The sequence below is a fragment of the Eschrichtius robustus genome, chromosome 18 (genome assembly GCF_028021215.1).
Source record: "Eschrichtius robustus isolate mEscRob2 chromosome 18, mEscRob2.pri, whole genome shotgun sequence".
Classification (NCBI taxonomy): domain Eukaryota; kingdom Metazoa; phylum Chordata; class Mammalia; order Artiodactyla; family Eschrichtiidae; genus Eschrichtius; species Eschrichtius robustus.
In genome coordinates, this window is record NC_090841.1 from 25,807,501 (window position 1) to 26,031,658 (window position 224,158).

The 224,158-nt window shown below is 39.5% G+C and overlaps 4 protein-coding genes and 1 non-coding gene across 18 annotated transcripts; 2 read left to right on the top strand and 3 right to left on the bottom strand.

Annotated features, from left to right (window-relative positions):
- Positions 1 to 19,677: 19,677 nt before the first annotated feature.
- Positions 19,678 to 33,470, bottom strand: RGCC (regulator of cell cycle). The gene is made up of 5 exons (XM_068526713.1): positions 33,243 to 33,470; positions 32,505 to 32,690; positions 23,150 to 23,257; positions 21,320 to 21,382; positions 19,678 to 20,032 (listed from the first exon to the last, which is right to left on the bottom strand). The coding sequence occupies exons 1-5, from the start codon at positions 33,289 to 33,291 to the stop codon at positions 20,025 to 20,027; spliced, it is 414 nt and encodes a 137-aa protein (XP_068382814.1). The 5' UTR covers positions 33,292 to 33,470; the 3' UTR covers positions 19,678 to 20,024.
- A 38,956-nt stretch (positions 33,471 to 72,426) lies between these two features.
- On the bottom strand, positions 72,427 to 139,043 carry NAA16 (N-alpha-acetyltransferase 16, NatA auxiliary subunit). 7 transcript variants are annotated; one of them, XM_068526534.1, is made up of 20 exons: positions 138,745 to 139,043; positions 134,903 to 134,987; positions 133,214 to 133,318; positions 131,622 to 131,779; positions 128,697 to 128,831; positions 122,551 to 122,704; positions 119,748 to 119,867; positions 116,875 to 116,970; positions 111,212 to 111,318; positions 96,301 to 96,373; positions 93,746 to 93,915; positions 93,254 to 93,406; positions 86,795 to 86,923; positions 80,650 to 80,863; positions 79,623 to 79,816; positions 78,235 to 78,343; positions 77,711 to 77,809; positions 77,225 to 77,344; positions 74,016 to 74,113; positions 72,427 to 73,140 (listed from the first exon to the last, which is right to left on the bottom strand). In XM_068526534.1, the coding sequence occupies exons 1-20, from the start codon at positions 138,796 to 138,798 to the stop codon at positions 72,943 to 72,945; spliced, it is 2,571 nt and encodes an 856-aa protein (XP_068382635.1). In that variant the 5' UTR covers positions 138,799 to 139,043; the 3' UTR covers positions 72,427 to 72,942. The 7 variants fall into 7 exon arrangements, 6 of the variants coding, with proteins under 6 accessions (XP_068382635.1, XP_068382634.1, XP_068382637.1 ...); XM_068526533.1 differs by having other exon boundaries at positions 77,225 to 77,368; XM_068526536.1 differs by lacking the exon at positions 138,745 to 139,043 and adding an exon at positions 138,213 to 138,386 and having other exon boundaries at positions 77,225 to 77,368.
- Positions 138,374 to 196,168, top strand: MTRF1 (mitochondrial translation release factor 1). Of its 8 annotated transcripts, none has more exons than XM_068526542.1 (13): positions 138,374 to 138,427; positions 151,058 to 151,218; positions 153,033 to 153,123; positions 153,357 to 153,431; positions 153,947 to 154,372; positions 158,960 to 159,051; positions 160,885 to 160,966; positions 162,090 to 162,197; positions 167,804 to 167,976; positions 182,072 to 182,189; positions 186,065 to 186,201; positions 189,548 to 189,646; positions 194,117 to 196,168. In XM_068526542.1, exons 5-13 carry the CDS (start codon positions 153,955 to 153,957, stop codon positions 194,255 to 194,257), a joined length of 1,368 nt encoding a protein of 455 aa, XP_068382643.1. In that variant the 5' UTR covers positions 138,374 to 138,427; positions 151,058 to 151,218; positions 153,033 to 153,123; positions 153,357 to 153,431; positions 153,947 to 153,954; the 3' UTR covers positions 194,258 to 196,168. The 8 variants fall into 8 exon arrangements, with proteins under 8 accessions (XP_068382643.1, XP_068382640.1, XP_068382642.1 ...); XM_068526539.1 differs by lacking the exon at positions 138,374 to 138,427 and adding an exon at positions 139,115 to 139,197; XM_068526541.1 differs by lacking the exon at positions 138,374 to 138,427 and adding an exon at positions 150,186 to 150,360.
- Positions 165,429 to 165,535, bottom strand: LOC137752298 (U6 spliceosomal RNA). Its single transcript, XR_011071142.1, has one exon. It is a non-coding gene; the product is annotated as a U6 spliceosomal RNA (small nuclear RNA).
- A 5,304-nt stretch (positions 196,169 to 201,472) lies between the features above and the next one.
- KBTBD7 (kelch repeat and BTB domain containing 7) lies at positions 201,473 to 204,173 on the top strand. Its single transcript, XM_068526631.1, has one exon. The coding sequence runs from the start codon at positions 201,834 to 201,836 to the stop codon at positions 203,877 to 203,879; it is 2,046 nt and encodes a 681-aa protein (XP_068382732.1). The 5' UTR covers positions 201,473 to 201,833; the 3' UTR covers positions 203,880 to 204,173.
- The last annotated feature ends 19,985 nt before the right edge of the window (positions 204,174 to 224,158 follow it).

Sequence of the window (224,158 nt, forward strand, 5' to 3'; positions counted from 1 at the left end):
AATCAGGAGTTTGTCTGGACAGATTAATTTGGAGATAATGTTAGGTAGCCAATTGGCAAAGTCAAGCAGGCAGCTAGGGACATGAGTCTGGGATCCACCTAGAGACATAAATCTTAGAATCATCAGCATATTAGATGTCATTTAAAGTCATGCAACTGAGTTGATCAAATGGGAATGAAAGTGAATAAAGAGGAGAAGTCCAAGGGCTAAGCCACAGGACCTCCAACCTTCAGATACGGAGATACAGAGAAACAGCAAAGAGACTGAGAACAACCGTTAGGAGGAGAACCAGCGGTGTCCCAGAAGCCAGGATGAAATAAGCCTTCAGGGATGACCAATTGTTTCAAATGCTACCGAGATCAAGAAGTTGCATTGACCACTGGCAACACGGGGGTCATTTGTGACCTTGGCAATGACAATTTTGGCAAAACAGTGAAGACTGATTTAAGTGTGGCCAAGAGAGAATGGGAGGAGAGGAAGCAGAGACAGTGAGTGAGACAAATCTTTTGAGGACTTTTGCTCTAAAGGAGAAAAGAGAGGTGGTCGCTGGAGGAAAACATGGAGTGAATGGAGGTTTGGAGTTTGGCTGTGTTTGTTTTTCAGGTAGGAGACATGAGAGGGTGTTTGTGCGTGCTAATCGGAATAACACAGGACAGAGTGGAGAGAATTGCCAGCGTGAAGTGCTTAGGCGGTCAAGAAAGGAGTAGATCTAGTGAACATCAAAGGGGCTGGTCCCATGATGGTCTAATTACAGGAAGGAGGGCAGAGTAAGCAGGCACCAATACAAGCAGGATGGTGGAGGGAGCATGTGGAAATTCTATTCATTTTCCCAATGAAATACAGAGTGAGGTCACCAGTAGAGAGGGAGGAGGGAGGGAGGAGGGAGGAAGAAAGAAGAGAAGGTGTGAAATAGCAGTTTAGGAGAAAGGAAAATAGAGTCAGATTGCAGGGCAAACCAAGGGCCCACTTGAGTTCTGGCATTAAGTGAAATCAGGCAGCAAGGGTGTGCGCGTTTCTCCAGTCTCTTCGGCGACCCCAGGGCAGACATGGAGTAGAGACACTGACTTCAAAGAAACGTAAATTAAGATAAAATGCCATTTTTTTCCCTTTTTTGGCCAGGCTGCGCTCGGCGTGGCATGTGGGATCTTAGTTCCCCCACCAGGGATGGAACCCACGCCCCCTGTATTGGAAGCGCAGAGTCTTAACCACTGGACTGCCAGGGAAATCCCAAGGCAAAATGCCATTTTAAAAAAATTCACTTTAACAGCAAAGATGTTTAAAGTATCCTCAAAGTGTACTAGGGAAGAGTGAAATAAAACCCTCACACATATCTGGTAAGAGTATAAATTGGTACAATTAACTTCAGAAATTATTCCCTGACTCTTAAAAATACTCATTTTGCACTTCTAGGAATCTATTTTAAGAAGACAATAAAAACTAAGAAAAAATGTGCACAAGGATATTTATGTAAGTACTCTTTATACTTGGGAAAAATTGGAAATAATTAAATTACTAACATTAGGGGAGGAGTAACAAAAATAACAGGATAACCATCTGTGAAATAGCAACATTCATTGAAATTGATGTTTACCAAGAGTCTTTAACAACATGAAAAAATCCTTAAGATATAAAGTTATGGCACTAAAAATAGTCAAGATAAAATGCATTTTTAAAAGTCACTGGGAAAATACCAAAATGTTCATTGTAATCATCTTTGAGTAGTAGGATTATAGCTGACTTTCATTTTCTTCATTATTGCTTTCTGCATTTTCCATAATGGGTATTTCTGTCATAATCAGAACAAAAATGCTATGTTTAAAAATATGGTCCATCCTTAAAGGATTGGATGGATTTGAAGACATTGGGGTTCTTTCTAGTCACATGGTATCCTCACAGTCTCACATTTCAAACTGTGCAAATTCCAGGTACATCCAAAAATTCCCTCCCAAGCAGTCTCAGTTTACCTCATCAGAGTTGAACATTCTAAAGCTTTAACCTGAAGATAAAATGTAATAATTCATTTACAATGAACTATGTATTCAAGGTATAATAACAGAATCTTGTTCTAGAATGATTAGTGTCTCCTAACTCTTTTTTTTCCTAGACTTGCCCCAGCCCTTCTCAGAATTTGAAGATGGCCTTCTGGACTCAGGAACTTTAGACTTCAGCAGATATCCTAACTAAGGTTTGTAAAATTCTTTTTTTTTTTAATTGAAATATAGTTGATTTACAATATTGTGTTAGTTTCAGGTGTACAGCAAAGTGATTCAGTTATATATTTTTTCAGGTTGTTTTCTATTATAGGTTATTTAAAGATATTGAATATACTTCCCCGTGCCATACAGTAAATCCCTTTTGCTTATCTATTTTATATATATAGTAATTAGAACACTCCCTCACACCAGATACAAAAATAAACTCAAAATGGTTTAAAGGGGACTTCCCTGGTAGCACAGTGGTTAAGAATTCTCCTGCCAATGCAGGGGACACAGGTTCGATCCCTGATCCAGGAAGTTCCCACATGCCACGGAGCAACTAAGCCTGTGTGCCACAACTACTGAGCCTGCCCTTTACAGCCCGTGAGCCACAACTACTGAGCCCTCATGCCACAACTACTGAAGCCCACACTCCTAGAGCCCATGCTCCACAACAGGAGAAGCCACCACAATGAGAAACCCATGCACTGCAACAAAGAGTAGCCCCCAGTCAACACAACTAGAGAAAGCCTGCACACAACAACAAAGACCCAACACAGCCACACAAAAAAAAAGATATATAAAAAAAAATTGGTTTAAAGACCTAAATACAAGACATGACACCACAAAACTCCTACAAGAGAACACAGACAAAATATTTTCTGACATAAATCCTAGCAATATTTTCTTAGATCAATCTCCCAAGGCAAAAGAAATAAAATTCTTTTACTTATAAATTCAACAAAGAAGTGCCTCAAAAGGAACTTCTACTCATGTATCAGTCAGCTATCACTGCATAACAAACAACCACAGAATTTCAATGACATACAATAATGAGCATGCATTTCACTCATGCACTTGTGTGTATTGGCTGGAGCCAATATGATACCGGCTGAGCTTACTGGGCAGCTCTAAACCACAAGTTGAGACCAAATCTGCTCCATGTGTCTCTTATCCTCCTAGGACCAGTGGGCTAGCTTGGCATGTTCTCATGACGATGGCAAATGCATGAAAAAATAAGCCCAACCATGCAAGTACATGTCAAGTCCTTGCTTGTATGTCTGTTAACAATCCATTGGCTAAAACAAGTCACTTGGCAAGCACAAAGTCAAGAACAAATAAACTCTGCCTCTCTAGTGGAAGGAACCAGAGAATCACACAGAAAAGGGTGTGAAATCAGGGAGAAGTGAAGAATGAGCCAATAAATCAATCTACTATAACCAGGAAAGAAAGAAAAACAGAGAAAATGCAAACACGAAAGGTGGAAACTAATTTAAAAAGAGTAAATTCTTCAGTCAAAATCTAATCAAGGACAGTTCCTATTCCTAGTTACTTTTTCAACACCTCTGTTGAAACCCAACCCCCAAAGCCCCAATATTCAGTCCCTGAGCATTTCTCAACCCCTTCTCCTCCAGAGGAGAGATGGGAGCCAGAGATACAACCTCAGTGGGTCAGCGGGTTAATGGACACCATCCTAGAGAAGAAATGCAAACCTTGGCTTTTCTCTATCCCAGGAATATCAGACACTAAAGCCTCTTCCAGCCCTGTAAGCCAGCCTCACGGCCATCCAGTCTGCCCTGCACCCCAAAGCCCCATCACAGTGATGAGGAAACAGGTCTAGAGGATCATTTCTTCAATCTTTCCTGGAGGCTAAAGGCTGAAGCCCGAGCTACGTGCTATTAGGCTCCTTCTAAATGGGAGCTTTGGGGATTCTCTCATTACAAGGGGACCACCATTTATCTGAAACAGAAAAAGGAGCATGCTTTAATGCCATTAGACTATGCTTAATGAAAATTTCTCCTTCTCCTTCTCCTTCTCTCCCTCTCCCCCTCCCTCCTCCTCTCTTTCTCTTTCTTCCTTTCAAGCCCACTTCCAAAGCTGACCTGAATCTCCAGCAAAGGCTCTGAACCAATCCAACTACACAGCTTGGGGCCCAGAGAGGCACCATAGAAGTGATTTGCATTCCCACGTTATACTCACATCGCTCACAACAGTCAGCGGTTCTACATTCTGCTCTGAAACATGGTTGTTAAGGGGATTTGACTCCAGGTTCAGACAGACCTGCACGGACACCTGTCTCCTCTCCTCACCTACCATGTGAACTTAGGCAAATTGCTTAACCCCACAGGTTCCTCATGGGTAGAATGGGGCCAATAACAGTGGCAAACTCATAGGACTATCGTGGATATGGTGAGATAAAATATGAAAGTGCTTAGAAGAGTGCCTGCCACATGGTCCACGCTCAATCAAGTGCAGCTGTAATAACTTGATGTGGAAACCATAAACCTCCAGTGGGAAGACACTCAACCCTGGTGAACTCTGAGGAGCAGGAACCCCAGATCGTGAATCTTGTGTCTACAGTATTTGGAACACTTGAAATACTGGTTCCCACTGTGGAGGTAAAAGGACAGTGTTTGGGCCAATCTGGAGTTAACCACTCCTGGGTACTCAAATGTTACAATGGGGATTTTTGTGGTCTGAGCAATACATGCAAAAACGCAGGTGTCTGTGGCCAGTGAACTTAGACATGAAGCTACAGTCACCCAGCAACAAGCCAGGAACACCTGTTGGTGTCTGTTAGACGCCACCCCAGGGCACAAACCAGCTCTTTCCTCCTGCATCACTGGGTGGATCAACAAACTTTTCCATGTGACTGATTAAGATACTAGTTGTCATCACAACTTCACTTTTTTTTGTTGTTTGTTTTTGTGGGTTCTTTTTTTTTTTTTTTTTTTTTGGTTTGGTTGGTTTTTTTAAATTGAAGTATAGTTGATTTACAATGTTGTGTTAGTTTCTGGTGTACAGCAAAGTGATTCAGTTTTATACACACACATATATATACACATATATATATATATATATCCTTTTTCAGATTCTTTGCCCTTATAGGTTATTATAAAATATTGAGTATAGTTCCCTGTGCTATACAGTAGGACCTTGTTGTTTGTCTGTTTTATACATAGTAGTGTGTATATGTTAATCCCAAACTCCTAATTTATTCCTCCACAACTTTACTTTCTAAATAAACTGTGCCTCCTTTTGGTAAATTCAATGTATTTCCTAGCACCCTTGATTCAATTTGATAAAGATGTGTGGAGTGTTTGCACTGTGGCAGATGCTGTGGGTATTTGAAATGGAGAAAGAATGAAAGTAGGCTTTTTTCGAGTTCTTGCTATGATTAAACAAACTTGTGGGTGTTGTTTATGAATCCCCTGCTCTACTTTGTTTAAGGAGGGTAGATTCAGAGAAAGATCATTTGTGTGACTAGGAGTAAGAAGGTAAAATGGGAAATACTAATGCTTCACGTAAGAACGATGAAGCCATTTCCATGGCCTAAAACAACACAGGTGGATTTCTCACTCCCAGTGCGATGTTCCTGGTCAGCCTATGGCTTCCTTCCACGCGGTGATTCAGGCACCCAGGCTCCTTCCTTCTCGTGGACCTGTCATTCCTTATGGCCTCAAAGTCCCCTGCACCCTAACTGCAGAGGGAAAAGATCATGGAGAAAACCCACCCACTTCTTAAACGCTCCCTCCCAGAAGCGACAGATTCATCCTATTCACATACCACTGGCAAGAGTTAATCACATGGCCACTCCTGGGTACAGGAAGGCACGAACACGGAATCCTCTTTCCTGTTAGGACAGCAATAATTCCCCAAAGCATAAACTTTTGGTAAGTAGCTAGCTACCTATGTGTATGCAGGTTCATCCATTGCTATATTATTTTGCCTATTTCCCCCACTCTGACGTGAGCTCCATAAGAGCAGGGATTTGTCTTTGTTCATTGTAGAATCCCTGGCTGGTGGTGATGCCGAAACTGAAAGTTGGAGGAGTTGCCCAGGTGGAGAGGTCAGAGAAAGGCCATCCAAGGGGTGGATGGCACGTGAAAAGGCAGGAAGTATGAGGGCGTGGTGTGTTAGGAGAGCTGAATCTGCCTACTCTTGCCAGAGAGAAGAGTGGGGTCTGGGCCAGGGCGTAGCAGGAGCCTGAGTGCAGGGCCCAGAATGGGCAGGGCCCTGGCCTCAGGCTAAGGAGTTGGAATATATCCTTAAGTACCGCACAACTCAGAAATTCCACTCCTAGGTATATACTCCCCCAAAAAAGGAAAGAAAAAAGAAAATTATGTCCACACAAAATGTTCATCATAGCCAAAAAGTAGAGACAACCAAAACATCCCCCAATAAATGAATGGATAAACAAGATGTGGTAAATCAATACAATGAAGTAGTACTCAGCCATAAAAAGGAATGAAGGACTGATTCGTGCTACAACTTGGATGAACCTTGAAAACATTACCTAAGTGAAAGAAGCCAGACACAAAAGACCACATATTGTATGAGTCCATTTATATGAAATATGCAGAATAGACAAATCCAAAGAGACAGAAATAGACTAGTGGTTGCCAGGGTTTCAGAGGAAAGGGGAATGGGGCGTGAGGATTAATGGGTACTAGATTTCTTTGGGGGGAGATGACAATCTTCTGGAATCAGATAGTGGTAATGGTTGCCCAGCTCTGTGAATATACTAAAGACAACAGAATCGTACTCTTTAAAATGGTGGCCTCTGTAGTACGTGAATTACATCTTAATAAAGCTGTTATTTTAAAAATCTATCCTTAGGACAATAAGAAACCATGAAAGTTTCAAGCAGGTGATGATCACGTGGTCAAGATATGACACTGGTGGTTATGTCCACAGTGGATTGAAGAGGATGGAGAACAGAGCATGCAGCCTGGTCCTCCCAGTGAAATGTAACAAGCAACTGAACTAAGGGCCCAGAATTAACACCCCCCAGGTGAGTTAACACTGGGTCAAAAGACAGAGAAAATGGAGAAAGCACAGAACCAGCTTTGCGGCTCTCCCTGTGAAACCACATCTTCTAAGCTGTGCCAGCAAAACGTGCACAGAGGGACTTCCCTGGCAATCCAGTGGTTAGGACTCGGCGCTTTCACTGCCGTGAGCCTGGGTTTGATCCCTGGTCGAGGAACTAAGATCCCCCAAGCTGCACACTGAGCGGCCAAAAAAAACCAAAACGCTCAGAGCCCGAGAAGTACCAGGCATGCCTCTAGTCCTACTTCTTACACTTGAGGAGCTGCTGGGTCGCTATGCCACTCATGCTGCTGGCACAGGAATTCACCCCCCAGGTTGTTTGTCTTTTCAGCACCAAAACATGGAGCAAGTTTCCAAGGTTCTCACCCCTGACAACCTGTGTTGTGCAACTCTGGCTGCTGGCTCTGTGGTTGACATTTGGTCATTTTTCTTTTAAAGTATTAATAAGTAAATGCACATATCGGAAAGCTATTTGCATATCCTTGGAATAGCAGGGAGACACGTTTTGTGAATTGGTAGGTAAGTGATACAGGCAGCAAATTCAGTACCTGCCAAATTTGATGCCCTGCCCTACACCAAAGTCTACAACTCAGTTGGGTTTCACGAACACCTACAGTGTGCCAGGGACCAAGTGATACGGAATGGATAGGAAAATGATCTGTGTTCTTACGAAGCTCATAGGCTGGTGAGAGAGAATGACTCTGAGGCAGATGGGTGTGAGTTTATGGAAGTGCGCTGAGGGAGGGATGCGCGTGCATCTAGCCCGCGGGGTGGGGAGAAGTCATGGGAGGCTTCCTAGAGGAACACTTCCAGCCTGGGAGGACTCCACAATCTGTGGGCCCTGAGGCTGGCCTTGCATCTATCAGCTCATGGGGTAACTTCCTGGGTGGGAAAACTCAGTGGGCACACAGAATAAAGGCGGGCGGTGGGGGCGGGTGTTTCTGGGATTGCAAAGACGGACCAAACATGAAGACTTTTCAGGTAATATTCCAAGACTAGAGAACAGGAAAATACAATCTATAGTTGCATTTGGGAGTTTGTTGACTATGAAGGGCCCCGAGAGAGTCTCTTAGGCTGCTGAAAAGGTTCTATATTTTGATTTGGATGATGACTGCAGGAGAGAGAGAGAGAGTCTTCAAGACTACACTGAAGAACAAAACGAAACCCTAGGCCTACTACAATAACTAGACTTATTCATTATATTTTTTTAATAGCACAAAAATTATTTATCATGTAGTTCCTATTTACAAGTGGTGTTTTTTTAATTGAAGTATAGTTTATTTACAATGTTGTGTTAGTTTCAGGTATATAGCAATATAGCAAAGTGATTCAGTTTTATATATATATATATATATATTCTTTTTCAGATTCTTTTCCATTATGGTTTATCATAGGATATTGAATATAGTTCCCTGTGCTAAACAGTAGGACCTTGTTGTTTATCTATTTTATATATAATAGTGTGTATCTCTTAATCCCAAACTCCTAATTTATCCATCCGCCGACCTCCACGTGTTTTCATCTGTGTGATCTCATTTATTTCTCTGAATAAGCCTCAGCTTATTCAGGACACATATTTTATGCCAGAAACTCAAACTCCAATGCATTAAATAACTTGCTCAAAAATCATCCAACTAGGAAGTAGCAGAGCCAGGATTTGAATTAATTCTCCTAGCTCATAATTCAGCTATATTCCTGTTACCCAAGCTAGTTTAAAAATTGGGAGCTATTAATGTCACGTTCTAACCACAGGTCGTGCCAAGAAGGCCCAAGAAACATCTCTTAGCTGCTTCTGACACGAACTCCTTTCAACTCAGTTCAGCCAAGCCTCGGTCCAGCCTGTGGCAGGCACAAACCAGCACCTGGGGGACCTGGTGTGAGGGAACATCATCTACACCTTCCAACAGCTCATGGGCTAGTGGAGAAGACAGGTTGTGCACACCTGGTTATGGCCGAAGCAGAGTATGAAACAGGGGCTACGCTAGACACACAAAGGGCCATGGGATGGCAAATGAGGCCGCCGTGGTTTTCAGTTGGCATTAATTTCATACCCAATAAGTTTGACTGTCTTGGGAACCAAGCTGGGCAGCTGCCAAGCTGGCTCCTGGAAGAGCTGGTTCTATATACTTCTCCTGGTAATTCCTGTCTCCTCTTTTCCACATATTCCCTGAGCCTGGCCTGGGAAGCAAAGGGAGCCTGGAACTTCACTCATCAGCCCCTTCCCTGGAAGTCACATGTTACTATAGCAACACTGACCTCGGTTCTGACATTGTCAGGCACCAGCTGGAAGGTTGGTGCAAACACTGGGTTTCACTGACAAGGGGCAAAGTCTCTGAAATCACTGCCTGATCAAAGTCCCAAGAAGGCCAACCTCTGACCCTTGAGGGGCAGGAGGCCAACTAACCCAGATTTTTCCCGAGGGCCAGCTGGTGTGATAGGAAGAACATGAGCTTAACCCAGGTGAACCCAGAAGTGGTCCAACTCTGCCGCTCTGTGATGCCAGGACCTAAGCCTCAGTCCCTCGTCTGCAGACTGGGGATGATGACGTCTGCCTCACGGAACTGCCCTGAGAATGTGATGACAGCACCTTTGTCAAATGCCTCGCACGTGGTGCTCTTGTAACTGGCCCTGAATTCCCGCCATGAGGAGAACTTTCAGAGCGTCTCTTTAAAAGCTCTGGCCAGGATTCACTCAATATCTCATTCACATAAACATCCCTCTTTGAAGATTACTTCACACTCCTTAAATGCTAGACTTATCTATTTAAATCCCAGAACAGGATGTCTTCAACTTCGGAAACCCCAGGGTGACCTCGGAGGCCATTGTGCATCCCTGGAAAGGGTGCAGTTCACGTGACAGTCACCTCACTCCGTGGCACAGATGATACGCAGCTGAAATGGTGACTTTAGGTGGGGCCTGCCCTGCAGGCTCTGTGGACAGCCCAGCCACGCAAGTGGAATTCAGTTCCCTAAAGTAGAACAACAGCTCAGGAAGCCCGCAGGGAGGACCAGAGACCTGGGAGGGGCAGCCATGGGACAGGACAGAAAAGCCTTAAGAGGTCAAGGACCCACCTTCATCCTTCACAAAGGGTCTTCCCTATACCCTTCAGACAAATGATACTCTATCCTTTAAAAATGAAAAAGTGTCAACCCTCCTGCCCGCTCACTATCAGATTAGTGTGTCCAACTTAGCCAGGATCCCTATCCATCCTGGTGATATGGAAAGAGGTGACAGCTTCAATTGCCATTCAGTCTTTTAGGGAAGCAGGACAATGGAAAGGAGGGCTTGTGTTTCCTGACCCCTCCACCTCCCCTCAGACCATCCCCAGGTTCCCTGTGTCTCTCTTGGATCGTGGAGCCAGCAAGAGATTCAGAAAACAACCATCTCGACTCTGAGCAAAGAAACCTGGACCAGGTGCCCACCATCTTAAGAGAGATAAAGTAGTGATTGTCTAGTGCAGAGTCTTAATGATCAGGAGAAAAAGCTAATCCAACCTTTCGGATATGTTAGCGCATCTGTCTCTTTCTCTTCCTTGGGGGGAGGGCGGGGGGGGGGCACAGTTTTGCCTTTAAAAATGGGATTTAATACAACATGAAAAGAATTCTGGACATCAGGATGTGGCGGGATTGAAAGGCAGAATTCGCACAAAGAAAGAGTGACTACTGTGGTATCTCAGATCACAAATTACAAACAGTTGTGTGCAGTCTAAAAACACCGTTCAACAGCTGGTCGAGGAGAAGCAATCTCTTCCCTTTCTCAAACGAGATTAAAAATTAGAGGAATCTAAAATATGGCACAGATGAACTTTTATGAAACAGAAACAGACTCACAGACATAGAGAATAGACTTGTGGTTGCCAAGGGGGAGAGGGGATGGGAAAGGGATGGATTGGGAATTTGGGGTTAGTAGATGCAAACTATTATATACAGAATGGATAAACAACAAGGTCCTACTGTAGAGCACAGAGAACTATATTCAATATTCTATGATAAACCATAATGGAAAAGAATTTATATATATATATATGTATATATATATATATATATATATGTGTATATATATATATATATATGTCTAACTGAATCACTTTGCTGTACATCAGAAGTTAACACAACGTTGTAAATCAACTATATTTCAATTAAAAAAAAAAAAATACAGGGACTTCCCTGGTGGCTCAGTGGTTAAGAATCCGCCTGCCAAAGCAGGGGACAAGGGTTCGATCCCTGGTCCAGGAAGATCCCACATGCCACGCAGCAACTAAGCCCGTGTGCCACAACTACTGAGCCTGCGCTCTAGAGCCTGTGAGCCACAACTACTGAGCCCGTGCGCCACAAAGACTGAAGCCGGCGCCCCCTAGAGCCCGTGCTCCGCAACGAGAGAAGCCGCCGCAATGAGAAGCCCGCGCACCGCAAGGAGGAGTAGCCCCCGCTCGCCGCAACGAGAGAAAACCCGCGCACAGCAACAAAGACCCAACGCAGCCAAAATAAATAAATAAATAAATGAAATATAAATAAATTAAAAAAAAAATACAAAAGGATCCAGATGTCATTTTGCCATGTGCCCTGGGACCCATGGGGCCGTGGCCCTAACCTGTTTCGTAACTTCTCTGAGGATCAGCTCCAAGCACAATGGGCTTCCTCAGATCAAGGTGACCTCTCTCCCAAATGTTTTCCTCGGCTGCTGCTCGCTGGCTCCCTTGCCTGCTAGCGTTACGCAACTTCTCTTATCTGCACGCGAGCAGTTGATAAGTGAACGTCCTTCTGGACACAGCTAATCTCTCCATCAGCCCTCAATCACTTGAGATTATAATGGTTAATTATACTTCGGGTTTGGGGAGCTCATTTTCCCCCTGGTACATTCATGTCTCTGATTTCACCTTCCTGAAACTTTTTTGTCAGAGACACAATGTTTGGTCACTTAACGCTTCCGCCGCGGCATCAGTTTTCTTGTGTCTAAAATGAGGCAGCTAGGGACTTCTCTGGCGGTCCAGTGGTTAAGACTTCCCCTTCCAATGAGGGGGTGTGGGTTCCATTCGTGGTCGGGGAGCTAAGATCCCTCTATGCCTGGCGGCCAAAAAACGGAAACATAAAAACAGAAGCAATATTGTAACAAATTCAATAAAGACTTTAAAAATGGTCCACATCAAAAAAAATAAAAAATAAAACGAGGCAGTTTGACTGGATGAGCTTTTTGTGTTTCAGCCCAAGGAAATGCCGCCCATCGGGGCAGAGCTGGGACAGGGCATCAGATGCCGGCCCCTCTTCTGTTTGGGAGACGTGCAGCCAACCCTCCTTCCAGAATGATCCTGAACTCTGCGTCCTTTTGAGTTTCCTTTCCTCTGAGTCTACACACCTACCAAAAACCTCACTGTGTAATTTATCCTGTTTCTCAAGTTCCTCTCTGTCTACCTGAGTTCTCCCAGGGACGTACTCCACATTCCTGTTTCCCTAGACGGGCAGGCCCCTCACTCAGAATCCTTCCATAAGCCCGCCACTCTGCTGCTGCCTTCCCCACGCCTTGCCCTCCAGATACCCTTGACAAGCGAGAGGTCACACTCTGGTCCTGCCCCTCCCAGACCTGTTCTTGGCTGGGCAGGGGCTTCCTTTGGCTGAGACTCCACAACCAAGCCATGACTCTTTTGGTTCCAAAACAGGCTCTGGCCCTGAGCCTAGGACAGTAGGTCACACGCCTCCTGGGAGCACGTGGAAATGGGCCCTTCCCATGCGATGCATGAAAACTCAATTACAGAGGTAATCCTGTTTTGAAATGTTGACAAGCAAGGACAAGCCCAGCGGAAGAAGGGCCACTCCAGCCCAATAGACAGATCAGGCTGTTACCAGCTCAACACCAGACCCTCTGAGGGCTCTGCCCCCTCCTCCAGGTCTCCAAAACCAGGGCCCACGTCTTTGTCTCCTTCCGTCTGATTCATAACACACACATATGCGTACACAGGCACACATATACATACAAGTGCACACACACAAGCACACATGCATACATCTACTCAAACACACCCATGGTGTGCTGACACCATGTTCTGTCCACAGGGGGCTCAGAAGACTTCTCTGACTTTAGAACAGTTGAGTTCTAGGAAAAGGTAAATATTGTGTCAGGATCAGCCTAGCATCAGACATCTCCCTGGAGTGACAAGGAAGTCCACCTCTTCCCCTTACTGCCAATCATGGCAACTGAAGTTCCACCATTAGAGATTCATTCCTTTTGACCTCAAAGGTCTCTCAGTCTTCAGAGCTCTCTTCTCCCCCAGTAAACTATAAGTAGCTGGGGAAAGGATTATTATGGGCCCCCAGCACCAGTCTTGGTCCTGGATTCATTTTTCAGATGCTTTGGCAGGATGGGAGCAAGGCCCTAGAGAAGGGAAAGCAAAAAGACCTGCGAGAGGATGGTAGCCCAGCGAGGGAGCAGAGGGGACGAGGTGAACGAGCACCCCAGACACAGTGTCATGCCCAGCCTGCCTGGGCTATGGAAGAAGTGAGCCGTTTCACTCATTCAGTCAACGAGTATGAACTGAGAGCTTACTATGTGCCGGGCATCATGCCCGGCACTGGGGATACATGGCAAGCCAAACTAGAGATGGTCCTTGCCTCCATGGAGCTTATGGTCCACTTGCAAGATAGTGCGGAGAAATTAACCCCAAAAAATCTCCCAAATGAACATGTCATTGCAAACTAAGATGAGTGCCCTTAAAGAAGGTGCTACAAGAATAGCACCAAGGACCAACCTAGACTGGGGGCCAGGAAGGCTTTCTGAGGAAGTGATGCTTGAGCTGATCCTAAAGAAGCAGAATTAACCAGAAAAACAGAGAAGAGCAGGCAGTCCAGGGAGAGGGAATTGTGTGTGCAAAGGCCCTGTGGTGGAAAGGAACCACCTAATCCTGCCATTGTGCATAATCCTTACCCTTCAGTAAACTTTGAACTTGAAGGAAAATATTCCCTTCTAAAAATGTGTTTCCCTTTCCCTTTCCCCTTCCACTTACCCCTGCCCTTCAATCAATACAGAGTGACACAGAGAAAGGTGAGCTGGGCAGGAGAAAGCCTTAAAAAAACAAAAGCTGCAGACAGCAGCTATGACAGCTATTTCCTGTTTGGTGTCTCTCACCACAAACCTCCTTAGCCAAATAAATTAGCACAGGAAAACATTTTGGAGAAGGGTGTGGAAGAAACACATACTGAAAAGCCAAACATATTCCATCTGCTTTTCTGAGAAGAGCTGCAAGTCTGAGGTAGAGCCCACTCAACTGTAGGGGCCAGAGACTCGTGGACATTTAGTCCTAGGTCTGTGTTTAACCTGGAGGAAGCTGAGGCCCAGAGAGGGGCGGGGATTCACTCACCCGCAGGGCTGAAGCTTGAAGTCCATCTCTTGGCCCTTTGTCCTGTGTTCTCTCCCTGCCTTACTCCCTCTGGGCCCATCAGACCAAACCTGCTGGTTTTCCTCACTCAGACAAGGAATAATGGGGTTGGAACTGCCCTCTGTGACCACCGTAGGTGATGCTTAATTTTGCCTTGGGTACAGGAGCCCAATGTCCTTGTGTTATGAGGAGGAGGCGGAAGAGGGCTAGATGCTTTACCTCTATATTCGGTTTTCACAATGACCCTGGGCGATAAGGACTCACCTCCCCATTTTATAAATGAGGAAACAGCACGTCTGTGCCCAAGATCAGCCAGATACAGGGCGGCAAGGTGGGATTTTGACCTGGTCTGGTTTGAAAGCCCATACTTACTCCCCTTTTCCCCATCCCATCCCAGAGGGATATTTCTGTGGAGAAATCTCCTCAGGGTCCCCAAGCTCAGCTGGTTGTCAGTAAAGCCCCCATCACCACCTACTGCCCCTCAGCTCAGATGTGCCTTCTCACACTTGGGGCCGAGGTGCCGATACAGCCCGCCTCGGTCATAATTCCCCAAGAAGACATGCCATTGGTTCCTCTGTCCCAGCCCAGAGGCTGGCTGGGGTGTGGATATGTGGGCTGGCACTTGATCCTCTCATTTTGGGTGTGTGTCATATTTTTTGTTTTGTTTTGCTTTAGCTCTCCCTCCCAGGAGTTTGAACAGAAAATTCCCAACTCAACAACATACTATTCACATCCTACCAGCTCTGCATGCTCAGAATCTGGTCTTGTTCTGTTCCAGAAAAGCCCACTGGCTGACACTCTCCAAGGAACAATCAAGCAATTTGCAAAGGCCATGCTGTGGGCACTCAGGTCTTGGAGGAGGTGGAGTTCAATAGACCTCACTGGGGTGAGATTACCTACAATGGCATTTCCCAAAGTGTGTTCCAAGGAACACTAATACGCTGTGGATTATCGGTATTTTTTCCAAAAAAAAAAAAAAAAAAGGCAGGTTTTTTGGCTACAGGATTTCTCAAAGCCTTCAACATTCTGTGGCAGAGATGACTAGTTGTCCTCCAATACCCATTCTCTTTGTCTTTCTTTAATAATAGAAACCTCAAATTTTATTTTTATTATTATTTTTTAAACTTTATTTTTTATCTATTTATTTTTTTGGCTGTGCCATGCAGCTTATGGGATCTTAGTTCCCTGACCAGGGATTGAACCCAGGCCCTCGGCAGTGAGAGCATGGAGTCCTAACCATTGGACTGCCAGGGAATTCCCAGAACCATCAAATTTTGGATGAGCACTTATCTGCCCAGCAAGAGACTTTTTCTCCCAGCCTCTCTTGCAGCTGGGAATGACCATCTGACTAAGATCTGGACAAAGGAGTGTGAGCAGAAGTAATTTGTGTCCCCTCTAGTCATGTCATTGAAAGAAATAAGCCTGTGCTTGACTTGCTTTTTCTCCTTTGTGTTGGCTGGGATGAAATGTGATGACAGGAGCAGGAGCAGCCACTTTGCACCAGAGAGTCACTCAGCCAGCCTTGTACTGCTCGCCTCTGGGCTGTTAGTGGGAAAGAAACTCCCATCTTGTTTAAGTTACTATATTTAGGGTTCTCTGATCCATCACCTTAGACTGAATCCTATGTAATTTATGTACTAATGTGCACAATAAATCTCTAAGTGAAGTATATGCAGCACTTTTCAAGTACCTATGACCTTAATACCTAGTCTTCAAAACAGCTTAGGAATGTGCTCTTGAAATGCATCTTGGGAAACATGGAAAACACTCTTTTCAACATTCCCAGAACCCCAAGCTCTGACTCAGCCCACAGCCTGCTTGTCCCCAGTTACTCATCCAACAGAGGTTAGAGCACAAACTACCCTCCTCCCAACACTCTTCTAAAGGAATCCACTTCTTTTCTCCAAACCACTGACCTTCTCCTCACAACAGGCCACAAAGCTCCATACCCTGCACATCTAACTTTGGGAGTCCAGGTTCCAGGAGACCATAAAGAAAGAGCTGGCAAATGAGGTAGATCCTCAAATCCTAAAGAGGCTACTAATAAAAAGGTATAGTGTCCCAGTGGAAAAAAAGCTCTATCCAAAGCAGATAAATGTTCCCAAGCATGAACAAAAAACAGTTCCAGGTAATGGGAAAATTATGTTTAGAAGACAAGTCAAGGGCTCATTTGATGAAAAAAGATAATATTCCCACATCGTACTTAGTGGTGAAAGACTGATAGCTTTTCCTCTAAGATCAGAAATAAGATGTGCCCTCTCACCACTTCTTTTCAGTATTGTACTGGAAGTTCTAGCCAGGGCAATGACGCAACAAAAAGAATTTAAAAGGCATTCAGATTGGAAAGGAAGAAGTAAAACTATTCCCGTTTGCAAACGGTATGATTTTGTATATAGAATCGGCCCCCACCACACACACACACGCAAAACCCTATTAGAACTAATAAATAAGTATAGGAAGGTTGCAGGATACAAAATCAATATACAAAAATCAAGTGTATTTCTGTACACTAGCAAGGAACAATCTGAAAATAAAATTAAGAAAACAATTCCTTTTACAATAGTATCAAAAAGAATGCTTAGAAATAAATTTGACAAAGGAAGTGCAAGATTTATACACTGAAAACTACAAAACATAGTTGAAAGAAATTAAGAAGATATAAATAAACTGAAGGACATTTCATGTTCATGAATTGGAAGGAAGACATAATGTTGCTAAGATGGCAATACTTCCCAAACTGATACATAGATTTGACACAATTTCTATGAAAATCCCACTGCCTTTATTGCAGAAATTGGCAAACTCATCCTAAAATTTTTCTGAAAATGCACGCAATTCAGAACAGCCAATATAATTGTGCAGAGAACAAAGGTGAAGGACTCACACTTTCTGATTTCAAAACTTACTGCAAAGCTATAGTTATCAAGACTGTGTGGTACAGGAATAAGGATAGACATATAAATCCCTGCAACAGAATTAAGAGTCCAGAAGTAAACCCGTACACATAGGGTCAATTGATTTTCAACAAGGGTGTCAGTACAATTCAATGGGGGAAAAAATAGTCTTTTCAACAAATACTGATATGACAACTGGATATTAACATGCAAAAGAATGGAGTTGGACCCTTACCTCACATCATATACAAAAATTAATTCAAAGTTGACCAAATACCTAAATGTAAGATTTGTATAATCTTATAGAACTCTTAAAAGAAAATATACGAGTAACTCTTCGTGAGCTTTAATTAGGCAATGGTTAGGTATGACACCAAAAGCACAGGTGGCAAAAGATAAATAGATAAATTGGACTTCATCAAAAGTTAGTGCTTCAAAGGACGGTAACAAAAAAGTGAAAAGACAACCGACAAAATAGAAGAAAATATTTTCAAATCAGATGTCTGGTAAAGAACTTGTATACAAAACACATAGAAAACTCCTACAACTCAACAATAATAAAGACAACTTATTTAAAAATGGGCAAAGGCTGTGAATAGACATTCCTCCGGAGAAGATACACAAATGGCCAATAAACACATAAATAGATGTTCAACATCATTAGTCATCAGGAAAATGCAAATCAAAACTGCAATAAGATACCACTTTACACCCACTAGGATGGTTATATTCAAAAAGCTGAACAACAACAAGTGTTGCCAAGGGTGTGGAGAAATTGGAGCCCTCATACATTGCTGGTGGGAATGTAAAATGGTGCAGCTGCTATGGAAAAGTTTGAAAATTCCTCAAAAAAGTTAAACATAGGGTTATCATATGGCCTAGAAATTCCACTCCTAGTTATATACCAAGAGAATTTAAAACATATATCCACACAAAAATTTATACGTGAATATTCATAAGAGCAATATTTGTTAGCTGAAAAGTAGAAACAACCCAAATGTCCCTCAACCAAGGAAAGGATAAAAAAAATATGGTATAGCCACAGTGGATTATTATTCAGTCACAAAAAGGAATGAAGTAACGATTCACATACAACATGGATGAACCTTGAAAACAGTATGCAAAGGGAAAGAATCCAGATACAAAAGACCACAGGTTGTATGATTCCATTTATAAGAAATACCCAGAATAGACAAATCCATAGAGGCAGAGAATTAGATAGTGATGGTTGCACAACTCTGTGAATATAGGTACTCAAAACTACTGAATTGGGAATTCCCTGGCAGTCTGGTGGTTAGGACTCCACACTTTCACTGCCAAGGGTGCGGGTTCAATCCCTGGTTCGGGGAACTAAGATCCTGCAAGCCACATGGCGTGGCCAAAAAAATTGTTTTAATTAAAACTACTGAAAGGTACACTTCAAAATGATGAATGTTTGGGTATGTGAATTACATCTCAATAAAGAAATAAAGAAAATATTTGGGTTCAACCCAAAAGCTTTTCCAGAAATTTGGGGAAAAGAAAAAGGTTAAAGAAAAGGCACTTTATTGAATAGTTTCACAATGCCCTAAAAAACAGATCAAATTAGTAGTTAGCTTTTGAAAATATAAATAAAATTATAAGTACTTATGCTTTGGATTTGTGTTCTACAGGCACATAAGGATTGGAGTTTTTTTTATAACTTGATTCTGATTATCAAAGTAATGTCTGGTTATTTTAGATGTTTTAAGGATAGAAAAGCATAGCTAAGAAAAGTATGGACTCTCCTGTTTTGTATGCCTCTCCCCATCCTCCACAAAAGGCAGGTGGGGGGGTGTGGGTGGGTCACTGGCCTCTACAAGTGAAGCCCACTCTATGGGAGACCTTGCATCTGGACCCTCCGGCTCCACTGAAGCCACCTGGACGTGAACATCAAGGCCAGCACATCAAATCTTCCTCAGCACACAGATTTTATGAGAGCACCATCATTTATAAGTCCTCCAGCTGCCCCAACATGCCCTGGATTTTGAGTACACCTGGTATTTCCCCTAATTGACGGAAAGAACCCGTGGCACCTAAAAAGGTGCTAAGAAATGAGGAGAATGGAGATAGAAGAGAAACCCAACTTTCACTAAAACTGCAACCCTCAAATTAAAATTTCCCATCAATCATATGCCAGCATTTCCCTTTAGAGCGCCGAATGAACTGCAAAGTAACCCTTTCTCTCGTTTACCATCCTAGTGCCTAGCGCAATGCGGCAGCGCCCAGGGTCCATATTAGAAGTCAAGCGACGTGTTATTTCCACTTGAATACTATTTGGATGGAAATATATTGAAAGAAATCAAGAGAGAAAAAAAAAAGGAAAGCTTACAAAAGACAGACTTCCAGTTCAAACTTTATTTGCATACAAAAATATATTATAATGGGAAAAGCATAGTACTGTCTCCAACTATATATAATTAATTACAAATATTTTCATAAAAGCACTTTAAATTACAGAAAAGCTATGTTTTAAGAGGAACTACAACATTAGCATGAGTCATCTGTTCTAATACGCTGCAAGCAGGTAAACAAAGTCAATTTCTAACTTGCCCAGAGATGAGCCCAAAGGCATTTTTAGGATGAGAATGAGAATGGCCTGGTGGTAGATGAGTAGCATCTCTGGCCTCTCCAGCAGCAAATTCTGTAGCTGATTTCATCAGGTCCTCAGAGCTCTCTGAAGCTTCTCCCTTATGATGAAAGGACCCAGACCTTCTTGCTTCACATACCTGTCAACAGGAGACAGAGAAGGTGATCCACTCACGAAAGCCAACAGTTCCTATGCTGAGCCAGAGCACATCTCTCAGACAGGCATCAAAGCACCAAACTTAATGGCAGGCTTCCCACGTAGTATATGTCTGATTAACTGGTATGACCGGCAGCCTGCTGCAATTTCCATGAAGTCAACAGGCAGGTCACATGGGTCTAATACAAACTGTGCTGCAATTACAATCATCTCTGTCAGAACAGTCTTCTGATGGAGGATGGTACAGCACATAAGAAAATGGGCAACAAAATCTTCCAGTAAACAGAAACTGCACCAGAACTTTCCACCTAATACTTAGGTCTGTCTGAAACCATGTTTAAGAACAGAGTTCTTTTTAAATAACCAGCTTTGGATCTATTTTTTCAGATTCTACCCAGCTATTTAGCAGAGTATAGCATAAAATATTTCTTAAGGAAAATCAACTCTTTCATTGTAAAATGAAAGGGGCTAGGATGCAATTCTCCAGGCCTGTTCTGTGACCGAACAAGGCCCGCCAGGGGTAGAGTTGCTGAAACTGTCATCCGGGAAACTCTAGTTGACCCTTCTGGCTCTTGCAATCTTGTTCTTTGGAAATAGACTGGGTGGATTGATTCTCAGGGTCCCTTCTTCTAGGCACCCCCGTAGCAGTTATGATCTAACATCCTCAGGTCTCAAAATTTTTGGTCACAGAAAATGGGGTGCCATTAGTGTAATTGCCAGTGGGAAACAAGGTACTGCGTACTTAATCCAGGTCTTTTAGTAATTGGCGTGGGTCTTTGGTTACAGGGTCTCTCCAAGCCAATTCTCTCTTTGGGGACCCAACCCTCTAGAAGTCAGACCTCACCAAACCCCTGATCTAACTTGTGAAATTTTCTCTGGCCCCTGAGATGGAACCCTCTGGCTTGTCAGTATAATGCTTGATGGTCAATAGGCTGATTTCTTTTCTGAAAAGCCTGGCAGGCCACCATGCTGGTAAGGCTCCAATCTTGCTCTAACTACTACTTTACTCTCCATTTCTCAAACAAAATGCCATTGTTTGCTGGTGGTCAGTTCTCACTGTTTGGAAAGGCACACGGTCTACTTCAATGTAAGCTTACCCTCAGAATTTCTTTCTGAGCCACTAGGGTCCTGTTGCTGAACCTAAAGAAGCCTTGTGATGTAACTTCCTGCCCCAGGCAAGCTGGTAAACATTACAGCACTTTATCAGAGGTGCTGGTTGGGTTTTCTGTTTGATTTTTTTTTTTTTTTTTACTACCAGGCATGTACTCACTTGCTAAAGTTCTGTCGAGATCAGCAATAAAGTCTTCTAGCTCTTTCGTGTCTCCTAGTTTGGCTGAAAAACAAGAGTTGGGGTTCAGTTTCCATATCCAAGACAGCTGATGACTCCGACTTTTCCAGAATTATGCAACCATCTCTTTTTCTTCAGAGACTTTATTAAAACGTGTCCTGTACCAACCCTAAGTGGCTGCTCCAGTGTTTACTTATAGTCAACTCAGAAACTTATTCTGAAGATTAGCCTAACTGTTTCTTTCTGGTTTTTGTAGTTCATCACCCCCCCATACCCCACCCCTATCCCAGCAACCTGGAAGAAGTATCTCCCTTCACTACCTTAAAAGTTGGGAGATGCGGGGAGACAGGGACAGGGAAGGAAGATTAAAAGTTTGAACTTTTTGATTGTGTAGGATTTGAGTTAGTCAAAATATTCGGGAAGCACGGCATTGTGTGGAATGGACACCCAGATTCCCTAATTCCTGCTAAACTTCTCCCCTGACGCAATTTTGTTCATGCTATCACTCCAGGGCAATGCTTCAGCCCTCATGGTCCCTCCAGGATGAAATGAGCTAAGCACTACAGTTCCGTGTCAAAATGGTACAGAGAAGGCGACAGGAAGCTCCTGGGTCTAGAGAACCTCATCCCATCCAGGTGCCAGCACAGAGCAACAAGTCCTCATTACATTTTGTTCCCTTTATATCCTGAGACATGTACTTCTTTCTGTGTATCTTACTTTTTTCTCTAGAGTTCACCATTCATGCCCTCTCTGAACGCACTACTGGATATTTTTATTAATTAGCCCCCGCTGGCCACAAATAGCTCATTGTTCTTAGCTTTTAAAGTCAGTTTGCCACTAGGGCTTTCTTCTCCTCTTTAATTCCTACCTCTTGAGGATCAGGTAACAAATCTGGGCACATTTCAAGCCACTTTCTAGACTGTTCTGTCTCTCTCAATTCAATAGATCCATTACAGACGAAGGGCTGGACAACGGCAGAGTCCCCAGTGACTGCTAACATTGTTCTGTTGAGAAGAGAATTTTAAAATGTCCTTTTGAAAAAGGGGGAAATTCTGCCTTCATGCCAGAGTGAGAAAATGATGGAATCTTCATATTTCTTTTTAACTATGTTCCACTTTTATTGCATTCTGCAACTATTTTCAGCAAGTATAATGTTTCTTAAGGGAAAAAAACTGCTTTTGTTTTCAAAAGGGCACTTGCCCAATATAAAAGAACATTCAGATCTCTGGCTGGAGACACTTTGCTAGTTCCAAAATATAAGAAACTGCTCACGCATCTTTAAAAACCTTTTCGGCCTATTAATATCACAGTAGAGGCAGGATGGAGCTGCCATTTTGAATTATGTTAGATCATTACTTGTTTCATAATGATGACCCCATTTAATTGCTAAATTGGTCATCTGAAAGCATTAGTTAAAGAGTTAATGCAAGAAAAAGAACCCAACTTTCTGCAAAGCCTAACTGCTGAGTTTGATGTTCCAGAACCAACCAGTCTTGGGAGGGCACTGTCATTTGACACTGTCTTGATGACACCACAAGAGAGAAAGCAAAGTTTAGAGTCTACATGTCTTTTCTCCCTGTGAATTTGGTTTCCTGCCCCCCAGTTATCTGATTTCACTTTCACGCTGATCAAAATCCTGAGAAATAACAAAATCCACTCCATGCTGTACTATACTAAGATATTAGTCTTCACTATTTGTTTTGCACATTTGGGAAAGATCGGTTAGGGGGAAGGGGGAAGAAAGAAGAGGCTGAGGAGCCGGAGGAGGGAGGAAGGAAGCAAAAACACTCACAATCCAACTAATGAACTTACCTTTCCGAGGAGGGACAGCGGGAGAGAGCAGAGCTGGAGTGCTGTCTGTTGGAGAATTCAGTTTTTCATCACTGAAGCTGAAGCTGTTCCTATAAAGTGAATCTGCACCTTTCAGGAAAGAAAACATAACTCATTAGAAACAATTTTCAGTCTTATGGTCTATTGCCAACCAACAGTTTATCTCCAAAAGGAGCAAAGTTATAATGAAAACAGGTTGGTTTCCAGATTTTATATTTATGCCCCCAAATGATTTGAGGCAGGAGGGTGTGCCTGTGTATGTGTGTGAGTGCGTGTCTCCAATTGGGCACACCACAGGCCCTTGCTTCCCTAAAAAAAGAAGGAGGTGACAGGACCATCGTGACCAAACCAGCCTCCTTTGTGACAAACCGGAGCCCACTGCCCAGTGGGTGTCTAACTGACAGCTAAGCCAATGCTTGGCCGATGAGGGTGAGGGGCTTCCCTTGGGATTTGAGACATAAGGAGCCATCTTTCCTGAAAAACGTCCCTTCTGCCCTCTGAACCCCCTAAAATACAAAGACAAGATTGGATCCCATGACTTAATAATCCTCCCTGCCTGCTCATGAGAGCATCTTTGTCGTGGTTTTCCTGAGCTCCTACATTCTGGGGATAAGCTAGAGGGTCAAAGATAAAGATTTCTTCTCCCAGAGGTTGTCTATTACCGTTTGGGTGATTTGCTGCCTCCATTGTCATACGCTCAAAGACCAGAGCAAGAGCAAGGCAAGGTCCCAGAAGCAGGGCTGAGCTGAGTCAAGGAAACCAGCCCAGCTACTAAGTATTCAGATGCCCTTGAGCAAGATAATGTCTCCGGGCCTCAGTTTACCCATCCATAAAATGGGAAGCTGGACTAAATAATCCTTAAAGTCCCTTCCAGCTCTGAAGTTCTGAGATTCTATTTCTCTAAGTCCTGCCAAGGGGGAGGAAACCAACCCACGGCCAACCAGCCGTGTGGCTGTGACACAGAAAGGAACTGCTAGCTGAGCTGCACTAACTCAAAGGCTCAAAGGCAGACCCGGCGGCGGAAGCAGGATGTGGCCTCTGAGGTCACAAAGGAACAGCCTTCCCAGTTAAAACAAAACACAAAGCCAGGCACGGCTGTAGCAGAGATGAGCTCTGGGAAGGCTGTTCGGGTGAGGGAGGGTGGCTGAACCATGAGGAACTGGCCAGGCTCCCTGTCCTCCTTGGGATTCGCTCAGTTTTATCCAATCACCTCCAGCTCAGGAAGAGGCAAAACCATCTTTCTTTGGTCCCCTTAACTCAAAATGAACAGGACTAAGTTACAAAAGACATGCCCAGAATAAAAAAGGGTTTTCAGAAGCAGAGGTTTCTGGTCCCAAGAGAATTCCTCTTCATCCCTCAAGACTTCTCCAAGTTCCTGGAGCAGTTCCTGAGGCCTCCTTACTGGGCCTCCCACCCTCCCCTGACCAGGTGGCCCCAGAGCCATCTTGTCTTCCTGGCCGACACACCCATCGCGTTCAGTTTTCCAAACATGCCCACCCTCACAGTCGATTCTTCCTTCTTAGGTCCAGCCCGGGTCACCTAAAAGGACAACAACCATTTTTCAAGGCTTTGATGCCGAACACCTACTGAGATCTGAAACACCAAACCTTACCCTTACATTTCCCCAGAAATTATTTCCCAGAATAGTGGTCCTTTGAGAAGAACTGTGTGATCAACGAACTCTAAGAAACACCAAGCACCCCTGGACAGTCCTCTGATGTAACCCCACTTTAACGTGCCTGAGACATCTTGTGATAAAGAAACAGACTCAGGGACTTCCCTGGTGGTCCAGTGGTTAAGAATCCGCCTTCCAGTGCAGGGGACGCAGGTTCGATCCCTGGTAGGGGAACTAAGATCCCACACGCTATGGGACAACTAAACCTGTGCGCTCTAGGGCCCGCAAGCCACAACGAAGAGCCCGGGCGCCGCAACGAAAGATCCAGCATGCCGCAACTAAGACCCAACTCAGCCAAATAAATAAATAAATATTAAAAAAAAAAAAAAAAGAAACCAGCTTAGCCCTATTTCCCCTGGTTTACTTGTCCTTGGGACACTTTTTCGGTGGCACCTCTATTAATATTTCTCAAGACGCTTGTACTCAGTGGAACTCAGCGTGGGAAGCCCTTCTGCTTGCTTGTCAGCTGGGCCGCCCTCTGCAGCAGTCCGGATTTTCTCAAGGGGAGGCCTTTTCCCTACGCACAGGAAAGTGGTCACGCCCATCTCAGACCTACCGCGTCTCGTTACTGCTTGTCGCCACGTCAGAGGCAGGAGAATCGCCCCAAATAGAACCCGAGAGACTTGTGGGGAAAAGATGAAGTAAGACTGAGGGGGCAGGAAAACCACAGAGGGCCCTGGGGAAGCAGGCCTCGTGCCCGGACTCGTGAGCCAGGAGAAAGCAGTATGAGGCCTCTGGGACATTATCCTTGGCTCCAAAGGACACCTGAGAGCATCAGCCCCATCCCTGGCCCAGAGTGCTGAACCCGGGACTCGCTGGCAGCACCCCTGGTCTCAGTCTCACCACCACACCCTGCACCGCAGGCCCTTCTCCTGACTTGGGACTTCACCTCTGTTGTGCCCTGACTCTCCATCAATTTTACGTCCGTGTATACTCATCCCTTGGGAGGGGGCAAACACACACACACACACACACACACACACACACACACACACAATGTGTTTGCCGCACACACAGGTTGACCAAATGCTGTTGAGTCTGGGGGGAAGGAATGACCTAGACATGGAAAAGGTCATTGCAAAATGGTAGGAAAAAGGAATCCAGTGAGAATTCATGAAAAACTCAGGTAATTCACTTGGTTTTGAGACTCTGTAGCGTCATAGTATACTAAGACCTCACCACGGCTTACGTCTTACCCTTTAGAGCCTGGTGTTTATATGCCTTTTTGATCTAAGTATTTTCCTCAAACTCAGAAAATATATAGACAAACTGACTGTTATTTGACTGACAAATTCAGCTGCCAACTATTAAATGCACTGTTCAAATAATCAGAAGTTGCCTCTTACTGATAATGAACTTGTGCTACTCCCACAATGAAGGAGGGGAAAAAAAAATTCTAGTTACAATACACACACACACACACACACACACACACACACACACACACACCAGCTCACTGCTACACCTTGATGCCTCTCTATTTCCATGAGTTCCAGTGCACAATCCAGGCCCGACCTGACTCCAGGCTCCAAAGTGTTCAACCATCAAAAGGAAATGAACCCCCAGCACCCCTGAGCCAAACTTCCCCACAGTTGAGTTCCACCTTGTGTTCATAACTGCTCTACACGTCATTCCCCAAAACAATGACCAGGACAACCGCAGCAGCCCCAGAAGCGGCCACCCTAGAGATGTGTGGCACCGAGGCCGTGTGAAAGCTGTGTGACCCTGTGCAAGTCACTTCATCTCTGAGCCTTAGTTTCTTCTCTTGCGAAAGGGGAATCAGTAAGCCAGGCACTCCATGTGATACCTATGGTTTTCATTGCTTTTATTTTATTTTCCCGACAAAATGGAGGAAGACACGCTCAGGAGAAGAAAGGTCACCACAGGGAATAAGAAGACTCAAGATTCTGGGCCCGGGCTTCTTCCACTTCTTCAGATAAATTCCTAAGAGAAAATTTATCTTCAGAGGTGCCCTAGAACAAACCTCCCAAGAACAAACCCACAGACACGGAAGTACCCCAAGCTCTAGACTTCTCTTTACCCTTTATCCAATAAAATTTCATTCCACGGACTTACAGTGAACAAGATTTCATGCTAGGTGTATATTAAAAGGGAAGCAAAGCCTGACTTCCCGTTCTTTACACTCCCCTAGAACTCTATTTCTTGAGTTCTAGAAATAACAGCTCATTAGTCTGATAAAGGACAGGAATGTGTCACAGGCTGATAGCATAGTAATGTATTGTTGCCCCACCCAATATTAGATGCTGCCGTTAACAGGGGTTCAAGGGACACATAACAGTGATGATATGGGAAACCGCGGCAGGTGGCAAGACTAGATATCTTAGGGCCTTACAACATCTACCGCTATCGGCTCTAAAGCCCCATCAGAAATGTCCTTGGCCAGTCAACTTGGTGCGCTGAAGCCAGGAACCTCAAATTCAGGGACCAAGTTTTCTAAGACATCATCAAAAGCAATGTGAGCGGGCTTCCCTGGTGGCGCAGTGGTTGAGAGTCTGCCTGCCAATGCAGGGGACACGGGTTCGAGCCCTAGTCTGGGAAGATCCCACATGCTGCGGAGCAACTGGGCCCATGAGCCACAATTACTGAGCCTGCGCGTCTGGAGCTTGTGCTCCGCAACAAGAGAGGCCACAATAGTGAGAGGCCCGCGCACCGCGATGAAGAGTGGCCCCCGCTTGCCGCAACTAGAGAAAGCCCTCACACAGAAACGAAGACCCAACACAGCCAAAAATAAATAAATAAATAAATAAAGACGCTTTCATTAAAAAAAAAAAAAAAAAAGCAATGTGAGCATATTAAATATGCAAACATCTAACTACAGGAGTGCCAACAGAGCTTGGGAAACTCAGCTACAAAAACAGAGGCTTGTTTAAAAGGTAGACGTGCTTTTTTTCCTTTGGGGGTGGGGAGAAAGGTAATTTGGTGTTGGCACCAGCGTGTGCGACTCCAGAGGAAAGGGAAACCACAGACAGTAACCCTGGCCCAGAGCTCCTGTAAATATAGAACAATCCCACACATTGCAGGCAAGCAAACCATAGTAATTAACTGAGAAAAAGAAAGCCTTGGACGTGTTTCCCTTTTGCCACAGGGAATGGTATGCGCGAATTGGGGGAGGTGGGTTGAATCTCCTCCTCAAAATCTAAATTCCAACAGCCTCACTGAAAGTGGGATAAAATAAGAAAACGTTTCTCAGTTTCAGCACTATCGCCCCCGCTTCCCTTCTGAGACTGCTCAGTCCCTCTAGATACCCCTCCAGGTGTCAGCCAGTGACACCTGTCACCTGCCTGGAATTCCTAACACACACCGGGACACCCTGAGGGCTCCTAACTCCTCAGTCTCTCCCTTCTTGAACAAGTTCAAGTTCTGGTCTCAGTGGCTCTTAGGCCAGATCAGCCAACAGGCTACCTGTCATGCATGCCCCACCCCCCACCCCTAGGGGCCATACAGTCCCCTCTCCCAGGGTCAAGCTAGAATAGTCGAGGCAAAGAAATACAGACGTTCTAGGTGCTGCACATGCTAAAGAAGCCAATTCCTCATTCCCTACAATGGCCCTGCAAAATCATAATAGCCCCAGCATACGGAGTAGACTTCAGACGTTTTCTGTTAAGTAGCAAAACACTTCCCCCTCCAAGGAAAAAGGAAACTCCAATCCGTCAAAGATATAAGTTTGCATCACCTTTTAAAGTTCCAGTTAATATTAGAAACTTCTTATAAAATCAATCGGTGGAATCATAAATTAACACATTGGTTAAAATTTAGTTATCTGATGAGTTAAAGTGTCATTGAACACATTTCAGAAGTCATGCTGTGGGCTTACAGTTTTGAAAATACTGAAAAAACAACAGATTTTTCAAAATAAGTTCAAACCAAAAATGTTCACAATGCCTGAAGCACCTCTGCGGATCACGTGTGAACCTCACTCACTGCCCCAGCTCCTAACTGTGCCCTTTTACTGCCGAAGTTGAAACTGCTCTCATGAAAGTGCCTGGTGTTACCTGTTGGAACCGAAATCTAGAAGAAAGAAACAAAAGGAACTATTTTCATCAACCCCCATTTGAATGCCACCCCTAATGTGAAGTTATCTTGCCACTGCTATTTTGGTCCTCTTCATGTCTTAGGAGGATTCCCTGTAAGTGGAAACAGGAAAGAGCATTTCCTTATTAAATATCCGTTCTTCTCTCCTATCTAAGTAACTTGCTTCTCTGGGTGAAAGAAGGAATGTCTACTTTTTCTCCTTTGGATGCAAGCAAGCGAAATATTTTTTAATTGAAGTGTAGTTGATTTACAATATTGTATTAGTTTCAGGTATACAGCAAAGTGATTCAGATATATATATATATATATATATATATATATATATGCATACATATATTCTTTTTTTATTCTTTTCCATTATAGATTATTACAAGATACTGAATATAGCTCCCTGTGCTATATAATAAATCCTTGTTGTTTATCTATTTTATATATAGTAGTATGTATCTGTTAATCCCGTACTCCTAATTTATCCCTCTCCCCACTTCCCCTTTGGTAACCAGAAGTTTGTTTTCTATGTCTGAGTCTGTTTCTGTTTTGTAAATAAGTTCATTTGTACTAGTTTTTAGATTCCACATATAAGTGATATCATATAATATTTGTCTTTCTCATCTTTTTTTTTTTTTGAGAGAAAAGGAAGGGTTCTTCAAAAAACAGGAATGCAGTAGGTACATCTTCAGAGTGATGGAGTTGTAAAAGGTAGAGTGAAAACCAAGGTCCCAAGGGTTTAGACCTTCATACATAACATTTTCACACAAGACACTGGCTCAAATGTCTCTGACCTACGTGACATAGCGTGGCATGTGCGTTTTATTATTTTCTTAAAAGCATCAAACAGAGCAAATATTTTCTTCCTCATCATGAGCTTATGGATGTTTCTAACATCATCATTAAATAACATCCTATCCATTTCACAGCTAGAGAAAATGAGGCCCACTCCTCATGCAGGGCCCTAACAGAGCTCAGCCTGGGCTCCACAGATCCGGCCAGGTGACCACTGACTTGAAGAGACACCTTCAAACACAACCACCATTGATAAACAGGCACATGATCCCAGTCCAGTGAGACTTCAAGTCTATCCCGGAGGACCTGGTTCACATACCAGCCAGCCAGCCATGGTGACAGAGCAAGGCCTTAGAGAGAGAGAGACAGCCCAACTGGTTCCACTATTTTGTCAGAAAAAAGGAGACAACAGTGCCTACATTCCAAGACTGTAGTAGAGATCATAGGAGATACATTTAAAGTAAAGCAAAGAGATCATTAATGGTTAGAGCCAATAAATAATAATAGTAATCATAGTAAGAGCTTGGCAAAAGAGAGCTGCTCTTCCACGCACCACAACTACTGAAACCCACGCGCTCTAGGGCCCGCGTGCCGCAACTACTGAGCCTGTGCGCCTAGAGCTCGTGCTCCGCAATAAGAGAAGCCACCGCAATGAGAAGCCCGCGCACCACAAGGAAGAATAGACCCCGCTCGCCGCAACTAGAGAAAAGCCTGCATGCAGCAACGAAGACGCAATGCAGCCAAAAGATAAATTAAAAAAAAAAAAAAAGAGAGAGCTGCTCTTATTATGATCATCCTGGTGTGTCTCCCCTTTGGTGGGCTAAATTTCAGTAGGATCCGCGCCTCTCAAATATTCTCTTCCACAGAAAAGCATTAAACAGACAAATGAGTAGAACAAACGTCTGTAATCCATTCTTAGCGGCAATTAAGACACATATTATGCGTCCTTAAGAAATTACTATTTAGATACACACTGCTTCTGCCAGGACTATTTCTAACCTGCCTCGTGGAGGCCAAACTACACATTTATGGAAAAGACTAATGTCATCTGAGCCTTCTTTATACCCTCCCGTTTACCCCTCTAACCACCAAACTAAGGGTTAGTTTAACAGTTAACAACAAAAGCAGAAAACAAAGTACACACACATACCCTAAGAAAAACTACAGACTATTCCAAATATCTCCCCCAAAACCGTTAAGAATGTGTTTCGAGTGCCTTTTCTTTGAGGCCTCTGAAACAGATCCCAGATCTGAAACCCTACCCAGAGGGAGTTGCAATCACCCATGAATGGGTGAGCTCAGACCGTATTCTAGCCAAATGCAGCTGTGGTTTAGAAAGGAGCTGTTCTTTGCAAGACAGCGGCACTGGACAGACTGTGCCAGCTTTCTTTCCCACGGGGGAGAGAATTTGTACTTGATGAATAACTTGCTCCATGCCCCAGTAGAAGGAGACATATTTAAGTTTGGCTACGGACATTGAGACAAATTTCAAAATTTTTTAGACTTCTCTTTGAAATTGAAAATAAGCGGTCTGGTCATTAGCAACGAAGTCCAAACATACTGAACGGAAAATTAACAGCATACGATTCCATCCCCTTTCACCTCAAAAGCTGCAATTATTTCTAACGCTTGGGCAGGGCTGCCAAGAAAAGTCAAGCTGGAACTCAAGTTTCTGACTCAAAGCCTGAACTGGGTGGCGAGTGGCCTTTATTCCTTTTCAGAAGGACAGCTCATGTGTAAGCCTAGGACTATATCTTTGCCCTGTAACAAGGGGGAGCTTCAGATTTCAAAAGAAGGGAATCACAAGGAAAGGTCATTGTTTTTATTTCCAGAGTCAAGGACAACAAAGGGAGTGACACTCATGCTTGTATCCCATCTAGGGAATGAAGCCTCAAGAATTACCCAGAAATGTTTAAAATTCACTTTGAAAAATAGTAAGTAATCCAGGCTGGGTAAAACAGCAGTCACATAATACTGAAAGGTCACCCGATTTGCTATTTGACGCCTAAAAAGGTATCCAAAATCCTTACAGGACATTCGAGTTCCTGGAAAAAAATGGTCTCTCTTTTTAACAAGGTTGTTTAGGACGGAGAGACGCTGGGGGTAGTCTCCACTATGAGGAAAGTCACCAGAAAGCAGCTCTGGGTCCATCTCCTCTCTGCCCACCCCCAGCTGGGGGGCGGGGTGGGGGGTAGTCAGAGCCAGCCGTCCACGTGATGGACCTGCCTGAAGGATGAGGGACACTTTCTAAATACTTGAACTCAGCAGTGCCAGGCATTCTTTCAAAACTTCGGGCAGTGTAGCAACAAGTCTGGGAGCTCAGGGCCAGAAGAAAATGCAAGAAGTGTTTCAAAAATCTCAAGAACGGGAGCTTATGACACCTTTCCTGGTTTCACAAATATGTCCATATCGTGCCCTCCCATGCGCCCCGACCCCATGCCTGTGGCACTTGCTCCACATCCTCTGAAGATACCGCTGAGAGGGGAAAGAAGGGGGAAGGAGAGGAGGACGGGGAGCCGCGGGAAGGCCTGGCTGGGGTCCCAGGAGTCCTGCCGCTTCGACCCTCCTGCCTCCGGACACCTGCCGGCGGCAGGTAGACCAGCCTGCCCTCCAAGAGCCTTCCCGAGCCCATCCTCAGGGGTCTTGTCCCCGCCGGGCCTGCAGCCCCGGAGACGCCTGGAGTCCTAGAGACCGCGCTGAGCTTTGGGGCTAACTCCGCCCGGCCCCGATAAGCAAACTGAGCCCCGAGCCCAGAGCGCTCCTCCGCGGGCCGGGTACGGGGAGTCCGCAGGGCTCCGGCACCTTCCCCGGCGGGGCCACACTTACTCTCCGAGTCGCTGAAGCCGCTGCTGTCGCTGACGCTGGCGCTGCTCCGCCGCTTCATGCGCTCCAGGTGCTCCTCGTAGTGGAAGTGGCGGTCGTGGAAGGGCGACGCGAAGTCGGCCAGCACCGCATCAAACTCGCACAGCGCGTCGCTCAGGTCCCCCGCGTCGGCCGAGTCCAGGGCCGGGGCTGGGGAGGGACGGCGGGCTCAGGTGAGGGTGGCGCGGGGCGGCCGTCCCAGCCCGGGCCCGGCAGGGGCCGCACCGTTCCCGAGGATCGCTAGCTAACGCTGACGGCGCGCTGGCCCGGGGACAGCCCGGCTGCCGCTGCCGCTGCCCGCTGCTCGCTGGTATCTTTTAATACTCTCCACCACCCCCTGAAGTGCGCCTTGGTGTCGTGCCCGTTTTCGAGATAAAGAAACTGAGCCTCGACCCGGGGAAGTTGCAAGCCAAAGGTCACGCAGCAAAGCAACACAGCCGAACTCTTTCCCACGCGCTGTCGGGGACTCTTCCCCGCGTTCGCTCCCCCGGGGGCGCGTGTGAACCGGGTGGCGGTGGGAGGACTGAGTCAGGATGCGCCCGTGACGTGTCGGGCTCGGACCCGCAGCCCCGCGTGGGGAGGAGGCTGAACCCGCCCCGGGGCAGAGTCCCGCCGGTGAGGCTGTGGGAGGGATGTAACGAGACGACGCGAGATCCCGCTTCTTTCGCGCGAGGCCCCGGCTTTAAGGAGACCCCCACTCACCTGCGGCCGCGGCGGCCGCGGGGCTGCCCTGCGCGGCGGGCGGCTTCATGGACGGGCTAGGCCCGGCGCGCGTCGGGGGGTCCTGCGAGGTCTGGGCGCGGGGATCGTGCAGACGCTCCCGCTGAGGCCGCCCGTCCCCTCTCCTGGCCTCGTCCCGCTCTGCCTGTCCCCTCGCCCGGCTGCGCTCCCGCCGCGCCGCTGCCTGCGCCGTCCGCCCGCCCGCCAGATCTTTCCCCGGCCGCAGCCACCCGCAGTCCCGAGGTCTTATAGCCGCGGGCGGGGGCGGGCCGGGGCGGGGCCACGGGAGCCTGGCCGCCGGGTCTGTCCCTGCCGCCGCGCCAGGGACGCCCCTGTCCCCCAGGCACCGCCCTCGCCACGCGCCCGCTGGGGAACCGCAGTGACGCGGAGTCGCCGGAGCCCAGGTTACAGCCCCAAATATTTACCCGCCTCTTTCCCCGCGCGCCCTGACAACAACGCCCCACGGAAGTAGCTTTGGCGACACCAGGGCCCCAAAGAGTTTAGGGCTGGCGCTCGGCTGATTCCCGCCCTGTGCGCTAAAGCTCCACGAGCCTCAGTTTCATCATCTGTGAAATGGAAATGCTGAGCCTCCTGGGTTTGTTGTGAGGAATAAAGTAGGCGAAAGCCGTGGAAGACCCAGATCCATATGGGAGCCGCAGAGGGAGTCTCCCGCGTGTCCCCTCCCCATTGTCCCCAAGGGACTTGAGGATTATGGGCGGATGGAGTAGATAGAGAAGGTAGGGGGCCAGAGGGACAGAAGTCGGTGGAGTCCAGGAGTTGACGAACCTTAATTGTTCCCATCCCCGAGCCCCAGAGCCTGACTACAGTCCTGGGTGTTCACGGCAGCCCCGACTTTGTTCGGGAGGAGTTTGTTAAGAGAACAAATTACTACGTAGATGGAGTGCGAACCCGGCGCCTCTCGGTGTCCACACTGAGCCACCTCGCCCAGCCGCCTGGCAGGGGACGAGTCCTGACCGTGAAAGCCCTGCACACTGCGCTGCCCGATGCGGTAGCCACCTGCCACAGGTGGCTTCTTAAATGCAAAGCAACTAAAATAGAATAAAGTGAAATTTTCAGTCCCTCAGTTGCACTAGACACATATCAAGTGCTCAACAGCCATCCTCGCTCCAAGTCCTATTGGACGGCGCTCCCAGTGTCTCTGACCCTCAAACCGGTCTCAGAGGGAAAGGAGGCATCTTACTGCGGTTATCAAGGGCCTCCTAGGGCAGGTCTTGGCGTGCACCATTTCCAGGCCCACAGCAGCCCTGAGAGGTAGAACTACTGCTTCTGTTCTACACAGGAAGAAACTGAGGCACAGAGAGGCTAGGTGATAAGCTAGTCACATAGTGATGGAAAGGCAGGTCTGATGGAAGCAGCCTCAGTGTCCATCGACAGATGAATGGATAAAGAAGATGTGGCACATATATACAATGGAATATTACTCAGCCATAAAAAGAAACGAAATTGAGTTATTTGTAGTGAGGTGGATGGACCTAGAGTCTGTCATACAGAGTGAAGTAAGTCAGAAAGAGAAAAACAAATACCATATGCTAACACATATATATGGAATCTTACAAAAAAATGGTTCTGATGAACCTAGGGGCAGGACAAGAACAAAGACGCAGATGTAGAGAATGGACTTGAGGACATGGGGAGGGGGAAGTGAAGCTGGTCGAAGTGAGAGAGTGGCATGGACATGTATACACTACAAATGTAAAATAGCTAGTGGGAAGCAGCCGCATAGCACAGGGAGATCAGCTCGGTGCTTTGTGACCACCTAGAGGGGTGGGATAGGGAGGGTGGGAGGGAGACGCAAGAGGGAAGAGATATGGGGATATATGTTTATGTATAGCTGATTCACTTTGTTATACAGCAGAAACTAACACACCATTGTAAAGCAATTATACTCCAATAAAAATGATTAAAAAAAAAAAAAAAAAAGAAGGCAAGTCTGTATGGTTTCAGAGCCACTTTGGGCTTAACCACACCCTCCCTTTCTCCACAGTGCAAGGTGGAGAACTGAGCAGACAGGAGGAAGAGGCTCCAGATAAGAGTGCAGATAACCCAGGTCCTTGAAGCAACAGTCAAGGCATGTGCATCTTTTTCCTTCCTTTTCCCACCTCCCTTATTCAATTCTTTTTTCTCTCCTCATGCTCTTTGACTTGCTGTGGTACCCACTGGGGATGCCCTGGGATAACAGAGCAGCAGCCCGTCTGGGAGTTGAGGCCAGGGAGCTACCTTGCAAATGAAGCTCTCCCTCTTTGGTCAGGCTGGGATGTAGGGTGGCGGACACCCCAGCCCAGCTCTTGCCTGATGGCTCAGGGGCCCTCTCAGCTAAAGAATCAGTTAAGCTGAACTTCAAAAGAGCCTACAGAACAGCCCCACTTTTTAACAGACATGCCAGTTTACTAAGAGAGTGACGGTGAAGATCACCTATTTCTACCAGGAGAAGTTGGTTGGTTGGTGTCTTCTGCACCCCATTGTAAAGGAACTCCCTTGCCCAAGTGCTGGGGAGATAAATGGGCAGGGGCTTCAACTCAAAGTGTCACCACCTCTAGGACGGTGTCACTTCCATTATGGAGAACTACTGCTCCCTCTCTTTCCTAATTATAAATATAATATGAATGTACAGGAAAATATAGAGAATTCAGTAATAGCACTCTGTGTACCCACCAATGAGAACTAACACATGTTAATATTTTGTCATTTTTGCTTCAGATTTTTTTGAGATATAACTTATATATGATATAGTACGCAAATCTTGAGTGCACAGTTTGGTAAATTCCTACCTATATATACACCTGTGTAATTACTATCCAGATCAAGATGTAGTATTTTGTCATCACCCCAGAAGGGTTCTCTATGCCATTTTGCAGTCAATAGCACCCCATAAGTAACCCCTATGGTAACCCCCGTTCTGAATTCTGTCACCAGGAATTACTTTTGCCGACTAAAACTCCTTAAAATCATACTGTATGTATTCTTTTCTATCTGGCTTCTTTTGTTTAACATAATGTCCAGGAGGTTCATCCACGTTGTTGCGGTATGAATCCGTCCTCCTGTTGGTGGAGATTTGAGTTGTGTTGCTGCTGTTGCTACTGTAATGTAGTGCAGCAAGGAGTATTCCTGCACATGTCTCCCAGCGTACAAGAGTAAGAGTCTCTAGGGTATATATCTAGAAGTAGAATAACCAAATGGTATGAGTATCTCTAGTCATTGGCTAGTATAAATAAAGCTGCCGTGTACAGCATGGACATTTCTTTTGGTGCACATAAATACTCACTTCTCTTGGGTTTATACCTAGAAGTGAATTTCCGAATCACAGGATAGGCATCTGTTTAGCTTTTGAAGATACTGCCAAAGAGTTTTCTGAAGTGGTTGAATGAATCTACATTCCCGCCAGCCATGTAGAAGAATCCCAGTTGTTCAATATTTGTGTCAACACCTGATACTGTTAGACTCATTCATTTTAGCCATACTGGTAACTGTGTACTAGTATCTTACTGTGGGTTCTTTTTTCTTCTTCCTGTAGCTTTAATTCACATTTCCCTAATAAGTAATTAAATTGACCACCTTTTCATATGCTTCAAACATTTCTTAACAAAAGAAATTGAACAGTGCAGAAAAAGTTGAAATCCCCTTTTTCATCCTTCCAAGTCCTATCCGCTCCCTCCCCAGAGAGGAGCATTACCATGAATTTGGTAAGTACCCTCCCAGTCCACGTTTTTGTACCTAAACTATATTTATATGTTTACATTAAAAAATATAGTATTGCTTTGTATGATTTTTAAATTTACATAACTAATGTGAACATGCTTTGTTTTCATTCAACTTTGTTTTTACATATGTTGGTACACACAGATCTAGTGTATTCAACTAGATCTAGTTTATTTATTTTTATCTACCAAATAGAATTCTATTGAATGACTACAGAATAATTTATTTATCCACTCTCAAGTTGATGGACACTTGGGTTGTTTCCACTCTTTCTCTCTCACCAACAATACTTAGCTAACATGCTCTTACCTATCTCTTAGTGTACACATGCGAGTCCACTTCTCTGTTCACCTTGAATCCTTTCCTAGAACCAGACGAAAGGCAACAGTTAAACCCTCTGTCCCTTGAGCCTTCTGGCTGGGTTCCATTTTCTGTTCCAGGGCTTCCTGTGGTCCCCAGTCACCTGATCATAGTGATGAAGATGGTAAGTAACCTCACCGTGCAGATGTGACCTCTTCCCTCACTGAGGAGGGCTGGGGAGCCTTGTCTTTCATGAGCCCTGAACCTAAATTAACCATAAAATCTTTACACTAGAGTTTATACATATTTCAAGTTACAGAGGTCACTCATTCACACAGGTCTCCTTTGAGAAAAAAACTTGAGGTAGCTTATAATTTTGAAACAGGAAATCAGAACTTCTTGCATTTTTAAAGACCAGTTCTTTATCTTAATTGGCATCTCTTCCCCTTGTACAATGTTAACCACTGTTAACCACTGTCTCCTTAAAGCTTTTCTTGAATATCCATCTAATCACCTCACCATTTCTTCTCAGGGCCCTGTTGAATCCTCCTCTTCATAATTAAAGTCTGAGTCCCCTACAGGTCTCTCCTCGATCTTTTCTTCTCATCTATACTTTTGCCAGGCTATCTCATCCCCTCTCAAGATTGTAACTAACATTTATAAGCTTTCAAATTTTTATTTCCAGATGAGATTTTTTTTCTCCTTAAGTCTCCTATAGCCAATCATCAAAAACTCCTAGCATTCCTTTACAGACACTGTGTGGAAGAAACTTCTGTTTCCTAATATGAGCTCTCCCCTTCGGACCCATGGATTCCTGAAATAAAGACTGTATTTCCCAACCTCCCTTGCAATTGGGAGTGGTCATGTGACTCGATTCTGGACCACAGGCTTTGAGCAGAGATAGTCTATGCAAACGTCTAGAATGTAATCTCAAGGGAAGGGGGCAGGCACCCTCGTCCTTGCTTCTCCCTGATGGATAGAAGACAGACTTGCAGCTGGATTTCACACCATGAGGTGGAAGCCATATATTGAGGATGGTGGCAAAAGGATAGAAGAATCCCAGATCCTGATGTCTTGGTGCCTCCATACCAACCAAACCCTGGTGAGAGACCTACATGAGAGAAAAATAAAAGACAATATCTGGGATAGGGAGGGTGGGAGGGAGCCGCAAGAGGGAGGAGATACGGGGATATATGTATATGTATAGCTGATTCACTTTGATATACAGCAGAAACTAACACACCACTGTAAAGCAATTATACTCCAATAAAGATGTTAAAAAAAAAAGACAATGCCCAGGGCTTCCCTGGTGGCGCAGTGGTTGAGAATCTGCCTGCCAATGCAGGGGACACGGGTTCGAGCCCTGGTCTGGGAAGATCCCACATGCCACAGAGCAACTGGGCCCGTGAGCCACAATTACTGAGCCTGTGCGTCTGGAGCCTGTGCTCCGCAACAAGAGAGGCCGCGATAGTGAGAGGCCCGCGCACCACGATGAAGAGTGGCCCCCACTTGCCACAACAAGAGAAAGCCCTCGCGCAGAAACGAAGACCCAGTGCAGCCATAAATAAATATTAAAAATAATATTTAAAAAAAAAAAAACAACAACAACAATGCCCATCTTGTGTAAGCCACTATCGTGGGGATTTCTGACCCTTATAATTGAACCTCATCCTAACACCTAATACTTTACGTGAATCTCACCAGGAATCCCTCAACTCTGGAGGTGTAAGAGATAGTCACTTCCTTATTGCTTAAGCAAGTTTGAGTTGTGTTTCATTAACTGTATTAGTTTTCTAGGTCAGCCGTAACAAAGTACCACAGACTGGGTGGTTAAAACAAAAGAAATTTATTCTCTCACAGTTCTGGAGGCTAGGAGTCCACAATCAAGGTGTCAGCAGGGTTGGTTCCTTCTGAAGGCTGTGAGGGAGAATCTGTTCCATGCGTCTCCCCTAGCTTCTGGTGGTTTGCTGGCAATATTTGGCTTTCTTTGGCTTGTAGATGCATCACCCTGATCTCTGCCTCCATCTTCACATGGTCTTTCTCCTGTATGTTTTTGTCTGTGTATCTTCTCGTCTTCTTAGGACACCAGTCATACTGGATTAGGGTCCACCCTAATCCAGTATGACCTCATCTTAACTTGATTACATCTGTAAAGACCCTTTTTCCAAATAAGGTCACATTCACAGGTACAAGGGGTGAAGACTTCAACATATCGTTGGGGGAGGGGGGTGACCATTCAACTCACAATAGTGATATAAGCGAAAAATTGACCTATAGTAGTGAAAATCATCTTAAAGAAGAGAGTAACGTTACACTACCTGGTTTCAAGACTTCCTGTAAAGTTACATTTATTAAAACGGTGGTATTGGCCAAGGATTGGCAAAGAGACCAATGGGACAGACAAGAGTTCAGAAATACATACACACATATTTGGTTAATTGATTTATGAGAAAGGTGTCAATGCAATTCAATGAGGAAATAAAAATCTTTTCAACAAGTGGTGCTGGAAGAACTAGGTATCTGTACAGAAAAAAATTTACAATAACACCTACTATACACCCTACACAAAAATTAACTTGCAGTGGATCATAGACCTAAACATAAAAGCTAAATCTGCAAAGTTTCTAGAAGAAAACATAAGAGAATATCCTCAAGACTTGGATGTAGGGAAAGATTTTTGGTTGGTATATAAAAAGCACTAATCATTTTTTTAATTGAGAAATCAGACTTCATCAAAATTTAAAACTTTTGGTCATCAGTTGTCATTACAAAAAGAAAAAGGCAAACCCCAGACTGAAAGAAATTGTGGAAATCCATATAACAGACACAGGATTTGTTTTAGGGACATAGAAAGATTATCTACAAATTAATAATAAAAAACAACCAACCTAGGAAAAACAAAACATGGGCAAAACACTTGAACACACACCTCACAAAAGAAGATATAGGAATGACTAATAAACACATGAACATGAAAAGTCAAACATGCAATTACCCTGTGATCTAGCAATTCTTCTACATTTTTATCCAAGAAAAGTAAAAAACAATATAAGAATGAATTTTTACTCATAATAGCCAAACACTGGTAACAACCCAAATGTCCATAAACAGAAGAATAGACACACAACTGTGGTACAGTCATATACCAGAATACTGCTCAGCAAAGAAGCAACAAACTACTGACACAAGACAACATGGACGAGTCTTAGGAATACGATGCTCGCCAAAGGATGCTGCAGCGGGTTGAATAACAGCCTCTCAAAGACATTCAACTCTAATCCCCGCAGCAACATGGCAGAAGGGAATGTTGATAATGGGGGAGGCTGTGTTTGTGTGAGGGCAGGAGGTATATGGAAAGTCTCTGTACTTTCCACACAATTTTGCTGTGAACCTAAAACTGCTCTTCAAAGTAAAGTCTATTTAAAAAAAAAAAAACAACAGTAAATGAAGTCATGGCATAGAAAACAAGTGACCTTTCAAAGAAAGAAAAATACCTCCACGTGATTTTTTTTTACAGAGTTATCTCAATATAATCAACATACAATAAACTGCACAGATTTTGAATATACAATTTGAAAAGTTTTGACATCTGTTCATAAGATAGTGAATGTAGCCACCACCCACAAAGGTTTCCTCCTGCCCCACTGTCATCCCCTCCAGCCCCATTCTCAGGCAACCACTAATCTGCTGTCTGTCACTATAGATTAGTTTGCATTTACTAGAATTTTAAATAAATGGAATCATACAGTATGTACTCTCTTTCTGTAATTATTTTGAGATTCATCCATGTTGTTGTGGGTATCAATAGCTCACTCATTTTTACTGCTAAATAATATTCCATTGTATGGATATACCACAATTTGTTTATCTATTCACCGGTTGATGGACATTTGGGTTGGTTCTAGTTTTGACTATGACAAATAAAGCTGGTACACAAGTACAGGCAGATGGTTTTGTTTCTCTTGGATAAATACCTAAGAGTAGAAAGACTGGATCATACGGTAGGTGTGCTTTTAACTTTTAACTCCTAAAGAAAGAAAACACTTTAATGTGATTTTTAAACCAAAACAACCCACTGTGAGTCTCAGGCAGAATCAAGACAGGAGTTTCCCTAGTGCCAGGTCCTAAGACTTTCCGCTGCCACCATCTGGGGAGCAAAAAGAGGAGAGAGCTGTCCCCAGAAGTCCACTCCCAGCACCAGGATCTTGTCCTGTTTTCTCTGCTCTCTCCTGCAATGTTGCCTCCACCCCATCATACCCACAGCCCGCAGCCATTCAAAAGCCATTTGCCTAACTTGATTACAGGTGAAGAATTGGAGTGGTTCAAGCCACAAACATAACTCAGTGGGAAAGAAGAACATGGGCTTAAAGCTACTCTCCAGCCCTCTGTAGCATCTTAATGTCACAGAGGAAAAAAGAACTTCTAATTCTGGAAATGAGCTAGCACTCTTTTTGCACCCCAAACCACCTTGGCAAGTTGCAGAGGTGCTATTTATTCCAGCGCCAGGCACAAGGTAAGTACCTAATTTTCATTTGAATGAGTGAATGTCTACCACACACGTTCCTCTAATTAGCCACAAAAGATACAGTTGGAGAGAAAAACAAATATCATATATTAACGCATGTATGTGGAACCTAGAAAAATGGTACAGATGAACCGGTTTGCAGGGCAGAAGTTGGGACACAGATGCAGAGAACAAACGTATGGACACCAAGGAGGGAAAACCGCGGTGGGGTGGGGATGGTGGTGTGCTGAATTGGGCGATTGGGATTGACATGTATACACTGATGTGTATAAAATTGATGACTAATAAGAACCTGCAGTATAAAAAAACAAACAAACAAACAAAAAACAACTAATACTAAACTTTCTTTGGGTTATTTGTCTGGAAATATGTTAATATAAATGTTTCAGACATTACATGAAATTTCTAAAAATCTTATATGTTCTGGTATAATGTTATAAGTCATAATTCTAGTTATTACTTTAAAATGTACATCTCAGAAATAACTAAATTTCCTTGTCAATTGCATTATTATGAACTTTCATCAAATCTTTAACCATGTCATTTTTAAGTCTTTTGTCATTTACAGACAGTTCTGGGTGTACTCTGATGCTTTCGCAAAAATGTTCCTATAAAAGGGTTTCATCTTCAAGGAATTCATGGAAAAGACTCTGACAAGTACAGGTTTCTGGTAACTGACTATACTGCTGAACTGAATGAATAAGCATTTTCAGAACTCTAATGGAAAACTGATGAATTCATAAAAGTGCTAACAAAAGATCAAGATGAAAAAAAAATTAATTACCTGGGACTGAGTGAACTGATGAGGATGATTATAATTTTTGTGACTTTCTGTTTGAGTTAAAAAAAAAAAAAAAAAAAAAGATACAGTTGGTTTCAGGCAAGAGCATGTAGTACACTAGGGGTCAGAAGGCCCGGACTCTGGTGCCTGCCTTGCCGTTAAACTACCTGTGTACTAGGGGGAGGACATGGAACTTTTCTGAGCTTCGATTTCCTTAAATGTAAGATAAGAAAACAACCTGACTTCTTTAGCTTTGGGGCCATTTAAATAAGATGACACACGCAAAAATCCTTTATAAAATGTGTACATTTACAAATTTATCTACAAATGTATTAGCAAATAAAAACAGTTCTACAATATGACTTTTTTTTACATTGTCTTCCAAAATCTCAAACCTGGCTCATACATTTAGCTCTACTTTGTTAGGAAGTTAAGGAAGAACAAATTTTTGCCAAGCCTAGTAAATCAAGCAGTTGAGCCACAAAGAGTTGAATTGACTTTCCAAAGATCACCCAGGGAGTCATTTTTCCGGCAAACTCGAATCTGGCACTCCTTTCTGGGGACAAGTTCATCTCCTCTTTATCTCCGGGTTTCCATCAGCACTTCTCTGTACTGCTGTAAACCTCTGACATTGCTAAATGTGGAGCTGGCTTAGTCAGTCTACCTGAAAGCAAATGCTAATTTCTCCATTGCACTATAGAGAATAATTAACTCGATTATTTTATAAGTGGTGTTAGTTAATCTTCTCAGATAAAGACCACCTAGCTCAGGACTTCCCTGGTTGTGCAGTGGTTAAGAATCCACCTGCCAATGCAGGGGACACGGGTTTGACCCCTGGTCCGGGAAGCTCCCACATGCCGCGGAGCAACTAAGTCCGTGAGCTACAACTACTGAGCCTGCGCTCTGGAGCCTGAGAGCCACAACTACTGAACCCATGTGCCACAACTACTGAAGCCCACGCACCTAGAGCCCATGCTCCGCAAGAAGAGAAGCCACTGCAATGAGAAGCCCACGCACCACAACAAAGTGTAGCCCCCGCTCGCCGCAACTAGAGAAAGCCCGCCGCAGCAGTGAAGACCCAATGCAGCCAAAAATAAATTAAAAAAAAAAAGACCACCTAGCTCAAATACATAGTCCAATATTTTAAAATTACAGTTAAACCAACAGTCTATTAATGCAAGAGATTATTTCCACCGTTGTTGGTGGGGGGGGGGGGGGCGGAAAGACATACAGAGATCTAAAATTCAGAATGGGCCAAACCTTCATGTGATCTTTATTTGCCTCCAGCTTTACATTGCCCATCCCCACTACCCAGGGTTTATTTTGGATGAACATCTGATTTGGGTTGGGGTTAGGGGACATGACTGTAGATGTGAAGTGGTAAATCATGGCCGTCTGAGGTCCTGACAGTGGATTCTCCATCTTCTACGTTCCATGACACTGTTTTGTGCATTCCAGTAGGATCACTTGACTCTTTCCTATGTTCTAACACAGATGCCCACATGAGTAGAAATGAATAAATGAAGAAACACACACACTTAGCAGACACACCACTAGCATTGTACGTATGGAAAGAAGTAGAGAGAAGAATGCAAAATTCCCTTCTGAATAACACCTTTTACCAGAATCTCCTGGTAGAGAAAACTTTGAGATGACCATACTAATTGCAATGAAATATAAATAAGGCAATGATAGGTTTTCAATGATAAAAAACAGACCAGCTACAGGGGTTCCCAGGGCAGTGAAAGTAACATACCTCGTGACCCCACCCTGTGGAGAGGAACTTACTCTAAAGCTATCCTCTTCTCTCCCTGGATGATACTTTCATCCTCCTGAAATACGCTTCAAAAGGATGACCTTTTGAAAAGGAAATGTAGTCTAACTTTTTTAAAAATTAAGAGTTTGGGTAACTTTGCATGAAAAAGAAACAAAGAAAGTAGGTTCTATGTTGTCAATATAGTAGAAAATTTTAGTGTTCAGTAAAACCTCATACTGTAAGTAAAGTAGAATCCAGTAACTTAATATGTTCAATGGGAAAAAAACATCAATGTGAGTACAGAACTTTTAAGCTCTCTCATTGAATGTGTCCCAACATCAGCAGCTGTTCTTTGGTTCATCCCCAAAACGTGAACATCACTAAGAGTGGGAATTTGTTCTCTAATTTCACTAAATGGAAAAAGGACTCCTTGGAGAGAAGCTTACTGAATATCTTAGGGAAGGGGAAAAAAATCAGTTTGAATCTGGATTATCTTGTTTCCAGAGAGCAAAGATGCTTTTCAAAAACAGCTGCAGTCGAGTAACTCAGAGCGAGCTCCCACTTGGCATGTGATGACAATTTAAGTTTCGTCATCTTCATATACAGTGTAAATCAGTGGTTCTCAAACTTGAGAGAACATCAGAACCATCTGGAGGTGTTAAAACCCACATTGCGGGGCCCACCCCCAGAAGTCTGTAACAAGGCCCAGGAATCTGCATTTCCAACAGATTTCCAGGTGAAACTGCTGCTGGTGGTCCAGAGACCACACTTTGAGAACCATTGGTATAAATGATCTTAGTTGAACTGGGCGATTCTGTGAGCATCTATGAGTTCATTATGATCCTCAAAAGAAAAAGTCAATATAAAATGTACAGAAAGGCAGTTGTAAAAAAAATTAAATTTCTTAACATACATGGATATTTGTATCTTCCCTTTAAGTACGTGTTGGTTTATAAAGCATAGTTCTTTTAAAATCTGTGAAGCAATGAATAGATATCCACAGGTACCAAAAGCAGGAAAAACGAAATAACATGATAGAAAGAAATCCGGTCCTCAGTCAACACCACTAGAACACAATAACTAATCAAAATTCTTGTGTTCAAAGATGACAAACTAGCCAAATGGCCCAAAGAAGAGAATTAACTTGGTACCTCATCATCTAGGGGGAAAAAACCTCTAAATGCTCATTGTAATAAGATGTTCACACAGTCATAGCTCAGTGACATATTTTCAATTAATGTATCAAATGAGGTTAATATATAATAATGGCAAGACAATGAGTTTGGCAATGTCAGCCATGTGAAACCCAAACCGACATCCTTTCCGAGGAAGACGTAAGTTTCATAAACTAAAGTCTATGAGAAAGTAATAGACTTAAAATTCCCACTGATAAAACCAGGTGCAACTGAAGTATAAAAGGTATTTAACTAAAGACTCAGGTTTACATTACCGTGGAGTATAAAACCAAATTGAGGTATCCACCAAGAACCAATCAGTGGACAATACACAAGGTCTAATATTGTCTTGCTTTGCTTTTATCTTTAGAATCTGGTAAGATTACTACAACCACAGGAAAATGCAGAAATAGAATCAGGTCAAATTACTGTTAACTCCAAGGGGATGTCCCTGAGGAGATATAAGAATAAACGTAAGAATAAGGACAAAATAAGGATAAAAGCTTATAAACTGCACAAAGGCTGACATGTGAAGGCTAATAGCAGTTTTATTCATAATAGCCAAAACCTGGAAACTATCCAAATCCCCATTAATAAGTGAATGAATAAGCAAATTGCAGCACATCCATACTATGAAATACTACTCAGCAAAAAAAAGGAACGAAGTATTGATACATGCTACAATACAAATGAATCTCAAAAATATCATAAGCCAAAGAAGTTAGACAAGAGTACCCACAGTATGATCTTTTTACTTTTCTTTCTTAAGGCACGATCTTTGTGTTAGTGTATGTGGAATAATTCTTTAGGTGTTTAAAATATTTATAAGGAGTTAGTTTATTGGACTGGTGACTTCATCAAATGTTTAGAAAATTTTGATAAGACAGTTTTCAGTCAATGTTGAAATGCATGGGGGAATTTAATTTGTCAAAATTCAATGTTTTAATTTATTGGTTGTGGAAGTCATGTAAATACTCAAAAGGATATAAATTTCAATGATTAAAGGAATGTTAACTGTTCAAAACATGCATAAGAGGAATACACTGTTACATTAAATAAGGCATAATAGAAGGAAGTGGTCCTCGCTTGCACAAAAGCCTCTTACACATTCAATAATGCATCAGCATGCATCGTACAAACACCTCCAGTCTTGGTCAGCACGAACACACGCATTTGGCAAAGTTCTCATCAGTGTGCATAGATGATCCTGGGTTCTGTTTTTTCCACTTAATGACATTTCATATGTACACTATTAGCTATAGAAATAGCCCACAGGACTTCCCTGGTGGTGCAGTGGTTAAAAATCCGCCTGCCAATGCAGGGGACACGGGTTCGAGCCCTGGTCCAGGAAGATCCCACATGCCGCGGAGCAACTAAGCCAGTGCACCGCAACTACCGAGCTTGCACTGTAGGGCCCGCGTGCCGAAACTACCGAGCCCTCGTGCTGCAACTACTGAAGCCCGCGTGCCTAGAGCTCGTGCTCCGCAACAAGAGAAGCCACTGCAATGAGAAGCCCGTGCACCGCAACGAAGAGTAGTCCCCGCTCGCCGCAACTAGAGAAAGCCCGCTCACAGCAACGAAGACCCAACGCGGCCAAAAAAAAAAAAAAGAAAAGAAATAGCCCACAACGTTGTTGTTTTTGAGATTCTGATAAGGCATCTGTGATATACCATAGTTTGCTGACCTTTTCCTCCATTGTTGGGGCTTAAGTTCAAAGTCATTAAAAATTATAGTTACCAATCGTTTCTTTCTCGCCATGGTACACTAGCAATACCCAGACCTGGCTCAGAATCCCGGCTCCACCTTGTCATAGCCATGTGACCTTGAGCAGACCACCTGACCTTTCTGATCCTTACTTATCCCAGGGTTTCCAAAAAGGATAAAATAAGGCACACCTGCAGCTCCTGGCACATACTTGGTGCTCAGAAATGTTGAGCCCTGCAGGGGGCGAGGGTTCTATCCCTGGTAGGGAAACTGAGATTAAAAAAAAAAAGAAAGAAAGAAAGAAAAGGAAAAGAAATGTTGAGCCCTAGATCTCACACGTATTTTCCTGATGTACATACTCTTCAGAGCATCCAAGCCTTTCAATTTTAGTGTAACAATTACACCACTTTCGACCTGATATTCTTCATATTCTAGCCATAATCTTCACTGCTTTTCTTTTTTGAGAGTTGATTTACACTTCCATTTTTCATTCCTTCAATCCATTATATCCCTAAGTTTTGTTTGTTTGCTGTGTTTGTGTTTTTGCTCCTACTTTTTCCATCTGCTACTCTGTCTGTAATCCATGGCCTTCAAATCATTTGTGCTGCATTTTCTCTTCTCCTGTTTGGTGTCTATCTTTTCAGTCTGTTTTCTTTAGGCATACATTGGTGTATATATTTTAAATAAGATCATACGTTATATTCTGTTTGTAACCAGTAATCGTATGATCAGTTTCCATGTCAAATATGTTTTCTCATTATTTTAATAGATGTGTTGGTAAATTGCAATTTAATCAATTCCTCATTTTTAACATTTAGGTTGTCTTTACTTTTTCACTTTTATAGGTGATGCTTTGATGAATATTCTAGTAGCTATATCTTTAGGCTCATCCGTGATTGCTCCCTTAGAATTAACTCATACATGTTAAATTGCTGGGTCAAAAAAAACATAGAATTCTAGGTCTTTTAGTATGTATTTTCACATTATCTAGATAAAGATTATACACAATAGGGTTATAGCTTCCTGCAGAAAATCCACGGCAATATTATCACATCGATTTCCTTTAGATACTCCCCTACAGATCAGTCTTCAGAAATATTAATATTTTGAGCCGTTTTCCTGAATAAAAAATTATAAATAAACTATTACGAGCTCACATTTTTACAATCTGATACAAAAGAAGTAACTACTCTCTGGAATGTCACCTTTATTAAACCAGTGCTCTCTGAGAGCACCTTACAATGTAGTGCCTGTTTTATAAAAGCACATTCATTTGATTTTGAGATCAGTATGTGAGGGGGCCTGGGGGCATTCCCATCCTCTTTTGTGCTCTCATTCGCCCTAGCAATGCCGACTAAACACTTTGTTTTCAACCACAGGGTCTGGGCCCTCCATAGCTATACCATGCCTTTTAGATTAAATCTGATTCCCTCCTTCAAGTGGATGCTTTATTCTCACAGCCAACAGGTCACAGAGTTCAGAGAAAGAAGATCATGTTCCATAATGTTTATTAATGTCTTAAAACTATGTGCCCATCTATTCTGACTCTGAAAGAAATCGAAGTTAGTCTTACAGAAAATCAGGTGCAGTGAATCAATCAATTAATTAATCATTGCTGAGTGCCAACAATGTGTAAGGCAGCAGAAGTCCTCCGAATCAGAGAATAGGCTTAAAATACATTGGTAAATATTCTTCTTTCATTTTGGTTGCTTTTCCTGGAATATTGGATGAATGTTTAAGTTTGCATTTTGTTTTTCTAGATGTTATTTTTTCTTAGCCTGGAGGAAGACCACAGTAGCTAAGTTTTTAAAGTATCGTGTTTTTCCTCAAAAGGTGCTTTTTAAATTGAGGAGATTGAGTGTCTTGCAATATGAATATTGGCTTTATGTGTTTCCTCTTCTGTGAAATGTCCATTTATGTCTTTTGCTTATTTTTCTATTGGGTTATTGTCCTTTGCTTACTGATTTGTAGAAGTTCTTAAAATATTCTTGATAGAGATTCTTTGTTATATATGATACATCTTCTCTATTTGTAGTTTACCTTTTCACCTTCTTTAACATGTCTTTTGATTAATACTAGTTTTCAATTTCAATATAGTCAGTCATCACACTTACTTGATAATGGGCTTTTTCGGGTCCAGTGTTTAAGAAATCCTTCCCTACCCTCCAGATCTAAAGATATTCACTCATATTTTTTTTCTGCAAGTTTTAAAGTTTTGCTTTTGATATTTGAATCCTTAATCCATCTGGAGTTGATTTGCATGTCTGATGTGAGATAGGAATCTGATTTATTTTTCATATGGATAATTTTTTTCCTGTTCCATTTATTGAATTCCTCATAAATAATCCAGGAAACGCAAATCAAGACCATAAAGAGATACCAATTTACATCCGTTTAGCTGGCAAAAATTGAGAAGTCTGACCGTACCAAGTGCTGAAGAGGATAGATCAATAGGATGGTGAGAATATAAACTGTTACAACTGCTTTGGAAAACAGTCTGGCTTTATACTGCAAAGTTGAACATTCATACATCCTACAGTGGAGCCACATTCCATTCATAGGTATAAACCGAGGGCGACTCCAGCAGCTATGCACTGGGAGAGAAAACCACTTATGAGAATGCTTATTAGAGCAAGACATGTGAAAGCCTAAACTCCAGTATCCAGGAGGCCAGATAAATAAATGCTGGTATAGTCAAACAATGAAATACTATACCGCAGTGAAGATGAATGAATCACTGCAAACCACAACTCTTAGTAACAGAAGTAAATGACTCTTAGTAATAGAAAACTAAATGGGAAAAAAGTCCCAGAAGACTATATACAGCATAATATCCTTTTTATAAAAGTCAAGAAGAGTTGAAACTAATCATTAATTTCTTTGCGTGCATATATGTGTGATAAAAAATAATTTAAATCAAGAATGAATAAAAATACAAGATTCAGAATTGTGGCTATACAGGTGGAAGAGGCAGGGGGATGGGCCAGGGCAGGGCACACAGAAGGTGGAAGTTTTTGTCAGTGTGTTGGTTCGCTGACTGGATAGTGAGATCGTGGGTGGTCGTTATATTATTTTATTATATTTTTTTAAAGGTAACTTTCTAAAATTATTTATTTATTTATTTATGTCTGTGTTGGGTCTTCGTTGCTGCACGCGGACTTTCTCTAGTTGCAGCAAGCGGGGGCTGCTCTTCGTGGCAGAGCCTGGGTGGGCTCTAGGCGTGTAGGCTTCAGTAGTTGTGGCACACAGGCTCAGTAGTTGTGGCGCATGGCCTTAGTTGCTCCACGACATGTGGGATCTTCCGGGACCAGGGATCGAACCCATGTGCCCTGCATTGGCAGGCGGATTCTTAACCACTGCGCCACCAGGGAAGTCCCGGTCGTTACATTATTAACAAATTAACACACAAGTAGATAAAATAAAAGAGGGCCAAGCATGGACCAGTGATGAGAGAGGGAGAGAAAAACCAGCACAGAGCCTTTGAGGAATGAGCCGGCCTAAGGTGTGAAGTGATGACACTCAAAACGAAGGTCAAAAAGCTGTTTGAGGGAACTCTCTGGTGGTCCAGTGGTTAGGACTCTGCCTTTCACTGCCGAGGGCCTGGGTTCAATCCCTGTTCGGGGAACTAGGATCCCACAAGCCGTGCCGCGTGCGCAGCCAGAAAAAAAAAAGGTATTTGATGTAAGTAACAGTTAAGTATTACTAAATCAAAACTCCTCACCTTAGTAATTTTTTCACTAGATCCTGATTAGGTATTAGTTAGTTTATATATGCAGGCTGCCTGAATTCCATGTCATTTCAGGTCTGTTTGGATCACAGTGAAAAAAATAAATTCTCTAGGGAGAGACTGGATAGAAAGAGAAGCAAGCTGACTAAGAAAACCTTCAGTTCTTCCAAGCACTCTCATTATGTCACAAGAATAAGTTAAAGACTATGGCATTTCCAAACTTCTAATAATAAAAGCAGCTTACATTTTTCTGGGATTTTATATTTGCTTAGTGTTCTCACATACATGCTTCATTTAATAATGCGTCATAGAGCCTGAGAACTTACAAAATCAAGGCTGTCAGATGTTGGTGACAAGAAATAATAACAGTACAAATAAAACTGAGTGCTGGGGTTATTTCAAAGCTGAGTCTCTGTAGATAAGAGCTTACTAAAGACAAATCAGAAAATGGGACATAAATTTATCAGCATGATCTTTTTTTTTTTTTTTTTAATAAATTTATTTATTTATTTGTTTTAGCTGTGTTGGGTCTTCGTTTCTGTGCGAGGGCTTTCTCTAGTTGTGGCAAGCGGGGGCCACTCTTCATCGCGGTGCGCGGGCCTCTCACCATCGCGGCCTCTCTTGTTGCGGAGCACAGGCTCCAGACGCGCAGCCTCAGTAGTTGTGGCTCACGGGCCCAGTTGCTCCGCGGCATGTGGGATCTTCCCAGACCAGGGCTCGAACCCGTGTCCCCTGCATTGGCAGGCAGATTCTCAACCACTGCGCCACCAGGGAAGCCCCTCAGCATGATCTTTTTGTGCTTCAATTTCTTTAAATCTTAGTCTAAACGGGAGGTTACCCTACTGTTGTTCTAAAACTCCAACTCAACAAATATTCGTCGAGTTCCTAAAATATGTAGGCACTGTGCTTGGATCTAGGAATAAAACAATGAACAAAGAAGACAATAGCCATGGAGCTATTGATAAACAATGTTTAGCAAAATAAATATATTTCTATTTTTATTTAAAAAACTGGATCATACATGATATCTTTCATGAAGGTTTACTTGCCTTTATCCAAAACATGTCCAGTAGAATTGATGACCCCTCCTCTGTCCCCACTAGACCTCACTGTGCTTCCTTTATAGTATTCGTCATGCTGACTTACAATCATTTGCATACACGTCTGCAGCAGATGTCTGTTACTTTTATTCTGTTCAGGACCTTTTCTTTTCAGGAACTCCTTTCTCCACTTTCTAAGGCTGTCAGTTACATGCCCCCGCCTCCCCAGTCCGTGGGGAAGCACAAGATGCAGGCTGGCCACAGAGAGAAGGTGGGTCTGTGACCCAAGTAGAACCTGTTTTGGAGGCTTGATTTGGATCCTGGAAGAGAAGAATCTGTTTCTCCTCCTAAATCACTAGTACTAATATGGATGCCTAGAGCTTTGCCTCCATGGGAAAATCTAAGAACACAGAGGAGAACAGAATTGTGAAATGGAGAGAGAGACTGGATCCTGATGATACTCTTTATTTATTTATTTGGTTGTGACGGGTCTTAGTTGCATCAGGAGGGCTCCTTAGTTGCAGCTTGTGGGCTCCTTATTTGCGGCTTGGGGGCTCCTTAGTTGCGGCATGCAGGCTCCTTAGTTGTGGCACGTGGGATCTAGTTCCCTGGCCAGGGATTGAACCCGGGCGCCCTGCATTGGGAGCGTGGAGTCTTAACCACTGGACCACCAGGGAAGTTCCCTGATGATATTCTTTAAGCCTGAACCAGCAGTACCTGCAACCCATTATCCCAGTTAAAAGAACCAATATATTGACTTTTAACTTAAGCTTGTTAGGTTAGTTTTTTGTCCCTTAAAACTAGGAAATCCCAACCAATAATGTGTATGTCTCCTCCCAGACTGTCAGCTTCTAGGAGTACCTATGAGCGAGGGCCTAATCGGCACCTACACTGACCTGGTGGCAATGGCTGACAGGCTGACATGGCAGGCAAATGCCTAGATAAAATTGTTCAGCGTCTAGAGCAGGTGTGTGTAACCCTAGGCCCATGAACTCCCAATTGGATCCATGAGTGGATGTGTATATGTGGATTTTTCAGGTAAGAAAGTTAATACTTGTCATCAGATGCTCAAAAGAATCCCAAACCAAGAAAGTCCAGGAACTCTCACTGGTTTAAAGGCTGTGCCTCACTAACTCAGCCTGGTTTCAGTGACAGCAGTCATCACATCTGGATACATGGAGCCAGGGGAGAAAGAGCTTTGGCCGAACTTTCCTTCAAGTCTAGAGAATGCAAAAGCTTGCTGTATTCTAAACGCAGTCATGCCATGTTTGTGTGGTTTGTTCCTTTTCGTGTGTGAGGATGCTTTCTCGTCTGCTCTTCTAGATCCACTGAGGGATATAGCTGGGAAATGTAAGGTAAGAAGAGAAATCCAACCCCCTTTGACCACAGCCCTCACTTCATATCACATAACTGACAGAACCCCTCCTGCACTCCCTCCCAGTCCCTGGGATCCCTTGAGCACTGACCACACCTAATCCTGTTATTAATCTCTAGATCCATTCTTTCCTCTTTTATTGTGGGAAAATACACATAACATACAATTTACCATCCTAACCATTTTTAAGCGTACTGTTCAGCGGCGTTAAGTACATTCACATTGTTGTGCTACCATCACCACCATCCATCCCCAGAACTTTTTCATCATCCCAAACTGAAACTCTGTGCCCATTAAACACTAACTCCCCATTCACCTCTCCCCCCAGCCCTAGGAAGCTCTATTCCACTTTCTGTCTCTATGAACTTGACTAATTTAGGTACCTCATATAAGTAAAATCATACAATATTTGTCCTTAAACGTCTGGCTTTTTTCACTTCTCAGAATGTCCTCAAGTTTCAGCCATGTGGTAGCATCTAGCTTCCATTCTGAGTCACCTGGGGACCACAGTGAGTTAGCTTCCCAAACCTGCCTCTTCACGGCTGACGCACAGGCTGGCTCTCAGAGAGCCGGACCGAATGCTGAGCCAGATGCTGTGAATCTTCACTTCCCTGGCACAAACGAGCCTCTCTCAGGGGCTTCCTGGGGAAGACAGATGGGAGAGATTATTATCCCAGGCCCATGAGGTCTCCAAGTATTGCCAAATTAATTCATATAGATTTTCTTGATGTTTTTCTTTTTTTATTGAGGTATAATTGGTCTATAACATTATATTAGTTTCAATTGTACAACATAATGATTCAACATGTGTGTATATTGCAAAATGATCACCACAATAAGTCTAGTTAACATCTGCTACCATACAATGTTACAAATTCTTTTTTCGTGTGATGAAAACTTTTAAGATCTACTCTCTTAACAATTTTCAATTGATGTTTTTCAAAGATAAAAGACTGTCTTTGTGGGGAATTCCCTGGCGGTCCAGTGGTTAGGACTCCAAGCTTCCAATGCAGGGGGCACAGGTTCAGGGAACTAAGATCCCGCGGGCGCGGCCAAAAAAAAAAAGGACTATCTTTGTGCACCAAATATGCACGTGAATAGAAAAGGCTATCAGATCTTTCACTAGGTGAGGTTGGAGCAAGTTCTGGGGAAGCTCTAGTGAGGAAGAGAGGGGATGCTAATGAAGAATCAACCAGGACTGGTAGATAGTCCCAAAGCATCAGCTTTCTTCATGGGAAAGCTGCGCTGGAGAACACAGTGGGACCTCCTACTCCAACCCCACTTGACTGAGAGCAATCAGGCCTGTGGCTGTAGTGAGGATGTGACTCTCCTCCGCGAGGCCCTGCTCCAGGGCGCCTACAACATGAAGGTTGGAAGCACAAGACCTGCTCCACCTGAACACAGGCAGGTCCAAGAGGGGACAGTCAACTGCTCATGCTGCACAGGGGTACACGTGACTTTGACTGGTCAACCCACCCTATTGAGGATCCTGATCAAACTTAGTCATCAATAAATCACTCTTCTATTAAGAAGCAGCCAGAAAAGGGATGAAGGGGGAGGCAGGAAGTAAAAGCATTGGGAATGGTCATTCCTCTCTGGGCTGAGGCAGGGATGAGGGGATAAGAGGAAAATAAATCCACCTTGCAAATTCCAGAAAAGCCAGCCTCACTGTGCCCGACAGCAATGGCCTTCAAACCGGACGTAGCAAAGAGAGTTGCTAGTTTATGAGCTCTCAGCAACTTTTAGGGAATTAATTTTCAGATCCTCACCTTGAGTTTGTCTTCTTTCTTAAAATTGTCCTGCCAGAGAAGCAGTGTGGTCAAACTATTATACTGGTGCTCTATTTCTACCTCCCTGTTCTCCATAGTGCTTCTCCCACTTAGGAGAAGTGTTAGGGTTAGGGTTAGGGTTAGGGTTAGGGTTAGGGTTAGGTTTAGGGTTTGGGTTTGGGTTTGGGTTTAGAGAAGGGTTAGGTTTAGGTTTAGGGTTTGGGTTTGGGTTTAGAGTAGGGTTAGGTTTAGGGTTAGGTTTGGGAACTCAATCTCTCGCTCATCTGAATCTTCCAATGGTGCATTGCCACTCAGTATAAAAATCTCCAGGCACCCAACAAAGGGCAATTTAAAATAGTGGTGTTGATGAGAAAATGAATAACTCTAAAGGAATGTCTTAGGTTGGTGTATTAGTTTCCCATGGCTGCCATAACAAGCATTTCCACAAACTTGGTGGCCTCAAAAATAGAAATTTATTTGCTTACAGTTCTGGGGGCCAGATGTCCAATTCAAGATGTCAGCCGGGACAAGCTCCCTCCTAAGGAAAAATAATCCTTCCTTGCCTCTTCCAGCTTTTGGTGGCTCCAGGCATGCCTTGGCTTGTGGCTGCATCACTCAATCTCTGCCTCTGTCTTCATGTGGCCTTCTCTGTCTTTGTGTCTCCTCGTCTTTCTCTTATAAGGACACTTGTCTTTGGATTTAAGGCCCCTCTTCTGGGGTAGTCCAGCATGATCTCATCTTACAATTCTTAATTATATTTGCAAAGACTATTTTTCCAAATAAGGCCATATTCACAGGTTACAGGAGTTAGGATATGGATGTATCTTTTCGGGGGCCACAATTCAACCTACTGCAGCTGGGTTACCCCAGAAGCATTGCCAAGATCAAGACCTGAGTGCAAATTCTTTTTTAGGGAGGTGATCCCAGGAAGCATCAGCAGGATAGTGGGAAATGACTGACGGGGAAGAGAAGGAAGCCAATACAGAGTACCTTAATGAGTTACCACTGTGAGAAACAGGGGTTCACTTCCAGAGTGAGCCCTGGGGAGACGGTGTAGAACACACCTCAGGGTTCTGAGTCAGGGAAGCTGTAGTATTCATGCTCAGAATCTCATTTGTCATTGACTGAAGGCTGTCCCCATGGGTATTAACTCCCTGATCCTTGAACACTCAGGCGAAGTGAAAGCTTTCAAAGGATCATTCATATATGTATTTGAATACGTAGTGCACGTACTGAAATGCTAAGTGCCTAGGGGATGTGGGTGGGGTATTGATAGCGTCTGCTACTGGGCAAGTCAGGTAGTTTTTATTTCATTGCTTCTATCAAAACTGAAGAAGGAGCTACTAGAGTTGTCCACCGACAGGTCATTTAAAATAATATTTAATGGAAGATCACTGAGTGATTTTTGGCATAAAACCGAGAAGAATTTCCAAAAATTGAGTGACATTAGTATACAAATTACTTCCAGACTCCTCTGCACATTTATTTGAACAAAGTTAGTTACTATATATGGGGATTAAGTAGGAATATGTGATATTCATCAATATATAATATTTATCACTGGACACATGAATTAGAAGTTTAAAAGACCAATAAAATTTTACTTGATGTTGTATAATTATGAAATTACATAGCATATTTAACTTGTTTTTTATATACTTAAAACCTTATGGTCACGGCAAATTTTAACATTTCTAATTTCAATTTACATAGGTATTTTTGTTCTGGAGAATTAAGATGCTGTGACCAATAAAAAATGGACAATTTGGGGCTTCCCTGGTGGCGCAGTGGTTGAGAGTCTGCCTGCCAATGCAGGGGACACAGGTTCGAGCCCTGGTCTGGGAAGATCCCACATGCCGCGGAGCAACTGGGCCCGTGAGCCACAACTACTAAGCCTGCGCGTCTGGAGCCTGTGCTCCGCAGCGGGAGGGGCCGCGATAGTGAGAGGCCCGCGCATCGCGATGAAGAGTGGCCCCCGCTTGCCACAACTGGAGAAGGCCCTCGCACAGAAACGAAGACCCCACACAGCCAAAAATAAATAATAAATAAATTAAAAAAAAAATAAAAGGACAATTTGGAATGGAAACATAGGTTTAAGGGAAAAAAGAATGATGGAAAATGTCCTGCTGTTAATATAGTGCTTGTTCTTTTTTTTTTAATAGATGATGGGTGGATGTATTTAAGGGATGAATTTATATACTGCTGGATATGGGTAAAAGAGTGACATGATAATTTTATTCTAAAATGTAAGTATTGGGCTTCCCTGGTGGCTCAGTGGTTAAGAATCCGCCTGCCAATTCAGGGGACATGGGTTCGAGCCCTGGTCTGGGAAGATCCCACATGCCGCCCTGAGCAACTAAGCCCGTGCACCACAACTACTAAGCCTGCACTCTAAAGCCCGCGAGCCACAACTATTGAGCCCGCACACCACAACTACTGAAGCCCACGCGCCTAGAGCCTGTGCTCCTCAACAAGAGAAGCCACCGCAGTGAGAAGCCCACGCACTGCAACGAAGAGCAGCACCCCCTCACCGCAACTAGAGAAAGCCCACACGCAGCAACGAAGACCCAACGCAGCCAAAAATAAGTAAATAAAATAAATAATAAAAAAATAAAATAAAATAAAATGTAAGTATTTATGGAACCCAGGAAATAACATCCTTTGCAATTCCATATGCTTACAATGAAAAATTTTAGAAGTCACTCTAAACTTCTTTTAGGAAACATTAACTAACCTCTAAATCTGAATCACAGATTCCTAGAAAAGAGGGTCTGATTGGCCCAATATGGATCAGATACCTACCCCTGGTAGAATCAGTTGTGGTCAGTGAGGTGGGGTCACACAGACTTTCTGTCCACTCGGAAGGGACAGTGAGGGGTTGGGTAGCATGTGCTAGATGGTTCTCGGAGAAGAGGGTGGCACCCAAGAAAGCTTGACTACTTAATAAAGGTTTTTACTTAATATGCAAGTGAACCCCAGTAAACTGATTTTTACGCTGAATCCATTTTTTAAAATATATCTTTTGAGGGAATAGACGGTGGTCACTCAGAAATACATTGGCACCAACTCTCCAGAAAATCTCTAGGCACTGATTTTCAGAGGCAGTTGAGGGTGCTGGCCATGCAGCCTGGCCCTACCAGCTCTGTTTGTCTCCATTGTAGGATGAGAAGCAGATCGGGCTCTTTGTTCATGGATGGAAACACTCAGAACATGAAATACCACATAAACCTCCCTCATAACACAAATTTCCTTCCTTCTTCCAGGCAGTGGTCCAACATGTATTTTAGGTTCCTTCTTTAGCATCTGTCAGTGTCTCTACCTCTTATTTCATAAGCCAACCTATATTTTGCTCTTATATTTTTAATCAGGTTGAGTAATGCAGCTACTAGTTTAGACCAAAATTGGATTGATTTGCTTGTGACGATGAATAACACAACAGGGAATAAAAAGGAAACATGTGCAGACAGTGTGTCTCTGGAGAGGTACCCGAGATTCTCTGAGGAACCGGAGGCTCCAGTTCAGTGTTTCCCAGCATTTTGGACATTTCTGTACTCTCTTCATGAACTTCACTATATCGCTGACTTGTACTATTTTAAAAAATAGCTGTGTTGAATTGTACACTCACCATTTAGAGTGTACAATTCAGTGTTTTTTAGTATATGCACAGAGTTGTGCAACCATCACCATCAACTAATTTTAGAACATTTTCATCCTCCACAGAAGAAAGTCCAGACCCACTAGCATTATCTCCCCATTCCTCCCCTCTACCCGCCCCTACCCGCAAACACACTTCCCAGACCTAAGAAACCATTAATTGATCTACTATATACCTCTATGGACTTGCCTATTCTGGACATTTCATGTATATGGAATCATATAATTTGTGGCTGGCTTTTTTCACTCATATAATGTTTTCAAGATTCATCCATGTTTTAGCATGAATTAGTACTTCAATCCTTTTTATTGTCAAATAATATTCCATTACATAGATATATCTCTGTATTAGTCAGGGTTCTCCAGAGAAACAGAATCAACAGGATGTGTATGTATGTATATATAGAGATTTTTAAAAAATGTTTATTTTATATTGGACTATAATTGATTTACAATGGTGTGTTAGTTTCAGGATGTATACATATATCTATTCTTTTTCAAGTTCTTTTCCCATGTAGGTTATTACAGAATATTGAGCAGAGTTTCCTGTGCTATAGAGTAGGTCCCTGTTCGTTATCTATTTTATATATAGTAGTGTGTATATGTCAATCCCAAACTCCCAATTTATCCCCGCCCCTCCACCTTCCCCCTTTGGTAACCATAAGTTTTTTTCTAAGTCTGTGAGTCTGTTTCTGTTTTGTAAATAATTTCATTTGTATCATTTTTTTTAGATTCCACATATAAGCGATATCATAGGATATTTGTCTTTCTCTGTCTGACTTACTTCACTTAGTATGGTAATCTCCAGGTCCATCCATGTTGCTGCAAATGGCATTATTTCATTCTTTTAATGGCTGAGTAATATTCCGTTGTATATATGCACCATATCCTCTTTATCCATTCATCTGTCGATGGACATTTAGGTTGCTTCCATGTCTTGGCTATTGTAAACAGTGCTGCAATGATCATTGGGGTGCATGTATCCTTTTGAACCATGGTTTTCTCCAAATACATGTCCAGGAGTGGGATTGCTGGATCATACGGTAGCTCTATATTTAGTTTTTTAAGGAACCTCCATACTGTTCTCCATAGTGGCTGTACCAATTTACATTCCCACCAGCAGTATAGAAGGGTTCTCTTTTCTCCACACCTGAGAGAGATTTATTTTTAAGCAGTTGCCTTATATGATTCTGGAAGCTTGGCAAGTCCAAAATCTCATGGAGTAGGCTAACAGGCTGGAGCCCCAGGAAAGAGCTGCAGTTCAAGTCCAAAGGCAGTCTGTGGGCAGAATTCCCTCTTGCTCAGGGGAGGTCAGTCTTTTATCCTCTTTGGGCTGTCAACCGACTGGATGAGGCCCACCCTCATTATGGACCATAGTCTGCTTTACTCAAGGTCTATAAATTTAATGGTAATCTCATCCCAAAAATACCTACACAGAAACATCCAGAATAATCTTTGATCAAATATCTGGGCACAATGGCCCAGCCATGTAACCATATCAAATCAACCATCACAACTACGTTTTATTTATACACGCACTGGGTGATGGAAATTTGTGCTGATTCCATTTTTTAGTTATCATGATGCTGTTACGAACATTCACGTACAAATTTTTGTGTGGACACATGTTTTCATTTATCTAGGAGTGAAATTACTGAACTAAATGACAACTCTACGTTTTACATTTTGAAGAAGTGCCAAAACGTTTTCCAAAGCAGCTGTACCATTTTATAGTCTAACCAGCAATTTATGAGGGTTCTAGTTTCTCCATAACTTTGCTAATACTTGTCATTATCTGTCTTTTTCAATATAGCCTTTCTAGTAGTTGTGAAGTAGCATCTCATGTCCATTTTCCTGGTGACTGATGATATCAAACCTCTTTTCATATGCTTGTTGATTGGCCTTCTGTATATATTCCTTGGAGAAATATTTATTCAGATCCTTTGCCCATTTGTTAACTGGGTTATTTCTCTTTTTATTATTAAGTTATGAGTTCTCTATATATTTGGAATACAGGTCCCATATTTGATATATAATTTGCAAATTTTGTCTCCCATTCTGTGGGTTGTCTCTTCATTTTCTTGATGGTGTCATTTGTAGCACAAAACTTTTTACTTTTGCTGAAGTCTAATTTATTCATTTTTTTTCTTTTATTGCTTATGTTTTTGGCTTCAGATCTTTAAAAAATCGCCTAATCTAAGGTTTCAAAATTTACTTCTATGTTTTCTTCTAAGAGTTTCATAAATTTAGCTCATATAGATGTGTCTAATTTTGATTTAATTTTTGTGTGTGGTGTGAGGAAGGGATTTAACATCATTCTTTTGCATGTGGCTACCTAGTTGACCCAGCACTTGAATTTTTGCTTTTATTACCTAACTTTTCCTGAAATCAATTCATTTTTTGATGAATTGATTTCAGGAAAATAAACAAATTATTTTAAAAGAAAACGTTATAGCACTACCATAAGTGTAAAGCTACTATTATTTGCCGTATAAAGAGGGGAACATAAATATAAATGCTAAGAAAACAAAACAACCCTATAAAATGTTAGAGATACAGATAACTGCTAAAGGCCTCCTTTCTTTGTTGTCAATAAAAAGAGAAATCAGTGAGTATTAGGGAGTTATTAGGGATATACCAGCACCAAATGGAGATTTGTTCCAAGTTAGAAGGATAAAAAGAAGGAATTAAAAAGGAAACATTTGTCTCACTGAGTGATTTGGGGGGAATCAGGGCCTCTCGATGAATGAACAAATAGGGAATTCCCTATGCCCCCTAAGCGTGGGTCCCACCCCGTGGGAAACCCTTCTCTGTATCACTAGCATCAACAGTAATGGAAAGAACCTGGGCTGACGGGGGAGCCCACTGTGGGTTTGATCCCAGGCTCATCACTTATCACCTGATTCTGGGCAAGTTACTCAGCCTTTCAGAACACTGTTTGCTCAGCTGTCCCTTCCGAAAGGATGGTCTGAGGATTTAATATTGAGGTATATGGAAGGCAGTTCAACAGAGGGTAGGCATAAAGAAATGTGAGTGCCCTCTCGCCACTTCCAGAAAAACAGAGAATCCAATACCCAAGCAGGGTTTCCCAAAATGTGGGATGCTAGTGACATTGGAATCTCCCTGGAGAGGAGATTCCATTGCACACAGTTGAGGGACTGCTCTCATAGACCTGCGTTGGGTCTCTATGGCTTCTGTCACTTCTGTTTTGACAGACGGGCCTTGGTGAATTTTCCATTCCTGAAGACACATCCTCTGACAACCACTCCCAAGGTTCTCTCAAGGCTCGGGGAATTTGGTTTTATGAATGACAGGAGAAAAAAGCTAAAAACATGGAGAATCCAAACACACTGCCAACAGAAAATATTTAGCTTTGAAATGGCAAACTCCTTAATTAACGTTAAAAGTCCATTCCAGAGGCTGGCCAATGAAGGTAATTACAAATGAACACATGAATAAAAGTCTTCGGAGTGTAATCCTCCAGGTTACAAATATCAACTATTTAGTCAGATTTTGTTAACTGATTTTCATGTTGTGAAAAAAGTCTAAATATACGACGGCATTTAACAAGACAGTAAAAAAAAAAAAAAAATGTTCTATATCTTGACCTGACTGGTGGTTAGACACACACACACACACACACACACACACACACACACACACGTGTGTGTGTATGTATACGTGTGTGTGCATGTGTATCCATCATATTGCACCCTTAAAATCTGTGTTACCTCTCAATACAAAATAAATATAAGAAATTACTATAAAAAAACACACTGCCAAAAATTCAACCTTCCTAAAGACAGTAGCAGCATCCATGGTCTGTCGCACTCGCATCCTCTTCCCAACCTCTGGTGACAAATGCTAAGAAGCAGAAACAAGGTACCCAGGCTACCTGTGGGCTGCATAAAGGAGGGCTGGAAAATCCCAGCTGAGAATAACCAGTTCCTGAAAAACCACAAGCTCTTTCCTGCCATGAAGAGTTACTGACCCCTTCCTTCCGGACTGCGCCAGGCAAGGTGGGGTACAGATGCGAGAGGGGATACGGGAACCCATACCTAGAACCTCTCTGCCCAGGTGGGGAGATGACCCACACAGGAGGGGTCCCAAGGTGTGACATCTAATCTGAGTCCAGGGGAAGGATGGAGAAATAGTGGCCGGAGAAGGAGAGAAAGCATATATTCCAGAAGACCAATGGGTGGAGAGGCTGGAGAGTTAAGATGCACAGTGGGGTGGAGGGTGGGCCTGAGGGGGAGAAGGCAGAATGGAAACAGATATCAGAAACTTGGTGTTCTTTCTTTAAAACAATCAATTCCATCCCGCCCCCCATTAGGTCCTGTATTTCCGATTCAGGTTGGCAGATGAAATCCTGACCCTAGCCTTGAGCCTATATACTCTCCTAGTTGGCGGTTGTTAATTAAGAAAGGTACCGACAGACCAGAGAAGCTGTTGATGGAGGTAGACGACATGCTCACCAGAGCGGTTTAAAACTGGTCAGAAAAACCTGGGGGCTGAAAACACTCAGGAGAAACTCCTACCTGCTCGTCTTTCTGGAGCCTTGACTGGAAAGTGTACAGTCGTAACCATTCTGTTGTACAGTTTACTTCCATGAAGGTAGGTACCCTTACAAGATTGCCTCTGACAAATCCCCTTGGAAGCATGTGGCCTTTTAAAGTTTACTGTTCTCTCCTGTATTGTGTAAACATTTTGTTTTCTGGGTTTTTTTGAGCTATAGCTGATTTACAATGTTGTGTTAGTTTCAGGTGTACAGCAAAGTGATTTAGTTACATATATCTAGTCTGAGTTCAGGGGAAGGATATATATATATATTCTTTTTCAGATTCTTTTCCATTAGAGGTTATTACAAGATATTGAATATAGTTCCCTGTGCTATACGGTAAGTTTTTGTTGTTTATCTATTTTATATATAATGTATCTGTTAATCCCAAACTCTTAATTTATCCCTCCCCCTCCACTTCCCCTTTGGTAACCATGAGACTGTTATCTATGTCTGTGAGTCTGTTTTGTAAATAAGTTCATTTGTATTATTTTTTTAGATTCCATAAATAAGTGATATCATATGATATTTGTCTTTGTCTGACTTACTTCGCTTAGTATGATAATCTCTAGGTCCATCCATGTTGCTGCAAATGGCATTATCTCATTCTTTCCTGTGTTGTATAAACTTTAATCTCAAAACACTTCATGTGAGGTGGTAATGGTATGGTGGTTATAGAGGGGAGAAAAACCAGAGAAAGGACAGCATTACTAGAATCATACTGTTCCATAAATGGGTTGGGAGAGATAGAGGAACAGATGAAATCATATTGGCAGCCGCTGGGGTCAAGTCAAGTGGACATGGACCCCTTTTCTCAACCCTTCCCCAATTCATTTCACTCAGTTGAACCTGGGTGATGGGTACATGGGTTTTTTTTTTTATCCTAATTCTACTTTTTTGGATATTTGAAAATTTCCATAATAAAGAATTTTTAAATTGCCTAATTGATTATCATGTAGCCGGATGTACCAAATTGTATTTAAAAGGTATTTAAGAGGTATTTGTTGCTCCCAAAGTATTTCAAGTTTAAATTACTTTGTTCAACTGAAGACCCTGATTGGATGGATGATGAATAGATAGATTAATAAACAGATGGAGGGATGCATGGTCAAATTGCTGCTAAAATAAAGACTTGGTCTCCGGAGCCCTGGCCACAGCTCCAGAGTGCACTTACCTGCCCAGTTCTAATGTACTAACCCTTGCTGATTCCATCTTTGATTTTCCTTCTAAAGCCAGATCTCTGTATCAAGACAGATAGACAAGATCCTTTTCTCTCCCCCTCCAATTTCACTCAGGCTCCTTTTGGGTCACTGACATACCTGAAAGATGTGAAATGGTGACCTCAAGATGAATGGCTCCAGGGCCTGTTACCAAATCCCCCAACAACCTATTTTCAAACAACAGGCTTAAATTATATCCTAAATGTGGGTGTTTGCTGTTATTTTTAAAATTTTATTTATTTTATTTTTGGCTGCGTTGGGTCTTCGTTGCTGCGTGCGGGCTTTCTCTAATTGCGGTGAGCGGGGGCTACTCTTTGTTGCCATGCGCGGGCTTCTCACTGTGGTGGCTTCTCTTGTTGCAGAGCATGGGCTCTAGACATGCGGGCTTCAGTAGTTGTGGCACATGGGCTCAGTAGTTATGGCTCGCGGGCTCTAGAGCACAGGCTCAGTAGTTGTGGCACACAGGCTTAGTTGCTCCGCCAAACGTGGGATCTTCCCGGACCAGGGATCGAACCCATGTCGCCTGCATTGGCAGGCAGATTCTTAACCCCTGCGCCATCCGGGAAGTCCCGTTGTTTGCCATTATTAAGATTTCCTGCTGTTCTTCCCCATCCTGACCGCTTTTCCTTTGGGAAATTAATAGAGGTCTTGCATTCACTCAATCACTGGTTGACCCCCATCTGTTGAACTCCTATTGTGTGCTACTAAAAATTAGCAACACGGAAACTGCCATGGATTTTTCTGTGGTTCTATGAGGATTTACTGTTAACACAATTGCTTATATGAGGATAGTGGGGTTTTCAAACTCTTTGGGGTACACTTTCCAGTGGTGTGCTGGAGCTGGCTCATCCAGGCTCCGAAGAGCCTACTGTGGCTTCTCTTCCCAAATTCAAAACTCTGTATTCAGTGACGCTAAACTGGCAGCTTGAAACCAGCCATAAAAGGAGTATTTACACCACAAAACCAGCACATTCTCCAAATCAGGGCTTTCTCCCCTCTCACCCCTCAACCTCAGAGCCAGTTATTAAACATTTACCAGGACACAACAGACTTTTTGCATGTATTACCCCATTTTCTCTCTACACTACTCCTCAATGTAAACAATTTACTCATGAGAAAAGCCAAACAAAACCACTAACTGCAGGACAAGACTGAGTGAAAGCTGCAGCCCAGTTCTTATGACTCCAAACAGGGGCTCTTCCCCCAACACCCCACACTCCCCCCTAACCACCTCCTCCCCACCCACCCTCCTAACTGTAACTGGCTCTCCTTTACTTCTCATCTTTTCCCTTCACTTTTTCCAACCAGATTTTAAGGACAAGAAATAACAAGATAGAAGATGAAGGGGAAACAAGGCAGGCTATGGCTTTTTAAAAATATAATTTTTTTAAAGTAAATAACCAAAGTAGCATATAACCTAGAGTAGCACTTGTTATGGGCTCCATTATTCATAAGGATCCTCACAGGCTAGCCTGGGGGATTTCATAATATGTATTGAAAAGGGTGGATATGGGCAGTGATAATAGTTACTCTAAAGACCAGTAGGGGTCTTCCCTGGTGGCACAGTGGTTAAGAATCCACCTGCCAATGCAGGGGACACGGGTTCGAGCCCTGGTCCGGGAAGATCCTACATCCCACGGAGCAACTAAGCCCATGTGCCACAACTACTGAGCCTGTGCTCTAGAGCCCGCGAGCCACAACTATTGAGCCTGTGCACCACAACTACTGAGGCTGCACGCCACAACTACTGAAGCCCACGTGCCTAGAGCCTGTGCTCCGCAACGAGAGAAGACACAGCAATGAGAAGCCCGCGCACCGCAACAGAGTAGCCCCCGCTCACTGCAACTAGAGAAAGCCCGCGCACAGCAACAAAGACTCAACGCAGCCAAAAAAATTTTTTAAATAAATAAATGAATAAGACCAGTAGGATATTAGAAATGAAAAAAAGAATTATTAGCAATAGATTATTTATATTCCAAACAATAGAGACTATAGATAAGAGACCAGAAACTCAGAGCCTTGGGATTTTTAATCTCTCTCCATATATCTCTGAATTTGGTTTCTTTCTCTTTTTTCATTATCTGAGTACCCAGGTGCTGTGAAAAATATGAAGATGACCTGTTAGAACCCACAACTTGAATTTTCCAGGCTGGTTCCAATTTTTTTTTTTTTTTTTAATTATTAGCACTTTTAATTATTATTTATTTATTTATTTGGCTGTGTTGGGTCTTCGTTTCTGTGCGAGGGCTTTCTCTAGTTGCGGCAAGTGGGGGCCGCTCTTCATCGCGGTGCGCGGGCCTCTCACTATCGCGGCCTCTCTTGTTGCGGAGCACAGGCTCCAGACGCGCAGGCTCAGTAGTTGTGGCTCACGGGCCTAGTTGCTCCGCGGCATGTGGGATCTTCCCAGACCAGGGCTCAAACCCGTGTCCCCTGCATTGGCAGGCAGATTCTCAACCACTGCGCCACCAGGGAAGCCCCACACAGGTTTTTAAATAAAAGAAACATTCCCCAGCTTCTGTCCCAGGCCAATCAAATCCAAATGGCTGAGTGTTGTCTTTTAAACCAGCGGTCCCCAACCTTTCTGGCACCAGGGACTGGTTTCAAAAGTGGAAGACGATTTTTCCATGGTCGGGGCGGGGGTGGGGGGAATGGTTCAGGCGGAAACGCATCTGCCGCTCCCCATCACTCCCCATCGCTTTCGTTTCCGCCTGGACCGCAGCTCACCTCCTGCTGTGCGGCCTGGTTCCTAACGGGGGGTTGGGGACTCCTGTTTTAAACCATATCACTCTACAGTCTAATGCAGGGGTGTTGTTAGGATGCTATGCTTTGTTAATCTGTTTTCTTTAGTTAACTTCTGGGGCATATTCTGACCATTATTATACACTGATAATTAAGAAGAAAAGAATCTCAGTGAGGGGCCTAGCGTGGGTTTCTTAAGCTCCCCACCTGATGGCCATGGGCACCTCGTGGGGAGCCACTAAACACACTGCTGCTTCCTTCAGGCTGATAGAGCACAAAGGAGTCAGAGGTCCCAGGAGGTGTCGGCCACAAAGCTCCTATTGTCTAAAAAGAAATTCCTCAAGGCACAACGGAAAGCCATCCTACTCCGTAGAATCCATCAGGAGCCCACATCCTGGTAGTCCTCCCTAGCAAGGAGGTATGGGAGAGACAAAGATAATAACGACAACTGCAAATGCTGATATGGCACTGTGTTCAGGCACCGTTCCAAGCGCTTTGCACATGAATTCATTAATCCTCACTGAAGCTAAGTCTGTGAGTCAGAGAGCCATATAAATGACAGCAATAAAGAGGGGTCTAGGGTAGTACCGCCCAGTGGCATTAATCTCCAAGAAACATGGGTTTTTGTATAATAATGGAAGAGTAATGGTCTGGAAGCAGTAGCTGGGAATGAGGCTAATGTGAACCGTCTCTCCAGATACATATTTTCTGTGAGAAAATAAACAGCCTCCACTTGAAAGAACTGCATAATGGGTGGAGATCTCTAAGTTAAAGTTTTCAGTTAAGGTCAAGAGAAAGGAAAATGTTGAGGGCAGAGAGTGAAGATGTATAGAACTATAAAAACCATGGAATGGAACATTTCCAGAGGATAAGTTGCAAAGAATACAAGGAAGAGGCATAGAAGGAGGCTTGGCTAAGGAAGAGAAAACAGAACATGAGGATGAGAGTATGGTAGAAGGGAACAAGCCAGAGGGGCTTACGCCTTAAATGGTCACTAAGAGATTAGCCACAGGTCTGCCGAGAGTATTAGTCCCAACAGATCCCTGGTGGATTAGGAGTAGGGTGCAGATAGGGGGGTAGGCTTTCAGGCTCTCAGAATTCCACAGTGGTCCAGATAGGAGTCCTTTCAAAGGCAGTCCTAGCCTCTGATGATTAGAAAAACTCCAACCAGTCCGAAATCAGCTGTGGGGTGAACTGATTATATGGCCGTAGATTCAGAGGCTACCAAGAGCCAAAGGTAACATACAGTCCAACTCAGGTGCTACGAAGACACTTGAGGAACTTGGAGATAAAGAACGTTCACTTGATCACAACAGTTATCCTGAAGTGTAAAGTCACAAAGTACAGCTAAAATATTAACAGAAATTTGTATTCTAGAACATCTACACGTTCAGGGGGAAGGAGGTAGGGCTAGCAGGTATGCTATTAGTGATTAAAATAATTTTCTTTAACAATTTGTTAAGAACAAAATCTATTATTGAGGCTGTCCAGTCTAAGTTATTTCAGATAAAAACTTATCAGACCTCATTAACTATCTTCTCAGAGGACAGGAGTCACCAGGCACTGAAATCTGTTACAATTCTTAAGTTTCTGAGTTACTTAAACCTACCCATCCAAATGTTTTCATTCCACAACATATTAAAGAACTTAAAAGACGCACTGCCACCCAGCTACTAACGATTCTCACCTCAAGACCTTGAGCCGTTTTAGTCCTCCTGGAATATTCTTCCCCCCAATATCTGATCTGCAAAGCTGTCCAAATGTCATTCATTAGAAATGACTTCTTGCCCCATCCTACTTAAAAACAATAAACCCTTCCCAATCACCCTATTTAGTGTAGAGTTCTATTTATCAATACATACTAGCTCAAACTAATTACTGTACATGGTTTGTCTTCAATAACTGCTCTCTGCTTGTCTGCTTTATCTTTCAGTTTTTGAGAGGGAAAAGGGGTACTAAAATCTGCAACTGTTGATATTTCTATTTCTCTCTTCAGCAACCTATTTTTGCTTGATATAATTTAAAGCTATATTAAATGCATATAAGTCAACGGTAGACATTATCTTTTCATATTTTCATTGACATATGATTGACAGATAACATTTTATTAGTTTCAAGTATACATGACTCACTGTATGTATGTATATATTGGAAAATGATCACCACAGTAAGTCCAGTTAATACCTATCAATCACCACAGTTAAAAATTTCTACCATTTAATTTTTACTGTTAAATTTGTTATTTTTTAATCAATGTATAAATAATACCTCTTTGCCATTGTATTTTGCATTAAATTCTATTCACTATTCTCCATCTTTATTCTGGTTCATATTAGCTTGCTATATCTATTTCCAGCCTTTTATTTCAATTTTTAAGTGTGTCTCCTGTAAACAGTCTTTAATACAATCTGAGAATCTGAGTTTCCTAATTGGTTAATTTACCCCATTTACACTTACTGTCATCAGTGTTTCATCAGAATTTCTGCCACCTTATTTTTCATTTACTGTAATCTTTGTTCCTCTCTTTTTCTGCTTCTCATCAGATAAACTGAGTTTGCTTCTGATTAAACATTTGTGGTCTTATGGTAGTTTTTATAACCATATTCATGTTTTGTGCATGACAAAAAATTCATCAATTTCTTAATCTTTTTAACATCTATAACTTCCTCTTAAAAGGCACTTTAGCTCTCTCCTTTTTTATTTTTATTTTTAAAATTTTATTTATTTATTTAATTTTTGGCTGCATTGGATCTTCGTTGCTGCGCACAGTCTTTCTCTAGTTGTGGCGAGTGGGGGTTACTCTTGGTCGTGGTGCACGGGCTTCTTATTGCAGTGGCTTCTCTTGTTGCGGAGCACAGGCTCTCAGCGTGCAGGCTTCAAGTTGTGGCGTGCGGGCTCAGCCGTTGTGGCACACGGGCTTAGTTGCTCCACAGCATGTGGGATCTTCCCGGACCAGGGCTCGAACCCGTGTCCCCTGCATTGGCAGGTGGATTCTTAACCACTGCGCCACCAGGGAAGCCCTGCCTAAGGATATTTTTAAATGCTGTCACATACTAATGCTAATTTGGTTGGATATAAAATTTTAAGCTCAAAGTTATTTCTCATCAATACTTAAAAAAATCCCTCATCTTCTTACATTCAATAATGCTTTTAAGAAATCTGGTTTTTCTTCACAGTAATTATCACTACCTGATAGTTTATCATAGATGTGTTTCTCTCTCCCCCTACTAAAATATAAACTCCATGAAAATAAGGACAATTTTGTTCACTATTATATTTGTAATATCTAAAACGATGTCTGAAGCATAAAAGGTGCTCAATAAACACAGATTGAATTATGGTTCTTTACCCTTTAGGCTTTGCCTGTTAAATTCATTCCTCAAGAAAGAAACCACAAGAAACCTAAAGCCAAATTCTGAAGTTATCACACTCACTTGAATCTTTGTCTTTTCCTATCTGTTCTGATAAACTTGGCAAGATCAACAAAGGACTTTTTGTGTTGAGACTAGAGGCTTCGCTAAGTACTTGGTTCTCAGATGCCTCTCCTTTAGGTTTATCATTATTCTCTTTTAGCTTTCCAAAATTAAAAGGCCCTCTGCCAAAGTTGGGGGTAGGCTGGAGGTAGGGGATGGAGGGACATGATACAAAACCCTGCCTCTCTTAATCTAAAAAAGATCCCTACGCATATCCCAGGTTTACAATGTTTATACTCAAAGTGGGATGGGAGTAGGTAGGAGAATAGATACAACCTCTATACACAGAGGAATATACTACTGGATCTCACTCATCCCAGTGTCACTCTTTATCCTGCCTTCCACACCTTAAACCTAACTTCTCACATCTCCACTGTATCCACCCTATATATTTCAGAAACTCCAAATGATCTGAATGAAATACTTTTTAAAGATTGCTGTTGAAAGCACAATTTCCACATTAATTATGATTAACTGGCATCTTTTATAGAAATGGCATCTTGCTGAAAGTTAACATGACAAATTACATGTTTCCCAGGATATTCAGTAAAAAAGATAGCCTAGTTCTAATATTATTAAAACTCTAAAAAGAAGCCAAGCTGCTGTGGCACTAGAATATATTGGTAGTTGGTTATTTTTTAAAATAAACTTGTAGAAACTAAGATAATTAAGTTTTTACTCCCTCAAAGAAAAAACATTTTGCAAAAATATTTTGATAGTGTGAAACAATAACACAAACACAAATAAGCAACTGTATACAAAATAATTTATTATAGCATTACATAGGTTGGCATTATTTTACAGTACGGTTTTTTCTCTCAACAATTATGAGTCTAAATATTAGCTTAGAGTGAAGGAAAACCATTTTAATTAGAATTGTTTCTCTAAATAAAATCTCCCCTTTTGAATTTATATTTGCCTTTAAAAGGAAGTATTAATGTTACAGACATTTATACAGTTCTGAAACATATTCAATGATTCTATTACTGTTTTCTGTACAAGATAGAACAAAAGCTACCCCCCCCAAAATATTGCTCAACAATACTATGTTTTAATAGTTAAACTAGCTGATAGTTTAAATTCTCATTTTGTTGATATAAAAATGTATTTAATAGTCAATGCATGGCTATAAGAGTAAGAATATCTCATTGTAATTTGTATTCTACCCTATTATGCTCCCTTGAAGCACTCACATACAAACTACTTGGTAACGCAAAGCAATTTAGCCAAGAAAGCATAACTCTTGCCTGTGGGTCTTTAAGACTGATCTAGATATACAACAAATTTACCAGTGAACTTCCATGATTAAGAGGCAAACAGATCCCCATATTCTGAATCATCAACATAAAACTGGAGTACCCTTGTTCAACAGAAAATAGCATTTTCACGGCTATTAAAAAGGAAAACGGTGAATCACAAAAAAAGTAAAGTGGACAAAAGGTCAAACTGAAGTAAATTTTAAATAAATATCTGCCAAAAGGAGTTCCATATCACTTCTGACATATAGTTAACACTTTAATATTGATGTGCTTTAATAAAAAGCAAACAAACAATAATAAAACAAACCAATAAGGGATCAAAACATAAGATTCTGAAACAAAACCCAGATCTAAAGAAAATAATACAGTAGAGCTGTATGCAACTTAGGTTAATTAAGAAATTATAGTTATGATATGAAGTGACAGCACCAATCACAATGCTGATAATTCAAAAGTTTAAGAAAGCTGTACAAGTATATAACAGGTAATTTTAAGAGCTTTTTATGTAAATTGGCATAGTCGGATAAAGAATAAAATAAGCTTACAGCATACTCCATTTAAAAATTCTATCCCATACAGTTGACCTTTGAACAAAGCAAGAGTTAGGTGCACTGACCCTCCCTCCAAGCAGTCAAAAATCCACATTTAACTTATAGGTGGCCCTCTGTATAAGCAGTCCCTCCCTATCTGAGGTTCTGCATCCATGGATTCAACCAACTGAAGATCGCATAGTACTGTAGTATCTCCTATTGAAAAAATCCACATACAAGTGGACCCTCGAAATTCAAACCCATGTTGTTCAAGGGTCAACTGTACTTCATTTCATATCTATATTAACATACAAGCTGGAAAAGGAACCCTGATCTGAATTCAGCTTTGAGTTTTACAGAAGTCAACTTTCTACGGGATTTCAAATTTCACTTGCCAAGACATCACAGTTAGCTGTGTGGTTTAGAGCTGCGCTATGACTGCCGACTTCACTCGCAGCAGGCAGGAAAGCAGAAGTAAAAGGAAGCAGGTTATGACAGGCCATCCTGTATTCTTCATACTGAGAATTACAGTTCCCAAAGCTTCCATCAAGCAGTGCCTCAGAAACCTTTATTAAAGTCTATTTAAACAAGGGAAAAATAAAAATTATTTTTTTAAAAAACTTTGGTTAATAACTATTTTTTTTGTTAATCAAAAGATGCAATTTGTTAATTAAGCAAGAGAAAACCAACAATGCCACACTCTAAAATAACTTCTTGCTATCTATAATAAGTAGTCACCACAAAAAAAAGAACATTTAAAAAAATCAATTCTACAAAACCTTAAAAAAGCAATAGGGAACTTGCCTGCTGGTGCAGTGGTTAAGAATCCACCTGCCAATGCAGGGGACACAGGTTTGATCCCTGGTCCGGGAAGATCCCACATGCTGCGGAGCAACTAAGCCCATGCGCCACTACTACTGAGGCCTGCGTGCCCTAGGGTCCACGTGCTGCAACTACTGAAGCCCGCAGGCCTAGAGCCCGTGCTCCACAAGAAGAGAAGCCACTGCAATGAGAAGCCTGCACACCACAACGAAGAGTAGCCCACGCTCAGCAATGAAGACCCAACAGTCAAAAAAAAAAAAAAGGTGATAGAATTCTAATACTTAAAAAAAGTGAGTATCTGAAACTGTGATCACTGAAAGTGTCCTTTATTAATAACAATAGTTCCCATTTACTGAGAGCTTACTATGTGCCAAGCACTTCACAGTTTACTATTTCAGTTAACACCAACTCTGAGATAGACAGTATTTTCATCCTCACTGTATAAATGAGGAAAAGGAAGCTAAGAAAGGTAACTTGCCTAACATGACACAGCTCATAATTGGTAGAAGAGCTGAGATCCAAATCCATACATAACTCTGAAGGGCCACTCAAGAATTATGTTGTAAAGATATGTTTTGTTAGATCACTCAGTATCCACAATCTCTGGGAATCAGTGTGTGAAAACTCTTACCTTTACATTTTTATCTTTTATGGTTTCATCCAGTCTAGTGGCAATAGCAATTGCTTTTTCTTGCCTTGACTTGTCCAGAAAATACATCATTTTAGCACCTGAAATACGAAGACATTACAAAATGAGTACATTCCTATGTCTTACATTTGATTTGATTTATACTGATCAGTGACTTAAAACATGGTTCCAGAGACTTCCCTGGTGGCGCAGTGGTTAAGAATCCACCTGCCAATGCAGGGGACACGGGTTCGATCTCTGGTCCGGGAAGATCCCACATGCCGCAGAGCAACAAAGCCCGTGCGTCACAACTACCGAGCCTGCGCTCTAGAGCCCGCAAGCCACAACTACTGAAGTCCGCGTGCCTAGAGCCCGTGCCCCGCAACAAGAGAAGCCACTGCAATGAGAAGCCCGCGCACCACAACGAAGAGTAGCCCCCGCTCGCTGCAACTAGAGAAAGCCCACGCGCAGCAACAAAGACCCAACGCAGCCAAAAATAAATTAAAAATTAAATAAATAACAACAACAAAGCCATGGTTCCAAGTATCCAATCGGTGGGCTAGAGCTGACTGTGATATCTTTTCCCAACTCCCTGTTCCATGACATCCCACTGATAGCTTAGGGTCACAATGGGAGTATTTATATTATGGCAAAACACTAAAATCAGGGTTTTTTCTGCCACAAAGAGATGGCTGTTAAACATTTACCAGGAGACCAAATTTAACAACTCCACCCCTCAGAAATGCTATAACTCAAAATGTAAATATGGGTTACCCCTGTGGCATCAATCAATATTTCAACTAAAATCATTTTTAAAAGATGATACCCTAAAATAAAACACTTAAGGAACAAATTATTATCAAAGAGCAGTGTGGGTACTTCCCTGGTGGCGCAGTGGTTAAGAATCTGCCTGCCAATGCAGGGGACACGGGTTTGAGCCCTGGTCCGGGAAGATCCCACATGCCGCAGAGCAGCTAAGCCCGTGCGCCACAACTACTGAGCCTGTGCTCTAGAGCCCACGAGCCACAACTACTGAGCCCACGTGCCACAACTACTGAAGCCCGCACGCCTAGAGCCCGTGCTCCACAACAAGAGAAGCCACCACAATGAGAAGCCCGTGCACCGCAACAAAGAGTAGCCCCCGCTCGCCGCTACTAGAGAAAGCCCGTGCGCAGCAGCGAAGACCCAACACAGCAAAAATAAATAAATAAATTTATTTTTAAAAAAAAGAGAGCAGTGTGACAGACGGACAGCAGGAAAATGTTTGCATATTCACGAAGAAAATAATTTTTAAAGCTGTTTTAAAGTAAAATCCAGTTTATATTCCCCCTATGAATTACACGGTCCATGTTCTATGCTCATTTTTCTATTGGGCTTTTATTAATTTATATTTCTATTGTTAATTTATAAGAGTAGTATATATATTATTAGCTTTTAATTAGTTACATATCTAATGTATTTTTCCCACTTGGCCTTCTGACTTTATGGATTTTTTTTTTTAATGTGGCAAAAATTATCTTTTCCTTAGAATTTCATATGATGTTTAGAAAGGCATTTCCCATTATTATAATAAAGAAATGTCTCCTTCCATTATTCTGTGTTCTTGAAGAGAAATTCTTATTTGCCCTTACTACCAAGAAGTGCTGTAATTTTTCACGAGAATTAACTTTTTTCCATAGATATCACAACCAAGCAGTTTCCCTTTACAACAAGAAAGCTTAGGTTAAAATATTTAAAGTAGGAGCATAGTTAATTATATTATGTACTCCATTCCTTTTGTCCCCAACTGCTTTTCCACAATCTTTTTCCAGTTTTCATTTATGCCATCTTGTCATTTTATGAATTTGTATAAGCTGCCTAAAATCCTTCCTGTAACATGACAGGATACAGTAAATCCTCAAAACACAAAATACGGGGACTTCCCTGGCGGTCCAGTGGTTAAGACTCCACGCTTCCACTGCAGGGGGCGCAGGTTTGATCCCTGGTCAGGGAACTAAGATCTCACATGCATGCCATGAGGTGTGGCCAAAAAGTGAAAAAGAAAACAAACAAACCCACAAACACAAAATATATACAGTAATAAAAAATACAAGAAAAAATAAGTGTCGCATAACCTCAACATCCAAAGTCAACCATTAAAGCTTTGATGCTTCTCTTCAGCTTTTATGCCATGTGTATTTTTACACAGCTGAGATTACATTATATGTTAATTCTGCATATATATTATAAAAGTACCCCTGTTATTACAAATCTTTTGAATAAATATTACTTTATATGACTACCTGTCATTTTATATGAACCTATTACTGTTTTCCCTATTACTGGACATCATTAAATTTGTTTCCATTCTTTTCCCCATCCTTACACACAGCATTCCAGTTAATATCTTTGCCGTTAAAGCTCTTTCTTTGCTTTGGATTAATTCTTTAGAATTATTTACACAAATATGTGTGACTACAGCAAAAGACACAGTTGTAATGAAGCTCTTGGTAACAATGACAAATTGTTTTCCTACATGGCCAGGGCAATTCACACCTGCAGCAGTAAAACACAAGAGTGCTTATATGCCACATCTTTCCCATACTTTAGTCTCCTTTTTCCATACAAAAATAATCTTTCCTTTTAGGTGGTAGGTTAGGTTGTTTATTTGAGATTTTTCTTGTTTTTTTGAGGAAGGCCTGTATCACTATGAACTTCCCTCTAAGAACTAAGCTTTTGCTGCATCCCACAGATTTTGTATGGTTGTATTTAAAAATAATCTTTCCTAATTTGAAAGACCAAAATGGTATTGTGGGGGGCTTCCCTGGTGGCGCAGTGGTTGAGAATCTGCCTGCCAATGCAGGGGACACGGGTTCGAGCCCTGGTCTGGGAAGATCCCACATGCCGCGGAGCAACTGGGCCTGTGAGCCACAACTACTGAGCCTGCGCGTCTGGAGCCTGTGCTCCGCAACAAGAGAGGCCGCAATAGTGAGAGGCCCGCACACCGCGATGAAGAGTGGCCCCCGCTCACCGCAACTAGAGAAAGCCCTCACACAGAAACGAAGACCCAACACAGCCAAAAATAAATTAATTAATTAAAAATAAAATGGTATTGTGTTCATTTCTCTTTCTCTGATAGTTAGTGAGGTTGATCATCTTTCCAAACTTTTCTTTTTTCATCACATTCTAACTTTTTTCCATAAACATTTTAACCCTGGGAACTAAATACCAACCTGAAAGTAGATGCTGAAGAGAGGTAGCATTATGTTTGAGAAAATCCTCATTAAAACTTTCCAAATCCTTGTTAACAAATATTTTCTGCATTTCTTGAGACAGAACTTTGCTCACAACGTCTGGAAGATTACTATGATTAGACACTATAAAAACAGAACATGTGAAGTTTATAAAATTTTTGGTCTGTGCTTTGAAACAAAATCAATTGAAATACATCTATATTTATTATTAAGCTTGATATATTTTACATAATAAAAATAGTATTACTCCTTTGTAATATAAATACATTCTAGCTTAAAATGCACTAATTTCTAACATATCTTTGCTAGCATGTTCATTTTATAGATATATCTCCATTTAAATACTATAAACATTATACTTTTTTTGCTTTACATTGTTACAAATCTCTTTAATGTCCAGCTTAATGGAAGACAGCTGAACTGTCATATTTACTTTTACATAAATATCACCTTTTTTATACTTACCAGATTTAGAAAATTTAATTAAACATTCATGTAACCATGGGTTATTCCTGTTGATGGCAAAAGCTCGTTTGACAGACTGCAGCATTAACAGAAACTTTCCTATGTCAGAAAAAATTATAAAAGTAACAGCATCAATATTTATGTATGTTATTTTCTTCACTTTATTTTAGCCTCACTTAAAATCCAGTAACAAAGTGTTATCTTTCCTATAACATTCAAAAGCAAAATTCAAAGCTGCCTTTGGTTATCAAAGATAATATTATTTTCTAAAGAAATGCTTGACAAATCATGAAGAATTGCTTCAGGTAAACAACTTGTATGACTATTCAAATTATTCATTTGATCATAATATTCCAATTTATTACTCAGTAAAGTTTTGAGTAGCAAAGGAAAAAGGAATTAAGAGCCTTTGTGGAAGGTTGAAATGAAACTCTAAGAAACAAAAATAGATCTAATTCACAAAGAGTCTACTGAATATGGCCACCAATAAAATCAAGGATTAAAATCTGAATTCAAACTATTACCTTTTCTAAAATATATTTCAAATGCTAATAGATGAGTGTCAATGTTATCAGCAACAAGGTTCTTAAGAGGTATAAGAAACTTGATAGCTTCTTCTAATGGATTTTCTATCTATTTTGAAAGAGAAAGAAAAATTATTGTATTTAAAAAGCAGTTACACAAGTCAAATTTCCCCCCAAATTTTATATTAATACATAGCTGAAGTAATTTAGACAGTTCTCTTCATATAACCAGGTAAGCAAGAAAAAATTTTAAAACTATCAACTATAAACAACTAGTCAATACTTTTCAAACAATGGAAATAGCTCTATTGCTTTCCTGATTATAAAATCAAGATAATTTTATAAAAATCCAAAAAAATACAGGAAATTATTCCACAGACTTGATGAAATGGTACTACAAGTACCATTATGCTACCAAGCCCCTTAAACTACAAACATTTAAAGGAGACAAATATAATTGCACTACACAGTTGAAAAAAAGGACAAGTTTAAAATACTTATACTAGATTCATAGTGAATAAACCAGAAAGCTATTTCCCTAAATATTTAGCTATTCCCCTAAATAGGAAATATTTCCCTAAATCTGGTTCTTAAGTAACTATTAACACTTTGAGAAAATCCTGGAGATAAGATGTTATTCTCTTTGTAGCTAAAACATTATCTAGCAAGGTGTATGAAATGCTTCCATATTTAATTGTATTGCTGCTCTAACAAATTACCAAAAATTTACTGTATTAACACAAATTTATTATCTTGCAGTTCTGCAGGTTAAAAGTCCAACATGGGTCTCACTGGGCTTAAATCAGTGTCAACAGGACTGCATTTCCTCTTGGAGGCTTTAAGGGAGAATATGTTTCAATGCCTTCTTCCAGCTTCTCAAGGATGCCCACACCCTCTGGCTTGTGGCTCCCGCCCCACCCCCCTTCAAAGCAACAACAGAGGATTGAGTCCTTTTCCCACCACTGAGCCCTCCTCTCCTGCTTCCCTCCCCCATGTTTAAGGCCCCTGGCGATTAGTTACATTGGGCTTCCCTGGATAATCCAGGCTACTCTCCCTATATAAAGGCCAGCTAAGTACAAACTTAAATTCCATCTGCCACCTTAATTCCCTTTGCCATGAAATGTAACATATTCACAGTTTCCAGGGATTAGAACACAGACACCTTTGGAGGGCCATTATTCTGCCTACCACAACTACAATTCTATCTATAATTTGCATTAGCCAAAATTTGCATATTATCACTCAAAAATAATTGATGACTATCATAATGATCTTGGCTAATACTACAAATAACTTCTGATTTACAGATTTAAATAAATTATGTTTACGGTCAGAACAGAACGAAATAACATAAATTTTATCAAATAAAGACAGTAAGTTCATCTCACCCTTTCTAATTTTTCAGGTATAAGTTCTTCTTTGAGACCACTGGTTTCTTCTTCTTCTTCATCCCGTTTTTTCTTTTGATTTTTTTGTTGACGTTCCCTTTCCACATGCTTTTTCTCTTCTTCTAATTTAGCCTTTTTCTGAGCTCTTCTCTGCTTGCTAAGCATTTTCTTCAATTCTTTGGCTGACAGGTTTTCTATAAATATCCAAATGAATGAAAATTCTGAGTCAATGTTTCCAATTTCCTCATATTCTTATTCAATACATACTATTAGTATAGTTTTTTGGGGGGCAACTATATAGAAGTCTTTAGAAAGTGTACTCCTAATGACTAGCTCAAACCTGGCACACAAAATGCAATAGCAAATGCTGCATCAACTAAAATTAACCAGTTCTAGCCTGGTTCTGCTTCCTACACAATACATGGGTTTAGGCAAATCATCTTCTCTCAGTCTCAAGTCCCAAACTGTATAAAGTGGAGCTGAAGACTATCCTCTTGGAATATCAATATATCAAGGATAAGTGCAATGCACATAAACGCTCATGATCTGATCAGAAATTTGCCTCCATGCATTTCTCAAATATTCTTAGATATTAACATTTTAGTGAATAAAAGGCTCTATACAGATATTCTCATTGGCATTATTATTTTCAATCAAGTAGGTATTCGAAGTTGTACAAATATATTTTGTTTCCCCTAAAAAGCTCAAAACTATCTTCAATTCCTATTTAAGAAAAAAAAAAAAAACCCAGCCCATAAACATTTCTATTTTTCCTGAATGGGCCCTACAAACGATACAAATTAGAATGATTGCAGGTCATTCCATTAGGGTAATTTAGAAGCGTCAGCTACAGCACATCATCCTGTCAACTTTTTCTAAGTCTTCCCCCCACTTTTTTTTGGTATATCAGTTATCTAATGTTGTCTTCACATCCATCTGATAATATACTTCTTCATCATTATGTTAATGATGTTCTGAAATTTTGTGTTCTTTTCAAATCTCTTTAAGCAAGTCCCTTTTCAGTTACCTGAATTTATTTCTTGTTGTTTGCTTTCATTGGTCAAGGGATTATCATACAATTTCAAATATATTTCAATAGCTGATCTAGCGGCCTTGAAATAGAAGGCATGTCTCCTGAGTATATCTTCTAATCTCAAAAGGTCAATGTAGGCACGAAGGGTCATCTTTCTCATGCAATAAGTATGGAAGTCAAATTGATCGTCGGTTATCTCAAAAAAATGCTTAAAAACAAAACCACAAAATTATCTCTTACGTTTATGTCAATAATGTCTACTTTTGAAAAGAAAATCATAAAAAGCCCGAAAGATAATGTAAGCAGTCACAATTTCACTTAGTTGCCCTCTCCAGTGTTTAACATATGAAGGACCTCAAGGTGTTCTTTGCATTAAACTTAAGTTTCTCTTCCTACAATCCATGCCCATTCCCTATACATCATGTTTTATTATGATACTCAATTTCTATGAAATAAGTCAGATGAAGGGAATTCCCTGTTGGTCCAGTGGTTAGAACTCAGTGCTTTCACTGCCAGGCCCGAATTCAACCCTGGTCAGGGAACTAAAGTCAGATGATCAGGTTATTTTTTAAACCTGGAAATTACAACATACTGATATTTTAGTTTTAATGAAATACTTCTCCTCAGTATTCCCCCCAAAAGTAGCAACGCAGAGTTAAACAGAGCTGAACGGAGACTAAATATATATAAGTTCACACTGAATGTCTACAAATTAGACAGTTCTATTCAACCAAGAGCTCTTCAAGGACAAGCCTGTCATATCCATCCCCACTACCTGGCACAGGGCCTAGCACAGCAGACATTCAATAAGCACAATATTTGCCAACTCAGGAGAGAAGCTGCTTATCAGTCATGTGACTTGTTAATTTCCTAGAGCCTCCATTATTTAACCTAAGTTAGGAATAAAGATATATCAATACATACAGCTAATTTCATAAGGTTGCTAAGGGATCAAATAATTATTTTAAAGTTCATTCTGAACAGTAAACTGCTTTACAAATGCAGAGCATTATGGTTTTCTCTCACTCATTAAACTCCCATTTATCTACTTACATTCCATTTTAGCAAAAGTTCTTAATCTGGAGTCTATGTATAAACAAGCATAATAACATTTTCCTAAGGCGAGAGCTTGAGGCTTTCATCCAATTCTCAAAGGGTCCATGGCCCAAAAAGGGTTAAGAACTAATCCCTTACACGGAAAAAAGACAACTAACCCTCCGACAAAACAATTTATACTTTTATTTTCTTCCCTACATGCATCTCTACCTCCATCTTCTTTCTTTTCCCCTATTCTAGCTTCGCCAAAAATATATAGAAAAAATGAATGATTCATTACACAAACACAGATCAAACTCTGCTACTACTTCATTTTCCCTCTGTCCTGGAGGCCTAGTAACTCACTGTGCAGAGAACACATTAGTAATTGTCCATATCATTTGATAATTTTAGTTATCTTGGTAATTAGAAATACACTATACACAGAATTACAGTAAGTACCTGAGACTTTAAGGGAAGAATACTAAGATAAAAAGAATAAAAGTATACACTGTGAAGGAAAGAAATGGGGAAGAAAAAAAATGAACATTTTAAATTAGTTTATATTTCCTACTTCAAGAATCATGCTTTAATGTTATATTTGAAAGCTGCATTCCTCCCATTAATAAGACAAACAATAACATAAACTTTTTTTAAATCAAGGAATTACATAGTTGTTCACGGCTAATATGAATCAAGTTATATCTAGCACTATAATATCTTAAAATTCAATACAACTGACTGAGGAAAAATGGCAGTGCCCAAAATCATGGCACACATAATGAGATGAAAACATCTAAGAGATTACAGGACTTTTTTTTAAGGGTGAGAAACACTGACGTGTAAAAAGGCAGACACAAGTTTCAAGAGATATTCCTACAGCATTAGTAGACATAGATTTAAGTCAAGTCTTAGAGGGAGCCATATGGAACCACAAACATTTAAGCCGCTCTTTATCAGTAACAGCCCATAGGCTGCCTCTCTCCAGTTAATGTCTTCCGTAAATAGGGTAACCAACTTATCCCAGTTTGTCTGAGGCTTTCTCAGTTTTTCCACTGAAAGCCCTGTGTCTCAGGAACCTGCTCAGGAATGGCATATTCCTACTTAAAAACAATTAAATAATCTTAGGTTGATTTTCTTTTTTAACTTTTAATTTTGGAATAATTATAGGTAAAGGAAGTTGCAAAGATAGTACAGAGGTGTCCCATATACTCTTCCCTCAGTTTCCCCACAAGGTTACATCCTATAGTAACTATCAAAACAAAAACCTGACATTGGCTTAATGTGTGTGTATAGTTCCATGTGATTTTATCATGTGTAGATTTGTGTAACCACCACCACAATCAAGATAAAGAACTATTCCATTACCACAAAGATCTCCCTAGAACTACCATGGGGTGATGTTTAAGTCTCCAAATTTATAAAACATAAAAATATACTAGATAACACAAACAGGCAAATAGGTAAAGTTACCTTCCCTGCACTTCAGCCAAACATGAACATGATATGGTCACTTAGGTCACTGCAGAAATTAGGCACCCTAATTTTAACATACAGCTCATGCCCTTAACTCACTTTCCCCCTCATCATGAACACTAGTTCTCTCTTTTGGGGGTGAGGGAAAATGCGGGGGGAATGCTGGCAGGAATTGCTTAAGTTGTCAAAATTAGGCTTGTATCAAAGTAAGACAAGTCAGCAAAAACTTAAGAAATGCTATTCACCGCTTAAAAGTATGGTTTTCTTTAGGAATTTCCTATTAGGCCTTCTCTTCTGACCCAGATTCTCCCACCCATTACTTCTCAGAGTTGCTGCAGGAGACTAACAGGAGCTCATACATAGAAAGGCTACAAAAATCTTTGGACTTAAGAAATAATAATAACTAGACCAACTAGGGCAATAAGCAACTCTATTTCCTTTATAGAAAATCGGTTGTTATAAAAGCATGTGTCAGGACTTCCCTGGTGGCACTGTGGTTAGGAATCCGCCGGCCAATGCAAGGGACATGACTGACTTCGATCCCTGGTCCGGGAAGATCCCACAGGCCACGGAGCAACTAAGCCCATGCGCCACAACTACTGAGCCTGTGCTCTAGACCCCGTGAGCCACAGCTACTGAGCCCACGCACCACAACTACTGAAGTCTGAGCGCCTAAAGCCTGTGCTCTGCAACAAGAGAAGCCACCGCAATGAGAAGCCCGCGCATGGAAACCAAGAGTAGCCCCCATTCGCCGCAATTAGAGAAAGCCCGCGCGGAGCAACGAAGACCCAATGCAGCCAAAAATAAATTAATTAAAATAAATAAATTTAAAAAAATAAATAAAAGCACATGTCAATTTGATAAAGATTAAGATGCACTAGAAGAAAAATATATGAACTTCCTTTGGTTTTGATCTGTCAGAAATCTTAGATCTTATCAAAGTTTTAGAAATATACATTGTTCCTGTTTCAGATATAAATCAACACACTAAAATAATGAGAAACTAATCACCTGAAAAAAAAGGAAAAGAAAGCTCAATTCTTGAAAGATAAAATACTTAAAAATATTATCCTGAACTCAAGTTTACAGCCAGTACTTTGAAGGTGGTCATTTTGTCTTATTTTTAATAAAACAAGTTCTAAACATCAGATTGGGTTGGACTACGTAATCTTTGTATATAATCCTAAAATCCTACAAGGGAGGCAAGATGAAGGCAGAAAAAGTACTACAGTGGGCCATTCTAGAATTCTAATGTTTCAAATCCAATTAGTAAGAGCACACAGCAGTATGTCCTAAGCTGAAACTGCCTTCAATGAAAGAACTCTTGAATGAATTCTTGAAGGGAGAAGGACTTAGCCCTTCTTGGAACTTACTTCTCTATTCAATGACCTTCTATTTAGAAGGTCAACTGCAAAATTTTATATCTGAAAGGTGCTCAGTACACAAAAGTACAAAAGGCACAAAAGTAACTCAAACAGATACCTATTATATCTTTGATTTCTGTAATTACTCGTAAATCCTTACAATTATATCATCAAGAATTTTCTTTTAGATTATATTAATTTTATTAGAAATTAATTTCAGAAGCGTTAATCAGCAAACATTTAATCACCCTATTTGTACTATACACTAATGTTTTCACACATAACCACTAGAAGAGTTAAGTCTTATAATATTTACTTTTTAGTATAAATTATTCACTATAAAGACTAGCTTACAAGTGGAATATGAATAGGACCTTTTCTTACTTAACTGCTTCTGGTTATATTTTCAAGCACCAACAGCAAACCCTAAAGACACTTTGTAAAGTTTCTAGCAGTAACAGTTATATAACATGACCAGAGGGTGACGATTTCTACCATGTTTTAATCTCTGATAACCAATGATTTCCTCTAATTTTTTTTCCTTCAAAAATGCTTTCTACCAGTCAAAACATATTTCTTGAACTGGAAGTACAGCTGACCCTTGAACACCACCACGTGGGCCCACCAATATGTGAATTTTTTTCAACAGTAAATACTACAGTACTACACAGTCCACGGTTGGCTGCATCCATGGATACAGAACCACGGATACGTAGGCGTCGCACATACAAAGGGCCAACGAGAAGGCACAGAGGGATTCTCAACCTCACACAGCGCTGGCACCCCAATGCCCACTCTGGTCAAGGGTTCAACTGCAGTAGTTCAAAATCACTGAAAACTCAGGGGAAAGCAAAATCTAAATGAAACTTAGTAATGGAGTAGCTAGTAATCATAGTCTAACAATCCTCAAAAAATATGAAAAAGAATAAAGTAGTACAGTTACTAATGTTAGGAGGAATGGGACTAGAGCTGGAAAAGTTCATGATGACCCCCAAGTGTTCAAATTTGACTTTCACAGAAAGTCTGATAAATTTCTAATTATGGTCTTGCTGGAATTACTGGTCCATACGTGCCGAGCAAGCTGTTCATTCAGGAAACAATCTACCGCTCCCTGAGAATGTCCTGGTTAATAAAAATGTCTTTCCTTAGTAACAAGCAGAATGCTTTTAAAGTGGCCATCATCTAGGAGTGTCGAAACAAGTTAGTGATCTAGGTTTTGTCACAGAAATAAGAGCCTGATTTAAACTTAGAATGCTTGGATACTGCCTGAATATTTCACATATCATCCAAAGGCTTTATATTTTCCAAGAAGATGAGAAGGATTTTCCCCAGCAATCCAGCCATCAAGCCCAGGCTTAAAAAGGAAAAAAACAAAACAAAGCAAAGCAAAAACTAAGCTATTTCTAAAAGGGCTCAGGTAGAATCCTAGTTCCAGTTCCCGACCAAAGCCACCCCCTAAGATTTAGCCTTCCTTTTGGGCAACCTCAGAAGTTTCATGTGGGAAAAAGGCCAAAGTGACTGCCAGAGTGCAGACATCAGGCTCACCTGACTACGACGCCTGTGGCTCTATACTGCGTCAGCTTGGGACAGTGCTGCCGAGTGACCCCCAGCTGAGGGCTGCTGAGGGCTGCCTCAGGGGTGCATTTGTGGCTCTTTTCCTCCTGTGGTCCATTTGGAAGGAGAGTGCTTCAGAGATGACAAAGAACAGGAAAACAAAAATTCACACACAAGGAAAAGAAAAGTCCCCTTACTAAGGCACATCACACACATAATCCTAGCAAGTAATAAAATAAGCTTGCAAACCAGCCACACATTGTGTACAAAGTGCTGAATGTGACAACAAATATCCTGGGAAGACAAACTGGAGAGAGGCTGACTATAGAGCAGATCCTGACATAAAGAGGAGAGAGGTGGCCATCAGCTTGTGCATCTTTCTAGGCTAGAAATGAAAATCAATAATGGCCCGATTAGGGAACAGAAATTTTGAGTATATATTAATAATAGCAACAATAACTTACTAATCTTTTCCTTCTTCCTTCAGACAAAAGTATGCAGACATGTCGAAATCATAACCATTTGAGGATCAAAAGAGAGCAATCATTTATTCACAACTTCTGAATGTTTGAAAGGCTAAAAGATCAAGAATTTTTTCAAAATGAAGTTTCCAAAGTAGTTATAAGAGGTAGATGATCCCATGTAGAAATCTACCTGCTTTTTTTGTCACCTTAGAGGAGAAAAATAAAGCCAAAACTCTATTAACTTACCCTTTCTACTTCATGGCATTTTTTCAAAGCATCCCCATATCTTCCCAAACGCTGATAAGCTGAAATGCATTCTGTTTGAAACCACATACATTGCATTTCATTTAGATTTTCCACGGCAGATGTTCCTTCCTGAAATGGAAGCAATCATAAATAAAAGAAGCAAACAAATAAAAGAGATCCTAAAAATCTCATTTTCTCTTTTACAACTATGTCTACACGGATTATTATGACAATAAATAGCATTAACAAATTATGTAACAAATATATCAATGCGCTTCCAAAAGGCTCCTATCAACTTAAAATTACATGTCTTATTTTCCAGCTCTGTTGAGATATTCAACAACCTACATAGAAAAGACTGCAGATTACTGAAGCTAAGTTTTAGACACCAAAGCTTTTACTTAATCTATTTAGGACAGTAATCCTACGAAGCACTGCCTATCTTTTGTCTATTAAGCAAAAGCTACTTACTTAATCTTTCCTTGCCAACTTAGGATCACTGTTAATTACAACATCATTTTCAAATCGCTTACTAGTAGTTCCAAGCCTGCTTTTCAGTTTCCCAAGTCTGCTCCCCCTCCACGTCAGGCTACCAGTTGTCACTTCCTTTGTACCCATGTGTCTGCTTCTAACAGCATGTCCTGTTCCATGCCAACTCTTTGCAGTGGGCTGACAAAACCAAACAATGGAATTTATTAAGAATATTTGTTAACTCAGGCTCAGTGTGTATTCTAGAAGAGTGTAAGACACAGAGTACCTAGTTTCAGCGCAGGGGCACTGTAGTTTTGTCACAATTGAGAACAGTTATTTAAAATATACTTTATGTGACCCCAGGAAAGATAGTAAAAATATGGGTACATTTATATAAGTTTAATATTCACTTCTCTTTCACACCCATTGTGAGTTACCAGTTCAATTTTCAGAATTCAAGTATAAAAACCAGTTATCTCTGGGTAAAGGAAATTATGGTGGTATTTTATGTCATCTTTAGGGCTGCATATATATTCCATTTTTTGATGACTACATATGTTTATAAGAAATCTACATTATTTTTCATTTCAAAACTTTACTAACTAGAACTTTCCAACTTGCATCAGCAACTCTACAAATATTCTAAACTGTGAAAAATCTGCAAGAAGGAAATATGAGCACTTCACTCACTTATTACCAAGCAGATATAAACTGATTATCAGAGTCATTAGCAATTCTCCTCCCCCAGTTCACTGTTACCCACCACACACTAGGGACACGCCTGGCCAGGGAAGCAGTGTGGATACACTAACAGGCTCTCCATACGGCACAGCAACTTGTCAAGAGCGGATGATCGGAGATGATTACGACGAGCAAGCTGAGCCCCAGACTCTGAGGACTACTCTCCTCAAACGGCCAACCTTTCCCCTTCTTTCTTCCCCTTCATTCTTCTGGGCCTTTTCAGACATACCCTAGTCAGCTGTGATTTGCTGTGTGGGTGTTTTTTGTTCTTTATTTTTTTTAAACCACTAAATTTATTTAACTTAAGTTTTATATACTCATTTCTAATTGTACTTTACTTCTAACCTAGCTTGGCCTTCCAGGTGGTACTTTTCTCTACAAGCATCACTGCTTTTACATCTACTCTTGGACTTTCTTCTAATTTCTAATCTTCAAAATTGTGACACAGTGGAAAGGGCATTGAAGAGTCTGAGCCCCAGTACTACTGACTATGTGACCAAAGATGATTCAAGTAACCTCTTCAGAGCCTTAATTACCTTGCTGTAAAATGTCATGTGATTTTACATGTGATTAGGTGTTACATGAACATAAACAGTATTACTATTTTCCTAATTTTATTTTTCTCTAATACCCATCATCCTTTTTTTATTGATATGGCTGAAGTACAATAATTTGTTATAGGTGTATAACAGTAATTCACAATTTTTTAAAGGTTATACTCCATTTATATAGTTATTATAAAATATTGGCTACATTCCCTGTGTTGTACAATATATTCCTGTAGCTTATTTATTCTATACACAATAGTTTGTACCTCTTAATCCCTTACCCCCATCTTGCTCCTGTACCCTTCTCTCCCGGCCCACTGGTAACCACTAATTTGTTCTCTGTATCTGAGAGTCTGTTTCCTTTTTGTTATATTCGCTAGCTCTATTTTTTAGATTCCATATATAAGTGACATCATACAGTATTTGTGTTTCTCTGTCTTGACTTACTTCACTTAGCAGAATACCGTCCAAGTCCATGCATGTTGTTGCAAACGGCAAAATTTCATTCTTTTTTATGGCTGAGTAGTATTCCATTGTATATACATATATACTGCATCTGCTTTGTCCATTCTTCTGTTATGGACACTGGTTGCTTCCATATATTGGCAACTGTAAATAATGCTATGAACATTAGGGTGCATATATCTTTTCGAATCAGTGTTTTCATTTTTTTCTGGATCTATACCCAGGAGTGGAACTGCTGGGCCATATGGTATTTCTATTTTTTCTGAGAAACCTCCATACTGTTTTCCACACTGGCTGCACCAATTTAGATTCCCACCAACAGTGTTCCCTTTTCTCCACATCCTCACCAACATTTGTTATTTGTGGTCTTTTTGATGGCAGCCATTATGACAGGTGTGAGGTGACACCTGACTGTGCTTTAAATTTGCGTTTCTCTGATGATTAATGACGTAGAGCATCTCTTCACATGTCTGCTGGCCATCTGTATGTCTTCTATGGAAAATGTCTATTCAAGTCTTCTGCCCATTTTTTCATCACGTTGTTTGTTTTTCTGATGTTGAGTTGTATGAGCTGTTTATTTTGGATATTAACCCCTTACGGGTCACATCATTAGCAAATCTTTTTTCCCATTCAGTAGGTTGTTTTTTCATTTTGTCGATGGTTTCCTTTGCTGTGAAAAAGCTTTTAAGTCTAATTAGGTACCATTTGTTTATTTTTGCTTTTATTTCCTTTGTTTTAGGAAACAGATTCAAAAAAATTGCTATGATTTATGTCAAAGAGTGTTCTGCCTATGTTTTCTTCTAGGAGTTTTATGGTTTCCAGTCTTACATTTAGATCTTTAATCCATCTTGAGTTTATTTTTGTATACAGTGTTAGAGAATGTTCTAATTTCATTCTTTTACGTGTAGTTGTCCAGTTTTCCCAGCACCACTTACTGAAGAGACTGTCTTTTCTCCACTGTATATTATTGCCTCCTTTGTTGTAGACTAATTGACCATAAGTGTGTGGGATTTATTTCTGGGCTTTATTCTGTTCCACTGATCTATGTGTCTGTTTTTGTGCCGATACCATTCTGTTTTGATGACTATAGCTTTGTAGTACAGTCTGAAGTCAGGGAGCTTGTTTTGGCTATTCAGGGTCTTCTGAGTTTCCATAAAATTTTTTAATTATTTGTTCTAGTTCTGTGAAAAAATACCCTTGGTATTTTGATAGGAACTGCACTGAATCTATAGATTGCCTGCGGTAGTATGGTCATTTTAACAATATTAATTCTTCAATCCATGAACACAATATATCTTTCCATCTGTTTATGACCTCTTCAATTTCTTTCATCAGTGTCTTACAGTTTTCTGAGTACAAGTCTTTTACCTCCTTGGATAGGTTTATTCCTAAGTATTTTATTCTTTTTGATGTTATGGTAAATGGGATTGTTTCCTTAATTTCTCTTTCTGATAGTTTGTTCTTAGTGTATAGAAATGCAACAGATTTCTGTATATTAATTTTGTATCCTGAAACTGAATTCATTAATGAGCTTCAGCAGTTTTCTGGTGGTGCATTTAGGATTTTCTATATATAGTATCACATCATCTGCAAACAGTTACAGTTTACTTTCTTTCTAAATTGGATTCCTTTTATTTCTTTTTCTTGTCTGATTGTTGTGGCTAGAACTTCCAATACTATGCTGAATAAAGGTGGCAACAGTGGGCATCCTTGTCTTGTTTCTGATCTTAGAGGAAATGCTTTCAGCTTTAGAAAGCATTTAGAAATGATTTAGAACATTATTGATGTTCTATCTGGATGATCTGTCCACTGATGTAAGTGGGGTATTAAAGTCCGCTACTATTACTGTGTTACTGTCATTTCTCCCTTTATGTCTATTAATATTTGCTTTATGTATTTAGGTGCTCCTATGTTGGGTACATATATGTTTACGATTGTTATATCTTCTTCTTGGATTGACCCCTTGATCATTACCATCATTCTTGCTAATACTCTGCACCACCACTACATCTGCCACTTTGCACCTACTGTTGATCCTATGCCATATGAGTTTTAGAAACACTAGTTTGTATCCTACTACACAATTCTAAAACATGTGTTTTAAAGAGTCTACCTAGGGCTTCCCTGGTGGTACAGTGGTTAAGAATCCACCTGCCAATGCAGGGGACATGGGTTTGATCCCTGGTCCTGGAAGATCCCACATGCCGCTGAGCAACTAAGCCTGTGCGCCACAACTACTGAGCCTGCGCTCTAGAGTCCGTGCGCCACAGCTACTGAAGCCCACACACCTAGAATCCGTGCTCCACAACAAGAGAATCCACTGCAATGAGAAGCCCACGCACTGCGACAAAGAGTAGCCCCTGCTCACCACAACTAGAGAAAGCCCAAATGCAGCAATGAAGACCCAACGCAGCCAAAAGTAAATTAAAAATTAAAAAAAAGAAAAAGAAAAAGCTCTTTTACGATGAGAGAAACAAATGATCTATAAGTAGTAGCCTTTAATGAAAAATTAAACCTATATGTGTATATGTACATCACATGCATATACCATATGTTGTTTCTTTCTCATCATAAATATATACACAATACAGATGTATGGTATACGTATGTGAGATGTGTGTGCATGTGTGTGTTTGTGTATGAATGACATACCATTTGTCAATACCAAGTAATGTCAGACTTAAATTTCTGGGTAATTTCATGGGTAAAAAAATGATATATTGTCTTTTTCCCTGATTACTAATGAGGATATCTTTTGGCCATTCCATATTCTACTTCTGTGAACTAGTTATTCATCTCCTTTGCCCATATTTGTATTGTCTCATCTTTTTCTTATTGAGTATTGTGTGTGTGTGTATATTTAATGCTTCTACGACATCATTCTTGCAAGTAGTTAACATTTTCACAATAAAAGTTCAAGCTATTCTGTGGCTTCTAAATTATAAGGGGTTTCCATTAACACCCAGACACAACTAGAATCTAGTTAACATTTAAACAAGGTGGTACACTGGTGCTGTATTAGTGATACATTAGCATCACAGAGCACAGTGGTAACTTATTTTCATCCTAAACAACTTACTTACAAACACCAGCACTAAAGCCCTCCACTTTGTATGTAATGCACTTGGAGATATAAATTATTTATTTTGAAGTATCTTAATTAAAACTTGGAAATCAAACTTGAAACATGGTTTTCTCATAATGCCTCTATGTTACATTCAATGTGTAACTATTTCAGTGAATTCTTTGGCTTTCTTTATAAATTCTTTTCTTCTTATATGAGTTGGAAATATCTTCTCCAATTCTATGGTTTGCCTTGTCACTTTGCTGATAATTATTTTTTGTTATACATTATCCTTAATTTTGATATAATCAAGTGTATCAATTTTACTCTTGTACCTTTATGTGTTTGGTGTCTTAAGAAATGTTTCCTACCTTGAGCCCTAAAGATAAACTTCTATACTTTCTTCTAAAAGTGTGAAAGGTTTGCTTTTAGATCTTTAATCCACCTGTAACTGATCTGTGTGCAGTGTAAGATAAGGATGTCATTTTATTTTTCTCAACACAAATAAATAATTATGCAAACAATATCTTTTCATCTCTGATTTTTAAAGCACCTCTGATACATACCAAGTTTCCAAATATGTGTGAATAGTTTTCTATTCTGTTCCATTAACCTCCTTATATTTTTAACCATAAACATGTACTGTTTTTACAATATAACAGAAAGGCTGTGTAGAAAAGGATATGAAAGGATGGTGAAAGATGAAACAAAAGGAATAAATGTTTAGCCTAACAATTTGAAAGAACTTAAATTCTTAAATGTCACAGAGACCAGTAGTCCTCAGAAGTTAGTTCTACAGAGAAAGAACTCTATGAGCTCTTATGAAGTTAAGACACTGTAACTGAGAAATTAAACAGTAGTCACAAATTACTAGTGAAACAAAAGAACAATAAATCAAATCTTGCATATAAGCACTTAAGTATGGCATAATGCTTATTGCTGTATAAAGGTATTTTGCTCCTGTTATTGCTTTTTAATCATCTCCCACGAGAAGCACATGCACATACATCAACCACAGTAAGAAACCATACTCAGGATATGAGCTAAACAAGATTAAAAAGTAATAATAACAAAAGTGAATTCTTAGGAACTTCAGCAGCAAACTTCACACATCACCACAGAACTTAAGTTTAACTTTACTAACTCAGACAATTACACGCCATTTCCTACCCTTGTGAACTTGGAGCACATTTCCTCTGCTTCTTTTATCATATTTGCTCGAAGCATATATTTTGCACACTTGGAGTTGATGAATCTATCGGCTGTGTCTAAAGACTGAGCTTCATCCATCCACGTGGCAGCTTCTCTGAGATTACCTATATGCTTTAAGAAATGAAAGTATTAAAGAAATCACTGTTTATGACTAAGAGAATATGGGTACAACATAATGGAAAAAGTTCTTAAAGACAAATTAGAAATCTGTTACACTTCTGTCAAATTTATCTAGAAATCTTTAGATACATTACAATTAATATGTACTAAGAGTTGAAACTATTAATACTGACTATACAACTATATAACATAAAACTCCTCAGGATTATTAGAATATTAGGAATAGATTATCAGGGTGTCCTAAAAGTTATCTCTACACAGAAAGAACTCCAAGCGTTCCTAAAATGGCCAAATTCTTCAACTACTCAAAAAACATGACAAAGATTTTACCTTGTAAATTTTTGCTTTCATATAGAATAATTCTATCAGAGTTGGAGTACTAGCAATTGCAGCATTAATATAATCCAAAGCCAAAGAATACTGCCCAAGTTTATCAAAGTGCTGTGCCAGGAAATACTGAACCCAGAGTAGTGTCGTTGGGGGTTCTGTCTCCCCATTCTCTGCAATCAAACAAATATAAAATCATTACAGGGAATAAGGCAAAGTAGAGCAACTCACATACTTTCTTTCTCCCAATGCATACTGAAATTAACTATTACGATAAGCAGTAAAAATCCAGCAAAAATGACCAAGTTCAACAGAAAGAGATATGACTTCATGTCATAAAGTTCAAAAAGTAGCAGCCAAACAGAGAAACAAGATGCTGGTTTCATAGGCTTCAACCCATACCTCACTCCAAAGAAATAGTTTGGGGAAAAGAGGTAAATCAATCTAACTCTACGAATTCTCAGGCTGAGAGCGTAAGGCAGCAGGTCCAGGAAAAGTCAAGGAAAATAGCTTGAAGAAAAGATGTCCCTAACAATCACTGCAAAATTTCCACAAAGGCAAGAATGGCCAGGGCTTACTTAGCATTGTAAGTAGGCCTCGACACTACATCAGGGAAACCCAAAGTTGAAGGGTATTAGGAGGACACATTCCTGACAAGATGGTCACATAGAATCAGCGGAGCTCTATCTGCTTCCCCACTCTGTACCCTCAAGCTACAGAAGAGTAGATAAAGAAATACCAAGCTCTCAAAATGGATTTCAGAAGGGAAGACACACAGGTATAAAATGAGGTAGAAAGAGCAGAAAGGAGAATTTACCCATGCCACCTCAGAAAACACAGAAGGTCTCCTAGACTAGATGACCAAATGAAATGACAACAATGAAAACACACAGATTAGCATAAAATTAAAACACAAATAATAAACATAGGCAAAGAGCCAAGCATTTATCTTGCTCCTCTCATATAAACTATATTTCAGGGGAACCAAATATTTGATGAAGAAAAGTTCTTTACTTGGGATTGACAATATATACACTAACGTGTATAAAATAGATAACTAATAAAAAAAAAAAACCTCTCTATAAGAATTCCAGCTAATAAATGCAGATGGAATGATGATTAGAATGAAATAAGGGATGAAGGCAACGATTCTCAGTGGCTGCAAAAATCATTAGGTGAGTGGTCAGTGAAGAAATTTTAATGGGCAGATTAGGCTGACAAACATCAAAACCCTGATCAATCTTAGTATCACAAAAAGAGAGACAACCAGAATGTTTTCTGCCTTCAGATGTGATATAACAGGAAGTACAAAGTGTCACGTATGAAGTATTCACATGGAACCTGAATCTAATCTAGCCTGCAAATCTAGGGGAATTGCCTGGCAGTCCAGTGGTTAGGACTCCACTTTTCCACTGCAGGGGGCACGGGTTCAATCCCTGGTTGGGGAACTAAGATCTCACTTGCCACACGGCAAGGCCAAAAAAAAAAAGTTGGTAAATCTAACTCGAACTCTGTAAGAAATATGGATGACAGCAAAATGTATTAAATGATACCACGAGAAAACAATCAGCCAAATTCAAAACATGGTATGTTCCACAAGACAAATGACCTTTCGACAGCCTTTTTTTTTTTTTTTTTTAAAAAAAAGGGAAAGGAGTGGACAGTACTGCTCAAGATTAAAAGAATATCAGAGACATAATCAAATGTAGTGTGGATCTTAGCTGGACCCATATTCGAATAAACCAGTTATACAATTTTTTAAATAATCGGGAAAATTTGCATGCAGACTGGGTGTTAGATACTGTGGTATGAGAGTTAATTTTGTGTAAGACAGCACTGTGACTACATCTTGTGTTTAAGTGTTTTAAACAGTTAGAGATGCATACTAAGGTACTGACAGGGGAAACAGTATGTCTGCTTTAAAAATACTCCAGGAAAAAAAAGTCGACAGAAGATACTTCAAATAATACCGGGAAACACTGATAAAAGAAGGTAGGTGATGGGGACACGAGGGTTCATTATTTACTTCTGTGTCTGTTATTTTATTGTGAAATTTGTTTCAAACTAACAAGAACAAAAGGACGATAACAAATAAAAGATGCAAGAAGAAACCAAAGTTACCATTTGCATGACTGAAAGCATTCTAGAGTGTTTTCTAAATAAAGCTGCCTTGATTTACACATGCCCCTACAAACAGAAAAACAAAGAACCAAATTATACAGGATTTAAAGTAATATAAGAGTAGAAAGAACAAAGAAGTAGGAATTCAGGAAAAATACATTTCAGCATAAACTACTTGATCTTGGTCAAGCTGCTCAACCTCTCAATTCTGTTTATTCATATTAAAATGGAGTCAACTCCCCCCGACAAGATTAGGACATTTTTAATTACTTAAGATTGCAAGTGCTCTTCTCATTTCATTCACTAATTCAAAAACTATTTAGGGAACAGCTATCATGTAGCACATACATAATAAACATAAGATAATGTTAGTGTAAGTGACTAAAAATGGATTGAAATGAGTAACCAAATTTCAACTCAATCTAATTTAAACTTACCATAAGGGCTAAAAAAGTCACACGTTTTCAGAGAGGCTTCATAATTAGTAACAAGCTCCTGGATTATAGAAATCTGTTAAAGAAACATAGTTTTAAAATTTAAAAATATTTTATGATGATATTTTTATTTACTATGGATTAAATTAGATTTGTAAGCAATATACAGCTTATTCCAGAACAATAAATTAATTATAAATTGGGGTGTCTGCTTTTCCCCACTCCCTGTGTTGGGGGAAAATGAGAAAAACAGAAAACGTACTGCTCTCTTTATTAAGAGTAAAACAGAATCTCATTAATTTCTCATCTCAATAAATATCAAGTTTCAGGTTTTGATGGACAAATCATCACTAGTTACCACACACTCCTTTTTTTCTTTTTGGCCAAAGAACTCACCTGTATAATTTATTATTATTAACAATTTATTTGCCTTTTGCTTCCCATTGTTACAGGGTGAAGTTGGAAGCCATTATATATTCAGATTTTCTAAAATGTCACTCATTACAAAAAAGTCAAGTGAAATCATCTAAATTATACAGTGAGTTGATGGAAGAAGTTAAGTAAACTCCTAACAAGATGTTTAAACTACCTTTGTTTTTAGTGATCATTTTGATAGATTTTCATTCCAGTGCTGCACTTAGGTAGGACTGAAATATTATACACTACACTGTAAACATGCTATGCCCTGAAAGTGCAAAAGAAAAGTGACATGAATTAGAAGTGGCAGGGGAAAAAAGTAGCTTCTATGCATGGTTTGTTTTAAATGTCTGTTGATGTTACCTGTTCAAAATGAGTTAGAAAATATAACCACCTGATTTGTGAACTTCAGAAAAACAAAGGTCAAAAGTGAAGAAAAACCATTAAAACTTATAATAGTATGTGACCAATACAGTATTATTTTAAAACTGTCCCACTGACAGCAGTCAAAAAAACAAAAAAGGTCAAATTAAAACACTTCTCAGGCTTACATGATATCTTTCTGACAAGAATGTTGCATTGTAGGGCATAATTCTCTTAGATAGAAGGGCAATAAGGAATAGGTGGGACAGTACACATTAAAAGTGGGGGAAAATATGTAAGTAACATATAAAAAACAGAACATGAAAAGAATTTACACACATTATGACTTCACCAAAACATATATGTATAGATACATACTCATTGGAAATATGACCAAATGGATTAGGGTAGTAGAATATGAGGACACTCTTTTAAAACACAATAATGCTGTATTATTTTAATAAGATTTTTTAAACAAAGACTGTTTAAAAAGAATGGTTATTAAAATGTGAATAGACCTATAACTAGTAAGGAGATTGAACCAGAAATCAAAAACCTACCAGAGAACAAACATATGGATACCAACGGGGGAAGGGGAAGGGGGATGAATTGGGAAACTGGGATTGACATATATACACTGCTATGTATAAAACAGATTAACTAATGAGAACCTACTGTATAGCACAGAGAACTCTACTCAATGCTCTGTGGTGACCAAAATGGGAAGGAAATCCAAAAAAGAGAGGATAATGTATACATATAGCTGATTCACTTCGCTGTACAGCAGAAACTAACACAACATTGTAAAGCAACTATACTCCAATAAAAATTAATTTAAAAAACAAACAAACAAAAAACCTACCAACAAAGAACAGCCCTAGACCCAAGGGCTTCAATGGTGAATTCTACCCAACATTTAAAAAACTAATACCAAACTCTGCCAAAAAATCAAAAAGAAGGGAACACTTCCAAACTCATTCTGAGGCCAGCATTACTCTCATACCAAAGCCAGACAAGAACACCACAAGAAAACTACTGACCAACACCCCTGATGAATATGGATGCAAAATCCTCAACAAAATACTAGCAAACATGCCTCAGCAGCATATTAAAAGGATTATACACCATGACTAAGAGGAATTTATTCCTGGAATGCAAGGATGGTTTAACATAAAAATTGATCAATATAACTTGCCACATCAACAAAATGAAGGAAAAATACCCACATGATTATCTCAATTGTTGCAGAAAAAGTATGTGACAAAATTCACTACCATTTCCTTATAAAAACATTCACCAAACTATGAATAGAAGGAAACTATCTCAATATAATGAATGCCAAATATGAAAAACCCACAATGAACATCATACTTAATGGTGAGAGACTGAAAACATTTCCACTATGATCAAGAACAAGGCAAGGATGCCTGCTTTCATCATATCTACTCATCACAGTACTGGAAGTTCTACTGCTGGAAGGCAAGAAAAAGAAATAAAATGTATTCAAATAGTAAAGAAAGAAATAAAATTATCTCTGCAGATGATATGATCTTACTAGTAGAAAACCCCAATGATTTCACAAAAAAACCTGTTAGAATAAATGAACTCAGCAAAGCAGCAAGATACAAAAAGTTAATACACAGAAATCAGCTGCACTTTTACACACATGAACAATCTGAAAAGGAAATTACTAAAGCGATTTCATTCACAACAGCATCAAAAAGAACAAAATACTTAGAAATTAACTTAACCAAGGAAATGAAAAACTTGTACAATGAAAACTATAAAACATTGCTGAAAAAAATTCAAGATGACACAAATAAATGGAAACACATCCCATATTCATGAATTGGAAAAATTAATATTATTAAAATATCAATACTACCCAAAGAGATCTATAAATTCAACATTATCTCCATCAAAATCCAAATGCCTTTTTTTTTTTTTTGCAGAAATAGAAAAGCCCATCCTAAAATTAACATGGAATCTCAAAGAACCCCAAAGAGCCAAAACAATCTTAAAAAAGAACAAAACCAAGAGGACTCACTCCTGATTTCAAAACTTACTACAAAGTTATAATCAAAACAGTGTGGTACTGGCTTAAAGAAAGATGTAGAGACTAATGGAATAGAACAGAGAGTCCAGAAATAAACCCTCGCATATGTGGTCAAATGATTTTTGACAAGGGTGTCAAGACCAATCACTGGAGAAACAGAAGTCTTTTCAACAAATGGTAATGGGAAAACTGGATATCTACATGCAAAAGAATGCAGGTGAACCCTTACCTAATACCATGCACAAAAATTAACTCAAAATGGATTAAGGACCTAAATGTAAGACCTAAAACAATAAAACTCTTAAAAGAAAACATAGGACAAAAACTTCACAATATTAGATTTGGCAATGATTTCTTGGATATGACACCAAAGGCACAGGTAACAAAAGAAAAAACTGACAAACTGGACTTCATGAAAATTTAAAAATTTGTACACCAAGATGCCATCCATAGAGTAAAAAGGCAACCCACGGAATGGGAGAAAATATTTGCAAATCATGTATCTGATAAGAGGTTAATATCCAAAATATATGGAGAACTAAAATTCAACAACAAAAATCCAATTCAAAAATGGTTGCTAAAATACTTGCATAAACATTTCTCCAAAGATATACAAATAGCCAGTAAGCACATGAAAAGATCTGCAACATCACTAGTCATTAAGGAAATGCAGATCAAAACTACAATGAGATGCCACCTCACACCCAGGAGGATGGCTACCTTAAAACAAAACAAAACAGAAAACAACTGTAGACAAGGATGTGAAAAAAACTGCAACCCTTGTGCACTGCTGGTGGAAAATGGTACAGCTGCTGTGGAAAACAATATAGCAGTTCCTCAAAAAATAAAAAATACAACTACCAAATGATCCAGCAATTCCACTTCTGGCTATGTATCCAAAAGAACTGAAAGCAGATCTCTAAGAAATATTGGTACATCCATGTTCATATCACTGTTCATAATAGTCAAAACGTGGAAGCAACCCAAGTGTCCGTGGACGGAAGAATGGATGAGCAAATGTGGTATAGACATACAATGGGATATTACTAAGCTTTGAAAAGGAAATTCTGAAATGTGCTACAACATGGACGAACCTTGAGGACATTACGCTAAGGGAAATAACCTAGTCACAGAAAGACAATTACTGTATGATTCCACTTATATGAGCTACTTAGAGTTGTCAAAATCGTAAAGACATAAAGTATAATGGTTGTTGCCGGGGGCTAGAGGGAGGGAAAAACAGAAAGTTATTGTTTAACGGGTACAGAGTTTCAGTTATACAAGATGAAAAGAGTTATGGGGATGGATGGTGGTGATGGGTACACAAAAATGTGAATGTAGTTAATACCACTAAACCGTACACTTAAAAATGGTCAACATGGTAAATCTTATGTTAAGTGTATTTTGCCTCAATAAAACAACAACAACAAAAAGGTGGTTCTGAAAGTGCAATCCTCAGACCATTAACATCATAAATGTCAGCATTAGCATCACCTGGCAGTTTGTTAGAGATGCAAATTTTTGACCAAATCCCAAATTTATAGAATCAGAAACTCTTGAGTCTAGCAATGCTTTTAGCAAGCCGTCAGATAATTCTGATATACTCTAGAGTTTGAGAACTGATTTTTTAAAATGCTGCAATAAGACTATTACTACAAAGCAAAATAAAAACTAACAGGCACTTTTAGGGACGTGGCGCAGTGGTTAAGAATCCGCCTCCCAATGCAGGGGACACAGGTTCAATCCCTGGTCCAGGAAGATCCCACATGCTGCAGAGCAACTAAGGCCGTGTGCCACAACTACTGAGCCTGCGCTCTAGAGCCCGCGAGCCACAACTACTGAGCCCGTGTGCCACAACTACTGAAGCCCACACGCCTAGACCCTGTGCTCCGCAACAAGAGAAGCCACTGCAATGAGAAGCCCACGCACCGCAACGAAGAGTAGCCCCCGCTCACCGCAACTAGAGAAAGCCTGTGCTCAGCAACGAAGACCCAACACAACCAAAAATAAATAAATATATATTTATTTATTTATTAAAATTAAAAAAGTAACAGGCATTTTTAACCCACCAGGATCAATCTCGCTGAGAGTATGTGTAACTTAAAAAACGTTCAGGGTTAGAAATTCAGTACTCAATTTACGGAAGCAAATAGTTTTCCATGAACTTACACTGCCATCTACTGGCAGTTACTAAAACCACAGCTAGAGCTTTAAATAAGGGTGTACCTTTCCATCTCTAGGGTGAAATAAATTTTTAAAATCAGTTTTAATCATTTTAAAAAGTACAACAAAATATATACTGAAGTTACACATAATTCTTCATCATAAAGGAGTGTAAAATACTACTGAATAAAATAGAATCTTCAGCTTTAGAACTTCAAAACAAGATTTAATTGAGGAAATAAATCAAGGTAATGGAAAGTTCACATGAAATGTCCTAAATAAAAAAACTGCAGAGAACACTGTCCTTCCTGGTTTATTAGGCATATTTATTGAATCTAAAAAATGTGTATTATAGTCACTCACTCAATAATTAAGTGAACAATTCAATTTTCCAAACTTGTCTATGAAAGTTAGTCTAAGGAGTTTTACTAAGGTATAAAGGACCCATTTTACTTCAAGTTTACTTACCATTTATATTTCAGTAATACTGTATAACTGTATATTCAATTATATAATTGTATACTGTATAACTATATTCAATTATACAATATAACTGTATATTCAACTCCTTTCTTGCAAAACAACATGTAATGGCTATTCTTCTTGAAAATAGCTATCTGCCGCTGCCAGTTAAAATCAAGAAAGCCATCCACTTGTTAGGTATCTAAGATCACAATAAAACTTTAAGCCTCAAAATAGACAGCTTAAATTATACAGTCAAAATTTTTTATGAACTGAAAAAATTTCCAAGTTCAACCACCTTCTCCTGATTTAAATATTTTCTTCTAACAGTTATAATTTGACCAGGATTGAAAAAGCTTTGTTTCTGCTAACAAAATCTAACCTGGGCAAATGTTGTGACTATTGTATATTTCCTAAATTACTGCCCTTATCCAGCTTTTCTTATGTATGAGTTAAAAGAATTCTTTACTAACCTTAAAGACAAAGCCCTACAAACCACATCTGATACACAATTTTTCACAGTATAAATACAGATCCCACTTAAAATGTTACTGTAACATGAAAGGCACTGAAACTGTCTTTTCGGATTTTTTTTTTTAATCCAAATTAGAAAGCTAAGCACAATACTTTATCAACAAGGACCAAAATTGTTGGATTAATTTCTAATAAATGTACAATTAACAGTGACAATTTTGGTTCCAAAGGAGCTAGCTAGAGATAAGTTGTCCAAGAACTATGACACTAAAATGAAACTAGGTAACTTCTTGCAGAGATGAGGTGTGACCGGTGGGGATGGTGAGAGAACGACCAGTTCTTGAAAACCCTCTCTGAACCAAGCACTTTACAAACTTTATCATTTAATACCTTAAGTATTATCTTCCCCAACTTTATGATCCAGAAACAGATTCAGGTAGTTGCTCAAGCAAATGTGTGATGGAGTCAGGATTCCAAACCAGGCCTGATTCCAAAGCAATGCTCCTTTCCCTATACCAGTATTTCCCAAAGAGTGGTGCCCACGGTGGAACAAGAGATGATTACAGCTAATTCACCAACTGAAACTTTTTAAGTTAGATTTTAATTTTATGTGTTTTATAAAAACTATACTAGCACAAATCTGTAGTTTTTACGAAAAACAAAAAAAGTAACCAAACTTACTGGAAAATATTTTTTAAATAACACTATAGGTGTTATGTAGATTTGGCAAAAATTGTGAAGGGGATTAATAAATGTCAGCAGACATTATACTATACTTTGATACCTTCCTAGGTATAGGAATACCTAGGAAAAGTATTGGGTTGGCCAAAAAGTTTGTTCGGGTTTTTCTGTAAGATGTTATGGAAAAACCCGAAAGAACTTTCTGGCCAACCCAATACTTGCTTTTATTTTCTTCTCCCCAAATTTAACTGTTTTTAAACAAACAAAAAATGAATTCATGAACATCATTACAATTACCATTAACTGTTGATCAGCATGTCTGAAAAATACTAACTCTGGGCTTCCCCGGTGGCGCAGTGGTTGAGAATCTGCCTGCCAATGCAGGGGATACGGGTTCGAGCCCTGGTCTGGGAAGATCCCACATGCCGCGGAGCAACGGGGCCCGTGAGCCACAATTACTGAGCCTGCGCGTCTGGAGCCTGTGCTCCGCAACAAGAGAGGCCGCGACAGTGAGAGGCCCGCGCACCGCGATGAAGAGTGGCCCCCGCTTGCCACAACTAGAGAAAGCCCTCGCACAGAAACAAAGACCCAACACAGCCAAAAATAAATAAATTAATTAATTAAAAAAAAATACATTAACTCATAAAAAGTCATTCCAGAACAACAACAAACCCTTTGCTTTAAAAAAAAAAAAAAAATACTAACTCTGATACTGTTACCACTGCAAATAATGCCTTCTGGAATTTTTAAAGATAGAATTGTTATTGACTCATTTTTTTCCTTTCCGTGAGAAATCCAGGATTCTCACAAAGAAACATTCTTAATGTAGTCCTTCTATTACTTAGAGCATCTAAGAAAAAAATTCCTTATATTGCCCTGAAATACAAATCAAACTCTTGCTTTCCTTGCCAATTACTCCCCTATATCACCTTCTGAAACACCTAGTTTTCCAAAAGTATATATGAAATGAAGCATTTTTAGAATCATTTTGCTTGACTATTAACTGTGAAGCCATTTTTACAATGATGTTTAGCTTCATTTTTTTCCTAACTTACCTTCACAATTACAGTTAGGTAGTAAACAGATACAAAACTCAAATTTTATACCTGCCTGAGTTAATTAAAAATAAAGAAAGAACCAAAGATACCTTACAGATAATATATTCCAGGATCAAAATCTAGTTTACCCACCACCTCCACCAACAAATTATCGTTGTTTCCCACTAACAACGGCCAAACAATTTAGTACTTCCCGTAGAAATATTCCAATGAAGTTCATGATGATTCTCTTTCTTCACTGAACAGGTCAAGTTTTTTGTAACTCTTTGGGCCTACTGTCCCCAGCTTCTAAAGGGCACACATACCTCTACACGTTCTTTAACTGAATGAGGATCTTGGAATATTTTCATAGTATGGGCAGATTTAACACAAAAAAATGTCCTCTGGGAAACAGCCTACCTTCCCTTCCTGTGTATGGGCAGCCATACACTTTTTGTTGAGACATCTATGCTTCATCCAGTCAGTCTCGTCAAGTACTCAATTTCCATGTTCTGACTCATATTCACTGCACCTGTGCACTGATGTCCAGCTTCAATGGAATCAAATGCACCTGTAACAACCCACGCAAACCTTGATGATTCACTGTCTTCACTCAACAGTCTGACACAGTGAAAAGCTACAGACCAAAACTGCAAAGTACTTTCCATTATAGGTGAAAATGGAAGCCCAGAATTAATTTCCACCTCTTATTTAGGGTCATTCTGGTTTCTTTTAAAACACTAAAACAATATTTTTTAATGTATATACTGTAGCCTTGACAGTTGAACTAAAATTAAATAAAAACTGATTTTACTCAGTATCTTTCTGTGCAAATATAGATCTTTATCCTTAGAAAAATCATTTTTCTCATCGATTAAATCTGCAAAGTAAAAAACAAAAATACAGAACACTAAGCACATGTTAGGAAAAAAAAACTGGAAAAAGATGAGCAAATTAAACCTAAAACCAGCATAAGTAAGGGTATAATAAAGGTCAGATTTGGGAACTAATAAAATAGAAAAGGGGGGTGGGGAAATCAACAAATCCAAAACTTGGCCTTCGGAAAAGACTGACAAAAGTGCCAAACCTTTAGCTAGGCTGACCAAGAAAAAAAGAAGACTCAAGTTATTAAAACTAAAAATGAAAGAAGAGACATTACTTACTACTGACTTGAATAAAATGATTATAAAGAAATATGATGAACATATATGCCAATACTGGATAACTTAAATGGACAAATTTCTAGAAACACAAATTTCAAAAACCAAATAAGAAGAAATAGAAGATATAAATAAACCAATAACAAGTAAAGAGTTTCAACAGGTAATCAAAAACTACCCACAAAGAAAAGTCCAGGCCCAGATAGTTTCACTGGTAAATTCTACCAAATATTTAATACCAATACCAATCTTCACAAACTTTTCAAAAAAAACAAAAAAACAAAAAACAGGAGAGAACACTTCCCAACTCATTATAAGGCCATTATTACCCTGATATCAAAACCAGACAAAGACATCACAAGAAAACTACAGTCCAGTATCTGTTAGAAATATAGATGCAAAAATCTTTAATAAAATACCAGCAAATCGAACCTAGCAACATATATAAAGAATTATACAGCACAACCGAGTGGGTTTTATCCCACTAATGCCAGGTTGTTTAACATCTGAAAATCAATGAATGTAATATACAATATCAACAGAATAAAAATAATAAACACATGATCATCTCAACAGACAAAGAAAAACCATTTGACTCAATCCAACACCCTTTCACAGTAAAAATGCTCAGCAAACTAGGAGTAGGAGGGAACTTCCTCAACATTATAAAGGGCATATACAAAAAAATCCACAGTTAACACAATATTTAATGGAGAAAGACTAGATGCTTTCCCACTGAGATCAAGAACAAAACAAAAATGTCAATTCTCATCATTTCTATTCAACATTGACTGGAGGTTCTAGACAGGGCAATTAGTCAAGAAAATGAATAAAAAGGATACAAACTGGAAAGGAAGAAATAAAACTTTCTATTTGCAGATGACAGAAATTCATTACACCAACTATAACAACTAATAAACAAGTTCATCAAGGTTACAGAATATAAGAACAATATACAAAAATCTACTGTATTTTATATACTAGCAATAAAAAAACCTGAAAATTAACTTTAAGAAAATAATTCCAATCCAAAGAACACAAAAACACTAATCCAAAAAGATAGATGCACACCTATGGGCACTGCAGGATTATTTACAATAGCCAAAATATGGAAACAACTTAGATGTCCATCAATGGATGAATGGATAAAGATGTGGTGTATATATACAGTGGACTATTTACTCAGCCATAATGAAGTCTTGCCATTTGCAACAACATGGATGGACCTCGACGGTATTATGCTAAGTGAAATAAATCAGACAGAGACAAATGTCACATGATTGCACTCATATGTGGAATCTTAAAAAAAATTTTAAAAAACAGATCAGTGGTTACCAGAGGGGAAGGCAGTTAGGGGTTGGGTGTGAAATGGGCGAAGGTGCGGCAGAGGGGTCAACTGTATGGTGATGGATGGTAAGTAGGCTTGTAGTGGTGAACAATTTATACTGTACACAGATGTCAAATTATAATTGGCCCTATATAAGTTTCAGGATGTACACCTGAAACTATATAATAAAAAAAAGAAAAGAAAATACTTCCATCTAGCATAGCATAAAAAAATAAAATACTTAGGAATAAATCTAACAAAAGATGTATAAGACTTATAAACTGAAAACTACAAAAAAAATTGTTGAAAGAAATTAAAGACAATCTAAATAAATGGAAAATTTCCAATGTTCATAGACTGAAAGACTTAATAGTGTTAAGATGGAAATACTTCCCAAAGCGATCTACAGATTCAATGCAATCCCTATAAAATCCCAGCTGGCTTCTTTGTAGAAGCTGAAAAACTGATCCTAAAATTCAAATGGAAATAAAATAAATCCTTAATGGTCAAAAGAATATTAAAAAAAAAAAAAAAGGAAGATTCACACTTCCTAATTTCAAAATTTACCCCAAAGCTACAGTAATCAAGACAGTGTGATACTAGCCTAAGGACAGACATACAGATCAGTGGAACAGAAATGAGAGTCCAGAAATGAACCCTCACATTTATGATCAATTTACTTTCAGCAAGGCTGTCAAGACTTTCAATGGAAAAAAAAAAAACAAATGGTGCTGGGAAACTGGACAAACACATGCAAAAGAATGAAGCTGGGCTCCCACCTCACACCATATACAAAAATGAATGCAAAATGAATCAAAGACTTTAATGTAAGAACCAAAAGTATAAAACTCTTAGAAGTAAATATGTGTAAATCTTCATGACCCCGAATTTGGAAATTGGTTTCTTATATACAACACAAAAGCACAAGCAACACAAGGGAAAAAAGATAAAATGGGCTTCATCAAGACACTTTCAAGAAAGTGGAAAGACAATCCACAGAATGGTAGAAAATATTTTCAAATCATGTATCTGATAAGAAACCTGTACCTAGAATATATTTTTAAACTTACAACTAATAATGAAGAGACAAATAACCCAATTAAAAACTGGGCGAAGAACCTGAACTGACATTTCTCCAAGGAAGATATACAAATGGCCAACAAGCGCTTGAAATAATGCTCAAAATAATCAGTCATCAAGGAAATGCAAACGAAAACCACAAGGAGATACCACTTCACACCCACTAGGATGGCTATAATCAAATATCATATAATAACAAGTGGATTGTTGGTGAGACTGTATTGCAATCAGAATCCTTATACACTGCTTGTGGGAATGTAAAATGGTGAAGGTACTTTGGAAAAGAGTCTGACAGTTTTTAAAAAGTTTAAACATGGAGTTACCATTTGACCTAGCAATTCCACTCCCGGGTATATGCACCCAAGAGAAATGAAAACATGTACATGCAAAAACTTGTACACAAATGTTCACAGCATTATTCATACCAAAAGGTACAAACAACCAAAATGTCCATCAACTGATAGATAAAATGTAGTATAGCCATACAACTGGACATTATTTGGACATAAAAGGGGATGAAGTACTCATGCTACCACATAGGTGAAAATATTTATGCTAAGTATAAGAAGCTAGAGAAATAAAGGCCACATATTGTTTGATTCTGTTTGTATGAAATACTCAGAATAGGCAAATCCATAAACAGAAAGAAGACTAGTGGCTGCCTGATTGGGGGAGTGCGGCGGGCAGATATGAATGGGGTTTCTTTTTCGGGTGATGAAAATTTTCTAAAATTACCGTGGTGATGGTTGCAAAACTCTGAATATACTAAAAATCAGTGAATTTGTAAACTTCAAATAGGTCAATTTTATTGTATGTGAACTGCATCTCAATAAAGCTATTAACAGAACAACAAAGATACTGGGGGTAAGCTGCTGACGTCTAAGTGGTAGAGGCCAAGGACACTGCCAAATATCCTGTGACGCACAGGACAGCCCCTAGAATTACGCAGCGCAACCCAACATGTTGGTGACGCAGTTCTTTGCTGTGGGGGGCTGCCCCGTGCACTGAAGAGTGTTCAGCAGTGTCCCCAGGCTCCACCCACATTAGGTATCAGTAGCACACCCACCACGCTGACAACCACAACATCTCCAGACAATGCAGAATGTCCCCTGGGGGACAAAATTCCCTCCCCCGCCCCACCTTGAGAAGCACGGCTCAAGAGGAAGAGGACTTTCCAAACTGTTTCTAAAACAATAGGTGAACTTCCACAATAGAAATAAAGATCAGCAAATCTGGTTACATTAAATTTTGGCTTCTTTATGTTTAAAAAAAAAATCTCATTAGAAAAGCAAACGTAAGAAAAGAAAATATTTAACACTGCCTAATGCTGGTGAGGGCACAGTGAACCTTTCACACACTTTGGTAGTGGCAATACAAATTGATGTTTACAAGAATAACAAAATGTTCATACCTTTTACCCATTAATTTATTCTGAGAATTTATGAGACAAAAAGTCCTAAGTAAAGCTATGTGTACAAAGATATACTTTTTTAACTGCAAAAACTTTGAAAATCAAAGTTCAATTGGAGGTATGATTTTGATAAAAGACTACGCTGTCATTAAAAAGAAGATATTGAAGACTACATAACACATTAAGTGCCTGTGAAATTGCTGGGGGGAAAAACCCAAAACACTTATGGTCAAAATTCACAATTTAAAATGCTGAAGACATTTTTTAAATACTTTTTGACACTTGTACTATATCCTAAGCTAACTTCAAAAGATAATTTTATTTTCATGGTACCTGACATGCAGTATTCTTTAAGACTTGGAAGTTTACAAAACTATAATTGTTTATCAGCCTTAACTCTTTGAAATCCTTCGAGAGCTAAAATGCAGCCCTTAGCTAAAAACAGGACTCACTGCGGATTAGAAATATGCAAATTTTAAAATGCCCTCTTGAGTAATCACAAATATGTGACCAAAATGATTTGAGAAGGATTTCCCATACTTGTACATTTTTTCTCACTATACTAAGTTCTGACAACTTAAACTCAATTTTCTGCAGTTTAATTCAATTCTCAAAAACACATGGTAAACATTCCTGTTGCGTGCTCAAAAATAAACACTAAAGAGATGTCAAAGGTTCCCATATAGATGAATGCATTCTCACTGCCTTCTTTAAAAACACAATTTCCAAGCTTTAAAAAATAAAATACCAACAAATGCTTAACACCTTTAAGATGGTAATTTTCGATCAATATTGGAGGGTTTTTTTTTTTTTTTAAGTCTATGCCTCTTATGAAAACTGAGAAAGCCAGTGAAAGCCCAGTGATAGCTTAAGAGGAACAAATTCTGTAAGGAATTCTGTACGGAACAAATTCTGTCTTCAGTACTTGCTGTAAGACAGTGTTACAAAAGCACTACTCTATTCTCATTCACATACATGTTCTTTATTATTTCCGACATTTTATCTCATCTTTCTTCTCTGTCACCCTTGCCTAAATGAGTAAGAGAAGAATTTTGGCAAATGCTAATTTAAATAACCTACAAAAATTACTGGTAGGCACTGCTACATGTTTTCATATGAATCAATCACTATCAAAAAAAATCAACAGAAAAAAATCAATTGCAGAAAAAAATCGATAGCAGTACCATTGCAATCAAATAAAGCATACTACAGACATTAAATAATTGTAAGTTTTGTTTGTTTGTTTGTTTTAATGTAAATGACACTTTTTACTAGTCGGGTACTATAGGTCTCTTTCCCGAAGTGGGGATCTGCCCAATTGGCAAGGAGACTGGGTGCACCAATGGTAGGAACAGAGTACAGAAGTTCTGTTAGCCATCCTCAGCCACTCCCCTCTAGATATTATCAGTTGTCCCTTTTAGTTTATGAAACCTGCTGCCAAAGGAAGAAAGTGTCAGTCAGTTATACCTAACACTGACTTTTTTCAATATTTTATTATTCACAATTATTACTAATTTACAAATAATTATGGGTCAAAACTAAATAAACATGAAGTGATATAGGTTTAACTAAAAATATTTTAGCATTTCTAATAAAATCTTTTCCTTATCCACTAGTAACTTTCAAAAACTGATCACAGAAAAGAACACAAGATTTTAGACCTCAATAAATAAGAAGCAATGCTTGGAAATAGAAGTATAACTTATTTTCCATTAACTTTTAATTTTCTAATTATCTCTCTAATATAAAACCAAGTCTATTTCCTAATTTAAAAAAGCATAAAGTGATTCTATTCATTCGAAAACTAGTTAAAACTACATTAAAATGTAGCCTATTAGTTAAAACTAACAGCGCCAAATGACATTTTACTGTTGCAGTAACAATTTTCCATGCTCTAACTTTAAAAGCAAACATAACAAATTTAAAAATCCACAGTCATACCATAAAATAATAGATAATTAATCATGAAATAGTTAAATATAGACCTCTGGTGACAATAGGTCAAACTTAAAATCCCACTAGACAAGTATACCCATTAAAAACAACAACCTTTATTTTAGTGCTTTTATAAACCCTTTACTCGGTAAATTTCAGATTGACATTTCCTTTGATGCTACTTATAGTACATGCATACAATTTCAGTTCATCTATTATTAGATTAAGGTGCACACCATTACCAGAATAGAGAAAATGATTGAATCATAGCATATTATTTACATGGAAATCTCTCTATAATAATTAAGTTAGTAAAAAGACTACAATTGAATAAAGACCAAATTTTACCTTTTCTGTATTGTAATATAAAGATTTCAAAGTAGTAAACAAGGGTGGGCAGCCTTTACTGAAGTTAACCCTCAGGAACTTATCCATTAGTTCTCTAAATTTTTCACCTAGAAACAAAAGTGTACTTTGTTATACTTCGACTGATGCAAACAGTTTACAAAATTATTTCATAAATAAAAATAAAACTCCTTCAGAAACAATGATTCCCCTATCCAATGTTTAAACCCAAAAAGTCAGTCAGCATTATTTGTTACCGCCAAAAAGCATAACAACAAATATCTCGGTTCGGTTGGCAAGTGTATTTTCCCTAGATGTAGATTCAAAATATCTTCAAGGAACACTTCAAAAGATAGGTAAACAAAATGACTGTGCAGCTTTGAGGAAAAGTAACCTACTATCTATTCTGAATACAGTCCCGATAGGAAGTACCTTTCCTAATCTCACTGACCAGCAGAGGCTCAATCCTACTATCTCAATCCTACATCTCAGAAGGCACTCTGCAAACTATATAAGGATTCTACTGTAACCAGCACTATATTTAAGTAGCAGTCAAAATATCTTTTTAAACACTAACACGGTATTTACAAATGTTTTCCGAATCAACTAGTGATTTACTTCAACAGTCATTCATTCCACAATCATCTAATCAAGCACCTACTATGTGCCAGGCATTGTTCCAGGTATCCAGGATATAGCCGTGATTAAAACAAAAAAATTTTTTTTAATTCTGCCCTCATGGAAATTATTAACATTCTAGTGGGTGAGATAGACAATAAGTAAAATAACATCCATAAGACATCAGACAGAGCCCTGAGGCATGCTAACATTAGAATTAAATAAATACCCTATTTGTAACATCAAGTAAATAAATCTCCTATTATTGCTAAACCCTTACCAAAAAGTTTCAGTGTCACTTTTTAAAAGCAGAAAAAATTGAAAAAAATTAATTTTAAATACAAAAGCTCTAACTTTTTGACAATAAGGGTTAATATGTAAGGACATGGATTTGCCCACTCAAAAGAAAAAAAAAAGATACATATATGTCATGAATGTTTTAAGCTAAAGTAAGACTACTGAAATGACCTTTCTTAAGGTTTCTTTAGGTATCACATTTTACCAAAATACTCAACAACCCAAGTGGTTATTTTTATTTGTTGTGACTGACACTACTGAACAAAACATGCATACTCAACATATTGCAGATGTCATAAAAATTAAGAGGAGAAATTTAAATTTTATTGAGTGAAAATTTTATCTAATATTTGTTACCTCAACTTACTACGAAGACTGTTTTCAGATGATCTCTAATCTTTATAACAGAGTAAGTGCTGGAAAGATTTGATCTCTAAAACTATTTTTGAATTTTAAGGAAGTAATCATGTATATTCAACCCAGAGTAGTATTTTGTGTTCCTTCGGTATACTCTGTATATAATCTTTTGAAAATCACAGATTATCAAGATTGCACAAAATTTCACTCTGGGTTAAATATACATCATTACTTCCTTAAAAATCAAAAAGTTTCAGAGATCAAATCTTTCCAGCACTTCCTCTGATATAAAGCAAACGTTAACAGTATTGTGGCAGGCAGTCAGGGATGTTGTTGCTTACTTCGTGTGTGACACTGTCCACTAAAAATCTCAATTTCCCCACTGTAAGATGCCGGTAACACCACCAGCCTCAAGAGTACTCTTTCATGACTCACACAAGATGAAAAGTATATAGCATAAGCACACAGTAACCACTCAATAAATGTTGTCTATCATTTACACCTTGACATCTGACAGCTATTGTATTTCTATAGTTAAGTTTCCACATTTGCTATCATCTACTGAGAAAACATGCATTTTACCTTCATGTCAGAGGCTACTCTGAACTCCTCTTCAACTTTCTCAATCTATTCAGATCATACTGGCAATTTTACTTAAAAGACAATGTACTCAGCTCTCAAGTATCCACTACACTGAAAGCCTCTTCTCCCATTAAACTTTTATTTCAACTGTGCAGCTAGCTATGATAAAGAATGAGGAAGGTCTTATATACTGATATAGGACTGAACTCCAGATACAGAGTTAAGTGAAAAGGAAAACAAGGTGCAGAACAATCTATGTTACTTTTGTACAAAAGGGGGAGGAAAAAAGAAAACTATACATAAACCCTCAAACACATACTTTTGCTTGTATATGCACAATGTATTTCTGGAAGAGTTAAACCATCTACTAGTAACAGTGGCTGTCTCTGGGGAAGTAAACTTGGTGGCCAGAGGACAGAGACACAGAAAAGATTTTTCAGTTAAAACCTGTTTTGCACCCTTTTATTCAGAACTGTATGAATGCACTGTCTAAACCAGAAGGCTACCCAGCTACTCAACTGCTCAGTCACACACTATATCCCAAAATTACTTACTATTTACCCATCTCAAAATTTTTTTCTTTACATATAAGAAAAACTGTTTCACAAAAATAAATAACCTCCCTTCTTCCTAACTATTTTAAAATAATTCTTTAGTACCCCCATAGTCTTTCCTTTAGGGGGGAAAAAAAAAGCTATCAATCATTATGTGCCTGACTCAGCCATAAAAAGGAACGAAATTGGGTCATTTGTAGAGACATGGATGGATCTAGAGACTATCCTACAGAGTGAAGTAAGTCAGAAAGGAAAAAACAAATATCGTATATTAATGCATATATGTGGAACCTAGAAAAATGGTACAGATGAACCGGTCTGCAGGGCAGAAATACAGACACAGATGTAGAGAACAAACATATGGACACCAAGGGGGGAAGTGGGGAGGGGCTGGTGGTGGTGGGATGAACTGGGAGATTGGGATTAACATATATACACTAATATGTATAAAATGCATAACTGATAAGAACCTGCTGTATAAAAAAATAAATAAAATTCTAAAATTTAAGAAAAAATCATTATGTGCCTGTTTAGCACTGCAGCTTGTAAAACAAGTTATCTGACTACAGAGATGCTATGCTAATTCTTCACTAAATGTAGTACAGATTCACATAAAAATTGATATTCCAAAAACCACCACTAAAATAATGAACATATAAACAGCAAGATCAGACTGTATCTGATAACCTGGGAATTTACTCTAAATAATGGTGCATGTTCTCACTACAAAAAAGAAATGATAATCGTGTGACCTAATGGAGGTGTTAGCTAACACTACAGTGATAATAATATTGGAATATATAAATGTATCAATCAATACATCGTACACCTTAAACTTAAACATTGTATGTCAACTATATCTCAATAAAAAATAAAAACAATCCAATGAAACAAAAATAAAATAGGAGCAAAATGTGATTAGCATTCTCATTTAATACTCTGGATTATCTCCTTCCCTCTTTCTCCCTCCTTGGCCAGTGAAGACTAATAGATCACGATGAATTAAACTAGTTATTTTGAAAATTACTGTTTTCACAGCACTTAATATTTCAGGCTGTTGCAGAATCTCCCCAGGACTTTGGCTGTTCACTAATCTGTAGGTAATAAACCTTTTTATCTAAAAACCAGTAAGCCTTTTTCAAAACTTGCATTCTCAAATTCCATCATGTTTCTTGAAAAAGATCTTATTGCCTTTGATAATGCTAAGATACCTTTCTTATTACACACAAAAATATTTCTAAACAGGCAAAAAAACTTCATGAAGTATTCAGCTGTTGCAAAGGTACAATTAAGTAGTTGCACAATTTTATATATGGTCCCCAGAGCTTTGTAAATACATGTATGTTAGAACCTCAAATGATGCTGACCTTGAAGCCCAAGCCATCAAGACCCCTCAACTGAGGCCTAGCTTGTAAAAAGATCCTTTTAGCATTTCAAAGACAATGTCCTAGAGGGTCCAGAATGATTCCACTTTAACCTAAATCACACTCCACATTCAACAACTGGCTCCAGGTTATCTTTCAGTAACAATATACTTCCTACCTTATACACAAAAGGCCACCTATGGTATGATTCTAATTATACAAAATGTCCAAAACCAGCAAGTCCACAGGTACAGAAAGTTAGGTTAGTGGTTGCCTGGTTCAGGGGTTGGGAGCTGGGAGTGACTGCTAATGGACATGAGTTTTCTTTTTGGAGTGACGAAAATTTCCTGAAACCTGGGAGTGATGATGGTTGTGCAACTCCCTGAGCACATTAAAACACGGAGTTGCACACTTTAAAAAGTGAATTTTATGGTATGTGAGTTATATTTCAACAGGCTGTTATTTTTTTTAAAAAGGAGATACAGAAATGTGAGCTCGAGCATCTTCCAGAAAACGCTTTTACTAGGGAAATGCTCCTCTCTGCACAGTACATCCCACCTTGGAAATTCACAACTCATATACTGAAAGTCCTGCAGAAGCCTGATTGTTGTGTTTAACCAAAAGTTTCCCAAACTCATGTGACTGAAGAACATCTCAGTACACAGGCGTCCTCCCCACCAAGCCTATTAACATCCACTGGGACTTAATGTTCCCTGGAAAACATTAGGAAATCTGCCTACTTCACAAAGCTGAAACAAAACAGGGAGGATCAGAATACTATTCATCATTTACATAAATGAAAGGCACTATTTATTTATTTTTAAATAAATTTGTATCTACTGTCTAATCCAATACACTTCTAAGAGGTATTTCATGTATTTTTAAAGTCAGTCAAATAAAAAGCTTTTAATTTCCATTAATCTTTTGATAAAAAGAAAATAACACAATTACTTAAACAAATATTTCCATTGTAAATGAGAATTTCATTAGAAAATATACCCCCCCCCTCGCCCCATGCCTAGAATAGAGATTTTTAAGTTATACTAGCATTCTAGGGTCTGACTTGTATCAAAAGACATGCCAGAAGTCCCAATAAATAATTCATAATATATAGCACTTACAACTAAAAATAAAAGATGACTTTAAGAAAAAGGCACAATTTTGCATAAAATCATCAACAAAGTCATTAACTGAAGAGCTAATATACTCTTTACCTCCTATAAGCTCAATAGCAAATGAGTTCAGCTACATGCTACAACTCAGGTCAAGGTCATGAATATACTATTGTTCAAACAGAAGCAAATCATAGAATACATACCACAGTGCTCCAATTTACATAAAGTACAAATGCAGGGTTTTGTTTTTATTTCTAGGGATACAAAATACATGGAGCTCTACAAAAACAATAGCATGATAAAAGGCAAATTTCAAGAATGCAATCAACTCTGAGGAGAGAGGGCCTTGCACAGCATTGGTGATATTCTTTAACACTGTGGTGGGCACAAAAAGCTCACAACTCTTTCTTTGAATTTATGTCCTAAAAGGAAGATCTAGAATGTCAAAACTTCTACCACTTAAATCACAATACCTCGCATATAATTTGTCATCAATTCTAAGGAATTTAATTTACCTTCTAAATACGCTGTTTACTTTTTAAAGTCACATAAGAAAAACACTTTTATATAAATAACTTCTGACACTTAAAACCAACATAAAGCTAACAACGTAAATACTCTTAACAACATATGCATAACAAATAAATAACTGATCTCGCCCACCCCCAAGACTGGTGTAGATGTAAACTCTATTCCAGAAACAAGCTTTTAAAATGTGAATGGTGTTGAGTAATTTCAACAAGTAATTATTAGTGTTACAAAAGATATCCTAATATTACCTGGGACAAGATTCAAAGGTAATCTTCTAGGTGAAATTGCTCTGGGGTGCTGCTTACTAATTTCTTCATAAATTTGAAGCCTCTCTTCTAAAGTGCCTATTATCAGTAAATATGCGTCAGATTCAAAGCATCAAAACTTTTATCTATGATAAAATGCTAATAAACTTTAAAAATTATGTTATAAATTAAAAATCACATTATCAGTATTAAAGCTGCTCTCAATTTTTGTAAGAATGACATTAAAAACTCTGTGGCAATGAAATAATCACTATATCACCATTTTAAACCCAAAGTCCAGAGAAAACCAAAATTTCACCACAACAGAGTCTACATCCAACTCTAATCATATACACACAAGACAGACTCAAGATACACTGCACTTCTCTGATATTCCTGCATGCACAACCCACGAAAAAGAAAATGTTCCTTATAATGTATCTTACATAAATCCTCTACCCCAATATAACCCACATAAACCCAACAAAAGTCTATAACGCCTATTGATAGGCTTAAAGAAGCAATAGTTTTAGGGTCATGAATGCAATATTTTAAAAGATGAACTAAGTTGCTAAGGAGGTTTGACACTTAAAATCTTCAATGAAACTCTATTACAAAGAACTCCATTAGTTCATATCCCTGTCCAGGTACCAAAAAAAAAGAACCCCATTAGAACAGACTTTTAAAGTGGCAATTACTTCTCCCAAAGATTATGATATAAAATATACTTCTAAAAGAAAGTTGTATCTTCCCTGTCAAGACCAACCTAATTTTATAGTACTAAATACAGGATCTATATGTAAACTACAGTAACAATCTGCAGAATCGGATCTGGGTCTAGTTTATTATTCTAAAATAATATCCTGCATAATTTACAAAGAGAGATCACATGCATTATTTTACATAAGCAATAAGATAATTTACAGCAGAATTTTTAAGAAAAAGCAAACCCATTTTTAAACTATACGGTTCTAGGTGGATTTTAATTCAGACCACAGAAATATAATTATTATAAAAATAACCCTTGGTGCTAGCAATCAAGCCACAGTAAATGCAGTGTTCAGTATCAAGATTATAAACACAGCACTTTAAAAAGTAAAGTCCGATTTTGTTTAGACTCCTTCCTTCCCCCAATAATACATTCTGGAGCTCCAATGTGGTTTAATTTTAAAAACTGGGATATGTGAAAAATTATTTTCACGTTCTGTTAATGATTTGGAGACTTCATGAAATATTAAGGACCCTTATACTAAAATTTACAAGAAGCCTATTGCATATTTTTAAAAAGCAGTTCTCATATTTATACCTAATCTTAGAGAATGAGACAAACTATGAGTATAAAAAACATTTTCCCACTACCAGATAAAACAAGTCTTATAAATGTAGTTACACTGAGACAAAAACCAAACCATTTCAATGCCCCATTTGAAGTCACAAGTTGGAGCTCCAGAACCTACCATGGGGGAGAAAAGGTCCTAAGGAACCTAAAAAAAGAATTCGTTTTATAATCAATATATTTTATAGTAAGCATGGATCCTGATATATGGAACGTATTACATTCATTTTACTAAAGCAGTTAAGTGATTAACATGCCAGTAACTGGTAGTTTAAAGAAAAATCAGTTATCTCACATTTCCAACCTGCAGACCCATGACTTTTGTCCTGTTTTTGTTTTTTAAAGACAGACTATTGATCTAATCAATATTTTAATTTTCATTATTTTCTTAAAAACAATTATTTAAGGAACTTTTTTAATAATTTGTGATATTAAATTTTAAATACACACAGAAAACCTGGATTCATGTATACAAGTGATTAAGATACAACAAATAAATTTTTCTCATAGCTCTTCCTACTATAAATGAATATGGGTAGCTACCTACTTACCATACTTTTTAAATTTAAAAATTCTGCTGTTTCAACACCTTCGAGTTTCATAATTATTTCATATTAGTTTCATAATTATTTCAGCCATATACTTACTTACCCATGACTAAATATGATTTTAGCAATAGTAACTGCTCCTAAAGATATTTAATTATGAGAGTATTAGGGAAAATTTAGAATAATATTCTAGATTTCTGAAAAGTCAAGCTTATCAAATTTCAAAAGAAGATGTATACAATTTATTCTACACAAATTAGCCTAGTTTGAAAGTAAAAGAAGAGTTTTTATGCTGATGCTATATACAACATACTCTCAGCAACATTTCTTTGGCCCGATTCTTATTCTTAGAGATTGACACTAACAGTCCTCTTATTCTTTAAAAATACTAAACAATTATGACATTTCCCAGAAGGGGAATGCCCATTTTCTTCCCCACCACTCTAGTTAGTGTAAATTAGTAACATTTTAATGGATCAAGAAACCTAAAATAATCTGTAAGCATTTATCACTTAAATATAAAAATATCTGAATTCATTTTCACTCCCATGTTTAACCTGTAATTTTCCTAAATGGAAACATGAATGCTAAAACTAAAAATATGCATCCTCAAATATTCTTACAACTTTATATTTTACTATACTTCAAACACTAGCTAAGGGCTTCCCTGGTGGCACAGTGGTTGAGAATCTGCCTGCCAATGCAGGGGACACGGGTTCGAGCCCTGGTCCGGGAAGATCCTTCATGCCGCGGAGCAACTAAGCCCGTGCATCACAACTACTAAGCCTGCACTCTAGAGCCCACGAGCCGCAACTACTGAAGCCCGCACGCCTAGAGTCTGTGCTCCGCAACAAGAGAAGCCCCTGCTCACCACAACTAGAGAAAAAGCCTACGCGCAGCAATGAAGACCCAACACAGCCAAAAATAAATAAATTAATTAAAAAAAAAAAAAACACTAGCTAAGAGAAGGTAGGAGAAAAATCATTACATACTAAGTTGTAGAGCTTTTTCCAAGCCTTCATAATAACACCAATTTTCTGCATTCCGATCAATCAAGTTTTTGAATACTTCGCTCGCTTCTTTTAATCGTCCCAATTTCAACAGCATTTCCCCTAAAATTAAGTTTAAATGTCACATTCATTTTGCTTAAACATTAAATACCTTTCTAATCCCAGAGATTTCACTAAGCATTATTAGTATAATAGACGTTTATGAAAGACAACTGTACGGTGCTTCCCTTTAGGGCTTGTTGCAGTTTAAATAACTAAACATAGATTAATTCACAGCTTGTCTTCAGAAATGAACCTTCATTTACACATTCTATTATACTAACATTCATTTTTGGCTCCCTCCCACACCATATATATGATATTAACTTGTTAGTAAAAAATCTTTGTATTATGCACATTTTTGTACACCCTTTAAAGTAACTAAAGTTACCTTATATATAGATTGGTAAATAATTCTAATGAAATATCCCTGCCTTCCTACTGCAAGATTTTTAATGTACTTTTCCTAATCAATTCTTATGTTAAACAATTCTCCATTCAATTCTCTTACTGTCCTTTCCAGGTCACTAAAACTGGAGAAGTTTAACTCACAAAACAATAACACTAAATACCACTTCACAGCAAGAAACTACACAAACCATGTTTACATGTGGGTCACCTCTAAGACTCAATTTCTTTTACTAAGCCATACAAATTGAAAGTGGGTATGGGAAATGAGAATCTAAATTTCTCAGATAGGGACTTCCCTGGCGGTCCAGTGGTTAAGACTCCATACTTCCACTGCAGGGGGCACGGGTTCAATCCCTTGTGGGGGAACTAAGATCCTGCAAGCCGCACGGCGCAGCCAAAATAAATAAATAACGAACTTCTCAGATAAAATGGAAAGCACACCTAATCAAGATAAAAGGCAGAATCTCAAAAAATATATCTCAACTTTCTATCCCTAAGCTTTCCCATTCCCTACAGAATCTGTTTCAAACAACCCTTTGAAATGTCTTCAGTCATACATACTATTTCAGCTTCCATCATCATCATATTACAGTAATTATTATATATACCATTTTACTATTTATTTTATTATATTGTATATTACTCAAGCTCTACAGTAAGACCAACAAGGTGTAACTACCAGTTTTACCACTTTCTAGCTCTATGACTTTGAATAACTTACAAAACTTCCAATTTCCATTTCCTTACCTGCAAAATATCAACTACATCAGTCTGTTTTTACGATAATCAACTGAAATAATGTACTTAAAATGGTCAGCACACTACTTGGTACAAAGTGAACACACATAAACATTTACTAGTTAAAACCATAAACAGTACGTTAAACTATACTTGAATTCAAAAAATAATAAAAGGAGAAAAAAAGAACTATGATTGTGCCCCATTCCTCCACAAGAGTAGAGGATAGCAGTTAAAAGGACTCATGAAAAGACATGAAAGAACCTTAAATGCATATTGCTAAGTGAAAGAAGCCAATCTGAAAAGGCTACATACTGTATGCCTCCACCTCTAATACATTCTGTAAAAAGCACAGCTATGGAGACAGTAAAAGGATTACTGGTTGCCAAGGGTTGGGGGTAAGGAGAAACAGGCAGAGCAGAGGATTTTTAGGGCAGTGAAACTACTCTGTATGATACTACAATGGTAGTATGTAAAATGTCATCATACATTTTTTAAAACCTAGAGGGTATACAACACCAAGAGTGAACCCAAATGTAAACTACAGGCTTGGGGGGAGGGGGGGTGTGGGTAGGAGGAACTGTGCATGCGCAGGGACAGAGGGTATATAGGAAATCTTTGTACCTTCCACTCAGTTTTGCTGTGAACCTAGAACTGCTCTAAAAAATAAAGTCTATTTAAATTAAAAAAAAAAAAAAAAGGAAAGGCTCTGAAGTCAGAAAGATATTTTTAGAAATTAACTCTACCTCCTGAAAGGCTGGGGGCAACTTGGGCAAGTCCTTAACCTCTCTTAGTTTCTTCAAATATAAAAAGGGACAATAAGTAATACCCATGTTAGAGGTGCTAAAAAATTAAGTGAAATTAAGCAGTTTAAGCAATTACCATACTGTGAAACACAGAAGAGTAAATAAACCTTAGCTAGTATTTTTAAGCTTTAGAAGTCCTGCAACTACATGAGATTTTAGTTTTAAACTAATTATTTATTTAGATGGACATTCTATTTAATACGGTGTTGCTCAGGAAATGGGTAATTGATGAGCAAAGCTATGTATAAAAAAGAAAATTTGTTTGACTTTGTTGAAAAACATTCTTAACAAACTATTTCTCAGAATCCTGTCTTCTTAATTAGCCCATAATGAAAATAAATGAATCTTGCTTTCATGAGGATCCCAAGTGTCATTTACTCTTCTCATTTTACTATATATGGAGATAAATACTGGGGGAGGGGGTTGAATATGAAGGCAGTATAACATACTGCTTAAGAAAATGGAATCTGGAGTCAAAATCCCTGCACCCAAACCCAGCACTACCCAGATTACTTAGCTGTGTGACTCTGGGCAAGTCACTTACCTCTCTGTTCCTCAGTTCCTGATCTCTAAAATGGATGTAACAACTACATCATAGGGTTGTTATGAAGAGTACATTAATTTTATTATTAAGCCATTACATTAATTAATAATGGCTTAATAATAAAGTATTTAGAACATTGCCTGATATATAGTGAGTCTCATTTAAGTGTTCGGACATAATAAAGTATATAGGTTTTATTCTTTTCTTTAATTGACGCCAATAAAAAAGAAAAAGCAGTTCAACTTACCTTTAATTTCTTCCACCAAAAGTTTATCACATATCTGTTTCTCATATGTTTCTATATGTTCCAAAGATTCCTGAAATAGATCTGCCTCCCTCATCACTTGATTCTGGTACAGTATCAGTTCACTATACTCATAGTCTATTTTGTTGGGAGGAACCTGAAAAAAATAACCAAATTATCTTACTTATATAATAATATAAAGCAGTTACAGATCTTTAATTTAATTGCTTTCTCAGGACAGTCATTCACACAGACTTTAAAAAGCAACCCACAAGCAGTTACAAATAGAAGAGTGATTAACAGCAAAGAAGATTAATATATTCTTTAAAACAAATAAAGGAGTGGGGACTTCTGCCTACAGCAAAGTGAAGAGGTTAGCAAATCCTATTACCAAAGGAAAGTATAAAAATGATTAAAATCCTAAAGAATCTTCCAAAAAAAACTACTAGAACCCATAAAGGAGTTTAGCAAGGTGACAGAATACAAGATCAATATATGAAAATCAATTATACTTCTATATACTAGGAATGAACAACCTGAAAATGAAATTAAAATAATTTTCAAAATAGCATCAAAATGAAAAAAACATTCAGGAATAAATTTAAGAAACAAGACGCATATACCAAAGAATACTCAATCTTTTTTTGACTCTATATTTATTCTCCCCAAATTGATCTAAAAATTCAATGCAATCCCTATCAAACTCTCAGCAAGCTTTCAGAAACTGATAAGCTGATGCTAAAATTCAAATGGAAATAAAAGGAACCCTGCATGGACAAAAGAATCTTAAAAAGAAAAACAAAGTAGGAAGACATGCACTTCAAATTTCAAACATCCTTTAAAGTTACAGTAATCAAGACGGTGTGGTTGGTACTGGCATAAGGATACACATATAGATCAATGGAACAGAATACAAGGTTCAGAAATTAGCCCTTATAATCTGGTCAACCGATTTTGAACAGATGTGCCAAGACAATTCAACAGGGACAGGTTAGCCTTTTCAACAAATGATGGTGGGACAATTTAATTAATATCCATATGCAAAAACCTTAGACACATACTTCATACCATTTACAAAAATTAACTCAAAATGGATCACAGACCTAAATGTGAGCGCTAAAACGATAAAAGAAACCTTAGAAGAATAGGAGAAAATCTTTGTGACCCTTTGCATAGAAGAAAAAACAGGTAAATTGGACTTCAACAAAATTATAAACTTTTCCTCTTCAAAAGACACCATTAATAACATAAAAATACAAGTTACAGACTAGGAGAAAATATTTGCAAATGATCTATCTGATAAGGAACTTGTATTGAGAATATTCAAGAAACTCTTACAACTCAGCTGTAAGACAAATAACCCAACTAAAAAATGGGCACAAGAGTTGAATAGACATTACATCAAGGAAGAAATATAAATGGCTAATAAGAACATGATAAAATGCTCGATAGCATTAGTTGTTAGAAAAATGCAGAGAAACAACTAAAACAGATACTACTACACATCCACTAAGATGGCTATCATCAAAAAATTGGACAGTTAACAGGTGTGGGGATGGGTAGAAACCGGAATTCTCACACATTGCTAGTAGGAATGTAAAATGGTTCAGCCACGTTGGACGACAACTGGGCGGTTTATTAAAAAGTTAAATATATACTTACCATATAACCAAGTAATTTCATTCCTAGGTATCTACCCAAAAGAAATAAAAACATATGTCCACACAAAAACTTATGCACAAATGTTCATAGCAGCATTATTCATAACAACTAAAACTAAAAACAATATATATGTCCATCAATTAATGAGTGGATAAACAAAGTGTTATCCATAGACCACAGTGTATCCCTATAATGATGAAACAGTATTCAGCATTAAAAAGGAATGAACCACTAATACATGCTCTAATACAGGTGAGTCTCAAAAGCATTCTGAATAAAAGGATTCAGAGAGAAAACACTGCATTTGATTGCCTTTATTCGAAGTTTCCAAAAAGGGCAAATCTATAGAGACAAAAAGCAGATCAGTGGTTGGCTGGGGATGAGTGGAAACTGACAAATGGGCACAAAAGAACTTCTTGGGGGTGACGAAACATTCTAAAACTGGACTGTGGTAATGACTACATGACTATAAGTTTACAAAAAAAAATCTTTGAGATGTACAACTAAAATGGGCAAATTTTATGGCATGTATTATACCTCAAAAAAGCCTTATACCTCTTAATTATACTTATTATTACAAAAAATAAGAAAATTCCACACACCTAATTTTAACCATCAAATTGCAATAACACTGTATTTAAAATGAAAGAGTGTTTATCAAACCCCAGTGAATATGGTACAGTACACCCTCTTATGGCAAGGACTTGATTCCTGGATAAAGACAAGGAACTAGTCTCAATACAGAATTCTCTAGTTCGCAGTAAAAAGCTAAGAATCTAAGTAAACATGATGAACTTACCACACTCCCTTATGAGAATAAAAATAATAGAGGATTTAAAAATATATTAACCTATGAAAATAGAACATACGAGATATCAACAAACTTCTGGGAAATGGAAAGCAAATGAAGAATAAGGGATCAAGTAAAACAGAAGAAGCTAAAGCCTACAGTAGCTATACAGAGGAAATCTTTAGGGAGGGTGGCTATCTGCCCTGGAAAACACCAAACAGGGTCAGGATTCTGAAATGACAAGTAAACAGAGGGTGCGGGAACGAGAAATGGGGCTCAAGATTAAAGGATTAACTGAAAGGCTGACCCTGACCCCATTTCCATCAACTCAGCAGCCAAATCCTTGTTTAAAATATTACCCTGTAACCAGGCATCCATCCCACTCAAAGAGTCAAGAGCTCTTCTTCAAAGAAAGCAGATAGTCCCAGAGAACTGGATGCTAAGGCGGGGGGGGGGGGGGGGGGGGGGGCGGGGGCGGGAGGAGATATTCACTGCAGCATTATTCACAATAGTCAAGAAAGATATGGAAACAACCTAAATGTCCATCAACAAATGAATGGATAAAGATGTGATATATATATACAACAGAATAATATTCAGCCATGAAAAACAAGGAATTCCTGCCATTTGCTGGCTTAAGACACAAAAGTATAAGTATATTCCCTAATGTTATAAAGGTAACACTTAAAGAACCAGAAATATTCATACAACTATTATCAGGAGAATGGGGAAGAGACAGTGAGGTGACATAAAAGAACTATATACTACTCTATTGTAGCAAAAACCGTAGAGAATGCCTAAAATACATATAAAAAGTTGAACGTGCATTATTTAGACATATGGCGGGCTGTGTTCTTCCATGTCTTCTCTGAACTAGACTCTGGATAGCAAGGCAGGGACAGAAAGGTAGAATAGGGGACTGTTATCATGTGTACCCTGCAACGAGAATTACTGGATAAATGAAAAGAGAAAAAAAGTCTACCACTCTAGCAGGTAAAATTAGTTTGGCTATCATTCCAAAAAACAATACCTTGCTTTTAGGGTAATGTGTCAAAAGAAAAAGTTTTCATCAGGAAAATCCAAAGAGGATGATGTCAGGAAAACCGGGAGAGTAAATTAAGAACTCCAAAACTTCACCTCTCCAAAAGAGCGAGGGAAGAACTGGCAAAAACTGTCAGACTCACCTTTTTCAGAACTCTGGAAATTAACCAAAGGCTTACAGCACACCTGGGGAGCATTTATTGAAGAAAACAGCTAGATCTTGGTAAGACCAGTGAGTTTTGTGTCATTTTAACTTGCCCTAATCCTATCCAGTGCTCTCCAGCTACACAGTAGCCTTGAAAAATAAGCTTGTATTCCCAGAGCAGCTTGACAGCCACCAGTGAGAACAATAAAGCTGGAGCTCTTTCAAAGCCTCATTCCCAAAGAACTGTAATTAACTGACCTATCTGTTGGTTCACTGCAAGCCTCCAAGTACAAGCCTAACTCAGAGCTTGCCCAGAGCAAAAAAGCATTGGGGGGAAGGGAAGGGCCAAAAGTGCTTATTAAAAGTGATTACAGGCATGTGTTTTACCTTTACAGTGCCTGAAAGACAGCTAACAGTCAGGGCAAACAACAGACTAAACAAAAACCTTAAAGTAAAAGCTGGGAAATGCGATGTCCATAGGGGCTTTGAAAAGTCACACACACGTACAGAGTTACGCATATGTTCAAGAAAGACCTGAGAAAGCCCTAAACTCTCACCTCTTGCTGACCTTGAGACTCTGACCTTTCACCTTAAGAGGCGAAAGCTAAGGTAGAGTTGTAAACTGCCTGGCTGAGTGCTAAAGCATACATACACCAACACACCCACAGAGAAATTTAACAAAACTACAAGTTGGCTCTTTGACAAGATCTACAAAATTGACAAACCTTTAGCTGGAATGACCAAGAAAGAAAGAGAGAAGACTACTAAAATTGAGAATAAAAGCAGGGACATTACCACAAACCCTACAAAAATAAAAAGGATTATAAAGGACTATTATGAAAAGTTGCATGCCAACAAATTAGATTACCTAGATGAAATGGACCAATATTTACATAAGAACTAACACCATCCATCACAAACTCTTTCAAAAGAGGGAACACTTCCCAACTCATGCCATGAGGCCAGACACAGACATCAAAAGAAAAGTACAGATAATATCTCTTATTCCAATATCCCTCACTAATAGTCAAAGAAACACAAATTAAAAGAATAATGAGGGAATTCCCTGGTGGTCCAGTGGTTAGGACTTGGAACTTTCACTGCTGAGGGCCCAGGTTCAACCTCTGGTCAGGGAACTAAGATCCCGCAAGCCATGCGGCACAGCCAAAAAATAAATAAATAAATAAAAAATTTTTTAAAAAATGAGATAAACTTCTTCACATCCAGAAGAATGGAAAAAATAATAAAGCTGACATCAAGTGTCAGTAAGGATATAGGCAAACAATAACCATAAAACCTTGCTAGCGGGCATGTAAATTAGTACAGGTGCTTCAAATTAGTAAAACTAAACACACAGAGCCACAACTCTGCAATTCCAGTTTTAGGTATAAACTGAAGAGGAACTCACAAATGTGGCTAATGAAACAGCAGACAAGAATATTCACTGCAGCACTAATTTTTAATACAGACAAAGTAGAGTAGATTAACTTTAGCTTATTTATATAACAACACCAAACAGCAGTTTAAAATGGATAAACTAGTCAACATGTATCAACATAGATATACCTCAAGAAATGTTGAATTTTAAAAACTACATGTCATTCACGTAAAATTTTAAATATACAAAATAATAGTTTGTAACTTTCATGGACTTACTTAAACATAATGTAAACATGACTAGAAATGATCTATACCAATTTCAGAATAGTGGCTACCTCTAGGGAGGGATGTGGGAGGACTTCAGCTGTTTCTGTAACATTTCTTTAAAAAATAATTAAATCTGGAGCAATTACGGCAAAATGTTAACATCTTTTTAATTTCTCTTGTGATACACAGTATATTTTTTGTATTTTTCTATTTTACACACATATTAAAATGTATTTATTAACATATTTATATAAAATATAAAGCAATATATATTAGAGAAACAATTCCCACAGTCACAAAACTATTTTCATTTTCATGTATTCTTTTCTTTATTCATTTGAATATTGCTGAAATTATAGTATACAAAAATCTTTATATTCTTTATTTTGTATTAAGAATTCTTTGTTTTGGGCTTCCCTGGTGGCGCAGTGGTTGAGAATCTGCCTGCCAATGCAGGGGACACGGGTTCAAGCCCTGGTCTGGGAAGATCCCATATGCCGCGGAGCAACTAGGCCCGTGAACCACAATTACTGAGCCTGCGCGTCTGGAGCCTGTGCTCCGCAACAAGAGAGGCCGCGATAGTGAGAGGCCCGCGCACCGCGATGAAGAGTGGCCCCCACTTGCCGCAACTAGAGAAAGCCCTCGCACAGAAACGAAGACCCAACACAGCCATAAGTAATAAATAAATAAATTAAAAAAAAAAAAAAAGAATTCTTTGTTTTAACTTCTTCCAATTATTTCAAAAATTTTTCACGTTCTTCCATAGGTCTGAAAGACTAATTCATGCTTGGGGGTGGAGGCAATATAGAAGTTAACTATTTTAGTTTATGAAGGCAGAAGAAAATGTTAAAATGCAGTTCTTACTTGCTGAGTTTGTCTAAATTCTTCCAATAGTTTTAGTGCCATATCATAATCTTTCAGTAAGTGGTATGCAATAGCATATCCAATCCAGGATGCACGTTGTGTTGGGCGCAACTGAAGAAGCTGATATCTCGTCTCCTTTAAAAAAAAAAATTTCTTTAAAATTTTTTTCACTTTCTTAAGTTTCTCTAAAATATAATTCATCACAGAGTTTTAAGAAAAAATACCTTTAATTCCTTTTTAATGAATTCAATGAACAAACATCTCTGAACTCCAAAATAAAACAGAAATACTTTTTATGTTCCTGATCTAAACTTAAGTTCTAGAATACCCTGTAATGTAATGTCCTTGGGGTCAATGTTTTTAGACTGCCTTATAAAATTACCTTTATATAATGAGAATTTCTTCTGGTAACTAAACATCTCAGAAGAGAGACTAAGATAGCTTTTTATGAAACTAGAGTTTACTGTTTATAATATTGTTATATGAAACCACAACATATCGTACATTATTATAATAGGCCCCAGAGATAGGATGGACACAGCCAGGGAAAACACTCAAACGTCTGACTGGACTTTTCTAGCAGAAACACCACTGCTGCTGCTCTAAGACAGTTCAATATCTACGACATTAGGGAGAAAACACCAGAAATTCCACCATGGCTGCTCCAGAAGAATCAAGATACCTTCAGACCAGCAGAAAATGTAACCTCCTTACACAGCTCCCACTTCCTCATAGCTCATATCTGCCTCCAACTTTTAGGCAAGTGCAACTTTGCTTGGCCGAACACGGTCTCATGAAGAACACTAGCTGCAATGAGTTTTGAAAATGTAATGTTTAGCTTCTGTGACTCTGTTGTTGGAATGGGTGCCGTCCATCCACGGTACATGCCACAAGGAGAACCATGATCAGATCTTTTTTAAAAAAAGATATCTTCAACAAAACAACTTAGACAATATCACTCCTCTACATTCATGTGTAAATGTCTGCTCCTTTTAGGCATATGGCATTAAGCTCTACCAGTGTATCACCCTTACTTTCACTGTTGCTTCTCTGTCACTCCCCCACTTCATTAAAGTCTGACTCAGTTTTCATCTCTCTACCAAATTCTGCCATTATTCTGGGCAAATGCAACACTGTGGATCACCTATCCAATAACCTATCTTCTTAGATCCAAGATTTCCTCATCTACAATGATCTCTACCCCACTTCAGGGACCCACTTCCACCACACCCTAGACCTTACTGCCACCCGGAAATCATAAATTCAGATACTCACTCTGGCTACAGCTCCTATGCTGCCAACACTGTCACTCAGTGACCTTCCTGCCCTTGTTCTTGGACACCACCAGTACCTCTAGTTCCTTGAATCCTTCATTTCTAACCACCAGCTCTTTTATCTTCATTTATTTCACTACCCCTCCTAGCAACCAGTCTCTCGCCATTACTAATTTCTTTACTTAATTTCTAAAGATAACTGATTTTAACTCTCACTAAACTTAGGCTGCTAAGTCCTAATGAAGAAAAATCACACAATCGTGACGAATGGTACCATTATTAAGCTCAGCAGAACCCTTGAAACTTCTGCAAAAATCTATGCAAAGACTTAAATGGCAGTAGAAGGACAACAGTAAAAAAGTAAATGAAAAAAGACTTATCTAAACGGAACAATTAAGAGTTGGTAGCCTCCTTCACATGAGAAAGTAAGATAATTCCATTTTGGACATACTGAATTTAGGAAACTAAGTGGAGTAAGCACATGGAGCTGCCCAGAGTTGAAGATAACAGTGTGAAGAGGCCTGGGACTACATTTATGGCAATCCTCACAATATTTTGTATTTTCTAACCCATAATGAAGAAAGCTAATTAATCTCCACATTTAGATTTTAATTATAAAAGCTCTGTTTACCAAATTTGTAAATATCAAGCCCACAAAGAATATAGTACAGCATTAGCACATAGGCGATATTCTAGCTTTTCAAAAAGCATTAAATGAGGGACTTCCCTGGTGGTGCAGTGGTTATGAACCCACCTGCCAATGCAGGGGACACGGGTTCAAGCCCTGGTCCAGGAAGGTCCCACATGCCACGGATCAACTAAGCCCACGAGCCACCCACAACTACTGAGCCTGTGCGCCACAACTACTGAAGCTCGCGTGCTCTAGGGCCCGCATGCCGCAACTACTGAGCCCGCGTGCCTAGAGCCCATGCTCCACAACAAGAGAAGCCACCACAATGAGAAGCCCGCACACCGCAACTAGAGAAAGCCCGCACAGAGCAACGAAGACCCAACGCACCCAAGAATTTTTTTTAATTAAATAAAATAAGTAAAAAACCATAAAATGAATAAACTAGTTATCCTTTTTTGATGATCAAGTATGCACTTCCAGGGACTTCCCTGGTGGCACAGTGGTTAAGAATCCGCCTGCCAATTCAGCAGACACGGGTTCAATCCTTGGTCCAGGAAGATCCCACATGCCGCAGAGCAACCAAGCCAGTGCGCTACGACTACTGAGCCTGCGCTCTAGAGCCCGCGAGCCACAACTACTGAGCCCACGCACCACGACTACTGAAGCCCACGCGCTTAGAACCCATGCTCCACAACAAGAGAAGCCACCGCAATGAGAAGCCTGCACACCGCCAATGAAGAGAAGCCCCTGCTCGCCGCAACTAGAGAAAGCCCGCACACAGCAATGAAGACCCAATGCAGCAAAGAATAAATTAATTAGTTAATTAATTTTTTTAAGAAGTATGCAGTTCCACTACTATTATTGGAAGGAAGATCCAAAGTGACTTTTCCCTTCTACTACAGACTGTAATGAACAATCAAGTCTACACGATCTTGTCTTAAGTTCACCTCATTCTGAATTCACATGCTTTTAAACTATATCTATTGTAAAAACATGTACATTTAAGACTAAAGTACTTACTCGATAACCTTCAAGGTCTCTCATTTGGATCTGTAACAGAGAGAGATCCCTCAAAATTTGCAGATTATCTTTATCTAATTTGAGGGCATTTCGGTAACATTTAATAGCTTCATCATACTTCTTATCAGAACGCTGCAAGAGTCCATATACATGCCAACCTATTAAGTTAAGGAAACAGACATTCACAGATACTAGAATACACTATGCTACATGTGTCTAATAGAAAGCTTACCTTAACAAAATGGTATTTTGTTTGGGATTTACTTCAGAATGATCTGGCATCAGAGGGAGGGGGATAGTAAGCAGGTGATAAAATATGAAACCAGATCAGCCTTGATTGACAACTGTTAAGTTATTGAAGCTAGGTGATAGGCAGATAGCGGTGCATTATTCTATTCTATTTTTGTACATGTCTGAAATTTTCCATAATATATTTTTAAGTAACCTTAGAAAATTATTGGTAAAAATTCTTCACGTTGCCTACCTCCATCCCCTCACTTTCCTATGCCAGCACCTCAACACTCACTTATTCTCAAGCACTATGTATGGAAACAGAATATATACAAAAATTGCAATTATCTTTTAAAACAAGTATATATTCAATCAATTATAAAACAACATGTAACCATCAGTTAATTCACTAGTGATACTAAAGACCACAAAAATTAAGTTTTTATTTAATGTAAAGTCAAGTCTTAGGATATCTTGGAGCCAAAAGACTATCATACTTACATGCCCTCTCTCTTCGCTCTGGGGTAAGCACTGGGATAAAGAAATAAGTATTTAGTATTTTGAGAGAACCCTAAGCTAAATATGTAAAAACACCACTAAGACTACTGATGTTCAATACTGGCCAATAGCTAGATGATTTAAATGTTAAAAATTAAGATACAAGGGTAATATGTGAAAAGGTTGTAAGTATATAAATACGTAAAACAGAGATTAAAACAATTTTAAAGATCCATCCCTAAAGAATATTTTTGTTTTTTTAACAAACTGGGATACTAGTCAATGAAAAATACGATTATAAGTACGCAGTGAAGTAACAGCTAAGTCCCTGTGCAACAGAAACCAAGCTGAAGAATCAATATAATATTTCATACTAAATAAAATCTATTTTACATCAAGTTGCTTCTGAATTTTTCTCCTAAAATTTCTAAAGGGAAGTTTAAGGAACACAAGTTTTACTATACAGGTAAGTACTATACAGGTAAGTCATTATTTGGAACGAGGAAAGTATCACTCAGTTTATGGATGTATAGGAAAAAAATGGGTTTTAAATCACATATAATTATTAGTTACTATTCTCTCACACTAAGCACAACTGCAGTAAATATACAGTGCATAGTAATTCTCTTTAAAATACTCCAATAAACAAAAAAATAAGAAGTAGGGAGCAGATGAAACTAATATTAAAAATGTTGATAATTATTGAAACTTGATAATGGGTACATAAAGTTCATTACATTCACTCTTCCATATAGTTTTAAACTTTTTCATAGTGAAGTTTTTTTTTAATTTGAGTTAGAAAAAACTCATAAATGGAAAATACATAAATGAAATTAAACTATTCAACTACTGCAAAAGGATACAGACATGACTCTTGACATCATTACGAAGTCCTTTACGAACAAATTCATACGCCTCTTCTTTTTTTCCTAAACAGTTCAATGTTAATCCTTTCATAGCCAAAGTCTCTGAAAAATATTTTTAACCTCTATTTACACATGAAAAATTCAAATTATTCTCTTAGCACTATTTTAATATCTGAGCTCTACCAATACTTACATTATTCATCCTTTTAATCCTATAGTTAGAAGAATTTCTCTCCAAATAAAAAAAGTAAAAGTATATTTATGTATGTGCTTAGAGCTTAGCCCAAGTCCTTTTCTGAAATTCCTCAGGCTGGGACTGAGTTGGTAAAATGCTTTCTGCCTTTCTGAAGACTCTATAAAGGAGGTTAAGATTATTCTGCTGAAAAAAGGTAACACAGCAGGGTCCTGAGTCCTGTTGAGTTAAATCTACTGCAACAGACCTCAGCTTTCACCTGAGATCAATCCTACTAAGAATCAAATCATCTGATTTATACCCCACAAAATCATTCAATCTACCTTAAAGAGATGTACACAATTTAAAAATCATCTTACTCATTATTGGAACAGACTTCATTTTTGGCTGCAAGTTTATTCCAACGAATCCCACTTAGGCTAATTAACATCAGTTTGCATTTGAAAAGCACGACACTGGACTATGGGAGTGGCAACCCAAGAATATGTTGAAGGTAGTTAATCAAAGATTGTTTAGAATGAAATAATTCTCTGAATAATCCACAAGAAGGGACTTAGACAAGAACGATGGTTTTCAAACTGATCTCTATGGACTACGGTTTTCAGAACGGGTGATCCAGCAGTCCAGGCCCCTATGACCAAACATCTTATTTTATCTGTTTTTACATAATGAATTTCCCCATGAGCTCCCATTTGGATAAGGGTTCCACTGCTAAACAGCTTGAAAACAAGCTTTAATTTCTAAAATTCTATGAAATTACTTCTGTCTATTTCCTTCAAAGAATGTTTTAAGTGTTATTAGAAAGCTGAGTAGGGTCAGCCTTTTTTCCCAAAAAGATGGTCTCAATAATTACTCAAGTCTAATATTCAGAAACCCAATCAGCTTTGCTCTGCTACAGGACCATAATTTACATGTCTAACCTGATCCATCCTTTTACCAAACACTGGTCACCAGTGAAAAAGGATGAGACAAGCAAATACAGACTTACTAACATCAGTGCTAGAAAAACAACCCAAGATAATACAATGGTAAATCAGTAGTATCTTATTTACATATGAAGGTTAGCAGATAGATAAAAAATACATCTACCAAAAAATAAAATGCCTTTGATTGTACCTTAATACTACTCTGGTGTTGCAAATATTGTTCTAATTTTACACATTAGAAATCAAAGGATAAACTCAAATTCTATTCAAAGTAACAAATGAAATCAGGTCTATAAAAATACAGGTATATATGCCAATCACCAATATATCAACCAATCATTTCTCATCTAAAAGTAAAGACTGTAAATATACCTAAGCATAATAGAAGTAATCTAGAATAAGAATGATATGAGGCATATCTGAAAACGTTAAACATTTATGCACTCTAATAGAGAACTACAAGGCCATGGAATCTAGGAAGTATTCTTCTTTCACTGTTGGGAATCCTATCCATCTGATTTTAGAATTAGATTTCCCCAAAGTAATCTCTCATAGGTGAGATAATACCTCCATGTTCAGCAAATTTTGGATTTGAAAGAATCATCTTGCAAAACTTGAGGCCATTTTTGTATTGCTTCTGTTCATAACATTTCTGTAAAGAAATATGAACAAAAGTTATTATATAAAATGAATACACATGTAACAATTTTTCATTCCATTATATAAATTCTAAATTCAAGATCCAAAATTAGGTCTAAAACATATGTGATGGAAAGGTTTTGTATCAATTCGTATCAGTTATAACATGAAGTTTACCTCTGTTACCTACTCCTTGCCAAACTATTCTGGTATCTGAGTATTTTCACTTTTATAGAAGATACAGAAAAAAACACCTTAACTGTCAACCAACACACTGCTACAGCTTTCTTTTATTCAAAATCCAAAAGCAAAAACATATGTGATAACACAGAAAAATACTAGAAACTGCATTAAAAGTCTTTGCTACTTCAAGAATGGAACCAAGGCATACACACACAAAAATACTGCTATTTACTGAGCAACTAACATGTGTCTGTACAAAACTTGCTATAACTCATAACAACTCCTTAAGGTAGGTGTCATGACCTCCACCTTACAGACGGAGAAACTGAAACTTAAAAGTCCATTAAATTAATTTGTAAGTGGCTCAGCTTAGTTGCAAACTCTCCTCTGACTCCAAGACTATGGTCTTTCCATCACTTGTAGTCTAATCCAAGTGTAAGCAAATCTCTTACACTTGTATTAGACTAGATTTATTTAGGAATAAACCCTCTTTATTCCTCAATGCCACCAGCCAGGCTAAGTAATCACGCCTGCCCTCCACAGCTATTAACCATCAGAACACAGCATCTTTAACTCAATCTCTCACTTACGTGGTTACGGGTTTTCTTTTTAGTACTCAACGTGCCAAGCTCATCCCCACCTCAGGACCTCTGCACTTGTGTTCCTTCCACCCCCTGAAATGTTGTTCCTCCCCACATCTTCCCATGGCTGATTCCTTACGATCAAGTTTTACATATCATCTACCTGACAAGTCTATCTAATACTGCCAGCCTCTTACAGCACCCCCCAAAACACTCTATCATATTACTCTATTTTCTACACAGCATTATCATTTCCTGACATTCTTACTCATTTTTGTACTTATTTAGTGTCTATCTTCCCCACCATACTGTAAGCTCCTGAGAACAGGGATCTTGCCTATTTTAAACACTGCTGCATCCTCAGGTTCTAGACAAATAAGAACTGCTCAATACATAGTCAATATATACAGTCAAGTTCCAAGCAAAACAGTACCAGCAAAGGAGGAGGAAGAGATTAATTCTTGCCAACAGGGGTGGGATATGGAGAGAAGAATTAGAAAAGTATTCATAGAAAAAAATCTTTAAATTAAGGCTTCTTGATTGCCTATGGGGAAGAGAACTTAGTGGTTGGGAAACAGGATAGGAAAACCTGAATTTTGAACCATGCGAATATATTACATATTCCAAAAATATTAAAAAAAAAAAAAAAAAGCTGAAGGAGCTACTGGGGAAGAGGAAAAGAAGAGAAATTTTTTTTTTTTCTGCCTTACCAAGTGATCTGGAAGTAATAATATCATACTACCAATAACAGTAATAGTAATAGTTAACACTTATTGGAAGCATTTACTATGTGTCAGGCACTGTTCTCATTTACTCCTTACTTAAATACCAGGAAAGCCTATAAGATACACGTTATCTACATTTTAGATGGAGAGACTGAGGCACAGTTACTGAGTTTACACAGCTAGTAAGCGTCAGAGCCACAATTCAAGCCCAGGTAGTCATCTCCAGTATCCGATACTCAGGTTAAAGAAAAGTCTTAAGTTCAGTAAGGAATATCTACTTAGTAGAAAAGATAGACTCTAGTTTCAACTTTGCTACTAACCAGACGGAGAACCTTAGACACTTAGTCATTTACCGTTCCTGGGTTTGACTGTCTCATTTGTAAAAGAGGGCCTGCAATAGCTCCAAAATTCAACAAAACATTATGCTAACAGCCAGTCCGGGGAATAAGATAGGCAGGGACAAGCCACGCAGAACATGTGATAAGCACCCTGGTGAATTTGTATGGGTGTGTTTCAGTAAAATGATAATTTTTTAAAAATTACTGTTGGTGGCAAAGCATTTTGGTCCACCAACCAAACTTAAAAGAATAATTTTATTATAGACTTCTGTTTGCTATGGAATTTGTCATAGTAAAACTCTACCCACACTTACTGCAATTTGAGACGATCAAATCATTCACTTTTGCAGTATCCTCCTAAATTCATATAACATTATAATAAACACTACATACCCAGATAAAAAATGTTTAGCATTTCCCAATTTATTTGGGGATAAAATTAACTCTGCAGTGGTCTTTACATTTTTTTATAACTAGAGTAATAATAAATCATATAATTGTTTTTCATTATGCTACTGATAACATGATTTGAACTAGAAAATATCCATATAGAGAGAAAATAAGTGTCTGTCATCTTTTAGGTATAATACCAAATGTCCTGAAATCCAACAATTTATAATTTTTCATTAACATGTTTCAGTTTCCTTAGACCAAAAAAAAAACAACAAAACACCCCACCCAAAAGGGGCAAAAAAGTTCACTTCTCCAATTCCACACTGCGAAAAATACAAGGGTATGAGAAAAATGAAAGTAAAATAAAGAAAAAAATACATGCAAAGTCGAATGAAGCAATCTGCCACAATTCTTTAATTAGATTTATGTTTTTACACTCGTTTCTCATCGTTTGCGCAACACTAAGCACCATATAAAATTAAGACAAAATTTTCATCCCATTTACTATGTAGCTTTTGTAACATTCTGAAAACTAAGTGTGACGTTTCTATTTGGCTTGACACAGAACAGCTGTGCTTTTTTTTTTTTTATCTGCAGTTGCTTATACTTTATTTTATATATAATAAAGGTAAGCAACAGCTAATGGTCATATAACCAACACAAGCTCTGATTAATAAATTCACCCTTAAAATCTAAACGCTGGTTTTCAGACGAAAGACAGTCAGTCTCCAGTGTCTATTGAGAAAAGCAAAGGCATGTTGCCCCTCCTCCCTGGAAAACCGTGAAGGTACCAGGACGGTGACACATAACCCACAGAAAACTCCCCTCTCCACCCGGCCGCCGTCATCATTACGGGGCCATTATTCAGGTTTCTGCTCGGAATCAAAGTAAATGCACCCCTCAAGTGCAATACCAGCCAGTCCGCGCGGCTTTAACCACTTACAGGGCCTGTACGAGTTGAAAACAATCAGAGCTGTGTTCGGCTTTAGAACTTAGAAATGCAGTTCGAGTCACTTACTTCCCAAAGAGGATTAGTACGACACACCAAAAATAGGCAAACTCTCTACCAAAGGGAGGATGAGTCTCCGAGGTTTTAGTTTCCCGTAACCGGTATAAGTCGGATCCCACCCCATTACAGGATCGCTCCCGCTTTCATAGGTGTCGAGGTGCGCTGTGCAATAGATTCCACATAAAGCAGTGAACGAACACCTGGACGCGGGGATGCCGGCAAAAGTAACTGGGGTGGACCGGGGGGAGGAGGTCGCGAGGCCGGCCGCCAGGCGCCAAAGAGGGCATGGGCCACTCCCGGCCGGCGCGCCCAGGCCCAGGGTGACTGCGGCGGGAAGATTCTGGAAGGAGCGGCCGCGGAGGGAGGGAGGAGAGCCGGGTGGCAGGCCCTGCGAGGCGGGGGTAGGGCCATGCGGGTTCGCGGACAAACAAAGAACTCAGGGGGGCCGGGCCCGGCCGCGCAGGCGCCATCGCCGCCGGACCGCTCGCCGCGCCAGGCCCGGGGCTGCCGGGGGTGGGCGGCGCAGCCACCGGCCACTCACCAAGATGCGTTTGAAGAGGTTGTTCTCCTTTGGCGGCAGCTGCACGTTCGGCATCGCGGTTGGCGAGAAGGCTGGGTGCCCGCGCGCTCCGTTTCGCGGGATGGGCACCGGGACAAGCCGCGGCTAAGAGTCGAGCTGCGGGTGACGGGTCACTTCATTGGCCTAGACTTGGGGCTGAGCAGCCTGGGCAGAGCTGTCGGGCAGGGCTGGCAATGGAAGAGGAAGCCGGTCTGGGTAGGATGCCCTTCAGCCCCAGCCTTGCTTTGGGGCAAGCGGCGGCGGCTCCTGCACGGGGCAAGATGGCAACTAGGGCCCACGCCCCCCCCGCCTCGAGCGAGGCGGCGTGCGCATGCGCAGGGCGCCCCGCGGCGAGGAACTGGGAGCCTGTGTTAGGCGGTCGCTTCGGTCACCTGCACCCAGGCCCCGGGTAGGGCTCTTACACCGTAGCCGTTCGTAAGTCGCTGCCTTGTATTGTGCTTTGGTTGTTAGGCTTCTGGCCCAAGATAATGTTAGTTATATCGGAGTCTGACTTTTTTGATTTCTCTCCAGTCAGGAATTTAAACAGCGCTGGACTCAAAGTAAATTTCTTTATGTAGGACGAACTTTTTTTCCTTCTTTTCTCCCTCGACTTAGACTTTAAGAGAAGCCTTTTCTCTCTAGGGCAGAGCAAAGAAGTATTCACAACGTATGTGAGGTCACTGGGCAGGACTTGAAAAGGGCTAATGTGAAAGCACGTTTGAAATATCAGAGAAAAATATTCTCAGCAGTTTAGAACACCTCACATTGTCAGTGAGAATTACGGTGGTTTTATGCGGCGCCTGATTCCCCAGGTCTACCTACGCTTTCTCCTCAGGTGGTTCTCCTTTATACAAGCCCTATAATAATGAAAGAAAAAAGATTCAAACCCAGGATCTTCCAACTCTGGGGCGCTTTCTACCATACATAAATGGCAGCATAGTGGGCCTTCCCTGGTGGCGCAGTGGTTGAGAATCTGCCTGCTAATGCAGGGGACACGGGTTCGAGCCCTGGTCTGGGAAGATCCCACATGCCATGGAGCAACTAGGCCCGGGAGCCACAATTACTGAGCCTGCGCGTTTGGAGCCCGTGCTCCGCAGCAAGAGAGGCCGCGATGGTGAGAGGCCCGCGCACCGCGATGAAGAGTGGCCCCCGCTTGCCGCAACTAGAGAAAGCCCTCGCACAGAAACGAAAACCCAACACAGCCATAAATAAATAAATAAATAAAAATTTAAAAAAAAAAACTATCAACAGATTCACGTCCTCCAGTCCTCTCACTTCTGTTGTATTCTTGTTTGTCTCTCTGCTTTCTCTCCAGACTCATCCTCCTACTGCTCCTTTCTATGCCACACCTTTCTATTCGGCTTTATCCTCAACTCTTTCACTGAGCATTACTCTTCCTCCTTACCGTCATTGATATCCAGCCCTTCATCAGGGACATTGTCTCTCATTTTGCATCTTCCTCTGCTTATATACCGTAGGAGTTCGTGAGGGAAAAATCAGCACTTTTTTCCCCATCCCACTGCCCCCCCACCAAATCATAATACTTCACCTGCATTTAAGGACAGGATACTTGAGTCTATACTCAGCAGCTTTGTTGTTCTCTTCTCCTTTTCCTCTTGGTCACTATCCTTCATTTGTTCATTTGCCAAGTGACAATAGCTGTCATTTCAACTTCACTCCTAGCATCCATCTACTATGATTCCAGTAACTGTATGTATGATTTAAAACCCTAGCCTTGGATAAATAAACTGTGGTACATTTAGACAATGGAATATTATTCAGTACTAAAAAGAAATGAGCTATCAAGCCATGAAAAGACATCAGAGAATCTTAAATGTATATTACTAAGTGAAAGAAGCCAATCTGAAAAGGCTGCATACCGTGTGATTCCAGCCATATGACTTTCTAGAAAAGACAAAACTATGGAGACAGTAAAAAGATCAGTGATTGCCAAGGGTTAGGGGGAGGGAGGGATGACTAGGTGAAGCACAGAGGGTTTTTAGAGCAGTGAAAGTATTCTGTATGATACTCTAGTGGTTGCTACACATCACTATACACTTGTCAAAACCTATAGGGTGTACAACACCAAGAGTGAACCCTAATGTAAACTATGGACTGTGGGTGATAATGAGGTGTCAATGTAGGTTCATCAGTTGTAGCAAATGTATTGCTCTGGTGGGAGATATTGACAATGGAAGAGGCTATGCATATGTGGGGACAGGGGGTTTCCATAGGGGAAATCTCTGTACCTTCAGCTTAATTTTTCTGTGAACCTAAAACTGCTCTAAAAAATACAATCCATTTTTTAAAAAATCCCTGGCCTTACAGTTCCTTGGTTTCATCTACAAAGACCTTCACCTTTTTTTTCTTTTTTTTAAGAATTTCACTTTTTTATCTATTTATTTATTTTTGGCTGTGTTGGGTCTTCGTTTCTGTGCGAGGGCTTTCTCTAGTTGCGGCAAGTGGGGGCCACTCTTCATCGCGGTGCGCGGGCCTCTCACTATCGCGGCCTCTCTTGTTGCGGAGCACAGGCTCCAGACGCGCAGGCTCAGTAGTTGTGGCACACGGGCTTAGCTGCTCCGCGGCATGTGGGATCTTCCCAGACCAGGGCTCGAACCCGTGTCCCCTGCATTGGCAGGCAGATTCTCAACCACTGCGCCACCAGGGAAGCCCCAGACCTTCACCTTTTTCCCTATTTTAGCTACCCACTCCCATGGCCAAATTTAGAATCAGCAAGACCTGCCCCTCCTCTTAAATCATAAATTCTAGCAATCTACTACCTTATATTTTATTTTATTTTATTTCATTTCATTTCATTTTACCATGCAGCACAGCATGTGGCATCTCAGTTCCCTGACCAGGGATCGAACCTGTGCCCCCTGCAGTGGAAGTGCAGAGTCTTCAGCACTGGACCACCAGGGAAGTCCCTTAAATTATTTTTAAATGAGAAGAGATTTGCCAATATCCTTTTAACTCCAAGGAAACTTGTTTCAACAGGCATAACTACCTGTTATTGAAGATGAGATGCCAGCTTCTGGGATTAGTAGCCTGTCAGGGTGACACTGAGAGAAGCCTTTTTGCCATTGCACTGAGGCTCCAGCATCCCGCCTCCAGCATGAGCCCAAGGGCTGTTGCTCTCATAGGGCTGTTCTGTGTACATCTATCATTTCTGATGCTAGTGACTTCAATCAGATTCTTTGAGGGACAATTCATGTTCTAATGACAATCTCCTATCTTTCCTTCCACAAACATTTGCTGATTCCTTAATAAGAGCCTTTCACTCTTCAGGATGCAGGGAATCTAAGCTAGCTCATTCACTCTACTATTCTCAATATACCTCTTCTTCAATTGCATCAAACTTGCCAGTTTCTGGGTCACACTATTTTCTCCTTATCTATTCACTCATTCAACCCCCATTTGTGGAGTGCCCCTCAGCACCCATCACTTTTCTTCTTTCTTCCTCTCTCAGCAAAAACAGTGCCTTCTGGACTTCCCTGGTGGTCCAGTGGTTAAGAATCCACCTTCCAATGCAGGGGACACGGGTTCAATCCCTGGTCGGAGAACTAAGATCCCACAGGCAGTGGGGCAAGTAAGCCTGCGGGCTGCAACTACTGAGCCCACGTGCCACAACTAGAGAGCCTGTACGCTGCAACTACTGAGCCTGCGTGCTCTGGAGCCTGCGTGCCACAACTAGAGAGAAGCCCATGTACCACAACTAGAGAGAAGCCCGCTCACCGCGACGAAAGATCCCGCGTACTGCAACTAAGACCCAATGCAACCAAAAATAAATAAATAAATAAATATTAAAACAAAAAACAAAAAAACAGTGCCTTCTGGCCTATGCGGAATTAATTCCTCCAACGGTGCTTAGGAGGGAGTACATTTCTACCTTCTTTGGAGGCTTTACTTCTCTCTCCTTATTCTCCCTTCTCTTCTCAATTACTGTAATCATTTAATAATAACTGTTGTTGAGCACATACCCTGTACCAGACACTATGCATAATTTGCTATTTCTTATTTAATCCTCATGAAAACACCATGAGAAAAATACTATTATCCCCCTTTTACAAATGAGAACAGAAGCTTAAAAAAAGTAAATTTATACCCAATTATGAAACTAAGTAAGGGCCATCTCACCAAAGTTCATGCCTGTAGCCACTATGCTAAACTGCTTCTCATAGCATACTAATGAGTTTCCATAGATCCTTAGCCAGCCTCATTCAGTTTATTTTTTGCATTAATTTCCAAGGGGAAAATCTGTATTAATGGGAATCTGCATTAATTTTCTATCACTGCTGTAACAAATTGCCACAGATTATGTCTTAAAGCAACACAAATTTATTATCTCACAGTTTTGGACATCAGAAGTCAGTAATGTGTCTGCAGGACCATGTTCCTTTTGGAGGCTCTAGGAGAGAATTTATTTCCTTGCCTTTACCAGCTTCTCCAGGCCACCTGCATTTCTGGGCTCATGGCCCTTTCTTCCATCTTCAAAGCCAACAGCAAAGCATCTCCTCTACTCTCTGACCTCTGCTTCCTCTTCACATCTTCTCTCTGACTCTAACTCTATTGCCTCTCCCTTATAAGGACCCTTGTGATCACACTGGGCCCACGAAGATAATGCAGGATCATCTCCCCATCTTAATATATTTAATCACATCTGCAAAGTCTCTTTTTGCCACATAAGGTAACACAGTCACAGATCCCGGTGATTAGAGTGTTACATACATTCAGCCTACTACATGATCTTTGTAAAATACAAATCTAATGATGCTTTTTAAAAAGTATTAATTAATTAATTAATTTTGGCTGCTCCGGGTCTTAGTTGCGGCACTTGGGATCTTTGTTGTGGCCTGTTTGGTTGCAGCATGCGGACTTCTTATTTGTGGCAAGCGCAATCTTAGTTGTGGCATGCACGTGGGAGCTAGTTCCCAGACCAGGGATCGAACCCAGGCCCCCTGCATTGGGAGCGCAGAGTCTTACCCACTGGCCCGCCAGGGAAGTCCCTAATGATGCTTATTGCTTAAAATTCTTCCATGGCTTCCAGGAGAAAGCTGAGCCTCTTTACCTGAGAATGTGAAGCCCTTTATGATTTGGTTCCTGCCTATCTCTTGAAATTTCCTAGATTCTCAGTGTGTATCTGTGATGCCCTTCCTGTCTGTGCCTAGCTGTAGTTGCTTTCACCTCCTCAGGAATGAGAAAGTAATTTATCATCTTCTGCCAAAGAGATTCAGAATTTGGGACTTGTATCTTGCTCCCCAGAACTGTAAAATGAAGTGTGAATAATAAATTGCTAAGTATAATACAAGGAAAGATTCAGCAATATTACAAGAATTGTAATTGAGATTATATGAGAGCTTAAACGAAGGACTATGATAGGTGGATGAGCTGATCTATCAAAGACAATGACAGCTGGAATGGGGTCTGTTTTCCTCACCATTGAACCCCTAGCACTTAGCAGAGTGCTTGGCACATAGTAGATATTCAGTAAATACTGGTTTGATGAAGATAATTTCAATGAATTGCACTCCAGGCAGAGGAATTAGTATTGTCAAGAAAAATTGGGAGACACTGAAATAGGCAAAGAGATTTTAAGACCTCCTGTTGAATTAACTGTTTTTCATTGTCTTTGAGCTATTTTACAACTCTTTTATGTTGTAGAAAACTGCTAACAATGCACATGATTCTTTTACTGAGATTGCCGGTTTTTTTAAATTAATTAATTTATTTATTTATTTTTGGCTGCGTTGGGTCTTCGTGGCTGCGGGGCAGGCTATCTGTAGTTGCGGCGAGCGGGGGCTACTCTTCGTTGCGGTGCCCGGGCTTCTCATTGCGGTGGCTTCTCTTGTTGCCTAGCACGGGCTCTAGGCGTGTGGGCTTCAGGAGTTGTGGCTCGCAGGCTTTAGAGCGCAGGCTAAGTAGTTGTGGCACTCGGGTTTAGTTGCTCCTCGGAATGTGGGATCTTCCCGGAACAGGGCTCAAACCCTTGTGCCCTGCATTGGCAGGCGGATTCTTAACCACTGCGCCACCAGGGAAGCCCTGCACATGATTCTTTTCCCTAGAAATGCAAATTTGTATAACTGAGGTGCAAGTGGTTATGTCTTGCGTGTACTGACCAGTTTTTCATCTTTTAAACAAATTCATTTCAGCATTCCTTATGGTGTATTTATGTTTTCTCTTTAGATTTTGTTGAACAAATTATAACATCCCTCATTAATTAATAATTAATTAATTTTAAAAATTGACAGTTGTACATTTCATATTTATACAAAAGTCATAATCTTACCTTTAAAAAGTATCTTTTAGCAATATGAACAAAAAAGACAAGTTTGAAGATGTGTTTTGGGGGAAATAAGGAGTTACCTGGTTGAGCTGAAACGTGAAGTTCTTGGAGGATATCATGAGAGAAGAAAAGAGGCTAGCTAGACTGGAGTCAGATCCTGGAGAGCTGGGAGAACGATGTGCAAGTTAACGAGAGAATGCGGGCAGCAGAATCAAGGTCACAGTGCCGCCCAGCCTTTTTGGTTCAGATCCCTTTGGCTACTCTTCATCTGTCTGTTGGGCACAATCTTGAGCAAGTCACCTAAGCCATGCTGTGCCTCAGCAATTCGTAGGGTTGTTGGGAAGATTGAGTGTGTTAGTTAAATGTTAAAAATGTAGAGCACCACCTGGTAAAGAATACGTACTCAGTGAATGTTAACTACTATATTATTGTTACAGTTCACAGTTCTTTACCTGAAATACTTGGACCACATGTTTGCAAACTTCAGGATACTTTGGATTTAGAAAGGAAATGCATATACCGTACATTATAACACTTTCAGCAGGATCTGGAGCAGCAAAAACCCTTCAGTTTTCAGAGATTTTTGATATTTGCATTGAAAACAAGGTTTTTCAGAGCTTTGGGGATTTGAGAATTACAGAGAATTGCCGTACTACTAAAGTAAAAAAAAAGATAAGATTGAAATAGAATTTGGAAATCCTGGGAATTGTTCAGAAAGCAAAATTTTGAATTTGATCACCTCTCCACTTTGGCAAAGTTTTAATTTTTTCTTTTAAAAATTGCAAAGCAAGGGCAACAAATAGTTGATGAGGAAAAGTTTCTCTTTATAGAGATTCCAAATAATAAATGAAGTCAGGGGACTTCCCTCGTGGCACAGTGGTTAAGACTCCACGCTCCCAATGCAGGGAGCCCAGGTTTGATCTTTGGTGAGGGAACCAGATCCCACATGCATGCCGCAACTAAGAGTTCGCATGCCTCAACTAAGGAGCCTGCGAGCCGCGACTAAGTCCCGGCACAACCAAATAAATAAATAAATGAAGTCAGAATGATAAAATATCACCATTTTGCAACTTCTAATGGAATAATGGATCTAGGCAATCAAGAGCTTCTAGTATTTTAAAAAGACACAACTAAATATTTCGCATCTTCCTTTGTAAGTATCTAACCCACCTATGAATTAGTTTTGAAAAAAAAAAAGTAAATATGACTCTGTTCAAGCTTCCAGACCAGTTTATAGGAAATACAGGAAACAAAGGAACACGATAAACACCACAACACAAGTCTAGAAAAATCTAGACTGCGTGAAACTCCTCAAGGCAAAGGATCTGGTCTCTTCAGCAAATACATTGCAAGTAAAAAAAAGTAAAAAGAGGGGGGAACCTGTAGATTAAAACAAACCAAGTATTATATATAGCAACAAATTGCAATGTATGGACCTTATTTGAATCTTGATATGAACAAGCAAACTGCCTCCCCCCCCAAAAAAAGAAAAATACAAAAAATCTGGCACAATCAAGGAAATTTAAATACTGACTAGATATTTGATAATATTAAGAAGCTATTTTTAATTTTTAGGGGTGATCATATATTTTAAAAGTCTTTATCTTCTGGAGGTATATACAAAAATATTTACAGACGAAGAGTTACGATGTCTTGTATTTGCTTCAAATTAATCCAGTGAGGATGAGAAGGGGGAGGGAGGAGGGAAGGTGAAACAGTGAGTTGATAATGTTGAGAATTCATGATGAGTGCACAGGGGTCATTTTACTGTTCTATTTTTGAACATGTTTGAAATTTTTCATAATAAAAAGGGAAAAAATAAAAAGATATATATCTACACACACACAGAGTATGGATTACATTGTATTCCTCAAGGGAAGATTTGGATCTAAGTTGGAAAGTACTTAAATGCTTATAAAGGGTATTTGAAGACTACTGTTAGTAGAAAATGATGGAAAAACTAAACTCATTGAAATGAAAATTTGAAAATGTATAATTCAAAACTGAAGGAAATAACTTAAGAAAAATATTTAGCCTGAAATTTAGGATGAAAAATGGAAGAGATGAAATTACCAAGAAGTTGTAGGAGACAACACTAAATGATCTTGTTAACAAAGCTGACCTCAACCTAGGCTAATACCAGTTTATGGGGTAAAAGATGAGTTTCCAGGATCTACCCTTTTATTATTATTATTATTAGAGTAAAAGAAATACATCGTAAGTTGACATTTCAAGACCCCTTGAACATCTCTTGACTCAAAATAACTTGCGATCTAGTTTCAATAATGCCAGCAGGTGGCGTTTGTTAGCTTTATTTTTTTCAAGCTCCGAAAAATTTGAGAACCAGTACGAACATGTGAAAATCAGAAATGCTCTTTTTTCATTCTTTGTATTTCACTTCTCTCGGGAAAAATAGTTCATAAGAATTAAAATAGAATAAACTCTGCTTTTCCACTTTTCCACCATACTGAGAACTTGAATTTTGTATTAAATTGCTACCTGCTTTCACTTTTTCTATAGTAAAATATATCTGATTAAAATCCCAAGCCATTGCCAGTCTTCCCATTGTGAAATGTCTCAACATGTGGTCAAGAGCCAAACTCCCGGGAATCAGAAAGCCAGGTGCATCTTCACAGTGTGCTAAAAAACATAATGTTTTATGGCTGTGTGCTGAGATTTTATGTTGCTTTCAGTGCCACTGAAAATTTCCCAGATAGGACCAAAGTTTCAACTTAGCCTGGAACAATCTCTACACTCACCCTTGTCTAGCTCCCCAAAGAATGTCCAGGGCTGAGGAAAGTCTGGTGCTCTGCTTCTCTCGGGGTAAGCCCTAAGCAGACAGTTTACTGATGTGAAATCTCTGCTGAAGGACACAAATCGACCTCTTGTTAGTACTCTAGACGCGAGTGTCCTCAGAATCTTTAAAAGAATCCGGAGGTCTCTGAGAGGAAGTTAAGTGAAAATCCCCATTCCCTACCCCTTTGGGTTTGGGACTGATTTGCTCTAAATGGAGATGAAAAATGACCCCACGTATTTTGTTGTGTTAGCATGCTCCAAGTTGGAGGAGGGAGACACAGGTCATTTAGTTTCTGACAAAGAGATGCCAAATCGTCAGTGCCCATTACAAATTCATTCAACAAAGAAAGTATTCATAGTTGACTTTATTGTGAGAAATATTTCAGACATGGTAGTGCTTGTTTCTAATTTAATCAAAATGCTAATTCTTTTTCCCCCACTGAATCAACCTCTTTTATTACTATTTCTGGAAACTTTTATCCTGTAATATATCAGACTTCTTGCAAATAGAAGTTGTTTAACTTCATAGAACAATTCGAGAATAATAACTTCCATAAGGCTTTTCAATCAAACATGAAAGAATGTCTTTTTTCTTTTATAGCTTTCTTGTTTACAATACCCATCACAAAATTTCAAGAAATTCATAGTACTATGAAAAGGAAAATAGAGATTACCTATAATTCCACCAGATTTTTCTTTTTTTTTTTTTTTTTTTGGCTGCACTGCACAGCTTGTAGGATCTTAGTTCCCCGACCAGGGATTGAACCCAGGCCACAGCAGTGAAAGCACCAAGTCCTAACCACTGGACCACCAGGGAATTCCCTCCACCAGACTTTTAAATATGCATCACATACTTTTTTTAAAATCAATTAATTAATTAATTATTTTTGGCTGCATTGGGTCTTTGTTGTTGCACGCAGGCTTTCTCTAGTTGTAGGGTGCAGGGGCTACTCTTCCTTGCCGTGCGTGGGCTTCTCATTGCAATGGCTTCTCTTGTTGCGGAGCACGGGCTCTAGGCACGTGGGCTTCAGTAGTTGTGGCACGAGGGCTCAGTAGATGTGGCTTGTGGGCTTAGCTGCTCTGTGCAGTCTTCCCAGACCAGGGCTCCAACCCGTGTCCCCTGCATTGGCAGGCGGATTCTTAACCACTGCGCCACCAGGGAAGTCCCACATACGTTTTTTAAGTGAAATAGTTTGATGAGTTTTTAAAACATTCTCTTTCACTTAATAATATATTGTGGACATCTTTGCATATTAATAAATATAATTATAACCACATTACTTTCTTTAAGAAAACATGGAGGAGGAAGCAATATTTATAGTCTTTAGGGATTTTCTTTAAATTTAGAAATAACATTCATAAAGTGTATAACGTTTCATGTATATCTCAATAAATGTTTACATTTGTAAATGTCTTTGCTTGGGCTGCCATAACAAAGTACCATACTGAGTGGCTTAAACAACAGAAATTTATTTCTCACAGTTTTGGAGGTTGGAAAGTTCAAGATCAAGGTGCTGGCAAGGTAGGTTTCCTTCTGAGGCCTCTTCTCTTGGCTTGTAGGTGGCTGCTATCTTGCTGTGCGCTCACCCCCGACCTCCTTTCGCTCGTTGAGGGAAAGAGGGGGGCAGGAAGAGACTACACAAGCTCTCTGGTCTCTTCCTGTAAGGTCACTAGTCCTATCAGATTAGGGTTCCCTCTATATGACCTCATTTAACCTTAATCACCTTAAAGGCCCTATTTCCAGTGGGGTCATATTGGAGGTTAGCTTCAACATACTGAATTTGGGAGGGATTAGTCCATGGCACTAAAGCTTATTTTTTAAGAAGGAAGTTTTATATATACTACTTAAGTTATATATCTGCATACATACATCAAAATAAAGAATGAAAGGATTTTGTTGGATAATTTAGGAGACTGATTTACGTGGGTACTTTGGTATTCGCGAGAGCAAAGATTTTTGTCTTTTCTGTTCATTGCTGAAGTCTCATGTCTAGAATAGTGATTAACACATAACTGGTGCTCAATATTTACTGCATGAATGACTGAATGTTTTCTTTTCTTTTTTCTGGAGGAGGGAGGCAGTATCAGAGCTTAGGAGCCATAGATCATTAAGACAGATTTTTTTCATTGAATCTCAGCTCTATCACTTACTAGTTCTTTTACCTTGGACAAGTTACTTAAACTCTCTGTGCCTTAGTTCTCTCTTCTGCAAAATGGGTATTTTAGGGTTGTTGTAAAGATTAAATTAATTAATAGGTTTAAGCCATTTAGAGTAGTATCTAATATGTAGTTGGTAGAAGTAGATACCTTGAAATAGGCAATACATGTAAGATATTTATATTTATGCCTAATTCTCCTTTTTATATATGTGGTCATAAACTAAGGAAATATCTTGTGAAGTTGGTAATGTGGAATTCTTGTTGCCTCTGCTTTTCAGGAAGAAATTCTAGGGCACAGATGTCAAATGACTTGTAAATGTGATCACCAATGTAAATGTGTATCCTACTTGAATATTCAAAGTAAGGCAATATATTTGCATTTTCCTGGAATTGTTTATTATTTAGGTTTTTTAATGCTTTACTTAATTGATGGTTTACAAGCTACAAACTTAAATTGAGCCCCAAAATTGTGTTTATGTATACAACAGCTATAAATTCAATAAGTTGTGGCTATATATAGTCTCTCATATTTTGGATCCTCCTTATGATTTTAAAAAATACAACTCTATAGTCTCAATTAGTCATTAGGTATCTTCTCAGGCATTGGAAGCTGAAAGTACAAGTATTAACATGCAGAATCCTGCAAATTTTTGAATGATGAAAAGGGATCCTCATTTTAAAAAATCAGGAATCTCTGCTCTAGGTGCTCTGTATACAAGAAAATTCTTGTATATCTTGATCTCTTAATCAGAACTGTAGAGAATCTCCCTTCTGGGCTTGCCTGAAACTGTGAAAACCAAAGCTCCACCTTTGGCCTAGGGGGTTGGAGGCTGGGCGTCCGTCCGAGATAAACTACAACTCCCAAGATTCCCGGGTGGGAGCTCTTGGGAGTTGTGGTTCATTGAACACTGCGGCACCAATGCCCCTGCACCTCCCTTCCCCTTTCCATCGCAACCTACACCCTGGGCTCAGACTCCGGATGAGTAAGTCCCCTGGTCATCTCTCTCGTGGGAATTTTTCTCGCTTTTCCATTTTTCTCTTTTGTTTCCTCTGTTAGCTTATTGTTAGGCACACGCAAGGACTACTCTTCTGGAGAAGAGTCGAGACGGAGGAGGAGGCGGGATCAAGCGCTAAGCCGGAAGGGGTGAACCCGGCAGTGAAGGTGATCCGGTGCCTGTCGGGCTGAAACGTAGTGGACCACGGAAGGTTCTGACCTCCGTAAGGAAACCTAACGTCCTTTCTGTCTTTTTTTTTTTTAAATGTGCTCACAGTTCACTTCTCTTTTCTGGTCTTAAAAGTCTATTTTCCTTCTCCAGCTTTTTTTTTTTTTTTTCCCATGGTGTCTCCCTATGGGATCATTCCATATACCGAGTTAGTGTGGCTTACACGTGATGCTCTCGTGCCGGGTTAGTGTCACTTCTGACTTGCCAAGGCTGAGAGTTGTTCCTAGAGTATCATTTTATTTTTAATTTTTATTTATTTTTGGCTGCGTTGGGTCTTCGTTGCTTCGCGCGGGCTTTCTCTAGTTGCAGCGAGCGGGGGCTACTCTTCGTTGCGGTGCGCGGGCTTCTCATTGCGGCGGCTTCTCTCGTTGCAGATCACGGGCTCTAGGCGCGCAGACTTCAGTAGCTGTGGCATGAGGGCTCAGTAGTTGTGGCTCACGGGCCCTAGAGCGCAGGCTCAGCAGTTGTGGCGCACGGGCTTAGTTGCTCCGCGGCATGTGGGATCTTCCCGGGCCAGGGCTTGAACCCATGTCCCCTGCCTTGGCAGGCGGACTCTTAAATGACTACGCCACCAGGAAAGCCCCTAGAGTATCATTTTAATCCTGTTACTGTGGGGGGTGATGGAGAAGGCTTGCTATTCTCAGGTATAGATAAACCTAGAAGGTAAACGTCTTGGGATTTACTTAACATTGAGGTTCATGACCTTGAGAGTTACTTTTTCTACTAACTATTTCTAAAATGGAAATTTAGCTAGGAGTGTTTTAACAAAAATCTTTTTGCCATTTTTTTTATGTCCTTTTTCAAATGGACACACTTTCTGTGACTAGATGTGGTTACAGACTAGGGTTCCTGGCCTCTTTAATCAATAGATATTGATCAGAGGCCAGACAAGAAATTTAGGCAAGGCTATATTGTGACCCCTGCTGCAGCAGAGGGGAGTGAGCAGGTTCCTTACATAGGGTGAGGGTAGGGGTGTGTCCAGGGATCCAGCAGAGGGGCGGCTTAAGTGGTTTGCCCATCCCCTTGGCTGTGTTGTGTGCAGGGGGCATGCGCAGTACCCTGCTTTTGCTCCCCACCCCCTGCTTTTGCTGCCAGCTCTTCAGAGGTGGCAGATGGGCTTTTTGGTCTCCTTTTATCTAGTTGTCCAGAATTTGCCCCAACTGCGCATGCACAGTTATTTTTAGCCCCTTATCGTTTCTTTGTATTTTGTTGCTTAAGGAAGCATTTGTCCAGGTGCAAGCATTGCAGCACTGCAGCAAAGGGTGCCAGGTCCCAGCTTGTCTCAATGTGAAGACACGCAGAAACTCCTGCTGGAGGACTGTAACATTTGTGGCTACTGCGCCTTGGTGCATGCTTCCCGCAGTCCTTTTCTCAATGTGATTCAGTATGTTAAATTTCCTTAGTACAACCCTGCAAACTGTGAATATTTTAGAGACTATTCTGAATATTTTATCTCCTAGGAGATAACAATATCCAAGTTAGCAGACTTACAATGATCAAATAAGCTAATATATGAATACACCTAACGTAGTAGGAACACTGGAGACAATAAAGGTTGATTCTGATCAATTTTGACCCTTATTTCAACTTTGAACCTCAGGATTTTAGGGGCAAAGTATTTTTCTTAGAACACTTTATCTTCTCTTTCTTACTCAGTAAAACCATTGTGTACGTTTGTTAGCTCTTTCGATTATCTCTGTTAGAAGGAAGAACAGATAATTATTGTACATAACTAATTTCGCCTAACATGTAATTTTTTAAAGTAATTTTTCTTCCTGATTGTAAAAGTAGTATGTGCTAAATGTATAGGAAACTTGGAAAACACGAAGAAGTAGGAAAAAAAAAGGAAGCAAAAGGAATCCATAATCCCACAACTAGAGATCATCTTATTAACATTTTGGTATGTTTTTAGTTGTCTTTTTTCAAAATAAAGCTCTTCCTCAACTTATGATGCGGTTATGTCCCCATAAACCCATGTATTCCATATACTGTAGAAAAATTTGAAAACCTAATTGAGATTATATTGTTTTGATTCTGCTTTTTTCATTTAATATAATTATCATCATTGTCTTTTTTTTTTTCCAAACCTTCTACTTTCTTAGTCTGTTAATATGTAAATTTTCCGTCCTTTAGGATCTCAGCTAAAAGGGAAGCACCTTCGAAGAGTGATTGCATAGTTGGGAATGAAAAGCACTGAAGTCTGAACAGGCAAGCTGCATTCACCTCAGCTCTGCCTCTATCTGGCAGAATGAATAATCATGATTAAGTTACTTGACTTTCTTGGGCATCTGGATACCTAAGAATTAGACAAGGAAGTAGTGTTTCCTTCAAACTTTAAAAATCTATTAATATGTGAACCACCTAAAGTTTGCATGATTATTTCATACTTGTCAAGAGCTTATTCACACACTCAATTTTAGATTCTGGGTACTTTCTAGAAAATACCTGATTTAACCCATTCTACTGATATATTTATTAGTTACACTCCTACTCATTTGCCTTAGTTAATTATATATGTTGAGTGGGTAGAAAACAGCACTACCTTCATTTATTTTGTTATATTCACAGATTTGAAGATTCGTTTTCTTTTTGTGGGTTATTGAATTTAGGGACTGTGTTTGGAGCTGGCTGAGGCAGTGAATTGAGCAGGATTTCTTGAGGATCCTTCCAGCTTTTATATCTGTGGAGGTGATATTTCTCAGATTGTGTTTATTTTGTTTCAGATGCTGAAATGAATCGTCACCTGTTTGTTTGGCTTTTTAGACATCCGTGTCTTAATGGTCACCACCAGTGCCATGTCCATCTCCATTCTCATCAACTTACACAGATACCTCTTGACACAAGGCTGTGGGTTTTTAGACGAAACAAGAATCACATTCTCCATTGTCTGTTAAGGGAGAATTGGTCCAGGAGATATTGCCATCAAGATACCAGGATGATCTGGAAGCATAAAGCACTACAGAAATATATGGAGGACCTGAATAAGGAGTACCAAACACTCGATCATTGTTTGCAGCATATCTCTGTGAGTGAAGGGGACCGGAGGTCCTTGAATCAACGGCATGCTGAGCTGGCACCGCTTGCAGTCATTTACAAAGAAATTCAGGAGGCTGAACAAGCCATTGAAGAGTTAGAATCAATGTGTAAAAGTAGGTAAAAGATGTGTGTGTACAAGTACAGGATTGATTTTCTAAGTTAAAGGTATATTGAACACAGTCTTTTAAAAAGCCTGCATGTAGTTAGCCCTGCACTTGGAAAGGACAGGACTCTGTACTCTGGGTGTTTGAAGTATTTCAGCTACTAAAGAGCAACTACTAAGAGACCGAGGTCCTTGTGGTACTTGCCAAGAAGCGCTTAGGGTCTGGGGGACTAAATATTGACCTTTTCAGAAGCTTTAATTTATTAATAGATCTTTATTGGGCACTGTCCTATGTGCTACATACCAGGGACACAAAAATACAATTCCTACCCCATCAAAGGGCTTATATGGTATGGGTATTATTTCATTACCCCAAAAAGAAACCCTGCACCCTTTAGCCATCTCATCCCAATCCCCCCCGCCCCATCCCTGCCAGCCCTAGACAACCACTAATCTTTCTGTCTCTATACAGTTACTTATTTCAGGCATTTTATATAAATGGAATCATACAATATGTTACCCTATGTGACTGGCTTCTTTCACTTAGCATATGTTTAAGGTTCATTTATGTTGTAGCATGTTTCTGTACTTCATTTCTTTTTATTGCTGAATTATGTCCCATTGTATAGATATACCACATTTTATTTATCCATTCATCAGTTGTTGGTTATTGAGTTTTTCCACTTTTTTGGTTATTATGAACAATGCTGTTATGAACATTTGTGTACAAGTTTTTGTGTGGACATATATTGCTAAGTTGTGTGGTAACTCCATGTTTAACCTTCTGAGGAACTGCCAGACTGGTTTTCCAAAGTGGCTGAACCATTTTACATTCCATCCTCAGTGTATGAGCGTTCTGGTGTTTCTACATCCTCTCCAACCCTTGTGATCCGCCCTTTTGATTCTAGCCTTCCTAGTGTGTGTGAAGTGGTATCTTACCGTGGTTTTGACTTGCATTTCCCTGATTAATGGTGTTGAGTGTCTTTTTATGTGCCTATTGGCTATTGTATATCACCTTTGGATAAATGACTGTTTAGATCCTTTGCCCATTTTTTAATTGAGTTGTCTTTTTTATTATTGAGTTGTAAGAGTTCTTTATATTACAGATACAAGTTCCTTATCAGATATATTATTTGCAAAAATTTTCTCCCATTCTGTGGGTTGTCCCTTGAAGCACCACAGTTTTTAATTTTGATGATGTTCAGTTTATCTTTTTTTTCTCTTGTTTGTGTTTTGGTGACATATCTAAGAAATTATTGTATAATCCAAGGTCACAAAGGTTCACATCTATGTTTTCCTCCAAGGGTTTTATATTTTTAGTCCTTATATTTAGGTCATTGATTTATTTGAGTTAATTTTATATATAATGTGAGAGGTGTTAATTTTTAATTTGAGTATCTCTTAATGTTTTATTGCCTTAACATTTTTTCTTTTATGAAAAATTTCCAAAATATACAGAAGTTGAGAGAAAAGTATAATGGACTAACCTGGGTTTCAACATTTATCCAAATTTTTTTTTTTTTTTTTTTTTTAAGGACATGAGCCCTCTTTTTTTTTTAATATTTATTTATTTATTTATTTGGTCGCACTGGGTCTTAGTTGCAGCATGCAAACTCTTAGTTGCAGCATGCATGTGGGATCTAGTTCCCTGACCAGGGATCGAACCCGGGCCCCCTGCATTGGGAGCATGGAGTCCTATCCACTGTGCCACCAGGGAAGTCCCAATCCAAGTTTTGTTATTGGCTTTTATTGTATTTTATTTTTAATATTTATTTATTTATTTATTTGGCTGTGCTGGGTCTTAGTTACAGCACACCGGATCTTCAGTTGCAGCATGCGGGATCTAGTTCCGTGACCAGGGATGGAACCCAGGCCCCCTGCATTGGGAGCACAGAGTCTTAACCACTGGACCAGCAGGAAAGTCCCTTGCTATTGGCTTTTAGTTTAATTTATAAACTTTCTTCTGTGCTCCATCCTGTTTCATTAGGCCTTAGAGATGTTAAGCAGCATCGAGGCCAGTCACAGGTATACCTGTAAAGTCCTGGATGTCCAAAGCCTTACCTTTTTCTGCCTTCTATTAGTGGTCTGTGAGTCTCTCACTTTTTTTTTTGGCCACGAGGCATGCGGGATCTTAGTTCCCTGACCAGAGATTGAACATGTGCCCCCTGCAGTGGAAGTGCAGAGTCCTAACCACTGGACCGCCAGGGAATTCCCTCTCACCTCTTTTAATGAGGATTATTTTTTACTCTTTCGCGTAATGCCACTAAAATTTGTAATTAATTAGTTTGGGAAAGTTGCTTGCACATAATAGGAGCTTACTAAATGCTTTCCAAATTAGACTGACATAACCTCTTTCAGCCATGTTTGTATCATGTGTAATATTAGTAGATTGGATTAAAGTATTAGTAGATTGCTTCTAAAGTTTCTTCTACAATTCTATTTTATAATAATAGTGATAATAGCTACATTTACTAAGTCTTAGTATGTGCCAGGCACTAAGGTAAGTATTTGCAAATATTATCTCATTTGAAATGTTCACAATGACCTTATGAGGTAGGAATTATTATTAATATTCTCACTTTATGGATGAAGAAACTGAGAGGTTAAAATGCCAAAGGTCACTTAGCCAGTCAGGAGAGGAGCAGGAATTTGAACCCAATCAAGGAGACTCCACAGCCTCTGCTCTTACCCACTGCACAATGATTCAAAGTCCAATAGGGTCTACCTCTGTAATATGTCTTGCATGAGTCCTCTTCTATTCTTTCCACTAGTTTATATTTTCATTATATCTCAGTCCTAGATGATTACAATAAATTCCTAATTTGTAGTCTCACCTCCAAGCTTTCCCAGCCTAAGTACAACCTTAATCATATTTCTCTCCTGCTCTGAATTTCCAGTAACTCCCATTGCCTGTAAATATAGATTTCTTGGCTTGGCATTTAATAGTCTCTGCCGAGTGACCCCCACCTCTCTGTGTAGTATATTAATTCCCTTTGCATATTCTCCCTTCCAACCAAAACAGACAATTTGCCATTCCCTGAATATACTCAGACCATCCCATGTCTGTGTCTTTGCTCATGTTGTAAACCCACCAATTTCACCTTCTTAAAGTTCAGTCTGCTTACAAAGTATGGCTTGAATATCATCCTTTGGCTTCACTCCCCTCTGTAAAACAAGTATGATTGCCTTTCTCTGTTTTATATTCTGATCCATTATGTAATTGTCTTAACTTCAGTCCCTTTTCCTGTTCCTCAAGTACAGGGCTTGTGTCTTATTCATCTTTATTTCCTGCAGCACCAAACATAAGATACAATAGACTCTTGAATCTGTTGATACAGTGAAATTGAACTAGATTGGATCTTACAGTTCAGTAAATAATAAAAAGCCACAAAAATAATTTTATATGATTGCAAATCAGCAGGTTTTTCTGGTTCCTTTGACCCGAGACTTACGTGCACAAGGCGAGGCCAGTAGCGATATTACAATTCTGCAACAGGTGATCCATAATTAGAATTGAGTTCAGATGGCACCTTATCTAGGAAACTTCCTTAAGGGTTGAAGTCTGGGTTAGACCACCCTTTAGGCCTCGATGGCGCTGCCCATACCACATATTGTAAACAAGTGAATGTGTCCACCTTTCCCACCAGACTGAGCCACTTTAGCCCTGAACCATGTTTTATTCATCCTTGTGTCCCCAGCAACTGGCAGAGTATTTAGCACAGAGTAAGTGTGAAATGTTGAAAACAGGAATGAGGCATAGAATCCCGCCAGACCCCAATGACTTCCATGACTAGAAAAGAATTTTAAAGAGCCTTCTCTCCTTTATGAGTCTTCATTTCTATTTTCTTCTTTATTTTTAAGAATCAAAAATTTCTACCTCATCTAGCACACATCACCAGTGACAAATGGAGTCTCTGGGCATCTAAAGCAATGGAGTCAAAGGTTATGGGATCCACCCTACTTGGCCACTATCTCATTGATAGCTTGTGTTGTTAAAGCTCCATGATTTAACTTTCTGCTTTGAAATGATGTGAAAACGACCGTTCTTTCCATAAAGCAGAGATTTGCAAAGATGTGTGGTTTTTTTTGACCCATGTGGTGTTTTTAAAAAATGTTTACTAAGTACGAACATTTCAAGAGGTTTCAAAATTTTAAGAGGTCTTATTTCTGACATCTCTTGAAAAAAAAAAAAAAAAGTTTCTAGCCATGCTACGTTACTCACAGTGCGCTGGGTAATGGCTGCCACCTTTAGACAAGAAATGGTCACCCCAGTTTACCCTGAAACTTAGCTTATTCGGGTTTACATTTAATTAGCCAGTCCCTTTTTAAACCTGTTTGATTAATCACTGATTTCTATAATTACTTATAGACATTCAAATCACCAGCTCCTTGGGGCAAGATCGTACTTGTTTTCACACTGAGTTTTTTGGACACACTTAGCAAATACTTTACATTCTGTAACTATTCTGTTACTTTGTATAATCCCTTGCCTTCACAACTGAAATAAAACCTAGTAGGTAGAGATTAGGTAGCTATTTAAGAATTTCTTCGTAAGTATTTAAACATTTTTACCATTATTTCTGTCGATGGTTTGTAGGTCTAAATAAACAAGATGAAAAGCAGTTACAAGAACTTGCTTTGGAAGAGAGGCAAACCATTCTTCAGAAAATCAACATGTTATACAGTGAGGTATGTTTTAAGAGGTAAACTCATCTCAGTAATGTTAATGTAAAGGAATACTATTCTTGCTAGACTATGTTTTGCTGCTCAAAGTATTTTCCAAACACCAGTTGATTAAGTCTTCTCTTATGATGATTGATAATGTTGGGTTTACTGCTGTCATTTACTACAGAATGAGATTGAAGAGATTGTGTTGGCAAGGAATGAAACCACCTCCCCCCTGCCCCCCCCCCGCCACCCCGCCCCCCGCCAGACAAAAGTATTCCAAAGCTGAATCTATTAAGTTACCAGACAAGGGAACACATGCTAGTGAAGAAATTTACTTCAACATGGGGAAGAGTCAGGGGGTTTTAAGTCTTAGAAAGAGGGAGTGGTACATGGTAACTGGGTTAATTAAGGATTGAAAATCTGCATTCAGGGTAGAATGGAGTGAATCCAAGGGCATAGAGACAGTGGGTTAATACAAGTCTTTAGTCCCTTCTAGCTCAATGGATGGTTTGTCCAAAAGAAAATGAAAATACAGTGCTATGTACTATGTTCCCCTTTGTCATATTTGCCATCCTCCTACCTTCAGTCTTCCCTACCCTGGGAATCCAGTAGAGAGACTTTTTTTTTCCTTGAAGTATAGTTGATTTACAATGTTGTGTTAGTTTCAGGTGTACAGCACAGTGATTCAGATATATATATATCTTCTTTGTCAGATTCTTTTCTCTTATAGGTTGTTAAAAAATATTCAGTATAATTCCCTGTGCCATACAGTAGGTCCTTGTTGGTTATATATTTTATATATGGTAGTGGATGTATGTTAATCCCAAACCCCATTTCCCTTTGGTAACCATAAGTTTGTTTTCTACGTCTGTGAGTCTATTTCTGTTTTGTAAATAAGTTCATTTGTATCTTTTTTTTTAGATTCCACATATAAGCAATATCATATGATATTGGTCTTTCTCTGTCTGGCTTGCTTCACTTAGTATGATAATCTCTAGAGGGACTTTTTGAGGGGTTGAGGAGGATGAGGTGGAGGGATCAGTTATTTTTTTCACTGATTTAAACAGCTAGTCAAAAGCAGATGTAGGACGTCTCTGAGTCTTAGTCTAATATTCTCTCCTGCAGGCTCTATCATTTCTAGCAGAGATGGACTATTTCAAAAATTGTCAGTAGGGAGAATCATGACACATAGATACTTTCAGTTTGATTTGAAAGACCTTTTAGTAATACTAAAAATAAAGTTGCTTCCCTTTTCTTCCTAAGAGGTAAGTTGGTTGCTTTCTTTATTAGAAGGCCCCTTTTTTTCTTGTCACACTGAGAGACTATTTGAGCCTTACCTTGGGGATCCTCAATCTACTCTTTAAACAGCAACTCTGCTGAGAAGACAGGGCACGGCCTGGTGTCCGTCCGCTGTCGTTTAAGGTGGGAGAGAGTATATAATCATATGTTAAAAGTCCTCATTTTCTCCAAATGAAGACTTTCAAAGCTTACTTCTTTCATTAGATGAAAGAAGCTACTGTTTAAGACTAATCAGAAGCAAAATTTGAAGAAAATTGAATGGAACGCTGGACTTTGATCTAAACTTTTGCATTTTAGAAAATTAAGATAATTTGATAGCATTGTAGAAAATATGCCAACAAGTAACTTCATTGTTAACATGAATCATCATTTATTTTAGGCCTAATTAGGTCTACTTACTAAAGCATTTTAGGACCAGACCTCTTTGAGATGCTCTATGATTTTGTTAATTACTGATTTTTTAGTATTTTGGGGGTCTTTTATCTAAGTTCAAGGAATAGCAGTATACCATGGAAAATATATACACTAATACTGATTTTTTTTTTTCTTCTTCAGCTTCTCCAGAGTCTAGTGCCAAAGGAGAAACATGACAAAAATGATGTTATTTTAGAGGTGACATCTGGAAGAACTACTGGAGGTCAATAAAATAATTTGATTGTAAATGATCTTAAAAAATACTTAAATGTTACCTTGATATGACACACTATAACTTTAAGTCTGTTAAATAAATGTGTTTCACTTCGGAAGTAGTCATTTCTCAACTCCTAAGGGGTTTTTACTTAAGGAGGACTCTCTAAGAAAGCTGTGCTGATTTTTTTTTTAATTTTTTATTGAAGTATAGTTGATTTACAATGCTGTGTTAGTTTCTGGTGTACAGCTGTGATTCAGTTATAAATGTATATTTTTTTCATATTCTTTTTATTTTGGTTTATTACAGGATATTGAATATTTTCTATCCTACTGTGCTATACAGTAGGACCTTGTTGTTTATCTAATTTATACGTAGTAGTAGTTTGTATCTGCTAATCCCAAACTCCTAATTTATCCCTTCCCACCCCCATCCCCTTTGGTAACCGTAAGTTTGATTTCTATGTCTGTGAGTCTGTTTCTGCTTTGAAAATAAGTTCATTTGTGTCATATTTTAGATTCCACATGCAAGTGATATCATATGGTGCTTGTCTTTCTCTTTCTGACTTACTTCACTTAGTATGATAATCTCTAGGTCCATCCATGTTGCTGCAAATGCCATTATTTCATTCTTTTTTATGACTGAGTGGTATTCCATTGTATATATGTACCACATCTTTATCCATTCCTCTGTTGATGGGCGTTTAGGTTGCTTCCGTGTTTTGGCTATTGTAAATAGTGCTGCTATGAACATTGGGGTGCATGTATCTTTTCTTATTAGAGTTTGCTCCAGATATATGCCCAAGAATGGGATTGCTGGGTCATATGGCAACTCTATTTTTAGTTTTTGAAGGAACCTCCATACTGTTTTCCAGAGTGGCTGCACCAATTTACATTCCCACCAACAGTGCAGGAGGGTTCCCTTTTCTCCACACCCTCTCCAGCATTTATTGTTTGTAGGTTTTTTAATGATGGCCATTCTGAGCAGTGTGAGGTGATACCTCATTGTAGTCCTGATTTGCATTTCTCTAATAATTAGCGATGTTGGGCATCTTTTCATGTGCCTACTGGCCGTCTATATGTCTTCTTTGGAGAAATGTGTGCTGACTGAATGTTTTTGTATTTTCTCTTAGGTGATATCTGCCAACAATTTACCCGGGAAATATTTGATATGTACCAGAATTATTCAAGCTACAAACACTGGAAATTTGAACTTCTGAATTATACACCAGCTGATTATGGTAGGTGTATTTGAGGATTTGTCCATAGATGATGCTGGAAGTTGTTTTTCTTCTGATATTGATTAGAACCATGTTGTCCCATTTTTTAAAACATTTGACCTATATCTACTAAATACTGTGACATGGGCTCGTCAATCACAGTGGCTTACTATAGTAGAATTCTTACTATGGGAGAAGAGAGTGGGAGGGAAGGAAGTATCCTCCTAGGAAGGAATATCTGAATTAGAGAGACTTTCCCTGTGGAGGGTTGATATATGCCTTGCCTGAAAAATCATTGCTCTGTTGTTCAAAGCCAAGATGTATTAAGGTTTTTACTCTAAAGTACTAATGATGTGTTGGAGGTTTATGGGAATGCAGAAAAAGTTAGTCACTTGTCTTTATTTTCAAGAAGCTCCCACCCTAGTTGGGCTAATAAACACTTAGACAACATAAACAATAAGAACCAATGTGAGTCTTTAAACTTTTAAATACTCAAGTATGTTAAATCAGAACATCTGATAGTAATTCTTTTTTGTTTGATTCTCTTAATCCATCTGGAAGTTTTTGTCTGCTTGGTTACACAAAGATACACTGTAGTAGACAGAGGGCCCATGAATAATAACCCACAAATTATCAAAGTGGGGAAAGAGGATTCATGTAAGTTAAATAATTGAGGGAAATGAAAACAAGTATAGAGCATAAGGAAGTTTGTGCATCATATGGATTTGAAATACAGCCAGTGGTTAGGAAAGGTGAAACAGGAGGGAAGGGGGCAGGGCGCAACCTTTGAAAGAATGACATAGCCCGAGGACATGACATAAACTGATTAGAACCAAATGGGTCCAAGATGGCGGACAAGTCGACTTCCACTAGACCTTGAGCCTCAGTATATGCTCATTGTAATACATCAGCAAGCTAAATGACACACCGACCAGCGCCATGACAGTTCCAAGGCCAACCATAAGGATGAAAAATTGGGTGGTGGCCCGATTCCCAGAAATCCCCGCCCCCTTCCCAAAATAGCTGGAATACTCCTCCCACTTATTAGCCTATGAAATTACCCACCCCTTAAAAACTGACAACCCCATACCCTGGTGCTGCTCTCACCTCCTGAGATGGCCCACACTGTATCTGTGGAGTGTATTTCTCTCTAAATAAATCCACTTCTTACCTATCACTTTGCTTCTCACTGAATTCTTTCTGTGATGAGACATCAAGAACCTAAGCTTCATTAAGTCCTAAAACCAGGTGTGTGATCTCAGTTGGAAGACAGTGGGTTTTGGCCGGGTTTGAGTCCTAGCCATGTGGGTTCAAGTCCCAATCAGGGTTTAGGCTGGGTTCGTGTCCCAGCACATGGGTTCAAGTCCCAATCTGAAGTGCACGGTTTCAAAGGGAAGACCTACGAGAGCAGAGGGAAGGACCAATTTGAGCAACAGCATGGTGGTGGGAAAGATCTTGCTGTGTGTGTGTAGAAGTGAGGAAGCCAATTAAACCGGAGGATATTTGTGATGAGAAGTGAGAGGAAATAGGTTCAAAAGAGTAGATTTTGAGCAGACATTAAAGCTGAACAGGCCTTGATTGTTAGGGAGCTGTTGAAGATTTTGCTAAGAAGAATATGATTTGATCAATATATATTTTAAGAAGATTCTTTTTTCTTTTTTTATTGAAGTATAGATGATTTACAATATGGTGTTAGTTTCAGGTGTACAGCACAGTGATTCAGTTATGTGTGTGTGTGTGTGTGTATATATATATATATGTGTATATATATATGTATGTGTATATATATATATATGTGTATATATATATATTCCTTTTCAGATTCTTTTCCCTTATAGGTTATTACAGAATATTGAGCATAGCTCCCTATGCTATACAGTAGGTCCTTGTTGGTTATCTATTTTCTATATAGTAGTGTGTATATGTTAATCCCAACCTCCTAATTTATCCCTCCCCCCACTCTCCTTTCCCCTTTGGCAACCATAAGTTTGTTTTAAGAAGATTATTTTGACAGCAGTGTGAAAGATGGATTGAAGAGGCTAGATTTAAGGCAGACGGCAGAGAGGTTATTAGAGTAATCCAGGTATGACTAAGAGTTAGAATTGGGAGTAGGGACACGTGTGAGAGAACTTCAGAGGAAGAGTGAGCAAAATTTGGTAACTGACAAGAGGATCTCTTGCTTGCCCACTATGTCCTGCGTGCAATATGGGCCGTTTGATCTTCACAACCCTGGGTATTGTTAATCCCATTTTACAGATGAAGATCTAGGCTCAGAGAGTAAGTAACGAATCCAAGATCACACAATAAGTAATGGCAGTCCTGGGATTAGATTTAAGTCTGTCTGATCCAGAACCACACTACATCCCATTAGTTTATTCTGATACAAAGGAGATGAGCCACAGGGATCTAATCTTTCTAGCTGGGAAGATTGTGATATTCATTCATGCCACTGAATGGAATAGAAATTGGAAGGCAGTCTCCATTTGGGCAGAACAGTGAAAGTTGTTTTTGAATTATTATATGTGTTGTTATAGTGAGCATCCCTTTAGAAATATCCAGTAAATGCTGAAGTCGTGTAACCAGAGCTTTGGTGAGAGAATAGAATTGAGGAGAGAGATTTGATAGCTGTTAGCACAGAGATAATGTCTGATACTGAGAGAGAATAAGTGAGGGAGAGTTTATAGCGAGGGAACATTCAGGGTACCAAACGTTGGAGAATGGCCATATTTAGAAAGATAAACTAGTTGGCAAAAGAAAAAGAGGGTCAGAGAAGCAGGAAAAAGCATGAGAACAGTATAATATTTTGGAAGCAGGAGAGGAGAGAGTTTCCAGAATGTAATGAGAAGCAGCAGCATATGAAAGAGAGAATGTAATCTCTGAGACGTGTATTTTGAATTCAACTTTCAATAATGAAAGGGAGGTGAACTTAATAACAGGAAGAGAGATTCTGTTCCAGGTGCCCAGAGCAGCCCAAACAATGGTTGGGACATCTTTCTTTTAGATACATTAACTCAGTAGCAAAATAAAATAAAAGACATTTTAGAAGGTAAAAGGGCCTTTTATTTTATTTTATTTTTTATTTTTATTGGAGTATAGTGGATTTACAATGTTGTGTTAGTTTCAGGTGTACAGCAAAGTGAATCAGTTATACATACACATATATCCACTCCTTTTCAGATTCTTTTCCCATATAGGCCATTACAGAATATTCAGTAGAGCTCCCTGTGCTATACAGTAGGTCCTTATTAGTTAAAAAATATGGAACGCTTCACACATTTGTGGGTCATCCTTGCGCAGGGGCCATTCTAATCTTCTCTGTAGCGTTCCAATTTTAGTGTATGTGCTGCCGAAGTGAGCACAAAAAAAGGTCTTTTATTAAAAAAGAAAAAATTTTCAGGAATTCCCTGGTGGTCCAGTGGTTAGGACTTGGCGCTTTCACTGCCAGGGCCTGGGTTCAGTCCCTGGTCAGCGAACTAAGATCCTGCATGCTGCACAGTGCAGCCCAAAAAAAAAAATAATAACAAGATAGAGAAAGAGGAAAAAGTACCTGCCCTATAAAGTATGTATATTAAATTATATGTATGGGCTTCCCTGGTGGCACAGTGGTTAAGAATCCGCCTGCCAATGCAGGGGGCACGGGTTCAAGCCCTGGTCTGGGAAGATCCCACATGCTGTGGAGCAACTAAGCCCGTGTGCCACAACTACTGAGCCTGTGCTCTAGAGCCTGCGAGCCACAACTACGGAGCCCACGTGCCACAACTACTGAAGCCTGCGCGCCTAGAGCCCATGCTCCACAACAAGAGAAGCCACCGCAATGAGAAACCCGCGCACCGCATTGAAGAGTAGCCCCCACTCGCTGCAACTAGAGAAAGCCTGCACACAGCACCAAAGACCCAACGCAGCCAAGAATAAATAAAATAAATAAATTTATAAAAAATTATATGTATATATATTTAATGTTTAATTGAAATAGAATCAGAGATACAGCACTAAAAGCTAAGATTGGAAAAAAATACATTTTCATGAAAAAATTCATATATCAAATGACTTAAAGTCTTGTAGTTTTGTGACCTTGGGACAGATAGGGGAAATACTCAACCGCTACATAAACAGTCCAAACTAAATAATTACAAGATAGTCATTGTGGAAGCAATGGAGGGTGATAGCTCTTGATATGTAGTGTAGGTCTGACACTATTATTTCTGTATTCCTGGTACCTAAGGAATTGAAATATTTTTCAAGTGATCCAGTTTCCGGATCCAGCTGCCCAATTGCAGCCAGTACAGAGGGCAGAAAAACAGGTTGAGTCACTCCAAGAGTATGCAATCAGCAAAACCAGACCATGGGGGACTTCCCTGGTGGTTCAGTGGATAAGACTCCGTGCTCCTAATGCAGGGGGCCTGGGTTCAATCCCTGGTCAGGGAACTAGATCCCACATGCATGCCACAATGAAGATCCCGTGTGCCGCAACTAAGACCCAGCGCAGCCCAAATAGGTAAATAATAAATAAGTAAATAAATTTTTTTTTAAAAAATTAAAAATTTAAAAATTAAAAAAATAAAATAATTAAAAAAAAAAAAAAGAACAGAACGTGGGAAATTTCTATAGATCAACAGCCCTAGTTCCTCAACAGATAATTTGAAGTAAACAAAAGAGATGGATGACGAACTTATAGACTGAGAGATTTGAAAGACGTATCAAATTTTTTAAATGGACAAGACTAAACTGTAGTGGCTAGGGTAGCACATTAGGTAATAAAATTATAATAAAGAAGGGAATAGAAGGATAATGGTTACTCATGAGAAGGGGGGGATTGTAACTAGGAAGGGGCATGTGAGAGGGCTTTGGGGGTGCCTGACAAAGTTCTTTTTCTTTCCTTTTTTTTTTTTTGTGGCCACGCTGGGCGGCATGTGGGATCTTAGTTCCCTGATCAGGGATTGAACCTGTGCCCCCTGCAGTGGAAGTGCAGAGTCTTAACCTCTGGACCGCCAGAGAAGTCCAACAAAGTTCTCTTTCTTGATCTTGAACTATACATTTCATTCATGTGGTTTTCCATGTATATTATTTTGTAATAAAAACATTTTTAAAAAACATGGTCAATAAGAAACTAGCCTAGGCATTAAGATTTTTTTGTGCTTATCTTCCCACTCCACAGATAAGCAAGAGCTAAATTTCAATAGATTCTTGAGAACTTGAGAGAACCTATAGAATTATTCATCATTATCAAATTACTATGTTACTGAACACTCTTTTATATATGGCACCAAATTAGCGTAAGATTGCATGGTATAGTTCAATGTAGAAAACATCCCAGTATTCTTTTTTTCTAATGCTATTTTTGTAAAAGTGGAATTTGTTCATTATATAAAACTTAGCAACAAAAAAAGTATAAAAAGTAAAATGAAAAACATGCTGTTATTCTGTTCTCCAGAGGTAACCATAAATAATATTTTGGTGTTTCCTTTTATAGATTAATTCACTTACACTGGGAAAATATAGTTTTGTACCTACCTTATGTTCTCATCTCAGGCTCTGTGCTCACATCCAGGCCTTACATTAAGGGCATCTAAGATCCTGATCCCTTTCAAAGTAGAATTCATTAATATTGCTGGAACATTTTTTCATAGGTGGGCTACATCATGCAGCCGCCCGAATTTCCGGTGACAATGTCTATAAGCATTTGAAGTATGAAGGTGGGATTCACCGAGTTCAGCGGATCCCTGAGGTGGGCCTGTCGTCAAGGATGCAGCGTATTCACACGGGAACGATGTCGGTTATCGTCCTCCCTCAACCAGATGAGGTAACCTCCTACCTAAACTCTATACCGTTATCTATGAAGATCAACCAGAATTTTATTGTCTAGGAAAAACTCCTGTGTGTTCTGTATACTCACAGAGTACTTCTGCACTCCAAATGTGTGGAGTTCATTCCCCCCCGACGAAGTAGTTCTTCAGTTCTCTGTGGACAGCATGTGGTCGTCCTACAATTCAACTCAGTTCTGACCCCATCTACCTGGAGATGGCATCAGATCCTACAGGCTAGACTCAGTCCCACAAGAGAGCCTCCCCTTCCGCTTCAGAGGCCAATCACAAGGCCTGGTTGTCTCCTGTGTTTCTGATCAACTGGTTATCCATCTGGAGGTTCCCATGACCCCCTCTTTAGGTAAAATAATACTAAAGTGGCTCACAGAGCTCAGGAAAACAGTTTACTTACTAGACTACTGGCTTTTTACAAAAGATACAACTCAGGAATAGACAGATGGAAGAAGTGCATAGGACAAAGTATGTGGGAAGAGGTGCAGAGCTTCTATACCCTCTCCAGGCTCGCTACCCTTCCAGCAGCTTCATGTGTTCATCAGCCTGGCAGCTCTCTGAACCCTGTGCTTTGGGGATTTTTATGGAGGCTTCCATACATAGACATGATTGGTTAAATCATTGGGCTTTGGGGATTCCACTCCCTGGAGGTTGGAAGTGCAGTGGAGATGAAAGTTCCAACCCTCTAATTAAGTGGTTGGTTCCCCTGGGATCAGCCCCCCCCACCTCATTAACATAAACTCAAGTGTGGTTGAAAGGGGCTTAGGGTGAGAACTGGACAAAGACCAATATATTATTATAAATCACAATATCACAATTTATTTTTATAGCAATTTTTTTAACCAGGATCCCGTCAAATTTCACTCATTGCAATTGGTTGTTAAATCTCTTTAAGTCTGGAACCAGTCTCCCAACTTTTCTTTTTTTTTTCTTTTAATGACATTAACTTTTTGAAGAGTCTAGACCATTTGCCTTATAGAATGTTCCACATCTGGATTCATCTGATTGTTTCCTCATAGTATTCTTTAAATTGTTCCTTTATGTCCTATGTTGTATTGAAAGTTATATTTAAATGTTCCATTCTATTCAGGTTATACATTTTGAGCAAGAATACTTTTCAGGTGTAGTTATATTCATGTTGCATCTTATCAGAAGGCATAGAATATCATATTGTCCCACTCTTAGTGAGGATTGGTTTGAGCATTTAGTTAAGATGGTGACCACAAAAATTTCTCCATTATGAAAGTGTATTTTTTCCTTTGTAATTACTAAGTAATCTCTAGGGTAATATATCCTATTCCCAACAACATTTCTTCTGTGGTTTTAACATCCATTAATGATCTTTGCCTGAATTATTTATTTAGTTTGGGATTGCAAAATGGTGATTTTCTAATTCTGTCATTCCTTCTACATGTATTACCTGGCATTCTTTTCTGTAAGGAACTTTCCTCCCCACTACCTTCTCTCCTCCTTTCTTCTTGCTTTCTCTTTTTTTTTTTTTTTAACATCTTTATTAGAGTATAATTGCTTTACATTGGTGTGTCAGTTTCTGCTTTATAACAAAGTGAATCAGTTATACGTATACATATGTCCCCATATCTCTTCCCTCTTGCATCTCCCTCCCTCCCACCCCTCTAGGTGGTCACAAAGCACCGAGCTGATCTCCCTGTGCTATGTGGCTCCTTCCCACTAGCTATCTATTTTACGTTTGGTAGTGTATATATGTCCATGCCACTCTCTCACTTTGTCCCAGCTTACCCTTCCCCCTCCCCGTATCCTCAAGTCCATTCTCTACTAGGTCTGCATCTTTATTCCCGTCTTGCCCCTAGGTTCTTCTGACCATTTTCTTTTCTTTTTTTTTTTTTTAGATTCCATATATATGTGTTAGCATACGGTATTAGTTTTTCTCTTTCTGACTTACTTCACTCTGTATGACAGTCTCTAGGTCCATCCACGTCACTACAAATAACTCCGTTTCGTTCCTTTTTATATATGTGCCGCATCTTCTTTATCCATTCAACTGTTGATGGACACTTAGGTTGCTTCCATGTCCTGGCTATTGTAAATAGAGCTGCAGTGAACATTTTGGTACATGACTCTTTTTGAATTATGGTTTTCTCCGGGTATATGCCCAGTAGTGGGATTGCTGGGTTGTATGGTAGTTCTGTTTTTAGTTTTTTAAGGAACCTCCATACAGTTCTCCATAGGGGCTGTATCAATTTACATTCCCACCAACAGTGCAAGAGGGTTCCCTTTGCTCCACACCCTCTCCAGCATTTATTGTTTGTAGATTTTGTGATGATGGCCATTATGACCAGAGTGAGATGATATCTCATTGTAGTTTTGATTTGCATTTCTCTAATGATTAATGATGTTGAGCATTCTTTCATGTGTTTGTTGGCAATCTGTATATCTTCTTTGAAGAAATGTCTATTTAGGTCTTCTGCCCATTTTTGGATTGGTTGTTTGTTTTTCTGATATTGAGCTGCATGAGTTGCTTGTATGTTTTGGAGATTAATCCTTTGTCAGTTGCTTCATTTGCAAATATTTTCTCCCATGCTGAGGGTTGTCTTTTGGTCTTGTTTATGGTTTCCTGTGCTGTGCAAAAGCTTTTAAGTTTCATTAGGTCCCATTTGTTTATTTTTCTATTTATTTCCATTTCTCTAGGAGGTGGGTCAAAAAGGATCTTGCTGTGATTTATGTCATAGAGTGTTCTGCCTATGTTTTCCTCTAAGAGTTTGATGGTGTCTGGCCTTACATTTAGGTCTTTAATCCATTTTGAGTTTATTTTTATGTATGATGTTAGGGAGTGTTATAATTTCATTCTTTTACATGTAGCTGCCCAGTTTTCCCAGCACCACTTATTGAAGAGGCTGTCTTTTCTCCACTATATATTCTTGACTCCTTTATCAAAGATAAGGTGACCATATGTGTGTGGGTTTATCTCTGGGCTTTCGATCCTGTTCCATTGATCTATATTTCTGTTTTTGTGCCAGTACCATACTGTCTTGATTACTGTAGCTTTGTAGTATAGTCTGAAGTCAGGGAACCTGATTCCTCCAGCTCCGTTTTTCTTTCTCAAGATTGCTTTGGCTATTCGGGGTCTTTTGTGTTTCCATACAAATTGTGAAATTTTTTGTTCTAGTTCTGTGAAAAATGTCAGTGGTAGTTTGATTGCATTGAATCTGTAGATTGCTTTGGGTAGTATAGTCATTTTCACAATGTTGATTCTTCCAATCCAAGAACATGGTATATCTCTCCATCTGTTTGTATCATCTTTAATTTCTTTCATCAGTGTCTTATAATTTTCTGCATACAGGTCTTTTGTCTCCTTAGGTAGGTTTATTCCTAGATATTTTATTCTTTTTGTTGCAGTGGTAAATGGGAGTGTTTTCTTAATTTCACTTTCAGATTTTTCATCATTAGTGTATAGGAATGCAAGAGATTTCTGTCCATTAATTTTGTATCCTGCTACTTTACCAAATTCATTGATTAGCTCTAGTAGTTTTCTGGTAGCATCTTTAGGATTCTCTGTGTGTAGTATCATGTCATCTGCAAACAGTGACAGCTTTACTTCTTCTTTTCCAATTTGGATTCCTTTTATTTCTTTTTCTTCTCTGGTTGCTGTGGCTAAAACTTCCAAAACTATGTTGAATTATAGTGGTGAGAGTTGGCAACCTTGTCTTGTTCCTGATCTTAGTGGAAATGGTTTCAGTTTTTCACCATTGAGGATGATGTTGGCTGTGGGTTTGTCATATATGGCCTTTATTATGTTGAGGAAAGTTCCCTCTATGCCTACTTTCTGGAGGGTTTTTATCATAAATGGGTGTTGAATTTTGTCGAAAGCTTTCTCTGCATCTATTGAGATGATCATATGGTTTTTCTCCTTCAGTTTGTTAATATGGTGTATCATGTTGATTGATTTGCATATATTGAAGAATCCTTGCATTCCTGGGATAAACCCCACTTGATCATAATGTGTGGTCCTTTTAATGTGCTGTTGGCGTCTGTTTGCTAGTATTTTGTTGAGGATTTTTGCATCTATGTTCATCAGTGATATTGGCCTGTAGTTCTCTTTCTTTGTGACATCTTTGTCTGGTTTTGGTATCAGGGTGATGGTGGCCTCGTAGAATGAGTTTGGAAGTGTTCCTCCCTCTGCCATAGTTTGGAAGAGTTTGAAAAGGATAGGTGTTAGCTCTTCTCTAAATGTTTGATAGAATTCGCCTGTGGAGCCATCTGGTCCTGGGCTTTTGTTTGTTGGAAGATTTTTAATCCCAGTTTCAATTTCAGTGCTTGTGATTGGTCTGTTCATATTTTCTATTTCTTCCTGGTTCAGTCTCGGAAGGTTGTGCATTTCTAAGAATTTGTCCATTTCTTCCAGGTTGTCCATTTTATTGGCGTATAGTTGCTTGTAGTAATCTCTCATTATCCTTTGTATTTCTGCAGTGCCAGTTGTTACTTCGCCTTTTTCATTTCTAATTCTATTGATTTGAGTCTTCTCCCTTTTTCTCTTGATAAGTCTGGCTAATGGTTTATCAATTTTGTTTATCTTCTCAAAGAACCAACTTTTAGGTTTATTGATCTTTGCTATTGTTTCCTTCATTTCTTTTTCATTTATTTCTGATCTGATCTTTATGATTTCTTTCCTTCTGCTAACTTTGGGGTTTTTTGTTCTTCTTTCTCTATTTGCTTTAGGTGTAAGGTTAGGTTGTTTATTTGAGATGTTTCTTGTTTCTTAAGGTAGGCTTGTATAGCTATAAACTTCCCTCTTAGAACTGCTTTTGCTGCATCCCATAGGTTTTGGGTCGTTGCGTTTTCATTGTCATTTGTTTCTAGGTATTTTTTGATTTCCTCTTTGATTTCTTCAGTGATCTCTTGGTATTAAGTAATGTGTTGTTTAGCCTCCATGTGTTTGTATTTCTTACAGATTTTTTCCTTTAATTGACATCTAGTCTCATAACGTTGTGGTCGGAAAAGATACTTGATATGATTTTCAATTTTCTTAAATTTACCAAGGCTTGATTTGTGACCCAAGATATGATCTATCCTGGAGAGTGTTCCATGAGCACTTGAGAAGAAAGTGTATTCTGTTGTTTTGGATGGAATGTCCTATAAATATCAATTAAGTCCATCTTGTTTAATGTATCATTTAAAGCTTGTGTTTCCTTATTTATTTTCATTTTGGATGATCTGTCCATTGGTGAAAGTGGGGTGTTAAAGTCCCCTACTATGATTGTGTTACTGTCGATTTCCCCTTTTATGGCTGTTAGTATTTGCCTTATGTATTGAAGTGCTCCTATGTTGGGTGCATAAATATTTACAATTGTTATATCTTCTTCTTGGATTGATCCCTTGATCATTATGTAGTGTCCTTCTTTGTCTCTTGTAATAGTCTTTGTTTTAAAGTCTGTTTTGTCTGATATGAGAATTGCTACTCCAGCTTTCTTTTGATTTCCATTTGCATGGAATATCTTTTTCCATCCCCTCACTTTCAGTCTGTATGTGTCCCTAGGTCTGAAGTGGGTCTCTTGTAGACAGCATATATATGGGTCTTGTTTTTGTATCCATTCAGCCAGTCTATGTCTTTTGGCTGGAGCATTTAATCCATTTACATTTAAGGTAATTATTGATATGTATGTTCCTATTACCATTTTCTTAATTGTTTTGGGTTTACTATTATAGGTCTTTTCCTTCTCTTGTGTTTCCTGCCTAGAGAAGTTCCTTTAGCATTTGTTGTAAAGTGGTTTGGTGGTGCTGAATTCTCTTAGCTTTTGCTTGTCTGTGAAGCTTTTGATTTTTCCATCAAATCTGAATGAGATCCTTGCTGGGTAGAGTAGTCTTGGTTGTAGGTTTTTCTCTTTCATCACTTTAAATATGTCCTGCCACTCGCTTCTGGCTTGCAGAGTTTCTGCTGAATGATCAGCTGTTAACCTTATGGGGATTCCCGTATGTGTTACTTGTTGTTTTTCCCTTGCTGCTTTTAATATTTGTTCTTTGTATTCAGTTTTTGATAGTTTGATTAATATGTGTCTTGGCGTGTTTCTCCTTGGATTTATCCTGTATGGGACTCTCTGTGCTTCCTGGACTTGATTGACTATTTCCTTTCCCATATTAGGGAAGTTTTCAACTATAATCTCTTCAAATATTTTCTCAGTCCCTTTCTTTTTCTCTTCTTCTTCTGGGACCCCTATAATTCGAATGTTGGTGCGTTTAATGTTGTCCCCGAGGTCTCTGAGACTGTCCTCAATTCTTTTCATTCTTTCTTCTTTATTCTGCTCTGCAGTAGGTATTTCCACTATTTTATCTTCCAGGTCACTTATCCGTTCTTCTGTCTCAGTTTTTCTGCTATTGATCCCTTTTAGAGAATTTTTAATTTCATTTATTGTGTTGTTCATCTCTGTTTATTTGCTGTTTAGTTCTTCTAGGTCCTTGTTAAACGTTTCTTGTATTTTCTCCATTCTATTTCCAAGATTTTGGATCATCTTTACTATCATTATTCTGAATTCTTTTTCAGATAGACTGCCTATTTCCTCCTCATTTGTTAGGTATGGTGGGTTTTTGCCATGCTCCTTCATCTGCCATGTGTTTCTCTGTCTTCTCATTTTGTTAAACTTACTGTGTTTGGGGTCTCCTTTCTGCAGGCTGCAGGTTCGTAGTTCCCATTGTTTTTGATGTCTGCCCCCGGTGGCTAAGGTTGGTTCAGTGGGTTGTGTAGGCTTCCTGATGGAGGGGACTAGTGCCTGTGTTCTGGTGGATGAGGCTGGATCTTGTCTTTTTGGTGGGCAGGTCCACGTCTGGTGGTGTGTTTTGGGGTGTCTGTGGCCTTATTATGATTTTAGGCAGCCTGTGTGCTAATGGGTGGGGTTGTGTTCCTGTCTTGCTAGTTGTTTGGCATAGGGTGTCCTGCACTGTAACTTGCTGGTCGTTGAGTGGAGCTGGGTCTTGGCGTTGAGATGGAGATCTCTGGGAAATTTTCGCTGTTTGATATTACATGGAGCTGGGAGGTCTCTTGTGGACAAGTGTCCTGAACTTGGCTCTCCCACCTCAGTGGCACAGCCCTGACGCCTGGCTGGAGCACCAAGACCCTGTCCTCCACAGGGCTCAGAATAAAAGGCAGAAAAGAAAGAAAGAAAGAAAAAGAGAGAGGGAGAGAGAGAGAGAGGGAGAGAGGGAGGAAGAAAGAAGATAAAGTAAAATAAAATAAATAAAATAAAATAAAATAAAGTTATTAAAATAAAAAATAATTATTAAGAAAAAAAAATTTTTTTAAGTAATAAAAAAAAAAAAAAGACACACAGAACCCTAGGACAAATGGTAAAAGCAAAGCTATACAGACAAAACCACACACAGAAGCATACACATACACACTCACAAAAAGAGAAAAAGGAGAAAAAAAATATATATCGTTGCTCCCAAAGTCCACCTCCTCAGTTTGGGATGATTGGTTGTCTATTCAGGTATTCCACAGATGCAGGGTACATCAAGTTGATTGTGGAGATTTAATCCGCTGCTCCTGAGGCTGCTGGGAGAAATTTCCCTTTCTCGTCTTTGTTTGCACAGCTCCCGGGGTTCAGCTTTGGATTTGGACCCGTCTCTGCGTGTAGGTCGCCTGAGGGCATCTGTTCTTTGCTCAGACAGGACGGGGTTAAAGGATAGGCTGATTCTGGGGCTCTGGCTCACTCATGCTGGGGGTAGGGAGGCGTACGGATGCGGGGTGGGCCTGCGGCGGCGGAGGCCAGTGTGACAGTGCACCAGCCTGAGGCGCACTGTGTGTTCTCCCGGGGAAGTTGTCCCTGGATCATGGGACCCTGGCAGTGGTGGGCTGCACAGGCTCCCAGAAGGGGTGGTGTGGATAGTGACCTGTGCTTGCACACAGGCTTCTTGGTGGCTGCAGCAGCAGCCTTAGCGTCTCATGCCCGTGTCCGGGATCCGCGCTGATAGCTCCAGCTCACGCCCACCTCTGGAGCTCCTTTAAGCGGCGCTCTTAATCCCCTCTCCTCGCGCACCAGGAAACAAAGAGGCAAGAAAAAGTCTCTTGTCTCTTCGGCAGCTTCTGACTTTTTCCCGGACTCCCTCCCGGCTAACTGTGGCGCACTAGCCCCCTTCAGCCTGTGTTCACGCAGCCAGCCCCAGTCCTCTCCCCGGGATCCAACCGAAGCCCGAGCCTCAGCTCCCAGCCCCCGCCCATCCCAGTGGGTGAGCAGACAAGCCTCTCAGGCTGGTGAGTGCTGGTCGGCACCGATCCTCTGTGCGGGAATCTCTCCGCTTTGCCCTCCGCACCCGTTGATGCGCTCTCCTCCGTGGCTCCGAAGCTTCCCCCCTCTGCCACCCGCAGTCTCCGCCCGCGAAGGGGCTTCCTAGTGTGTGGAAACCTTTCCTCCTTCACAGCTCCCTCCCACTGATGCAGGTCCTGTCCCTATTCTTTGTCTCTGTTTTTTTCTTTTTTCTTTTGCCCTACCCAGGTATGTGGGGAGTTTCTTGCCTTTTGGGAGGTCTGAGGTCTTCTGCCGGTGTTCAGTAGGTGTTCTATAGGAGCAGTTCCACATGTAGATGTATTTCTGATGTATCTGTGGGGAGGACGGTGATCTCCGCGTCTTACTCTTCTGCCATCTTGAAGCTCCTCCTCTCTTTCTCTTTTTATTTTACCTCACTATAAACTCATATATTGAATTTCATATATTGACCTCATTATAGACCTGTGGATTTTTTACATTCAGTGAGTTATCATCACTATTGTTTTTCTTTCTTACTAAATTGAGGTATAGTTGATTTACAATATTATCTTAGTTTCAGGTGTACAACATAGTGATTCACAATCTTTTTAAGTTTTATAGTTTTTATAAAATATTGGCTATATTCCCTGTGCTGTACAATATATCCTTGTGGCTCATTTATTTTATACATAATAGTCTGTACATCTGCCTCCCCTACCTCTATTCTTCCCCTCTCCCCTTCCCTCTCCCCACTGGTAACCACTGGTTTGTTCTGTATATCTATGGGTCTATTTCTTTTTTGCTCTATTCACTAGTTTGTTTTATTTTTTAGATTCCTCATATAAGTGATATCATACAGTATTTGTCTTTGTCTGACTTATTTCACTAAGCACAGTACCCTCCAAATACATCCATGTTATTGCAAATGGCAAAATTTCATTATTTTTTATGGCTGAGTAATATGCCATTGCATATATATACCACATCTTCTTTATCCATTCATCTGTTGATGGACACTTAGGTTGCTTCCATGCCTTGGCAATTGTAAATAATGCTGCTATGGACACGGTGGTGCATATATCTTTTCGAATTAATGTTTTCAGTTTTTTTCAGATATACACCCCAGGAGTGGAATTGCTGGATTGTATGGTAGTTCTGTTTTTAGTTTTTTGAGGAGCCTCCATACTGGTTTCCACAGTGGCTGCACCAATTTACATTCCCACAGTGTACAAGGGTTCCCATTTCTTCACATCCCCACTGATACTTGTTGTTTGTGGTCTTTCTGATGATACCCATTCTGACAGGTGTGAGGTGATATCTCACTGTGGTTTTGATATGCATTTCTCTGATGATTAGTGATGTTGAGCGTCTTGTCCTGTGCTTGTTGGCCATCTGAATGTCTTCTTTGGAAAAATGTCTGTTCATGTCTTCTGCCTATTTTTTGATTGGGTTGTTTGTTTTTTTTTATGTTGAGTTATATGAGCTGTTTATATATTTTAGATATTAACCCCTTATCATCATATCATTAGCAAGTATTTTCTCCCATTCAGTAGGTTGTCTTTTTGTTTATCTGTTTTTTCCTATGCTGTGCAAAAGCATTTAAGTTTGGTTAGGTCCCATTTGTTTATTTTTGTTTTTGTTTCCTTTAGGAGACATATCCAAAAAATATTGCTACAATTTATGTCAAAGAGTGTTCTGCCTATATTTTCTTCTAGGAGTTTTATGGTCTTACATTTAGGTCTTAAATTCATTTTGAGTTTATTTTTGTATATGGAATGAGAAAATGTTCTAATTTCACTCCTTTACATGTAGCTGTCCAGTTTTCCCAGGACCACTTATTGAAAAGGGTGTCTTTTCCCCATTGTATATTCTTACCTCCTTTGTTGCACATTAATTGACCATAAGTGTTTGGTTTTACTTCTGGGCTCATTATTCTGTTTCATTGATCTATGTATCTGTTTTTGTGCCAATACCATACTGTTTTGTTTTTGTTTTTTTTTTAAACTTCAGGTTTTTCTTTTTTTTTTTAATTAATTAATTTATTTATTTATTTTTAGCTGTGTTGGGTCTTCGTTTCTGTGCGAGGGCTGTCTCTAGTTGTGGCAAGCGGGGGCCACTCTTCATCATGGTGCGTGGGCCTCTCACTATCGCGGCCTCTCTTGTTGCGGAGCACAGGCTCCAGACGCGCAGGCTCAGTAGTTGTGGCTCACGGGCCCAGTTGCTCCGCGGCATGTGGGATCTTCCCAGACCAGGGCTCGAACCCGTGTCCCCTGCATTGGCAGGCAGATTCTCAACCCCTGCGCCACCAGGGAAGCCCCCATACTGTTTTGATTACTGTAGCTTTGTGGTGCAATCTGAAGTTAGGGAGTATGATAGCTCCAGTTCTGTTCTTCTTTCTCAAGATTGTTTTGGCTATTTGTGGTTTCTTGAGTTTCCATACAAATTTTAAAATTATTTGTTCTAATTCTGTGAAAAATGCCATTGGTATTTTGATAGGGATTTCATTGAGTCTGTAGGTTGCCTTGGGTATTGTGGTCATTTTAACATATACTTCTTCCAATCTATGAACACAGTATGTTTTTCCATCTGTGTCATCTTCAGGTTCTTTCATCAGTGTCTTGTTGTTTTCTGAGTACAGGTCTTTTACCTCCTTAGGTAGGTTTATTCCTAGGTATTCTATTCTTTTTGATGCTATTGTAAATGGGGTTGTTGTCTTAATTTCTCTTTCTGATAGTTTGTTGTTAGTGTATAGAAATGCAGCATATTTATGTATATTAGTTCTGTATCCTACAACTTTACCAGATTCATTGATGAGCCCTAGAAGTTTTTTGGTGGTGTCTTTAGGATTTTCTATGTATATTACCATGTCATCTGCAAACAGTGACAGTTTTACTTCTTCCTTTCCAATTGGATTCCTTTTCTTACTTTTTCTTGTGTGATTGCTGAGGCTGGGTAATCGCTATTGTTTTTAATGTTCAAATTGTCCCATTTGGCCTGTAGTAGCCTTTTTAGGGTAGCCCCTTTTGAAATGACCCAATCAGTCTTTGAGTGCTTGCTTGCTTTCTGCTATAATAGACATTCCAGGCTACCTTGTACTCTTCTGCCTCAGACTTGGAGTCAGACCTGGTTCTTTTTAGTGGGGAATGTATCCAGAAATCAACATATGGGTACTAGGTCCGCTCATTATTACTAAAGTGTGCTTATTACATCAAGACTCTTCAGTGGATAGAATTAGGAAATACATATGACTTTAAATAAAAGGTTCCTATTAATATTACTTACAATTCAAATTTACAGGGAGTATCTATCCTGCACCTTTTTGCATTTTGTTTTATATCTTTCCACTTGGAGTTAAAATCTTCTTTCTTAATCACTTTTAATATGTTTACTTTTTGCTTTATTGTACTATATATAAAATAGTTTCAAATTTTTTCAGTAAACTACTTAGTAATGTTTAAGATTTCTGTCCTTAGAATGTAACCCACCAAGAAAGCACAGTCAGAGTAATATGTTCAAAGACCATCTGAAATGATGGTTTTCTGTGTGGTTATGTTATTATTATGGTAAATATTTTGATTCATTTGTTTCTGCTTGTATTTAATTTTTAAGATTTAATTTTTCTTTCCTCTTTTCTCTTTTATTTTTGGTGTAATCAGCAATTATGTGGTTCAGAAATCAAAACCATAGAGTTGTCTTGCTTCCATCCTTATTCCTTCCACCCCACTCTCACCTGTCCCCTTGTTGTCTTCATATTCTTGAAAATTAAACTCATTTAGTGAAGCTTCATTCTCCTAAACAGGGCCTTATTCTCTTAATTGACATTTAAAATTCTTTGTATATTTATAAGTCACTGTTTCTATGTTCAGAATTCCCCAAAAGTTATTAGGTAGTTTCTATAACATTTGGGAGAATATGACATATAACATCGACTTATTTGCTGTATAACTACTTATATACTGTAACCACAAGAAATGGGAAATTACTCTTCATCTCTTTAGTGTTTATTGACATTTTAAGCTAGCCAACACTGGCATATTTTAACAAAGCCTGTATAATCTTTGCACTGTATAATCTTTTTCTTCACCATATAGTACTCATCTTAGAGGAAACAAAAGAACAACCAACTAAGTTATATATTAGATTCTAACCTCAACCCTGTTATTAGTGTACTTTTCAAAGAGAATGGTCATACTTGCTATCTGTCATTCATGGAAATAAATGATAAATGTGGAACAAAATGTTAGGTCTCCCCTCAAAAACAGCATATTTTGTATATATTTGTATATATATCTGTATATTCATATATAGATATATATTTTTGTGCATTCGTGTGTGTGTGTGTAAATATCAGAAAATTTCCTAAGGCTGTCATAACAAATTACCACAAGCTTAGTAACTTAAAACCACAGAAATGTATTCTCCCACAGTTCTACAGGTCAGAAGTCCAAAATCAAGGTATTGGCAGGGCCATGCTCCCTCCAAAGGTTCTGGGGGAGAATCCTCCTTTGCCTTTTCCAGCTTCTGGTATCTCCATGTGTTCCTTGGCTCGTAGCTGTACAACTCCAATCTCTGACTCCAAATTCACATGGTCTCCTCCTCTCTCTCCTCTAGGTGTCTTTTATAAGGACACTTGTCATTGGATTTAGGGCCTATCCGAATAATCCAGTATGATCTCATTTTAACTCAATTATGTCTGCGAAGACCCTTTTCCCAAATAAGGTTCCGGTGGTTAGAATAGAACATATCTTTTGGGGTGCCTCCATTCAGTCCATTAACAAGCACACACATACACACACAGTGGATTCTCATTCGCAGTAGTTATGTTCTACAAAGTCACAGTGAATACTGAACTATTTTTTCTAGGGAAAATATATATACATATCTCACATAGATTATAATCCTAAATCCTAGAAACAACCTATCCTGGTAGATTCTATTTTCTTTATTTTACAAAAGAGAAAATGATGTTCAGAAGTGTTAAGTGACTCGCCTTGAGGCACGTCATTCACAGGTGCCAGAGTTGAAATTCAAACCCTGCCCAGCTGGCCCCAGAGCCGGGGAGCTTCTTGCACTGCCCTGCCCTGCCCCTCCTGTCCTCATCCTCTGTCATCTCTGTAGGAGCTGAAACAAGAAAGCAGAGAGTCACCTTGTTGGACCTCAGCTGGGAACATGCATGTGTAGAGCAATTTGAATTTTTTGCTGCTCTGCATATGTCTGCAAATGACTGTGAAAGTGCTGCAATAATTGACTTGCGGGAACAAATAAATTCTAGTGAGTAGGTATATTTGCAAATACAGAATCAGGGAATAATGAGGATCAACTTTATATGTATGTATATATATTTTTAAAATATATTTTGTATCTAATGTAGCTTTGTGGGATGATAGATGAAACTTCTGAAAGATTACATAACTCAGTGATCTCATAGCATCATAAGTCAGTGTTAAAAATAGCATCCGTTGGGGACTTACCTGGTGGTCCAGTGGTTCAAAATCTGCCTTCCAATGCAGGGGACACAGGTTCAATCCCTGGTCGGGGAGCTAAGATCCCACATGTTGTGGGGCAACTAAGCCCACACGCCACAACTACTGAGCCTGCGCGCTCTGGAGCCCACACGCCACAACTAGAGAGCCTGCAAGCCTCGACCAAGACCCGATGCAGCCAAATAAATAAATATTTTTATAAAAAACAGCATCCGTTGGAATAGGGAGTTTATGGTTCTTTCTTTGGTTTAAGTTATTTCACCTCTTAGTCACATGACTGTGACTTAACACAAAATAGTACAGTTTATTTGAAAGATTTGGGATCAATTTAGTATTAAAGTATTTGTTGAGTGTGGAATTTACTCATGCTATACTTTTTGTTCTAGGTAGATGTGAAAGTGGACCCCAAGGATTTACGAATAGATACATTTCGAGCCAAAGGAGCAGGAGGGCAGCATGTTAATACAACTGATAGTGCTGTCAGACTTGTCCATGTCCCCACAGGTAAGCTAGTCCTTTTGCTTTTGTACTTTTAACTTTTTTTCACATCTTATAAAACTATTTGGCATTTAGAAAGAGTCTTATGTTGCTGTCTGGTTCCTTGCACAAACCCTTTAAAGGTGACACTGGGGTCATGGGTCCGAGGTCCCCAAGGTGTTCATATTCCCTTCTGTTTGGAAAAGGAACCTCCTTGGCTGTGTGTATTTAAGAGTGAGGTTCTAAAAGCTGAGTGCATGGGTGCCACTTATCCACTAATAAGTTTCAACTGAAGGGCAGACAGGTGATTAATCAGCTTTTTTATTAGAGCCCTTCAAATGTCAGCATTTGTAGATCTTTTCTCTTGGGTAGTTTTTCTCCTGAGAAGGATCCTCCTCCAGGACACCTGAGAGTAAGATCAGGGTCTCACCATTCAGTAAGCAAACTTTTACTTAATCCTTTTTTATTCAGTTGTAGGCCTCACACTTGCCTTCCTTTGCACCTATTTAGACTCAAGCCTGGAACTTTCCTTATTTAATTCTCTAAAGACTATACCTCCTGCTTCCTGCAGATTGAGGGAAGGGACTTGAAGATCTAGTTGTTATATAGACTTTCTGTATCTAGTCCCCAGACTGTCAACCCTGATTTCTGGGGTGCCTCATTAGTGCCTCCATGCCAGAGCCTGTCTGGCCCTCAGCGGGCAGATGGGCTTGGTCCTGGTCAGCATCTCCCTCGACAGGGGGTTCGACCTCGCCTTCCTCCTCTCTGCTGAGTCATTTGCCATTCTTCCAGCCTCTTTTTTTTTTTTCTTTAATTAGTTAATTAAATAAATAATTTTAAACTGAAGTATAGTTGATTAACAATGTTTTAGGTGTACAGCAATCCATCCACTTTGTCTTTATATATTGTGTTTGGAGACTACACTCATCATCTCATTTTATTTCAGATGGAGTTTGTGTTCCTGTTCTTGTTGTTTCAGTGCAATTTATAAAAAATGTTATTGAAGTATAGTTGATGTACAATGTTGTGTTAATTTCTGCTGTACAACAAAGTGACTCATTTATAGATATATGCGTTCTCTTTTCGTATTCTTTTCCATTATGGCTTATCACAGGATATTGAATATAGTTCCCTGTACTATATAGTAGGACCTTGTTGTTTACCCATCCTGTACATACTAGTTTGCATCTGCTAATCCCACACTCGCCATCCTTCCCTCCCCCCACGCCACCACCCACTTGGCAACCACAGGTCTGTTCTCTATGTCTGTCAGTCTGTTTCTATTTTGTAGATATGTTCATTTGTGTCTTTTTTTTTTTTTTTGTAAATCACCTGGGCTTTCTTTTTTTATATATAAATCTATTTATTTTATTTATTTATTTTTGGCTGCGTTGGGTCTTTGTTGCCATGTGCAGGCTTTCTGTAGTTGCGGCGAGCAGGGGCTACTCTTCGTTGCCGTGCGTGGGCTTCTCATTGCGGTGGCTTCTGTTGTTGCAGGCACGGGCTCTAGGTGTGCGGGCTTCAGTAGCTGTGGCACGCAGGCTCTAGAGCGCAGGCTCAGTAGTTGTAGCTCATGGGCTTAGTTGCTCCATGGCATGTGGGATCTTCCTGGACCAGGGCTCGAACCCATGTCCCCTGCATTGGCAGGCGGATTCTCAACCACTGCGCCACCAGTGAAGCCCCTAAAGTTCTTTATTGACTTTCATTCCATAAGAAACTGTAAAAACCTAGAATTATATACATGAGCAAAATAACAGAAAACATCTAAAACAATCCCCAACAACCATTGTTGGTATATATCTTTGGTGTATATCCTTTCAAATTCTTTTCTATGCATATATAAATATATCCTTTCTCACCAAAAGTGAAGTTATAATGTTTGTAGCTTACCATAATTTACTTAAGAAATCCACAAGTTGTTGAATACTTAGTGTGTTTTACCTAAACCCTGTATCCTGTATTATAAACAGTAATAATTAGCTTAAGATGAATTAAAAATTAAAAACAAAGTAAAAGGTGACCAAATTTCTGAAAAAAATGAACTAAAATACTTTAAAACATTAGAGGATTATAAAACCACCCTGGGGACATCCCTGGTGGTCCAGTGGTTAAGAATCCGCCTTGCAATGCAGGGGACTCGGGTTTGATCCCTGGTTGGGGAACTAAGATCCCACAGGCTGTGGGGCAACTAAGCCCACGCACCAAAACTAGAGAGTCCACGTGCTGCAACTAGAGAGCCCACGTGCCACAACTAAGACCCGATGCAGCCAAAAATAAAAATAAATAAATAAATAAAATAAGTGAATTTAAAAAGTAAAATAAAATAAAGGCTCCTTGAGAGCATAGATGGTGTCTTATTCAAAAAGAAAAAAAAAAAAACCACTACACCCTGGTCAGCCATAAATTACTAACTTTGCAAAAGTGACTGATGCTTGTATTGCCAGACTACCTTGGGCCAATTTTTTACCCACTTAGATGTGGTTCTTGGACCTAAAGAGGACTTAAGTCTTACCCACAATCCTTTTTTTCAAAGCCCTTTTATAATTTTTTTTTAACAACTCCAGCACCTTGTTTCAACATACACTACCCCTCCCCCCAGTCCTCTATTCCTGAGGGAGTATTTAACGATTAAATACTCCTCTACAGAAAATGTATTAAAATAGATAATGAAGTGATTCCCTCAGGAATTACTGAGCTGGTGAGTAAGAAAAGGTCTGACTTGAGCCACTGGATGAGAACAGTACAGGTATATAGACAAAGTCAGTATGGGTCAGCTAATAAGAGGAATTTGAAACAAATCTCATGACTGTCTGGTTATCTTGAAATGGAAACTTTCATATTCCTTTGGGTGCTGAAAAAAGGATTTCTGATTTAAGAGAGCTCCAGACAAGTGCTTGGAAGACGTGAGCAAGTTGGTGCCCCAGCCCAAATGCATGGCTGCAATAAAGCAGTCAAGAAATAACATTAAACCAATAAGGGGGAAGCCTGCTTAAAGTTATTGGCAGGTGTGATTGTAGCTTATTTAGACAGGGTGAAAACATAGTTTGAAGAGTAGAATTTTATAGAAGTTTTAAAAATCTCCAGCAAAATAGTTACTGCCTTATCAGTGCAAATGGCCTAAGCTAAGAGGGTTTTGGTTTTTGTGATGCAGAAAGGAAAGTACCTTTCACCTCTAGTGTAGCTGGGAGCAGGATTGGATATAGACCTTCAGAGTGGTAGCTGCAACGTTAAGAACACAGCCTGAAGTCTCAAGAGTCACCATTTCGGGGCTAGATTTGGGCTGGTAACTGGACTACACAGTGAGCCAAACCCACCCAAATCCAGAAGTCGACTAACCAAAACATGTGCAGTTAGATATGTTGATTAGCTGGATTTAGAACCAAGACAACTGAGAAACTTTCACTATAAACCCTTCCTTTTAAAGAGTTTGGGTAGTTTCTTTTTATTGGTTTCTATATATAAAGTCTTTTTTTCTTTTTCCTGTTTTCTGTTATTTTTTTTACTTGAAGTATAGTTGGTTTTTACAATATTATATTAGTTTCAGGTGTACAACATAGTGATTCAATACTTTTACAGATTATATTCCATTTAAAGTTATTACAAAATAATGGCTGTATTTCCCTGTACTGTACAATATACCCTTCTCATCTGAAATACCTCATTTAGACATCAGAATCTAAAGAGCTATCGAAGCAATTACCATCATAACCCAGGAATAGTTTCTGGAGTGTGCTAGATCTAAAATGTTTTTCATCCTTTTCCTGATTAACCTTTCCCCCTTTAAAATGTTCCTCAGTTCTATCTTTCTTATCGGTTTTATTGTGATATAATCGACACCTCATCTCTATTCTAATTTGATTTGTGGAGGCTCCAGTTTATCTCTGATCCCTGTTATTTTTCAGGACTTGTAGTAGAATGCCAACAAGAACGATCACAGATAAAAAATAAAGAAATAGCTTTGCGTGTGTTGAGAGCTAGACTCTACCAGCAGATTATTGAGAAAGACAAGTGTCAACAACGAAGTGTGAGAAAACTGCAGGTAAGATTTATTGAGCGAGGGCTTCCCTGGTGGCGCAGTGGTTGAGAATCTGCCTGCCAATGCAGGGGACACGGGTTCGAGCTCTGGTCTGGGAGGATCCCACATGCCGCGGAGCAATTGGGCCCGTGCGCCACAACTACTGAGCCTGCGCGTCTGGAGCCTGTGCTCCGCAACAAGAGAGGCCGCGATAGTGAGAGGCCCGTGCACCGCGATGAAGAGTGGCCCTCGCTTGCCGCAACTAGAGAAAGCCCTCGCACAGAAACGGAGACACAACACAGCCAAAAATAAATAAATAAATAAATAAATTAAAAAAAAAAAAAAAGATTTATTGAGTGAAATAACTTAATGCCTCTGTACAGAAAGCCATCATTTTATGCAGAAAATGGAGTAAATATTCTTAATAGAATGGAAATATCTTGGAGCATAGGAAAACATGCTCATTTGTAAATAGCAATAATTTAAGACTGACTGGTTATGGCTAAAGTTGGACATGCCAGTTTGGAAATAAGTAGAGGAGATATGTGTAAACTAAAAATTGTTTCCCAGTTGTTTCCCTCCAGTTGTAGATCATAATTGTCTTTAAAGAAAATTAGTGTAAAAGACAATTCTCTGGAAATTAAGAGATTTTTCAGATTTTTAATTTAAAAGCCTATGCTTTTTATTATTGTATAACTTTATTTTTTTTCCTACATTTAAAAAAAATATTTATTTATTTGGTTGCACCAGGTCTTAGTTGCGGCACATGGGCTCCTTAGTTGTGGCAGGTGGGCTCCTTAGTTGCGGCATGCATGTGGGATCTAGTTCCCTGACCAGGGATCAAACCCAGGCCTCCTGCATTGGGAGCGTGGAGTCTTATCCACTGTGCCACCAGGGAAGTCCCTATTATTGTATAACTTTATGTGGGATCAAAAATATATGGCACTGCAAAAAACTGGTAATACTGACTGCTTCTGATGCAGTCTGGGAACCAGGAGTAGAAGAGAGATTAATTTTTTGCTATATACCCTTTTGTACTTTTTGAATTTTGTACTATATACATTTATATTATTATTTATACAAATATATAAATAGATAAGTTTTAAGCAAAATGAATAAATGTCATTGTTTTAAGTAAACAAAGGGTTGTATGATTTTAAACTCTAAAAAGGTAAACTTTGTCTTTGAGAGAAATTGGAAGAGACAGTGGAACCCAGAAGTAACTGTGCTTTTGTGTTATTTGCAGGTAGTTATACTACAGTAAATTTGGAAGAATTTTGCGGCCTGTTAGGAAAATTAATTGTCTAAAACTAAACATTAATTATTCTTTTCACCTAGATGTCCTAGTCTTTCACACTTTTTCCCTTCTCATTTCCCTTACCCACATTCTAACTTGCAAGCAGTAAAAGTGACAGGATGATTTATTAATCCTCTATCTGTGGTAATCCCAGTCTGTGGCCCAGCATCAGTATACACATTTGCAGATAGGAATGCTCATTTACAAAGCGTTACTTCTTGGCAGCTAAGTGATAACATAAACACTGTCAGCTCTGCCACATTTGATTTAATAAAAGACATTGGGTTTTACTTGCCATTTGACATTTGGGCATCACATGTTTCACACAGTAATTTTCAAAGTAAGTATTCAAGATTGGCCTTACGCAGATTGTGGGCATGTGTGTCGTCTTCAGTAGTCTGGTTTGAAAGGCCAGAAATGACCTCCGTGTCTCCCATCTGTGAAATTTTTTAGTAGATATTTCTGACGCTTAGAGGAGTTTTTCTTCAGCTAATATATACAGTAGCTTTTATATGGAAGTCATTATGCCAAGTTCTCAACCCTGGTTCCACTTACCACCTAGAGAGCTTTGTAGATGTCTAGGCCCCATCCCCAGAGATTCTGATATAATTGATCTGGGTGGGATCCTAGGCATAACTGTGGTGCCTTGGGATAGCAGTTTCCAAACCTGGCTGGTTGCAGAATGGATGGCCTGGGGACTGTTTTAAAACTACATAATCCACGATTCAGTATATCTTAGGTTAGGTTTTCATTTCAAATGAATCTTTCATTTAAAAACATTCCCCTGGTGATCAGCCATACTTAGGACTTTAGTTTCATATTGTTTGCTTTAGAAAGTAAGTTATAGCAATCTTTTTCTTTTATCTTAAAAAGGGAAAGTGAGATACCTGTAACTTACATAATATTGTAGCAACTATGCTTCAATAAAAATAAATAATAAAATAAATTTTAAAATAAAAAGTGAAATCGATAACTAATAAGAACTGCTATATAAAAATAAATAAATAAATAAATAAAATGAAATTCAAAAAAAAGGTAAAAAATAAAAATAAAAAATAAAATAAAAAGTGAAAGTGAGTGAGAGAGGGTGTTGTGTGCATTGTATGTGGGGGGAGGGAGGGCAGATGAGCAGACTAGGAATACAAATAACCACAGCAAAAGGCAAACTGGTGTGCGGTGAAGAAGGTTCCAAGTGCATGGGGTTTCGAAGGAGGAAGATAACATATTTCACATTGGGACCGGGAAAGACAGAGATGGTAGGAGAGTGTTAAGAAAAGGGCACCCCTTGAGATGCGGTTTTAGCAGAGTTAACAGACTTGCACATAATTGTGATATGGTATAATAAGTGGCATTATAGAGGTTCATAAAATTTTCAGAAATGATGCTGGGAAAGTTGGCCACATTATGAAGTACCTTGAATACTGAGTTGAGTTGTGTCTGCTTAGTAGACAAGAAGGAGCCAAAGAAGGAAATTTATCAGAAAGCTGGGCTTTAGGAAAACTAAGCAGGGCAACACAATGTAAGCAGAGAAACGGAAGATTCATCAGGAGATTTTTACAGGAGTGTAATGAAAGTAACGAGCCCTTGAATGATAGATAGTAGAAATGGAAAGGGCAGGATAGAATAAAAGACCCTTGACCCACTGGAATTGGGGAGTTAGAGAACGGGATGAGCTGAAGTTCCTTTCACGGTCTATATCAAAGCCTGGCAGATAGTAAGCTCCCATAAAATGTTTGTTAAAGTGTAGGATGTCAGGTTTCCTACTTAGATCAAAGGGAACATTGTAGGGTCATTTATAGAAACCAGCAGGAAGAACTGACTGAGATAGAAAGATAATTTGGTTTTAAATATTTGGAGTTTGAGGTACCAAAGAGACATTCATTCTTATAACTAAGCTTTACAGACCTGTAGTCCTAATAAGTTCTGCCCATTCTTATTCCTTGTCACTTTGTATATATGAATTTAGAAAAGATTTAAACTGTTAAAATAGAAAAGTCATTTACAAGCACTTTTTCTGTTGTAATAAAAGTAATTATAAAGTTAAAATATGAATTGCTTCTTGTTATGGCACAGGTGGGAACAAGAGCCCAGTCAGAGAGAATTCGGACATATAATTTCACCCAGGATAGAGTCACTGACCACAGGATAGCATATGAAGTTCGTAATATTAAGGTAAGATCAATGAGTATGCTTTATGTGCCTTTGATTTTCAAAGAAAGTATAGTCAAATTCTAGAGAGTAATCTCTGAAATATTACCACGTAATTTAAAAACATTGAGATAGTTTATATGAGTACCCCAAATTTGCAGACATTTTTATTAGTTTGCTAGTGAGAAATATGGTCTTTATGCCAGTATGAAATAGCTATCTTTGAAATTCCAAATTCTTTGTTATGTAATCACAATGTATTAATGTATTTTCAGTATATGTCTATCAGTTTTCTATTACTGATTACCAAATTACTGCAAATTTAGTGGCTTAAAGTAATGCTTATTTATTATCTCACTGTTACTGTAGGTCAGAAAGCCAGGCACGACAGAGCTGGGTTCTCTGCTCTGGGTCTCACAAAGCTGAATGGTGCTGGCCAGGCTGCATGCCTTTCTAGAGCTTGGAGTCCTCTTCCAGGCTCAGGTGGTTGTCGGCAGAATTCCATTTCCTTGAGTTGTAGGAGTGAAGCCTCCATTTTCTTGCTGGTCATCAGCTGGGTGCTGCTCTCAGCTCCCAAAGACTGACCACAGTTGCTTGCTGTCTAGTCCCCTCCGTGTGCCCTCTCCCATTGAATCTCTTGCAGGAATGGCCTTCTTAAGGGCTCACCTGTTTAGGTCAGGCCCACCTGGATACTCTTCCTTTTGATTAACTCAGAGTCAACTCATTAGCCATCTAATCACTGGAATGATAGTCCATCATATTCACAGCTCTGCCTGCACTTAAGGGAGGGAATTTTGCAAGGTGTGTACACCAGGGGGCATCTTAGAATTCTGCCTACCACAATGTGTATCATTATATTCAGGTGTTACAATGATTCTGTTGGGGGGAAAAGACCCTGTCAGTTTGGTTTGAACATTCACCTAACTGAATCCCATGTCGTCGGGATCACTGACAGTAATAAATTAATGGTGAAGCACAGAAAAATTTTTTTTCCTTCCATTGAAGGGGAAAGTGAACTGGTTCCCAAAAAGGACATTGTGGACAAGGCAGAAGGGAGAAGGTTGTGATCCTTGTCCTTGGTGCTGTGTGATACCTCGGGCTTCTTTCACTTGATTCTGTCTCATTCTGTACACAAAATTAAAGTCCTAGTTTTACAGAGGAAAAGTCTGTGTTTTTAACATATTTAGAAATTTCTGTGTATCTTTTGCCACTTCCTCTGTCTTTGCAGCAATTTAAAGCTGTCTTGCATAAGAACATCATAGCCTCGTTGAAAAAGAAAATATTTACTAGCTTCCCTTTCCTCAGGAAACACACAGTAATAACCAAACATGTTTGGCCATACTGTTCTAATTACACCATAGTCTTTTCAGTTGTTTTTCTCGTGGTGGCGATGGTTTTTCATGAGACAGCCACATTCTCATGACCAGTAATACTTTTCAGAATAGCACATAGGTGCTCAGCATAGTATTCAGTCATGAAACAGAGGCAGATTAACTGGCTTTTATAGTTATAAAATATCTGACTTTGGCCTAAATACTAACATGTTATTATTAACTAAGGTAGCATGCCAGACTCAGAAAGAGTAAGGACAATCATACCGGTGTGCTCTACGAATCACTAAGCAACGTATTGGAAAGACAGAAAATGCTCCACATTAGTGAAGGGGAAAAGTTTGAAAATGGTATAAAAAAAATGTTGCAGTGAAGCATTAAAATCTGTATGCAGGACAGGAAAGAGACTAGTCGGACTGAATAATGTAGGAACTGAAGAGTTGCAGGTGAGGCAGGAAAAGTGATGAAGGCCTTAACTCCAGGGCAGCCGCCACAGGACAGGATGGAAGGAGTGGAGAGGAAAGTAAGTGGGTGCCTGTGGGACTCTGCTCAGCTGCTCTCCTCCCTTATTCTAGAACCTGGCCTTCTCCCTGCCCTGTCAGTTTGGTTTGAACATTCACCTAACTAAATCCCATGTCGTCGGGATCACTGACAGTGATACGTCAATGACGTATTACAGATTAATAACGTAATACCTGGCCCTCTCCCTACTCCGTCCGCATAGTTCCTGACGGAGCTGCTATGTTCCTACATGATCGTGATTTTGACCCAAGACAATAATTGATTTGTTGGAGGCGGGGGGGGGAATCCAAACAAGCCCCAGTCAATGAGTTTCTTCCCAGGATTTTTAAACCAGAGACAAAGATGCTCATTCACTTGGTGGATGAAGCTGAAATATGTAAAGCTTACAAGAGGTTAGAAGCCACATTTCCAGCCATGGGGAGAAAGCAGTCTTCAGTGAGAGAAGAATGAAGCTGATATACTGAAAGGAGCAAAAATGGGAGAACTGGATGCAAAGAATCCTGATGATATGAATCCCCACATTCATTTATTCCTGAGGCCCCGCTTCATTCCCAGGGTGGTGGCAGCCGCCTTGTACATTCCTGCCCTTGGGTTCTCTGAGGTCACTCAGGATGCTTATTATGAATTCCCTTGTAGCTAATTTTATTTGTATTTGTATTTATCTAGATAATAAGCACGGCCTACCATGTAATATATTATTTTGTATTTTTATTCTGTTTCCCAAAGTTCTTGTGCAGATTCCTTAGCATCAGCCTATCTCCTGCCCTGTTATTCCAGTTACACTGGAAATTTGCCCTTGTCCTGGGCTTTCAATGTATTTTGTTTCCGTACCTTTCTTCATATTTATTCTTTTGACTGAAATGCTCTGTTTGTCTCTATTTGGAGAAATACTGTTCTCTTTTTAAGACCTAATTCAAATTTTTCTTCCTTTATTTTTTAATTTCTTGCACTGTATTATGCTTATGTATTACCTAGGTCTCCCACTAGATTGTGAGCTTCTGAAAGCTGGGAACTACAGCTCCTTCATCTTTTTTTTTTTTTTTTTTTTTTTTTTAAATTTTTGGCTGCATTGGGTCTTCGTTGCTGCGTGTGGGCTTTCTCTAGTTGCCGCGAGCAGGGGCTACTCTTCGTTGCGGCGCACGGGCTTCTCATTGCGGTGGCTTCTCGTTGCAGAGCACGGGCCCTAGGCACACGGGCTTCAGTAGTTGTAGCACGCAGGCTCAGTAGTTGTGGCTCACGGGCCCTAGAGCGCCGGCTCAGTAGTTGTGGCGCGTGGGCTTAGTTGCTCCGCAGCATGTGGGATCTTCCCGGATCAGGGATCGAACCCATGTCCCCTTGCGTTGGCAGGTGGATTCTTAACCACTGCACCACGAGGGAAGCCCCAGCTCCTTCATCTTTGACCTTTGTATCGCTAGCACTCTGGTTAATCCAATTGAACTCTAAATGTGATGTGATTATCAATAAGAGTAATAATCCTTTTAACATAATTTCCAGATGATGAAATCACATTGGCAATAGTCATAATAATTTGAGCTTACAGGCACACTAATTTTATAAGCAATTTTCATATTATGTTCAAAATGGTATAAATCTTAATTTTAAAATTTCATCATAGTGCTCTTGCTTTCTGTTTAATTTTAAAGTTTAATCGACATCTTACTATATGCTGGTGTTTTGTGGAATACAAAGATAGTAAGGCATATCTTTTCCCCTACAGTTTAATTTGAAAGAGAAATGTGTACACTTAACCTGAAATTTAACTTCCAGACCATTCAAGAAAGACTAAATATAAGATTAGTTCATGCCTACATCTAAACTTTAAATGTTCTATGTTCCAGATGCCAACATTAAAATATTTCTGTTAAGCCAATGTCTGGGTTTTTGGCATTTCCAAAATAGGAGGCTGTGCTAGTTCACTAATCCCAACGACTCTATTACACAGAACCTTTATAACACAAGAAAGGTACTTGAAGTCATTATTTTACTCGTTTCTCAGAGAGAAACTTCAGGGAAGTCTTAACTGAAACCGTTTCCACCCAATGGAATTATTTGGAGGTTAACATGAGAGAGGTTTTTTCCTCAATTTTTTATTTTGAAATGTCAAGCACACATGTTTAAAGACTAGTCCATATATACCCTATGCCTAGATGCAACAGTTGTGAACATTTTGTTATGTTTGCCTTCTCTTTCTCCTCCACTTCCCCTTTCTCTCTATAGATACACCTGTGTTGCTACTGAACCATTGGAAAGCAAGTTGCAGACCTCAAGACACTTGTCCCCGAAATATTTCAGTATAAATATTTTTCAGTTACACAGGACTTCTAGATTTTAAAACCACTGTATTTCTAATTTAAGAAAAAACAGAACTATTATAAACCACTTACGGATTAAATAATTTGAATTTGGACGGTTGGCTAATTTAAAAATGCTAATTTAAACAATTTAAGAAAGAGTTTAATTCCATTTACTCTTTTGGATTCACGTTTTACATTAAAAGGCAAAATTAACTAGGGATCCTCCCAAGTTAGCAATTGTGTTCCTTATATTGTGGATTAGTAATCCTTTGTTGCTATTGAATAATGACTTTAAAGCAATGAAATAAATGTATGCTTAATTCTTTGTTTTGTTCCTCCGTAATCAGGTTTTCATAGTAACTGTCTTTCACCAGGAATTTTTATGTGGGGAGAAGTGCCTGGATCAGCTAATTCAGAGATTGCTTCAATCAGCAGATGAAGAAACCATTAATGAATTTTTGGATGAAAACCTTAAATCAGCAAAATAAATACTGATTTATAATTTATTATTATGTAAATGAAATGGACCTATGTCAAGAAGCAGACCGAGGTAGGGAAATCTTTATGAAAGTTGATAAAGAGCAGCTAAAAATACATGGTACTCACAAAAATATTCTTTAATGAATCCAGTCACATTTCTTGACCTAAGTTTATTTTAGGTTTCCTGTAAAGTACAATCCAGCTCTTCAAGTAGAAACAAAGCATGCATTGTTGAAAAGAGAAATAAAGTATTGAGAATTGACTATGTGATGTAGGACAGATCACTTGTTCTCTTCATATGCCTTTTTTTTAACCATCTATAAATTAAACACATTTCACATCTGTTACTTCAGGACTTTGCCCGTGGTAAAATTTAGTGATATAAATTTATAAACTTGTTTGTAAACTCCTATTTAAAGACAAAGTACTATTAATCACGTTAAAGTTAGGACTTAAACTGCTACTTTTAAATAAAAAAGTAAATAAAAGTTGTGAAGAATATGAGTTGATAACAATGAGCATCTCTAGGATACAGATGGTAGAGCTCTTGGAGAGCTGAATGAACTCTGTGGTGTATAAACTACAAGTCAATATTTAAAGCAGACTCTCTGCTTGGATTCTGTTTCTTATTGTTCTTTGACTTAACACGCATCAACAGATGTGGTGTAATATGAGTAATTCACTGAGGTCGGTTTTGTGCCGTGATATATAAAACCTAGTCCTTAACCTTACAGAACTTCCAGCTGAGCGGGGAGCCAAAATATAAGTCACCAACTCTAATTCAGAGTGGCATGCTGTATTTAGTAATTTTTCTCGGGAAGTTTCTTGAGTAAAAATGAGAGCGGTTGTTATTTTAGACAGTTCCTCAGAGAGGAACTGTATGCCAGGAAAGACTAATTAAAATAGAGTTTTAAGACCAATTGAATTATTTGGAGGTAAAGATGAGAGAAACTTTTCCCCATATTTTTATTTTGAAAATTTTCAAGCACACAGAAAAGATTTTAAAATAATTTTTAAGAAACAGTTCAATGAATATTTTATCGTCTAGATTCAACCATTGTTAATATTTTGCCACATTTGCTTTTTTTCTTTCTCTGTACAAACACACACACACACACCGTGGTTGCTGGACTATTTAAAAGTTAGTTGCAGATCTTATAACACTACTCCTAAATATTTCATCACAGCCTAGGAAAAAGGACATTCTCATACAAAATTATAACTCCATTATCACACCAATTGTATATCAATAATAATAATATAATAATTATATAATATCTAATAGCTATTACATATCAAAATTTCTTCAGTTATCCCCAAAATGTCTTTTTTTAGCTGTTTTTGTTTGTTTTGTCCAATCCAGGATCCAACCAAGACTCACACATTACATTTGCCAGTATCTCTTTAGTTTTTGGATTAATCCCCCAAGTGTTTTTCCATACGACATTGACCTTTTGAAGAGCCCCACAAGGTTGTTTTGTAGAATAGTCTACATTCTAAATTTGCCTGGCTGCTTCCTCATGCTGTTGGTAACTTTCATCCATCCCCTTAATGTACTATAAAGTAAAATTATGTCTAAAGATTAATTAAATTCAGATTAAACACATTTGGTAAGACTACTTCACAGGTGATGTTGTGATACTGTATCATATCAGGAAGTTCCACTATTAGTGATGCTAAGTTTGAAAACTGTCAAATCTCTCCATTGTAATGATGGTACATGCTCTCCTTAATAATCAGTATGTAATCTGTGGGGTAATACTTTGGCATCATATAAACATTTGATTTCTCATTGTGCAAGACAGCTTCTGAAATGACCCCAGTGACCCTATTCCTGGCATTTCATGCACTTGTATAATCTCCCCTTGAATGTGGACCAGATTTATTGACTATTTTCTAACAAGTAGAATACAATAGAAGTGGTGGGATTGTCACTTTTGATATTAGGTTGTAAAAAGACTTGCTTCTGGCTCTGTCTTTTTTTTAATATAAATTTATTTATTTATTTATTTATTTATATAAGCCAAAGATAAATCAGGGTTCTTGTAAAAAATCTGGAAAGCCAAAGTTCATTGCCTCATATGCACAACACCTTTAGAATATTAAGAAGTAACAAACTTTATTTAAAAAATAAACCTTAGAGATATTTTAAAATTGAATTTGAAATTGAGTCAAGGGACCTAGGCTCAGAAACTACTACAGTCAACTAAAAATTAAAAGAAATTATTTTTAAAATCATAGACTCTAGTGTTGGGGGCAGCAGTGATTAGGAAGACATGTGTTGGCAGGCGTGGAGCTTTTGGGATGCTGGTAATGTTCTATATCTGGACCTGAGTGGAAGTTACAAGGGTGTATTCATTTTGTGATAATTGTATTTACAGTTGAGTTAACTGAGTTTGACAATTGTAACAGTTACCCTTGTAACTGCCAGCCCATTCAAGAAGAGAACATTTTCACTGCCTCTGAAAGTTTCCTTGTGTTCCTTTCCAATCAATCCAGTAATCTGCCAACTCCTCCTCCCCCAACAGTGGCAACCTCTATTATGATTTTTATTCACCATAGCTTATTTTACTGTTCTGGAACGTCACATCAATGGTCATACAGTATGTACTCCTGTATATCTGGCTTCTTTGTTCAAAAGTTTTGATACTCATTTACAATATTGCAGGTATCGAGGGTTGTTTCTTTTTTATTTCTAAGTGTCACACTGTATGAATATACTACAATTCATTTTTTTCATTCTTCTATTGATGCACATTTGGATTATTTCCAGTTTTGGCTATTATGGATAAAGCTACTGTGAACATCCTTGCACAGGTCTTTTTGTAGACATGTTTTAATTTCCCTTGGGCAAGTGCATAGGAGTGAAATTGTTGGGCATTTAACATTCAAAGAAACTACCAAACAGTTTTTAAAAGTGGATATGTCAATTTATAGTCATAGTATTAATATATGAGGTTTCTAATGGCTCGCTATCATCACCAACATTTAGTATTGTTGATCTTTTTAAGTTTAGCCATTTTAGTGGGTATGCAGTGTTTTCTCATTGTGACTTAAATTTGCATTCATCTGATGATGAACGACATTGAGCAGCTTTTCATATGTTTATGGGGTGTATGTATTACGAATATTTTTTCCTAGTCTCTGGCTTGCGTTTTTATTTTGTTTTCACTGCTTTTTTGATGGGCAAAGCTTGTAATCTTGTTGAAGTTCAATTTATTAATTTTTTTAAAAGATTACTGTTTTTTTTTGTGGCCTAAGAAATCTGCCTACCTCAAAGTTACAGAGATAGGTTTATGTTTTCTTTTAGCAGGTTTATCATTTTCCCTTTTCTATTTAAGTTTTCAATTTAACATTAAGACCCATCTCAATTTAATTTTAGTTTATGGTATAAGGCAGGGGTCAAGATTGTTTTTTTTTCACATTGTGATCCAGTTGTTCCAACACCATTTGTTGAGAAGACTTTCCTTTCGCCACTGAATTTCACTGATAGCAATGCGGTGTTTCTAAATTTAAAAATTCAGTTCCTTGGGCCACTGGCCACATTTCAAGTACTCAAGAGCTACCCTTGGCTTCTGGATACAGGATGAGTCAGGGCAGACATAAAATAGTTACAACATTGCACAAAAACTGTGATAGCACTATTCTAGAGCTTAGAGCACAGTACCCACTAAATATTTTGGGTTCTGTGAAAGGTAATCTAAACCAAATAACAAAGTATGGGCAGATATAAGGAAGATAAAAATTAATCACTGAACTTATATTAAGTACCTAGAGTTGTCAAATTCAAAGAGACAGGAAGTAGAATGGTAGTTACCAGGGATTTGGGGGAGGAAGAAAGAGTTATTATGAATGGGTACAAAGTTTCAGTTTTGCAAGATATAAAGAGTTCTAGAGATGGGTGGTAGAGTGATGGTGGCAAAACAGTGTGAATGGGCTTCCCCGGTGGCGCAGTGGTTGAGAATCCGCCTGCCAGTGCAGGGGACACGGGTTCGATCCCTGGTCCGGGAAGATCCCACATGTCACGGAGCAACTAAGCTCGTGTGCCACAACTACTGAGCCTGTGCTCTAGAGCCCGTGAGCCACAAGTACTGAGCCCTCGTGCCGCAACTACTGAAGCCCGCGCGCCTAGAGCCCGTGCTCCACAATGAGAGAAGCCACTGCAATGAGAAGCGCGCGCACCGCCACAAAGAGTAGCCCCCGCTCGCCGCAACTAGAGAAAGCCCGCGCGCAGCAACGAAGACCCAATGCAGCCAAAAATAAATAAATAAAATTAAAAACAAAACAAAACAGTGTGAATATACTTAATGCCAAAGCAATGAACAATTTAAAAATTGTTAAAATGGTAACCTTTATGTTAAGTATATTTTATCAACTTAAAAAAAAGTTGTTTTAATTGCTTTTCCCCCAGCTGGTGTTAGTGCAGGAGAGAAAGCAATCGGTGTTACTAATGACTTAATTGTCTCTGGTGTACCTGAAGGATACCCAATGAAGGTACAGAAGAGATTTTGGAGCCCAGAGCCCCACTTAGCTTAATGTCTCTATCTTGGAGTATTTCCATTAGACCCTCATCAGCTAATCAGAAAAGAGAGAAAAACAACTTGAGAGTTATTCTGCTATATGTTATCCACCTACTCATGTAATAATACTAAAGATTTCATTCATTAGGTTATGGTAACACACGGCAAACTAGCAGCAGGAGCAGTCTGGGGTTTTTTTGTTTTTATTTTTTTGGCTGCATTGGGTCTTCATTGCTGTGCACTGACTTTCTCTAGTTGCAGCGAGCAGGGACTACTCTTCACTGCAGTGTGCAGGCTTCTCATTGCGGTGGCTTCTCTTGTTGCAGAGCGCAGGCTCTAGGTGCACGGGCTTCAGTAGTTGTGGCTCACGGGCTCTAGAGCACAGGCTCAGTAGTTGTGGCGCACGGGCTTAGTTGCTCCGTGGCACCTGCTTTGCCACCAGGGAAGTCCCAGGAGCAGTCTGGTTTTTAAATAAAAGATCTCTAACTTAAAAAAATCTCTAAGCCCTTGATTTTGAATATTTAAATATTGATCAGTACATATATATATATATAAAACTTTTGTAAAGCATAAACTACTATATTATTTCAAGGAATGTTACAGCATGTATGAATACCAAGTTTTGAGGATCTTGGGCTTTTGTGCAATACAAGGTACATTTGTTTAAATATTTTAATTTGGGGACTTCCCTGGTGGTCCAGTGGTTAAGACTCTGCCTTCCAATGCAGGGGACATGGGTTCGATCCCTGGTTGGGGAACTAAGATCCCACATGCTGCAGGGCAACTAAGCCCGCACACTGCAACTACTGAGCCCATGCACTCTGGAGCCCGAGCGCCACAACTAGAAAGAAAAGCCTGTGTGCTGCAACAAAAGATCCCGCGTGCCGCCTCTCAGACCCGACGCAGCCAAAAACAAAAATAAATAAATAAATATTTGAAACAAACAAAAAAACAATATTTTAATTTAAAACTCTCATTAAAACGCCTTAATGAAGACAACTCCAGAATCTTCAACTGATTTGTGGAAATAAATGAAAGTAGTGTAATACTCCTATTAAGAAGTTATGAAAATAGGCTTGCTCCCCAGAAGATGAAGTGTTGATTTGGTGAGATGCCACCCTGTCTATGAATATGCCTGATTTGCATATTTAAGGCCATCTATAAATGCTGTTCTCTAAGACCTCATCTTTGTCTAAGACATCCTAATGAACCTACATATTGTTTAGTAATGAAAATACTGTAACACACTTCAGGACTTCCCTGGTGGGGCAGTCGTTAAGAATCCGCCTGCGAATGCAGGGGACACGGGTTTCAGCCCTGATCCTGGAAGATCCCACATGCCGCGGAGCAACTAAACCCGTGCGCCACAACTACTGAGCCTGCGCTCTAGAGCCCGTGTGCCACAACTACTGAAGCCCGCACGCCTAGAGCCCATACTCTGCAATGAGAAGCCACCACAATGAGAAGCCCATGCACCACAACGAAGAGTATCCCCTGCTCACCGCAACTAGAGAAAGCCCACGTGCAGCAACAAAGACCCAACACAGCCAATAAATAAATAAATTTATATTTTTTATTTTTTATTTTTTTAAGAGCCTCTTGGCTCAAGTTGACTTTTTTTTTTTAAATTTATTTATTTATTTATTTTTGGCTGTGTTGGGTCTTCCTTTCTGTGCTAGGGCTTTCTCTAGTTGCGGCAAGTGGAGGCCACTCTTCATCGCGGTGCGCGAGCCTCTCGCTATCGCGGCCTCTCTTGTTGCGGAGCACAGGCTCCAGACGCGCAGGCTCAGTAATTGTGGCTCACGGGCCCAGTTGCTCCGTGACATGTGGGATCTTCCCAGACCAGGGCTCGAACCCGTGTCCCCTGCATCGGCAGGCAGACTCTCAACCACTGCACCACCAGGGAAGCCCAATAAATTTATTTATTTATTTAAAAAAAAGAATCAGCCTGCCAATTCAGGGGACACCGGTTCGAGCCCTGGTCCGCCAAGATCCTACATGCCACAGGAGCAACTAAGCCTGTGAGCCACAAGTACTGAGCCCGCGTGCCTAGAGCCCGTGATCTGCAACAGAAGCCACCACAATGAGAAGCCCACGCGCTATAACAAAGAGTAGCCCCTGCTCGCGGCAACTAGAGAAAGCCCACGTGCAGCAATGAAGACCCAATGCAGCCTAAAATAAATAATATTATAATACACTTCAGAACCTTTGAAAAGAAGCAACATTAAACACTGGAAGTTTTCTTTGCAGAAATTGTTCATGGTTTCAAATAAGTGGGTGCCTCGTTTTTCATAAATTCTAAAAGAAAAGCCAACACTTATTGAACCTTTACATTTTAGGCACAGTGTAAGCACTTAATTATTGTTCTAGTCAACAAATATTTATTGAAGCGTTCTAGGTCCTTCGCAGTTTATCTCATTTCATCCTCACACCATCCTATGAAATACTATTATCCCCATTTTGCACAGAGGGAAAAGTTCTCAGGGAAAAGTTCTCAGAGAAAAGTTACACAACTAATGAATACTAAAACGGGGCTTCTACTGTGGAGTTCAAACCCACAGCTCTAAACCGTCAAATCCAGGAGAATAAATGCTTCCTAATTCTGTTAGTCAAAGCAGTCATCCCCCAGAAGCCTCGCGATATTACTCGAACTACTACTCCCAATATGCAAAGCGGTTTCCGTGAAGCCGCCTAAGCGGCAGAGGCCGGAGGGCCCCGGCGTACCTCGAGGCGCGGAAGGCAACCTGGGAGCCGTAGTTCTCCTGGACGCCTACCGGTATTGCCAGCGCGGCGGTGGCGGATCGCTCGGTTCCAGCCAGTGGGTCCTGTGAGTGCGAGCTGAGGCGGAGAAAGGGCGCGGAACTGGAAACGGGTGAGTCAGGCACTGTCTACGCGTTAAAGAGAGGCGGCACCGCGGCGTAGGGTTGAGTTAAGTCAGCGCGGCCCCCGCGCAGTCTCTTTAGGGACACCGCGGTCTTAGCGTCAGCAAGCAGAGGGTGAGAAGGCGCCAGAGCCCGGTCCTTGCATCCTTACTCGTCCTCAGCTCCCCGCCAGCATCTCCACCATGCAGTCCCGGGAAGAAGCTCCGCGCTCTCGCCGCCTCGCCAGTCCCCGCGGCGGAAGGCGGCCCAAGAGGCTTTCCAAGCCCTCGGTTTCGGCTTTTTTCACGGGCCCGGAGGAGCTGAAGGACACGGCCCATTCCGCAGCCCTGCTGGCCCAGCTCAAGTCCTTCTACGACGCGCGGCTGCTCTGTGATGTGATCATCGAGGTGGTCACTCCTGGCAGCGGGCCTGGCACGGGCCGCCTTTTTTCCTGCAATCGCAACGTGCTGGCTGCCGCGTGTCCCTACTTCAAGAGCATGTTCACCGGCGGTATGTACGAGAGTCACCAGACGAACGTGACCATGCACGATGTGGATGCCGAGTCCTTCGAGGTGCTGGTCGATTACTGCTACACGGGTCGTGTGTCATTAAGTGAGGCCAACGTGCAGCGCCTGTACGCCGCCTCCGACATGCTGCAGCTCGAGTATGTGCGTGAAGCCTGTGCCTCCTTCCTAGCCCGCCGCCTTGACCTGGCCAACTGCACGGCCATCCTCAAGTTCGCCGACGCCTTCGACCATCACAAGCTGCGATCACAGGCCCAGTCGTTTATAGCCCACAACTTCAAGCAGCTCAGCCGCATGGGTTCGATTCGGGAGGAGTCTCTGGCAGATCTGACCCTGGCCCAACTGCTGGCCGTCCTGCGCCTGGACAGTCTAGACGTCGAGAGTGAGCGGACAGTGTGCCACGTGGCGGTGCAGTGGTTGGAGGCGGCTCCCAAGGAGCGGGGTCCCAGCGCTGCAGAAGTCTTCAAGTGTGTCCGCTGGACACACTTCACCGATGAAGATCAGGATTACCTGGAAGGACTGCTGACCAAGCCCATTGTGAGGAAGTACTGTCTGGACCTTATCGAAGGAGCCCTGCAGATGCGATATGGTGACATGTTGTACAAGTCTCTGGTGCCAAAGCCAGAGAGCAGCAGCGGCGGCAGCTCTGTTGTATCCATGGCAGAAAATCCACCTCAGAGGCTGGGTATGTGTGCCAAGGAGATGGTGATCTTCTTTGGACATCCCAGAGATCCCTTTCTGTGCTATGACCCATACTCAGGGGACATTTACACAATGCCATCACCTTTGACCAGCTTGGCTCACACTAAGACTGTCACCTCCTCAGCTGTCTGTGTCTCTCCAGACCATGACATCTATCTGGCCGCCCAGCCCAGGAAGGACCTCTGGGTGTATAAACCAGCCCAGAATAGTTGGCAGCAACTTGCTGACCGCCTGCTCTGCCGTGAGGGCATGGACGTGGCATACCTCAATGGCTACATTTACATTTTGGGTGGGCGGGACCCTATTACTGGAGTTAAATTAAAGGAAGTGGAATGCTACAGTGTTCAGAGGAACCAGTGGGCCTTAGTGGCTCCTGTACCCCATTCCTTCTATTCCTTTGAACTAATAGTGGTTCAGAACTATCTTTATGCTGTGAACAGTAAGCGCATGCTCTGCTATGATCCTAGCCATAATATGTGGCTGAACTGTGCTTCTCTTAAACGCAGTGACTTTCAGGAAGCCTGTGTCTTCAATGATGAGATCTATTGTATCTGTGACATCCCAGTCATGAAGGTGTATAACCCAGCCAGGGGAGAATGGAGGCGGATTAGTAATATTCCCCTGGACTCTGAGACCCACAACTATCAGATTGTCAATCATGGCCAAAAGTTGCTCCTCATCACCTCTACAACCCCACAGTGGAAAAAAAACCGGGTGACTGTGTATGAATATGATACTAGGGAAGACCAGTGGATTAATATAGGTACCATGTTAGGTCTTTTGCAGTTTGACTCTGGCTTTATTTGCCTCTGTGCTCGTGTTTATCCTTCCTGCCTTGAACCTGGTCAGAGTTTCATCACTGAGGAAGATGATGCACGGAGTGAGTCTAGTACTGAATGGGACTTAGATGGATTCAGTGAACTGGACTCTGAGTCAGGAAGTTCAAGTTCTTTTTCTGATGATGAAGTCTGGGTACAGGTAGCACCTCAGCGAAATGTACAGGATCAGCAGGGTTCTTTGTAAATATTTTGAACTACTAAGATGTTTCTACTGCTATGGAATATATCTTAAAAAGATGTCCTTTTCTTTTCCTGAAAAAAAAAAAAATTGATTAGGGCTGCAGATTTGGTTTAGAAAGGATAATGTTTGAATTGCTAATGTAATGTTACAAAGTTTAAACAGTCCATGAAATCAACTATATAATAATTTACTGTGCAGAACGTTGAGATTAAAGTATGCAAAACAATGAACCATATAATTGATTAGAATGCTTGGTGGTTTTCTTCTTTGTTCAAGTACTTGTTGCACCAGTGAATCGTTTTGATTAGTTACACTGTTTATATTTTGATTATCTAATTTAGTCTTGTTAGTTTTTAAATTCTATTTAGTGTGAGGAAGTTAGCTTTTTAATTTTTATATAGAAAATTGGACTAGAAATTGTTGGTAGGGTTTTGAAGGTTTATATATTCCTTCAGAATAATGAAAGTAGTAGATTTCCTAAATTTTCAAATAGTCAGTTTTTAGGATTCTAAGTTAATACAGTTAAAATTTGGTTTGGTGTTCTTCTCTTCTGCAAAGAAAACAAATTGGACATATATATTAAGGTTATTAAAGAGTGATTTCATTTTGATAATTTGCAGAATGGTCTTAAGCACTCATAGAAAGTAAAAAAAAATCAGGATTCCACTGTTTTAAAAGAAATTTCATTTTTATTTTTGGAATATAAAATGTGTATTTGCTAAATATGACCATTTTTCTATCTTAAAAAGATCCATTCTGGTAGTATCACCAACTATTTAGTCCCTTCTAAACCAAAAACAATAGGTAAGTTGCCATATTTTTTCATCTATATCTGATACATGCTTCGTTGAATCAGAGGAACAATCGTTTTTTTCTCTGGACATGTGATTGGGTAATGTAAGTTTTTATCCATTGGTCATGCCTTGTCTTAAAAAGTTTATATGCTTTCCTACAATATTTTGGCTGTATAGTTTTGCTGTTTGTCTTAGAGGATTCTTTAGCAGGAAGTGACTTTTGTGAGGTGATACTGGTTTTGAAAATATGTATAAGCTAAAAACAGTGTTTGATTGAGATCAGTAGTAGTTATTGTGTCTATCAACTCTAAAATCAAGTGCCAGGAGAGAACTTTAAAAGTTTAAGCTGTGTATAGAATTGTTTTATGTAGCACTGAAATTTTCTGTCAGTTTTGTAAGTCACTGTAAATGATTACCAGCTTGAAGGTATTTTTGTATTAAAAGTTGACAGTTAAAGAACATAAGTGGATGATAGCATTTGGGGCCAATAGTGAAAGTATGTTTCCTCTAAAATACTTCCCTAAGCAGTGGTGTACACAGTTATTTTATTAGGTTATTTGTATCTGTCCTATATTTCTCTGTGAACCATGCTCCAGTCTGTTTTTTGTTTGTTTTGTGTCACCATAATAAGAGAAGGTCTAGAAATAGAGACTAAATTGCACAAAATTGACATTGTTAAATACGAGAACATATAGGTGCTTACTTTTTGAGGGTCTGTTAATACATATGGTTGTCACAATACATATACACGATAAATGGTGTATATATACAGATGCTTATGTTCTATAAATTTTTCTGTACCCACTTAGTTTATCTTCTTGAATCTTTGTTGAGTAACATGCTAATTCCTCTTCTATGTTTATTCTCTAGTGACCAAATGCTAACATTTTTTTCACACTGGCAGAGTACTGAGGCGTGTGTTCTGGGATGGAGAACAGAATTTTGAATAAGAAAAGGGAGGGAGGGAGAAAAGGGTTTCAAAAAGCCAAACACACAAATAATGTTTTCTTAGCCATTTTGATTGGCCACCTGAAGAGTCCACAGGACATTTCTGTTCAACATTATTTAGTGAAATAAGATTCTTACCCTAGCAGCATGTGTTCCTTCAAAACAGCAAACATGCTTTAGTTTTGTTTGTTCCATATCAGGGGTGTCAACAAGCGCTGCTCTTAACATGGAAAGCTGTATCTTAATAGTATTTTTCGACCAACTTTTCTTCACCAATAACTTCTTGTTGGTAGCTTTTTGTTTTGTAAGGTGAAATAGGACAGTGCTGATCACAACCACATTATCCGTCTACAGAATTAGGGTATGCAACCAGTTGATAAGAGACAGATTCTCTAACGTGTCATTCTCAACCTTTGAGTTAGGTATAAGCTAATTAGTCGTAAAATATTGGTTTACAAAGAGCTTTTCTTAGAAAGGATTTTGGTTTCATGATATGTTTGTGAATTAGGGAATAGATGTTAACCTTTATTTTATAGATAAGTGATTTGTACATGGTTAGTTACAAATAAAACTGGCACTAGAACCCCAGGCCTTCTGACCTCTTAATTTAGTTTCTGCTAAATGCACAAAACCCTTGCTTACATAGTGAGTGACACAACTAGCAGTGTTGAAATCCCTTCATCACAGGAAAGCACCTTTGTCTCAGTTTTACAATTAATTGACACAAATTTTAGCAAATGCTCAATATAATGTCATTTGCAGGATTATTATTTGTAAGACTTAGAATGATCTTATTTTTTGTCTCTGCCTGCCTGAAGTCTGAAAAGCTCAGAGAACCCAAATTATTTGAAATAATCTAAATATTCAAACGATTAGCATTGGTATTTTCAAAAGTATAAAATATAAGACTAATTTAGCAAATAACTTAATTTGGGTTTAGGATTAAATTTAAATTATAATGTCCTTCTATCTCCTCTAGTTGAGCAGTGTTGTTTTTTTTTTTCTGTTTTGTAACTGGATCTTATTGAGAATCTGATGGAAGCTTTTGACCCATTCCCCAGAAAAATGTACATGTTTATGTTTTCATAATTTCAAAGGTGTTATGACACTTCTGCAGCTCATCCACACACCCAGGGTAAGAACACTGACAGTCCCAAGAACACTTCAACAAAAAGGAATTAGCATTTTGCATAAGATGTATTGCTCAAATGTTTGTAAGGGGGAAAGGGCATTATTAAAATAGAGCTAAAGCGGGCTTCCCTGGTGGCGCAGTGGTTAAGAGTCTGCCTGCCAATGCAGGGGACACGGGTTCGAGCCCTGGTCTGGGAAGATTCCCACATGCCGCGGAGCAACTGGGCCCGTGAGCCACAACTACTGAGCGTGCACGTCTGGAGCCTGTGCTCTGCAACAAGAGAGGCCGCGATAGTGAGAGGCCCGCGCGCCGCGATGAAGAGTGGCCCCCGCTTGCCACAACTAGAGAAAGCCCTCGCACAGAAACGAAGACCCAACACAGCCATAAATAAATAAATAAATAAATTTTTAAAAAAATAAAATAGAGCTAAAGCAATCATACATTTACCATCTGAAAGGGATGTGAATATTAATGGGTACCTCAGAACAAAGGCAAAGTTGACACTTGTGAATTTCAAATTTCCTCATGATGATTAACCTAAGGACAGTTAAGTAAATGTAAGCGATTTAAAGTAATGGGTCAGGGCTTTCCTGGTGGCGCAGTGGTTAAGAATCCGCCTGCCAATGAGACATGGATTCAATCCCTGGTCCTGGAAGGTCCCACATGCTGTGGAGCAACTAAGCCCGTGCACCACAACTACTGAGCCTGAGCTCTAGAGCCCGCGAGCCACAACTACTGAGCCCACGTGCCACAACTACTGAAGCCCGCGCGCCTAGAGCCCGTGCTCCGCAACAAGAGAAGCCACTGCGATGAGAAGCCTGCGCACCGCAAGGAAGGGTAGCCCCCGCTCGCCGCAACTAGAGAAAGCCTGCGAGCAGCAACAAAGACCCAACGCAGCCAACAATAAATTTAAGTAAATAAATTTTTTTTTAAAAATGTATAAAATATGTTACTTAAAAAAAATAAAGTAATGGGTCAGATGAGCTAGTGCATATGAAAGCTTTGAAACTTGAGGTGTTATACATACATGTGATATGAATATTGTCTAGGAAGGCTGTGTATATATTAGGATTTAAAGTAAATTATAGGTTCCAGGTGTTTCAAACTGTGGACATCACAGCTGTTCATTAGATATCTAAATTGCAAGATATCTAAATTGCAAGAGTTCTTTATCTCATAATGAGCCGGTGAACAGGTGCTTGGAAAACGGCATCTACCCATAAGGAATCTATTTAAAATATAATTTAAAAATATAAATTTGCTACTCACTGCTCATTAAACTAGAAACCAGTGTTTTGCCTGATGTCATTTTCACCAATTTGTGCTGAAATGAGGAAAAAATATAAAACATAATGAATGAGTTGTAAACTAAAATTATTTAATTGAATTTGTTTTAATATTCATGAATTGGAAATATAAAAGGTTTGCAGTTCTGTGTCAGTCCCCTAAACTTGAAAGTTTACTTGTCTTTTTTTTTTTTAAATTTATTTATTTTTGGCTGCATTGGGTCTTCGTTGCTGTGCGCGGGCTTTCTCTAGTTGCTGTGAGCAGGGGCTACTCTTCGTTGCGGTGCACGGGCTTCTCACTGCGGTGGCTTCTCTTGTTGTGGAGCACGGGCTCTAGGCACGTGGGCTTCAGTAGTTGTGGCACGAGGGCTCAGTAGTTGTGGCTCATGGGCTCTAGAGCTCAGGCTCAATAGTTGTGGTGCACGGACTTAGTTGCTCTGTGGCATGTGGGATCTTCCCGGACCAGGGCTCGAACCCATATCCCCTGCATTGGCAGGCAGATTCTTAACCACTGTGCCACCAGGGAAGCTCTTGAAAGTTTACTTGTCTTTGAAATCCTAAAATCTGTTGCTTGCTTCTTAGCTGTTTTACTTTTTTCTCTGTCCTCTCCTCTGATCTCTCCCTTACCTGCTTAAAAATTTCAACATCTTTTCATCATAACTTTAAAAGAGTATTTATGATAGCAAATATGATAGAGCAAGAAAGTATAGGAAGCAAAATTGTTTATAGAAAATGTGGCTAACTAGCAATCCTAAGAGAATTAACTGATAGGGTGTTTTTAGAACCATAGAGATTGTTAAATATATACAAACCAAATTTTTTTAACAAAACAAAGCAAAACAAGATGGTGCTCATAGAAGCTGCCAAGTCTTCAAGTACGAGATAGGCAATATGTTTTATGCCCTCTTGTTGACTCTGGGCCATTTTATCACCCAGATCCATTCCATCAGCTGCTGTTCTTCACTTATTTAAGCCTGTGGACTCAACACCATCCAGGACACAGGGTGTAGGGAACAGTATTGTTGCATACCATTCCCCTCCATATCTGAGGCATATTTTCTCAGAAACCATGCTACTCTGTGGGCAGTCACCTGTCTATGACAGAGTCAACCTTTTACATTCTCCTCCAAAGCAATTTTAGCTGTTTGTAACTACCATGTCTTAATCAGGAATATAGCAGGAGTGTGGGGGCAAACTATCCCTTAATTCTGGGGAAACTAGCAAATAGTAATGGCTGTCACTTCAAGGCACAGCCTGATCCAGTCTTAATATCCTTATGGCTTTCTTTGTACAGAGAAGATAACACGGGGCAATGTTTTCCTCTCACTTCATACATTAGTTAGGATCTAGGTGTGGTGGTATGTACAGAGAGACCCTATAGTTGTTTTAATAAGATAGAAGTTTCTCATATAAAAGTCCAATCTGTTATGTAGGCCCTGATCTAGGAAGTCACCTGAGACCCACGCTTTTCTGTTTTCCCGTTCTGCTGCCCTTAGGGTATTGTCCTGGTTCACGTGGTCCAAGCTGGTTCACCCTCATGTATATATTCCAGCCATGAAGAATGGAGAAAGGGAAAGGGGGGCAGGGGCATGACCCCTGTGAGCGAAGTTGTTCACATCACTTCTGGTCACATGACATTGGCCAGATCTTGACCTTATGTCCACACCTATATGTGTGCTTGAGAAAGGTAGTCTTTATTCTGGGTCAACATGTATCTTACTAAAATTCAAGGGTTCCTTCTTGTAGAATGCTGAGGAAGGGTATTGTGGTATGAATAGCAATCTCTTCTGTACCATCTGTCAGGCTAGATTTTATCACGTGGCAGCCAAAATGATTGCCAGGACTCCCCAGACCCACATCCTACCAGCTTAGAAACCCCAGTGAAAAAAGGCAATATTTTCTAATATCTCTTGTAGATAATTCCTGGGGGACCTAGGACTCTGAATAACCAAATTGAGTCACTTGTAATAGATGAAGTTGGGAACGTGGAAATGTTGAGGAAGATAGACAAGTAAGGAAATTACCTCAATGAGGATTATAATTCCTACTGTGGCAGACTCTTCAAAGACAGTACAGTTCCAAAGGTGGGAATGTTCAGGTTACAGAGTGTATTTTGTTTTGACCTGATCCTAGGATGTGAGGGGAAACTTGGGATGAGAACAAGCTGACAAAGCTCTTAAGCATCAGATCTTGAAGTCACCGTGTGCCACGCCCAAGGAGTTGACTTTTTTTGCATACAGTGTAAATTCGTTGAGAATTTTTAAGTAGGGACTTGACGTGATTGAATGTTTTGTTGAGACTCCTCTCCATGCAAAACGGAGGGGGCCAGACCAGTTAAAGGAAGGCAGATATAGTCCAGACTACTGCTGTGAGATGATGCAGCCCTCAGTGGGGGCAGTTGTTGTGGGCTTGATGAAGAAGGGACAGGTATAAGAAGGGTTAAAGAGACTGAGCTGGACCTATTACTGTATGTTTAGAGATGAGGGAGCTGCGAAAGGAAGTATGAAAGGAGTATGAGAAAGGAAGGACGACAGGCTATTTCCTAAGTTTTCTGCTTCCATATCGTGTGAGAGTACAAGCCAAACTTCTATACCAAAGAGACCCTAAAATATAAGACAGAAACTGGTTTCTCTCCGTTCAGTCCAGAAGTGAGCTGTTAAGTGTTGGCAGGATGTTTCTGGCTCAATGAGGTTCTTCATGAACCCAGGTTCTCTCACTGTTTTCCGCCAGCTCCTAATGAGTTGTCTTCATCCTCATGGACAAAGCACACTCACCAGGATTATATATATGTTGCAGCCTGCAGGGTTGGGGAAAGAGAGGAAACGGAGAGCAAAAAATTCCTTTTTAAAGGACTTTTACACTACTTTTGCCATTTTTCCGCTGGGGAGAATTTAATCGTATCACCTCATCCAGCTGCATGTTTGGGAAATATTGTCATTAGATGGGTAGTATGTGTCTAGCTAAAACTCAGGGTTTCTCTTACTAAACAGATTAATAAACGAATAGATTTTAATATAGATGTGGCCAGGCTTCTTGTATTCAAATGTAGATAATTCACAACAACATGCGAACTTTATCGAACTAGATCTCCCTAATCCTCCTTCTATAATAAATTCACAGCCAAAAGTTAAATTCCATATAATGCTGAATAATGATTTTTCACAAACAAATGCATCCCTGAGTGCCTTTAACACACACAAACACACACACACACACACACATACAAACACTTGTCATATCCTTGCCATTAAGTTCTGTCTCAGTCCAAGTATTCCTAGAAATGACAGAAATTAAGCCTCCAGAGTCAGGGTCCTCTCCCTAAGTGCCCAAGCTCTTTTCCAATCCTCTCTCCTCTGGGAACTCACCAGTGTAGCCCTCTTACTCATCTCCCACTCCAACGACTCTCCCACTATTACTAAAAAAGAGGAAAAAGAATGAGTTTGAGAATACAGGAGTCAGATCAGATTTGGAGACACCAGTGGATGCATGTGGTATCCCATGGCCAACCTCTGACCCCAGCTGCAACTAGGATGGACACTCCCAGGCCATGGTAATAGGCTACTTTACTTCGTTTTTCTGCCTCAGGGCTTCCTCTGAAGGATCCTGCAACCACAGGACAGGAGTTTGAGGGGACATTAATGCCCCCAGGGTAGTCCTTATGTGGCGGAGGCTGGGAATTGGTAGATACATGCCTCAGAATCCCAACTTTAAGAAAGGTCCAATTCTGAAATGCATTCTGTATAGATCATCAGAAGGTCCCTTGCTGAACTGAACCCCAGTCTCCCACAGCAGTGATCAACTCAGTAACACTTCTTCCCTGTGTCGCTTTCAGGGTATGGTCAACCATGTTGCACCACAGAAATTTGATTTGGCAGTTAGAAGGTCACTGGTGGTATTTTGCAAAGAAGTTTCAATCTGAAGCTTTGCTTGGAAGCAGAAGCCTGCCAAGAATGGATTAGAGGGCTTCCCTGGTGGCGCAGTGGTTGAGAGTCTGCCTGCCAATGCAGGGGACACGGGTTCGAGCCCTGGTCTGGGAAGATCCCACATGCCGCAGAGCAGCTAGGCCCGGGAGCCACAATTACTGAGCCTGCGCGTCTGGAGCCTGTGCTCCGCAACAAGAGAGGCCGCGATAATGAGAGGCCCGCGCACCGCGATAAAGAGTGACCCCCACTTGCCGCAACTAGAGAAAGCCCTCGCACAGAAACGAAGACCCAACACAGCCATAAATAAATAAATAAATAAATAATTTAAAAAAAAAAGAATGGATTAGAATGAGTGAGATGAAACTTTAATTAGCCATGTGCCAAATACGGGTTTACCCCACCTCTAGAGTGCACAGGCAGATTCAAGCCTCACAGCCTTTCTTGTAACATGACAACAAAAAAATTCATGTTTTTATAAAAACTATGTTGCCAAAATGTTGCATCTGAATCTAATTAAGCCTTTAGAACAAAATTCCAGTTTACAGGAAAGACAATCGCCAGAAGGATGAGTTAATATCACCATGAAGATGGAATCAGCCAAATCCAGTCTGTGGGACATCCAACAGGACAGCTGACACAATGGCAACAGCAATTTATCTTCCCTCACATGGTGAGATGTAAGAAAGTAGAAACAGCAAGCATGGGCTATTCTTTGGAAGGGAATGAGTAGTACCTAGTCAGGAAGAGAATACCTAGGTTGTGTTTTCAGTTGCTGTAAGCCTTAAACACTTTACTAGGCTCAGGCAAAAAGCCATTATAAAGAATAATGAAGGGCCTGGGCTTAGAAGCTCAGAGGAAGGGAGGAGTTGGACCAAAGCACAGGTGGCAGGATTATACTGGAACAGGTGCCAGGAACCTTCTTCCAAACTGGAGGAAGAAAGGGAGGCTTGTTGTAAATGGAGATGAGTTTCTAAGAATGGCTTTAGACGTCAGGTAGCTTATACCTCTAAGCTGAATTCTATCTTTAAGTTAGGATGCAAGGTTTTCTGCTGAAAGAAAGGGAGCAGCATGGGAAGAGGCTTGAGGAAAGCGTGAACTAACTGAGTGGTAAACTTCAAGAGAGCGGAAGGGATGGGGCTATTTTTTCTCTCATAACACCAATCAAAGTGCCCTGAACAGAGCTGAAAAAAAAAATTTATAGTACTAAATATATAGATACATTACTAAAATTTAAAACATAATCCTTACATGGCTTGAATTTCTGTATATTGTTCTTGATCAGTAGCTGATTCTTGATTTTTTGTCAACTGGAATCATAGAATATGAGCCCATTTTTCTTATTTAAACCCAAAGAACTTTAAATATACCAAGGGTCATACTGCTAGTTGTTAGTAAAGCCAGAATTAGAACTGGGTTTCCTGTCTCTTAAATCAGGGTACTTTCTAGTATACCCTCTTGCCTCCCAAGTAGCATTAGTGATGAAGTTTATACCATTTTTTAAATGTGCACACCATCCAAACAGAGGACTTTGAAAGTAAAATCACTGTTGTTCTGCTTGAGATTTCTTTGGTCCTTTAGTCTTGTTCTGATGCACCTTAGGGCACTGAGTCTGGAATTTCTGCACACTTTACCAAGAACTCTGAATAAAGAGAGGCCCAGACCTGAAGCAAAGTCATCTTAGCACAATTGAGAAAGGAAATGAAAATTGGCTTTAATTCAAAATAAAACCCCAGAAAACCTCCAGTGATCAAATTAAAAGTTTTTAGATATTAAAAAATATGGTATTATTTTTAGTATTATGCTTGTATTTTAAATAGTATATTTAGTATTTATACTATTTATATTTTTACTTAGTGTTATATTTTGAACATTTCAGTTCAGATACAGTAATCTCAATCAGAGCATTGAGTTAATTTAATAAATATCAAATTCTTCTTATATTTAAATTCACAGTTGTGATATTAAATATATCAAGGTAATAATAAGGTATACTTTCTCAAATACTACCTCTGTTCTGTGTACTCATGGAATACCAGTTGAATGAATGCTTGAGGAACGATAAAATAGTCTCCAAATTTGAATCATTTTGAATGGTACTGTACTACTAATTTAAAGACAGGCTCTGTCATATTTTACTTCAAAATGCAATCTAAATTTATCAAAGGTACACATTTATTATCGTGAAGTTTTGTATTATAGCTGAAGTCAACCTCAAAGTTATATGCTATAATGCTTGAGATCTCTGAAATGTCAAGGATTCTTAATGTAGTCAGTTCCTGACTTACTAGGAACTCAGGTTCTTAATTTTTCCCATGTTGGCATCTGCTGGCTCTGTTTGTGAATGTTCAAGGGAAGAGAAAGGATGGAGAACTGGAATCAGCCAACTATATTGCTTATCAGTACTCAGAAGATCTGGAGAAAGGTGAGGCCTAGCCTAGTGTTTAAATAAGATCTCTGTAAGATAGGAGTCCTATTCATTTTTATGCATGTGGTTATCCAGTTTTCCCAGCACCATTTGTTGAAGAGACTATCCTTCCCCCATTGAGTGTTCTTGGATCCCTTGTCAAATATTGATAGTTGATTATATGCACGGGGATTTGTTTCTGGGCTCTCTATTCGGTTCTATTGACCTATAAGTCTGTTTTCTTTCTTCCAGTTTTATTGAGATATATTTGACATACAGCACTGTATAAATTTAAGGTGTACAGCATAATGATTTGACTTACATATATCATGAAATGATTATCACAATAAGTTTAATGAACATCCATTATCTCATATAGGTACAAAATTAAAGAAATAGAAAAAAATTTTTCCTTGTGATGAGCACTCTAAGAATTTACTCTCAACATTTTTCAAATGTAACATTACAGCAGCGTTAATTTTTTTTTAATTTTTATTGGAGTGTAATTGATTTACAATGTTGTGTTACTTTCTGCTGAATAACAAAGTAACTCAGTTATACATATACATATATCCACTCTTTTTTAGATCCTTTTCAGTATAGGTCATTATGGAGTATTGAGTAGAGTTCCCTGCGCTCTACAGTAGGTCCTTATTAATTATCTATTTTATATACAGTAGTATGTATATGTCGATCCCAATCTCCCATTTATCCCTTCCCCCTTCCCCCTTGGTAACCATAAGATTGTTTTCTACGTCTTTAACTCTACTTCTGTTTTGTAAATAAGTTCATTTGTACCATTTTTTTAGATTCTACATATAAGCGATATCATGCGATATTTGTCCTTCTCTGCCTGACTTACTTCACTCAGTATGACAATCTCTAGGTACATCCATGTTGCTACAAATGGTATTATTTAGTTCTTTTTTATGGATGAGTAATATTCCATTGTATATATGTACCACATCTTCTTTATCCATTCCTCTGTGGATTGACATTTTTTTAATTAATTACAAAAAATTTTTTAAATTTATTTCTGGCTGCGTTGGGTCTTTGCTGCTACTCTCGGGCTTTCTCTAGTTGCGGCGAGTGGGGGCCACTCCTCGTTACGGTGCGCAGGCTTCTCATTGCAGTGGCTTCTCTTGTTGTGGAGCATGGGCTCTTGGTGCGTGGGCTTCAGTAGTTGTAGCACACGAGCTCAGTAGTTGTGGCTCGCAGGCTCTAGAGCGCAGGATCAGCAGTTGTGGTGCACAGGCTTAGTTGCTCCGTGGCATGTGGGATCTTCCCGGACCAGGGCTCAAACCCGGGGCCCTTGCATTGGCAGGCGGATTCTTAACCACTGCGCCACCAGAGAAGCCCTCGATTGACATTTCGGTTGCTTCCATGTCCTAGTTATTGTAAATAGTGCTGCAATGAACAATGGGGTGCATGTATCCTTTCAAATTATGGTTTTCTCTGGGTGTATGCCCAGGAGTGGGATTGCTGGATCGTATGGTAGCTGTATTTTTAGTTTTTTAAGGAACCTCCATACTGTGCTCCATAGTGGCTGTACCAATTTACATTCCCACCAACAGTGTAGGAGGGTTGCCTTTTCTCCACACCATCTCCAGCATTTATTGTTCATAGATTTTTTGATGATGGCCATTCTCATTGGTGTGAGGTGATACCTCGTTGTAGTTTTGATTTGCATTTCTTGAATAATTAGTGATGTTGAGCATCTTTTCATGTTCTTCTTGGCCATCTGTATGTCTTCTTTGTAGAAATGTTTATTTAGATCTTCTGCCCATTTTTTGATTGGGTTGTTTGTTTTTTTGATATTGAGCTGCATGAGCTGTTTGTATATTTTGGAGATTAATCCCTTGTCCGTTGCTTCATTTGCAAATATTTTCTCCCATTCTGAGGGTTGTCTTTTCATCTTGTTTATGGTTCCCTTTGCTGCACCAAAGCTTTTAAGTTTCATTAGGTCCCATTTCTTTATTTTTGTTTTTATTTTCATTACTCTAGAAAGTGGGTCGAAAAAGATCTTGCTATTATTTATGTCAAAGAGTGTTCTGCCTATGTTTTCCTCTAAGAGTTTTATAGTGTCTGTTCTTAAATTTAGGACTTTAATCCATTTTGAGTTTATCTTTGTGTATGGTGTTAGGGAGTGTTCTAATTTCATTCTTTTACATGTAGCTGTCCAGTTTTCCCAGCACCACTTATTAAAGAGGCTGTCTTTTCTCCACTGTATATTCTTGCCTCCTTTATCAAAGATAAGGAGACCATATGTGCGTGGGTTTGCCTCTGGGCTTTCTATCCTGTTCCATTGATCTGTAGTTTTGTTTTTGTGCCAGTACCATACTGTCTTGATTACTGTAACTTTGTAGTGTAGTCTGAAGTCAGGGAGCCTTATTCCTCCATCTCCGTTTTTCTTTCTTAAGATTGCTTTGGCTATTCGGGGTCTTTTGTGTTTCCATACAAATTGTAAAATTTGTTGTTCTAGTTCTGTGAAAAATGCCTTTGGTAATTTGATAGGGATTGCATTGAATCTGTAGATTGCTTTGGGTAGTATAGTCATTTTCTCAATATTGATTCTTCCAATCCAGCAGCATGGTATATCTCTCCATCTGTTTATGTTATCTTTGATTTCTTTTATCAGTGTTTTATAGTTTTCTGAGTACAGGTGTTTGCCTCCTTAGGTAGGTTTATTCCTAGGTATTTTATTCTTTTTGTTGTGATAGTAAATGGGAGTGTTGCCTTAATTTCTCTTTCTGATCTTTCATTGTTAGTGTATAGGAATACAAGAGATTTCTGTGCATTAATTTTGTATCCTGCAACTTTACCAAATTCACTGATTAGTTCTAGTAGTTTTCTGGTGTCATCTTTAGGATTTTCTACATATAGTATCATGTCATCAGCAAACAGTGACAATTTTACTTCTTTTCCAATTTGGATTCCTTTTATTTCTTTTTCTTCTCTGATTGCTGTGGCTAGGACTTCCAAAACTATGTTGAATAATAGTGGTGAGAGTGGACATCCTTGTCTTGTTCCTGATCTTAGAGGAAATGCTTTCAGTTTTTCACCATTGAGAATGATGTTTGCTGTGGGTTTGTCGTATGTGGCTTTTTTTATGTTGAGGTAGGTTCCCTCTGTGCCCACTTTCTGGAGAGTTTTTATCATAGATGGGTGTTGAATTTTGTCAAAAGCTTTTTCGGCATATATTGAGATGATCATATGGTTTTTATTCTTTAATTTGTTAATATGGTGTATCACATTGATTGATGTGCATATATTGAAGAATCCTTGCATCCCTGGGATAAATCCCACTTGATCATGGTGTATGATCTTTTTAATGTGTTGTTGGATTCTGTTTGCTAGTATTTTGTTGAGGATTTTTGTGTCTATGTTTATCAGTGATATTGGTCTATAAAATTTTCTTTTCTTCTGATATCCTTGTCTGGTTTTGGTATCAGGGTGACAGTGGCCTTGTAGAAAGAGTTTGGGAGTGTTCCTCCCTCTGCAATTTTTTGGAAGAGATTGAGAAGGATAGGTGTTAACTCTTCTCTTAATGTTTGATAGAATTCACCTGTGAAGCCATCTGGTCCTGGACTTTTGTTTGTTGGAAGATTTTTAATTACAGTTTCAATTTCATTACCTGTGATTGGTCTGTTTATATTTTCTAATTCTTCCTGTTTCAACCTGGGAAAGTTGTACCTTTCCAAAAATTTGTCCATTTCTTCCAGGGTGTCCATTTTATTGGCATATAGTTGCTTGTAGTAGTGTCTTATGATCTTTTGTATTTCTTCAGTGTCAGTTGTAATCTCCTCTTTTTCATTTCTAATTTTATTGATTTGAGTCCTCTCCCTTTTTTTCTTGATGAGTCTGGCTAAAGGTTTATCAATTTTGTTTATCTTCTCAAAGAACCAACTTTTAGTTTTATTGATCTTTGCTATTGTTTCATTCGTTTCTATTTCATTTATTTCTGCTCTGATCTTTATGATTTCTTTCCTTCTACTAACTTTGGGTTTTTGTTGTTGTTCTTCTTCTTTCTCTAGTTGCTTTAGGTGTAAGGTTAGATTGTTTATTTGAGATTTTTCTTGTTTCTTGAGGTGAGCTTGAATTGCTTTGAACTTCCCTCTTAGAACTGCTTTTGCTGCGTCCCATAGGTTATGGATCATCATGTTTTCATTGTCATTTGTTTCTAGGTATTTTTTAATTTCTTCTTTGATTTCTTTCAGTGATCTCTTGGTTATTTAACAGCGCAGTGTTTAGCCTCCATGTATTTGTGTTTTTACAGTTTTATCCTGTAATTGATTTCTAATCTCATAGCATTGTGGTAGGAAAAGATGCTTGATACAATTTTAGTTTTCTTAAATTTTCCAAGGCTTGATTTGACCCAAGATGTGATCTATTCTGGAGAACATTCTGTGTGCACTTGAGAAGAAAGTGTATTCTTCCACTTTTGTGTGGAATGTCCTAAAAATAGCAATTAAGTCTATCTGGTCTGTTGTGTCATTTAAAGCTTGTGTTTCCTTATTTATTTTTTGTCTGGATGATCTGTCTATTGGTATAAGCGGGGTGTGAAAGTCCCCCCCTATTACTGTGTTACTGTCAATTTCCCCTTTTATGGCTGTTAGCATTTGCCTTGGGTATTGAGGTGCTCCTATGTTGGGTGCATAAATATTCATAATTGTTATGTTTTATTCTTGGATTGATCCCTTGATCATTATGTAGTGTCCTTCCTTATCTCTTGTAACAGTCTTTATTTTAAAGTCTCTTTTATCTGATACGAGTATTGCTACTCCAGCTTTCTTGTGATTTCCATTTGCACGGAATCTCTTTTTCCATCCCCTCACTTTCAGTCTGTATGTTTCTGTAGGTCTAAAGAGGGTTTATTGTAGACAGCATATATAAAGGTCTTGTTGTTGTTTTTTTTTCCCAAGTAACTACTTTATTTATTAATTTATTTTTTGTAAATTTATTTATTTCATTTATTTACTTTATTTTTGGCTGTGTTGGGTCTTTGTTGCTGCACACGGCCTTTCTCTAGCTGCGGCGAGTGGGGGCTACTCTTCCTTGCGGTGCGCAGGCTTCTCATTGTGGTGGCTTCTCTTGTTGTGGAGCACAGGTTCTAGATGAAGGGGCTTGTGTAGTTGTGGTTTGTGGGCTCAGTAGTTGTGGCTCACGGGCTCTAGAGCGCAGGCTCAGTAGTTGTGGTGCACAGGCTTAGTTGCTCTGCAGCATGTGGGATCTTCCTGGACCAGGGCTCGAACCCATGTCCCCTGCATTGGCAGGTAGATTCTTAACCACTGTGCCACCGGGGAAGTCCCAAGGGTCTTGTTTTTTGTATCCATTCAGCCAGTCTCCGTCTTTTGGTTGGAGCATTTAATCCATTTACATTCGAGGTGATTATTGAAATGTATGTTCCTATTACCATTTTCTTGTTTTGTGTTTGTTTTTGTGGGTCTTTTTCTTCTCTTGTGTTTCCCATCTAGAGAAGTTCCTTTAGCATTTTTCATAAAGCTGGTTTCATGGTGCTGAATTCTCATAGCTTTTGCTTGTCTGTAAAGCTTTTGATTTCTTCATTGAATATGAATGAGATCCTTGCTGGGTAGAGTAATCTTGGCTGTAGGTTATTCCCTTTCATCGCTTTAAATATGTCCTGCCACTCCCTTCTGGCCTGCAGAGCTTCTGCTGAAAAATCTGCTGTTAACCTATGGGGATTCCCTTGTATGTTATTTGTTGCTTTTCCCTTGCTGCTTTCAGTATCTTTTCTTTGTATTTAATTTTTGATAGTTTGATTACTGTGTGTTTCGACGTGTTTCTCTTTGTGTTTATCCTGTATGGGACTCTCTGCACTTTGTGGACTTGATTGACTATTTCCTTTCCCATATTAGGGAAGTTTTTGACTATAATCTATTCAAATATTTTCTCAGACCCTTTTTTTCTCTTCTTCTGGGACCCCTATAATTCAAATGTTGGTGTGTTTAATGTTGTCCCAGAGGTCCCTGAGACTTTCCTCAATTCTTTTTATTCTTTTTTCTTTATTCTGCTCCCTGGCAGTTATTTCCACCATTTTATCTTCCAGCTCACTTATCCGTTCTTCTTCCTCAGTTATTCTGCTATTGATTCCTTCTAGAGTGTCTTTAATTTCAGTTATTGTGTTGTTCATCACTGTTTGGTTGCTCTTTAGTTCTTCTAGGTCCTTGTTAAACATTTCTTGTATTTTCTCAATCCATGCTTCCATTCTGTTTCTGAGATTTTGGATCATCTTTACTATCATTACTCTGAATTCTTTTTCAGGGAGGTTGCCTGTTTCCTCTTTATTTATTTGGTCTTCTAGGTTTTTACCTTGCTCCTTCATCTGTAACATATTTTTTTGTCATTTCATTTTTTTCTTTTTTTTTGATGGATGGGGCTGTGTTCCTGTCTTACTGGTTGTTTGGCCTGAGGCGTCCAGCACTGGAGTTTGCAGGCAGTTGGGTAGAGCCGGGTCTTGGTGCTGAGATAAGGACCTCCGGGGAACCTCACTCCCATTAATATTCTCTGGGGTCTGAGGTTGTCTGTTAGTCCAGCGGTTTGGACTCAGCACGTCCACCACAGGTGGTCAGGCCTGACCTCCGGCCTGGGAACCAAGATCCTGCAAGCCACTTGGTGCAGCCAAAAAAAAGAAAGAAAGAAAGGAGCAGTACAATAACAAAGAATAAGAAACAAAACAAGATTAGAAAGATAAAAAATATATTAGGAAAAATAAAAATATAATTGAAACAAATGCAACAACATAAAAGAAAACCACAACAGAAAAAATAAAAAAGAAGAAAAATAAATAAATTTAAAAAAAAAATGGGGGAACAAGCCAAAAGGAGCAGAACAATAACATAGTCTAAAGAATAAAATAAAATTAGAGGGGGCTTCCCTGTTGGCGCAGTGGTTAAGAATACGCCTGCCAATGCAGGGGACACGGCTTCCAGCCCTGGTCTGGGAAGATCACATATGCCACAGAGTGACTAAGCCTGTGCACCACAGCTACTGAGCTTGAGGTCTAGAGCCTGTGAGTCACAACCACTGAGCCCGTGTGCTGCAACTACTGAAGCCCATGTGCCCTGGAGCCCATGCTCTGCAACAAGAGAGACCACCACAATGTGAGGCCCACACACCGCAGCAAGGAGTGGCCCCTGCTCGCCACAACTGGAGAGAGCCCATGCACAGCAATGAAAACCCAACGCAGCCAAAAATTAATTAATTAATTAAATATAATAAATAAATTTTTAAAAATAAAATAAATAAAATTAGAAAAATAAAATATATATTAGAAAAAATTTAAAAACAAATGAATCAACAGCAACAAGGTAAAATAGAACTCTGACCTAAAAGAAGAAGAAAAAAAAAAAGGTCCTGGCTATGGGGGAGTGAGCTTAGGTGGGGGGTTTTAACTTAGGCAGGGGCAGGCTTTAGGGTGGGGTGGCCTTATGACCCCCACAGCTGGAAAAGGCCTTTGGGGAGGGACCTAGGTGGGGTGACGTTCAACGTGGGGCGAGGCCTCTGCTTAGGACCTGCGTGGAAGTGGAGAGGCTTAGCACCTGCAAGGAAGGGGAGAGGCATGCCATTTCTCAATAAGGAGACAACCTGTCAAAATTATGCATAAATAAAACCAGAACTAGAGGATCTCAGTCATTTACAGCCATTAATTTCTTCTCTCTTTTTTATAAAAGCCTGAGGGAAGAGGCAAGTGACAAGCAGTTCACACACAAAGACATGGGTGTTCTCGGGACTCCTGCCAACTCTACAGGATCTAAAGTAGTCGTTTGACAACTCAGCAAGGAATGGGTTTCAGGCCCTGAGGAAAACGAGCACATCAGAGGAATGGGTTCCCTGCCTCCAGCTGGGGCCCCAGCTAATCCTGCGGTCTTCCCAAGCAGGCAGCTCTGCTTTGAGGGCAGCCAACTAATGCTTGACAAAAGCCAGCTGGAGGGACTTCTCTGGTGGTGCAGTGGTTAAGAATCCGCCTGCCAGGACTTCCCTGGTGGTGCAGTGGTTAAGAATCTGCCTGCCAATGCAGGGAACATGGGTTTGAGCCCTGGCCCGGGAAGATCCCATGTGCTGCGGAGCAACTAAGCCCGTGTGCCACAACTACTGAACCAGCTCTCTAGAGCCCGTGAGCCACAACTACTGAGCCCACATGCCACAACTACTGAAGCCTGCATGCCTAGAGCCCATGCTCTGCAACAAGAGAAGCCACCACAATGAGGAGCCCGTGCACCACAATGAAGAGCAGCCACCATTTGCTGCAACTAGAGAAAGCCTGCACGTAGCAATGAAGACCCAATGCAGCCAAAAATAAAAATAAATTAATTAATTTTTAAAAAAAGAAAAAAAAAAAAGCATGAAATTGGGCCCTTTCCTTACACCATATACAAAATGATTCTTGGAAGAAATAGTGACTATTTATAGGCATACCTCCGAGTTATTGTAGGTTCAGTTCCAGACCACTGCAATAAAGTGAATATCATAATAAAGCGAGTCACACGAATTACAAAAGAAAAAAGAAAAAAAAGAATCCTCCTGTCAGCACCGGGGACATGGGTTTGATCCCTGGTCCGGGAAGATGCCACATGCTGCAGAGCAGCTGGTTCTGTGTGCCACAACTGAGCCTGCGCTCTAGAGCCCGCGAGCCACAACTCCTGAGCCCGCATGCTGCAACTACTGAAGCCCACGCCCCTAGAGCCCGTGCTCGCAACAAGAGGAGCCACCACAATGAGAAGCTCGCACAATGCAGTGAATAGCCCCCCCGCTTGCCTCAACTAGAGAGAAGCCCACGCAGCCCACGCACAGCAACAAAGACCTAACACAGACATACATAAATAAATAAATAAATAAATAAATAAATAAATAAATAAATAAATAAATAAATAAATAAATAAATAAATTTTTTAAAAAACAAACAATGGGGGGCCTCCGGAGTGTGAAGTTCCGGAGTTTGGAGGTAAGGCCCTGGGTGAGGGTGTGTGGTTGGGGTTTAGGCCCAGCGCCTTGGAGGGGGTCTCAGAGGGGGTCTCCGAGTGTAGAGGTGGGGCCCTGGGGGGGGGGTGTAGGGGTGGGGCTTGGGCTCTGCCTGGCAGGAGGGAGGCTCCAAGGGCAGAGGATTAGGCCTATGAGCCCAATAGGCTCCCCAGTGCGTAAGTGGACAGGGAAAGTGCTGGCCCTGTTCCCTTCCGTTCCTTTGCTCCCCTCTGCCACCATCCCCCCCAGGGTCTCCCCCATCGCTGCTGGACCCCTAACCGTGGGTGGGTCCCGCTGGCTGTAGGAACTCCTCCCATCCCCCAACCGCCCCTCAGGGGTGCCGGTCCTGGAGGTCTGGCCTTTATTTTTGCTCCCCCTTCCCTCCCTCCCACTCCCTCAGGACCTGCACAGCTGGAGGGGGCCTTGGTGGGCAGAGGATCAGGCCCAGGATCTCAGCAGGCTCCTGGGGGGCCCAAGTGGGCAGGGGAAACGCTGGCCACGCTCCCTTTTGATCCTCTGCCCTCCCCGTGTTCCCCAATTTCCCCCTCTGGGCATGGGATCCCTTCCTCTCCCCCAGCCTCCCCTCAGGGGCGCCAGTCCCATCCCGCCTCCACTTCTCCTCCCCCTTCACTCCCCCCGACGCCGCACATCCTACCCAGTCACTGGGGGTTCCTCCTGTCCTCTTAGGTGTCCGTGGTCCCCCACCGGTGCCTGGTAGGTGCCCCAGTGCAGACACGCGGATTCTGCGTCCTCCTAGTCTGCCATCTTGACTCCACCCCCTCAAAATAAAGCAAGTCACAGGAATTTAAAAAAAAG

Coding starts and splice junctions, on each gene's coding strand:
- KBTBD7 (XM_068526631.1), top strand. CDS start 201,834: ATGCAGTCCCGGGAAGAAGCTCCGCGCTCTCGCCGCCTCGCCAGTCCC.
- MTRF1 (XM_068526542.1), top strand. CDS start 153,955: ATGAATCGTCACCTGTTTGTTTGGCTTTTTAGACATCCGTGTCTTAAT. Junction 162,198..167,803: donor TTATACACCAGCTGATTATG/GTAGGTGTATTT, acceptor ATTTTTTCATAG/GTGGGCTACATCATGCAGCC. Junction 186,202..189,547: donor GAAGTGTGAGAAAACTGCAG/GTAAGATTTATT, acceptor GTTATGGCACAG/GTGGGAACAAGAGCCCAGTC.
- NAA16 (XM_068526533.1), bottom strand. CDS start 138,798: ATGCCGAACGTGCAGCTGCCGCCAAAGGAGAACAACCTCTTCAAACGC. Junction 128,832..131,621: donor GAGACCTTGAAGGTTATCGA/GTAAGTACTTTA, acceptor TTTTTTTTAAAG/GAGACGAGATATCAGCTTCT. Junction 111,319..116,874: donor ACCTTTGAATCTTGTCCCAG/GTAATATTAGGA, acceptor TTTTGTTTCTAG/GTGAAAAATTTAGAGAACTA.
- RGCC (XM_068526713.1), bottom strand. CDS start 33,291: ATGAAGCCGCCCGCCGCGCAGGGCAGCCCCGCGGCCGCCGCGGCCGCA. Junction 32,691..33,242: donor CGCGGCCGCCGCGGCCGCAG/GTGAGTGGGGGT, acceptor GTCCCTCCCCAG/CCCCGGCCCTGGACTCGGCC. Junction 21,383..23,149: donor CGCTGTCCCTCCTCGGAAAG/GTAAGTTCATTA, acceptor CTTGTTTTTCAG/CCAAACTAGGAGACACGAAA.